The sequence below is a fragment of the Mesocricetus auratus genome, unplaced genomic scaffold (genome assembly GCF_017639785.1).
Source record: "Mesocricetus auratus isolate SY011 unplaced genomic scaffold, BCM_Maur_2.0 Super-Scaffold_100006, whole genome shotgun sequence".
Classification (NCBI taxonomy): domain Eukaryota; kingdom Metazoa; phylum Chordata; class Mammalia; order Rodentia; family Cricetidae; genus Mesocricetus; species Mesocricetus auratus.
This window is the reverse complement of record NW_024429190.1, coordinates 23,784,317-24,072,674: the sequence shown is the minus strand read 5'-3', so window position 1 is coordinate 24,072,674 and position 288,358 is coordinate 23,784,317. Positions and strand designations below refer to the sequence as shown.

The 288,358-nt window shown below is 43.2% G+C and overlaps 4 protein-coding genes, 2 long non-coding RNA genes and 1 pseudogene across 13 annotated transcripts; 4 read left to right on the top strand and 3 right to left on the bottom strand.

The window, feature by feature from the left end:
* The first annotated feature begins 41,664 nt into the window (after nucleotides 1-41,664).
* Tapt1 (transmembrane anterior posterior transformation 1) lies at nucleotides 41,665-85,592 on the top strand. Its single transcript, XM_040747050.1, has 12 exons — nucleotides 41,665-41,896; nucleotides 49,695-49,825; nucleotides 64,210-64,328; nucleotides 74,259-74,421; nucleotides 74,888-75,023; nucleotides 76,028-76,125; nucleotides 76,293-76,362; nucleotides 80,644-80,724; nucleotides 81,277-81,386; nucleotides 82,530-82,589; nucleotides 82,915-82,983; nucleotides 84,988-85,592. Exons 1-12 carry the CDS (start codon nucleotides 41,707-41,709, stop codon nucleotides 85,066-85,068), a joined length of 1,308 nt encoding a protein of 435 aa, XP_040602984.1. The 5' UTR covers nucleotides 41,665-41,706; the 3' UTR covers nucleotides 85,069-85,592.
* A 66,711-nt stretch (nucleotides 85,593-152,303) lies between these two features.
* LOC121140814 lies at nucleotides 152,304-154,183 on the bottom strand. Its single transcript, XR_005877740.1, has 2 exons — nucleotides 153,598-154,183; nucleotides 152,304-153,274 (listed from the first exon to the last, which is right to left on the bottom strand). It is a non-coding gene; the product is annotated as an uncharacterized LOC121140814 (long non-coding RNA).
* Prom1 (prominin 1) lies at nucleotides 152,512-256,385 on the top strand. 8 transcript variants are annotated; one of them, XM_040747044.1, is made up of 28 exons: nucleotides 152,512-152,626; nucleotides 159,484-159,849; nucleotides 190,243-190,298; nucleotides 195,417-195,443; nucleotides 198,776-198,981; nucleotides 205,641-205,761; nucleotides 207,812-207,875; nucleotides 209,050-209,139; nucleotides 218,056-218,273; nucleotides 220,784-220,858; nucleotides 221,714-221,777; nucleotides 224,792-224,951; nucleotides 227,945-228,097; nucleotides 232,956-233,079; nucleotides 234,649-234,752; nucleotides 235,808-235,892; nucleotides 237,525-237,671; nucleotides 238,213-238,284; nucleotides 239,391-239,483; nucleotides 241,313-241,366; nucleotides 244,277-244,357; nucleotides 244,471-244,539; nucleotides 245,770-245,862; nucleotides 248,047-248,162; nucleotides 248,685-248,708; nucleotides 249,121-249,189; nucleotides 254,961-255,000; nucleotides 255,553-256,385. In XM_040747044.1, exons 2-27 carry the CDS (start codon nucleotides 159,627-159,629, stop codon nucleotides 254,974-254,976), a joined length of 2,604 nt encoding a protein of 867 aa, XP_040602978.1. In that variant the 5' UTR covers nucleotides 152,512-152,626; nucleotides 159,484-159,626; the 3' UTR covers nucleotides 254,977-255,000; nucleotides 255,553-256,385. The 8 variants fall into 8 exon arrangements, 7 of the variants coding, with proteins under 7 accessions (XP_040602978.1, XP_040602979.1, XP_021082084.1 ...); XM_040747045.1 differs by lacking the exon at nucleotides 152,512-152,626 and adding an exon at nucleotides 152,767-152,914; XR_005877738.1 differs by lacking the exon at nucleotides 152,512-152,626 and adding an exon at nucleotides 153,212-153,344 and having other exon boundaries at nucleotides 249,121-249,224.
* Nucleotides 178,629-179,199, bottom strand: LOC101828262 (annotated as a pseudogene).
* Nucleotides 201,880-202,366, bottom strand: LOC101828002 (40S ribosomal protein S25-like). The gene has a single exon (XM_040747049.1). It carries the CDS (start codon nucleotides 202,310-202,312, stop codon nucleotides 201,935-201,937), a length of 378 nt encoding a protein of 125 aa, XP_040602983.1. The 5' UTR covers nucleotides 202,313-202,366; the 3' UTR covers nucleotides 201,880-201,934.
* Nucleotides 209,146-211,238, top strand: LOC121140813. The gene is made up of 2 exons (XR_005877739.1): nucleotides 209,146-209,567; nucleotides 210,962-211,238. It is a non-coding gene; the product is annotated as an uncharacterized LOC121140813 (long non-coding RNA).
* Nucleotides 256,386-274,430: 18,045 nt separating the features above from the next.
* On the top strand, nucleotides 274,431-277,374 carry Fgfbp1 (fibroblast growth factor binding protein 1). Its single transcript, XM_005068805.4, has 2 exons — nucleotides 274,431-274,519; nucleotides 276,272-277,374. Exon 2 carries the CDS (start codon nucleotides 276,292-276,294, stop codon nucleotides 277,036-277,038), a length of 747 nt encoding a protein of 248 aa, XP_005068862.1. The 5' UTR covers nucleotides 274,431-274,519; nucleotides 276,272-276,291; the 3' UTR covers nucleotides 277,039-277,374.
* Nucleotides 277,375-288,358: the final 10,984 nt, after the last annotated feature.

The window sequence follows — 288,358 nt, the reverse complement described above, 5'->3', positions numbered from 1 at the left end:
ATTTTATGTTAGGGATTTGTTGGACTTAAGATTTTCTTTGGTCGATGAGTTTATTCCCTTAGTGTATCTTCAACACCTGAGATTTTCTCTTCCATCTCTTGTATTCTGTTGGTTATTCTTGCATCTGTAGTACCTGACCGTTTGCCCAGATATTCTATTTCCAGCATTCCTTCAGACTGCAGTTTTTATTGTCTCTATTTCAGCTTTCAACACTTGCACTGTTTGAATTGTTTCTTGCAATTTTTGCTTTGTCTTTTCCTCTCTTTCTTCCATTTCTTGCATTTTTGGTTTATTTTTTCTTCCATTTCTTTAAGGGATTTTCTCATATACTCTTTGAGGGTCTCTATCATTTTCATGAAGTTGTTTTTAAGGTCTTTCTCATCTGCTTCATCTACATTGGGCTGTTCAGGTCTTGTGGGTGTAGAGTCTCTAGACTCTGGCAGTGTCATATTGGTTTTTCTGTCACTGGGTGTGTTTTTATATTGTCTCCTCCCCATCATTTCTTCCAGTGGCTGCCCAGCTGTACAATTTTCTTGGCATTTAGTATTTATTACTAATAACTATTACTATGTATTTATCATTTATTTTAAAGACATATTTTAAAGCTACAAACAACCAAGACAGTGTGATGACAGTGTGGTATGTGTGCAAAGACAAATACCTCAAGGCAGGAGAATAAGGAGTTTAGACACAGATAAAAACATGCATGGTTCATTGATTTTCCTGGAAAATGCCAAGATTTTGGGGATGGCTATTTTAATGAATGGATTGGGCAGCAAAAGTATCAACCTTGAAATACTTGACCTACATTTTCAATTCATGTCATACAATAAAAACAGCTCATATTTTATGAGACCTAAAAACAATTGTAGCTATAAAACATCTGTGAGCTGTTGTTATATTTTCCATTTAAAATATAACAGCATATATTATATAACAAATATACTGTTTTTTGTAAGAAAGCATAAAAAGGGTTCTGATAATGCAAATAGATCCATACCTATCCCCATGCACAAAACTCAAGTCCAAGTGGATCAAAGACCTCGACATAAATCCAGGTACACTGAACTTGATGGAAGAGAAAGTAGGAAGTAACCTCAAACACATTAGCACAGTAGACTACTTCCTAAAAATAACACCAGTATTACAGACTCTGAGAGGAATAATCAATAAACGGGACCTCCTGAAACTGAGAAACATCTGTAAGGCAAAGGATATGGTCAATAAGACAAAATGGCAGCCTACAAAATGGGAAAAGGTCTCCACCAATCTGATAGAGGGCTGATCGCCAAAATATACAAAGAACTCAAGAAGCTAGTGACCAAACTACCAAATAATCCAATTTAAAAATGGTGTACAGATCTAAAAAGAGAATTCTCAACAGATTTACACCTATCAGAATGTTTAAGACCAAAACCCTGATGACATCTTAAGCTGGCAGGAGTGCAAACTTGTATAGCCACTTACTTTTCCTCAGACCCAGTTCAGCCTTCTGTGGTTGGGCTAAGACCTGCAATAAGTGCTGGGTAGGTGTGTCAATTGTGTTTAATCCCATTGTTAGTGTAGCAGAGACAGGGGATCCCTTAGGCAAGATGGATGGCTAACTAACCAAATGAGTGATTTCTGGTTTCAAGTGAGAGTCTTAATCTCAATATATAAGATGGAGAACAATAAAAGTGGGCACCCATAATCAACCTTGGCTTATACATGTATGTGCACATACTGCACACACACATGAGCCTGTCAACATGTGAACATACATACATACAAGCCAGTATACCATACACATGCACATACACACCAAAAACAGACAAGCTACAGACTTAAAGAAAATATTCTCAACACATGTATCTGAGATAGTACTTTTCTTCACAATACAAATGAAACTCTAGGGTGGGAGGGTGGGGGAGAAGGGGAGTGTGGGAGGAGGAGAGGGAGAGGGAACTGGGATTGATATGTAAAACAAGCTATTTAAAATTAAAATAAAAATGATAAAAAAAACAAATGAAACTCTATAACTCAACAACAAGATGGTAAACACACATTTAAAGTATGCCCAAAGATTGAAATACTTCACAGTGAAGATATATGGGTAGACAACTAACTCACAAAAATTCAATTAAAGCCAAAACAAAACTCTACTTCTCATAGAATGACTAAATTCAAATAGAATTGCATTATCGAGTATTGGTAAAACCATGAATCTACTTTGCTGTGAAAAACAGCTTGGAGTTTCTCATAAACGTATACTCAATCTCACTCTTCAGCAAAGAAGTATAGATACAATAAAAATAAATTAAAATATGTTTATCTGCCTGAATCTTCATAGCAATTTTATGCATAATAATCAACTGTTGTAAACAACCCACTGGGTTTGGTTGTGGCATACAGTTTTCTTGCAATGTATATACAATGTAAATATCCAGTGTAAATAAGTGTGAAATGTCCTTAGTGTTTTCTGTGTCTTTTCCTGTCTTGTTAGCAATGACTGGTACAAGGAGTACCATTGGGGAACAAATTACTGACCTATGCAGCACAATGGTTGGATCTATATTGAGGAAAAGAAGCCAAGAACAAAATAGCATGTACCACAGGAAAGCACTCAAATAAATAGTATGTGACTCCACAGTAGAACACTCAGTATTAGTCTATACCAAAAGAACATAAAGGGGAATTGGAGATATTAATTGCAGAGGATCTAGAGAGAATGTTTTACGGGATAAAATAAAAACTGTCATAATTGTGCTGGTAATTACATAGGCAGTGTCTCATACACAACTCACAAAAATGTACAATAGTAAAAATGGACAAGTCAGTAGTCTCACCAGAGGGACTGGAAGGATACAAAAGGAAAATGTCATCATCTCACTGGTGTGGCTGCTGTCTACAACCAGCTTTTGATATGAGATACCACAGTGATTCTGGTTGTCCTGGCCTCTAGTGCTTCAAGCATAGAATGGTTAATGCAGACAGCAGAGAAGTCTTTCTTGTAACCAACAAATACTTTACGTTTTGTTTTAATTGTTTTTAATCAATAAGTAGTCTGCACTTTGTGCACTTATTTTCTCTCTGTTATCATGGCTACTTTAGTAGTACAAATGTACCAGTGTGGGATTTTGCACACGTGCGCACGCACGCACACACACACACACACACACACACACACAGAGAGAGAGAGAGAGAGAGAGAGAGAGAGAGAGAGAGAGTTGTTTCTTTTTATAAATTTTATTTTGCCTGAGTTACAAAAATCATAGCAATAATCGGACTTACCAGTCATGAGCCTAGAATAGCTGACATGGGGACTCTACTAATTTCTCAAATGCATTAAAGTGCAACATCATGATAGACACCATGACTTCTACAGAGATGAAAAGATAGAAAAGACAGGAGTAAGTATACAAGCAGGGGTCTAGTCATGGCAAAATCCAGAAACGTGCTCAACACAACAGGAATAAAGAAAGGACTCAAATGCAGCAGTTTGGAGGGAGATGCTACAGACATGGAGACTGTGTACCTCTCATACTGGTAGGTAAGCTGGACTAGGCAAAGCTGGAGCTGCAGGGAACCAAGAGAAATTAGTGGCAACCACTGTGGAGAACTGGGAATAGAGACAGAAAAGCCAGGCTGAGCCTTCTCTGGACCAACTGTGGTCAGAAGGCAAGAGTCTACAGTGGTGCCAGTCAGTCTGGAATTCAGCATGTCTCATATGAAAATCCTGGTTCTGCCTTCTTCCTTGAACGTTCTGGAGAGGTGGGGTGGCGGGGTTGGGAGGAAGAAACAGAGGGAGATAGAAACAGAGAGGGAGATTTTATAGACCTCTGTGTATGAGAGGTGATACTTTCCTGTTCCTCCCACCCTTCCTCATTTGATATCTTAACCTAGAACCACCCCTCAGTTGTTTGGTTATCTTGGTGGCTTTGACTCATATAGAAATAGCAGCATCAACAACCACTAACATACCATTTCACATGATGTGATGGTTACTAAGGTGTCCATCTGGCCACTATGGCCAGATGTTTAATCAAACATTATCCCAGATGTTTGTGTGAAGGCATTTTCTGGATGAGATTAATATTTCTATTAGTGTAGTTTGGGTATAAGAGATGTTGTCTATAATATGAATGAGCCTCACCCGTCATCTAGAGGCTAAATAAAACAAAGTCTGATCTTCAACAAACAGGACAGAATTCTGCCAACAGATGACCTTTGGACTCAACTGAAACTCCTCCCCGGGCTTTCAATCTGGTAGACTATACAATATTTGGCCTACAGTAATCCTTCACAACCATTCCACAAGGGAAACTAGACAGGTAGATGATGAATTAATTATATGGGCAGGCAGGCATGTGGTAGAGCATACCCATAAAATCATAGGCATTAACATCTATGGATCTATGACCCTGCTTTTTCTGTTTTTCTGGAGGACTCTGACTAATACACTGCTGTTGTTTGAATGTGCACTCCCAGAATCTGAGTGTTGAAACTTAATCCCTAATGTGATGAGGTGGGAGGTGGTACCTAATGAGAAGTACCCAGGCGAGAGGCCATGAGGTCTCTATTCTCTTGAACAGATACATGACTTTAAAAAGGGTCTCACAAGAGTGAGTTTGCCATGGTGCAGTGCAGAAGTCCTTGCTAGAATGTAGCTCTTTGAGAGTGGGCTAGTCAGTCTCCAGAAATGTGAACCAATACATTTCTGTTCTTTATAAATTACCTGACTGAAGGTATTCTGTTACAGTAATACAAAACATACTAGGATGCAGACCTATTGAAAAGGTTTTCATTTTAACTACCCAGAAAATGGATCATAGAAGCCACTTACTTCTATTAAGCAATTCCTGCTGACTTCTCAGTCCTCTTTCTCCTGGGAAGGGCATAAATTTGTGCAATCCCTCCCCCAATTCTCTTCACTGGCTATAGTCTCCAAGTTCCTTGCCCTGAACAGGCCACCAGACTTTCTGTGATATATCAACAAAGGACCAAAAAGTTACAGAGTAGTAAGTTAAGTCTCAACTTATTATCAGCTGTTTTAAGGCTAACTAATAATCAGGAACTAACTTCTTCCTGTTCTTATTTTCTTCTCTGTTGTTACAATAAAACCTTCTGACCCAAGACAGCTTGGGGAAGAAAGGGTTTATTTCAGCTTTCAGGTTACAGCTCATTACTGAGGAAGTCAGAGCAGGACTCAAGTAGTAACTGGAGCCAGGAACTGAAGCAGAGCATCATGAAATACTACTTAACAGATTTCTCCCAGGCACTCTGTTAGCTTTTTTACACAGCAGGCATACCCTGCCTAAAATTGGTGCTGCTCACAGTGGGTTGGGCCCTCCTACAACAATCATTAATCAAGAAAATGTCCTCCAGGCCAATCTAACAGAGGCAATTCTTCATCTTTCGGTTTCCTCTTCTCAGGTATGTCAAGATGACAGCAAAGTTAGTCACAAATAATGACCAGGAACTAGTTCACTCTGGAACTTATCCACTGATCTTTCAGTAAGTTACTCCAACAGCGCAGGGTTTCTAACACACAAACCTTACTACAAAGTGGATCTGGGAATGTTGTGCAGTCTACTGGAATCAAGATGACTAATCGTGTATTGGCAAGAGCAATAATAGCTACACTGATGCAATTGACAATTCACCCACAAACTTCCAAAAACAGCCTGTGCCTTTTATAGATTCATGATGTCACACTGGCCACCTTCTCTTCGTGCTGAGTTGCCAGGGTCTTTTCTATGACCCAGTTGCTTGGCAGGTTGATATTTTCTGGCAAACTTTTCCTTATTCTTCAGTTGGATGGGAGGAATTGGCAAGAGGATATGTCAGCTGCTTTCTCTCCTTGTAGTTCTGGTTATATAGGATCTTGTTTTGTGGGGTGGTGTCTCCAGTTACTTAGAACCAATACAGTCAGCCTCTTTTAGCATGATAGTTGTTGGGAAGTGACTGCTACAGCTATGCAAATCCTCCCATTTATACTTGTCTGCCTCTGCTCTTTTCCCTCTTTGGGATTTGCCTTAGTTTGATTCTCTTTCTGTGATAAAGGCCGTGACCAAAAGCAGCTTGAGGGGAAAAAGGTTTATCACAACTTACAGCTTGTAGTCCATCATGAAAGGAAGTCAGGGCAGAAATCTGAAGACAGGAACTGAAGCAGAGACCAAGGAGGGATGCTGCTTATTGGCTTGCTCCCCATGACTTGTTCAGCTTGATTTATTATACAACTCAGAACCATTTGCCCTTGGTGGGACCATTTATCTACATCAATCATTAATCAAAAATATGCTTTCACAGACTTACTAACTGGCATCATGGTGGAACCATTTTCTCAATTAAGGGTCCCTCTTCCTAAACCCCTAGTTTATGTTAAGTTGGCAAAAAGAAAAAAAAAAGGAAAGAGAGGACTTAAGAAAATAAGAAAGAAAAACACACTAACCAGCACAGGATCTCACCAAGACCTACAAACAATTTCTAACTAAAGAAATGTATGACAGTCAGATCTAGTTACTGCCAACATCCATCCATACTATTTGGCCAACACTGAGCTTCACTAATAGCTCAAGATTAACACCATAAATACTGATCTGGGAAGTCTGAGAAATCCTTACTTAGAATACAGATTCTTTTAATAAATATCTTGTTGGGAAAAATACTAGTAAAACAAGAGTTGGAGGTTTTTTTTTTATAGCAGGATACACTTTGTACCTATCAACAATTACTTGTTTAAGCTCTCCAATGTTCTAAGATCCTTCTCTCTCTCTCTCTTCTCTCTCTCTCTCTCTCTCTCTCTCTCTCTCTCTCTCTCTCTCTCTCTCTCTCTCTCTCTCTCTCTCTCTCTCTCTCCCAGGCTATTTGCACTTCTTTAACACACAAGCTGGGTAATTTATCAACATATTTATTTATCAAGCCTCTGGAAGTCAGGAAGGTTAAGGTCAGGGTGACAGTGAAATGCTGCTGTGGGAGTCTGCCTTCTGCATCCTCCAGGAGAAACAGATGCTGTGTCTTCATATGATGGGAGGAACAGAATGACAAAAAACGTGCCTCCTTTAGTTAGCTCAGAGCTCTTGTATTACAAAAATGGGGCTGACCACCTCTCACAGAAACACCACACCTTTTAATGTCATTGAGTGGTGATCATGTTTCAACAATAATTTGGAAGGAGAGATGAATATTCATAACTCTTACATATGTAAACACATACATTATTTATTCCTTATGACAATATTGTGACTTAGATGATATGTAACCAGTTTTACCAACAATTACATAGTTGATGGCTAGTATTAGTCTGTATTCTTAGATGATAAAGACTAGTTCTAGAAGATGAGGTACTTTGAGTATTTTGATGAATGAATGAATTATTCTCAGTCCTGAAGGTGATCATTCACCCTTGACTCCATAGTTGAGCTCCTTATGTGTAATCACCAAGCCCTTTGGAGTCAGCCTTATGTATTCAATTAACATTTACTGAGTGCAAACTGTTTACAGTGTTTTTATCACTGGGCTGCTTACTTCCTACAAGTGCTTCCAACCAGATAAGCAATACAGCTTGAACTCTGTAAGCTCTAAGGCACCACACATATGTCACTTACCTCCCAGCACAGTGACACTAATTAATGTTGCTACTACACCCAATTCCAGTGGGATCCTCCAACTAATCTTCATGCTTCCAGATTCTCTCTAGATAATATATTCTGCACCCTGCTGTCCATTTAATCTTCTTAGCATGTTGCTACAATTATATTCCCTACCATTTCAAAAACATTGATTGCCTTCCAATTTCTGATCAAATAGTGCACATTCTCCTTGGCTTGCATCTAAGACCCACTTTACCCTGGCTACTCACTGCCTCCACTATTATCCATCAAAACCTTTAATTTTCCATCAAATAAGCAGCTCACTTGCCTTTCCTTGAGCATTCTTGACTTTCCTCTTCTGTGCTCCATGCATATTCTTTCTGTAATTGATATTTCTTTCATTGTTTTATGTGCATGCAAGTGGCATAAAGCTACCATCCCTGGATTTTTCCAATAGTTTCTTTGAGACTGGGTCTCATGTAACTGAGGCTGGCCTTGAACCCATGATCCTGTCTCTTTCTTCTGAGCATTGGGACTGTAGGTGTGAGCCACCATGCTTGCCTCTAGGACTTTCTACTTTCAGGTGATCTTTCTAAATTCTACTTTTAAGGCATTTCCTTCCTACTGAAGTAACACTCTTTTCTTCTCTTCTTTCTTTCCTTAGAATGGGAAGAAAGGAAAGAGGTGCCAGTGACCTGTTTGGTTGTGGCCATCCCCTCTCTCACCATTCTGAGTTGGAGGATGGGGCAAGTCTGGTATCTGCTTGTCCAAGCATCTCTGGTTGTTAATTCTCCATTCACAATAGGCCATGGGGATCTCTCTCTGAGATCTCTGGACAAAAGTATATATTCATGGCTCCTACCTCCAAGTGTGATGGGTAGTTTTTGTTTGCCATTGTGACAATATCAAGAGTCACTTAGGGGATACACTTTTAGCAGCATAAGTAGAAGAGTTTCTAGATTGGCTCAGCTGAAGTGAGAATTTACACCCTACATGTGGACAGCACCATCCCATAAACTGGGGTCCTAGACCGAATGAAAATGAGAAAACCAGCAGAGCCTCAGCTTCTCTGTGTCTGCCTCCTAGTGGTGGATGCAACAGGACCAATTGCTTCACATTCCTGCCACCGTGACTTCCCAGCAACACTCTCATCCAGGATTGGCTGGATGAGAGTACTCCAGTACCATGCCCTTTTTCTCTGTTTAGTTTTGTACTTCCCACTGTTGGCAGTTATTCCTGTTTTGTTTAGTAGCTTCATTCACCCTTGCCTCCTTTCTACAATTAGAATGTAAGGCATCTGAGGAGATGTCCTGGTTGCCTCCTTGTTCCTCACAGTTGGCCCAGAGTCTAGCATATTGCTTGGTGTATAGCAGATGCTTAGTAAATATCTGAAAATAGGTAAACAGCTATCCAAATAGGAGTTTGTTGTTTGAAAGTATACAGTGAGAACCAAATGGCAGGGGCCATGCACTGAATGTGCAGATATGCAGAAGTATGCTGTGGGGGTTACAGCACACAGCTATGAAGTTTAGGAAAGGCTGTTTAAACAGCACCAGGCATTTAGTATAGAGTGTCCTAGAGGTTCATGGAAATCTTCTGGTATTCACATACTTACATGACTATGGCTATGCTATAAACCAATTAATTGCATATAAAATGGATGAACTATGTCTTTTGTAGATAACATAATAAAAGAATGATAACAAGTAAAAGAAATAGCAGTCTGAAATAACTGTTTCAGGAGACAAAAAATGACTAAACAGTTCCATTTCAGTGATGACTAATTTTGCTTATCAACTTGACAAAACTTAGAGGAGGGAACCCCAATTGAGAAATTGCCTCGATCAGATTGGTCTATAGGCATGTCTGTGAAAACATTTTCTTGATTGCTAACTGAGACAGGAGGGGCCAGCCCACTGTGGTTGGTACCACCCTTAGGCAGGCAGGCCTATTCTATATAAATAAGGTAGATGAGTCTGATACTGGGAGCAGACCAGTAAGCAGCATTTCTTCAAGGATTCTCCTTCATGTACTGCTTGAATTCATGCCCTGATTTCCATCTGTGATGGATTTTGATCTGGAAATGTAAACAAAATAAACTCTTTCCCCCCATTATATGCTTTTAGTCAGAATGTTTTATGACAGCAACAGAAAAAAACAGACTAGAACAATCCCTCAACCATGCATATTCCCATCCTCAAACAGTATTCGTTTATTTAAAATATTAATTTACTTACTAAGTTTTGGTCTGGGTGTAGAGCTCAGGAGACAACTTTCCAACTGGGAGTTGTTTCTCTCCCACACCATGTGAGACCCAAGTTTTGAACCTGAGTTGTCAAGCTTAGTGGTAAACACCTTTTTTTTTCTTTCCTTGAACTATTTTGTTATCTCTCGAGCAGTATTTATTATTGTCTCATGTGTTAGGCACAGGTCAGTGGTCAGGGAAACAAAAAGGAAAACATAATCCCTAATCTCAAGCCTTCACTTCTAACATTATCCACTGAACAAGGACAGAGAAAGTGAGGCAGGGGTGAGGACCAGGGTAAGTTTCAGTCAATTCTGTAATAGCTCCAGAAAGGTGAAGTCTCAGTATTTAAACAGTAAAAGCAGTTTGTAGGAGAACACAAAAAACATCTCCGTGGGTGTCAAAGTGCCCTTCCTTTAAAGAGGAGAATTACCACAGAGAAATCAGAGCACAGCTCCCATCAATCAGTTGGTTTCCAGTATGAGTTTCTGATGTGGGAGATGTAAGATGCCAACACTAAGAACACAGGGAACGTCTTCCATTTAGAAATTGCAGCAGATCAGTTATTCAATACTCTGCCAAGTGAAAACTGGATTAAACTCTCTTGCCCTGCTCCTACCAGCAGTGACATCACCTCTCACAGCACCATCCCCATTTGTTGGAAACAAAAGCCCATGTATTATTGCATTATAGATCAAAAAGATTTACTATTTTCCAGGAACTATTCCAGATGTTGCCATTGTAGCTGGGGAAAAGACCACGATGAACAAAAATCTGATCCTTAGGGAGCTTATGAACAAAGAAGATGATTGATAAATGCCCAGGTTTCACATACTTGATAATGTAAAGCCTTTAGATATTTGTAATCAGTTTGATGTGTGTAATGATTTGAATAGGAATGGCCCCCATAGGCTCACAGATTTGAATGCTTGGTCATTAGGGAATGACCACTACATGACAGGGATCAGGAGGTGTACCCCTCTTGGCCTTGTTGGATGAAGTGTCTCCATGGGGATGGGATTGGGGGTTTCAAAAGTTCAATCCAGGCCCAGTGTCTGTCCTCCGCCTGCCACCTGCGGATCTAGATGTAGAACCCTCAGTGATTCTCTGGCTCTGAGCACAATCTGCATGCTACCATGCTTCCCACCACGATGACAATGAACTAAACCTCTAAACTTTAAGCCAGCCCCAAATAAACACTTTCTTTTATGAGTTGCCATGGTTACGGTATCTCTTCAAAGAAATAGAAACCCTAAGACAATGTGGAATATAATAAAAAGACAGATGAAGGGTGCATCTGATGATTGTGCTGTGGTCAGATGGATGAGTCTGAGGTAAAGAATGGCAGTCCAAGGAAAACAGACCCTTGCTGAGAACGTAACTATCTATGTTAAGCCTACTAAGCATTATATGATACTGTGAAGGAAAAACATGAATCTGGGAGTAAGAAGAAAAGCCAGGATTAGGGTTTAGGGACGTAAAATTGATATGGTCTCACCATCATTAAAACAAAAACCCTGAGGAGTCTGGCAAGATGACTCAGCAAGTAATCACTCTTCCTGAGCCTGAGTACTTGAGTATGATACCTAGGATCCATGTGATGAGAGGTGAGAACTAATTTGTCCTCTGACCACCAGATACGTGCGCACAAGTGCACGCGCGCTCACACACATACTCACACACACACCAAAAAAAAGTTTTTTTATGAAAATATAGTGTACCATCTGAAAATGTAGAACTTTCAAAGTTGAGGCAGGAAAATTGCTTGAACCCAGGAATTTGAGGTCTGTCTTGGCAGCATAGCAAAACCGAAAACTCTTAATAGAGAAGTCAAAATGAGTCAAAAAAGCCAGGAGGAAAAAAGCAGTTCAGTACCCATTCAGCACTTACTATGTGTAAACACAGTGCTCATCCTTGTGAGGCAAGCATAGGAGACAGTCTTCTTGGGACCTTCATTGAGTTTGAGGTTATACATGCACTCTCTTTGTAATGCTGCACTTGACAGCCTAAGTCCTTTACATGCTTGCACTATGCACACATATCTTTCTCAATGCATTTGCCAATCTCAAAATCCCCTCACTACGACATGCACACAGCCACATACTCCTATCTCTATGCAGTAGTATAGGCTTTCTCATTCCTGGTAACAATCACAGTTAGATGGTTTCTATTCAAGTATATTCCCAAAATTTCAAGTTATGAATAGATGAGCTGATCTGGCCTGAACTTGTTTGGGGATGCAAAATTTTAGGGGGACTCTCCCATTGACCATCTTATACCTATGAATAATTGCATATGCATGTGATTAAAAATAGTTATATTATGGGAAATTACGTATGCTATAGAAAAATGGGCATATAACCTAATCTATCAATCAAACCAGAGAACCACTCCTCCTTCACTTGAACCCCACAAAATGATGCCCCAAACAGAAACAATAATTGGGCCCTTGAATATTCAGACTTGTGTGGTCCATTATCAATCTTGACAGCACATTACTCGGTAATTTTTACTATCTATTTACTTCTTTTCCATATCTCTGTGGACCTGTTTCCAAGTCTTTGGATAAGAGGCCAAAACCTGGAAACAGCTGTCCACTGGTAGTGTTGGAAGTACAGAGATCAAAACCATAGCCTTTCTCTCCCACAGACTCACAATACAAATGGGAATACAAACCAGTTATCTACAAAATGAGGAGTTTTGTGACACAAGCTAGATCTCTGTTTCTAGGAAACAGCAGAGGGAGATCAGACCTGGCTTAAAGAGGACGTCCCAAGGAAAGCCACACTCAAGGCAAGCTTTGAAGCATGGAGGAAGAAGAGTGTCCTGTGAGGTAGGGGGAATTTAGGGCCCCAAAGAAAGACTCAGGGAGAGAGTGTAGTTTTTAATAGCATAGAGGAAAATGGTAATCAAGTAGTTTGGGACACTACATTTACTTTTATATTTGGAAAAGGAACTGAAAAGGCAGGAAAAGAACACATTTGGAAAGCTCTCCCTTAGGTAAGGTAAAGGAGACCGATGGAAAAGAAGTTTTAGCAAGTTCCATTTTAGCAATGTACACCGGCAGCTTTCTCGTAGTTTCGAGAAAGTGTCTATTTTGGTTCACGGTTCTTGGGCAGTCATCACAGCTGGGAAGACAGTAAGTCTGAGGAAGCAGAGCGGAAGGCAGGCGGTCAGTGTTTTATCCTTTCTTCTCTTTGTACACAGTCCACAGTGTAGGCTCCCGGTCTGTGGAAACAGTGTCACCCACTTTCAGAGTGGGTCTTTCCCTCTTCAGTATAGTCTCCTGAAAACATTCTTGTAGACATGCAGAGGCATGTTTCCAGTGTAGTTGGCAATGAAGTTTCACCCATTCCCTAAACGTGAAGCACACATAGGACATATCTAGAAATCAGGCAGCAGGGATTGGAAGATGTAAATAAAGGAAACCCTGGACCAGATTCATATATTTATTTATGTCTCTAAATATCTATGTATTTCAAAGTCTCCCTCATAATGATCACTGACGAGGCCTAGAAGTGAATCACATATCCAAGAACTAGAAAATGTAGAGCAAGGGGGAACAGGAGGAACAAGAGTCATTGACAACATCTACGCCGTCCAAAACTACCTGGAGAAGCCCGTATGGAATTCAGGACAAGAACAGTCATGGACATTCAAGAACTAGAGTGCCTTTTCACCCAGCCTCACAAAGAAGGCCCAAGAAGAAGACTGACTGGCATTGCCAGACACCAAGAGCCATTAAAGACAGTAAAATAAAAAGAAGTTATTAAATGTCATACCACACAGTGGTTCCCTGATGTTCTGGTTAGTTTTATGTCTGCTTGACACTAGCTAGAGTCATTTGGAAAGATAGAAACTCAACTGAGAAAATGTCCCCTTCAGATTGACCTGTGGGCAAGTCTGTCAAGCATTTTCTTAATTGATGATTGACATGGGAGGATTCAGCCTCCTGGAGGGCAATGCTACCCCTTGGATGGTGGTCCTGGGTCTTATAAGAAAACACACTGAGAAATCCAGGAAGAACAAGGCAGTAAGTGGCACTCCCTGTGGCTCTGCTTCAGTTTCTGCCTTGGCTTCGTTTGATGATGGACTATGAAGGTGGAAGTGAAATAAACGCCCCACATGGTGCCTTTTGGTCGTAGTGTTTATCATCTCAACAGAAGCCCTGAGATATCTGGTGACCTTTGGAAGAAAGATTCAGTAAGGGACAGGGCATATGTGGTGAGCATGGAAAGCAGACTACCAAGGAAGCGGACTGCATTTAACCAGCTGGTAAGCTATGAAGTAAGATATCAACATCTATAAGACATTATAGGACATGACACAGAAAGAAAGGATAGAATGTGTTGTCCTGTATTCCATACCATAAACAGGATCTTTTTAAGTATAGCATTGGTAAAATCCCCACCAGTCTGCTACTAACAGTCACCAATGGAGTGCTACCTAGTGAGAGGTGATGCTTGGGTGTACCATCCACTTTTACCATGTGCATAAAAACAACGCATTGTTGCAGTAGATGGTACTGATGCTTGTTGGCTTTTTTAAACGTTTTTTTTTTTTTGCTAATTTTGAGCATTGTAGTTTAAAAACAAAATAAAACAAAAAGAGATGTCCTCTAGACTTTTAATCTACAGATATATCATTTGGCTAAGGCTGTCTATATTACTTATTTTTTATGTCCCCGCCCCCAGTACTTTGGCAGTCAGAATTAACTCAATGGAAATTTTGGCAAACTCTCAGTCAGACATTTGTTCTTTTTAATGTCATAGCCATCCACAGATAATTGTTTTCCTATACCAATTGGTATCTAGCTTTTAATGTAATTGGATCTTTGCATAGCCAAAGGCCACTTAATGCAAATTAAAACAATGACTCCACTGGATAAATTCAGAATGATAACCACAGTCATTCTGAGAACCAGTGAAGCTAATCGAGGCTCCATCTTCATAATTTTCTTTTTAGAGAACAACAGCTGAAACAAGTGGCACCAAGAAGGGAATAATAATAGGCCACTTAATCTATCTCTTGCCACTTACAATAGTAATAACACAAATAGCAAACAAATTAGCCACTGCTCCCCAGGAGCTGATCAATTACCAAGTTATGACAAGTTCATTTCCTATTCATTGATATCCGGTCCTCTTCTCTTTTTTTTCTCTGAACCATGACAATATCTTCTTCACCTCTGTACTGGCTGGTTTTGTGTATCAACTTGATGTAAGCTAGAGTCATTGGAAAAGAAGGAGCCTCAGTTGAGGAAATATCTCCATGAGATCCAGGTATTTTCTCAATTAGTCATCAATATGGGAGGGTCTAGCCCATTTGGGGTGATGCCATCCCTGGGCTGGTGGTCCTGGGTTCTATAAGAAAGCAGGCTGAAGCCAGGGGGTGGTGGCGCACGCCTTTAATCCCAGCACTCGGGAGGCAGAGGCAGGCGGATCTCTGTGAGTTCGAGGCTGGGCTGGACCGATAGCCTCCAAAACAATACAGAGAAACCCTGTTTCGAAAAACCAAAAAAAAAAAAAAAAAGAAAGAAAGCAGGCTGAGCAAGTCAAGTGAAGCAAACCTATAATCAATACACCTCCATGGCCTCTGCATCAGCTCCTGCCTCCAGATTCCTGCCCTGCTTGAGTTTCTGTCCTGACTTCCTCTGGTGATGAGCAACAAAGTAGAAGTTTGAGCTGAGTAAACCCTCTGTACCTAATTTGCTTTCTGGTCATGCTATTTCATTGCAGCAACAGAAACCCTAACTTACACAACCTCTCTTTTCTTCCTAAATATATCCTTCAGTCTTAACCATCTTGTTCCTTTGTGGACATTGTATGATCTCATGGACATACTCACAGAATCTGCAGTAGTGGAGGGTGTTTGTATGAATGGGTTGGGGAGACACATATGGAGGCCAGAAGTCAACCTCTTGTGCTGAATCACAGATGCCTTTCACAAGTACTCTCACCGGAAGCTGGTGCTTGCCAAACCCCTCTAGCTGGATGGCCAGGCAGTCCAGTCCATCTATACCTGCCTCTCCAGGCTTGGGGGTACACATACTTGCCATCTCATTCAGCCTTTTCACATCAGTGCTCACAGGTCCTCATGCTTATATACCAAACACTTACTAAATGAACTGCTTCCTGACCCTGAACCACAGAATATTTTTACAAAAGTTAATTGTACCTTTTCTTATGTGAAGACATACCTCTTAGGTAATTCTGCTCTGAACTGAGTTTTTTATGTCCATTGCTTTTTAAAAAGGATTTCTTTTCATTGTTACTACATATGGGCACACGTGATTGAGAGGGGGCTTGCACAGGCCATGGTACATGTATGGAGGTCAGGAGACAACTTGTTGGAGTGTATTCTCTCTTCCATCACATGGGATCTAGGGATTGAACTGATGTCATCAGGCTTGGTGACAGGAGCCTTTATGTACTGAGCCATCCAGCCCACCAGTCCTCTGTGTTCACACTTCAAAAATGTCTACCCAGCAGGCATACTATTACACCTACATAATTGGATTTATATAAAATTCCAACTCGGCATGAGCACACATACATCTCAAGCTTCGCATCTCCACTTAGAAAATGACTTTCCTGAAACCCTCTTTAATAATGACATTGCTGTTTCATAGAAGTTCTTACAGGTCTTTCTGTGGGTCAGTAGTGCTAAGATCAGGACTTTCTCTGACTTTAACCAGAACCTAAATGAATGAGATCATTCAACTAACTGTTTGTTTGTTTCCTGCAGTAGATTTCCAAAAGAAGGAAGGAAAACTCTTGGTGGTGTATTTGTCATATGGTGGTATATTTGTTAGAGACTATTTGCAGGGGCTACTGAGACAGTTTCCAGAGACCTCTGCCTCTCACACCAAGAAATTTCTATAGGTCCTATCAATCGTCTGTAAGACAAGACTGTCAAACTCAGTCAAGCCCTTTCTTCATGTGTAAAGTACTTCTGGAAGACTTTCTACAGGCATCCAGGATATAGAATCTCATAGATAGGAATCTCCCCTGAATAATCTTCAGGAGGAGAATGCTGGGGCTCTGATTGCAGGACAATGAATATCCTCAATTAGCGAGGTGGACCTTTCCAGAGGCCTTTAATATGGGGAGGTGTTAAATCATGTATGCTGTCAAGTCCTCCAGCTTCATGAGATTGCTGTTCTGCCTAAGTCCAAATTTAAGGAGACAAGGAACTTACATGGTACATTAGGAGGTTCTGGAGTCTCTGAGAGCATCAGGGAGTTAGTTGTACCTGAAAGCTGTCTAGCTGAGCACAGTGAAGTCCACTGTGAGTGGTTCTGACCATTTGTTTTCATACCGTTATAGAGAGATTAAGAAAGCTTTGGTGGCTGGAGAGATGGCTTAGTGATTAAGTGCATAGTTTCCTTGCAGAGGACACCAGTTTGGTTCCCAGAACCCATGCAGGGTGGCTCACAACTGCCTGTAACTCAGGATTCAGGGCATATGACTCAGATGCCTTCTTCTGTCCTCCACTGGCATTAACTCACACATACAAATCCACACTTAGACACGCACTTAAAAATGAACAAAACAACAAAAAGAAAGGTTTAGGTTTTTCTTCACCTTAGAGTTGGTTTTGTTTTTGTTTTTGTCTTTTTCTTTTTCAAATAAAAACCCGTAATCCAGCCAGGCGTTGGTGGCGCACGCCTTTAATCCCAGCACTCCAGAGGCAGAGGCAGGCGGATCTGTCAGTTCGAGGCCAGGCTGGACGGACAGCCTCCAAAACAGAGAAACCCTGTCTCCTAAAACCACACAAAAAAAAAAAACCCGTAATCCAGTGTGCAGCCCATTTTGCTTTAGCTGTCTGCAAACCTGGCCTTCAAGTGAGTGCCAGCAGCAGTTACTTCTTTTCAAGTACCACAAAGCCAGGAGGAAATTCAAAATGAGTAAATTAAGTAGAAACTGCAGTCAGACAGTGGTGACATGTGTCTTTAATCCCAGAACTCAGGGGGCAGAGACAGGTGGAGCTCTCTGAGTTTAAAGCCAGCCTGGTCTATCCAGGGAGTTCCAGGTCAGTCAGGGCTGTAATACAGAGAAACCCTGCCTTGAAAACCCTCAAATGAATATTTACATAACAAACAATTAGCAGCTTCTGAACCAAAATAAAGACATAAAATTACCAACGACTATCAAGTACAAGCTAGAAGATCCGAAACCGAGCGTTTACTGTTTCCCCTTAGTAGGTGCCTCTCTTCTTAGGTCACCATCAGTTAAATGCCTCAAGAAGAAGCAGTAGCAGTAGGACCAGCTGCAGCAGACACCAGCTGCAGGGCAGACAGTCTTCTTCTCTATCTGAGGTTTTGTAACCCAAGGAGGAAGCGTATTTATCTTAACGCTTCAGGGTCATTGATTGAGCCCGGTCTTAACAGCCTCCCAGAGAGGGAAGTAAGCAAAAAAAAAAAAAAAAAAAAAAAAAAAAAGTAAGTAGGAATCGCTGGTGTGTGACACTTGCACGAAAGTCTCTGAAAGCTTCACAACCCCCATCACATCCCTCTTGCTCACTTTCAGCCACTCTAGAAGCTAACTAAACATCTGGACTTTGCTCATCTTGTTAGAGATTGTGTTGAGAGTCCACTGCAAGGTTATGTGATGTCATTTGGGGAGAGGAGGAAGGGCTATGACCACGAAGAAGTCCTATAGGAGCCCACAATGCAAAAAAGGCATAGTGACTTTCCACCAGTGGAGTGTGGGTGATGGGGGTGTCACATAAACCACCTGTGACATGGTAGGTGGCTAAGTTGGGGGCACATATCAAGAAATAAGAGTAAAAGAAACAAAGGGCAGATTTGGTGATGAGGATGGGACACTTAGCAAAGTTTCCACTAAGCATAGCAGACCTGACTTGTGAGCTAGAGGAATAGAAATGGGTTGCCAAGCTGTTTCGGTTTGCTTTCTGCTACTGTGATAAAACACCACAACCAAAAAGCAGCTTGGGGATGAAAGGGTTTATTCCATCTTACAGTTCTAGTTAACAGTTCATCACTGAGGGAAGTCAGGATGGTAACTTAAGGGCAGAACCTAGAGGTAAGAACTGAGGAGAGCATGGAGATGTACTGCTTACCCGCTCACTTGACTGCCTTCCTTCTTCCTTCCTTCCTTCCTTCCTTCCTTCCTTCCTTCCTTCCTTCCTTCCTCCCTTCCTTCCTTCCTCTTCTCTGAGACAGAATTTATCTGTGTATCCCTTTAAGGGATTCTAGGCAGCCCAGGCCTGGCAAACATGGCTCTGACAGGCCTTGCCCTTCTCCCCAATTCCCTCTGCCTTGCTAAGAACTATTAGATTACATTCCTAAAGCTAGCCACCAAGGTCTGTTCTTTTATTTGGCCAATCGCTCTTCCTGAGGCTGACTACCAAGTTCCAGCTATCAGAGTATTAAAGTCCAGCAATCAAAAGCCCCCTTTGGCTCACCCAATTAACATGCCCAATTAGAATTAAACGCCTCATCCTAGCATAGGATTTCCCCTTTACCTTTGTTAACCACCATTTGCTTAAGGGCCACATCTATCCAGCAACAGTTCTTTGTCCCTCTCATCCTTTTCCTTTTCCCTTTTCCTTTGTCCTTTATTCCCTGTCTTTGTCTTTTATTCCCTGCCTTTTGGCCCTCTGGGGCAAATAAATCTCCTTTGTGCTTAGAATTTGGTCTTGAGGTGACTTGGTCTTGGCTGACTTTGAGGTTCCCTACTGCCCTGGGTGTCCTGGAACTCCCTCTATAGACTAGGATGGCCTTGAACTCAGAGATCTGTGTGGCTGGATATTTGTTTACACCATGTGCAGATGTGTATATGTTTTACCTCACTTGCCTAAGGCAGGAGAGAATAGGCAGGACTTCTAGGCAGATAAAGGAACTCAGCCTTAGAATCTGGTGAGGCAGGAGACACCATCAAGACATGGAGGAAGTTGGACATTCAGAATGTGGGAGAGGTAAAAAGTCTTGCGACAGAATGCAGATGAATAGAAATAGGCTAATATAAGTTTTAAAAGCTAGTTAGAAGCAAGCTTCCATGCCATTATCTGGGGGCTGGAGGCCCAAAAAGAGTCCGACAAGAAGGTCCAACTATAGATCTACGTGCCTCTGCTTAGCAAGTGTGCCACTACCACGTAACTATCAATCCTTTTTCTTATGCAACTCATGACTAGTTGGCCAGAGATGACACTGCCCTTAATGGGCTCACTCCCCCACATCAAACATTAAACAAGAAAATACCCCATAGATGTGCCTACAGGTCAATGCAATGGACGCATTTCATAAACAGAGGTTATTCTCTTCCCAGATAACACTGACTTGTGTTACATTGACAAACTGGCCAGTACACAAGGAGAAAAGATGAAAAGAGATATTAAAGGCAAAGGCTCCCAGAGGTCCACAGCTGCATTAGTACATACTAGACATGAGACCACCAAGAAAGCATAGATTGCCTTCAGGGAGAAGAGGCTAGGAAAATAGACAGGGACCAACTCCAGAAGGTACACAGGATCACGGGAATTGTTCAAGCAAGAAGTGCTTTGTTAACATATACTACAAAGACCAAGCTTCCATGTAAGAAGCAAAGTAGGGAAAGAAGGCAGCAAGACCAGTTAGGAGGTTTCCAGTGGTGTCTGCAGCTTACTGTGCCCTCCATGCACACTGGGCGCTGTTCCAAACTCTTTACAAATTTTATTTCACTTAATCCTCACTGTGATGTGTAAAAAGTTCTTGTGCACCTGCAATGACAGGAGAAACCCGAAGGACAGGAGACCTCGATGCAGGGAGGTCAAGTTTATGAGTACTGAGCAAAGGATTAAACCTAGGTATCTTGCTTCTCAGTCTACACATTTTTCTTCTCTTTTTTTCCAGAACCAGTCAAAGATGTGTTGTGGAGCCTAACAGGGCAGTAGTAACTGCTACAGAGAAAGGTAACAGAACTAACTGCACTTTTAAGGTGGTTGTAGTTAAGGCAAGAGATGAGATGACAGGTTCTAGTTTCCAAGGACCAGGGAAGAGAATTAGAACCTGTGACAGAGAGAGCAGCAACGTCGCATCATTTGAAGCATTCTAACTGTGCAAAGTGAGACATGTCCTTACTTCTAGAAATGCTTTCCCGGACTCCCAGCCTTGCCCTCCTTCCTCTCCATCACGAGCAGCACAGTGTCAGACCTTTGCTGGATCAATGTCTGTTCTAACCAAAGTTTCTGGTACAGATCTTCACGCAGTAAGTGGCACTTAGTTCTCTTGTACTGGGTGGCTCTCCTTTGAAACAAGAGGCTTTGTGCTGTTCCAAAGGAATTAGTGAAAATTAATGATGGAGGGGCTGGAGAGATGCTCAGCAGCTCACAGCCCTTGCTGCTCTCGTAGGGGACTAGAATTTGGTTCCTAGAATCCACACCAGACAGCTCAGAACCTATAACTCTAACTCCAAAATATCTGATACTCTTTGGCCTCTGAGGGCACACACACACACACACACACACACACACACACACACACACACACACAAATTTAAGAGCATGAGTAAAGAGGCTTCATTGAATCCATAAGGATCCTGTCTGTTTAATTAAGCAATGTCTCCCACATTCCCAGACAAATCTCCACAGTGTCAGCAGATCTGGCTTGTCTTCCATAAACTCAATAGCTGGGGCTGGATTAGAGCAGTTCTCTGAGTCCTCCCACAGAACACAAAAGCTGCAAGGAACTGAGAACAGCCACTTGCTACCCCCATAGCATCCAGGTCTTCTTTCAAAAGTGTTTACCCAAAGGATTTATCCCCTGCCACTGCCTTCACTCCTAGTTGTTCCTGTTATAAACAGAGGCACAATTTAAAACTGTTCAAGAGTTTATTTGAGCAAAAAAGTTCACAGATTTGGAAGTACAAAATCCAGAAGAGGCTTGGGGTTCCATCAGAGAAGCCTACGGGACAAGCTTCTACAGAGAGAGCATGGAATTAAATAATGAATCTGGTTGGTTGCAATCCCACAACTGCCCTATTTTGTCCATCCTGATTCAGAGTCCTGAGATTTTATGTAAGGTGGCTACGTCAGACTGGTTGGGCTTAAGTTTGGTTTTTCTCCACCATAGGCACTTATAAATAGGAAGCCCAAGCTATGTTGTGATCATGTTTTCAGTCTTAGCAAGCTTATGTTCAAGATAGAACTGGCTTCGTTAGCTAGGGAAATTTCCAGGTCTGAATTGAATTTTCATTTCAATTTACTTAAGCAAGTCTCCACTTTGCTATACCTCAGCCAGCTGAAAGAGGAACCAAACACTACAGTGTGACTCTGAATCACTGGAAGATCTCACTAGTCACTGGGATAAAGGGGGTCATGTAGACATAATCATCATAGATGATTACACTGGAGCAAAGGATGATGTCACTGTCATTGACAGTGATTGAGCTCAAGCTTTTGATCCTGGTGACCTTAATTTGGTCAATGAATGAATGTCACTGTTGGAAAGCTTTTGAAACCTCTGAGAAGATGTCGAAGATGTCGTAACTATGGGGAGAGTCATAGGCAAGGACTGAAAGACAAACACCCTGGAGAAGAAATTCCCAGGCCCAATATGTGAACAAGTCCCTAGAAGCAATGTCTCCCATTAGATGGAAACCTTAAACCAAAATTTTAAGTTGTTCACATTCTTGACAACCCCTATTTGTGAGCACACACCCAACTCTTCCCACATCCCATGAATACGCAGTATCTGAGTTTCACCTGTCTTGCAAAGGTGCATGTGTAAATCTGCAGATCATATTGAAAAAGTTTGAAGGGAAGCACTGGTGTCACTGAAGCTGTTCTCCTAAAGTCTCAGAGACACTTTAACTGTCTCTTTGAATCCAGGAGCAACTGTGGGGAAGAGGCAGCGTTCTGACAAGCAAAAGGAAAATGGAAACCTAGAGCTGCATGTAGCCAGAGGATTGGGGCTTATGGACAAATGATTCCACATCAGTGATTTTTTTTAACGTTAAAGTCCTTCTGGATCTGCACCTGAGTGTGAGAAGGGACCAATCCTAACTGTGGTACCTGTGTTGATCTGAGGGCAATCTTTGGACAAGGTTGAGCTGCTTTGAAAAGAACATCCCTTACCTTTTAAGTATAAAGCTAACTTTTGAGGTTCTTGATTGAGACAAATCTTGGATCCACTGACCTCCATTTCCCTGAGAGCAAACAGAACCCCTAATTCCTGAATTCAGGCAGGATTTGTTGAAGGATCTAGGAGAAGAGAACATTTATCTGGATATCGACACAAAACACAGCTCTAGCTCCAAAGGGAAGAACAGAGTGTTTCTTCTGAAACAAATAGGCTTGACCATGGCCCAGGAGCTAAGATAGAAGCCTTTCATAGCCACAGAACAAAAAATGGTCATTAATCAATAAATTTACAGAATACACATATGGGAACATGAGGAACTTGGATACAGCAAAACAATGGAATCTCTGCTCTAATGTCAAATGCTATATGAAGACAGTCTTAGCTTTGAGGTTGGTGGAAACTAATTGTCTACATTAACACATTGCAAAGCTTTTACCTGGTGTCAAAAGGATGGTAAGCCAAATACAAAGGTTGGTGATAAATGATTATTAAGAGAACTAAGGCTAGAGAACTGGTTCTGCAAGAAAGATGCTTGCTGTCAAAGCTGAGGACCTGAGGTCAATTCTTGGGACCCACAAAGGAGAAAGAGGGAATTAGCTCCTGGGATAATTATTGGCAGCATTTCAGTTCTCCATCACAGCACTGCTTCTAATAGTCAAGTAGCCTATCAGAATCATCAGCATAGGTGTGGCTTTTTCTAGTCATGTCAGTTCACATTGATAGTGGTTACAGGCAAAGGAGGGTTTTGTATGGTTGCACTGGGAACACCAAATTCCAGTACTTGCAATATATCGTCGAAGAACAACAAATTCACATGGAATCTTATGAGTTTGATGAATAAGAATACAGAGAGAGACGTCTGTGGTTTCTTTGAAGGTAGCAAGGAAGTAGAGTTGGGGGAATGTGATTAGTTAGGCCCTGGGGATGTGTCTATATCTGGGTGGGGACCCTCATATATTTTTACAGCTACACCCAACCAATAAGAGTCTGGTTCTCTACATCTGTATGGACACAAAGCCAGCATTCTTCTTGATTAGAGTTCTCTCTCTCTCTCTCTCTCTCTCTCTCTCTCTCTCTCTCTCTCTCTCTCTCTCTCTCTCTCTCTCTCTCTCTCACACACACACACACACACACTTTTAAAGCATTCATTAAGCACTATTTGTAACCACTGTTTTAAAAAAAGCCTAAAAAATGGAAAGCATGATGAAAACAACTCGTAAAAACAACTATCAGCAGATATTATTCACCAGCCAACTGTGAATTTAAGTCAGAGTCTGAACGTGGTGTGACCTCAGAGGAAGGGTCTGGATCTGAGAAATCTTGTAGTGCTGCTCATCCCTGAGCACTGTTCTAAGAACAGGTGTAAAATGGTAACAGAAGGTGAGGGTAGGAAAAAGAGAGGGCTCTGGAGAAAGGGAACCCACATGGCTCGAGAAAAGAGCAGCCAGGGGAGGGACAAGAGCACAGGAGGGCAGAAGAGACACAGGCAGGGCACCACTCCCCCAAACCTCATCACTGCCACCTACAGACCTCGCCACCCTCCCATACTGGTATTTGTATTAGTTAGATATGTATTTAGACAGCCTTTGCTGTTCAAGGGGGACTCTTTTCTGGATGGGCACGTTGCATTTGTGGCAGGACACTGTAGGGAGACACCCCACTGTTTCCCTTATTTGGCATTCTGGGTCCCCTGAATGAATCTGTGGGCACCAGGGAGGTTCGGTGCCTCGGGGAATAGATGCCTAGAGCAGAAAATAAAAGCCTGTCTGACTAACATTCCCAGTTCCTCCTCCTGCTGAAGAAGATCCTAGAGCAACCATGGATCCTGCGTAGGAGACTGCCACGTGTCAGTAACCCAGAAGCGGAGGGTCCCGCAACCAGTCCACCTGGGCCTGTACTCCAAGCAAGGCAACCTGGGGAGGACAGAGACAGAGAGACACGCTAGATGGAAGGAGCTGTGAGGAAAGCTGTGGGGGCACTGGGAAAAGAGACCACAGCCCCTGGGGAAAAAGACCACAGCCCCCTTGCCAGCCTGTAGCAGGGAGCAAGTTCCAGCAACGGAAGAATGCCCTGTCAGACAGGGAAAGAGGCACTGGGAAGCAATTGGGCTTCCTCGCCTCCTTTCCCTCTTCCAACAGTGTATGGCAGTGAAACTTCAGAGCCCATATGGAAGTGGCTTGAGTACAGATCATCTTAATGGTGCTCACTGCACACTTCAGGTTGGGGATTAAAACATCTCTGATTACTTTTCTACCTCACTGAACATACTTCAACCTAAGTATCAAGGCTTGATACAGGGAAGCAAAAACAGCTGTTTCCAGGTTGCGAGGGCTCTTCCATCTCTTGATGTCCAACTCCTGTCCCCTATATAGCATGTGAACAAGAACTCTGCCAACGAAGCTGTGTCTGCAGAGACTGGTTGACTGTTAGAACTGCAGTACTGAGGGAAGGCTGAAATGTTACAGATTCAAATGCTGATTATCCTATCGTGGGCTAGTTTTAAACTCCCGCAACTGCCCCATATAGCCACCCCTTGTCCACCTCTGTGTCAGAGCTAACATCCTGTGACTAATAAATAAAAAGCCTTTGGAATCTATTTCCTTAGGAGATACCTTGTGTCCACCAACCCAAAAGCTAAGAATGCCCTCAGATAGCCCTCTGTGATGCCTCCACCAATGTATTTCAAGTTCCTTTGTCTTATAACTTTCTTTGTTCTGTAAACTATAAAACTTCACAAAACTACATTGGAACATGGAGTTTGGGGTAATCTAAATCTGTATTCCCAGGCCACCACTGCTCTTAAGAAGAGAGCTGAAAGCTGTGGGGGGGGGTTGTTTGGTTGGTTGGAGTGTTTTGTTTTGTTTTGGTTTTTACATTGACAAGTGCCAACACTAGAACCCAGAAACGGTGGCAAGTGTGAACTGAGGTTCCCTCAGAGCCAGCACAAACAGAGGTTTGGGAACTTGTCAGGAAGAATGCAGATCGTGGCAGGTCAGCCACCTTTAAAATAAATCCTCATGCCAGGAACTCAAGTTGGCAGAAGTCAAGCCAGCATGCTAGACTCAAGATCAGCCAACAGAGTTGTCCTGCCCTTTGTCCTGAAGGCAAAATGACAAGAAAAAAACAGTGTCAGAACAGGATGGAAGGGGAATGCTAGCTGAAAATACAAAGAGATTCAAAGAGAATGTCCTTCCTTCAATGTCCTGGAGATTCTGCAGCTGATCTTGACTGCTATATAAGCCAACAAGTTTCCTTTAAGGTACATAGACTCCTGGAACCTGTCCAGCCTCAGGGACAAAGCTAACCTTTGAGGTTGTATAATCTGGCAGGGAGAGGTGTGGTAAGAAGAGCACATTTCATGTTTGGTTAGACTCATCAGTTTGTCGATACATTATATGGGGGGGGGAGAGAGAAAGGGAGGGAGGACTGAAGAAAGGGAGAGGGAGCAGAGAAGGAGGAAGGAGAAGTGGGATGGGGGGGGGGCAAGGATGAGTAGCGAAAGAAAATGACCAGCATTGATTAACCTAAACTAGCTAGCTCGTTACCCACCTTTTCACACAGCACAGCAAAAAGGACTGAATTATCTGTTAGACACCAAGCTTTCCGAGGGCTGGGCTTGTGTTTCTTCATGGTGTGAGCTCCCTGGCTCACCCTAGGGTCATGAATCAAGAAATGCCCAACAATCTGTGAAGAGGGTGAACGAGTCTTGCTTGATGGGCATAAATGATGTACTGACCATGGTCCAGTTTGTGTGAGACAACATATATTTTCCTGTAATTTACACAGCCATGAGACAATGCATAAGAGTGATGGTGGCAAGGTGTGTCAGAGCAGAGGAGTTGTTTTGTTTTACCTGACCATAGCTAGACAGCATATACAAAAAATCACATCTGATGTGAAGGCATTGTGGGACAGAAGTATTTCTGAAGGGCAGTAATAGGCAGTGTGACAGGTGACCAGACTGTGGGTTAGGAAAGGATTCCTTGCAGTGAGATGGATGTGTGTTAAATGCGTGCATATACTGTGTGCCCAGACTTCAATGTGGGTGCTGAGGATCTGAACCCCTGCTTGCATAACAAGCATTTTATGAACTGAGCCAACTCTCCAGCCCTGTGAATATTTTAAGGACTAAGCAAGTAGACTTTGGCTAATAATTGGCCCATAGAAATAATCAGGGAAAGTCAGAGAAGTATAATTAGATGAGTCTGATGGATGGTGTTGGATACAGGCTGCTGAAGGATCCCAGACATGGGGATGCAGGCAAGTAGACAAATGTAAGACCCGCCCTACGGAGGGGACTAGGTTCTTACTGTGTTCATCAGGGAATCCAACTTCCATCTAAGTTCACATTTTCTCCTTCAACCCATCAAGACCTCACCATGCTCAAGTCTCCTCCATATTTAAAGGAAAACAAATAGACCAGTCAAGAAATAAGCACACTTCCCTCTTTGCAGGCAAGTTAATTATCTCCACTTTGACCCCGCCCCCGCCTCCAACTTGTGTGCACGCTGCAGGACATATGTGTCTCCACTCATGAGATAGCTTTCAGTGAGGACAGGGGCATTCTCATTGCTGTTGCTAAGTCTGAACAGCACACTTCTGTGTGTATCCCCTTCCTAGCAGCCAACCTCAGTGACCACTTCCTCTTCCTTGGTGAGACTCCTCCCTCTCATGAGTGTCTCTGCAACCTTTCCTTTCTGTATTATATTCCTCATTCATCTATTTCCTATTATAGTAGTATTGATCCTACTGGGTTTGGAGGATGAACTTCTCTCATGATGTGTTCCCCCTTCTGAGGTATAATTCATTCTTTTGGTTTCAGACACAAATGAAAATGGCACTGGGCCCAGATCAATTTCACAGATCTTTTGTCAAGTCTCCATTCTTGTGTCCATGCAGCTGCTTCCGGGACATCTCCCCTGGGCTATCCCAGGTGCATATACCCCATTGATGCTCATGGGGAAGTTTTGATCTGAGGTACTAGCATGAAATTGATAAGGGTCAAACTGCACATAGCAAAACTACCTGTAGATAAAAAGGAGGCTTCAGAACCACCTATCACAGACCAGAAATGTGGCAGAGAGGCTAAAGGCACTTATTTGCACCTAAGTCTGACCACCTGACCTGAGCTCCATCCTTAGCTCCTACATGGTAAGAGGGGAGAACCCACTTCTACAAGTTATCCTCTAGCTTCCATGTTCATTCACAAATCAATTAATTTACTAATTAATTAGATGCAATTTAAAAAGAAAGAATAGCATGCTGTGGGTAAATTCCAACACTGAAATAATTATCTGAATAAAATATTAGGCTTTGTGTAAGTTAAGGTGAAATACATGTGAAAATAGTAAAAAATAAAACAGATCAAAAATATTACTTGCAAATTGATGAAAAATCAAAATAATATGATGAAAGTTTAGATGTCTAAAATTTGATGTTGTAAATTTAACACTATAGAAGCAGTTACCCAAGTTCAAATGAGATTTAGCATGGAAAAGGTTAAACTGAAACATCTGAAAGACAAGGAAGCTGATTTATCAAGACTTCTTTGTAAAATGCACATGAGAAAGATTTCCTGGTATGAACAATATTGGTACAATAAAAATCCAAGGGGAAAGAATTTAAATCTGCCGTATAGGAAATGGAGCAAAGGTTTTAATGGAGCAATGGAGGAGTTCTCCCAGAACAAATCTTTGCACCAAGTCCATCTGTGTTTGACATGTGCAATAAGAAAAGAATCAGGGTCACACTATATAGAGAGCTCAAAATAATGAAGTCAAAATGCCCTACTCTTCTCAAAGGGTACCCCAAATCATAATTTCCATACCAGACTCATTTTATATTCACCACATTCTGAATCTTCTTTTTCTGTTGCCACGATGAAAAACCACAGACTGGATAAATTACAAACAACAGAAATTGGTTTGGCTGTGATTTGAAAGGCTGGTGTATTAGGTATTTTCTCACTGTTATAAAGTATCTGACAAAAAGCAATTTAAAGAAAGGAGGGTGCTATCACTCATTTCTGTTGCTGTGATAAAATATCTTAATTAACAAAAAAACAACTTAGGGAAGACAGGGTTTACTTTAGCTCTCCATTGAAGCAGCTAGTCGCATCGTATCCCATTAACAGAAGAGTGGAATATATGCACGTATGCCTGCTTGTTTGCTAGTGCTCAGCTCAAACTCTGTACGCTTATCTAATTCAGAATCATCTTCCTAGGGAATGGTACCTCCCACAGTGGGATAGGCCTTCTCATACCAACTAAGACAATCCCACAAATATGCCCACAGGCCAACCCAACCTAAACAACACCTCACTGAGATTATCTTCCAAGGTGACTCTAGGTGGTGTTAACAAAGGTAACCATTACAGAGGGTTTATTGTGGCTCGCAGTTCCAAAGTACTGTCTATCATGGCAGAGAAGGCATGGTATCAGGAGTGTGAGACAGCTGTTCACACTGCATAAGCAGGGAAGCACAAAGCCGTGGTTGCCCATGCTCAGCTTGCTTTGCTATTTTCATTCACCCCAGGACTTCAATCCAGGGACTGCTGGTGCCTATGCTTGGGGAAGGGGTGGGGGTCTTCCCACCTCCATTAACACAGTGCATAGACTCCCTTATAGGCATGCCCAGAGCTTTTTCTCCTAAGTGAGTCCAGACCCTTTCAAGCTGTCTCTCAATATTAACCAACACAGTTGGGAAGACTTTCAACTGAATCATAACATGGTGGAAAGCAGCACATGGTGAGACAGTATATGTGCGCATCATGCTCATGAAAGGAAGACAGAGAAACAGAGAGGAGAGGAAGGTGGAATGTCCACAGCAAGGCCCACTCCCATGGTAAATGCATGAACCCAGACACGAGAGCACAGCCCAAATATCCTAATCACTACCTAAAGGCCCAGCTCTTAAAGCTTACTGTGACAATTGAATTCCAACATGATTTCTTGTAAGGGACATTTAAGACATAGCAACCAACTGCAGCTTATGAAATGTCCATCTTGCATTTCCTATGTCACAAAGTGGACCATCGGTCCAAGTCAGAATCCTATAATCTTCCTTAAAGTTTATCCTCCTTCCTTCTTCCCTCTCCATGACTATCCCAACACCCTTCTCTGGCTCCTTAAGTGTCTCAGTGTGTTGTGGCCTCCCCATTCCCACTGTTGCCTATGCTACCTCCACTTTGGTCTGACTGCAGTCTCCTAACTGGTCATACTGGTTCACTGAACTCTTTCAGAGTGCTCCACACCTTGCCAAGGAAAGGATCTTCCTCAACACAAATAAGGTCCTGTGCCCTTCACAGGTTCCCTGTGTCCTCAGCTGCCTCACCAGGCCCCTCCTGATGTCTACAGCTCCAACTGAGTCTCACCATCAGAGAGACATCACAGCTCTCCCTGGTTTTTCAACTCGCATTGCTCTGACTCTGACATAGTCTGCCCATTTTACTCTCTACTCCACTTCCTGATGCCCTTGCTCCAGTGCTAGAACCCTTGTCCTTACAAATCTGCTCAGTCATCCATAATTATTTCTGCAGTTTATTTTCTTGTCTGTCCTTCCTCATAAAGTCTTTAGGCCAAGGTCATGGCCTATTCACCTTCATGTTCTTAGTACCAACTGTAATAAATAATACTTATAATTACCAGTGAGTAATAGGGCTCTCTATACATGTTGTTGACTTGATGGATGGAAGTTATTTAATCTTGACCACAATCCTGCATAACAGGTATTATTACTCTCATTTAAGGAAGCTCAAAGAAGTTAATTGGTTCCAGTCCCCAGGGCAGGTAAGGAGGAAGATTCATCCTACATCAGTGCAATTATGATGTGTGTGTGTGTTTGTGTGTGTGTGTGTGTGTGTGTGTGTGTGTTCTTTGCATTGTTTTGCACCTTTCAGCTGAATGCCATTAAAAAAAAAAAACAATGCCTAAAACCAGATACGGAACAGGGCTCCTACAAAGATGGCATTGAGAACTGCACTGACTACTGTTCTCATCGCTGTGGCAAACATCTGACTGAACATCTTTATTGGCAGGGTTTACTTTGGCTCCCAGTTTGAGGGTAGTGAGTGCCTGGTGTGAGGAGTTTGAGGCAACTGCTCGAATTGCATCAGCAGTCAAGAAACAGAGATCACTGAAGGCTGGTGTCCAGCTTGCTTTCTCCTTTTTATTCATTCCAGGACCCCAGACCATGGCATGATGCTGTCCATACAGAGGGTGGGCCGTCTGCATAAATGGACCCAATCCAGAAGCTACCTTGTAGGCATACTCAAAGGTTTTTGTCCTAGGTGACTCTAGATCCTGTCAAGTTGACAATATTAGCCACCAGAAAGGTCAACAGAGGAGGAAGCACTTTTAAGAAAATGCTATGCAGTTCAGTCTGAAGTTGTACGGGGGTGGAAAGTAGTTATAAACAGGAGAGATGGCCAGAGAGGAAATGGTGGTGAAAGATGGCTATGAGGGCTTAAAGATTTAGGAAGGGATGGAAGGGCAAAGTTGGAGGACAATACTGGGAAGATATAATATATATACATATATATATGTATATATATATGTATACATCAGCCACTTTATCAAAATAAGAAATTAGTATTCTCAGTGTAGCACAGATGACAACACTGCATATGCCAATGTTTTGACATCTGAAAATCTTGAGATGATTAATGTACAAGAGTGTAACTGCCAGCCAGGGTGAGTTCTCAGGAGCTTTGTGCACAACACAGAGTGTCTTTTTTGGATGCTGCCAGAGTCCTCAGGCAGGCCATTATGAACGTATTTCTTCATGTCTTGTGCCGCATCAACGCATTCTACTGTGTTCCAAGTGCTAATTAAAATTGCACACCAATTGCCAAAGCAAAAGCAAAAGCACTCACATTATAACAAGTGTCTAAATTAAATGGATCAAAACAGAGAGTCTCATCCCAAGCTGACATATACTCCTCACCCTACCCACAGTAAGTGTCTGGGGAGAGGACTGACACAGACAAAAAACAAGATAGTGTTTTTCCCCTCTTGTCATTTATGATTATTCAAAATCTTCAAGAATTTACAAAAGGTGGCTTCCCAAGCCGTCATCCCATTCTTCCTTTTCAATGACTAAAATGGTTTGACTTGGAACTTTGTTGTGCATGTAATGATCACATTGACTGTTAGTAAAATGTATCTGGGTCCCTCAAAAAATTTCCTCCTTCATTAGTGATTATCTTACAGCCATACAAAGACAATCTTTAAAATGTTTACTCCACAAATGTCACCCCAACTTTCCATGAAGAAAAAAAAAAAAGAAGCCAGATGTTGGTAAATTTTCCTAACTAGGTACTGGACTTGATATGGAGAATAAGACTTAGGACACCACTGCGCTTAATAAACACAGGCTAATACTCAGCTTGCCCCGCCCAGCTGTTGTAAACACAAGTGCAAGCAAATCCCAATACAGAAGAGTTCCACAATATCCTGTGAATAGTCTTCAGCTTATGAAGGTGAGGGCGGTGCCGGCAGTCTTTTAAAATTTCCGAATTCCTCATCTTGTTTTCTGGCCACTCTTGCCTGTTCTTCTACCTAGCCAATACCTCGTAGCACATTCTTTAGGATTCTCTGGACACTGAAACCTCATCTTCAAGTTCAACTCAAAGACTATTATGTCTTCCTTTCTCACTCTACACATTTGCCTACATCTTCCGTAGGTCCTTAAGATGCCTTCCTTGGCCCCATTTTCTGCTTGCGCGCATGCCTCTACAAACATTTGCAGTATTTACTTATGGGTGGGCAGTGCCTCTCATTTATCTTGTCAGGCTAGGGCTTTGACAAGTACCAACCACATAAAAGAACATCAACAGGGTTCACTGGAAAAGAGCACTACAGTCTGTAAACAGAAGGTAGGCCATTCAAGATAAAACATTACAACTGAGAACAGTCTAATTCAAGAAAAAAATTAAATGTAAATGCAAAGTTAGCAGTTAGTGACAGCCTAAAATAATGTAAGAAGTACCTAAAATCACATAGTTCTAGAATAGAAGTAATTTTCTTGAGAATCTAGTTTGTCCTTTGCTACGTGAATTAGGAAAATAAGTCCAACAAGCACATGGCAGGGCTCATGACTAGAAGTGGCCAGCCTTCTACTCAGGTCTCCTAGTCCCAAGTTAGAAGTTTGCCTGCCATATTCCATAATCTTTCTGGAGAACATTTCTTGCCATTACTGAAAATCCCAGCCATGTTTTTCTAGTCTCAAACAACTATTTACCCACTTGAACACAGAAAAAAGAAGAAGTGTTTGTTTTGAGAAACCATCTGTTAGCTAAAAACACATGCTTGCATGGGTGAGTCCACCTGTGTTTACAGGAATCCCTGAAGGACTAACCGATTCTGCCCCAGTAAAACACTTGTGTCAGCAACTTTTCAACCAAAATACTCCTAATACCAAGGAAAGAATTTGTTTGCAAGGACGAAGCCAGTTATATGACCTAGAAGACACCACTGTTAATCACACCAGTGGCCTCTTTCCATGAGACATGATTAAATGTGAGAAATAAAGGCAGACTGAAGGAAAACAGTCAAGTTTCATTCAGCTCCAAAGTTAATGGAATCAATTTATTTTATTGCCTTTAATTCCTTATGAGACTGACTTTTATGGCTACAGTAAAATAAACCAGATACCATATTTGTATAGAGTATATAAAAATACAAGTTTCATAAAACAGTATTGTTCTGAAAAGAGCATCTAGCCAGCTGTCAGATCGTAAACACCAGCACCGTAATACACATCAAAATTGAATATTTAAAAATGGTATGCAGCACTATAAGCACATCCCTGTTTACACATTTAGTGGTACCATATATTTAACTAAATATATAGATGAAAGGTCAGAGTGAGCACTAAGAAGATGAATAATGATCAGTGTCTAGCTTAGCCTTAACTTTTGTAGCAATCAATTTATGTGTGAATTATATGTGCCACAATTTTAAGCTAGCATGCATCTGCCAAGAGGACATGTGCTCAAAGGAATGGGAATTAATGTTTGTATCACCTTAGTCAAAGCAAGATAAAGAATACAATTTGTCTTCAGACACTTTTTGGACAAAGCCACACTGCATGTTTCATTTTTAGTGCCATTTTAACAACTTAACCACTACGCTGTTCTCTTCTGTGAGACTACCTTCCTAGGTTATAGCATGAAAGTCAAGCAAACTGTTCATTATTTGGAAGTGGCACAGCATGAGAAATGTCAGCAGCAGCAGAGGCCTTTCAGGAATATAAACCCAACCCTGGAAAAGAAGTAGACTAGATATGTGTAAAAGGATGATTGGAGAGCAGATGGATCTCTACAACTAGGAAGGCACAAACTGAAAGGATTATTTTGAAAATCTGAAAGTTTATTATATATTTGTAGTGATTTGTGGTAATCAAGACAAAAGTGGTAGATTAATAGTTGGGTTACCGTAAGAACATGTGACATTGTAGAGCGAACCAGAGAGTACCCTTCAGTCTGGGGGGGTAGGTGGGAAAAGGCACACTGATAGAAGAGCAGAATGAGAGTTAGAGTTAGCCACAAGATCAGGGTCAGGGACCAAAGAACTTTACAAGGGAGAAAACATCACTCAGTTACTAATCCCAATACTCCACTTAGAAACACTAGACAACTAGAAAAAGGTGAAATATTTACCTGAGATAGTATATAAAGTCTGCTGATTACCAGTTACTGTTTGGTAAGTGGCCCAACACAGTAATAAATAACTCACCACTGAGGAATATGAAGCATCCCGAAAAGCTAACAACACAAGTTGGGAGATAAGTTTTTTAAAGATTTTTTTATAATTTAAATTAGAAACAAGGTTGCTTCACATGTCTATCTCAGCTCCCTCCCCTCCTCTCCCACCCTGTAAACCCTCCCAGCGCCCCACCCACTTAGTTCCCCAGTGAGGGTGAGGCCCTCCATGAGGGATCTCCAGATCTGTCATTTCATTCAGGGCGGGGCCTAGGCCCTCTCCCAAGGGTCTATGCTGAGAGAGCATCTCTCATTGTGGGATGGGCACCCAAAGTCCATTTGTACATGAGGGATAAATACTGATCTACCCAAGGCCCCATAGATTGCTGAGGCCTCCTCACTGACACCCACATTCAGGTGGTCTGGATCAGTCCCATGCTGGCCTCCTAGCCATCAGTCTGGAGTCCATGAGCTCCCCCTTGTTCAGGTTAGCTGTTTCTGTGGGTTAAACCAGCCCAGTCTTGACCCCTTCGCTCATCAGTCCTCCCTCTCTGGCACTGGGTTCCTTGGGTTCAGTTCAGTGTTTAGCTGTGGGTGTCTGCCTCTGCTTCCATCAGTCACTGGTTGAAGGTTCTAGGACAGCATATAAGGAAGTCGTCAAACTCATTATGGGGGGGGGCAGGGTATTTAAGGTAGTCTTTCCACTATTGCTTAGTTTGCCTGGGAGGTAAGTTAAGATCTGTCTCCTGAATCTTAAAAAGGAAAGCCTTTGCTTGCTAGAATTAAAAACAAATATAAAGGAAGATTTGAGTTTCTTCCATAAACAGATTGTTAATTAACTAAGCGATTAATTTTAAAACAAGCCTAAACATGACGTCTAGTTTTTAAATTGTCATGAGAAATTCATTTTCACTTCATAGATAGAAACTTGGAATTAGGAACTTGCTAAGTCATTACCTAGATCCCTTTCATCAGTATTAATATTTTCTAGAAATATAAATGCCTATATAGAACTGTACTGATTATAAATTAAAAATTCTGTTGTCTAACAGCATAGATTATGTTCACACTTTTGTCACATAATAGAATCAGTCTTCAGAACTCAGTATCTGTGGCCAAATAGCCCCTTTAGCAAAGGGATTAGATAAGAATATTTTGTATAATTTTCAGAGTTCGAATTATTGTGCTCTCCATCAAATATTCTCATGTTAAAAAAATACTTAGGGATAAAATTCTACTGGTTTCTGTTCAGTTGTAATGGGTACATTACAATTAAAGGTGTATTAGTCAGTGTGATTACTTCTTCTAGAAACAAAGTTAGTTTCTATGAAACAAACAACTCAGAGAACTTATAAACATTAGAATCAATTGTGAGAAGAGGGAAGATTGCAAAGGTAGAGATATAATAAACTCACATTAATTTATCTCAAAGACTCACTGGAGACCCAGCATTGTATTTTTATTTCTGGCCTTAGAGCAAAGTTGTTTAGATTTTTTTTAAATCAACTCATAAACTCATAGGCAGGGCAGAGTGGAGCACATCTATAACACCAGCACTTGGAAGGTTGAGGTTGGAAGGTCATTAATTTTAAGGCCAGCCTGGGCTACATGAAACTCTACCTCCACGACAATCAGGATCTGGGAGATGGTTCGGCAGTTAAGGGCTCTTGCTGCTCTGCCAAAGTATCTGGGTTCAGGTCCCAGCACCCACATGATGACTCACAGCCATCTCTAACCCCACTTCTAGGGGATCCAATGCCTTCTTCTGGCATTTGCAGGCTCTAGGCACAGGCGAGGTGTACATATATGCACAGAGGCATAACACCCACACACACAAAATAGTTTTTTTAGACTGAGTTTTATTTATGTGTAGTCAAATAATTCTTTGTGACATGCTTGGTTGGTTATACATCATTCTGTGTTAATCACCAATTCCATTCTGTGTTAAGCACATGAGCCCATCTCCTTTTGGTTCAGGTAAGTGTCTCAAATCTATCTGAAATCCAGCATGCTCCATTAACCTGTAACTTTTAAAATTTTATTTATTCTTTTAGATTTCATTTTGAATTCCAACCAGTTCTCCCTCCCAACAAAATAAATCTTATTTTTTTCCTCTGAAGTCAGCAAATAAATTAAATTCAGAGCTACAGTTTCAGAATTAAATATTGACTCTCGTGATTCCAGAACTAGAAGCCATGCATTGTCAAAGTGGATTCCTGGTAGAGAAAGACATCACTATACAAGCAAATTCTAATTTGTCTTTACATCAACATGACTGAAATGCATTACAGTAATCATTTCAAGTATCATTTTAGCCACTCTCAAATGCCACCTTAGAGCACTGTTCCTTGGAACACTCGCTGGAATCATCTTAGAAACTTGCTCCTGGTGTTCCTTGGTAAGGTTAGGGAACAAGCAAACTGCAGCCTGGGAGACTAGAAGAGTAGTCTGAAGCCACTAGTTAGTTACCCCAGATCAAGGAATAAGGAATAGTATACAGAACACGAAGAAGGCACATAAAGATAGAGGAATCTTTGATGTTTTATCAGTATAGTCACTGTACTTTAATTCCTTTTATTTAAACTCTAGATCAAATACAAAGTGATTCTAGTTATAGATTTCATACTTTCCTATAAATCTTGGTATCATCAACAGGCCAATCTACCTTGTTTTTTCCCAAGTTGCACAAGGGGATACCTAGACTTTGGCATACTTTTGATGTTTTAAGAGGCCATTGCTGTCTGGCCCAAGTATGATTTCATAGGAGTGAAAACAGAGCAGAGAGGGGCTATCCCTGTCCTTTTGATCCAACACTCCAGTTGGGAGTCAGAGAGCTCAGGCCTTTCCTGTAGTATGAGTTCTATTTGGTATTAATAATAAAAACCCAGAGACAGATACTGGGTTTAAAGCTGAAGATCAGAAAAACAAAGAAGTCAGCCACTAGAGAGTTCTCACCCCTACCAATGCTCAGACCCAAGGGGCGATCCACCAAACCTCAGGCTGCTCCCGACTGTATGGCTTCTTAGACTGCACTGTCTCCACCAAATCTCAGACTGCACTGAGCTCTGTCTCCTCTCACCTTACTGTCCTCTCTAGTGTTGGGATTAAAGGTGGGGGTTCCCAAGTGCTGAGATCACCTTTGTGTGAGCTGTTTCTCTTGTAGACCAGATCAATTTCGTGTAGCTCAGTACTGGGATTAACTAGTGTGGCTAGCTTTGCGCTCTGATCTTCAGGCAAGCTTTTATTTGTTGGATCATAAACAAAATATCACCACACTTTCCATTCTCAGGGTTGTTTCATCAAAGTTGTTTTCTACTCAGGAAAAGTGTGAGGAACTCATTTGAAACAATTTAAGGGCAAAAGCTATGCTTGGTGTGCTATCAAGACATTAAACCACTTTATCTTTGAAAACATCATAATGGAAGTATTCCAAGTTACCACAAAATAAAACAGTACTCTTTTGCCCTGTATATTAATTCCAGGGTCACACAACTAAATGTGTAGTCTTGATAGTGTCAGTCTGAAGGCTTGCAACCACAAGTCCCGTACCCACTGCTGTACCATTCCTTGAACTAATGCACTGGAAAAGTTGCTTACACTGAAGCATCATTCTAGGGAACCCTGGTGCTCTTGCAGAGCACCCAGGTTCGGTTCCTAGCACCCACAGGTTGGCTCACAACCATCTGTAATTCCGGGGGCCTTCATGAGCAGCAGGCAAGCATGTGGCGCACATACATACCTGCAGGCAAAAACATACATGCAAGCAAATCATAAGGATATGGTTTGTACACAAAGCAGTAAGGATTTACATATTGTGACTTTCTTTTACTCTTGAATCCATGGTTCTTAAGCAGTAGGGTCTATGTATGTTGTTAGGCATAAAACCATAACTACTCAGTCTTTACTGAAATATGGAATTAGGCAATTTGTTTTGAAAACTATATACTTCTTACCAAATTTCCATTTTTAAATTTTTATCTTTTTTTTTGTGTATGGGTGTTTTGCTTGAATGTATGACTGTGTACAATATGCATGCCTGCTACCTACTGAGACCTTCAGAGGTGTTGAATCCCTCGAAACTGTGGTTTGGGACAGTTTCGAGCTCCCATGTGGGCACTGGAAATCAAACCCAGATCTTCTGAAAAAGCAGCAAATGTTCTTAACTGTTGAACCAAAAAAAAAAAAAAAAAAAAAAAAGGGTAAGCTGGGGCTAAAGAAATGGCTCTTGGTGCTCTTACAGAGGACCCCCATTTGGTTCCCAGCACCCACATATCGGATCACAACCACCTGTAACTCCAGTTCCAGGTGATCAAATGTCCTGGCACCAGGCATGCACGTGGTAATAATACATACACTCAGGTAAAACACATGCAAGCAAAACACTCAAACACATAAAATATAATCGTCAAAAAAGTGGCTTTTGCCGTTTTTTAAAATGCAATAGCTACACAGTGGCTATAACAACCATAACACTCTTCCCAACTTCCATCCAATTTATTAATACTACTTTGCAAAATAGAGCATTCCTCTTTTTTTTAAAGTTTTTCTTTTCTTCCCCTTTTTCTGTTTTGAGACAGAGTCTCACTGCATAGCTCTGGCTGTCCTGAACTATACAGACTGAGATCTGCCCACCTCTGCCTCCAGATGCTGGGATTAAAAGGCCTGTACCACCACCCTGGCTGGGCAATCCCTTTCATTAACACCTAGTCAGCAACAGGCTTCTTGCTTGCAGAATTAATTTGCTATAGTTTATTATCATCCAAGGCTAATCCTATAACTCAGTGCAAAGTATTTGACTCCTTATTGGAGAAGGCTGCTATTTAAAAACTCTTGTTTTTAAATGATAGTGCTACTTACATAGTCCTCAGAGGTTTCCTGGTTCTGTACTATAGAAATTATTTGTAACCTAAGTTTGAGAGTTCTGAGTGCTTACTTATTATTTTGGGGTTTGGGAGAGAAGGTATCATGTCGTACAGGTTTAACTTCCAGTTGCTAATCTTCTTGACTTGACCTTGAGTGATAGGAGTATGAGTGTGTACCATCCCACCTGGCTGACAGGTGTATGATTAGAAGCACTATTTCCTGGATTCTGAATAAACTGTCACAGGTCAAATTATCTTTAAAATTAAAAAAAAAACTGGGTGTGGTGTATACCTTTAGTTCCAGCACAGAGACAGACAGTTACGTGTGAGTTCAAGGCCAGCCAGGTCTACATAATGAGTTGTAGTACAGTCAGGGCTGTGTAATGAGACCCTATTAAAAACAAACAAACAACTCCCCATAAATAAAATAAAATGAAAATTCCTTTGTATATGCAGCAGGCTACTTGATGATTTAGTTATGGGTGTCTATAAAAGGGAAGAATGCTGTTTGAATTTAAAGCATTTCTGTGTATACAATGACTTTGAAATTATGCAGTTTCACGTCAGATACAATGATGTAGACCTAGCAGAAAGACCCAATAAGAGCTCCAAAGACCCTTAATTTTCTCATGTGTCCATCATGACAGAACACCCCACTTCTCGGACAGTGCTTCACTCCTTTACAGGGTCCCCTCCCCCCCTTTGACTATTTAAAGTTAGGAACAATCTTCGGAACTTAGCGTCTTTCCTCAGGTCTGAGACACAAAATGAAAGAGACCCATTCCTACAAATGCTCCCTTAGCAAATAAAATTTGGATTTATTCCTTTCTAGCATCCAAGTGAATGGCAGGGGCAATAAGCAGATAGATGAGGAACAAAGACTCTGGCAAAAGCAAGCAATAAAACCAACTGCCTTCTTAACAATCAGCGGACAAAACAGAGGGTTATTTTGTACAGTATCAGAGGATAATACAATCTAGGTTGGAAGGAATCTTACAGGCTATAAAACTTTGTCTTTTGATTTTCATGATTCTGAAGATTTGTCAAGGGCATTGCCTTTAAAATTCAGTTTTGACCAAATAAAGCCAAAACTGACTCTAAAAAATAGTCTGCATTGCTCGGGTTTCCACAAGGTTAAAAATGGGCTAGTATTGGGATTTTTTGGACTTTGCAAGTTCCTCTTTAACCCTTCCTCTCCCCGCGTCCTGCCTGCCGGCTGCCTTGCTGAGCACAGTCCAGCAAACTGGAGTTTACAGTCAAGGTATCTGGCTATCTATTCCTCGGGATCTTCTTGTTGTATCATGACCTGTTCCATCGGTTCTCGGCTAACGTGTGGGGAAGATTAGTACGTGGAGAGATATCTGTATTTTGCTTATTAAGAAGTAAATTCCGAAGCGGGCAAGAAGGTAATCTGTGCCAGTTACCGGGGCACACAGCAATCACACGGGAAGCCCGGGTGAATGTCAGCAAGGCTGAGCCGGATTCAATTCTATCCAGCCCGCAGCGGGTGGTCTCATCAGAGAGGGGTTATGGTCACAGCCCCAAGGAAAGCAGTGACTAGGTGACAGAACCAGGCCACCTTGGCTGCCATCCGCCGTCACAAAACCCTATTCCCGAAAGGCAGCTCAGAATGTCCCCGGCGCGTTAGGCGCATCAAGCACACTGCCCGTCGGGCCGAGTCCCCCACCTGTTGGCACGCTCCCCCGGGCTAGGCTTTGGACACTGTCCACGGGCAAGGAATGTGACAGAAGATCATAAATATGCAGGAGAGATGCAGCCAAGACAGCAGAGCCACCGGGCCGCCGCCGGCGGGAGCCGCGGAGCTGGAGCCCGGCCTCGGTCGCCGCGCTGCCAAGGCCAGGCGGGTCGCGCCGGCGCACTCGGGCCACCGCAGTGGCACAAGGGGCCCGGGTCGCGCGGACAGTCACGCCGAGCCCCGCCGCCGCCCTCCGTCCCCCACCGCGGCACCCGGCAGCATGGAGCCCGGAGCGGCGGCTCGAGCCGCAGAGCCGGCCGCGCGCCACGGCGACTGCAGGAAGAAGATGGCGGCGGCCGTGGCGGCGGCCACCGCGGCCTCCCACGCGCCGCTGACGCCAATGGAGCGCGCCGGCCGGCGGGCTGCGGATGGCGGCTGCCCGGGCTCGGCCGAGGGGCGGGGCGAGGCGGCGAGGGGGCCGGCGGGAGGCGGAGGCCGGCCGGGCGGCTGGAGGGAGGTGGCGGGGACAGTGTGTGGCGCTCGGAACATGGCGGGCGTCTGCGACGCGACCGCCCCGGGAGAAGGCGGCGGTGGCGGCGCGGACGGCACCGAGCGGACGGGCCGCGGCGAGGCGGAGCAGCCGGGCGGTGGCGGCCACGGCCCCGCGCCTCAGCACACCGAGACGCTGGGCTTCTACGAGAGCGACCGGCGGCGGGAAAAGCGCCGCGGCCGCGCAGGTGAGGCGGGCGGGCGGGCGGACGGACGGACGGGCGGGCGGCGCTAGGCCGCGGCGGGCTGCCGGGGGGCCGACGCGGGCTGAGGTGGCGGGGACGCCGCCGTCTCCGGTCCGCGCGCAGAGCGTCCGCGACTCAGGTGGCTCCCAAGTCCCCGCGGCTGATGACAGCTCCCCCGGCGGCTTGTGCGCGCGGCCCGACGCTCCCCCGGCCATCCCCGAGCCAGGTGCGTCCCGGGCTCGGCTGTCCTGGTCACCGACTGCTCCCGGCCGGTCTCAACAGTGACAGGCGTCTCTCACTTACGAAAGAGGTCAAAAAATGGGAAGCGCGGAGCTTTCTAGATGATATCCATGCCAAGGTGACTTTTGCCCCTTGTGTTTTATGCGAAGTTGGACCTCGGAAACCTGTTAACTTGCCCTCCGAGTACATTTTTCATAGACTCAGCTGACAGTGTGGTCGTGACCGTGAAGTTGAGTGATTTTCTCAGAAATGTGAGGCACCCCTTAGAATGTTACATGTGGACTTTTACTAAAACTGAAACTTATGCCAGAAGAAACAGTTTTGCCACATTAGAAAATACATACCACTTTAGAGCCCCACCATCCATAAACACTTTAAAGCATACTGTTAAAATGTTAGAATTCCTGTGTATTCTCCGGTCTTAATATTAAAAGAATTTTTAATAGGTTTGGTGTTCATACTGAAGATTTATAGTAAGCCCGGAAGAGAAAGGAAGATTTTGACATGTCTGTTTCATTGGGTATACAAGTGATGACATTTTAATTCTGTCATAGTAAGTCCAAGATCTTGGACAGCAACTTGATAGCATTTCTTCCAGGGGATTTTGAACTAATACAGTGGAACAAGGGCTGTGTTAGCCTCTAGGTCGTGCAGCTTATGTACACATTCAAGTTATCATTCATTATGAGTGTTGAAATTATAGGAGTACCAAAAGACCGAAGGATAGATCCTGACAGAGTTGCTGCTTCTCAGAATTGGACGTAGAATTTTGCATCAGTCTCCATATCTTTGAAAACTTGAGTGCAGGCTGTGCCTTTTTGGGGGGGGGGGGTTCTTGATTAGCCACTAAAAATTTTTCCAGCATTCTTTATTTGGTTTGGTTGTCAGTTAAACACTCACCTGCAAGAGTATTTGCTTTCTGAATTGGCAGGACATAAGTAAGACAAAGTCTTCAATCTCCCAGCTGCTTGTTTAGTTCGACTACTTGACTACTGCAAGCAAATAGATGTGACCAGGTTTCAGTACAGTTTTCGGGAAAGCCGTTACTATTGAAACCTTATGTTGTTTGCATGAAGAAAAAAAAGAATGAAGCTGTGAAGAGCCTTGAACTTGTGAAGTAGACTTTTCTGGGATGGAGCTGGATACTTGGACTTATATAAACTTCACATCACAGTGCACACTTGCTCTTCACCAAGGTGGTACACTGAGCAGAGGATACTAACAGGTTAAAAGCTGGAGTTTTCAACCTCTGGTGACAGAAAGTCCTTACTAGGGAGACATGCAAGCCTTAGCTATTGGGATGGGATGGTCCTTCTTGTTTGTCGCCCCATCAGCCTTGTATAAGGGAAGAGATAGTGGTTGCTCCTGTTTTGGTAGGTGGCATTAAGGCTAGGCAAGCATCCCAGGACCATTCAGTTAGAGGTACCAGCCTCTAACTGAAAACAGTGGTTTTCCTGTGGGGCCCCATGTGAGCCACCCTCTTCTATCCCCTGGTGTCTGTGCTCTAAGATTCAAGCCACTCTCGCTGTTGCTGATGCCTGCCCACCTGTGACTGGGGCTTCATTTAGCAAAGGCATCGCCACTAGAGTAGAAATCTAGGCATTCTTTCTTTGTTTCACCTCCAGCGCTCCTTTCTTCCACTGCTCTGTTATCTGTCTTTTCCTCCTTTCCAAGATAGCATAAACTTGTTGGCTGGGCCAGAGGGCACCACCTAGTGTCCGATTGGAAATATCTCTCCCTGAATCATAGTCTCCTAAGACTGGGTGCTCACACTAAAGTATCACTTGCCCATTCTCTGTAAAGGCTGCTGTGGATTTGCCCTGTCCTCCCCTCAGCAAGCGGGGGCAGTCTTTGCTGTTCCTTTTGAAAGTAATAATCTTGGTGTCTTCCTAACCATCACTTAGTTCCAATGCCCCCTTTATTATTTCCCCAAGGATTCCAGGGCTTTTATTATAAGACATTTATTGGTCAGTCCTAACAGTCTAGGATTCTCTTTAAATGAATATCCACTTAAGATGCTTATCCATACTTTGAGTAAAATAAAATGAAGTATAGTGGTCCTATATCAGTTACATTTTCTTTCTGTTATATTAGTCTATGTGTGTGTGTGTGTACAACCCTAAATATGACATGCATTTATCTGTCAGTTATGTTTTCTTTGTTTCTTCAGACTCTTTGATTCTCAGTGGCGTCTTTACATATATTATCTGACAGATGCTAATTCTCACACTTTAACACAGTTAGAAATGGATACCCTACTCACCTATATGTGATCACTGACCTCGAACTCTGGGAATAGTGATCAAAGATCTGCAGTCTCACCTTGTTCTTTTTACATATTCTTAAATCATTGCCATTTCATGTTGCACTTTTGGACGTAGTATATATCATCCTGCTCCTGTATTGGTCCCTGTTTGACTCATCCGCTAAGTTCTAGATGAGAGAGATTCTATGCAGCTGTTCTTGCCTTTGGGAATTGATACCCAGCAAGTCAACTTTGAACTAAAAATTAGGTAATCTGTGTTCTTAGCTTGGTTCAGTTGTTGACTTGCTTTTGTTTAGACTGCTTGCTTAATCCACTTGGCTCTGCTTCCTCAAGCCACTACTAAATAATATCTAACTGAGCTGTTTTACTCTCCATGGAGATCTAACAGAGGTTTGGTGTAAGATAAACATGATACCTGCCCAGGGGCATGAAACAGTTCCCAGTAAGGTGAGTGTAGGAGGTGTGCAGATAAGCATTGCTTGTAAAATGAGAATCCTGATGTCAGGTGTGGTCAGCAGTGTTGTTTGTGACCCAACAGTGCTGTGACTGTTGTTCTCTTTGTAATGGTGACTTGACTTAGGGAACTCACCCTTGTCTGATTTGTTTCATCTCCTTGCCTTTGCACTTTGCGCTGTTTCTCCACAAGAAGAAAGAAAAGCCAACTGATTTTCAGTTCTCAAAAAGAGTGTCAGTGGGATTCAAACCATTCATATTCCCTGAATCCTATTGTTTGTGACTTGAAAATTTAAACACTGCAGGATTATTAATACACTTCACACATTTTTATCCTTAGCATTAAGATATTGCTTTCATTTCTGTATCTCTTCCATCTTTAGACATTATGACCGTTCTCTTTGTGTGAGACAATAAACATTTTTTAAAGGGTAGGAAACAGAAATAAGAACTTGAGTTCAAAACCAGCATGGGTTACATAGAGAGCCATGTAACAAAGCAAGCAAGCAAACAAACAAAAAAACAGCAAAAAGCCTCAAGAAAAATAGTGTGGAAAATGTTTCTTTTTCTTACATTTGACTTAGTAGGGCAAAACTCCTATTTTATTGTCTCTTAGAAAAGTTGATCCCTAGTTTCCCTGTGCATAAGTATGCCTGTGTGTAAGAAAGGTATGTTTACTATTTCAGGTATCTGTTGAAACTTTATAAACACTTCCTTATTTAAGGCTGGAGGCATGCATACTTAGTTTCTTAACAGTCAACCAGTATTCCTTTCCAATTTGCTTTTTTAATGTGCATTGCTATTTTAAGAAAGATATATTTAGACATATTGCTGAATATATAAATATATGTATGATTACTCATTACTTTTAATAAATACTTTTTGATCTAGTTTCTAAATTAAGCTGTCTCTGATGAACAAAACTAATAGTTCTTGTGTCGGGGAGTGAGAAAAAGAATTTATACATTTATTTCTCGATTTAAAATGCAGGATTACAGAGCAATTCTGTGATAGGAGGTGACTATTGAATAAAATACACTGGTGGAATTGATTTGGACTTATGATTGGTATTAGTTTACTTTTATTAATGTTCACAATCTTCTAACATAAACACACTTATAATTGAATAGTAAAATAGCTCTATTTTCAAAAGAGTATACCCTAAGTCCTAGTACAAGTAAGCTCAAATAGGTCTGTAGAACGCTAAAGAAAGTTTAGCAAAGCCGCAGTACAGGGCACTGGATATCTCAGTAGGAAGTACAGACTTCTTCAGGGAGTGAAGGGGGGACGATGCTCTACAAGCAGCAAGGCCGCCATGACACGTCAGGTTCATGGCAGTGGAGGCCCCTTCCTTCGACATAGATCAAAAGGAGATTCTGGCCAGGCTTTTTGTCTAAACTAGCAGTGAGTGGCTGCATGTAATAACAGTGAGAAGAGAGAGCATGCTGCGTTTGCAGGTCAGAGCTCTGGGCTTCGCTCTCACATTTGTCCTCTTAAGGGAATCGACAGATCTCTTGGTTTTCTCAGTTTCTTCATTTGTATTATGTTGTAACAGTTATGAGTGCTGTTATCTCCCTTTTTAGTTATAATTGTTATGAGAATTATATGAAGCCGTGAATACAAGACATTTGTAGAAGAATTCCACCCCTTAAAGAGGGTCTTATCTCCAGGAATTGATGATAAGCAGGCAAGATAAGGCCTTCAAGCTATTTTATACCATGAAACTTGGATTTTTAGTCAGCATTATTTTACTGTACCTTTAAAAACCACTCTCCAGCCTATTTGCATGGTGTTGGTGGTATGCAAAGACAACTGTTACACTTAGAACTTGCTCAGGATAAATATTAGCAAAATAAGCTACATGGTACTTGGTTTATGGTCTTCTAAGGGAGTCCACTGGCTTAGTGTAGCTCTACAAAAGTGAACTCGGGTTCTATGGAAGTACAGAGAATGTGGACTGATGGGGTACCAGATTTTTCAGGAGTACAGCTGTCTGTTTTAAAAAGCACTTGAGAGCTGGGCATGGTGTCTCATGTCTGTAATTCTGTTCATTTGGAAACAAAGGCAGGAGGATCACTGCAAGTTTGAGGCCAGCCTGATTTGTATGTGAGTCCTGGACCAGCCAGCCATAGCAAGTCCCTGCCTCAAGAACAGTACTAGAATGTGTAATCTAGTAGTGAAAGCACCCACTTGGCCAGAACTCTGAATCTGGTCTAGGGTTTGGTGCAACTTGGAGACACCCTTTGCTTCTCTGTGCCTTGGTTTTCTTGATCTGCAAGGCAGTCATAGCCATATAACTGGTTTTACAGTTTTTAGTGCTTGTAATTAAAGAATACTCTTTTATTGTTCAGTTATTAGCATTATAGAATCTAACTTGGGGCAGGAGAGATAGCTCAGCAGTTAAGAATCTACCTTGGTGCTTATCACTAAGTACTTGTATTTCTAGAGATAGATTCCTCACACAGTCGCCTAGTCCTCTTTTGTATTTATAATATAGTTGAGACATTTTTGTTTATGTCATAACCTGTTTTTGAAATGTAATTAAGTTAGGTTATATTGTTTGTTAAATGCACTTGTTGTGGTACTTTTCACCATAGAACCAGGCCTGCATAAATAGTATTAATAGATATTAGGTAACAACCACACCAGAAATGGTTAATATTACAGTTAGCATGTAGACATGACACTGCATTATGTCTTGTGGTTTTCATCTGCTTTCACTCAAGTGCTTCAGGCAAGACAGAAACAGGTGTTACAGAACTGGCAGTAGGCTCAGTTTCCGCTTTTGAAAATTGAGATCTGTGACTTGACTGTCATGAGCCTCAAAGGTGGGAGAGCTGGTGCTGGAGCCCCTTCTCCAGCTGACCCCACAAAACACTGAATATGGCAAAAATGACCCCTGCAGTCACCAAGAAAGACACCACTCTAGCGGAGAATTTACCCGATAAATAAGGTTTAGTTTACCCTTCTAAAATATAAAACTATTGCATAATGACCTATCTGTGTGTCTCTTTACCACAGATTTCAGACTCCTGCTATGCCCAGCTTCTTTCTCTTGCTGGGGACAGGAAACCTCCCATCCCCACAATGGTACCTTGGCACTGCTCTTGGGGTTTAGGCACAGGCCCCTCGGGCTGTTGTTTATAATCATGATCACTTAGGACCATACATGGGCCAAGGCAAGAGAGTCTTTGCTCCCTGCATCCTCTCTAGTCTTAACAGTGCCAGCCCTAGCACCCAGCAGCTCCTCTCTTCTAGGGACTTATATTCTCTTCACTTTGCTTCTGAGTTGATTATCTTTTAAAAGTGCACCATTGGTGTTTATTAGATTCCACTTATGTTAGACGGATTAATCTTTTATGTTCAGATAGGTCATCTTTAAGTATAGTCAGTATTAAATAAGATTGGATGGAAAGTGCCAAAGTTGGCACTGAACTCAGTATAAGCATAGCTTTCCTTAGTGTTAGCATTTCTCTCATGCAGCACATAGGGCTTTCTTTCTCTCTTCAGATTTTACATAGTTCTAGAATGTTTCTAGCCCAATGTTTTACTCTGTGGATGAGGTTATCTTGTGTCTTTTACTCGGAGCATTTGTTAATACAAGCAGAAGCATTTGTATCTTGACTTAGCTGTAATACCCTGAAAAGGGAAAGCAGGATGCCCAGGGTGCACAGTGACCCTGCCTGCCCTGTGCCAAGCACCTATGGGGAAATGATGGCACTTCTCCCCATGAAGTCTTACGCTCCCCATTTCAATCCCAGATACTTCTCAGTATATGACCAATTCTGCAAATACATTATTAGTCTGATGTTCAGAGGCGTTAAGCAGGATAAACCTGGCATGTGACGTGAAACTCCTGGAGCAGGGCTTTGTCCAGTGCTGACAGAAGTAAGCTCTGTAAGGCATACCGTTCAGACCCCAGCGAAGCCCGCTCCTGCCTTCCCAAGGGCTTTTTGAGGCTCCCTTTGACTGTTCCCACTTGCTAATGCTTCAGTACTACATTGGTTAGATCACAGAGTAAGCTCAGAGATGAGTTTGAGCACATTGCTATCCTAGAAGAAAGTCTGGCCTCCTGCAGAGAGAGATGGTGACAGTCACATACATGGTTTGGAGAAATTGCTGAGGTGCCATTGGAAGCATGGTACATGAGAAAGAGCTGGCTCAGGCATCTCACCTCAGCTGCTTACCTCAAATCCAGCAGAGACTTTGCCCTTGTCTTTCTCTAGTGGTATAAACTGGATGAATTTATGTTGGAGGGGCGGAGGAAACTTGGACAAGTGAACCAACCCTAGGAAAGGAAGGTTCTGCTTTGTGTAGCTAGTGACTTCAAGGCAGTGGGACGCTTTCACTTAACAGGAATAAGCTTTTGTGGGGAGAGGTGCTACTATTGACCCACTTCTGTCGGATCTCCAGGCTCCCCTGAGCAGGAGGTGGCTGACCTGTGTCTGCCTGACTGCTCTGACATCGTGCTAGACTGGAAGCAGTGCCTTCTGGGACTCCAGGCTGCTGAAGTACCTCTGATGGCAATTTCACAGCTACTCTTTCCTCTGTGTCACCACCGTCCAGGCCTATAGCACCATGAGACCCAGGACTGGTCAGAAAGATGTTGTTCTGACTTCTCTGGCTCTCAGTAACCATCCCTTCTGCTCCTGTGGTGTTTTTAGTTTATGCAACAGCAGCCATTCCCCCAACAACACCCTCCAGTCATTTGGGCATCCCTCTCTTGTAAGCATAGATCTTGGACTTGTATTTTCTATGTGTAGTACCTGTGGCCCCAGCTTACCTGTGAGTTCCTTAATAAACACTGTTCTTTTTGTTTTGTTGTTTTCTTTTTTTCCATAGAACTTTCATTATTGAGGTTCCTCAGTGCTGAACTAACAAGAGGGTACTTCCTCGAACATAACGAGGCCAAGTACACAGAGCGAAGAGAAAGAGTGTACACTTGTATGCGAATACCAAGAGAATTGGAAAAGGTACTTTTTTTTTTCATTTCCAAACATCAATTGAAAGTTTTAATTGTGAAAAACAAAATGTGAACAGCTTCCATTGAGTTTTTAAGATATTGGAAGTAATGTGGTAAGTAATTGAACATGTTTGGTGATATTGGATTGCTTGTGTGGGAAGTAGCTCATGACAGCTAGTTTTAGTGGGAGGTGAACGTTAATTTTGCTGCTTACTAAGCTTAACCATATTTTCGTCTTATCCCAACAGCCTTATCCCAGGATTTACTCTCCTTCTCTGAGCTCTTCTAGCTCCCTTCAGTTGTGTGAGTTCTGAGGTTTTAATTTCTTAGAATAGCCACATGTTTGAAGACATAAGTGACAAACCTTCAAAGGAAAAAGATGATTTGCTTTTACCCTTGTCACAGAAAGTGTTCTGTCTAAGGTAAACACAGAAAAAACAAGACCAAGTCTTTGGTAGCTCTTTGCAAGGTCAGTCAGAGGACAGGAAAGCCCTTTTCCTCTGGTGCTGCTGGGTTAGGAGTCCTGAGACATTCTAGATCTTATTACAGGGAAAGATGAGCTGATTCGTGGACTTTTATAGTAACAGAAGGCTTGTCAAGTCTAGCTCCTTCTTCAGAACTATGCTTCGTATTAGAATGGCTGTGGGAAACTCCCCAGCTTGCTCTCTCAGTGCACTGTGAAGCAAGAGGTGTGGCAGGCAGTGGGAAGCCACCACCCAGCCGCTGTGGCTGAGGAGTAGCAAATGTGGACAGCCAGTTTCGGCAGCTTTCCTTTGTTTAGGGTCTTGGTACAGTGCCACCTGCTAAAGATGAAGGGAGTCAGTACTGGGACCCAGAAGAAGGCCCGGGAGGAGGCGGGGGCCCTGTGCATGTGATCAGCACGTTATTGTTACTGTCTTTCTAAGGAGGAGGATGGAAGAGCCTGAGGAAGAGATGAGGGAGGGGAGTGGGAGGGCTCTACAGCATTCCTTCCTCCACATCGGAGTAGCTGCATTTTCTGTTTGGGGATTCAACTAAAATTATGTCTGGGGCTGGCAAGGTGAGACAGATGTTTGCTATGGGAAGAAAGTAGAAGATGAAACCAGTTTTATGTTGGAAAACAATGTTAGGTTGCCTTTGAAATCTCTCTGTTTCTCTTTTCCAGTGGTAAAGCATGGGTTGGAAGTGTTTGGACATGATACAGAGGCAGGGTGAAGACAGTCTGCTGACATCTAGTTTGTCTGGGATAAGACCAACATATACCCAGCTAGCCTTTGCCTTCCATGTGGGGAAATTCTCTCAGTGAGCAATCCCTGACCCAGTTTTTCTCTGGAGAAGACAAGGAGGGATTTGTCTGCAAACACATCCAAACTTCATGAATGCAACCAGGGTCTTCCTTTATAGTGAGGCTATACGTATCTGATCTCCTTGTTACAACATCCATTAATTCAGTTCTTCATCAGAGCAAGCACAGGGGCACATAATTTACTTCATAGCTACTTTGAAGTGGCAAGCAGATGTCATGTTTCCTGATGAGGAAATGCCCATAGGTCTTGATAAGACTTAATACAAGCAAGTGTTCTTAAACTAGGATCCATTGTGAGACCATTGTTGGGTTAAGTAATATATGTGATGTTTTACCATCAGGATTTGCCTTTTGCGGAAAGAATCTGTACCAGGAGCTGGTATTTTTTTATGAAACTGCATTTATTTCTATGAAGGTTTATAGTCTAACATCCCAAATTCAATTAACATTCATTTCTCAGTTGTTTTGCCCTCCATGAAAGGGACTGCCGACTGTAGGTCTTGTAGGATACACAAGGAATGCTTCAGAAGAGGGTCATATTTTCTGTTGATTACACTTCTCCTTGATGGCTAACATAGAATTAGGAGCTCCCTTAAAGCCTGGGAGACCCGTTGGCATTCAGGTTAATCTAAACAATTTTCTCCCTTTTAGTTAACATTGTCTATACCAACATATAATACCTATGGGCCACTTTCTTGATAAATGCTGTATTTTCACATAACGTTATCTACGAGAGGTACTTGACAATTAATGAGCTCTGCTTCTCTGAAGTCTGCAAGGCTTATAAACATCACTGTTCATCCTTTAAGGTCAAGGGATATCAGCTTAGTATCTTTTACCAAACCCGTGAACTAATGTGGAACAAGATAATCCTAGAAACTGTGTGATATGTCAGTGGATTAACAGCTTTACACTTGACATTGTGTAAAGATAAGTCCTCTATTTCAAACAGTGCTTCCAGCTTCTCATTAACACTCCTCTTCAAACTTCTTTCCCGGCATAAGACCCCGGCATTTTATATTTCCTTGGTCTAGGTGGGGATTTATTTTTTGTTTGTTTTCACACAAGCCTCCCAGTCCTGCCCAGCTTTGGTTCTCTTCTAAGTTCTGCTCCTGGATGCTTATGGTCCACTTTGGGAGTGTCATTCTGTGTCCCATGAAACTGAGGAGACTGGCATTCTCTTTGAGAAAAAGCAAGAGGCAGAATAGTGCAGTAGCTTTTAAGCCAGGCTGCCTGCGGCTGCTGGCTTCAAACCCCAAGCCCACAGACTTTAGCTCTCCTTCCTGTGCCTGGCGTTCCTGCTTTTGGATCAATTACATGTTTAACCCTGTAGAAGTGTTTTAAAATTTTTTTACCAGTCCTTTATTTACTTTAGCACCTTCTGGGGAATGTCCTGCTGTGGAACAAAATGAATTTCTTCATCCACAGGTTTTATTCCTAAGCTCTCAGGACACAGCAGGAGGTGCGTTGGAGAAACTTGGTTCTGAGACTCCCCTGGGTCCCTTCTTTATCCCCTCTTTGATTTCATTAAACATGACTTTGCCAACTGTGCAAGATGATTGTCTGTCAGCCTTTCTCAGATTGCTAACCACAGGTAGAAAGAGAACCTAGGAAAAGTTGCCAGGCTCTCTTGGGTAAACCTGATCTTCTTCATGAAGGATTTACCAGACAGGCACACTAGGTAACATGGCCTACAATTGGTTCATAGTTAACAGCTTTTGAAGGTTAGCTTCAGTGGGATGCAACTAGAGACTAGTTGAGGACACAGTCCCATGTCTTCAGCCGTATGGGGCAGTTTCTGTGCTGACTTCCAGACTGAGATCACTTCTCATCCGTATTTTGGTAGGAGCAGGTACTAGGGAATAATTTACTGTGTTTCACATATGCAATTACCTCTGTCTAAGCACTAATGTTGTTTCTTTGAACCTAAAATTGCAATAAATAATTTTACAAAAATTAAAATTCTACAAAAAAATAAGATAAAATTACAAAAAACCTGCCCATCATAGTGTTTTCTAAAATTCTCTGACCAATTTATGTTCTCTCTTAAGTAATTATAGTATATCCTAGGCATTTGTAGTAGCATAGAAGTAAATAAATATAAAACTCATATTTTATCATGGTGGGAAGTATTGAATACAGAAGTAATTATAAAAGAAGATATAGAATAGTAAGTGCCATTGAGCTATAAAAGTAAAATGCTGCTAAGAGTTTCAAGAAGGGAAAGTTTGCTTAGAAGGTGAACTGCAGAAGACTTGGGCAGGGCCTGTGAAGGAAACTCATATGGCATGGCTAGGAAAAGAAAGAGGTAGATTTTGAACAAGCAACATAGGGTGAGTGTTCATGCACCAGGTGGTGTGCTGTGAAGGTGCTGGAAAGAGTCAGAGATGGGCACATGGGTGTGAACAAGGAGCCACCAAGAACTGAAAGATGGGCTTTATCTAGACTCTGTCTTACAGTTAGGCTAAAGAGTTTAGAATGTAGACTTCAGGAGTAGACTACCCAAGACGTATTCCTTAAGAGTGTTCTAGCTGTGTGGAACAGAAAATTGGGCTAGTAGAAGTTTACTCGAACATATTTCTCTCCTTTCTTTTGAGCAAATGTAGCTGAAGGAGGTCTCAGTTGGTCTAGAAGGCTAGTGCCCTTCTCCAAGACCATGTTTTACCCAGTCTTCATTGCTTAGCTTTTGGTCTTCCTGCTTACTGATTTTAAATAGAAAGTTATCAAAAACAAATTATAAAATCTACACTTTAATAAGATTAAAAAAGAAAAAAAGAGGGGCTGGTAGTGTCACCTTTTGCCTGACCTTCCTAGAGAATTAAAGCTTTCCCAGAACTCTCAATACTTCCATTTGTGTCTTATTGGCTAATTAAGCACATGGCCACCCCTAACTGTACGGAGGACTAAGATGCTGAATGTTGGGTTTTAGCAACAGAGAAAAGGAATAAGAACAATTACTGAGTTAGCCTCAGAGCTCTGCTTCTGAAAAACTAGGACAGCAATAGTCGGTGTGGACTGGAAATACGCAAAGAAAACTCATGACCCTTCCTTATGTTTCATATCTTTCTATAAAGCATTATCTACAATTGATTTATTTACCTTATGTCATTTATTCCTCGTGTTGGACATATGCAAATATAGGTTACAATAACTATTATTGTGAAACTTTTTCAAAAATTTTTCATTTATGAACCTTGCCTGTTATGTAAAGTTAACCTAAATGAAAGTATTTTTTAACCTTGTAGTTTTATGCTTTGAGGAGTGTTTCATTGTTACCATACTTTGTACATTATAGTTTTTAAATATATCTTATGCAAACTAACCCCACTGTTTAATCTCCAATGCAGCTACTATTTTTAAGGAATCGTATCAATCACCTATTTATTCTTTCTTCTTTCTTTCTTTATTTGTTTGTTTATTCTGTCATACTAAGGATTAAATGCACGGAGGTATGATGAGGCAAGTGCCCTACCACTGAACCACCTCCAGTCCTGTTTTTGTCATCTGAAAACCAGTCTCACTAAGTTGCCTAGAGTGGCCTAGAACTTATTGTGAAGTCTAGACCAACCTCAAAATTGAGATTTTTCCTGTCTCTAGCAAATCTCACAAACTTTTATGAGCCTTAAATTTATCAGATTGTAGGATAAAAATAATGATATTAATGTGTGTTGGTCAGTTTTTTGACACTGACATAAACAACCAAGGAGAGATAAAATTTACTTGGTTCATATTATTTCAGAAGTGCATGTATAGACTTTGACTCTTGTTTTTGAGTCATTGGTGAGGCAGAGCCTAGTGATGGGAGTGTGTGTCAGAGGCAAACAGCAAACTGCAAGAGAAAACAGAAAGGTGACCAGGATAGACTACAGCCCCTGAGGATAAACCTTCCATAACCTACCTCCTCCCTGGACTCCATCCATGAAATTCTCAGGGTCTCCCAAAATAGCATCACCAGGGAACGAAGTGGTCCACACGTGAGCCTGTTCATATTCATTTAGAAGAGATATGGAGCTGTGTTATTACTAAGCATGAACTGTAACCAAAAGGAAGAGGGGTTCCCAGATCACTAGAAATATGTGGCCTAGCATCAGCTGCCTGCTCACATGAGTCTCCTTAGGACTTTACTTTCTTCAGCTAAGATGGGAAAGTTGAGAGTTTTCTCAAGAAGCCTAACAGCATATGAACCTGTTAGTTACTTTTCTACTGCTGTGAAGAGATACCATGATCAAGGCAGCTTATAAAAGAAAACATTTTATTGGGGGCTTGCTTACAGTTTCAGAGGATGAGTCCATGACCATCATGATGGGGAGCATGGCAGGCAGGCATGGCATTAGAACAGTAGCAGAGACCTTACACTTTTCCTGCAAGTTCAAAGCAGAGACAGAGACTGGGCCTGCTGTAGACTTTTGAAACTTCAAATCTCACCCCCCAGTGACACACCTCCAACAAGGCCACACCTCCTAATCCTTCCAGAAACAGTACTATCAAGTAGGGACAAAGCATTCAAATTCATGAGTTATAGGGGTCATTCTCATTCTAACTACCACAAACCCTTTAATGATTTGCTTCTGAGGCACAGAGAAAATAGATGGTAACAGAAAAATTCCAAGAAAGGGAAGATTTCAATATCTAATGGAGAACTTAATTCTTGCCCCTTTTTGAGAGTAAGCAAGGTTAACATTTAAACAGAATAATTCAGAAGTTCTATTCATAGTAATGAACTTAATTTGATGTATAAAGCTGGTTTTGTTTCACCACATATGTGAAGAAAATGTAGTAGTAGCTATCAGTTCACTTTATTTCAGTGAAGCAGCTCTCGATTTTCATGTGAAACTGATATACTGCTTACTCAGACCCGTGTTTGTGTCAGTGACTTCTTGGTTATCCTCTTGGTTTCCAATTCCATGAGAATGTATTTATCTAAATTCATCTTGGGATGCAGCCTTACTTTGTCTGGGACATACCTTGCCTGTCCCGGTTTACAGAGTTACTGGGAAGTGGAAGACCATTGCAGCATTTTGACAGGCCTTCTGCCCCTTCTCTCCAGGCAGGGGCAGGCCCAAGGCAATGGTGACAACACCAGCAACCCCCTCCAGAAATAAGGCTTGATATGATGGGACAGCAGCCAGTGAATTCTTGGCTACCTCACATTGTAAAGTTGCTGTTAGCTGCTGGGCACATAAGACTATCAAGCAAATTAAAAGATGGCTTTTGTAAACTTACAACTTAGGGACTGTTTGTCTTGTTGGCTTCGGACATCTTACATGACAACAGTTTGATCCCCTACCCAGGCTGTTTTGACTACTTAACGTCAGCCTAACGAGGCTGATCTCTTCCTGTAAAGTAGATCTGAGCCTAGAAGATGTATTGTCATCTTGAATTCATCTGCAGGAGCTGTGAAGGCCTCAAGTATTTCAGTAACTTTCATCCTGTTACAGCTTAAGGGCACTCTCACTGTCCGCATCTGGCTAGCCTCTCAGCAGGACACTCCCTGCCCTGTCTGTCCCATCAAGAGTAGCAAGTAGTAATTCTGCCTTGTGTATTGTAAAGAATCTTCTAGTTAGCATAAGTAGAGTGCACAGGACATACCATCAAATAAGAGAACCAGGAAATAGTAGGGTCATTCATTGTACATAATCTTTCTACAAATTAAATTCTTCAGTTTATTTACCTCTCATGAAATATGTCTACTGGTAAGTGTGCACCAGATGTAGATTATGATGATGGTGATCTATTGATTGAGATTCCTTTGCTTTCTGTGATTACAGATGTGTATATAAACTCACCCATCACAGAAGAACCTGACTCAGCAATCCTTTTGTTGGCCACCTGAGTATAGACTTCTTAGGGACATGATTTTTGAGTTCAGGTATATAAAAATTATTTACTCTGGAGATGTCCTTGAATGTGCAGCAATACTTTCAAAGTCAGATCTCTACATGTGGGTTTGTTGAGAACTGCTGAATAAGAAGTTGAGCTCCTTAGCTATTGACTGAAGATGGTATTATCCCTCTTATATAACGGCACCCATAGCCTATACCCTACATTGCACAAAGCACATTTTTCTATGTGGAATTCTGTTCCCCATGACTCTGCTTGGCAAGATCTAGTCTCTGTGTTGTCGCTTGTGGAAAGCTTTCTCAACTGTCTTGTGCATATGCCTCAATGCACCCCACCACTCCCAACATAAACACCACACAAACCTGATCCTTCTTTGCAGTTTCTAAAATAATGGTTACTTTAGTTCTTAATTTGTAGAATCATTATGCATAACGATTCTGGTTTTCTGGCCTCTCTTACTGTAACATTGCTGTATCCTGGGGAACACACTTAGCCAACTTGTTTAGGACTCCTCCTTGGCTTCCCACTCATCATCCTGCATTCACTACACTATTTCCTTCCAGCTCCAAGGTCTTTAGCACCCTGTGGAGCCCCTGTCCCAAGGACCTCTTTCTTTACCCCAAGTATAGGAGCAGATCTTTATAAAAAGTGGCATTTGGGGCTAGAGAGGGAGCTCTTCTAGGCTCCCTACCCACATTTATCCAGCTAGCACTCCAGGCTGTAACTCTTTGACATAGTAGATGTTTGCTGGCCTCGGTAGAGGAGACAGTGCTCAGAATTCAGATGAACTCTGAAGAAATACATTCTGCAATTCTGCAACCTTTTTTTTTGCCATAGTTTTATTTATTTTGCAAATTCAAAGACATTAAGGCAGGGGCCCTGGAGATTTTTTGTTTTCAACTTTAAAAAAACTAAAACCCCCATGGGTAGAAACTGTTTTTGTGTGTTTTGAGACAAATATTTTTCAGATGGCTAGGAGCACTTAGTAGGTTCCATGTAAATGCTTAAGAGCAACTGTAGAACTTTTCACTAGTAGCCCAACAAGGTTACAGAAACATTACCACTCTGTAATATCCTCAACACAGAATATCACAGGTTTAAAGCCTACAGAGAATCTTTTTCAGTATAGAAGACTAAGAATTGAGCAGTGAGGTTGAGCATAGAACATGGTGCAGTTTTCTGCATACTGACCAATGTCGTTGCCATGTCCCTACTGCTCAAATCCCTAGTGTCACTGCAGAGTTAGGTTCTGTAACCTGCCCGTGAAGGTGGCTGTAAGAAGGGGCTATATCTCTAGAGACCTCAATAGGCTTGAGGGACAGAATCTCCCAGAGTCAGACCTGCAAACATTCCTGTCCCTTGACTGTTTTCACTCAAGGAATTACAGGCTACCTCATTAATTAAGCCCACAATTGTTTTTGAAGTTACCCTTTTTATGCACATTTGGTTAATCTGTGCTCTAAGAATAAGATTGAAGAGGATATTTGAGAATGGAGTACCTGCCGTCTGTAACTTGTAGTTCACCTTTGTAAGAAGAATTTCCCACTGTGCTCAAGCTCTGCCCTCAGCAAAAGACCTCTGTCTCCACACCTGCAGCGTCTGCTCCAGAAGGAGCCAGACTTTAACTTGTCTACCTTCATAGGCTGAGTTTTACACTGTAAGCCATCATGGATTAGTGGTTCATGGACTCACTAACAACATGTTTCAGTTGGTGCTAAGGATTAGAGGTGTTGTGGTTTAAAGGGGGAATAGAAAACATCAGCTTGTGTTCCAAAAGCAGATACTTTTTTTGTAAGGTTTCTCTCCCATTTTTTGAGGATATATATGGATCTACACAGTTAAATACAATGTAAAGTGTATCCTTAGCTGTGGACTGTAGCCAAAATTTGAAGCCTTTTCTATGAGCATTAAATTCCTTTAAAGACTTTGACTTAAGTTTTAGTTTACACGTATGGATGCTTTGATTAGATGTATGCCTGTGTACTACTTACATGCCGGGAGCCCATGGAGACCAAAAGAGGGTGCCAGGTACCCTGGAACTGGAATTACTGATGGTTGTAAGCATTTATGTGGATGCTAAGAATGGAACCCTGCTCCCAGAAGAGTAGCTGGTGCTCTTCACAGCTAAGCCATCTTTCCAGCCCCACCTTTGTCCTTAAAGCAATAAGCATGTTTTGATTTTGCTTTTTTATTTGCTTGCTAGGGGTAGGGGTAGAGGTAGTTTTGTCTTTTGCTTTGTTTTGTTCTATTTTATTTTTAAGACATGATCTTGTATATAGCAAGCTGGCTTAGAATTCAATATGTAGCCCAGGCTGGTCTTGTACCTCCTTCTCCACTCTCCTGAGTGCTGGATGTAGGTGTGCACCACTGTACCTGTCCATGGACATGTATTTTATTCAGTTGTCAAAATCTCTGCCTAGGCAGCGTCTGCAGTATTTGATTAAGGAAAGATAAAAGGATAAACTAAGGAGTGACCTGACCCAAGGAAGGTGTTTACCTAAGACCTGTGTCACCTTTTGTCTCTTTCTTCCTGAGAAAACGTGAGCAACTGAATACAAAGAGGTAAAAGCCCAGAACTTCTTGTAGGTGGTTTCTTTTTGATGTATTGTCCTTACATATTGCTTTTGGAGTTTGTTTTTCTGCTGTAATTTTAGGGGTTTTTTTCCTATATGCAAGTGCAAACAGATGACATGTTTGTTGTAAAGGCCTTCCGTGTAAAGGTGAGAAATAGGTAAAGTAGGAGTTCTATTCTTTAAGATAGGCAAGGTGGAATAGGACAGCAGTAGCAGGGCTAAAGAAGGGAAAATGGGAAGAAAGTGACAAGGGTCAAGAATTTGATGTATACCCTGTGACCATCCACTAGTTAGACAGAGTGTGACTTAAAGGCATATTCAAACCACTGCTGGAGACTTGGCAGTGGTGGAGCATGCCTTTAATTCCAGCACTCGGGAGGCAGAGGCAGGTGGATTTCCCTGAGCTCTAGGCTAGTCTGGTCTATAAAGAAAATGCCAGGACAGCCAGGAATATACAGAGGAAACTGACTTGAAAAACAAACAAACAAAAATCACTGTTGGTTTTGTGGTGGTCACAGCATTGCATTTGTTTTGAAATTTGGAGGGCACAAGGTATCATTAATTTAAGTCATACCTGTTGTTCTTTTGTTTACGATTACTATAACTAGATGGAACACGAGAGATACAAGAGATACGTTAACCATAGAGTTTGTTACAGGGTGGGAGGGGGAGAGAGGAGAAGAGAAGAGGAGGGGAAGAGAAGAGAGCATTGGGTAAGTGAGTGTAAGTGGGTGGGGGACGGTCTCTTAAAGTGGTCCTTTAAATCTGCATGCAGGCTAGTACTCATGGAACCCTGGGCTGACCAGAGTACTGCCTGAGTGCATTCTGCCAAGTAACAGGGGCAGGTCAGTATGATGTCTGAACCTCTCATTCTCACCTTTACGTATGAAAAAGGTGAGGAGTTAGGCATGACAGGCTAGGGGATAAGGACTTCAAGTTTTCAAGACTACTTCCTGCAGACCTGTGGGGCGTTGAGCATCTTTGGGGGACCTCAGAAAACTGGGGTGTTGTCACGTCCTAGAGTAGCTGGTTGTTCCATCACAGTCCAGGCTATATGGAACTCTGACTCTGACGCCTCTTAGACCTAGCAAAATGTTAGCAGAGTAGAGGACAAGGTTAAGTTTAGAAAAAAAGGGTTTTTTCCTTAGATTCTGGTACTTAAGGGAAGGATGGTAAAATGATAGAGGTGTTCCTGAGGAGGTCCCAAGATGAGGAAAGAGACTCTGGGACCAGGGAAAGGTTTAATAATATCTGGAGTGAATCTGACCTGTTTGGGTAGGTCCAATTCAGCTCCCTGGAACTTACAAGAATCCTTTGAGTTTGTGAAAAATGTAAGTATTAGACACATTAGCAGCATATTTATGTTAGAAGCCACTTGGCTGAAACATTAGCATTTTTAAAATTGACATTTTTTACCATAATAAAAAGTACCTTAATCTTGACCTTGCAGTTATGATCATATATGGTATAGTTTGATGTTTTCTACTATGTCAGAGTTGGATTAGTAGCTTATCAGAACTTTATTGATTAATGTTAAGACTGTGAACAATAGCATAATTAAAGAGAGAAATCTAGAACATATTTCATTCTTTTTAATGTCTCAACTCACTTTGTCATCACTTAAGCCATTTTATGATCTTGAGACCTTCATAACTTTAATTCATGCACCTTACATTACCATCTTATATAGATAAACCTTAAAATACCTATTCCTGAAATCTGTTTTGTGACAGTTGTAGCTTTTCCTGTTGCTTTAAGCTGGCAAAGCTACCAGTTGGCTAAAGCATCAGAATTCTTGAGAAGGATAAAGTTTTACCTGAGTTAATGATTAGAGAATGAGAGAGACTTGCTAGCTGGCCTCATGGACAGCCACTAGGTCCTCCATAGTTGTTAAGGGCAAAAGGCTTTAAGGAGACCTGCCTTCTGCTGATAGCATCGGATCTGTGGATTGGGAACTTTAGGAAGACTTGGCTGCCTTTGGCCCAAACAATGTGGAGAAAGTCGATTCCACTGTCCTTGTTCATGGTCTGAAGAGTCTTTTGCAGCAGTTGAGATAAATTAACCAAAAGAAAACCTAATCTAACCCATAGGAGTAGTAAAAAAAGAGTGGATGTGCTCTGCTTGAGTTGCTTGAGGAAAAGAGAACAGAATCTTTGGTCTGACTAGACAGAGTTGCTAGTTCCTTGCTGGTACACATCCTTGGGCCAGCATTCAGACTTCCCATTCATGGCTTCCTGATGGGTCAAGCAGAGGTGATCATTTCTTCAAGAGCTGATAGGAGCATTAAGTGCTGAACACCTACACCTACCAATTGCCTGGAACACTGCAGATGTTGGCAGGAGACCACAGCATCCTGAGTCACCGTGTAACATGAAGTAAATGATGGACAGACTATATCCTGCACAGGGCTAGGCATACACTCTACTCATGTCTCTAGTTTTCACATTTGAAAGGGATTTAGAAGAATGCTCTTTAGGAGAAAATGTAATGCCAGAATGTTAAGGACTGTCCTGTTTCCACATTTCCAAACTGAGGGGCTTTTCTGCTGCTTTTCCTTTGCATTTGTATTCTCACGTGTGTGACTATTTATCCTCACTTAGCTGAAATAACTTTGAATTGCAGCCACTTGCTCTCCTCTGTCTCTGTGGTGAGATCCTTTGCCAGCTCCAGTGGTCCAGTTATAGGTCCTAAACAGTGAAAGAGGGATATCCCCCACCCACTAGGTTTAAGGCACAGACTTGAAATGTGAAAGGAAGGCTATTAGACTTTTGCTACTGCTTTGCACCATGGAGGGTACTAACACAAAGTCTGCTGAGCTGCAGGAGTTTTATTCTTCCCATCTTTATTGTCATGGACCGTGAAGGCTTTCTCCCTATCCCCTGTGCCAGGCCATACTTCTACCCAAGTCATGTTCTGTGTGTGGCACATGCTCATCTCCTCAGAAGTTACTTAAGCACTTTTCCTAAATCTCTCCAAGTTGTTTTGCCCATTGAACTCTTCCTGCTCCTACACACCAGGTCTGTCATGACAGCTATTAGCCCTATACCAACATGACTGCTACCCTCACTGATAGTTAATACTTCCCGAGGGCAGAAACCACATCCTGCTTCCTGATGTTTTTGTACCTGCTGGGCTGAGCATGTAATCTATGCACATTCACAGTTTCAGGGCTGTTGGCTGAAGGAATACCTTGCTCATCCTAGCAAACATTCCTCTTCTTGCTGTTTTGTGTTCTTCTATAGATATGACCAAGATTCTTCTTGGAATCTGCAGACAGGAAAGACTTCTAAAGGGCAAGAGAGTTATAAATAAGGACTACTACTCAGTCTTTAGTACTCTTTTGCATAACTCAAAAACATGATTGAAAACCAGCACTTTACATTAACAGTGGCATCTGGGTGACTTTCATGACAGAAAGACTTAAAACTGTACACTTCCACATGACTTAGATTAACATTGTACTTTCATTGTTGTTCATCAGTAGATTATTGAAGAAAGGTATATATTCAGATTAAGAAATCTGACATATTTATTTCTTAGATTTTTGTCAAATATAAAAAATTAGACTTTTGTTTAAATCCATCTATATTTGTTGGCTGCGATTAACACAACAAAGCATTCCACATTGGACAGTTCAAGCAACAGGGATGTAGAAGGGGGAAACCTGACATGTAGGAGTCAACAGAGTTGGTTTCTCCTGAAGCCTTTCTCCTGGCTTGTGGGAAGCTACCTTCTCCAATGGTCTTCACCTGGTCATTCCTCTGTGTTTCTGTGTCCCAATCCCCTCTTATAAATCTGTCCTGGAGAACCAGTCCAGCCACTAAAGGCTAAGGCTCACAACTGACATCTCCAGGGTAGCAGTCATGTTGGATCAGGACCTATCCTAATGACCTTTTCACTTAAATTACCTCTTTAAAGATCCCATGTCCTGGAAATTAGAGCTTTCTCATGAGTTTTGTGAGAAACTTCTGCTTATAACAGGGACAATTTAGATAATACATGAAGGCAGGACACTTTATTGCCTGAAGTTATGCAGAGCAGTGTGATGAGAGCTAGCCATCAAACCATGCTTGTATGTCAGGCATAGAGAAAGCCACCACTGTTTGAGTAGCAGAATTTGATAAACTAGGTCCAATTACTTCAAGCTAAGAAAAGGCCTCACTCCCTCTTAGGAAGTATCCTGCCAAATTTAATGACTGAAAATAGAAATTATAAATTCATAAGAAACAGGGGAGAGGTTACAAAATTAATTACTTCTGCAGTTAATCAGAATAAGGCCTTCCAAATATAGCAGCTGTCCATGCATGTAAGACTATGTTAAATTTGGTAAGTAGTTTACAAAAACTGTTCAAAGTAAAACTGCATTCTATCCAGTCTTCTGATGAACAGGACATGTAAGAGTAAGGTTAAAGGTAGGAAGCTTGGTGGAAAGACCTTACTTAATTTCCCTAATGTTTTGAGAAGTACCTGAAGTTCCATCAGATGAGTCCAAGCAACTCATCTTTTGAGTAGTCTTCTGTGAATGGTAAAGGAAAACTCTGGGAAGACTAATGAAAGCCTATTGTTGTGCTGGTTCTTAAACCAAGTATTCAGAAATTATTTTCCCATAAACTTAGAAATCCTGAATGTTTGAATTTTGGATCTACAACTATTTAAAAAATATTTCTTTCCCCCCTCTCTCCTTTGTCATTGTAGCTCATGTTTTTTGGAATTTTCCTGTGCCTCGATGCCTTTCTGTATGTGTTCACCCTGCTTCCTTTAAGAGTCTTCCTGGCACTGTTCAGGCTCTTCACTCTGCCTTGCTATGGCCTACGGTAAGTTTAGATCTTTGACTATTTTTAGTGTCTAAACAATTTTGTTACTTTTATAACTTGTAGGGTTCTTAGAATAAAGATGATTCATGTAGTTTCATTCACGGGTCTTTAAACACTGCTTATCTGGTCCGTTTATATTATATAATATTACACATTTGCATTGTTTTCCAGAGAGATTTTGAACTAAAATGTTGCTTTAGCCAGTGAACTGACACTGATGTGGAGGGCAGTGTGGGCGAGTAGTAGAGACACAGGACCGAAAGTAGAGACTGACTGACCATGCTCTGAACCTTCCTCCTTCCTGTGTGTGGATTTTGGGGCCTCCTGGGATGCATTTATGAAAGTTCCAGATTCTAGGCTAGGGAGGTGGATATCAGAATTCCCTAAGGAGCCCTTACTGCAGGCTTCCTCCTCTAGTACACTTGAGAATTGCTTTGTGGCCTATGAAACCATAGTCACACACTGCTGGCTGATGACAGTAGAGAACGCCATAAAGGCATCATTCTGATAGGAAAGGTAAGGCAGCCTCAACCAACTTGCATCGCTAGTAGGCTATGGTGAGTGCCTGCCTCCCCTAAGCTTGTTTCTCATCTGACAAAAGAAGATATTGAGAGCTCAGTACCTGTCCCCAGAAACCGGGAAATAAAAAAGCATGTCAACCAGCAGAGTGCCTTGACTACAGCATCCTATAATGCCAGCCCAATGCCTGCTTGCAGCACCCAGGAATAAATACCAGGTTCTTTCACTCCACCAAACAGACAGGTGGACTGTAAAGCCTATGCGAAGCTTATATACTTTTGATTTTCAGGTGAGTAGGAAGTTTGATTTTAGAGTTTTACCTTCTTAACAGTCACGTCAACGTAACTCCACTCTGTAATCACCCTTTACAAACTACTGTTTAGCTTTAGCATCGTTGTTTGAGTTACAACTTTAACAAGTGTCCTTTTGTAATTTTTTTTAAAAACTTTCTTTTTCAGTTTGAGATTTTAAAATGCTGAAATGGACAATAATTTGTGAAATTTCATTTAATCATAGTGAATGTTTAATGAAACATTACACTTCGAATTATAGTTTAGCCACCAAAACTGGGTTAAAAAATTACTAGTACATATTCAAAATTGTGAATTTTGTTTAAAAGACTAACGTCACAAAGAAGTTTCTTTTGAAGTAGAAAATGAGCCTATACTTAATAGTAAATACAGTCCTTTCAAATGAGCCTTAATCCATTTGATAAGTAAGAAATGCTTCCAATGTCAATAGAAATAATATGATGATCAGGTTGTGAAAGGAATAAAAATGGACTCTTAGCAAGATTGCAGAGAATAAAACAACTGTAGGAGTTCAGCCTACTTCAGTGTTATAGAAGTTAGTATTTTGTGTCTATAACCCTTCTCATCTTCCAGAATGATAGGAATTATGCCATGTGTTTTATTAGTCACACGTTAACTAGATGGGGAGATTGTTTTAGTAGTGTAAGCACCAGCTTAGGATCTGTCGAGTATTTCCTTTGCTCTGATAGAGTTCTCAAGGAGGCTTGCTCTCATTAGCAGCATCTACGGGCCTTTTCAGCACTGTTTACTGCCACAGCCTCACCTTCAGGTGCTGCTTTCTGTATTGAGAGCTTGGGGAGATCATGGCATTTTAGTTACCTTTTCACAAGCCAAAAAAAAAGTCAATAAAATGCTGCCAATTGCAAATCTTCACGTGTGATTGCACAAAGAGGGTGAATACTGTGAAATTAGATTATCCAATGCAACAATTTGACATAAAATACCTAAGGTACTTTGTGATCGAGGTTATTGCTTGTTAATTATTCCATGGTCAGCAGGGTTAAACAGGTTCATAGTCTACCTGTGGCCTGCTCTGATCAGCTGTAGACACCCTCAGGTGAAGAATTAAAAGTCTATAACCTAGACTGTTCCTTCTGGATTGGTTCCTCCGTTTGTTTGTGACATACACTGCCTGACAGTGGCATGTCAGTGTTTTCAAGAGTCTATTGTGAGTGAAATTCATCTTATTTGAAGACACTTCTCGTTCTTCAGGTACCTAGTACTGTTTTATGTTCAAAGTCATTTCTGTGTTTCTCTGGCAAATTGGGGGAGTAGGACATGTAAGTAGCATCCAGAATGGCCTTTCCATTCTGAATATTAAGAGGTATTGCAGAAAATAGGAATTCTTAAATCATTATTCCGGTTTGCTTCTCATAACTGATTGGTGCTTCCTATAGTCAACCTTTTTATAAATAGAGTAAACTTTTTAACACATAACAATGATTGCTCTAAAAAAATTAGTTTGAAGCATTTTTCAGTCTAAGTTAACTTCAGTCACATTTGAAAAGTGCTTTCTATTTCCATGGTTTTATACCTAAGAGGACTGTAGGGGGCAGCCTATTATAAGCAACTTCTAATATGTCTGCAGTGTAGGTTAACTGAAGAGCTACATTTCCTACTATCACTCATATGTATATGATAAATGAAACACAAGAATGAATTTAAAATTGTGTAGCAGAATTTCAACCATGGAAACCTCTATATGAGCAGGCAAGATAACAGAAAATATGAAGTATTGCTTTTAATATCTTAGTACCTTCAGTATTCTGTATCTTAAGTTAAACAGTGTGTGTTTAAAGTAATGTGGGCCACAGTTTATTTTCTCTGAACAGTGAAAATAATTTCTCTGTTGATTTTTTTAAAAGCATGGAATTGAAAATATACTGTGAAAAGTGACTCTGAACAAAACTACTGTTAATATTATACCTACAACCTTTCAATTATCTAGAATACGCAAATACATTTTATTTTTACAGAATTATTTAGGAATAATCAAATTCTTCTGTCTTGCAGTTTCCCTTCCAATGTTGTCTATCTCTGTTAAAGATTATTTATTTGTTTTGCCTATAGCTGTTTCATATTCCATCTTTTTCAGCAAACAAAAAGTGCTCTTTCCTTCAGTCTGACTTGAAACCTGCAAAGAAGTTGATTGAATGCTTCTCCCCAGCTGTTACCATTCTCATGTCTTCTGCTTTAGTATTTTGTGAAAAAAAAAAGTATCTTTCTAGTCTCTTTGTTTTTTTTTTTGTTTTTGTTTTTGTTTTTGAAAATAGAAGCAGGCTGTGTTTGTTAATTAAATCCCAACATGGAAGCAGTAACCATGAATAGCAGGGCAGAGAATCAGCAGTAGCAGGACGTGTTGTCTTTTGTCATCATTGCCTGTAGTGAGTTTCCACCTCCTCTGCCTGAAATTCTCTATGGTTAACATCTGGGAAAGGCTTTTTAAAGTGAATGATTCCCCTGACCCAGAGTTTCTGCTTTGAGGCTATTCCTAGATCTTTTGCTATCTTGATGTGTTTTTTGGCTTTGGTTTGAAGTTTGAGTTTTTGTTGCCACTTCTAACAATTGAGTGAACAGAGACATTGCCTTTTAACAAAGGGTGAGAACCAGTAAGCTTTTGTAGTCTTTTCAGTAACTCAGTCTTCATTTTGACTGCCTAGTCAGCAGATCATTTTGCCAACCCTCTCAACCAACTAAAACGGTGTTCTTTGGAGGATGTTGTGGGATATAAGTCCACAGTGGGGTGTAAAGGATGCTGCACTGCTGTAGAAAGTTTATAACACTTCTCAGTGGTCTTAGGAAGACTTGGTTGATTCTATTTCTGATGAATTAGTAGTTTTAACCCCTGCACCCCTGCTACCCAGTATATAATGAGAGAGACAGACACAGAGACATCTAGGGTCATGAGAAGTAGGTTCTTTTTCTTTCTTAGATAGGGTAAGATAGCTTCATTTAAGAGAAGATTAAGATGATGTTTTCAATGACTGAAGGCATACAAACAGTTGTGTTATGATACATTATATGAGATATCTGGGTTTATCAAATATCTAAGTTTAACATACTCCAAGTTTGTGAAATATGTTAAAAAAATAGCATTATATGGGTAATTTGAGTAGTATCAGTGTGAAGACTGTCTCTTCCTAAAACTTCCATTATTTTTATGCTTTAGATTTCTGTCATACTTAAGTTAAATGTTGAGTGAATTTGTAGAGGAAAATGGTGAAATGTAGAGCCCAGAACTGACAGCTATTAGTAAAGAAAGCTCTGATGAACATTGTACAGTTCGAAGTGAGTTAGGACTAGATTTAGGAATGCTAGAGTATTTTTCTTTAACAATTAGAGTAAATAAAATTGGGCAAACAAATTTTCCTATCCCTTGTCTTGGTTTTAGACATGACTCTTATCGAAGGCTTTATTTATTTCTTTTCTTGTTTTAGGAAAGGAGAGTATCTTTTCTTTTGAAAATTGACCCCATAGGAGAGTTCTTATCTCCCAAACTTTTTGAGTTTCTTCACCTGTTGACTTTCCTCCATGTGCTTTACCTCATTCAATATAGTTATGCTCAAATTAACATATGTGCAATATAAATAGTCTTTTCTCTTTTCATACAAAACCAAGCCTTTGAATCTGGCCTGAGTAACTTTAAATGCCACCACAAGAGTGTATCGAGAGTTCTTAGTGTCTTTGTTGGGGAAACAAGTACGTCCATTACTTCCTCTTCCCAGGGCTGACGGTGGCGCACCAGTGAAAAGCAGTATACTGGTACATAGAAAGCCTTCCTAGCATCAAGAGTTGTCATCCCATGTTCCTCAACATGGCGCTCTAAGAAGCGTAGCAACATTACAACCTTCTCTCTTTCTTTCTCTCTTGTAAATCAGACCGAAGGGAGGAGCACTTTCACTTCCTTTATAGGATGGAGTGTGGTGGCACAGGGACTCCTTGTGGTGAGTAAACCCTGATTTTCCTTCTATATTCCTGGCCAAATTGACCTCAATTCAAAAGCAAAAGCGCCCCCATAGGCCACATAACCATCCGAGGATGGAAGCACACTGAGGAAATGTGATTCCCTGACCTTCAGGAGCATCCTCACGTTTGTCCACATTTATCCCAGTGTTTGACCATACTGTCACCCATGACAGTCACCTGTGATGTATGAATCACTAGTGACTTTTGTGGGTCTCTGTGCAACAAACACCTCATTCTTTGCCCTAGGGCTCAGCCCAGCTGCTTGTTGTTTTTAGAACCATCTTGTATTTTATTTGTGTTATTCCAAATACAAGCAGCTCCAATAATCAGCCACTTCATTTTAATGTAATTAACTTAAGGTACAAGAAAAGATGTTAGCCATCCAGTCTAAAGTGCTAAGAGATCAGTTTTTTACTGTGTGTCAATCAAACTTGAAAACTATTCAGTTCCCAGTTCAGGAAAGCTTCTTGATCTTAGTACTGTAGTTTGCTTTAAGATTTTAAGGGACTTCGCCTCAAAATGTGAGCCACGTGAATTACATAGTTTTTAAAATTTCACTAGTACTTGTCCTTCTCTACCCTTCAGTCACACACATATGTTACAGTGAAATGAGTCATGCTGACACCTGGCCTGTGTCCGTGGCTTGAAATTAATTACCTGGGCATCAGGGCTCTGCTGGCTGAGTTGTGGTTGCCTCTTCCTTCTTGATCTTGCTAGTACCAGTTTCACTTACACAGTAGAGTACCAAGGGTGGGGATGCCTCCCGGGGAGCATCATTCTCTGCCACATAATTCTCCTTCAATGGATCTATGAGACTTTAAATAGCTCAGGGGTGTATAATGTGTAATAGTAAAGTGATTGTCATTTGTAATAACTGCAAAAGTATAGTGGAAGTATTTTCTTTTAACTTGAGTATCTTTTAAATTATGTTGAATATCTTATTTTTATTTTATGTTCTTATTTAATCTTGTCGTGCCATGGCATGCAATCAAACCATTATTCAAAGTTAAATTAGATTAGTGTGTTGTTTTTCTTTTTCTTTGTCCAGCATGCTCTTGAAATTTCCAGCATTTGCAAAAGGAACTGCCCATAACTGTTCTTTAACAGCCATAGTAACTAGAACAGGTGCCCATTCCAGGTTGATTGGCAGCATTATAGATAAGCTTCTTACGGAGTTTGTAATGCTTACTGATAGTCATCTAAAAATATCATGGCAGAGAGGAGCAAATGCTGTTATTGGTTCAAGTTGTTTTGATTAGATAAACTCATTTGTGAGGTTAGGTCTTGGATAAGCTGTGATGCATGCAGGTGTCTTGTAAGATGCCATTTGAGAAGTGGTTTTGTTGGTTTGTTTTCGGTACTTTCCTTTTTTACTAACATGCGGAACATGTTTACAGGGGCTGTAGAACAAGTGTTATGTTGTTTTTGAAACATGTCCTTAATTTTGAAAACCTGTAATCACTATAGTAGCAGAAGATTTCACCAAAGAAGTTAGGGACAGATAGCTGAGTAACCAGTGTGGTATATTTTGTTATGTATTTTAATTGTATATTTAGAAATTAATAAAATGTTTGTTTCTTAACACAATATCTTTCCAAATGATAAATGGTATAATGTTAAGTTTACCGGCAAGCAGAAAGCAATGAGTCTCTGATTCATATCAGTTTAGAGGTTCACTGAAAGTCAGTGGTTGTAAAGAGCTGTGCCTGCATTGATCCTCCCATTATGTTCCCTAACCATCAGGGTGGCAGCAACCACCCATAGCCAGAAATGCAGGACTATTTCAGCAGGTCTCCTCTTGATATTTGAACTAGAAATGTGTTTGCCCTTGACAGAATCACTGCTCCCAGTTCCCAGCTTTGTGTAGAGTAAGACATGAAATCCCCTGGATTATTGTTAGCCCTTGGCAGAGAGGTGTGCTCTAAGTTGGTTGTGTGGGAAGTGTAAGATAAACTTTGCCCTGCTGTCCATAAGAATGAGTCCATAATCTTTGTGGGACAGAGGGGATCAGCATTGGAGAAAGGAAAGTCCAGGTAAAAGTAAGTAATGATAGCATTTGTACACTGGATGTACTTCTGCCCAGAGCTCTAACTTGAACTGCACAGAATGATCAGAGTTCTCCATCTTTTGGTGGACATGTGATCTGACTAACATAGCCAGGCCTGTCTCCATGTAGGCTCATTGGAGTGTGTCTTCTCATCTACTTATAACCCATCCTGAGTGTGTCCTTTTCATGCCTGCAGTGTCCCATACTGTATTAAAACTTCCTGGTATGAAAAAAAAAAAAATTGGAATCCTGAAATTTGCAGGCAAATGGATGGCACTAGAAGAAACCATCCTGAGTGAGGTAACCCAGTCACAAAAAGAGAAACATGGCATGTACTCTCTCATATATGGATTTTAGACATAGATCTGGGGAATGCCAGCCTACAATCCAATGGCCAGAGAGTCTGGGAAACAGAACCTTCATTCAGTGGCTGATGGAAGCAGAGGCAGACTCCCATGGCTAAGCACTGAGCTGAACTTAAGAAAACCAGTGACAGAGAGGGATGACTGATGAGCAAAGGGGTTAAGACTAGGCTGGTTTAACCCCCAGAAACAGCTGACCTGACAAGGGTTAGCTCTTGAATCCCAGACTGATGCCTGGGAATCCAGCATAGGACTGATCAAGACCACCTGAATGTGGGTGTCAGTGAGGAGGCCTAGGTAATCTTTATTGAGCCTTGGGTAGTAGATCAGTATTTATTCCGGGTATACAAATAGACTTTGGGCTCCATCCAACAATGAGAGATGCACTGGGAGGGTCTAGGCCCTGCCCTGGATGAAATGACAGACTATGGGCACCCCCATGGCGGGCCTCACCCTCCCTGGGGAAATAAGGGGATATTGGGGGGGCTGGTCGGAGGAGGGGAGGAAAAGGGAGAGGGACCTGGAATTGACATGTGAAGCAACCTTGGTTCTAATTTAAACTTAAATTTAAAAATAAAAAAATAAAATATATTAAAAAAAAAACGAACTTCCTGGTATGCCGGGCGTTGGTAGCACATGCCTTTAATCCCAGCACTCGGGAGGCAGAGACAGGTGAATCTTTGTGAGTTCAAGGCCAGCCTGGTCTACAGAGTGAGTTCCAGGAGAGCCACCAAAACAATACAGAGAAACCCTGTCTCGAAAAACCAAAAAAAAAAAAAAAAAAAATTAAAAAAGCTTCCTGGTAACCCTTGGAAATACAGTCCTGTGACAGATGCTTTCAGAAGAGGCACTGCAGCCTAGTTATAGGAACATTTTAAAGACCTGCAAGTTCTTTTGGAGAAGCCCTGTTCATGCAGGCAGGCTGAAAGGTACTGAACAAAATCAATAGCCAAGAAACTCCCAAGAGGTAGGTTTGTGGCTCAGAGACCCATGGGCCTAGTAGCAAGTGGGTTCAACCCACACTGTTGCTTGGAGTTCAGCTCTTCCCTGTTGGTGAAGATGAAGAGGCCACAGCTCCTAAAGAGCGCTTGGTCTTTGCAGTTGAGTGTACTGCAGGTAAAAAGCTGCCAAAACAGAAGTTTGGCATTGATCCAGAGGAATAAGCCTGCAGTAGACTCAAAGGTACTTATTCTTGTCATGAAAATAGTAGGTCCAGCAAAAGGGAATCCTAAATTTCTTCTTTTCTGTTTGTTTTCTCCATCTTGTTTCTTTTCTTTTTTTTTTTTTTGTTTTTTTGTTTTGTTTTGTTTTGTTTTGTTTTTCGAGACAGGGTTTCTCTGTGGCTTTGGGGGCTGTCCTGGAACTCACTTTGTAGACCAGGCTGGCCTCGAACTCACAGAGATCCGCCTGCCTCTGCCTCCCGAGTGCTGGGATTAAAGGTGTGGGCCACCAACGCCCGACCTTGTTTCCTTTCTTAACTTAGGTTCAGTTTTTATGATCTGGTCTCTGGAGGAAGAATTGACTCATTTTTTTAATTTTGAAAAATTTAAATCATGTCTCAAAGAACTAACTTTTACAGTAAAAGATTGTCCTATGAACCAGTACCAAAAAAAGGAAAAAAAAAAAGATATGGGGAAAGGATTCATTGGAAATTTAAATAAATCTGAAATATATAAATGAGTCACTCAGAGCAAGACCTGGTAGCATAGCCCTATAATCCAAGCTGTTTAGGAGGCCAGGACAGGAAGATTGCAAGTTCAAGGCCTTCCAGGGCACCTTAATGTGACTTGTCTCAAAATATTTTTGAAGATTGTTGTAAATCAAGGTATAGCTCAATGTTAGAGCACTTGTCTAGCGGGAGCAAGGCCCTGGGTTTGATCTTCACCTAATACCAGCTCTACTCCTGAGATAAACTATAACACTGAAACTGTACTGAGTTCTGATCTTCACCAGTGCAACTGGCAAAAATTCAGAAGCTGTCATGTGTTGTTTTGAAACTCATGGACTACAGGTTTTGCAATATGTTGCTAGCAGAAGTGTAAATTGACATAACCCTACAGAGGCCACATTGGCTGTTTCTACCAAAGTATCAAGTGAATGTAACTGTATACCTAGAATTTTAGGATTTATAATACAGATACATTTTTACTTATGAGACATTTTGCTAGCTTCTAGTTGGAAAAGAGTAGAAATTTGTTAAGAATGGACTGGAAAAATTAATAGTTTTGTGTTCAGGGAGGAATCTACATTGCCATAAAGATGTGAGGTCCTTTGAAGCATTATGAAAAATCTGGAGCTAATCATGGCTGTAATCCCAGCACTGGCCTCAGACTCTTTGTGTAGCCAGCCATGGTTGGCTAATTACAGTGGACAAGGTACAGAGTAGTGTGCACAGAACACCACTGGGCCGTGTAGGCTGGTCCAGGGGCCGTGAGTATGATGAGGTTTGCCTCCCCTGGAAAACTGCTATGTTAAAGCTCGAGCAACAGAGGTGCCTGCCTACTCTCTTAAGTTCTGAGCCACTTCTAGTTTTATATCTTTATATTGTACACGCAGCAGAAAGTGTCCTGTTACAGTCGTCTGGGTGACCATTGTTGTTAAAAGTTTTACAACATCAGCCTGATTTTCACTGTGACCTTAGCATGCTGTTGTATGTCCAGTAAAGATGACTTGCTTTGAGAACACATAGAGTAAAATTTCCATTTCCATTACTTGTATGTTTCAGGGACAGGCGTTTGCTTCAGCCTGCACAGGTGTGTGATATTTTGAAGGGTGTCATTTTGATAATCTGCTATTTTATGATGCACTATGTTGACTACTCCATGATGTACCACCTGATAAGAGGGCAGTCCGTCATCAAGCTCTATATCATCTACAACATGCTAGAGGTAAGGCCACTTGCTCCCTCCATGCTCAGTCTGACTCTGCTGCCTTCAGACTGGCCAGTACTCAAGACTTCAGGTCTAACAGTATAGAAGACATGGGGAGAAGACTGTTTGCTGTAGCTTCTGGTAAAGGTGCTTCACTCAGTTGAAGGTCTTGGGACAGTGAGATTCGGATTTAGTGGGGCTTGGGAGCTAAGCTTTTATTGAGGTAACACCTGAGTCAAATTGCCTTAAGACTTTTAGCTTAAGTTTTGAATTTTTTTAGGTTTTTCTTTTGTTTTGTTTTTGGTTTTAATTTGACAAAGTCAATTCAGATTCCCCAATGTGTTTGAGGAAGTAATAAGCTTTCTCTTCTTCGTCATCCCTTCCATATCGTACGACTCAGGTTTCCAACATTTGATTTTCATCTGATCGCTGGTAAGATACTCAAATGAGAAGTTAAGAGACCTCTCCACTATTCCCTCTGCAGGTAGCCGATCGTCTGTTCTCCTCATTTGGACAGGATATCTTAGATGCTCTCTACTGGACAGCCACAGAGCCTAAAGAAAGAAAAAGAGCACACATCGGAGTCATACCTCACTTTTTCATGGCTGTTCTCTATGTCTGTATCCTTTTAGACTTAGTAGACATTCCAGCCACCAGTGTGATTCTACCCTATTTCATTTGTTTACCTATCCCTACATGAAATGGTGTATGTATGAAGATTAAAATGAAATCCCTGATTTCTTTTGAAAAATTGGTTGTAATATCCATTGTAAATTAGTGTAAGCCTTCTGAATGCACAACTCCTTTTTCTTGTGATTGGTTGATTATAGTGAAAAGTTGATATCTATCTATAGTTTATATTCATACTGTATAACTATGAAGCTTAAGTGTTGTCTTTAAGTTTGCAATTTGCATGATACAGTTTTGGAGATTGTGTTTGTGTATCTGTGTGTACATATGTGTCACTTCAAGTTTTTCTTTTAGATAGCAAGTACTTTTTAACGTGTGTGTGTACCTGTACATGTTTGCAATCACATAGATTTACATACACGTGCATATCTACAAAACCAGGATTCATTCACAGGATTCTGTCATATCTTTTCCCTACTGTCAGTGACACTTTGAAGAAATTAGTACTTAAGAACAAAATGGGATAACACTTGTTCTCATTTTAGGTGGAACAAAGGTAAATTATCCCATGTGCAATATGATATATTCTACATGATGTGAAGAACAGTCTGAGATATTTCTTAACATTTCAGTCTCCTGTATCACTCAAGTAACCAAAGAAAAGCAATAGCACACTAACTTTTGATTCACTTTTAAACTGTAAATCATCATAATACAGAATGTATGTCTCTTAGTCTCTTCTCTCATTGTTTACATAATTTCTTCCATTTATTTAACATCATTTTGAGGGCTTTAATTCTTAAGCACTGTTCCAGGTGCCAAGGGTTCAGTTCTAAGTAATGAATGTATAGATTTCCTCTCTGCTTCTGCTTTTCTATATCAAATAGCTAATGCAAAAATTGTGATGATAAAATATTTGTTGGTCAGATAATTTCTCCCATTTTTGATGTTGTGTTAATTGTGAAAACAAGGTTTTTTCTTGACTTACTCTTAGTTCTACATGCAATTCTCATAATGGTTCAAGCAACAACTCTCAATGTGGCTTTTAACTCTCATAACAAGTCACTGCTTACCATCATGATGTCCAACAATGTAAGTGCGAAATTGTACTTTCTGTTGTTAGTTTAGGAAGGGTATACACACTAATACTGTGTACAAAAAATTCTTTGTTTACTCTTATCCTGACAAGCTTTCTGTGGAGGGGGATGATTTTTATAACTGTTAAAGTGATGAAGATGGTATTTCTGTTTCCATTTCAGTTTGTTGAAATTAAAGGAAGTGTTTTCAAGAAGTTTGAAAAGAACAATCTCTTTCAGATGTCAAATAGTGGTAAGTAGTTAGATTCTGATAGTAGCTGTAATTAACATTCATTGAAAGTGACTCATTACCATAAATAAATGTTGAATAATATTTTAATAAAAAGTAGTTGTATTTTAAAACCTTTTAAAAATCTTATTTTCTAAAACAAATCAGTATTTAGTGAGGTATTTTTCACATAGTAGTGTTAACATCTGGATAAATATTAAATGAAAGAACTTTGACCCCTGTCCTCCGTCAAACAAGTTAATTCAAAACTGTTTATTTCCATTAGCATAAGTGCTACATCTTAAAATTTCTAAAAAAAAATATAAGAGACTATATCCACAAGTTTTGTATAGGGAAACATTTTTAGAGACCACAAAAATATTACTAACCATAAGAAGAACATATAAGTTGAATTTCAAAATTTAAAAAATATATGCTGATTAAAAGTGAAAAGGCAGGGACTGGAGAGATGGCTCAGAGCTTAAGAGCACTGGCTGCTCTTAGACCTGTGTCTGTAACTCCAGACCCAGGAAATCCAACACCCCTTCTGGTCTCCATGGGTACTGCAAGTACATGGAGCACAGACACACCTTCAGGCAAAATACACATACACACAAAATAAAAATGAAGGAAACTCATTTTTAAAAAATGAAAAGGCAGATCACATGTATGTTAAGAGAAAATGTTAAGATAAGTAGATAGATAGATAGATAGATATCTGAAAAAGGACTTTATCATCCTTGAATATGTATTACAAATTCTGCCAGTTAATTATGAAAGAGAGATCTGATTTGGAGTAGCAGAAGACTTGGATTTTGAAAATAAAAGCTTATGAATGGCCTGTAGGTTCACACAAAGGTTCCTGGCATTATTAAGGAAAATATCATTAGGGAAATACAAAGGAAAATCAAATGAGATATCAATACATGGCCACCAGCATGCTCTTGGAGGCTGATAGTGCCAAACTGGGGAAGACAGGGACTAACTGGTTCTCCGTGCTTTGATGGTGAGTGTGAACTTTGCAACTACTCTAAAAAGCTTTGGGACAGCTTCTTTCTCAGTGTTTACCCGTCCTGTAATTCAGCACTGGGAGTTACTGTGGCAGCTCTACTCAGAGTATCCCCAAAGTGGAAACAACCCAGGATTCACAGAAACATAAATGAATGGTCGTACATACAAGCCATGTAATGCTACTTAGCAAATAAAGGAAAATGGAGCCTGGACAAGTAGCCTGGTTGCTAAAGTTAGTTTTCTACTGAAGCCTGAATACCGGAGTCTTATTGTGAGAACACATGTAAAGCTGGGTGTGGTGTCACACACCTTTAATCTCAGCCTTGGGGAAGTAGACAGGTGGATCTCCGAGGCTGCTAGCAGTCAGCCTGATCTACTAATGACCCTTGGCACAGTGAAAGTCCCTATCAAAAGGGAGGTGTATGGATCCTGAGAAAACCACCTCTGGCCTCTACACACATCTATACAAACATCAACACATCCACACAGCACCAGACAAATTAAATAAAACTAAAGGGAAAAATGGGTTACTGATATATCCTGCTATGTACATCTCAAGCATTATGTTCAGCAACAAACACTGGCCTCAAAAGGTATGCTTTAATTTTGTTTTTCTGAGGTCTATGATCAGACAAAATTAACTTACGATGACAGAAATGAGAGTGGTTACTTGTTGGGGATGGAATATGACTGGAGGAAGGGTCAAAGGAACTTTCTTGTTGGTAGAACTCTTTTGTATCTAGTAAAAATGGCACCAGAGATTACCAGCCTATTTACTCAAGATCTGTATGGAAAATAATGACAAAAATAATGGTGTATGAGTAAATAAAGCAAACATCTTAGAATTGTAGACTTGAAAACTTCAAGGAATAAAAAGGACGAATGGGAGATTACTAAGGTCTAGACAGTTCTGTGGGGCTGCCCATGATGGATCTGACAGCTCTGAGCCACAGCATCATTTAGATGAAATTTTGCTTTACTATGAAAAACCTTTTTAAAGATTTGAGGTGTGTTTTAGTAATGCTCACAGTTTAAATAAATAAATCCTTGCCTTCAAGATGTATATAAAATATTAAAATATAAAAAAGTAGAAAGCACCAGAATAAAACTTCTTTTTAATATTCCATGGTTTCATTTTCATATTTAGGGTGATAGATTTTTTTAAATAAAAAATTTAATTTTTATCTTGTCAACTTTTCTTAATATTTAAAATTACCATTTTTCATAGTGTAAACTTGTATTTATCCATCAGAAATGGTTAGTTTTTACTCATTTCTCATATTTTGAATCACCTGTTTTCCGAACTGTTTTCTTCAAGAGCCCCTGAAGATAGTGTTTCCCTCCTCCATAAGTGCCCTTCAGCAGGCACAGCTGTGGGGGTTGTGTATTGCAGCTTCTACATGTGAGAGTCGGATACAAGCTTAAATACTGCTCTCACTCTAGTTCCATTATGCTCAGAAGCCTGCTTAGCTCGCTTCAAATGATATGCTGTTTCCTTCCAGATAACTGGGTTAAAATACAGCCATTCTCAATAGGATGATTAAAATGAGTACATATCTTCGTTAACTTTGTGAATAAAAAATAGAAAGAATTGCCAGGCGTTGGTGGCCCACGCCTTTAATCCCAGCACTCGGGAGGCAGAGGCAGGTGGATCTCTGTGAGTCCAAGGCCAGCCTGATCTACAGAGCCAGTTCCATGACAGCCTCCAAAACAATACAGAGAAATCCTATCTCAAAAAACAAAAACAAAAACAAAAAAAAAAAGAATTTAGCACATATACAGAGACCAATTTGTGAATAACTGTATAAATCCCAGTTACAGGTACATTAAGAAAAGCACCACCATGAGTTCAGATCCATCTCCAAGGAAACACAGACAGTCTTCCTCCCTTTGGGCTGACTTTGCTTAGAGCTGTGTGTGCTAGGACAGACTTTAAGATACATCCCTGTGAAATCATGTGAAAGAATATGCACGTGTGTGGTGGTCAGAATGTGCACTAAAACCCCACATAGGCTCTTGCAGTTTTGTTCCGCATTTCAAAGGGGGTGTGTGTGTACTCTACACCTCGAAACTCATTGCTCATATAACTTACAAATAGTACTGTGTAAGGAGTCATACTGTGGCTTAATGGATAGCACAGAATCTGAAGAGATGCAGCGTGCTGACAGGTGGTGCCACAGTCAGGTCGTATGGAAGCTTTGTGAGTGACAGTATCTAGCCACAGCTCCTACACTTACACACACGCACACACACACAACATGGTACTCACTGTCACATACACTTATTTCTTAACTACATGATAATGTGGGACTCCTAGGAGAAAGTATCAGCTGAAAAAAATTATATAAGCTGTCTTTGACAGGAATTCAATTCTTTATTTTCATTAAGTTCATTCCAGTTAATCAGCTAGTTATTAACTTAAGGCAAACACTACTGTGAAATTTAATTCCACGTAAACGCACACACAAAAGAAATTCTCAGCATTCCACCAAGCTATGCTATTACAATGCCAGTATTCTCCTCAGAAATTACATACACATTCGTTACCAGGTTAGATATTTCCTGGAAGCACACAAGTTTTATTTTGCCCAAAGTCTTGTATTTTGTTCTATGATTCTATTTTTCTTCTTCTATAAAATGAAAACACTTCTCATATATTTCCAAAGACTATTGGAGGCATTTAATGGCCAAGTTTGAACATTTTAATTTTTTTTTAATTTCCATACTAGAAATATGTGGGAAGATGAAGTAATGGCTGGCACACATGGGTGTGTGTGCACATGCACATTCACAGTCAGCTGCGAGTCCTCTAGGGCTGAAGGAGATATTCCAAACAGAAGTCACCTCTGCATTGACCCTGTGAGCGCTTTTCCTCACCTTCCCTGCAGAGCGTATGGTAACAACTGTATACATTGTACATGTGAGCACTTTTCTAGTCACCTTCCCTGCAGAGCATATGTAACAACTGTATACATTGAACATGTGAGCACTTTTCTCATCACCTTCTCTGCAGAGCGTATTGTAACAACTGTATACATTGCTCTTAAGTTGTATCAAATATGAGGGATATAGAGATGACTTAGCACATAGGACAGAAGGTGCTAGGTAATGTACAGATAGTGCAGTGTTTTATATAAGGGACCTAAGCACTGTGAACTTTGGCATCTAAAAGGGAACCCCATGGGTTCAAAAAAACACCTTTTTTTTTTACAGTTTTAATAGAATTATTTTATTTCCCTATTTATGCATTTTAGCACTTAATGTTCAATTCTCTCTCCTTTTTTTTTTTTTTAGATATTAAGGAGCGATTCACAAATTATGTGCTTTTGCTAATAGTGTGCTTAAGAAACATGGAACAGTTTTCTTGGAACCCGGGTGAGTGCCTCCTGAATCAAATGTGGTGTCCTGTAAGTTTACTCTTCAGTTCTTGTTTGGGGCCTTGGAAGGATGCTGTGAGTGTGTTTATGAGCTATGTAGTGCTGAACTGAGGTCTTACTAAAGTAAGCAGTTAAATTAAGCAGCTACAGTAAATTGTGTCTATGTGACTCTGAAATAAAATGAACTAGATCTATAAGTAACAGGAATCAAAGAGGAAAGGGCTTCAACATACCCACTCGGCATTCTTAGGACCCACTTACCGTAGCCATCTCTCCAATGTGGTTTCCACATAGGCAGGGGCTCTGCTGGACGCTGGCCTGCATGTGAAGTGGGGCTAGGACAGTGCAAACTACTGAATAAGATTATCCTTTAACTTGTAAAACATGGCTCTGGCAGTGAAGGTCATTATTAAGAGAATGCTAGTTCTGCGTATTAATTGAAAATACTGAAGTGTGCCCTGTTGTAGGTTCCAGGTTTCTGGGAGTTTCAGGGACAGGCTCATTGTCTATATGAAGAGGTCTAATTGTCTGCTTCTTCCCCACTTTGTAGATCACCTCTGGGTATTGTTTCCCGATGTCTGTATGGTGATTGCATCAGAAATTGCTGTGGATATTGTAAAACACGCCTTTATCACCAAGTTCAATGACATCACTGCAGATGTATGTATTTCTAGCAATTCCTACTTAATGTTTCCTTGACTCTTTGTCATCTTTAAAGTGTAACCTTAGGTTTATTGTATTTATGAAAAATGAGTTATTAAAATCATACTGGGCCTATTTTTAGAATAGCATCATCAAAACCTTGACAAATTTGCAAAATATTTCTTATTTAAAAATAGGTGGGGGTTTTTTCTGTGAATATAAACATGTACCTAAATCTTGGGGACAAGTTGTGCATTTTACTTGTGAACTCACTTAAGAAAGGTTTCGAGGGGTTTGCTTTGTGTTGTAACCATTTTCTCTAGTATCTTTAGAAATAGCTCTGCGGCTATAAATCACTACACAGATACGTGAAGGTGGAGAGTGTCATGTCACAGCCTCATCCTTAGTCCCAGACAGAGAATTGGCTCAGCAGCTTCCTTGATTTTCTTGAGTTATATTTCTGACAGCCATATTTGACAACTTATTTATTATTTAGCTCAAAATGAATGCAGGATCAGTTACAAAATTCTGTTTCTGGTTTTATAAATGCTTAAAAGTATGTTTCTATCCTTTTAGCAAAGCAGGAATCAGTTTGAATTCACCATTTTCTCTCTTGGCTTCCTCAATACAGGATGGTTCTCTTTTCATAGGGTCATTTTCTCAGTACCTGAAATTAAAATTAAAGGTTTTACTCAGGTAGTTCATGCCATTTTTAGAGGGAATACAGTTGTCACACTCCCTAGTGGCTGCTACAATGGCTCTGATGAGGTCCAGCCTATTTCTATCTCACTATCAGCATCCTTTTGGGGAAGGTATAATTGTTGTAATTAAACACACAGTTATAGTACTTAACTGTGCACTCAAAATTGCAGGGTTATTTTTTTGATATAGCACTTCTTAAAACAGCCACTTCTTCCTAAATTCTAAATTCTAGAATGACAGGCATTGGCTGTTAACCCCTCTCAGAAGCAAATGATTTCAAAGCCCATGAATGAGCGGCTTAGCGGAACTTAGACTGTTGTCCTCAAGCTCTGGGTGTCTGCTTGCTCATTAGCGTCTGTCCCTGAATAGTTAGGAAGCATTTTTATCTACAACGTCTAAATATTTCCACGGTGTGTATGTTCTAGACTATATCTTACTTTTTTTCTTATTTGCCTTCAGGTCTACAGTGAATATAGAGCCAGCCTTGCTTTTGACCTTGTTAGCAGCCGACAGAAAAATGTGAGCATTTCATTAAAGGTGTTGACTGAAATTAACTCCAGTGGTTAAATGTACTACAGCTAAAATTTCACACTTGAACTTGTCTTTTCTAGAGATTAAATATTTATACAACAGTAACATTAAATACGTATCTTTCTGAAACATTGTAGCAATGATGTAACTTCTTATTCAAAATGTGCAGTGACAGTTTAGGCTCCTGCACTCTTCTGCTTGGTTATGCGTTCTTCTGTTCATACTGCACCTGTTCAGAGTGTGTGCTGACAAGTGAATGGTGCTTTCTAGATGCTAACTAAACTGAGTGAGTCCTTTTCTCCTATCTCTGCAGGCATATACGGACTACAGTGACTCGGTAGCACGGAGAATGGGATTTATTCCTCTCCCGCTAGCTGTCTTAGTAAGTTCATGCTTTTCTGTTTTCATAATGAGATGGATATCATCATAAAACATCAGTATGTATTATCAGTAAGTCTGTTTTCATAATGAGATGCCGTCATTATGTATGTATTATCAGTAAGTTTGTTTCAACGGGTCTTTATATTTCAAAAAATGGTAAGTAAACCGAAAGAAAAATTTGTCTTAAATTTTAAATTCATTGTTCCTTTGGATTTTGAGCTATTCAGCAGAAGAGTGACATCACAGAACTGCTTATCCAAACAGCTTTCCTAACAAAGAGGCTATTCTTTTGCTTAATCATTGGGTAAAGAATTTTCTTCTCTAATGGATATACCCGGAGGCGGAACATGGAGGTGGCAGCATAACTCACCCTGTTTCTAGAGGACACTTTGATGTGATGTGATGTACTGGATGCCATCAATCCAGTGCTGGAAATTCATGCTAAGGAAATAAATGCAGAATGCACAGTGTGAGTGGTGAGCAGGTCTGAGCATCACAGTGTGGTTACACGTTCTGCACAACTGGGTCCCGCATCGAAACATGTAGATCTGTCTTCTTATCACAGGACCAAAAGCAGATGTGCGCTGCAAGTCAACTAGCAAATTCACAAGAAAACTGGAAGTTGGAAAAGCTATGTTTAGATTTTACCCAGTGTTTCTAGAGGATATCCTAAACATTGTTATGGTTTTAATTGCTTATAATATAGTAATTATAATATAGTAATACAAATTTCTTTTGCTTTGGAAAAGAAACTCCTAACATTTTAGAGAAGCTCAGATTTTGAAGATTATTTAATAAAAGTTAAAGAAATAGAAAAAATAGCATGTCAAATTTTTCTAGTTTTATTTCTTGGTATTAGAAACATGATATATTCAGTCATGAGAGTAAATCTAGATTGTGCAACTGTTTTTATAAAAGGATTAGTTAAATGGGAGTAGCCCTTTCTCTGCTAGAGGCTGTGGCACAGGTAAGGACTCCATGGTGGTTTTCCTCACAATAAAACTTGATTGAACATATGACAGTCCATTCCCTTATCTCATTTCTGTTGGTCTTTTTATTTGTAGCATTTTAACTGTATTTACGGCATCACAATAGAATCTTGACATTACTGGGTGAGGCCAGGTATCTCTGCTTCATTTCCATGTAACCACTCTCAGGACCTGCACCTGTAATGTGTAAATGCTTTCTCTCAGCTGCTCCCACCAGATTGATTCCACAGGCTTCTGGGGATAATACATCTATGTCTATATTTCTATTACATAAGAAACTAGGTGGTAGCTATAGCTAACCAAAGAGACAGAGCTTCATGGCTTTTAAGTAATTAATAGTGTGCTTAGTTTCTTAACAATGCAAGTCTTCCTTTGCTCTATGTTCCCTGCAAGTTATTGGGGTTCTTAAAGAATTTGAACAACAGACAGGAAAAAAACAGGAATGAGAAAAATGCCCACTTGGTATTATCTCTAGCAAGAACTAGAGGAGCTTCGTCAGGCAGACCTTGTACTTTGAGTTTCCTGCACCTCTGTTAGGTATTAAGTAGAAAGCACCGTCAGACCAGGCATTGGTGGTGCACACCATAATCCCAGCACTCGGGAGGCAGAGGCAGGTGGATCTTTGTGAGTTTGAGGCCAGCCTGGTCTACAGAGCAAGTTCCAGGACAGCCTCCAAAACAATAGGGAGAAACCCTGTCTCTAAAAACCAAAAAAAAAAAAAAAAAAAGCACCATCATCAGTGATGTAGCCTGCCGCCTGAGATTTCAGAGAGTCTGTGGCAGCTGTGCCACATGCTGGGTCTGCCTGTGCAAACCCAAGCCTCCACAGATGCCATAGGCGGCTAGGAGGCAGATTATCAATGAATTGGAAAGTCTAGACCCAACCTCTTGGATTTAGATGCAAGTATACCCTAAGATGTTAAAATAGAAAGAAAAAATATTTTTTAAGTATTAACTAATAACTCTATGGTTGTGTTTTGTCTGTGTGTTTTTGTGTTTTGGTTTGTTTTTGGATAGCTCATCAGAGTTGTAACAAGCTCAATTAAAGTGCAAGGAATCCTGTCCTATGCCTGTGTCATACTCTTCTATTTTGGGTAAGATTAACTGTTCTTGAATACGTTTTGATTTTACAGTAAAGTATGTATAACTGCAAGATGTAATAGAAGCTAAGTGTACCCAAAATTATTTTTCTTAATCTATGTACTTAAGTTTGAATCTTTAACCAAAAGTTTACAGTGAGGGCTTTTTGTTGAAGATTTATATTCCATTCATACTTTATTTTGGGGTAAAGTCTTTCACTGCATTAATTTTTCCATATTTAGAAATACCTTTGATTCTCCTGTGTGCCTGCCAAGGTTAATATTCAGCACACTGGGCTTGTGTGACATCAAGCTAATAATGCCAACGGAACCTTCTGTGGATTTGTTGATCCCAACTAGCTTACATTTCTGGTTGGGAAACACAAGCAGGAAGTAAACAGCTTAATTTATGATAATCATACATGGTAATAAGAAAATGGTGATGTTTAATGTTGTTTTGCTACTGTTTGATGTTTCTCAAGAAGTGAACTAACAAATAGCTCACCTGAGTTCTGATGACTTCACCCAAAGGGAAATCTCGGAAACCCATAGCTGAGCTGGCTTGTGTGGGGAGCATGGGCATGAGTGCTGGAGAATGCCGGTCTGTGGGAGAGTACAGGCCTGAGCGCCTCCAGAGGAGAAGGAGTGACATCAGTCCCGACTTCCCTCAGTCTGCTTTCCAAAGGCATGGGCGATGTCCCAGCTTCATGGCCGAGTGTTTTGTCTATCTTCCCGGTCCCGTGCAATGCCTGGCGTGTGACAGGTACCTGCATGCTGCTCAGAACATGACAGGTACCTGAGACTGTCCAAACAGCTCAGACATGGTCACTTCTGTGGGCTGCACTTGAGATCCCTCACTCACTGCAAGTCATGAGTGCTTCCCAGTGCCTGTCTGAGCCCTCCTGCAGAGCTGTGTCTGGGTGAGTGACTGATTGCAGTGACAACACCAGGATGTAACTCTGATTGAGTGCTGTGACTACAGGTGTGTACCTGTGGTTTATGCTGCTCTGGGCTTGAAACTCAGAGCTTTGTGCATGCTAAGGACATGCTCTGCTAACTGAACCCACAATTATTTTGTTGTTTTTGAGACAGGATCTCACTTAGCACAGGTTAGCCTGGAGCTCGCTATGTACCAAAGGCTGGTGTTCAACTCCTGATTCTCCTTCCTCTGCCTCCTGAGTTCTGGGATTACTGACAACATGCCACTATACCCAGCTCTCTTAAGTTGTTTGACATTAAGTTTTGTACATTAAATTATACAATATTAGAGATTTTATGTCATACTTTCTTTTTAAGATAAGAGTTAAAACTCCCATCCCAGAAAATTGATTTTTATTTTCATGTTCTGAACTCTGCCATCCTTTTGTGCATTTCCCCTGAGCTGTTTCTTCCTTTGACTGTAATCACACGGGCCTTTTCTCTCTCTCCTTTTCTCTTACTAATATGCCAAACATGTTCCAACTACACACTGAATGAAGGCAGAGTTAAAACTTTGATCTACGTGCTATTTTTGAGGATTATTTTTAAGGAGATTTCTTTGTACTTAGACTGCATAACAATAGACATTAAACTATTTCTTAAAAACAAAAAAAAAGTCATGATGCTCCTTCTGTAGTTCAGGGCCCCACAGCCCGCCTTTGGTGTTAGCATAGTTCGCTGTTTCCGCTTGCACCCATCTTTGTTTAAAGCTAATTGCTCTCATAGTCTGACCATAAATCAGGAAAGTGAAACTTGAATATAGCATACCTGAAACCCTGTCACACGCCAGGCATTGCACGGGACCAGGAAGATACGCAAAGCACTCAGCCATGAAGCTGGAACATCGCCCATGCCTTTGGAAAGCAGACTGAGGGAAGTCGGGACTGATGTCACTCCTTCTCCTCTGGAGGTGCTCAGGCCTGTACTCTCCCACAGACCGGCATTCTCCAGCACTCATGCCCATGCTCCCCACACAAGCCAGCTCAGCTACGGGTTTCCCAGATTTCCCTTTGGGCGAAGTCACCAGAACTCACTTTGGATGTATGCGTGTCAGCTGTGGAGGGACAATGTGACCACCATTGCCCTTCCCCATCCATTCAGCAGTCTTGGCTACCAGGTTGTGTGCTGTTCTAAGGATCAGCTAAAAAGAAGATAAGGTCTGTCCCTCGGTGTCACTGAAATTGTGGTGTGCAAACAAACTGACAGGAGATTCATTCTGAAGAGACTGCTGTAGTAAGCAGGGGGAAAAGAAATGTGGAGGGGGAAGAGATGGAGAGTAACGGGAGGACTGCTTACGTTGTGAGCACAGCAGAAAGCAAGTGTGTTGACCCAGGGAACACAGGGTGCAAACCTAGTGGATAAGAAAGTCCCCGACAGGGGGAGATAGCTCCAGGTTCTCACAAGAGGGAGTTCGTAAGAGCCGATCAACTGTGTGGAGGGTGGGTGGAGTGTAGCAGGAACAACGACTTAGGAAGCAGTGGCACCACCAGGAAAACATGGCCGGGGCCGAGATGGAAGGTTGGCACTTGTCAGCCGGATGCATGTTGCTTGTGCATGGAATAGAAAGGAACGGGAACGGCTGTGATAGAAGCTTGTGGCAGAAGCAACATTCAGGGGTGCAGAGATGAGGGCCTTCCCTATGAAAGGATGCCTAGAATCTAGAATTTGGGATTGGTTTGGTAAGTTTGGAATTCTCTTAGGCAGAACTGTGGAAGCAAGGAAGGAGTGAAGGTAAGATTTGGGGAACCCTGCAGCTGGCAGTGAATTTGCACTGTGGGGCCGTGGGACTGTCTGCGTGGGACTGTCTGCGCTATGTTCTGAGACTGAGTGAAAGACCTGAGGACCAGGCAGGAATTCTCATCTGTTTCATGCATTGACTCACATACAAGTTAATTCGCTGATGATTCTCGGTGGCTTGTAATTCCATGTTACTGACAGTGTTTCATCTCAGGCACAAAACCAGTAACCTCCTGTTCACTCATGCTGAAGCTGTCAGTCATAGCCCGCAGTATGTAAGAAGATGTGAATGGGATACTACAGTCTCAGAGTCATTTAAAATATTACATAGTTAGTGGCCAAAAATGCCCTTGTCTGTAATTATAGGTGTTAGCAATTTAATGAAGTAAAGGTTTAAGCTTTTCTTAATTACAACCTTATATGTCTGTCACAAGAAGTATTCCAGAGGCAAACTGAGTCAGAATCAGTTACTGTCGAGTGAGAGAATGTCATGCACCAGAATTTTCTGATCGCTGTAGAAGGTGCTGTTTGATGCAAGAGGTGCTTAATATTAATATAAAGAGCTATATGAATGTAATGTCATTGTTTTTACTATCATCTTCAGTATCAGCTACAGTCTGAGCTCTAACTCTGTTTGTAAATCAATGAGATGGTACTAGACTGAATAGACTCTGCTATGGAGTCATGTCCCAGAGCATGGTCTACTACCACCTGCTTGAAGTCCCCTGTGTTTGTCCCAGTTCTGCTGTTTGTATTTACTGCACATATCCAGGTTCTGATGTTGATAGAATGATGAGAAGAAGAGTTCTATGTCGACTTTTTGAGGCTCGCGATCCAGGTCCGCCTGGTCGCAGGCAGGCGCCAGATGCGCACGAGGCTGAGTCCAAAGAGGCAGGTAAGGTTCGCCATCGATGGAATCGCTGAGTTTAGCTTTCTTCTATCTAGGCGTCTGAGCATAAGATCGGGAGGTCTGAATGAGAGGCTGGCGTCGACCGATCACGCCCGAACCCGATCCCGATCTGGCCACCGCCGTCGTCTGGTCTGAGCGCCAGGCGTCGATCGCGTCGAGTCTGAGCGATGTCCGAGCTGGTCCTCGCGCCGCGAACCCGGTGCTGCCCCGGTCGTGCCTGCGCCAGCCAGGTGCACAGGCTGCGAGCTGAGGAGAGAAAGGCGAGTCCTCCGCCGAGTGACTCTGCGGTCCTTCGTCCGAGCGTCGCTCTGGCAGGCTGTCGGTAGTCGCCGTCTGGTTCCTTCCAGCAGTAACGTACGCAGCTGTTCGTTGTTGGCTTGGAACGCCGATCCTGCCGCAGTATCGAAACAGCTCAGCGTGGTGACCGAACGGCAAGTGACTTGCTGAACACTTACCGCAGGTCAGTGCCAATGCGGCGCCGGCAGGCGGAGGTAGTGCTGCGCCGGTACGGAGTCGTATCACGAAGTGGTGTCGCAAGCAGCAAATCATGAAGTCCACATGTGAATCATGGATGCTGAACATGACTGGAATATGGATTTGAACATCAAAGAAAACTGCAACATGGAATGTATATCTTACAAAGATAGTTTGACTCAGTGAAGGCTCTAAACCTATGAAACCCTTATGCTCAGAGCCCTGTCACTCTTGCAAGGCCCTTGGCTTAGACTTGAAAGGGAAAGGAGGCCAGTGTATTCAGACAGTGCCCAGCTATGCTGCAGCATATAAAGTTTGTTCAGACAGAGTAAAGGAGACACAGCTAGTCCAGGGTCTGATTCAAGGTCATGTGTCTATTCTCAGAAACTAAAGTGGAAGCTCGAGTTTTAGATGGTTCGTCACTCTAAGAACATGTGAGTGCTGTTAGTGCTGTGAAGATCGCAAGAGCATCAGCGTGCACTCTCTTACTTAAGAAATTAGTGATGTCCATCTTACGTTAAAGAGCTGCCAGTCTAATGGAAGCTGGCCATTAGATGAGGGCCATGTCATGTCTCATGAAGCACATGTAAGAGGAGTGTCTGTGAAGGATGCCCTAGAGGTCAAGAGACAGCAAGCTAGAGATGATAGAGGGGGGTTGAAGTCAGGCCCTGAAGAGGGGTGGAAGTCAACACTGAAGACAGTGTTAGCGCTTTACCTTCTCAGAGCTCTACTTAGCCCTTCAGAGTTCTGAGTGACGAGCAAGTTCTGTTTTCCACTCAAGCGATAGTCATGTTGGTTTGTGGTTGTGTAAGAGGGAAGCGTAAAGACAGATGCTTTCCAGAATCAGGTGGTAGTGTTACCTATGAGGGAGGGTAAAATTTTGAATGAACAGAATTTGAGTAGCCTCTGAATTTCATTATAAGTTACAGCTTACACAGTATGCTTTTAGTTTTCATTTGTTTTAACATATACTTTTCATCACCCTTGAAAACATGGTGTTTGATAAGCGTTTATTGTGACCAAAGGGCAGTCCTTTCCTAATTGAGTGGATTTGCTTTACCACAGGCCTTTCCACAGAAGAAAACCTGTCTACTTCCATCACCAGCCAGCCTGTTCATCAGAAAGAAAACGTCATACCCTTACTTGTGACGAGCAATTCTGATCAGTTTCTGACGACTCCGGATGGAGATGAGAAGGACATAACACAGGAAAACTCTGAATTAAAACACAGATCCTCAAAGAAAGACTTGCTAGAGATAGACAGGTTCACAATCTGTGGGAACCGGATTGACTGAATTTGTGGCTGATGAGGTGAAGATGCCGGGCCCCCAGACCACAAATGCTGGTCTGCCAGGACACACTTGCTAAAAAATGGCACTTAAATATTTATTTAAAAACTTAAATTATTAATGGCAAGCAAATCTTAGTATCTTTCTTCCAGTAACGTGGCCTGGCAGAAGGGCAGATCTCGGGACAGCGCTGGCCTCTGGCCTTGACTCTGGGATGCTGATGGGCAATGAACATTTCCTTCTGCTTGGCCAACAGCAGTGGCACTTCCGGCACCCAGCCAGAGCACTGCAAGAGCTCCTTTGCTTTGTCAGCCTGGGCTTCCAGAATGTTGGATTTTCCTCAAGGCCTCTTCAGTATAAGGACATACCTGGGAAACTGTGAAGCTTTTCCATAACTGATTACCTTTCCAGTCTCAGACAGTTTTCACAAACTCTTTCCAAACTTGACTCCATCTGCCAAAGCATTAACAAAATTATTAAATATAAGTCTAGATAAATGTTCTTACCACCAGAGTCATCCTTGGCAATACATCTGAACTAAGCAAAATAAAAGGCTACTTAAATACATGATGAATAACAGCATCTTATAGGAAACCAAAAGCTCTCAGCCCATTCGTTTACTTCATGAAGGTCATGTGTCATATAGAAATGCTTCCTACTGTCTGTTACTCTCAGACAGTGAGCTGTGTGGTACTTAATGGCAGTGACACAGTAAAAGGCAGTGTGTAGTGAAAGCACAGAGCAATGTCAACTTTAAGGTGTTAAAGCTACATCAGTTATTACAAGTTAAAAGATTTGGTGTTGAACTGGCTGAAAAGCTTGATAGAAAAAAATCTAAGCAGTTGCTATTGACAGGCTACTTTGTTGAGTTTTTTTTGTTCCGAGTAACAATTTTAAAGTATTCACAGCAGGCTGAGCAGCATCACCTTGTCATGCTTGTAGAAGTCATGTGTCCTTCCATGGCTCTGTGTTCTATGTGGGAAAGGGACAGTAGGTACCTTTGCTGGGAGAGTTCCTCACATTACTTAAAGGGGGTGTTGGATACAAGAGGGAGGGTACTATAGAGTGGACACTGGGAATAGCAGCCAAGAGGTGCTTTGGAGGTTTGTTTGTGATAAAGATGCTATTCATTACTAGTTGGCGGCATCCAAGGGCGAGTTTTCACCACCCTGTTTTTATCCTGAGAACCTTTTCTGCACTTCTCTTAAAAAGAAAATTGACTGTTTCTGATTTCTGAACTGTCCAAAAGATGGTACTCTTAATAGCATTTCCTTTGCTGTCTCCCTTGTGAAACTCGGCTCTCATGCAAACATTTTGGGCACAGATGGAGAGTTTTAGATGGTTTGCCTGTATCCTGAATAAATTTGAAACTAGTCTTGATGCTTTGGCTTAGGCATTTGAAATACAGGAGGGTTTCTAATGATTTGCACTAACAGAATCTAAAGATAGCTATTGGAGATGCTATACATGCCTTGTAAAACCAGAAAACAGTTTTTAAATTTAAAATTAACATTTTATTTCTCTTGTGTATGTTTGTTTCAGTGGGGCCCCACTTTTAAACCATATTTTTAATCAACAAGAAAGTGTCCATTGCAACTAGGAGCAGTGTGGAGAAAGCCTTGCCAAACGCAGCCCTGATCAGAACAAGAACATGGCCTAGATGTCTCTTTCAGTTCTGCTTGAATTTCCTGTTTCTGTGTTGTTTTCTAAAGAATGCATTTCCTCTACAGATGCTGTTGGGAGTGTGAATGATACTCACTTCTGTCATGATGGCATTCAGTACTAATTTTATAAGTGCATCTTGTGTGAAACTCAATAAATTCAATTTTGTAATCTTTTTTAAAAAGGTCACTGAATTTCTTTTAGTAACAGTTACTATTATAGTTGGTGGAATGGTTGTCTCACTGTGCAGAACTTATTTCTAGTTTACCAATACAGAGGCTACGTTAATTATGTTTAGTTATTCTTGTCCTAAACGATTAAAAACAAGTTGCATTTTTGTTTTTGAAAGAATAGCCTGTGTGTTGGTCATAGACCATTTAGTATCTTACTACGTGAAGATGTTTGCATTTAACAGGGATCCTGACATCACAGTGTGATATGTACTTGTCTTATATGGGAATCACATTAAAGATGGTGCTTTGGTTTTTAAATAGTCTAGGTAAGGTGTAACATGGCCGACACATTTTAGCTTTTCCTATAGATCAAAATACCTTGTTGTCTTGAAAGAGAAACAAGCTCAGGAGAGGCCTGTGTTCTCAGCCTTTGATGGGCAGCTCAAAGCTGGTATAAATTCAGCTTTAAAGTGGCTCTAACAAGGCATCCAACCTCTTCCCCACTCAAATGTCTTCTCAGTACCTCTGATCAGTTGTCATCTAGCTTTGTCTTACAGTATTAACAATGATGCTTCTACCAATACTTACTAAACTTCTGCCACAAGCCACCGTGCAAGGCTCTTTTAATTCTTTCCTTCATTTTGTCTGTACTGTATCCCTGCCAAGCCCCCATTTTGCAGATGTGGAAGCTGAGGCCCAGAAAACCCTTTTCTCAACTAAGCCATGGAGGTAGCGGCCAAGATTTCACAGGGTCTGTCTGCTTACAGAGTGGGCTACAGACCACCTTAGGGCAAACCTGTATAGTCTGTATGAGAATTGTCCCCAGCACACACACAAATCATTGTCCAACAAAACCATGCCCAGATAAGTGGTTTTCTCTTCCTTATACTCTGCTGTTGGTTTCCATTTTCCAGATTCTCACATGGTTCAAGTTCTCCATAGATGGGCTTCGAAGAGTGTTGTTTTTAGAATTGGATTAGGAATGGATTGTTGTAGTTACCCTGCTTATACAGTTGAAGTATCTTTAAAAAAAATTTAATTCAGAGCTTGCTTACAGTTTCATTTTTATAATAATTTTTAATTTAACTTTTTACACATGTTACTCCCAGTTCCTTCTCCCTCCCCTCCTCCCTCAGCCCTCCAATCTCCCCAACTCCCCAGGGAGGGTAAGGGCCTCCATGAGGGATTTTCAGAGTCTATCATATCATTCCGGGCAGGGCCTGAGTCCTCTCCCATGTGTCCAGGCTGAGAGAGCATCCCTCCATGTGGAATGGGCTCCCAGAGTCCATTTGTATGCCAGGAATACTGATCTCTCCAAGGTCCCATAGATTACTGAGGCCTCCTCTTTGACATCCACGTTCAGGGGTCTGGATCAGTCCCATGCTGGCCTCTCAGTCATCAGTCTGGGGTCCTTGCGGTCCCCCTTGTTTAGGTCAGCTGAAGTAAAAGACAGAACAGCATGGATTTATGTGATGTCTAGTATTTTTCAAGTGGTGTCTCCTTGACTTCTCATTTGACACTGCAGGCTGTATACAGTGCTGATGATGTCCATTAGGTGCTATGCCAGGCCTGGAGAGAAAGAGCCCATAAGAGTATTGCTTACTATCAAGGGCATCCAGTTCCAAGGGCAGACTATGCTCAGTGCTGCTGTCTCCATGCTGAGAGGCTTGCAGAGAGCAAGCACCTTTCTAGCTCAAGCAAATGTCAAACATCTTAAAGGTGTTATTAGTTTAGATCCTCAAGTAATACTGGTTTACTGTAGGGAAGACCTAAGACCATTAAAAAAAAAAAAAGTAAGGAGGGCTGGAGAGATGGCTCAGCGTTTAAGAGCACTGATTGTTCTTCCAGAGGTCCTAAGTTCAATTCCTGACAACCACATGGTGGCTCACAACCACCTTGAATGAGATCTGGTGCCCTCTGCTGGAATGCAGGCAGAAGACTATGTACACAACAAATAAATAAAATATTTAAATAAATATTTTTTTAAAAAAGTAGGGTGAATAGAGAGATAGCTCCATGCTTAAAAGTACCTATTAGTCTACCAGAGAACCCAAGGACCCAAGTTTGATTCAGAGCACCCATATCAGGTAGCTCACAACCACCTGTAACTCCAGGTCTGGAGGATCCAGTGCCCTCTTCTGACTTCCACACGCACCTGCACCCACCCACCCACCGCCCTCCCCCCACACACACAACTTAAGACTAAATAAATAAAAAGAAATGTAGAGACAATAAGAGGATACCTATAGCTTCACCAGCTAACTTGACATCTGTTCCTTTAAACTGTTACTGGTAATACATGAACAGTGTCTTAGGGTTTCTATTGCTGTGAAGACACCATGACCATAGAAACTCTTATAAAGGAAAAACATTTCATTGTGGTGGCTTGCTTACAGCTTAGAGGTTCAGTCCATTATCATCATGGTGGTGGGCATGGTAGCATGCAGGCAGAGGTAGCATCTTGTAGGCAACAGGAAGCTGACTGAGACACTGACTGGATGGTACCTTGAGCATAAAAACCTCAAAGCCCACCCCCACAGTGATACACTTCCTCCAACAAGGCAATACAGACTCCAACAAAGTCACACTTCCCAATAGTGCTACTCTCTATGATATTATGGGGGCCAATTACATTCAAACTACCGTAAACAGGTCGAGGTATCCACATGTAAATACATATCAACAGGAGTCTATCATATATGCTGGCTTACAGCATGTTCCCCTTATTTTACATGTCAATAATTTAAAATACCTTCAACAGCTGTGTGGAATTCCATGTACAGCCAGATCATAATTTGTTTGAAGAGTGTCTTTACTATGGACACTTGTCTGATTATTTCCTCGGGGTCCTTTCCTGGATCTGGAATTCCCTATACCTGGAAGTTCTGGCATATGCTGCCTAACTCTCGAGAACAACAGCAAGTCTCTGAGCCCACATTCTCGGCAGCCTTAGGAACAGGAGACCTGGTTTGAGTGGTATGCTTAAACATTTTAATGTTTTTAATATGTATACTAGACACCTTCTCATTCCTTTTACATCACCTAATGGTGTCATTATACCTTTTGAAAAAGATTTGTTTTTAGTGTTCTTATTTGTATGTATGAGTGTGGCGTGTATAAGCACGTATACACAGATGTCTGCTGAGGCAGAAAAGGGTGTCAGAACTGGACTTGAAGATATAAGCCTATTGTGGATGCTGGGAACCAAACTCCGGTCCTCTCAAAGAACAGCAAATGCTCTTAACTACAGAGCCATCTCTCCAGCCCCATCTTCATACTGTAAATTTTTCTTCTTGGTGTTAACATTTTTCTTGATCATTAAAAAAAATGATAAAGGTTCAATGCAACTTTTAAGGCATCAAAATGAATTCACAGAGGTAGACATTCCTTGTCCCACCCTATGTAGGCTAGGCCCTCAGTGGGATTCAGAAGTTAATGTGCACTCTTGAAATAAGCTATTTACAAAAAAATTTTTAAAGGAAAAAATAATATGTTAAATGCAAGGGCTTTGGGAGGAAGCTTAAGAGTGGGTGCATGAAGCATCTCTCAAGTGACATGTCTATGAGGATAGACTGCTCTGGAGAGAAAAGAGCATCACATGCAAAACTCTAAGATGGCTGGGTGGGGAGCCAATTCTGGGGAGGCAAAAATGAAAAGTACTGGAGGGCTCCATGGCTATATTAGACCTGGTTTCTCTGCTTCGACAGTGAGCATAGATGCTCTCATACTTACCTGGTCAGCTAGCTAACATGAGAATTCTCCCATCTTGTCATTCTATGTCCCTCCCCGACCCTTCCAGTTAACAACCTGCCTCAGAGTTTAGAGACACCCATTGAACTCTGTGTTTTTAGAGGAGCAAGCCAAGTGAAACCAAAAGCTCAAGCCATCTGTATTAGTCAGGGTTCAAAAAATTGCCATTACACCTTGCACGGCACCTATTTCAGAAGAGACAGAAACAATCGAAGGAAAAAGGTGAACTGACTTCCTGGCTGCTTTCCAACTCCTGGAGTCCTGCAAGCCACCACCCTTCGTCCCAAAGGTCACCGAGTATGGGGACCAGAGGGAGAGTTGTCCCTAGTTGGCTCTGTCTTGGAGGCTTTCTGGAACCCTGGAATCCTTTCCACAGAGCCACTCAGGCGATAAGAGCACAGTCTTGCTTTCTTTTCCCCCAAAATCGCAAATGCAGGCCCTCCCAACCCCCAGGCCGATGGCCTGGAGGCTGTGGAACAAGCAGGGCTTTGCAGTCAGATGCATGGCAGGCAGCCACACATCTACTCCAGTGAGGGACATCCATGGGCCAAGTGTCCCTCATGCCCAAGGTTCCCTCCCCTATAAGCACAGTGGGAGTAGAGTCCACCTCCAGCATGGGTACCCGCTTCGGTGACATAGCGAGACACAGGATGCTACTGAATAATACTTTGTGGTATAAGCAGCCTCTTGTTTTGTCAAGTCTTTTCCAAGTTTCTCTTCTACAGAGAGAAAGAAAACTCTCACATTACAGACCTGGCAAAGACCGATGCTGTTCTTAAATACTTCTGCCTCCAGCGCTAATAGAGACTTGGGTATGGCTGCGTATGGACTGGTACCTGTCACTTTTTAATAGATTTGGAAACCATATAAAATTTATCCTTCTCAGATCTCTGAAAGTATTCATGGTTGTCAGCTTGACAACATCAGGTAGCCAAATCCACAAGACTATAGTCAGCTTGGTAGCTCATTTTTATTATGTAAAAATCAGGCCCTAATACTGCCCCTCAATAAAGATCTAAAAATGTAAAAACATAAAAGTTTTAAAAATATAAAGTTCAGAGCTTACTTAACGTTCAATAAAGTTCTGATAAGCTGATTGAACAATGACTACCTACTGTTTAGTCACAAGCTCGAGGTTTTTAGGTTTATTTTGGTTGTCAAATAAATATAAACTAAAAGGGCTTTCCATCAGGCCAGACACCTCTGCCCAATTCATACAGAAGACACTTCTAGCCCAAATCTGTAGTTTCTGCTAGAACTCAAAAATAAAGATGCCCAAATATCTGCTTTTTCTACAATTCAGTACAGATTAATAATGCTAATATGTCTATAACCTTTATGTCCTTTTGTATAATAAAATTTACATAGGCTTCAAAGGATCAAAAGTCATAAAACTTGAATCTGCTTCTCATAGGTCAAAGGAACTCCAGATAAGTACACACTATGTTATCCCACCTGCTGTTCCTGAGGATGGGATTTTTCTCCCCTGGTATTGGGACTCCCACCCTTCCTGATCACTAAAACTATGGGCCTAAAACATTCCAATTAAATACAGAAGTTTTAACTTCTGTTCCTGTGTCTTAGACAGGTTTCTGCCTCTGGCAGACGCATTTGAGTATCAGTTGCTGACTACAGCCTGCTCCTAAAGACTGCAAGTCTAGACTTGCTGTGGATATAAACCAGTTCAGCCAATGTAGACACCCCCTGTCTCTTCAACAGAGTCTGCCAACCAGCTGCTCCTGATAGATACCCCATTGCCAGAATTCCCTTTTTGCTTTTGACTAGCATTTCAGCCTTCTTGGGTCCCTAACTGCATCCCAAAGTCAGCAGGAAGCAGCATGGAAAAGAATACATTGCCCCCTTTCCCTGGTTGATATGCTACGTCAAAAGGAAACTCCCTTACATAGGGGACAATATGATAACAGATACAAATGTCACTCCCTCAGAAAAATCTGTCAGCTAATGACAGGGCCTATTAACACCCCTTGGAGCCCCTAACAGGCAGGACTCAGGATTGAGTCCTGTCATGGGTACTTCGAGAAGGGGGGAATATAGTGGCCAGCCTCCCCATTTTAGCAGCCATGACAGGCTACCATGTGCTTGCATGACCTCATGGCTCCTGTCCTGGTCACCAGGAAATCAGATGCCCTCCTCGTGGCAAGAAATGGATCAGAAGTTAGCTGGCAGTGCTGTGCTTCAAGGCTCTGGGTGTGCTTCGCGGACAGTGCACAACAGTGACATGCAGAACATAGCAACCACCCTGGGAGGGCCTATGGGCTATAACAACAAGTTGACCAATCAACACAGGGCAGGTTGCCCAAACCTGGAAGTGCACCAATCCTTAAACTGTTTTTTTTTAATTATGTATTTAATTTTATTTTGTGTGCATTGCTGGTAAGATGTCAGATCCCCTGGAACTGAAATTACAGTCAGCTGTGAGCTGCCATGTGGGTGCTGGGAATTGAACTCAGGACCTCTGGAAGAACAGCCAGTGCTCTTAACCTCTGAGCCATCTCTCCAGTCCCCTGAGACTGTTTTATACCCCTAGACACTCCCCTTATGGTGCCCTTTAAGATCCCTGCCTCGAGGTTGCTTGGGGTCTTTCTCTAGCCATCTGCCATGGTGGTAGGATAAAGGGCCCGAGCTAATGGAGTTAGCTCATTAAACATCTACAATAAAAGAGGCTTTGCTTTTCCATAGGGGGGGGGGCGGGAAGGACAGGGCAGCTGCATGTCCAATGCCAGGCCAGTTGCACTCTGCAATGTCTGGAGATTGGAAAGCCAGTTAGGCCCCGCCCTCCACTGTAGGTCCTGGCTCCTCAGGAAAGCCCTTCTAGAATTGCACCTTGGAAGTAGAGGCAGGAGGCTCAAGGCTATGTTTGGTTACAGAGTAAACTCAAGGGCAGCTTGAGCTACATGAGATCCTTCCTCAAAAACAAAAACCAGGGACTATGGAGATCACTTAGTTGCTAAAGTGCTGTGACACAAGCATGAGGACTTGAGTTCGATCCCCAGCAGCCACATGAAAGCTGGGCACTTAGGAGGTAAAAACAGGAGGCTCCCAGGACTTGCTGGCCAGCCAGTCTAGATAAATCAGTGGGATCTGGGTTCTTAGTTCAAAAGTAAGGTGGGAGAGAGATTAAGAAAGACCCCCAACGTCGACCCCTGACCTCTGTGCTCTGTGCTCATGAGCATGCATATACACATGCACACACAGGAACATGTATGCCGACACACACCTTCAGAAAACAGGAGCAAACCTACAGAGGCCTGTTAGGGTGCATTAGCCTGAGACAGGGTGCTTTTAAATCCCTAGAGGTCTTCTCTCCTGGGATTCAGCCTTCTAACCACAGGTTATAAAGTTGCCCACTCCGGAGTGCTCCACCAGTCCTCACAGGCTGCTTTCTTCAGGCATATTCCACTGTAGCCCATTTTCTGCTTTCTTTTCCTTGGTAGCACAAGTGGTCCTGGTGTACGACTAACCTCAGTCATCAAAGCTGCTCCCAGAGGTTCTGTTGAAAGTCATCCCTGCCGGTTTCCCCATATTGCTCAGTTCAGCCGTGCAGTGGAGAAACTGGATCACTTTGATGATGCTTCCAAAATATGAGCCATGGTTCACTGGGCCTTTAGTGACTTGATCCCACCTCTCATTCCCCTCCATTGTTGCTGCCACTGGGCTTAAGACACAACAGTTAGGGGAAATGGCCCTCCCTCCTCCTCTAAAGAGGGACTTTCTTCGCTGTCTTTGCCTCCATCTTCCAGACTCCTTTGGGGCAATACTCCACCAGGGTTCTGTGTCCCATCCTCACAATGATTCTAATGGAAGTCATGGAGCCTGCTCCTGCCCTTACTCCTGTACAAACTATCAGCATTCCTTGTCATAAAGGTGGGAGTTCTGTGTCATGATGCCCTTGTGACTGTACTGCACCCACCTTGAGGCTTGTCTCACAGGTCATCATGGATGCTACAAATGTTCTATCAAGGAGTGAAGGAACCTTACCTAAAAGAAATCCCAATTTCATTCCATTCATTCATTCACATACCCAATGGGAAGCAGGAGAACCGCAAAGGTCCCCTTGTCTTGCACTATACTGTGTTTAGGAAACAGTTATCTGTGGGCCACAGACATGGGTCAATTGCTGAGAACACTTGCTGCTCTTGCATAGGACCTGACACCTCCATGGTGTCTCATAACCAACTGTAACTCTAGTTCTGGGGAATCTGTTGTTCTATGTCTGCTTATCGGCCTCACCTGAAGCTACTGATATTTTAACTACCATCTGCACCCCGTGGCCCACAGTCAGCACCCAGCTGCCCACACTGTGGCCTGGCAGGATTTCCATCCCGCCATTACCAGCTAGGCCACAGCCATGATCGCCAAATGTTTTTATCTAAGTTGTTCTGCTTACCAATAAAGATTCAGGAATCTGATGTTGGTGTGAAAACCTGCTAGATTAGAAAAGCTGAGAAGCAACCAACTGACCTTCCTTTTCAACCAGAGACACAAACAAGCTGGGCTCTCCACAGTGGCCCAAACCAAAAAGACCCTGAATCTCTATGTCCCTCCCTACTCTTTTCTGTGTCTCTCTTTCCAGATTTCTTGGTTCTCTTTACTCTATGGCTAATTCTTGTCAACTAGACACTGGTCCACCCCCATCCAAGGTTAATTTTATTAACACAATCTTGGAGTTTCACAGTGGACTCAAACATCCTGCAACCCTTTTCTGTCCTCTCTGGACACTGGGCATACTCATGGACTACATATAGACAAAACACTCATGTACATAAAATTAAAAACAATAAATCTTAGAAAAAAGAAACCACTCTAATTGAACTGTGAGTAGTGGCATGCACTATGTGAAAGAGGTAAACTAAACTCAAAGGCTTCACTTCTAATAATTTAGAAATAAAGGGACCAGACCCTCACTCAGCCCCCTGCTTTAGCAGTCATGACAGGCTACAGAAAGACAAGTAGGACTCTGATACAAGGAGACTCCAGATTTCCTGGAGCCAAGGCCAAAACTAAACACAAAGAAACTCCAGGGGAGACCAAAACCTCCCCTGTAGTCTCCAGGATATAGTTTTGAAAACTACTGGTATCTATGTACAACAGACCACCTGTAAGTGACAAGACAATGCCATAGAAACCACAGAATGTTCCCTCTCAGAACTGACCAATGAAAATAATTGGTACACAGGTATTTCATGCCAAAATATGACTTTGAGAAATTCTCCTGATTGTCCCCAAATGTCAACCAATCAGAAACCAACCCATACCTACTGATGTAATCCTGTAACTTTTGTCTTTAAAATCTAGCAGTAGACAGAGAATGTCACTCCCTCTGGAGGCTGATGCAACAGTTAGCCAGACATGGGTAGATGAACAATTAAAACCTTGCTTTTGCAGTTTAGTGGGTCTGTCTTCCTGGTTGTCTCTGGGGACTTTGCAACTTGGGCCCAACACTATTTACCCACTATCTGCAAGGTCAAAGATGGAGGATGGCTTGAGGCCACTGGTTTGAGACCAGCCTGAGAAACACAGTAAAACCTTGTCTCAAGGAAAAAAAATATCTGCAACTCATTTTGATATTTATGGAAATAGCACTGCAGCATGTTTACTTCTCTGTGTTAGTTCAAAAGTGGGTAGAAAACAGTGACCAGTAAACAATAGATAAGAGGAAAAGAAACTCTCTACTTTCTTCAAAGGTAGGGCCTCTGGAGAGCAATGATGACCACCCCTGGCATTTTTATATGACCTAACACTTTCTGGAGTTTTTATTGATTATGTTATTTAGTATATGTAATGGGTTTAATGATTCTCGCTTTTGAGGACAGACAATGCCTTGAAAGGTTTGATGGCACATCCTAGATCACATCTCACACTAGTGGCAAAAAGGCTCACCCAGATGCAGGTCTCTGACCTACAACCCTGGGTTAGTCTCATCTCACCACCCTAAGGAGAGTTCCCTGCTGTCACTGTAAATTAACTTCCTGAGACTTCCTAATTAAAATGGAAGTAATTAGTTCTGTCAATTTAACATAGATAAATGGTCCAATCGACTTTGCAGAGGCCCTGTAACTTCCTACTAATTAGTCTACAAGATAATCACTCATCCTCCTCCCAAAAAAGCTCCTGGCCCGCATTGGGAAACTGAGTCAGCATCTATTGCAGAAGTGGTTCCTAACTGGGAACTAGAATCTCAGACTTGCCTCTTACATGCAGACTCCCAAACCTTGGATTTCATTTTAGAGCACATTGCATCTCCTCTCTGTTCTTATAATCCAAGGACAACAAGCTATCATTTTAACTAGCTGCTTACAGTTGGCCAAGAGCACCATCACCATGATCTCATTGCACGGCCAGGATGGCCCCTGAGGTCCCAGCAGACAAAATTGTTTTGTGTTTGTAGTGCATTGCTCTTGTATCTACACTCTGTGTGTGAATTAGGGTTTCTATTGCTGTGGAGAGACACCATGACATGGCAACTCATATAAAGGAAAGCATTTAATTGGGGCTGGCTTACAGTTTCAGAGATTTAGCCCACTGTCATCATGTCAGGAAGCATGGTGGCATGCAGTCAGACATGGTGCTGGAAAAGGAGCTGAGAGTTCTACATCTTGATCTGTAGACAGCAGGAGACTGTGTGTCACACTATGTGTAGCTTAAAGTATGCCCCCTCCATGAGGTACTTCCTCCAACAAGACCACACATACTCCAACAAGTTCATATCTCCTAATAGTGCTACTCCCTATTGACCAAGCACTCAGATACATGAGTCTATGGGGACCATACTTATTTAAACCACCACATTCTACACCCTGACCCCCCACAAGCTTGTAGCCATAACATAATACAAAATGCATTTAGTCTAACTCAAAAATCCCATAGTCTATCATAATCTCAATAATATTTAAAAGTCTAAAGTTCAAGTCTCATCTGAGATTCATGAAGTTTCTTAACTCTAATTCCCTGTAAAAATCAAAATCGGGAAACAGATCACACACTTCCAACATATAATAATAATAGCACAGGATATACATTACTATTCCAAAATGGAGAGAAAGGAACATAAAGAGGAAATAATGGACCAAAGTGAGACTGAAAACCATCTGGGCAAACTCCAAACTCTGCATCTCCATGTCTGATACCAAAAAGTTCTTCAGATCTCCTACTCTTTCCAGTTTTGTTGACTACAACACCCTTCTTTCTTTCTCTTGGGCAGGTTCCACTTCCTGTTAGCAGCTTTCCTCAGCAGGTGTCTCACAGCTCTGGTATCTCTAACATCTTGGGGTCTCTAAGGAAATCCAGGCTTTTCCTTCACAGCTGCACACAGTGACCTCTCTAGGCCTCCACACAGGGACACCTCTGCCACACCTCAGCAGCTTTCCTTAGTTGAGGAGGTAGATCCCATAATCCCTTTCATCTATCCTTGACTCTCAAGCCATATAGCCAAAGGTGTCAAAGTTCTTCTGCTTGCTGGGGCTGGAACATGGCCCCCTTGGTTAATTACATCTTCCATGGTTTCCTTCACTGCCTAAGCTTGGATGTCCTGGAACTTGCTCTCTACATCAGGCTGGCCTTGAACTTAGAGATCGGCTTGCCTGTCTTCTGAGTGCTGGATTTAAAGGCATGTACCATCATGCTGTTCTTTAATTCCTTTTCACAAGTTTTCCAACCAGCACACCTTGTTATGGTACTATGGATGCACAAGATTATTCCTTCCACACATCCTTTCTCAGAGAGGTATTGTCAGAATCACTTCCTTTTTATAGATGAGCTAGAGTTCAAGAAAAGCTAAAAGTACTTAGAGACATGGTCAGTGGCACAGGAAGAATAAAGCTCAGATACTTTGGCTTTGGGACCCATAGCATCATTATCCTGTGAATTCTATCTACAGCCTATCTATGCTACTGACGACTAGGTTGGTCCGTTAGTCCTTAGTGCGACCATCAGACCCAAGGAAGGTGTAGAATCCTCCACTTCTATGGGGCTGTATAAATACTAGCTGGCTATTCAGGGATTAAAGTAATGAAGAAAAGAAACACATTTCTAAGGGTGGCCCATTATGCAGGGAGGGAGCTGTTAGCCCCATACTGTGCTAATCCTCAAATCAAGGACAGACTCATCTCAGGTTCCTAACTGAGGAGCCTGGGGTCCAGAAATAACAAGACAGTCCCTAAGATCTTGCAGAGTTCATAGAGATAGCTCTTGCACTCAGTTTTCCTGACACCAGTGGACTGTAGGGTGGCAATGTTGTTCCATTCAGGGTGAGAGGCAACAACCATAAGATGGAGCTGGTATCAACCTTTAAGGGATTAAGAAAGAGTCGGGTCATGTGAATGGAAGCATAAACCAAGCCCAGATAGAATCAAAGTCTCTTCAGGAAAATTCTAGTACCCCTGCACTTTCTCAAGGACCAAGACCCAAGCATCACTACAGATCCAACTTTCTTTAAAAGTGATGAGCCTTGGTTGTTCTAAAGAAGAACCAAGACCCATGTTGTCTGGCAGGTTTTCCTTCCAGGTAACAGCCTGTCCTCTCCAGCATTAAGTGAGACTCCTACAGCCTAAAACATGACACCTAACCACACAAGATGACACATAAAGGAATGACAATAAAAAAGGGCGGGAATTTTAGTTCAAGCCTATAGTAAAAGATTCAGTGCTGGGACTAAAGGCGTGAGCCACCACCGCCCGACTAGTATTTGTCTTTTTGAATCTGGCTTATTTCACTGTTTAGTTCTGTTCATTTTCCTGCAAATATCAAAATTTCATCCCCTATAGTTGCATAAAATTCCATTGTGTGTTTTTGTACCATGTGTTCTTTACCTAGTAATCTGTCAATGGAATTCTTGTCTGGCTCTGTATCTTGACTACTGTGAAAATTGTGACATTAGAATGAGTATATCTCTGTGATATGCTGGCTTGAAGTCCTTCAGGCATACACCCAGGATTGTATAGCTAGAACATACGGTAATTCATATTCTCTCATTAGCCTTTCTTTCCTTTCCTTCACTTTTCTTTCTTTCTTTCTTCCATCCCTCCTTTCTTTCTTTTTCTTTCTTTTTGAGGAATCTCCATCTTTATTTTTAATCTTCATATCTTCATTTTTGGGGTGGAATCTTCCATGACAGCTACACTAGGTTACACTCCCACCAAGAGTGTGTAAATTTTCCTCTTTCCTCACATCCTCATTAGCATTTGTTACCATTTTTTTTCTTTATGATGACCACACCTGACTGGGGTGAAGTGATATCTAAAGGTAATTTTAATTTTAACTTCCATAGTAGTTAAGAATGCTGAACACCTTTTCAAATATATGGCTCATTTACATTTTCTTCTTTGAGAACTGTCTACTCAATTCATTAACCCACGAATTGAATGAATTGTTTAGTTTGATTATTTAACTTTTGAACTTCTTTATACAATCTAGAGATTAACGTGTCAGATGACTAGCTGGCAAAGACCCTCCCATTGTGTAGGCTGCCTCTTCAGTCTGTTGACTGCTTGTTTTGCTGTGCTTATAGTCTTGTGAAATCCCATTGTCAATCTTTGGTTTTACTCTGAGGCTGATTAGAGTCCATTTTAGAAAGGACTTCTGTGTGCATCCTCAAGTGTTCTGCCCCCTAACAGACTGACAACTCCAGGTCTTACATTAAGGTCTTTAATTGGAGCAGGGAGGAGCAAAAGAGAGAGTATTGGAATATGCGTGTCACAGAAGCAGAAGGAGGGGACCACTGGGGCTAAAGAATCGAAAGGGAGAAAGCAAGATGAGGGAGATGGAAAGGGAAGATAGCAGAGGGGGCAGATAAGTAGAAAGTATTGTCACTTTTGTTAGTGACAATAAATTGGCATGACTTTCCTGAGGTGCTATTTGAAGAATTTTTTTAATTAAAGGATCTGTAAGCTAATTCAATACTAAACTAACAGTTCAAGTTTTAAAATCAGATTATCTTAAATTTGGTTAAATCTTCCATTTTTTACCAGTCACACAAATCATTTGCTATGTCCAAGTCTCAGTGACTTCATCTATAAAATGGAACAAACGACAACAACTGAAAACTAAGGTTCTTTGAGCACTGCCTTGCAAGGCACTCGCTTCAGTCACAGACCCTTATTAAGCACCTAATATAAGGCTGTCTCTCTATTGTGGTTAAGAAGCAATTCTAAGGACAAGGGCTATTTTACACACTGATCTTTATAATATGGGATCTTCAAACACATTATAGATCCTCCATACAATAGAGTTCCATGCTGCTCTTTCTAAACATAAGTAAATCTTTATTGGCATAGAAAAATGTTTAAATGTGTTGCTAAGGGAAGAAGGAACAGCTTTGAAAACTAAACAAAAAAGGCAATCTTACAAAAACACCAAGACTGTTAGTCACTGTTGGGAATACAAAGGTCCTTGTGCTCACAGACAGCACTAGAGAAACCGGGAATGTTAAACATTCAAAGGAAAAGATGTATAACCTGTTTTCTGCCCAGGCTAGAAATGGAGGTGGCCAATAGCCTAGGTGACCCCTCTGCTATCTGAAGGGCTAGGCCATACCTGACTCCCCCAAACTCCCAAAACCAGGACCAGAGACAGTTAATAGCCCAGATGACCTCTACACTACCTGTTTGACTAAGACCACACCAGATCCTCCCCTAGGCCCTTAAGATAACACATGCAGCCTATCTCAAAAACCCATCTTCACAGAAGAAGTAACATGTACATTGAGAAGAATTTTGATGTAATTATGTCTTATTATACACATAGAATTATGTTGCAGCAGAAAACTTTTTCCCCCAAATTGTACTGTACTTAAACATGCCTACAATAAACTGCCCAGTGTCAGACTCTAGATATCTGAACCAACACCTGCAATGGAGCCATGGTGAACTGGGCTTCCTTCATGCCTCATGCAGATCATGACTTGGCTGACCCTGGTGTTTGCAGAGACCCCCACAAGTCACGCTGTTGAATGATCTTGTATGTAGGCAGAATTGGGATGATAAGTGATTTTTCCCCCATCTATGGGATTTTTTTATAAACAGCTTTTTAAAAAGGCTATTTAGTTTTCGCTTCACATCAAAATTGAGCATGAAATACTAAGAGACCCCATTTGTCTTCTCTTTATATAAACAAAGCCTCCACTACCACTGCCATTCCCCACCCACCAAGCTGCTACACTTTTCATACCACAAGCCTGAGTTATCTCACCATCCTCACTTGCCCAAAGTCTACAGTATTCATCAGGATGCTGTACATACATGCGCGCGCACACACACACACACACACACACACATACACACACACACATATATATATATAATCAATGTATCCACTATTGCAGCATTATATAGAATGCCTTCACTAATCTAAAAATCTATTATGTTCTACTGTCCATCCTCCCCTCCTCCCTAATGCCTGGAAATACTTATTTTTACTGTATCTATGGTTTTGTCTTTTCTGGAATGTCAAGGGGGATTTTTCCAGAATGTCAACAGGAATTATGCACATCAAGACCTTTGCAGACTCTCTTCCTTCACTTAGAGCTATGTATATGAGGTCCATTCATGTCTTTTCATGACATGTTAGCATTTAAGTGAAATTCAATATGCTGTGGACACTACAATATATCCACAAATCTTCTAAAGGATGTCTAAGTTGTTTCAACGATTTGATCATTAAGAATAAAGCTTTGCTAACCTCTATTTGACCATTCTGTGAAGATATGTTTTATGACTTTTAATAATAGCTTCTCATACCATACAAAGCATCCATGTAGAGTGTGCACTCAAGATCTTCTAGGATATTCACAAAGGTACGCCATGATCACCAGAATCCATTTCACAATGTTTTTGTAATACCAAAAGAAACATGCTACTCGTTATCAGTGACTCACTAACCATAACGAGCCTAACCTTTGGCAATCACTAGCCTACTTACCAGTATAATTTGTTTCTTCCAAGTATTTCCTACGCATGGAATCATACAGCACATGGTCTTTTGTAACTGCTATGTTCTCTTAGCACAATATTCTCAAAGTCGACCCACACCATAACTTATATCAGCATTTCCTATCCCTTTTGGCTGAGTGATATACACATACTATCTTATGGCCATCTGTGCTGCTTCCATTTGGGGCTGCTAAGAATAACCCTGTGAACAACAGGCCCTGCATCTCATCTGGGGAACACAGTGGAGCTGACTCTGTTGACGGGAATGCAGGTAGCCAGTCCTGTGGACAAGAGAGCAGGAAAACAGCCCCTGCCCCCTCTCTCATATGCCATGTGGTGGAAAATTTGCCCTCCCCCCACTCCTTGGCGCCTAGGCAAAACAACAGAGCTGGCCCTGGTGGTGTGAGTGTGGGTGAGCTGGGCCTGAAAGCAAGAGGGGAGAAAAACGCTCCTTGTGGCCTACAGTGCTGGAGAGCTCACCCTGGTGGTGATGGTGAGGGAAAGCTGGTGGGCTGACCAACACAGCTACTACCCAGGCCCAGAGGCCATCATCCACCTCATCTATGAACAGCTGGGTTATGTGAAAGGCCTGGACCTGCAGATCCAAAGCTACAGGATCTCCATGACACAGGACAACAGGCCGTCCAAGAGGAGTCCCAGAGAGGGACCAGTATTGATACCGTGGCAAAAGCCAGTGGCCTTGAACCACACCAATGACTCATTGTAATAAACACTTGCAAGATGTGACTAAAGGTGTATTGTGTGACTCAATGGCCACACTATAGCTTCTACTCTGAGATTTTGTTTTGTTTTGGAAGGGAGGTTGCAAGTGCAGAGCACAGAAGTGAGGGGATGGAGAGATGAGTGGGATCAGGATGCATGATGTAAATTCCACAAAGAATCAATAAAATTTAAGAAAAAAATAATAACCCTTTGAAGGACAGCATCTTACATGGACATATTTCATTTCTCTTGGGCATATCCCTGGGAGTGGAATTTCTGCATTCTGTTAACCCTTGTTCTGCTAAACCCTTCTTTATAGCAGAAGTGCCCTGCTCTCCTGGAATGTGATGCCTACAATTGTCCACACCCTGCTTATGCCTGTTATTGCCCATTTTTTTATGATAGCCATCTGATAGGTGTGGTGATCTGTGTCCATTGTTTTATGGGAAATGATGTATCACTTTAGTAATTGTGGAACATATTTTATCAAAATAGACTGCAAGTAAGAAAACATCTTCACTGGTGGGATTTTCATGAGTAAAAGTGATGAAAAAAAACAGTTCTAGTTAGGGTAGTGAGCTAGGGTTCTACAGAAGGACATGGTAACCTTGTGATCTTTGGCTTCTACTGGTCATACTATTTCCTGACCCATCTGGATACCTGGGTGTGACAGTAGCAGTTCCATCCTGAGCAATTTTCTTTGTAGAGGCTATGAATTATGGCCACAAGCCCCCATCCCTGAGAGTTAGGTTCACCCTGTGTGAACCTGGCTGTCGACCTCTGCTAGCAGTAACCTCTTAACCCTTGGTATCATCTGCGAAACTGGGATGAAACTCAATCTTACAGCATCACCAAGGGTGGAACCCAGTATGGCCAGCCAGGTGACACAGAAGAAGGCATTCTCCCTGCTCTCTGGCCCAGTGTAATTTTTCCTGTCTCCTGATCAATACACACAGGGTGGGAACTCTCTGGCTGGATTTGAGTGTTGTCCATGGTTTGGGTTCTGCTGTGCTTTTTTCCTAACTGATAGGAAGCAGAAAGTGCCTTAGAGATGGGAGAGATTTCCAGAAGAAGCAGGAAATGGCCCTGGGGCCTTGTGACACCATCTCTGCCAAGACCTAAGCCTGTGGAAGGGAGGGGCTTCCGAGTATCCGCTTTCTTCCCAGGCTGTGCAGATCGCCTATTTAACTCAGCATTGTGAGTGTCACTGGAGTGTACGTGTGGTTAGAAGTCTGCTCCTGGACAAAACCAGAGTGATGTACCAAACTCTGGAAGTCTAAGAGACAGTCAAATTACAAGGACTTTGTATTTCAATACAAACATAGCAGTATGATCTTTGCCTCTGCAACCCACACGACTGACTTCAAAACACTTTGAGCATTGCAGTAGTCACTATTCATATGGAGATCAGAGCCATCCTTGTGCTACCTTCTCTCCTAGTGTCCCATTGTTCCTTTCTACTGTCCCCAAGGCTGCCTACTAGACCTTTTTGGACTTCCCCAATACTCTACAGTCCACGGAAATCATCCAAACCAGTCAGTCCTGTGCCTGCTTACTCTACCCTATCTGTCCCTTCCCATGGGAACCATATAGTAACAGTTGTAAACACATTCCTCTTACTCCCTCTGCCCCCTGATAATGCTAGTGCTTCCCCCAGAAGCATGATATTGTACACAAGATGGCATTCTTTTAGGGGTCTGTGGATACACAAAGTCCTTCCTTCTTGTCATTTGCCTCTGGCTCACTGTACCTGACAAAATACAAAATCCAGGTAGCTATTAATTATCCTTGGGGTCTGCCTAAGATTCTTCTCCCATCAACAGCTTCCAAATGGTTTTGGTAGGCACCCAGATCTCTTTATTAAGTCTCTTTTTGCCTTGATATTCAGAGAGGAGTGCTGTGGAATAATCCTTCTGTACACTGTGAAGATGTGTTGCTCTTATTGTTAATAAAAAGTTGGTTGCCCAATGGCTAGTCAGGATTTTCAGGGAAGAGAGGATGCTGCAGAGATGATGGGCAGAGGCAGAGGAGACACCATGAGATGCAGAGTGAGCAGGATGGGAAGTATGTACATGAGGTAAATGAGCTCAGGCAGGACAGCACGCAGATCAATAGAAATGGGCTAATTCAAGTCAGGAACTTGCTAACAAGTCTAAGACAAACACTTGTAACTTGTATATTGCCTCTATGTGGTTATTTGGGAAGTGGCTGACAGGACAGAAAAGTGCCTACAGAAGGGAGGGGAATCCACTTCTGCTCTCAACTCTGATGGCAGAGTAATTCATCTGGAGTGCCCACTGGTGAGGGACGAATTCTCACAGGGATCTGCTAGTCTCAAACTCCCCACCCTCCACCAGGAAGGAAGTCGTGCTCTGTGGACACCAGCATACGTAGTGTATGAGCCAATCCCAAAGGACTGCCTCCTTGGAAGCATTTCCCCAGCTGTGGAAGTGCTCTGGCCATTATGTACCTTTGCAGGCTGGCCTCCAGGGAAAACTGTTGCTCTGCCAAGGTTTGAAATTCCTTGAGGTCTGGATCAGTTCCCTCACTGACCTGGGCTTTAGATGAAGGACCTATCTGCCCCTGGAGAACAGGAGTCACCTTCTTAGTGAAGCCAAAAGAGCCTTCTTTCTGCTGAAGAAAGGATGATGGAAATGCAAGCAAACCTCTTGCCTCCAGTCTCTGCAAAGACCAGCTCTGGATACTTGGGGCTTTTGAGGAAACTGGGTGAGTGCCCATCCAATGCTTCTAGCTGAATGCTTCCTGTTGAATTCTTTTCTATTCTTGGGTCTTTGAGACAACGCCCTCACTCTAGGTGTGGGAAACAACTTGTTTGGGTCATTTTCAGGATGGTAAAAGGAACTCGGGGGCCTTTGCATTTTTAACCATTGCCTTCCCCTTCCAAGAGCTAGGATTATGGGTGTGTACCACCATGCCTGGTTTATGTGACAATGAGGGTCAAACCTAGACCGTATGCATGCTAAGCAAGCACTCTATCGATGGAACTACATCTTCAGCCCTCAAATCCATTTCAAAGAAGTTTCTCTTCCCTCATCCAGGCAGAGCAGCTGCAGGGATCGACCACTTGTATCCTTCAATCATTTCACCCCAGAGTCTTGCTGTCTTAGTTTCCTTTTCTATTGCTATGATCAAACATCCCAGATAAAAAGCAATTTAAGGGAGCTGGGCGGTGGTGGCACACACCTGTAATCCCAGCCCTTGGGAGGCAGAGGCAGGTGGATCTCTATGAGTTTGAAACCAGCCTGGCCTACATAGAGAGTTCCAGAATAGCCAAGGCTACACAGAGAAACCATGTCTTGGAAAACAACAACAAAGCAAAAACAAACAAACAAAATTAACTGAAGGGATCAAGTATTTTAGCTCAGAGTTCCAGGCTGCAGTCCATTACTGCAGAGCAGTAGCAGCATCAGGAACTCAGACAACTGGCCATGTTGCATCTGTAGCCAAGATGTGGAGAGGTCAGCTTCTGCTCTGCTCACTCTCTCCACACACACACTTCAGAATCCCTGCGCTAGGCCATGCTACCACCCACAGTCGGTGAGTCTTCTCAGACAGCTAACATAATCAAGATACTCTCTCAAAGATAGTCTCGAGAGCCCTTGTTCTGGTGATTCTAAATTGTGTCAAGCTGGCACTAAGAAATTAGCAAATCACGCATGCTGTGTCTGGCTCCTCTAGCCTTGGGAGATAAGCTGTGAAGATGAGATATTTCAGCTGATCCCTGTTGTAATTCTTGGCTCTTGGGGTCCTATTGTATGACAGATGCCTGAAGTTTGACTCTTAAGCTAGTGGCTAGGCCTGGCCAAGTCCCATAGAATGTGGGCTCACAGCAATGTAAGTCTAATTCTCTAAGCAGTTTTGGAAATTTGTGATCCCAAGTCAAAGTGTTGGCAGGAACATCCTCCTCTGAAGCTTTCAGAACCTTCACCTCATGCAGATATTGGAGATGAGAATTTCTTTGACTATGACTGCATGATTTCAGTCTGTCTCCATGTCCACACAGCTCCATCCCCCGTGGCTGTTTTCAAATTCCCCTCTTATGAGGGCACCTATGGGATAAGGCCCCATCCTGCTCAGTTAACTGTCAACTACAGCTTCCTCTCACAGTCAGGCTGCAGCCATGGGAACTGAGAAGTTAGGATTTGGCATAGCTTTTCACGGTCACAATTGAATACATACCAGATCTTTGTGCCTTCTTTCCCATTAGACTCTTTATCAGTTTTTGATTGCCCCTATTTCTACTCTTGCCCATATCAGTCACTGCTGGGCAATCATGGACTCACCTCTTCATTTTTGCCCTAGGAGCTGCTCACCCTGGGAGTCTTCTCACCTGCAGTAACCCTCTTTATAGGGGCTTTTAATCCAGGTAGCTCTCATCTGGTTCCTTTCTTGCTGTTTCCTTGGCTCTAAAGAAAACCCACACATCTTTGGTCCTGCCAACCTCTTGGAAGGCAGGTTGCCACCTTGCTGGCCCCACTTCTCACCGTGTATCTTGGATCATGCGGGAATAGGTACCTTTAGCAGCCTGCAGCCTAGCTCTCTTCCAGCAAGGTCACTATAGTCTGGTCTGGTTTCAGTTTTGCTACGGGCCTGCACCTGAGCAGTTCAGGAGACAGTTGGTGCCTAATCAGACATCAGCTTGCAGCCATGTACCCCTCAGCTTTCCCACACTTTCTTCTCTTGCTCCTCCCCATCATTTAGGACAGAGATCTTGCTCGCTTCTCTTTCCCTCAGATGAACAGACACTGTTAAGTTCTGAGAGACATTCTTCTCCATGAATCTTCCTAATGTCTCCTCTTCAGTGTGGTTTAAAGAGAACAGTGAGTCAAGATCATGGCTTGAACATTTCTGGAAGATGTATCTAACAACTTCCTTTGAAATGGGTGAGAAAATCATCACTGTCTTTAGTTTGGGAGTCTCAGTAAATCACAGCCCTATAGGCAGTTTTTTGTTGAGACTTCTGGGCAGCTCTATACTGCCAACCACTTCCAAATAACCACATAGAGACTTATTATTAGTTATAAATGCTCAACTGATAGCTTAGGCTTATTACTAACTAGCTTTTCCGTCTTAAATTAACCCACGTTTTATCCATGCTCTTTTTTCCCCTTGATTCTTTTTTATTTAGCATTTGTCATTTATCTTACATACTGACCACAGTTTCCCCTCCCTTCTCTCCTCCTATTTACTTCCCCTGACTGCTGTCTACCCCCCCCACACACACACACATCCACTTCTCCTGCCTCTCCATTCAGAAGTGAGCAGGTCTCCCATGGGCTTGAACAAAGCATGGCACATCAATTTGAGGTAGGCTATCTATGTGGATCGGTACCGGTACCTTATTTCAATGCAGCTCATCTCCTGCTTCATCTGCATCTTCTCTTGACTCCTGAGATTCCAGCCTTCTTCTTCCCAGTGTTCTCTATGCCCCCAAAATCCTGCCTAGACATCGGTAGTCAGCTCTTTATTAGCTAATGAGAGTAATACATATTTACAGTGTACAAAAAGATTGCTCTAAAACACAACCCCATGCCACATCCCCCTCCACAAGTTGGTTGCGACATAAATGCCAAACTCATAGCAAGCACCCAGTGGGTGAACCAGTGAGAGTCAGAGTTCTGTAGATGGCAGGCTGGCCACTGGTTCCTTTTCCAATCCCCACAGCACTTCCTGGGCAGTCATGGGCCTGCGGGGACTGCTCTCCTCCTCTAATGCATACCCCATAAAAGATATGTCACCAAGTTCTCATCTTTTAAGCATACCATGCTGCGGCCTCCAATGCCCTGAACTTGGATAAATAGGCATTTATGTGAGTGATGCCAGCAACTGTTCCCTGTTACACAACTGCAATTGTAAGAGAGCTTTTCTGATCACCTCATCCGAAGAGGAACCCAGACAGGCTCTCCTGCCCTCCATAACTCAGCAGTTTTCACTATCTAAAAGCAGGTCAAGTTTACAGTGTGTCAGTTAGTCTCCCTTCTAGTGGAGAAGAAACTTCATGAATACAGAGTCCTCTCTACCTTGTTTCCTGCTGTATCCAGGTTTTAAAACAGATATGGGCCCGTGGAACGTGGAATGGATTTGATGGTGTTCCCAACTTTGCTCCCATATGTCAATCAGAAACTGAATAAAATTTGGTGAAGGGTCACTGCAAACATAATTATGGATTTCTTGAAGCTCTGAAGATCAAATCCATGTCCTTGCACACGATAGACAAGGAAGGGACTCTACTGCTGAGCTACAACCCTAACCCAAGTTAAGGGGTCTGAATAAAGATCATTCCAGGTTAAGTCGGGGCCTGATTCCAATGACAAACACCCTGACAAGGGAAGAATGGGAGGAGATATTGAGAAGAAGCCATCTGAACATGAGGAAGACTTTGGAGTGATTCAGAGACAGCAGAAGTGGAAGAAGCAGGAGGACATTACCCTTAGTCCTTCAGAGAAAAAAAAGCCCTGTCAACATGCTGATTGCATATTCCATGTAGGGCCAGGTTCCAGAACGATGAAAGAACAAGTTTTTATTACCACCAAGTTTGTGGTAATGTGTTACAGTAGCTCCTAATACATGGAGACAGTAGGCTTTCAGTGAATGCTTCTTGAACAAATAAGATATTTCCACTTCCAGCCCTTTTCTGTGAGGTTCTGGAGAGTCAACTACATCAAGAGCTTACCTTGGAGGGAGTAATCTTGTCCCTAGGATCACTTCTTATCAAATATTTGAAGATCTAAATATTTGTTAAATGTTGTTGTAAGGCCTACTTCGAGTTCATTTTAGCAGACTGATGTGAGCTTTTTAAACGCCATTAAAGTGATATGACACCTCTAATTCTCTAGCTCAGAGAGATGTTTCAATGGCCCTCAGAAGCATTGCAAAGACCAGGAGGTTCTGTCTAAGCACTTCTACATGCCCCAGTCTGAGGCTTAGCTGGCAGCGGGCCCTGGGGAATCCCTTCAGAGCAGGGCCCCGGCTGCATGCCCAGTAGCAGCAGCTGCTGTGTGTCCATGGGTCTGCCCACCCCTGGAGCCTCATGGTTACCTTAGCAATCATTTCTCTCCTAGAGCTTGAGGCAGCAGATGGGACCAGCTGGCAGTGGGGCTATGGGTGAGTTGTCCGCTGGCGAGGATTGGAGTCTCATGTACCATCAAAGACTTTCACTTCCAGGGTAGAGTGGAGGACATCTACCTAGGAATATCACCTGTCTGTGTTAAAGGCTCATTTCCACTGCACAGAGTCAAGGGTACCCTCTGGTATTATCATATCTCCTAACAAAACTGACTTCTTTTTCCAACACACAGACAGCAGGTTATCTGTAAAAATCCACAGTAAGCCCTATTTATTTACAGAAACTGCCTTTGTCATCTCCCGGGAGTGCTGATGAAGAGCCAACTCATTGGTTCTAGCAAGCTTCTGTGGGTTTCCAAACATTCAGGTCTCCAAACATTTGAGATAAGGTTTGGCTGACCTCAGTCTCATGACCTTTCTACCCACTCATTCTTCCTGGTGAGCTTCTGGCTCAGTGGAGCAATGATGCCCATAGCAGCTGAGTGGAGCCAAAGAGGACACTGATAGATGCCAGGACAAGAGCAGCCTGGGTGCCCTTGAGGTGATGTTTCTAGATCTCTCTGGGTCTTAACTAAATCAGCAGGAAAACAGAGACCATAGTATCTGCTCTGTTAACCTCAGGAAGCTTCAAGAGAACCCAGGCAACCATGTACTTTAGAAGGACTTCTTTAAAGAGGGTTCAGGGGAGCTAAAGAGACAGCTCAGTGGTTAAGAGCAGGAATTGCTGTAGTAGAGAGTCCGAGGAGTTCAATCCCCAGCACTCATAGCCAGTGTCTTAGAATGCTTACCTCTGTCCTCCAAAAGCATTTGTACTCACATGCCTGTACCTATGCACATGTGTGTGTGTACACAAACTTAAAAGTTTAGAAAAAAAAAGTTTTGTTTTAAGTCTTAGGTCTCATGGAAGAATGTCTGGGAACACTGGAACCTTCATATGGATTAACATTGCCCAAAGAAATGCATGTCCCCTGCTTCAGTACATCTGGAAGGTGACCCTTAAACCCTTGGGATAGTCTGTTAGAGTCTCTCATTTTATCCAGGCTCCTAAACTTTGGGTGGTTATCTATTTTAATGCAGTAAGCTACAGTGGGAGCCTGGGGCCAGGCAGTCTCAGCCCAGTCCCAGGAGACACTACATGGTAACTGAAATTGGCATCTAGGCAGTCTGCTGTATTGATATGACTGACACACAGTAAAACCTCTGGCCATCATGGCCCTGGTGAGCAGCCTTGTTTGACAATATTCCATCGATGCTGCTACTCATTCTTGTTGGGAGAAGCAATGCCTACCCGCATGGTTCTCCTGGGAGAGGCCACCTAGAATCTTGAGTCAGGCCCTGTTAGATCCTCTGGTACTAGAGTTATAGATTCATGGAAGCCTCCACATAGGCTGAACCTGAATCCTTTGCAAGAGCAGCCAGTGCTCTTAACCACTAAGCCACCTGTCTAACCCCTTGTTGCTAATTCTTTTTTTTAACCTTTTTTTATTACTTTAATTTTAAATAGCTTGCTTCACATGTCAATCCCAGTTTCCTCTCCCTCCCTTCCTCCTGCACCCCCAAGCCCCCAGCCTCCCACCCTATCCCCACTTCCTTCCACATAGGGGTTATTCAGAGTCTGTCATTTCACTCAGGGCAGGGTCCAGGCACTCCTCTAAGAGTCCAGGCTGAGAGAGCATCCCTCTTTGTGTTATGGACACACGAAGTCTGTTTGTATACCAGGGATAAACACTGATCTAGTGCCCAGGGCCCCATAGGTTGCCCAGGCAACCTCACTGACTCTCACACTCAGAGGGTCTGGATCAGTCCCATGCTGGCCTCCCAGCTGTTGGTCTGGGGTCCAAGAACTCCCACTTGTTCAGATTAGCTGTCTCTGCTGCTTTCACCAGCCCATTCTTTGCCAATTTGCTCATCCCTCCTCTCTCTGTCACTGGGTTCTATGGGTTCATTTCAGTGTTTAAATGTGGGTGTTTGCCTCTGCTTACATCAGTCACTGGATGAAGGTTCTAGGATGGCATATAGGGTAGATGTCAAGTTCATTATCAGGAATGGGCATTTAAGGTAGTCTCTCCACTATTGCTTAGCTTGCCAGTTGGTGTCATCCTTTTAGATCACTAGAGGTCTCACTGGTGCCAGATCTCTCTTCTATGACTCCCTCTATTATGGTATTTCTCATCATGTTCTCCCCCTATTCTACCCCCCACTCAACCTTCCTGTTCCCCCATGACCTACTCTCTCTTCCCCTTCTCCCCCTCTCTTCTTCCCAGCTCCCACTCCCCCCCCCCTCTTACCGTGTTCCCAATCTGTTCAGGGGAACTTGCCTCATACCTCTTCTCTGAGGTATCATGCATATCTCTCTTAAGTTCTTTCCTGTTTCCCAGACTCTCTGTCAGTGGAAGTGCAGACTGGCACTATCCTGATCCATATATAAAATCCATATATGAGTGAGTACATATCATGTTTGTCTTTTTGTGACTGGGTTACCTCAGGATGGTTTCTTCTAGTGCAATCCATTTACCTGCAAATTTCAAGATTCCCTTGTTTTTTTCTGCTAAGTAGTACTCCATTGTGTAAATGTACCACATTTTCTCTATCCAATCTTCAGTTGAGGGGCATTTAGGTTGCTTCCAGGTTCTGGCTATTACCAATAATGCTGCTATGAACATATTGGAACAGATGTCCTTGTTGTATGAATTTGCATCTTTTGGATATATGCCTAAGAGTGGAATTGCTGGGTCTTGTGGTAGATTGATTCCCATTTTCCTGAGGAAACTCCATACTGATTTCCAAAGTGGCTGTATGAGTTGGCACTCCCACCAGCATGAAAGGAGTGTTCCCCTCTCTCCACATCCTCTCCAGCATAAATTGTCATTGGTGTTTTTGATTTTAGCCATTCTGACAGGAGTAAGATGTTATCTCAGAGTTGTTTGATTTGCATTTCCCTTATGGCTAAGGATGTTGAGTACTTTTTCAAGTGTCTCTCAGCAATTTTAGACTCCCCTATTGAGAATTCTCTATTTAGTTCTATACCCCAGTTTTTAATTGGATTCTTTGGTGTTTTGGAGACTTGCTTCTTGTGTTCTTTGTAAATTTTGGAGATCAGCCCTATGTCAGATGTGGGGTTAGTGAATATCTTTTCCCATTTTGTGGGCCGCCTTTTTGTCTTGACTGTGTGTGTCCTTTGCCTTACAGAAACTTCTTAGTTTCAGGAGGTCCCCTTTGTTAATTGTCGATCTCAGTGTCTGTGCTACTGGTGTTATGTTCAGGAGGTGGTCTTCTGTACCAATTCGTTGAAGAGTATCTCCCACTTTCTATTCTAAGAGTTTCAGTGTGGTTGGATTTATGTTGAGGTCTTTGATCCATTTGGACTTAAGTTTTGTGCAAAGCAATAGACATGGATCCATCTGCAGTTATGCCAGCACCATTTGTTGAGGATTCTTTCTTTTTTCCATTGTATAATTTTAGCTACTTTGTCAAAAATCAAGTGTTCATAGGTGTGTGGGTTAAAATCAGGGTTTTCAATTCGGTTCCATTGGTCTACCTGCCTATTTTTGTGCCAATACCAAGCTGTTTTCAGGACTATAGCTCTATAATAGAGCTTGAAGTCGGGTATGGTGAAGCCTCCTGAAGTTCCTTTATTGTATAGGGTTGTTCTGGCTATCCTGGGTCTTTTGTTTTTCCATATAAAGTTGATTATTGTTCTTTAAAGGTCTGTGAAGAATTGTGCCGGAATTTTGATAGGGATTGCACTGTAGACTGCTTTTGACAAGATTGCCATTTTTATTATGTTGATCCTATCAATCCAAGAGCATGGGAGATCTTTTCATTTTCTGGTATCCTCTTTGATTTCTTTCTTTAGAGTCTCAAAGTTCTTGATATGCAGGTCTTTTATGTCTTTGGTTAACATTATCCCCAGATATTTGATGCTGTTTATGGCTATTGTAAAGGGTGATGTTTCTCTGATTTCTTTCTCAGCCACTTCATCATCTGTATATAATAGGGCCACTGATTTTTTAGTTAACCTTGTATCCTGTCTCTTTGCTGTAGGTGTTTATCAGCTCTAGGAGTTCCCTTGCAAAGTTTTTCAGGTAACTTATGTAAACTATCATATCATCTGCAAATAGTGAAAGCTTGACTTATTCTTTTCCTGTTTGTATCCCCTTGATCTCCTTTTGTTGTTTTATTGCTCTAGCAAGAACTTCAAGGACAATATTGAAGAGATATGGAGAAAGTGGACAGCCTTGTCTTGTTCCTGATTTTAGAGGTACTGTGTTGAGTTTCTCTCCATTTAGTTTGATGTTAGCTTTTATTATGTTCAGGTACGAGACCGTTGACATTGAGGGATATTAATGACCATTGATTGATTATTCTTGTTTGTGCTTGATTTTTTGGTAGTGCAGTTATTGTGTGTAGATTCTCCTTCCTTTTTCTTTTGGTGTTTGGTAAAGGGGGATTATCTATTGCCTATATCTTTGTGAGTGCAGTTATCTTCGTTTGGTCTCGGTTTTCCTTCCAACACTTTCTGTAGATCTGGATTCATGGATACATATTATTTAAATCTGGCTTTGTCATGGAATATTTTGTTTTCTCCATCTATGGTAATTGAAAGCTTTGCTGGATATAGTAGTCTGGGGTGGCATCCTTGTTCCCTTAGCGTTTGTATGACATCTGTCCAGGATCTTCTGGCTTTCATAGTTTCCACTGAGAAGTCAGGTGTAATTCGGATAGCTCTGCCTTTATATGTTACTTGGCCTTTTTCTTTAGCTGCTCTTAATATTTTTGCTTTATTCTGTAAGTTTGATGTTTTGATTATTATGTGGCAAGTGACTTCTTTTTCTGGTTCAGCCTATTTGGTGTTCTGTAAGATTCTTGTATTTTCATAGACATATCCTTCTTTAGTTTAGGGAAGTTTTCCTCTATGATTTTGTTGAATATGTTTTCTGTACCTTTGAGCTGTATTTCTTTGCCTTCTTCTGTACCTATTATCCTCAGGTTTGGCTTCTTCACGGTGTCCCATATTTCCTGGATATTTGTGTTAGGAATTTGTTGGTTTTGAGATTTTCTTTGGTTGATGACTGTATATCCTCTAACTTCAACATCTGAGAATCTCTCTTCGATCTTTTGTATTCTGTGGGTATCTGCCTTTGCTTTCATGCTGCTGTTTTAAATATTATCCCAGTACAGACAGCCCTGCCTTTACTGACTCATGTCCTCAGGTTTGGACTATGGGTATAAAGTGATGGCCTAAGCTCTCAGTAGTTTAGCTTCATGGAATCATGCCCATGGATAGGAAGGGTTGTGTCACCTAACATGTTCTTTCTCTAGGGTTAAAAACCCTTTCCCAGAAACCTTTGGAAGGCCTTTCCTTTCATCTCAGGAACTGAGGCTCCACTGCAGGCCATGTGTGAAGTGTCACAGACGCCGAAGGTGGAGAAAACATGGGCTCTGGAGAAACACCACTTGTCTTGTTGCCTGTTGCCAATGAACAACCTGCTGCCTGGAGCGTACATCGGAGTGAGTCCCCAGGCCTGGTCATGGCTTTGTCGCCAAGGGACAAGGGCTGGCATGGTTAGAGGAACAACCAGATGGCTCCCCTCCACATACAGCAGACTGCAGCCTAGACATGGATGCTGTGTTGCTTTGTCACTCAGAACATTTGGTCACCATCAAGGCAAAGACCTGAAAAGTTTCATCCCTGCTCAGGAGTCTCTATGGGTCGCAGTTAACCTACACCGTGTGCAGCCAGTGTGAATCACAGTGGGTCCCTATAAAATGGGGCTCCTGGGAGCACATACCCGTAAACATGCAGAAGGAGGAGGGGCTAAGTTATGTTTGAAGAGCTCTGGGTAGTAAAGGCATTGAGGGAGAGCTCAGTGCTAACCTAGGTAACAGGGAGGACAGTAATGGTAAAGAAAGCCAGACAAGAACTAAGATGTTTTCCAGCATCTTTCTCCCCTACCTCTCAAGACCCATGATCCCTCAGTGGGACCGTGGTAACCCAGTGGGTTCTATGGAGGAGCAATGATAAGGCCTACAATCCACTAACAATGCCAGCCGGGCTCTTAGGAGCCTGTTAAGAATAAGTACTGACCTAGAGTTATAAGTTTTCCTGGAAACTCGGAAAGCAAAGTATCTCTATGAGTCCAGGCCAAGTCTCCCCAACCCCCCCCCCAAGACCAGAACGGAAGGGTCCTGCTTGCAGACTCAAATCCTGTGGGCCCAGTCACAGGGCAACCTGGCAGCTATGTGGGCCTCTGGTCCCAGGGCTCCTGGAAGTTGAGGAGCATCTGCCTCTTGGGAGATCTCTCTAGAAGAAAGACAGGACTGCAAAACCTCTGTGCCGTGGGGTTTGAACATTGGAGTCCCTCGGTCCCCTTACTCTTCCAAGTTGAATTATTTTTGATGTTGGCTTGGGTGAGTCACGATTTTAATTAGCATCCTGGGAAAAGGCTGCAGGCTTGCAGATCTCTGATGGGTCTGAGAGAATGCTCAGAAGACCTGTTGAATTGTTTTGGTAACAGCATTAACTAACCACTCACCAGTGAGCAGGTCCCATCTCTGATGCAGACTGAGAAGGTTTCTGCATTGCTTATCCTAATTCTAAAGCTGCTCTCTCTAATTTCAGAGTCCTTAGCCCTGCTCCAAGGACTTCAATGACAGGACTGCCGATAGCCCAAGGAATATCTTGGAGCATTACCCAGGTGCCCTGCATGGTTTCAAAACAGTACCTGAGTGTCTTGGGCAGAACCCAAGAGTCAAGGTGCCTGTTTCTACAGCAGAGCTTCTTCTCTTCTAGAACAACAGCAAGAGCTTCTCCAGTCACACCCAGGAGGAATCACCTCTGACAGTAGCCTGGGCTAACCAGGAGGCAGTGCCAGATGTCTGGAAACACAGAGGTGAGGGGCCCTGCCAATTAGTGCTAAATTTCAAATGAAGGACCTACTTCCGGGGGTGGAGGGAGGGGAGGCAAGAGACTCAGATAGAACACATACACACACACACACACACACACACACACACACACACACACAACCTCTTTTGACTACTATCTAGTTAATCAGAAAGCATGGGATCATGGGCATTCTTGACCTCTCACTGCCTCAGTTTCCCTCACTATAGAATGAGGTGATGGCAATGACCCAGACATAGAAGTTTTCAAAAAGGACTGTCCATTCCCTTCACCTTTTGGCACATACGTGACCTCCCTGACCCTTGATTTCCTCTGCAGATACAGTGTTCCTGACTTCATTGAGTTGGGAGTAAGAAACATAATCAAAGTGTTGTGCATTGTGTTGAGTCGACATACTCAGTAGCTGACACCCAAATAAGCAAAGGGTACTGTTGTCATCTCCATTTTTACAGATGAGAACACAAGATAGAAAGGTTGAAAAACCAGCCCAGGACATATAGCAGCATACAACCCCACTGTTTTCTCCTAGGGGCCATGGAAGGTTTGTCTCTGGAGTGCTAGTGTAGTCATACAGCAGGGTGACTCTGTAATAATTCTTACTTTTTCTCTATTTCTTGGTTTTGTTTTTAACCATGAAATATATGACAGACAAAACTATGTTAAGGAAGGTTAAAATACACACACACACACACACACACAACAACAACAACAACAACAACAACAGCCAAAAAATATAAACTAAAAAATTTAAAAACTGTAGGAAAATTGAAATTCAGTCTTCTCAACCTGACCCTCTGAGGGCAGTTAGAAGAGAGTGTTGTGTAACTGTCTGTCTGAATGACCAGGACAGGGAAATATTGAGACAAAGCAGATTGGCAGTTGCCAGAGGCTGGGAGGGTTTGGGGAGGGGCTCTGTGGAGCAATTGCTTTCTTATGAGTGGTGAAGAGATGTCAGAGCTAGATGGAGGTGGTGGTTAACCAGCATTTACAGAACGCTAATTGCCACTGAATAATTCACTTTTAAACAGAAATCTTTTTTGAAGTTTTCTTTCTTTTTAGTGTTGAAGACCAAACACAGGGCCTTGCAAACGGTACCAAGTCCTCTACCACTGAGCTACACATCCCCAGCCTTAAGTGGCTTTTCTTGTGGTAGGAATTTAATTCAGTTGAAACACACAGAAACAAGCACAGAGTGCAAGTCCACGGCTGATCCTTGCTCCATACCCTGGTCCCCTCAGAAGACCTCCCTGTCCTCTTTGAGGGAGCTTTGGGAAGATCTTGTTTCAAAGTTTCATCTGATCCTCAGACACAGCCACCATTCTGTATGTCACCTCAGCTCCCACAAGGAGGAGGAAGGATATGTCATCAGAGCTTCTGTCATGGCAAGCATGCTTATCCAGTCACCCTAGTGCCCCATTTTATTGGAAGCCCCAAACACAGAGCCCCTACTTGCAGCCTGGGAACAGTCTCCTAGAGTCGCCAGGTGGAGGAAATGGGTGATGCTTGTGATGGCATCTAATCCGATTGCTGCTTCTTCCTCACCTGTGTTGAAGGAAAACATCTCCCTTTTAAGCCTCTCTGTCCTTTGAGCCTGCTTCAGCCCTACACCCCACCATGAACCTGGAGAGCTTAGCTCATGGGAGCGATGACATCAAAGCGGGTGGAATGACTTGAGAGCTCCAGACAGTCTAATGACCTGGTATTTTTTCTGTGTTCTGTTGCCCTTTGGGAAAAGCCTGTTTCCCTGAGGCTGGACATATATAGTGTTTATGTCCAATACCTTGTGAGTGTGTATACATGCATGTACCATGGTACACACGTGGAAGTGAGCAGACAATCAGAGAGAGTCGGTTCTCTCCATCATGTGGATCCTGGGTGTTAGAGGGAAAGGCCAAACTCAGGCTGTGAGGCTTCGTTCGCAACAGGCACTTTTACCTACTACGCCTGCAACTGAACGTTGGGAAACCAGTTGGCTAACGTGATCTTGATAGGGTGCTAGGAGAGTTCGGACAGGATGAAAAGGCTGCCCACTCTCATTCTCCACATACTCAGGAACATTCCCAGATGGATGTGTGTGCATCTTGTTTGTATGTAGGTGCATGTGAAGGTCAGAGGTCAACCTTGGGTGGAGCCTCCTACCTTGCTTTTGATCTCTCACTGGCACCCAGGGCTCTCCAATTAGGTTAGGCTGGCAGGCTAAATGAGGATCTAGGATCTTCCTGAAGATATGCCTGTCTCCATGTTTTACATGGATTCGAGAGCTCAACATCAGGTCCTCGTGCTTCTGTGATAGGCAGTTACTCACCAGGTCAGCTCCCAAGCCATCCAGACAGATTATAAACAGAGACAACAAAGGACTTGCTTGACCCTCAGGTCTGCTGCCCCACTAACTAGACAGCCATGAGTAACATGAATGAGAATTCCTGCAAAGAAGCAGTGTCTGAAAGGGTTAAATTATCTTGGGACATTTTCCATCCTCTTAATACCTAAATATTGTTCTCCTCTGCCGCCTTTTATGACCATTAAGTAAATCCTTTGGAATGTCTGAACAGACTCCTAGTTTCCCGAGTCGAATGTCAAGAGTGCTGTCAGATAGCTTCGAAAGCCTATAGCAGTTTTCCCTGCTTAGCTGTAACTTGGCTACCAGCTATAACCAACAATGTATTTGAAGAGTGTGTCATCTTAAGAACTTTTTGCTCTATTACTATGAATTCATGAGATAGCGACTTCATTGGAACATGGTATTTGGGGATACCTAAGTATTTGTTCCCAGACCATAGTCACTCATATTTTTTTCCAAAATAAAACTTTTTAAAAAAACTATTCCTTTGGGCTGGGCGGTGGTGATGCCTTTAATCCCAGCACTCGGGAGGCAGAGGCAGGCAGATCTCTGTGAGTTTGAGGCTGGGCTGGACCGATAGCCTCCAAAACAATACAGAGAAACCAAAAAAAAAATATTCCTTTAGAGTAAGAGCTGTTTTTCTCCTCAACACCAACTTTCTTTGAACTTAGTTTCCTTGGCTGTGAAATGGGAAACATAAGGTTAATCTTTGCCTTGTAAGGTGTGGCTTGGCCAGATACAGGCTGGGAGGCAGGTGGGCCCTTCTGGCCCTACATTTTCCAGTCAGCCTTTGAACTTCAAACATTTCCTGCTCTCTAATGGACTCTCTGGGCTTGCAGAGGCCAAGCCACACACAGGGCTTTGTAACATAAATAAGGAAGTAGCTGCAGGCAATCAGATCCTTGGAACCCTTGAGAAGCAGGTGCTCTGTCCTGTGGGCACCATGGGAGACAACTGGCAGTGTTACCATAGGTGACACTGGGGTGATGAATTGCGGTAATTACAAAGCCTTCTCTGATTACATTACAGCTTGTTCCAGGTTGGGGCTAGTACAAGGCTCTGATGCCCCATACTGAGAGAAGGTCACACCCCAGAGCAACAAAAGCTTGGCTTGTCCCACATGGAATGGCCCTGTTGGGAGACATATTACCTTTCCAAGCCTCAATTTCTTCTCTCATAGGGTGTGGAGTTGTTAGACCAGATGGCCATCAACTTCCTGGCCTATGCAACAGAAACTTAGTGCCTCTTAATTTTGGAGGCAGAAAGTGCCAGAAGGTGTGGGTGGGTACATTCTATCTGAGGCCTGTGAGGTTAGGATGTGTTCTTGCCTCTTAGACCACCCATCTTATTTCTGTCTCTTGAGATCACCTTTTCTTCTGAACACACCTGTCCATGTGTCTGGATGTCCTTCCTTATATGGGGGCAGGACTATGGAGTTAGGAACTACCCACTTGTCTTAATTTTAGTTTGACAATTAACTCCCTAAAGACCTTGTCCATAAACTTGGTTACATTCTGAAGTCCTATAGCTGAGGAGTTCAACATATGAGTTCTGGGGTAGGGCACACAGTTCAGTCCCTTGTCATGGTGTCTGTGATAAATGACACTAATGCCGTAAAGTTCCCCTTGACATTACGTTATTTTCTTTCTGTCCTTACCCTCTTTTGTCCCACTGGAGTGTCATCTTCTTGAAGGACAAAACGGTGCCTCATTCACTGTTGACTCTTATGAGCCTAGCACACAGGAGGTAGTTGTCAAACAGCCATGAATAAACGGTTGAAGGCAAATATGTTTATTTCTTTTTTCTAGAGTTGTGGCGGGTCAGACAAAGTGGATATTGAAAAACCACTGTGTTCTACCTCACCTTTTAGAGACTAGCTCTCCATCTCTTTCTTTCTCTGTTTATCTGTCTGCCAGTTGGCCTGTCTGTCTCTCTCTCTGTGTGACTCTCTGTCTCTCTGTCTGATTTAGTATCTGTCTCTCTTACTTGGCCATCTCCCTGAGGGGATGCAACCCCTCCTCCCCCAGGTACAGTTATCCCTTGTCCCTGGATATCCATGGAGATTGATTCTAGGACCACCTTAGATGCCAAAGTTTATGAATGCTCAAGAATAAATAATTATTATTATAAATAAAATAAAATCTGCATAGTACTCTCCTAAGTTACCTTGTGTGATTTAAACATAGTATTAGCTCAACTGAACAAAACAGGCATTCTCTGAGAATTGAATGGGAAGATGGAAATGAATGTATATGTGTGTCATGTACAACACAGAGAGTGGATGATGAATGATCCTCCACACAATCTTTTCAGATATGTTACCACCTCTGGGTCAGAGAAGTTAGGTGAGCTTCTCAGGATCACACAGCATGGAAGAGGCAGAATCAAGGTTTGAAGACAGGCACATATTTCTTAAGAAATTGGCCTATATTCCTTTAAATTAAGTTTATTCTTATATGTTAATGGAATCTTACAAGAGAAAATAGCTACAAATAAATAGGCATAGCTTGGTAAGCCAGATTTCAATGTGCCCAAGGATAAATAGGTCACTGTGTCATAGCTCCCATTCTGCACAACACGGTGTGTCACTTCCCACAAGATTAGCATTACTCTTGTATGGTCCTCTTTTGGTGTGAAGAGTCTCTAAACTACATAGACATAGCCTTGACAGAATCAAATTATCACTCAATACTGATGCCTAAGGGACATTTTTCTCAAGTATAGAACTGGCAAGAGGCACTCAGGGCTTCAAGAGACAAGAAGGATATACATAATATATATATATATATATACATATATATATATATGACAACCTCTTACTATTTACTATTCTTGTTTAAGTTTATTCTAGTGATGGCAGATGTCCCTCAGTATATATGTTTCTCTTATTGGTTGATGAATAAAACACTGTTTAGCCAATAGAGGCAGGAAGATAGACAGGACAAGGAGACATGGAGAATTCTGGGAAAGGTAGGCACAGAGAGGCTCCACAAAGACATGCCATGTAGCAGAGGGAGAAGTAACATGTCCAGACCTTTCTCCTGTAAAATAGACATAGATTAATAGAAGTGGGTTAATAATTAAGTCATAGCTAGCCAGTAAGAAGTCATCTGTCACCAATTTTATAACCAATATAGCATCCATGTGTTTATTTGGGGCTGATAAGGGTGGTGGAACCTGGCAGGACAAGAAAAACACCAGTTACATTCTAGGAATAAAACTATTCTAGGAAATCTTGCAATATTACACTTAATTGCTATCCTATTGGGCTCACCAGCTGCTGAAGCAACAGTTTAAAATTAATATCTTTAGAACTGGGGCATTATTGAAGTTAAGAATAGAAAAACGGAGCGTATTTAAGAATAGAAAAAAATTGTGGGGAGTTTAAGGGTAAATTTAGCTCACTGAATTTGTCTTGTCCCTCCAAAGGAAAAAAAGGGCCTCACAATAGTTTTGAAGAAAAGATCAAATCTATGCAAAACAAACAAACAAGCAAAAATACACACCTTTCTGAAGGATTCATTCTGCCCTGTAGTGGAGCAGAACCCACGATAATGACTGTCCTTCCATTCACTCCACCACGGCCACACTTGTGCAAGTAAAATGAATGAGGCTTTTAAGTTCCCGCTGTAATCCTGAGGGAAAATGACTCTAAAACATCTCACCTATAACCTTGAGCTACTGCAGAATTTTAAAAAAGAAAACTTACAAACATAAAAATCAGAGCTGATGGTCTCATTGGTGGAAGAGAAGAAAAAAAAAACAGAGCTGAGAAGAGAGAATTCTATGTAATTCTTGCAATTTGTTTTTCTGAGAGAAAGGCTTTTTCATAGCAAATTAGGAAAACACAGAGAAAAAAAAAAGAAAAGGAATTTTGCCCTGTGGAGAATGGTGTTTGGTTAAATCTTCTTTCTAGTTTATCTGCTTTCCCTCTAATCTTAGTTTTCGTAATTTTTGCATTTGCAGTTGTTAGTCACTTTATTCTAAGCAGTAGCAGTGATCTTGCTAATGGAGATACAAGCTGCGCGAGATGCAGGACCTGAGCTCCTGCAGGTGCTCTAGAAGACGAGTTGTTCATCAACTCCGGGTCAGAAGCTTACACGGGTCCAGCTGAGAAACTTAAAGGAACCAAGGGTCCTCTCTGCACAGACACATATAGACTCGGGCTTCACACATTCAAGGCCATGGCCAGGCCTGTTAAGAAATGACCCAGTAGGGCTAGAAAGATGGCCCAGTGATGAAGGACACTTGTAGCTCTTCCAGAGCACTTGGGTTCAGTTCCCTCCTGGCAGTTCACAACTATCTGCAATTCCAGTTCCAGGAGATCTGACACACTCACACAAAATACCAATGCACATAAAACAAAAATAAATCCAGAAGGAGAAGTGTCATCTGTGCATCGGCTTATCCTGATTGCCAGGAGATGGTGGCACATGTCTTTGATCCCAGAGTTCAGGAGGCAGAGGCAGGCAGATCTTTGAATTCGAGGCTAGCACAGTCTATAGAATGAGTTCCAGGACAGCCAGGGGGACACAGAGAAAACCCTGTCTTGAAAACAAACAAAAAGGAAGGAAAGAAGGAAGAAAGGAAGGGAGGGAAGGAAGGAGGGAGGAAGGAAGGGAGCTGAACATGACCTTGAATTTCAGATCTTCCTGCCTCCATCTCCTGAGTGGTGGGACTGCAGATGTGTGTCACTACCCATGGTTTCTATATTACTGGGGATCAACCATGGAGCTTCCTGCAGGACAAGCAGTCTACCTATTGGAGATTTTAAAAGGCCTCTTGGCGGGTTGTAATCCCATCCTACAGAAGCTTGCACTTCCCCACTTATTAGTTAAGTCCCTGTGAGTTCAAAAGAGGGGATGAGGGACAGAATGAGTAGAAAGGACCTTAGGAGGCCAGACTGGGTCTCTCCACTATAAACGGAGCTGGGACCCTTCAATGAGAAGTGGGAAGTCGGCAGTTTCATTCAGCACCATCCTGGGGCCACAGGCTAAGGGACATTGAGCCTGTTGGTGTCAGCAGAGCAAAGCCCAGCTGGATTCAATGATCCCGGGAGCATTAGCCTATTCTCTCCCTGAAAAATGATTCTGACTCACAACTTGCTTGGCCCACGTCACATGCCCCTGGTGTGCTCGCCACATCTGGGGCTTCTGTTACACAGTTGAGAGAGTTCAGAGTAGCCAGGGCAGTGGCAAGTCCCAAGAGGTGCCAACTTCTAAACCACCTCCACCACAAGGTGTGGCAACATCTTCCCTTTGCTACGGAAACAGCCAACATTAGGAGTGTCGTTGGCTAAATTAGCAGGGGAAGTTCTGGGTGCAGACAAGCTAGCTGGATGCTCTTAGCGGTTGAGAGTGAGCATTAACAAACAGTTCCCTGGGAAGAACTTGTAACAGGGAGTTCACAAGGATCAAGGGGCAGAAATGAACCGGTTAGCACTCTGCCATACCCAGTACTATAGCGCAGCAATTCCATTCTTTCAGTTTTTCAATGTACATTTGAGGGATTATTGAGCCACAGGTACAACAAATACTGTCTGAGGTTTCATACCAGACACTGGGGCACCAGCAGAGAATGGGAGGTAGGTCCCCTGCTCTGAAGCTTGCTTCTAAGAGGGACTCATGAGAAAGAGGCAGAAGGCTGTGTGTGTGTGTCACAGTTGCCCAAAGGGACAGAGAGTGACGTCTAAGCAAAGGTCAGAGTGAGGCTGCTGTGTGGGCATGGGGACACTCTGTGCAGACACAAAGAGGGGAAGTACTGAGTGTAGGGACACTGGGGAGGGAGGGTGGCTGGTGTCTAGCTGGAAGGGAGAGGGTGTAGGAGGTGGGGACAGGAGACACACTATACACTTTGGACTTTATGCCCTGTAAGAGAGGAGATGGAAACCCTGAGGACCGTAGTGAAAAAGGTTGCAGGGTTAGGCTTCCCTTTTGAGAGCATCGTGACAGAAGTTTGGATTTAGTGTCAGACCACAAATGGGCAAAGAGAAAGCAGGGAATGTTTGAGAACCCAGATTTTCAGATGAGAACTCACAAGTGTATCTCAGACATCGCCACAGCAAATCTGTCCTTCAGTACGCTTCCCCTGTACAGTTAAGACAGAGCCTGGGTACCTGTGAGAGCCTACATACACCAATCCATGTACTCTCAGTGTTCGCATCACCTATTACACCAAGATTCTCCTGACTTCTCTGGAGGCCAACGTTTCTGATACCTCCATGGCCTTGCACCCTTGTCCTGATGCCCAAAACACTCTTCTCTACCCCATCACCTGACTGAATCCTCATCAGTCTCTTCATCCTTAGGGGAGCTGCCTGCATTGGGCCAGGTGAGCTCAGTGCCCCGGCAGCCCCTCACTTCCATTTTGATTTACTTCTTACATCTAAGAGTCCCTTCCATCTGTTGGCTTTCCCCTTTGTACCCCAATTGCTAAGAGCAGTTGGAGTCCCTTTGTTCCAGGAAGCACTTAGTCCAGGTGCGCAAGCTCATGAATCTACTGTCCCAAGGCTTTGAACCCTTGGTGTTAAACACTTGCCCAATGTCATAGGAAAAGTTAGGGATAAAATGTCAGATTCTAACTTTCTATTTGTCTCCCAATCCATCCTCCCTTCCCTTTTTTGAATATAGGGTCTTTTTCTATAGCACATGGGCTAGCCTGAAATTTACCATGTAGCCTCCAACCCATGGAAACTGCTAACCTTGAACTCATGGAAATCATCCTTCCACAACTTCCCATGCAATCCTACAGGTGTGAGCCACCCAACACAGTCTGATTCTGACTTCTTTATACCCCAACATGCCATAGTTTAGCCCTAGTTTTCCATAGTTGATAAATGAGATCCACAAGTTTTCTGAAACTCAAGTTTCCTCAAACATGAATTAAAAGTTCCAGAGGCACATGCTCTGTAAGTGCTCCTGAATATTCCCCATGGCCAAAGAAATTTCCAAAGAATACTTACTTTAGGCCTGGGAAGGTTGGTTCAGGTAGAGTGCTCATTAATATACACAAAGACCTGGATTGCATCCTCCATACTGCAGAAACTGGGCTTGGTGATGCCAACCTGTAATCCCAGAACTCAGGAGGTAGAGGCAGGAAGATTAGCACTTTGATATCACCCTTGACTACTTCCAATTCTAACACATAATTTGTCTGGTAGGATCAGGCTAGCTCCACTCTACATCTGCGACTGTCCTTAGTGGACATCCCATGGTTCTGGTGTCTTCAATATCCTCGGGTCTCTGCTGCAACTAAGGCCGCACCATTACCAATGGCCTGATCCTACCACACAGTGCCAAACCTCAGCTACTCTCCATGACTCCTTTAATCCTGTAACTCCCATGCAACCAAAAGGAAGCTTCTTCCTTCCCGGGTATCTTTAGTTTGTGTGACGTTGATTATAACCTAGTCACCAGAGGAGGTTTCATAGAAGGTTCCTGATTTCCCACTGAAAGTGCAAAATCCCGAACACTATGAATAGCATTGTCCTGACAAGCTTCGACTGAGTCTAAGTTAAGATTCTGAAAGAAGAAAAGAATAGGAAAATATTGAAAGGCACATTTTAGAGAAAGCCTAAGGCCCAGAGATGTTAAGCAATGTTGAGAACACAACGGCTTGTAGGCAGCAGAGGTGGAAGCTGACACTGTGTTCTGTGTTCCCGACGTGTATTTTCTCTTCCTAACTCTAAGGGTGGATTTAGGCTGTGGAAGTTCCACACAGGCATATGTGGGGCCCGTGTTCAGCAGCAAAAGATGCTTTATCCACCGCACATCAGTGGCTACCTACCCTAAGAGCAGCTACTGATAGCAGTGCTCTAACTGACCAATACTACTCCTCATCCCGTCATGGGAACAGGGCATTTTTCAGACCTGTGAATCTTCTACCTTGTTGGAGTAACTTAATGCAATGTATAAAATGGGCTACACTAGATAATTAAAAATATAATTATAAGTATAGAACACTGGCTCAACAAAGACAGACTCATCATCACTCTTCCATTTCCTTAGCTCACAGTTCCTCAGCTTTCTCGTCTGGAAGCAAAAGTGCTGCCCCCATCATGGTGTAGCCAATGAGGGTTAGGTGAGACACTAAACAGTACCTGGCACAGAGCCGGTCAGTGCTGACTTAGCAGGACAGACCCGTGCATGGAAGGAGGGGATGGCTTGCTCTGCTCTGATTGGAATTCTATCCTCTGTCCCTCCAGAAACTCCTGTTTCATAAACTGTGGAGCAGTTGTGACTGGACCTTATCCAAGTGAAGAGTCTGTGGTCTGGGTGACAAAATGATTCCACATGAACATGTGTAACATGTGAACACAAAGACAAAGACTTATCACAGAACCCTATAGCTTCCACTGATGTCAGAATTTCATTACTTATGAGGAAGTTTGGTCACTAGTAATAGAAAACTCTCCATGACAGTGGCTTAAATCTCTAGGAAGCTGGTCATTCATGTTCCCAGCTGATAAAAAAGAAAAAACAACAACAAACAAACAAACAAACAAAAACCCACCAGTACAGGGTTAGAGGGACTCTGTTGTGTTAGGCACTTTCAGTTTTCATAGGCTGTGTGTAAACCTTTTGTTTTCAACATCAACTGATGGGCCACGGTGGCTTTTAGAGCTGCAGTCCAGACTTGGATCAGCAGATAGGAAGAATTGAAAGGGGCAGGGAGGGCTTTATTCCTCTCAGGACATTTCCTCAGAGATTCCATCTGGCCCAAATTTAGTTACAGGCACTCTTAGCTACCAAGAGAGCTGGAAAAATGTCATCTTCGCTCTAGGAAGCCTGCTTTGTCCAAAGTCTCTATGGAAAAGGAAAGCAGGGAGAATGGACATTGGTAGACGCTGTGTAGTCTTAGCTGCCTCCTCATTACATTTCAGGGCTTGACTGCTAGCCAAGCCCAGGGCTTTATTGGTGCCAGTCATTTTTCAATGCTGAACTGAAGGGAAAGGACAGAACATTTTCTTAAGTCAAAATTGTGTTAAGACTTTACCGTCTTTGTCTGACACAGCTGCATCTGACTGCTTTGAAATGGGCCTTGAAATCTGAGGACAACCTCTCATTTACTCTCCAGGGCTCGGTGTGTGGCAGATGGCAAGTCACACTGTCAGTGAGCCCTTCGCTGTGGTTACAGAGAAAAAGCAATCTTCCCCAACTCACTACCCATGGTGCTCACCACTCTCGTGAGCATGCAAGTCATGGGCAGGGGGTGCTTTTCTCATTGGCAATCAAACAGTTCCGCAGCGTGCTCCGGCTGAGCTCTTCTAGTTTAGCTTTGTCATTTTCCATCTGACAATGGCATCGGATCTCACAGGCTGAGGACCCTGTTCCCCCAGATTCCACCTGAGCCCCAGCTTGCTTGGTCTGTGTTCTGATTATGGCCTATACATTAGAGATCTGTCACCTCTTTAGGTTCTACTAACTTGCTGAAGTGGCTGACAGAACTCAGGAAAATAAATTGACTACTTATTATAGTGGATATAATGAAGACCACAGGTAAGATGTCCAGAATGATGTCTGAGAAGATGCTTGGCATCCCAAGCCCCCGTTGCCTGCCACCTTCCTGGAGGTAGGCTACTCCATGCTGTGCCACCCCTGTCCTTCTGGGTTTCTATGGGGGCATTCATCACATAAGTATAACAGAAGCTTGGACAGCTACACAGAAGTGTGACTGGACCAAGCAGATAACAAATGCTAATTGTAGAGTAAGCGGGGACAAACTCTCCTTTACACTTCTCCCTCCAGGGTACAGGGGAGCAGTCCTTCAGAAATGGAAGCCTTTTGATCTACTATTTGGGCAATGGAACCCAGAGAAATCCTTTCACACCAGCTCTCAGAAAGAAGGATGGAAGGAGATTAGAATTTTCATGGGAAAGGGAAGCCAAGCCAAGAACTATGGGTAAAATGTGTACTGTGTGTGTGTGAATATGTATGTAAATACATACATACATACATTCATACATACATGCATGCATGTATGCCGCACGCACACAGAGGACTGGCTTTTTCTTATGCGTGTTCTTACTGTGTGCTTCATTTCAAAGCACAGAACTGGAATCCCAGGGAGAACAGCCAATTTGGTTAACATCATGGTGACACTCACCCATAAACTCACATCTTTCCTCTCCCTCCCTTCCGACTCTCACTTGGTCTTGGGGGTCTTTGCTCAAATTCTAGTTTCTCCTATTATGAAGCTCAATGAAAAACCCAAGATCTGAGGAACTAGAGGTGTCCATCTTCCAGTAATCTGCTTCTAGTAGTCTATGACCCATGCCGCCACTGTTGCCACCTAGATCAAGGAACAAGTGCGAGGGAACTGTGGGAAGAAGGGATTGGGAGAAGGTCTGAACAGTAAGGGTGTGCAAGCAGCTCACTGCCAGACGGGGTCCTCAGTCTCCCCAAGGCACCTGGCATCATCACCCTAGGAGGCATCATCACACTTTGGAGGGAGAGACAAGTGGAATACATGTTCTGAGTGCTACAGTCAAAGCTGGTGGACTCTAAAAATGAGGTACCCCAAGTTTGCTGTGTATCTCTAGGAGAAATTCTTCTCCCCTACTCTCTGTGCAGGGTGCTGCAGAGTTTGAGAGCCATTGGTGGAACATTCTCAGAATCTCTATAGCTATACTTCACCCTGCATTGAGCAATGTAAGGGGCAGCCCAGGAGTTACTCGGATCCCTGGCAAACAACTCATGAATCTTCATTCACAGATGGCAGATCAGGCATCCATATTGTTTGGTCCCCTGATGAAGGTGACTGATGTCTCTATGTCACAGAAGAGTACATTCAAAACAAGAATCAGACAGAGAAAGTGAGGGGCCAAGTTTGCTCTGTTTACATTTAGCCTGCTGTAAGAACTACCAAGGAGGAGAATAAAATTTCCTTAACCCTTATCAAGGGTGTATCACCAAACTTCTCTGTAGACCCAGGTCTTAAAGATGCCATTGCTTTGCAATAGTGTCCCTCTGGGACAGCAGTATCCATACTATAGCAGTGTCATTAGGAAAGAAGCTGCCTTCACAAGGCAGATGCACAATAAAGATTTATTGAAAACCAAATGTGTCAGGAGAGGGGCACAGTGTTTTTAGTGTGTATACTTATTTGATACTCACAATCTTATGTCAAATTAGAGGCTAGTTCTCACATACAGACTCAGGGACTGAAATGTAAAGAGGTTAAATAACTCCATTTTGCCTAGCCCTTTGACATTATGATGCAGTGTTATCTACAGAATTCATACTCAGTTGCACAACCGTGTTACAAAGCAACAAAACATGACCCCACCCCCAAAATCTCATGCTTCAAATAAGTTTATAGTTTTCTGTTGGGCCATGTTCACAGTTACCCTGAAGCACATGGAGCCTGGAGAACACACATTAAACATTCCTGGAAAAACTTCATTTCAATGCTGTGGTTAAGATCAAGGTATGACCGATGTCTTTATTCTGAGAAGTTCTTGAGGGCTCATGCTGAATCAAGGAAACTGGGGAGGAGGCAGAGACGGGAAAGCTGGAGAGTGGAGAGTCCAGGCAAGACAGAGAGAGGCTCAAGGACATGCAACTCTGAGAGCAGCAGCCATGCCCTATGGTGCAGCAGTCAGCCACACAGTTTGTGGAGACTCCCATGTTCTCTTTGCTGGTGACACTGAAATCTGTGCCATGAGATGACATGTACAAGCACACACAATATGCCACAGGTAGCAGCTTTGAAACTACCTCAGTGTAACTCTCAAGTTCTGCTATCCTTCCCACACCTACTTCCTGTCTTTACCTGCAGCCATTCCACAGAATACATACTTGTCATATGAAGAAGTCTTCAAGGATCTGCGTAACCATGCCGCCAGAGTGTTCAGTTTCTTACAGTGTCTCTGAACCATTGTCAACAAGACCATGGCTAACACAAAGCTTTGTGTCATACACAAAACTAGAGTGGCATGGAAGTTCCTGAAGAAAGAGGTAGCTGGGTAGTGTAGTACAAGCTTGCACATGAATGATATTCCAGTATGAACACACTATAACACCATGAGATTTCTTGTTTTTTTATTTAAGGCCCAGCACTAACTGACTACTGAAGATGCCAAACAGCCTGATGGTGTCTATTAAGTAATTTAATGGTCGTTTTCTAAATTGAAATTGTAATCTCCTCATGTATCACAGACTTGCTCCAGTGTTATGTTCACCTTGCAGGAATTAAATTATAGGCTGTAAGAAGAACCCAATTCCACCCTCAGATCAGGAAGCTACAGTCCAAAGTCATAGGCAGCTCTCTTAGCATCTGTGTCTGACCAGGAACAGAGTCAGAACCCAAAGCTCCAGTCCCTGCCTCATTCAGCATCCAGCATTAGTCCATAGCCCAGACAAAAGAAGACCCCACCTATGCCTCATAATTTACTCTCTTCTCTTACCTCTATGATTCCTAGCACTGTCTGCAAGCATTCTTCTCTTCGGTTGGGATGCTGTATGTCCTGAACACTGGGAGGGATGTCTGACACATGTATTCCATAAATGATTTTGTGGAAGGGAGGGAGGAAGGGATTGAGGGAGGGAGGGAGGAGGAGAAACACCCATTAGCACCTGCTGTGTACCATATTTGTCTCCATGATTGTAGTCATTGTGTTGACTCATCCCTTTATTTCTTCAGTCCAGCTGTGTGCTTCGTAAGGCTCAATTCCAGTGTGGAAACACGTACAGAAAAGAAAAGTGGTGTGACTGAGGTGATTCAGTCATGCAGAGAAGAGAATCTGGTATAGGTGTTTATGTCAACTATATTCTGTCTGTGTGGCCTCCTGCTTGCCAAAGGTAAGCATTCATTCATTCCGAATGAATTTACTGAGCTCCAGGTCTACGTCAGATCCAGTTCTAGGCGTGTGGGATATCCCACTGAACAAAACCAGATGAAGAACCTTGTTCTTGTGAGGCAAAAAAGATGATGATTTAATGTCAGCTGTGCAATGGAGGCAGGAACAACGGCTTTAAATTCTAAGTGAGGGAGCACCCAGACCCTCTGAGGCCATCCTTGACTGACCACCTTGCCTTGCCCTGTACCCTCAGGACCAGGATGCTCTGTGGAATGGGGTATCAGGCAGCCTTCTGCCATGAAGAGCTTCAGCTCTTTGCAAATTAGAAGGGCGAGCAACTGAAATCTGAGCAGTTGTCTGAAGAATAAATGGGCAATGAGGTTATATCCAGGATGATTTAATTAATTAATTAATTAATTACCAATAGGGCATCTAGCACTCAATGAACTCAAGCCCTTCCGTGAGGAGAAGCAAAAGTGCTGAACAAAGAGTACAGGAAAGGCCAAGGACCTACTTCCTCCAATTAGACTCCTCCTACTGAATTTTCTAGACCCTCCAAAGTAGTGTCACCAGCAGGAGATTAAGTGCCCAACACATGAGACTTTGGGGGCATGTTAGTTACCTTCCTCATTGCTGTAGAGAAATACCCGGTGAGAGAGAAGGAAGGTAGGAAGGATAGAGAGGTTTGCTTAGCACAGTTTGAGTCATGTCAGAGGAAGCAAGGCAGCAGGACAGTGAGACATCTGGAGAGTGAGTCCACCTGCAGCCGGGAAGGAGGGAATGACAAACGCTGGTGTTTAGTTAGCTTCCTCCTCTTTATTCAGCCCAGGATCTTTGTCCATGGAATGATGCATGAATTCTAGTTGGTATTAGTAATAAAAACCCAGAGACAGATATTGGGGTTAAAGCTAAAGATCAGAGAAGCAAAGTGGCCAGCCACTACAGAGTTCTCACCTCTACCAATGTTCAGACTGAAAGGGCAATTCTGTCCTTAGACTGCATCTCCAGACTACACTGCTGCTCAGACTGCACTGTCTCCACCAAACCTCAGACTCCTCTGAGCTCCTGTCTCCTCCCATCTTATAGTCCTCTCTAGTGCTGGGATTAAGAGTGTGGGATCACAACTGCTGGGATCACCTTTGGGTGTTCTCTTTTTCTTTTGTAGGCAGGATCAATTCCGTGTAGCACAAGGTGGCCTTGAACTAACAGATATCCATCTGCCTCTGTCTCTGAGTGCTGGGATTCAAGGTGTGTTCCACCTCTGCCTGACCTCTATGGTTAACTAACTAGTATGGCTAGTTTTGTAATCTGATCTTCAGGCAAGCTTTGTTTGTTAGATCATAAACAAAATATCACCACAATCCATAGCAAATACTCCAGTATCTGTGTACCCCAGCCTTCTTTTTTAAAAAGATTTTTTATTTAAATTAGAAACAAAATTGCTTCACATGTCAATCCCAGCTCCCTCTCCCTCTTCTCCTCCCATGCCCCCCACCAAGCCCCCCCCAGGCCCCCAACCAATTCCCAATCCATTCCCCAGGGTGGGTAAGGTCCTCCATGGGGGATCTCCAGAGTCTGTCATTTCCTTCAGGGCAGGACCTAGGCCCTCCCCCCAAGAGTCCAGCCTGATAAAGCATCCCTCATTGTGGGATGGACACCCAAAGTCCATTTGTATGCTAGGGATAAATACTGATCTACTACCCAAGGCCCCATAGATTACCTAGGCCTTCTCACTGACACCCACATTCAGGGGGTCTGGATCAGTCCCATGCTGGCCTCCCAGCCATCAGTCTGGGGTCCAAGAGCTCCCCCCTTGTTCAGGTCAGCAGTTTCTGTGGGTTAAACAAGCCCAGTATTGATACTTTTGTTCATCAGCCCTCCCTCTCTGTCACTGGGTTCCAGGAGTTCAGTTCAGTGCTTAGCTGTAGGGGTCTGCCTCTGCTTCCATCAGTCATTGATTGAAGGTTCCAGGATGGCATATAAGGAAGTAATCGAGCTCATTATCAGGGAGGGACATTTAAGGCAGTCTCTCCACTATTGCTTAGTTTGCCAGTTGGTGTCATCCTTGTAGATCTCCGGAAACTCACTAGTGCCACATCTCTCCTCAAACTTATAATGGCTACCTCTATTATGGTATCTCTCATCCTGCTCTTCCCTATTCTTCCCCCGACTCAACTTTCCTGCTCCCCCATGTCCTCCTCTCCCCTCCTCTTCTCCCTCTCTCTTTTTCCCAGCTCCCTCTCCCCTCCCCCCATGCTCCCAATCTGCTCAGGAGATCTTGCCTCATTCCCCTTCTCTGGGGTACCATGCATATCTCTCTTAGGTTCTTTCCCGTTTCCCAGACTCTCTGGCAGTGGAATTATAGGCTGACACTCCCCTTCTCCATGTCTAAAATCCATATATGAGTGATTACATACCATGTTTGTCTTTTTGTGACTGGGTTACCCCACTCAGGATGGTTTCTTCTAGTGCTGTCCATTTGCCTGCAAATTTCAAGATCCCATTGTTTTTCTCTGCTGAATAGTACTCCATTGTGTAAATGTACCACATTTCTCTATCCACTCTTCATTTGAGGGGCATCTAGGTTGCTTCCAGGTTCTGGCTATTACAAATAATGCTGCTATGAATACAGTGGAACAGACATCCTTGTTGTATGAATGTGCATCTTTTGGGTACATGCCTAAGAGTGGAATTGCTGGGTCTTGTGGTAGACTGATTCCCATTTTCCTGAGGAATCTCCACACTGATTTCCAAAGAGGCTGTACAAGTTGGCACTCCCACCAGCAGTGGAGAAGTGTTCCCCTTTCTCCACATCCTCTCCAGCATAAATTTTCATTGATGTTTTTGATTTCAGCCATTCTGACAGGAGTAAGATGGTATCTCAGAGTTGTTTTGATTTGCATTTCCCTGATCCCAGTCTTCTTTTTCACTTTCTATTTTGAGACACAGTTTTGCTAAGTTGTTCAAGTTGGCCTTTACCTCATTCTGTCCCCAGTCAGGCCTTGAACTTGTCTCTGCTTCAGTCTTGTTAGTGGCTAAGATTACAGGACCAAATCACCAAGTACAGTACCCAGAAACTTATCTACTGGAGGTTGAACCTTCTACTCTAGCCTTCTTCCTGTCACCTTTTCCTCACCCACAGTTGGTGACTCCAAAATGTCCCATCAGAAAATCAGGTCATTGCAATGGATCACATGTGCCATGGTGAATTATGGGTGTGCCTAAAATGGCCAAGGAAGACAGAGGTGTTTAAAGGTAAGATGAGGATTACTGAAACAATTATCCTTACCAGGATCAATAACCCAGAAGACAACACACTGAGGGTGACCAGGCAGTTGTTGGGTGGACCTCTTCAGAGAGGCATCCATACACAAGGCTATTGCGGCTCTTGTGCAAAGTCCTGGTTTTGACTTTGTTTTGAGAAAGTTCCTGCTATCAGGCAGTGGCTGGTATCTGAAGATCCTCACTTTGTGGCCTCTCATGGCTCTCTTTTGCCAGGGTTTGTTGTAAGGGACTCCACTTTCACTCAGACAGCCTTTGCATTGCAAACCACCTCTGAGTCTTCATCGCAAAGCAGAGTTGAGTATGGAGCACAAGGCTGAAGAACCTGGGAAGGGGACGAGTGTGTGCACATGGTTGAGGGCTTCTTAGGGCCACTGTTGCATGGGGCCATGTAAGGGGCGGCACACAATGTAAGGAGGTACCCAAGCAGTTCATTAATTAAGGCCAATGGTAATTAAGTCAGTACTTTTTTTTTCAAGACAGGGTTTCTCTGTATTGTTTTGGAGGCTGTCCTGGAACTCGCTCGGTAGACCAGGCTGGTCTCAAACTCACAGAGAACCGCCTGCCTCTGCCTCCCGAGTGCTGGGATTAAAGGCGTGTGCCACCAACGCCTGGCCTTAAGTAAGTACTTTTTTTAAAAAAGATTTATTTATTTATTACATATACACCAGATTGAATTGTAGATGGTTGTGAGCCACCATGTGGTTGCTGGGAATTGAACCCAAGACCTCTGGAAGAGCAGTCAGTGCTCTTAACCTCTGAGCCATCTCTCCAGCCCCCAAGTCAGTATTTTTCAGAAACTATTTATACATAAACTTTGTTTCAGACCTGGATAAAGCAGGCCCTGGCTCTGAACCTGCATGTCATTACCTTGCTGGCCCCAGACCCTGACATTGAGCACAGGGGGGGCGGGGAGCACCAGGCATTGTGTGCACTGAGCACTGCCACATTGAGTCTAGTAAGGAAGGGGAGTGTTAGAAAATGAAATGAAAGAGCTGCCAGAGCTGTGTTGTTGTCCATGAGAGCTCAATAAAAGCCATTTTTGACTTATCTTAGAATATGTCTGAACAGTACTGGGTAGCTCCAGGCCTAGACTGGAGACTGGGGTAGGATCAGAAACAATCATGGGTGTAGCCTGATTGGGACATGACCACTGGTATCTGGTACTACCCACACCCAGATTACCATGGCCATTCCTTTGGCCAGGTCAGGTCACACATGCAAGGTCAAAGTCCTGTGTGGAAGTGGCCATGGGCAGTGACTTGGCTCTGTGGCTATGCAGTATGGACTAGATACAGCCACTGCTTCACAAGGAGTTTCCTCCGGGTGGGGAAAGGGTCAAGTTGGGGGATACTAAAGGATAAAGAATATAGAAAGGGTTGAACTCTTTGGTTTGATGTCTGGTTGAGGTCATGAATGAAGGTAGACAACTCCAGTGAAAGAACAGTGGAAGGGCATTCTAGAACAAATTCTCTACAGAGATTTTTAGTTTTGCTTTTGGAATGTAGAAATTTGCAGAGGAAAAATGCAGTTCCTCCTTGGGATCCATTGAGGAAGGTAGCAGGAACCCTCTAAGACACCAAAATCTTCAGCTCCTTGAACCCTGTAGTAGCTGATCATAATATTCATACTCCCTCCTGGATCATACTCATCTCTAGCCAATTACAATACCAAATAGAATGTAAATGTTATGTAAATAGCCATCCTCTGTATTATTTAGGGAACAATGACAAGGAGGAGAGTTCAGAATAGACTTGGCCACCACAGGGAAGCACTTTAGTAGCAGTATGTTTTTTTCCATGAATATTTTCCATCTGTAATTACTTAAACACTTCAATTCAGAGCCCATGGGTATGAAAGACCAACTGTACTAAAATGCTTCCACCTTTAGGAATGTATTTGGTTCCATCTTCACGTGTGAAGGCTAAAAAACACATAGAGCTGTTTTCTCCGGGGAGGATAGCAGGTGGTTCTCTTCACGTGGTCAAGCATGGTGCTACAAGAGGAATGTCTCCTTGGTTTGAGGTCAGAGTATTGTTGACCTCATGGAGCTGTACCATCTTTCTGGTATCATTGTGTCCAGTTTCCTCCATCAGTCACAGGTTTGCAGGATAGGAGGAGAGAGCAACCAGTGCCTGAGGAAGAGTCATTATGTGTCACACAACCATAAGCACACCCAGGCTGCAGTGGTCAAGAGGAAAGGGTCTGCTCCTACTAGACCCCTCTGACATGATACTGCCATCACCTTGGGAAGCCCAATGGGGCACAGGAAGTCAGGTGTATCATAGAGTGAGCTCCAGGTCAGTTTATTTAAAAACATGTTCCTACCCTCCCCCTCACAGAGAGGTGGCTTATTTACTAAGCTCAGGGGGCACTTGACATTTTCCTTCACAAGAAATATTTCATGTGCTGGGCATGGTGGCACACACTTTTAATACCATTGTTTGAGAAGCAGAGGCAGACAGAGCTCTGTGAGTCTGAGGCCATCATAGCAAGCTGCCTGCCAGTCAGAACCATGAAGTGAGGTCTGGTCTCAAAGGAAGGGGAGAAGGAGGAGGGCAGGGGTGAAGAGAGTGTCAACACAAGCAATTGAAAGCAGCTTCAGGACAGTCCTTTCCCTGCTTGCTGCCTTTGCTCTTTAGCTCTAGAAGGTCCTTAGCTCTTGCCAGCTGCTGTCATATCCCCCAAGCAATTCACTGAAATTGCTTGGAAAGCAGGTACCACCATTCCTCCATGTCCAAGTCACCCACTTTCCATATTTTTCCTTTTGCCTATCTGTAGTGGGACATTTCAGAGCTATGCAAAGCACCACCAGTACCCATTAGCCTTGGTGACTTCACTGCCACAAGTCTGACAACTGTGCCTCATGGTGTGCAACAGCATTCCCACAGAGTGACCTCTCCTTAGCAGGGGACTTCTCTATGGCAGCCTGTATAGGTTTTCCTTTCTTTGTGGTTTCTCACCTCTTAAGCAAGTTTTAAGTCTATGTACATTAAGAGTAAACCAGTTCCTGAAATCTTTGGCAGAATGAGATACTCATCCATGTTCCTAATGCAGACTGATGACTCTGCTCTCATGTTTCTGTTAATCTTGAGAATCCTCTAACCTCAGTCAGTTTTCCAAGACCTTGGTTCTCCAGCCTTATTGCCATCACTGTGTTGCCTTCAGACAGACAGATCCAAAGACTGAAGGAAAAAAAGGTTTTCATTTGTTTTTATGTGGTGCTGGGAGACAAACCCAGGGCTTGCTCACACTAAGCAAGTGCTGTGTTACTCAGCTATGTCCTCAGTCCACATTTTCCTCTTAAGTTATTAGTTTGTTTTTATCTGTCATTTAAGAGAACTTAATTGAGCAACTACAGTGCATGAGTCGCCATGTCCAAGCAAAGAGTTTCTTTCTCATCAACATGAGCTGACGTCACCCCTGTGTCCCAAAGTGCCCAAGGAAAGGCCTGCCTGGCACAGTCTGAGTGCTTCTTAAAAGCTAAAGCTTTCTTCCCTTCAGGATTTCAGCTCCTCAGTCTCTGTTATTGTGCTAAGACCAACTTGGAAGTAAGAGGTGACATTTGGAAGTGAATTAGCTGTTAAATTGACATTGACTTGGGGCAAGTCTGCCAGTTCTCTGGCTATCACTGGGTCTCATGGGATATTCCAGGCCAGTTCAGCCTGCTCATGCTCATGGCCTCTGCCTTGTGGTCCCCTTCATCCTGATCAGCCGGTTCACACCTCACCTCCTGCTCATTAAGACCCGTCCCAGTCACCATATTCAAGACAGTGTTCTTTATCCTTCCAGCTCTATTTCACAACTTTACCAATTTCTATCAGTTTTAATACTTATTGCCTATTTTCTTGTCTGGAACAATGGCCCCAAGGAAACAGAAATCACTGTTTTGATTGTGAATTGGTCTCAAGGGCTTGCATCAGACTGATACAGCCATATTTATATCAATAGATATTGGCTGGGTGGATAAATTTGTTCTTATAATCACTAGGTGATGATTTCTGGAGCATTTTCCTCAAGAATTTTCTCCTTGAGAATTGGTTGCACGCTATGCTCAAAGACGTGATCCCTGGACTCAGCCAGACCCAGAATCTGACTTCAGCCACTTGCTAGCTAGGCATCCTCAGGCATGACAGCTTCACAGAGCATTAGTTGCCACAACTGTGAAATGATGTGGTTCTGGTTGAATCATGTCAATGTCATTAAGCCTGCGAAGGGGATCTTATTTAAAAGTAGGAGAGACCATATGGTGGGTGTAGTCTGTCCAAAAGGAGAAAATACAGATACAAAAGCAGGTGTACACAAGGGAAGGTGGTGTGAAGACACATGGGGCATTTTACCTGCGAATCAAAGATCATCTGGGACTTAGAGAAAAGATGCCTGGAACAGATTCTCTCTCACAGCTTCTAGAGGGAGCCCTGAGGAGTCCTTGGACCTCCAAGCTAGAAGCCAGCATATTTAAGTCACATCTTCTACAACTAGTGTTTAAGTGTTTAATTCTACAATCAAGGTGTGTGTCACCCTTTGTACAATACTGCTAAGACAATCTCAAGAAATAAATGTGGATGCCAGATCGAAAGCTTCCTGAAGGCCAGTGACTGTTGTATCTGCATCACTAAGCACCATCATGGAATCAAATGGCCACTGTACATACTTTTGGTTAGTTTTGTTAGCTAATACTTCCTAAAATTATCTCAAATGCTGTGTATGTACAGTACTTAAAATAGTGGTTGTCTCCGCTAACTGTTGGTTTTATTAAGTAGAGCCTGAGTCTGTAAGACTCAATTTCCTTCTCTGGGAAAATGAACAAAACACCCCTCCCCCAGCTGTTATGATTTAATTAAGAGAATGTAAGCAATTGGGTGCCTGGGAAATGCCAGTAGGTTAATGAGTGACAGCAACAGATGCCTCAGGCCGCCCTGCAGTATGCTCCATGATCTTTCAGAATGCTTTTGCTGCTGCCACAGTTACCTGTCTTCTTCAGAGCTTAGCACTTCACTGTTGTCCCTTGTTTTTCCTCTGGGATTTATTGAAGACCTATCATGTGTTAATTGGCATTCCATTTCATCCTCTGGGAACTTCAGTAAGAATTCTGTTCCTTTGTTCTAAGGGCCCCTTTGCTCAACCCTCTTAAAAAAGTAACAAGTAGATGGTATTGGGGAGGGCATGGTACATGTGTGGAGGTTGGAAGACAACCTCGGGTGTTGACTCTTTCCTTCCATCTTGTTTACAGGCAGGGGCTCTTGCTGTTCACCACCGTGTATACTAGGCCAGTTGGCCATCTAACCATTGTAACTGTTTCTAAGCATGACTCTACAAGTATCTTCCCCCAGCAAACTGGCTTTGATTCTCTCTGATCTTCATGGGTAAGACCAGTCTATTCAAATGCTGGATACTAGCCTTTAAGAACCAGTTTGCTGCTGAGGAACATGTTGGGGTCTGTGGTTCTGCTGCAACTGGGGTTGGCGTTTAATGTCTATATTGCTACTGAGGGCCATTTGAATGCCCATGGCCTGAAGCCATGTTGATTTCCGTGGGTTGTGTGTCTCTGGGGGCCATATTGTTGTGAGGGACCTGTGCTGCCACCTGGGGCCATGGTGATATCCAGGTCTGTGCTGCCTCAAAGTACCAAGTCTGGGTCTGAAGTCCTGCTGCAATTGGGGTCTGTGTTGCCACCAAGGGCCATGTGGATGTCCGTGTTCTGGGCTGCAGCCTGAAGTCACGTTTATGTTAGCAGTTCCTGCTGACTCAGGGGACCTTGAATGAGTCCATGGCCCTACTACAGCCAGGGACCATGTTCATGGTTTGTGCTGTAGTCAGAAACCATGTGGAAGTCCATGATCCATGGCCTGTAAAGAGCAAAGTCACTTTGGAAGTGATATGACTAAGGGCAGATGCACAGTTGAGAAAGAGCCACGTAGAAATATCTGTGATAACCCCTGCCCCCTTGTCACCCCCACTTCCCACCCCCTCAATAAAGTAAAAGCCTAAATAGGAAGCCACTGAAGAGAACTCTTAAAAACTGTGATAGGATGCTAAAGTGTAGCTCTCCCCAATAGATGGCTTCCGGCAGGGGTACAGGAGGGGAAGGACTCAGCTCTGCTTAAGGCGCAGGCCACTTAGATTTTGACCACACTTAGTGAGTATAGAGATAATACAAATTGGACTTGTTTTTCTCTTTTTGTTGGGGGAAGGTGTCACAAGGGTGAGAAAGAGCAGACATGGAAGGACTGGGAAATGAATGTGATCAGGGTATATGATGTGAAATTCCCAAAGAATCAATAAAAATATTACGATGACAAAAAAAAAAACCAGAACCAGTTTGCTTTAAGAACTTACCTTGCTTTCTGTTGATAAGCAGCATGACCAAAAGTGACTTGTGGAGGAAAGGGTTTATTTCATCTTACACTTCCAGGTTCATCACTGGGTGAAGTCAGGTCAAGGACTCAGGGGAGAAACCATAAGGCAAGAATTGAAGAAGCCATGGAGCAATGCTGCCCATTGACTTCCTCACCTTTGCTTGTTCAGTTTGCTTTCTTATCTACCTCAGGACCACCTGCCCAAGGATGACACTACCCACAGTGCACTAGGCTCTTTCACATCAGCTGTCAATCAGACAAATGCACCACAGGCTTGCCTGAAGGCCAATCTGATGGGTGCACTTTCTCTATTGAAGTTCCCTCTTCTTGGATGACTCCAACTTGTGCCAAATTGACAAAAACGCAGCCAACACATACCTCATGCTTGTGCTGTGTGGCTTAACACGATGAAGTCCTGGCTTCAATCTGCCCCTTCACAGAAAGAGCAAAACACAACTGAATACATCTGCCATGCTTGCTAAGGAAACACAAGAAATCCTCCTGTGTTCCCAGTAGTCAAAGGGAGTTCACTGGAATCTAGCTCTTCCTCTTTTTCCCTTTGTTTCCACCAGCTGCTTCAAACATTGAGTGAAAGACTGTCTTGATGGGGTTGTGGGAGAGACTTAGAAGGAAGCATGACCCGAACCTCTAATGTGTATATGCAGCAATTCTGCCCTAGCAAAGAAACAGCTGCTACAATCCTAGGTCCGTTTTAGAGTCTCCTTAAGATTGTTTAGTAGTAACCATGGGGGTTCAAGTTTCCTTCATATAGTCTAATTTTAAAATTCAGTTGTATAATATATAAAACTTTGCTATTTGTCTCCCCAGGGATAATAAGCCCCAGTAGGACTTCTAAGTTATAATTGTCAAGGAATAAAGAAACTCAACACTTGTGCAAATACACAGTGAGTGTGAAAGCATTTGCTGAGTTCATAGATTAATGAGGCGTCCACCAAGAGGCTGTAACTGGACTAGTTTAAAGAATGATTTGAAGGATGGCATGTATATGGGCAATTGGAAACCTGAACTGAATATTTTTTACAGATGAAAAGCTTGTCAACTTTCAGCTGTCAAGGCGGAGCGCAAATGAGAAACTCTTTAAAGGAAGAGGGAAACACATTGGTCAGCACAGGTAGGACTTAGCTGTGGGTTGTTGAGTTCCTGGCTGAACTCCAAGAGGATTAGGACAACTGCCTGCTTTAGAATTGAGAGTGACAGACTTGGCACCTACCTCATGTAGCCATTTCTCTCTTGGAGCCTCTTCTTCCTTGCAAAGTCAAGTATGGTGGTGGGATGCCCTCACACAGTGTGACTCATATTGTCTTCATTGGTTATTAAAGGTAAATTAATTGATTGCTAAAGATAAATGCCCCATTTGATGTAGGGCTTATTACTATCACCTGAGATGAGAACTGTTTCTAAGGACCAGGAATCTGAAACAGTTATTGACTGGAAGGTAGACTCCCAAGCACAAAACACAACAGCACTGGGCAACCACGCCCACTAAACCACTGCTTTCCAAAGCTCCCCACCTTTGAAGTCAGGACCCTGCTGTCTTTCCCTTGCTCTGTCCGGCTCTTCAGTCTGCTTTATTTTCACTGTGTGAAAGCTTTCTCTCTCTCCCCTTGAGTTAGGTGGTGGACCGGCCTGGTGGATCAGGCACAGGTCACACCTGAAGTAGAAGAGGAATGTTTTATTGCCTTTTGGTTATTAAACACTAGTGATGTTATTGTTGGCAGCCCAGCTCAGAAGGTAGAGAAAAGCAAGAGGAACAGGAAATCATGCAAGAAAATATTTACAGGAAAATGTTGGCTCTCTTGAAGCTACTCAGTGCTGCCACCGCTTTTCTTTTTGCCTTTTTCCTTCTCTTCCTGCTTCCTTCTTCCTCACTCCCTGGCTACCTGTTACACAAATTTTACTCTTAAGAGCAGCGTGGAGATGCAAACTTCTTTTATCTAAAGATAAGATACTACATTTTTGAGTCACATGAAACATCGTTATTTTAATTACTAAAAGCATTCATTTTGCTATAACCAATCCAAAGGTCACTAGAAGTTCCTTCCACTCTGTCACAGTCTATGCCCTCTAGCTTCGTTTCATCCAAGGACCATGCCTTCTATGGTCCCTTCCCAAACTCGACGACCAAGTGATCCTTTATCCCCAGGGCAGGCTCAGAATAGTCGCTCAGGCACTTACGAGTCAGCATCCCTCTTAAACCCCAAGTAAGTGAAAAAAATAAGCTCCAGGGTACAGACAGCAAACGGCCCCAGGCTGAGCTGCTACAGCCTCTGCTAGCCCCCTTTGCTCAGCTTTACCATGGAGACGACTAGCTGTCTTCGAAGACCCCTAAGGCAGCACTGCCTAGGGAATCTGAAAAGTGACTGTGTTCCTTTCAGAACACCCTCATTCATGGTAGAAATTGTCAGGGTAATTAGAATAATTAGTCCCAAGAATGTTTTGCTTTAGTGACTGCAAGAATACCTGAAACCACAAGTTTGTTTGTTTTTTGATTTTGTGTTGTGTTGTGTTTGTTTGTTTTGAGACAGGGTTTCTCTGTATCACCCTGGCTGTCCTGGAACTCACTCTGTAGACCATGCTGGCCTCTAACACAGAGATCTGCCTGCTTCTGCCTTCCAAGTGCTTGGGATTAAAGGCATGTGCCACCACCAGTGGGCTAAGCAGTATCATTTTAAGGAAAGGACTATTGAATATTGATTTTTGTGTATTCTGGCAATGGCTAAATTGTGCATTTTTTGTAGCCCATGCCAACCTCGAATATGCCAGTCTTTCCAGTGTTGGAATTATGGGCATGTGTCATTATGACTGCATGCCTCCTCCTCCTCTCTTTATGTGCTGCTAGAATGCGAGCCTCAGCCACGCTAAGTACATGCTCTTCTACTGAGCTATAATGCCCCCTACCCAATGCTTCATTCTAAAGCCATATAACCCTTGTAACATTTAAAAACTATTTTATTTTAAATTATGTGTAGCAGTATGTTTGTGTACCTGAGTGCAGTTGCCCGAGGAGACCAGAAGGTGACATTTCAAGAGACCTAGAGCTGGGTTTACAGGCAGTTGTGAACCATCTATATGGTTCTGGAAACTAAATTTGTATCCTGTGCAAGAGCAGCAGGAGGGTGTAACTACTGAGCTGTCTTTTTTGCTTAAGGCTATCAAGGTTACATCTTACTGGTTTGTGTGTTCAGGTTGAATATATACAGTGGTTCAGGTATAATAGGTTCAGGTAAGATATGAAAATTCAAGGAACTATTGAAGCATTAAGTGTCCTAGGTAATGTGAAGGCAGATGGTTGTGTGGCCATTTCCTCTGACTTGAAATAGCCCTTCCTGCAGGGAGGAGGGTAGGGCTCAGCAAAGCTCAGAAAGTTGTAAGACTCACAAGGCCCCAGGGCAGCATTACACAATTGCTCTAGTCTTCATTGGAGCTGCTTGCAAGTTATGCCCTGAGCTCCAGCAATATAGCTCTTTCATGGGGGCACCCACACTAGGCTGAGCTTTTCTGTTAATGTAACCACCTTTGAGTTATCCACACTCCTTTAAGGAACCCCCCAAAAAACTATTTAGTTCACCAAGCTAGATTTAGGAAGAAATGCTTCTTTGGTTTATTATCGACGAATGCCCTGTTTGGAGTGAACGGTCATTTGCTCACATCTCCTGAGAAAAAGCCACACATTAATAGTTAGCCATTTTCATTTCATGTGCATTTGTCAGAGACACTTTTCACCTGTTTTCTGGGTGTTGGAGGACAGACCTTGTGTTCAGATTTGGGGTTTCTTTAACTTTGTGACCTCAGGCGAGTTATTAAACCTACATCACTATCGTTAATCATTAATAGGATTTCAGAATGCTCTCGTTGTTAAGGTTCTATAAAAATTCATTCAGAATACATGGCCTAGAGCCCCATCATACCACTGCTCTTACTTTGTGGATGCTACTAGGAAGGAAAATGAGTAGGTCACCCTCCTGACTTTTTGCAGACACGGAGGCTGAGAGTCAGAGGGACAGAGGCCATCAGTGTCTATGCTGCTAAAATTTGCAGCTCAGGGCCAGCTAGCTGCTCTCAAGAGAGCTGTCTCCCGTAACACCAGCATTAGTGGAATGTCTGCCTCTGAGCAGAAAAGCTGGGGGGCCTGGGAACACCAGAGACTGAAAAGGAGGTAACTGAAAATGTTAAACGCCCCTGGGACCCTAACATTTCCGGCCACATCACTGTGGGATTTCTCAGGGATCTTTTTGCACTCCCATCTCTTGACTTGGAAATATGCACACTCACGGTCAGCTTCAGCTCTAGGAAGGGTTTCACCCCTCAGTTTGTGCAGATTTTGAGGTGAAAGAATGAATAAATGAGAAGGTTCATTTGTCCGGGTCAGAGAGATCGGCTGGTTGTTTTTGCAGAGGACCTGACTTCAATTCCCTGCACCCACAAGGTGGCTCACAGTAGCTTGTAACTCTAGCTTTGGGGATGTCAACACCTTCTTTTGCCTTCCACAGTCAGGTGGTACACATGCTTGTATGCATGCATACATATATTCAGGCAAAACATTCATACACATAAATAAAATACATCTTTTAGAGAAGTTGATTTGTACATATACCTTTCATCTTCCCAGCCATTCATTCTTCTATCTGTCTATCCACCTAACCACCCATGCACATCGAGTAAGCATGTTTTGCTGGTAGGAATATCCCAATGGTGTTATTCTTCCCCAAGTCTATTTCCCATCCACATTTGGTTGGATCTAGGAATGTGAGTCGATAAAAAGTAGTCTCCACCCCTGATGGAACAGAGATAACATCCCGGTCCCATAATTTGTCTTTGCTTTAGTTTTTGTTTTTAATAAAATGCACTGGGCTCCAGTAACCTTGTCTAAAAAGGCCAAGAAAAGAGCGTGGAAGCAAAAGACTTTAGGAATTAGTCTCCTTCCAAGGAGCGATTTAGGATTAGGTGACACAGAAGTCTGTTCTGGTGCTCAGTAGGGCTTTCAGCAGGAAATAACTGCTGTCCTGTGGGTGTCCCCAGGGCATTGTGGCCGAGCCGCTCAGAATATCCAATCAGAGAGCTCCCAGAGCCCTAGGCTTAGTGCTCTTTAAATTACTGAGCCTGGTAGAGACCCTGTCACCTGGCCTAGAGCTCAACCATGGGTAAGTATTGTTTCTGAAGGTGTCGATATTTTCTCTTAGTTCCATTCCTAGATGTCCGCAGGGGCACCCAGGAGGACGCAACAGGTTCTCAAGAGTCCTGGGGTCCCGTAGTCCTCCTGCCTCTTGAGTCCCTAGCCAACCGGGGCGGGGCAGCGGGACGGTCTCTCACCCAGCAACCCTGGTGGTGCCCCGAGACCGGACTTTAAATAATTCATGAACCAGGCAGTGGGAACTATCCGGGTGGCCTGGGCCTGGAGGGCACCGAGGGGTGGGAGATGGAGCAGAGTGGTGAGTAGTTCTGAGTGCGAACCCCGCTGAGCGCACCCTCTTCTAGAACACCCAGAGCAGGGATGGGGGGAGTGGAGGAGGTCGCCCAGCGCCTCCTACTGCCTCCACAGCAGGTGGCGGGAGCCTAGATTGCCTTCCGGGAACTGGAGGGGCTGCAAGGTGGTTTGAGTCCCGGTCACTGGGCGATTCTGGGGTCTAGGAGAGCCCGCTAGAGCGTGCAAACTTTTTCCCGCCGTGGTGGCCTGCTCCGTGCGGCATTGCTCTGCTGGGGTGCTCCTTCCATCCTGTGGAGGGGGTGGAGGTCCCTGGGTTCCGGCGAGGCTAGCAGGCGGCGGCGGGACTCCAGGCTATTGGCCGGCTCTAGGAAACGGCGGCGAGAGGAGAGAACTGAGTCTCAAGACTCCATCCTGGTCTTGGGAATTCTTCTGCGGTAAGGAGAGCCTCGGGAAAGGCCCGGGGACGCGGGACTCTGAGCTGCCGTCTGCTATCTATGTGCAACGCACAGAGCTGCTAGTCGGAGTCGGAGGGCCACGGGGGTTTAAGAGCAAACCGTCTCCCCGCGGCCGTTGCAGAGCGCACGCACCCGGGGCTGGAAGCCCTGGCTCCAACCAGCCCTCCGGGTCGCACAGCGCCGAGACTTTCGGCTTTCCTAGGGATGGAGACCAGGGGCGCTCCGGGCATACCTTGACGGAGTGCGGGGACCGGGGACAACAAAGAGGAGTGTGGATAAACCAGAGCTGTCGTGGCTGCTGGAAGATCCGGGCTCGGGCAGAGTTTCCGAGAGCGGGTCGGAGAGGGACTGTGAGGAGCTCGGCTCCCATCCTCAGCTCGTGCCCAATGGGGACTCGGAGGGGAAACGCCGCGATGGCGCTCGGGACTGCGGGTCTCAAGGATGACCCCCTCCCCCAGGCGACCTCGGATTCCTGGAGGCTCCTAGCTTCGCGCGCTGCCTCGCAGCCGGTTCCATTGTGTTCAGCAGCCCGGGAGAGGCCCCTGCGAAGGAGGCAATGAGGGAGGGAGGGCACCCGTCCGGGGGCAGCTTGGAGGGAAAGGCAGCGGAGGAAAGGTGCCCGCGATTCTTGCAGTTCCTGCTTGCTCCGGGAGCCAGCTCTGTTGCTCTCTTGTTTAGTTGTGGACTTCTCTCATGCCCGGACGGAGAAAGGTTTGCTCGGTGTCTTGTGGGTGGTTGCTGTCCTTTGTTAAGCGAGTGAGAGACTGAGGTCCTTGTAGGCCCCTCCGCCCCGGTTTGCTAGAGACCCAAACAGCTTGAACAAGGAGTTGAGTTGGGCCATAAGAAAAACTTTTGTTTAAAATTGGCCAATTGAATACCGGCAAATTCATACGGTTCAGCTTGGGTGACTACTTACTTTTCTCATTCATTTGTTAATTTACCTCTTTGATCACTACGGAGTTGACATCTGTCTGTGTGAGCCTAGGAGTCACGGTGGTTAGCCTGGAGCATTAGAAGTTTATGGACAGCACATGTTGTTCTTTACCTGTTAGGGTGTTAATTCACCAACCCTGTGCAAAAGCCCACTGGCTACACAGTACAGAATGTAAGCAACAGTCATTGTTGCAGTATTAGTGGGACCAGAGACCTGGCTCTGTTTGAAAACGGGATTTTTGCTATTTAACAGGGCCCTTTAATATTTTTCTTTTAAGAGTTCCATAAAATTTTTACGGACTTCCTTATGATTTATATGTTGAACTATTTCTCTGTGTTCTAGTTCAATGAAGTAAACAAACACACCAAAGGACAGGTTGAAAATAACAACACTAGGAACTAGAGAAATGGCTCAGTGCTTGGGAACATTGACTGCTTTTCTAGAAGACCCGGGTTCAATTCCCAGCACCTACAAGGCAGCTCGCAACTGTCTGTAGCTCCAGTTTCAGGGAATCCATGGCAACAGGTGTATGCATGTGGTACACCTATAAACTCGTGAAGGCAAAATATCTATATAAAATCTTAAAAAAGAAAATAATACTTTATATATTATTGAATTTGTTTATAATTTGAGGGAAATAGGTCTTGTCAATTGTCAAAAACCATTCCTTGTTTTTAAGAACCAGGAAGCTTTGTTACAAATAATACAAACTAATCTAGCATGCGTGCAGCAAACAGATGTTCTTGGGGGACAGTGACTTAGAGGACATGGCAGGAGGGATGAATAGTCGGTCTTAGCAACAAAGGACAGGTGACTGGCTCCCTGATTGGTGTATAATTGTGATGGGCACATTGGATCTTGGATATGGCTGTTATACTAACACCTGTGTTCTTAGAATGAATTAGGAACCACTCAGTTTCAGTATCTGTCCCAGGCTCAGGCCCAAGAGAAAACATCTGGCCAACCTAGATGGCTCACCCCAGGACCCATTTGGGCACCCCAGCTGGCCTCACAATGAAAGGTAGGGCTGCTCCCCAGAGGACTCATAAAGGTGGGCTCAGAAGTCAAGTAGCCCCTCATCCCCGGAAGACAAACATTTACAACCACCACAGGGATCCTTGGAAAAGAGAGTGAGCACTTCCCATCAAAAGAAGAAAAGAAAGTTAAGCTAGCAGGTCACCCCTATTTGCTTTCAAAAGCAGCGCTTGCAGAAATGCAACTCTCCAGACTTCAGACTCAGAATCATGTGAGGTATGTGCTGAAGCCTAACTTTAGCAGGCTCTTTTCCCTGTTTGAATATAGTGCATTTGGAGTGGAAACCAACAGTGTGCCCCATTAACCAGGAAAATGGTCAGGCCGGCTTTGCTAACTACGACCCATTTAAGGGAATGGATCTGAAGGAAGCACATTCCAAAGCTTACAATTGTGAGGGTCTCAAGAGATGTGGCCCCACCTGGAATGTGGATCAGTAGTCCTGCCTAGGGTGACAATGAAGAGATGGCCTGATTTGGAAGAAGCAGCCACAAACAACCCTAGACATAGGCTAGGATCTGTCCTCCCCAAGAGTGTAAGATTGCCAACAGATAGGTGCCTGGCCCAGCTTTAGAAGAGGTAAAGATGATGACTTTGTGACAACCTCGTCCCCATTTTATTTCAGCCATCCTTTACTGGGTATCTCCTGTGTACCAGGCACTGGGGATATCTGAAGGAGTCAGTATCCCACAGGCCACACTTCATCCAGGACAGATCAGGTCAAAGCCACAGAAACAAGGTGTTTGTACCTTGGTCTGTTGTCCTGAAGCTGTATCCGGAAAGCCTGCATTGTCTGGGAAAGTGGCAGGAACGGGGGAGGCAGGCAGGTATTCTAAGAACAGTGTTGGTTTCAGCCTTTTGCTACCTTCAGGGATGCTGGTTAAAACGCAAATTGGTTAGGACTGGCAAGATGGTTCAGTGCGGCAAAAACAAATCAAACAACTCTTAAAGCTATGAGTTCAACCTCAGAACCCATAGTAGTAGGAGAGAATCAACCCCAGAAACTCCTGAAGTAGGCCTCTGACTCAGGTGCCACTGTATACATCACCCTGCCCCACAATAAATAAGTTTAAAAAATTAAAGTGCAGATCAATAAACAACATACCAGTAGTTAGATTTGGCTATCGGTATTTTAAGTCAACACCCATTTTTAAGATAAATATTTGATATTTTTAAATTAAATATTAAAATATTTTTAAAATAAAAATATTTTACGTGTACGAATGTTTTTGCTTGGATGCTAGTATATCATATTGGTGCTGCATGCCTGTGGAGTCCAGAAAACATTGGATCACCTGGAACTGGAATATGGAATGGTTGAACATCACCAAGTGGGTGCTGGGAACTGAACCCAAGTCCTCTGCAAGACCAAGTCTATAAGTGATCTTAACTTCTCAGCCACCTCTCCAAGCCCCAAAGCCTACTTTACAGAGATACAGGCTATTTTCTGTTCTTTAGCTGCTCTCAGCAATGGCCCTTGGCATCTGAATGGGTCCTAAAACCTTGCTTTTTTTTTCTTTTCTTTTGCTCTTTTGGTGTTGTGAGACAGGGTTTCTCTATATAGCCCTGGATGTCCTGAAATTTGCTCTGTAGACCAAGCCGGCCTCAAACTCAGGGATTTGCCTCTACCTGGGGTTTTCATGCCCACTAACATTGAGGAGAAAATCTTTGTTCTTCTGCTTGACTTTCATCAATTGCCTGCTTCGTAGCTATTGCGACTTTGATGTTTTCTTAAATTTTAATATCGAAGAGGTATCTGCACTTTTTGCAGGGGGATGTAAGGAAATGTGTGGACCAAATCCTACTTAGCTGTTGAAGTGATGGGCCCCTCTGTCTCTGCCTTGCTGAGCAGAGGTATTCTCTTCTCTTTGGGATTTCCTCTGTTCATTTTCAGAGGGAGCTGAAGGTTGTTTATTCATTGCTCTAGGGGAGATTCTATCTGTGGCTGTGGCTTGGTCTCATTACCAGGAAGTGTGTGCGTCTTTCTCAGCACCTGAGCCTTTAATCCGTCCAGTCTGAGTCCCTTTAGCAAAGAACAAGCTGAGGCATGTGGTGTGTGTGTGTGTGTGTGTGTGTGTGTGTGTGTATGTGTGTGTGTGTGAGTGTGTGTGTGTGTGAGTGTGTGTGTGGGGGGGGTGTGTGAGTGTGTGTGTGTGTGAGTGTGTGTGTATGTGTGTGTGCGTGTGTGTGTGTGAGTGTGTGTGTGTGTGGGGGTGTGTGTGAGTGTGTGTGTGTGGGGGGTGTGTGTGGTGTGTGTGTGTGTGTGTGTGTGTGTGTGTGTGTGTGTGTGTTCAGAAGAAGCCCTTGGGAGCCATCACCAGGGTCACAGGGCTACCTGGAGACCAAAGCAGCTGGTAATTTGCTAGAAGAAGCCTTCAGAGGCATTCTGTTGTATGCAACTCTGTACAGAAGTAATCGGAGCAGGATGGGAGGTAGAAAGGAGGCGAAATCTGAAGGGACTATAGATAATATAGGATATATAGGAATTCGCATTCCTATAGATAAGAATTTGCGTCTTCATCGAGTCTGCACAAGATAGCCTACCGCTTATCTGGTTCTCATGTGCACTTGTTGTAAACTTTGGTAGTAAATCCTGTACTGCATTTTGTGCTGTTCCCTCCCCCGGCTGCTCTCAGCAGGATCTGACTTAGAATATAGGCAGTTGTCGGTTGTCCCCACATCCCCTTCCCAGTCTGAGTTTTAGGGCAACTTTATGCTTACCCTGAAGTGTCTATCTAGCACAAAAATGAAAATCTGTCTTCTTTTTACCTAAGAACATTCAGTTTTGTTTGTCTGTTTTGTTTTTGTTTTTGTTTTTTGAGACAGTATTTCTATATGTTGCTTTGGCTGTCCTGGAACTTGCTCTATAACCGGGCTGGCCTAGAACTCATAGTGATCTACCTGCCCTGGTCTTCCAAGTGCTTGAATTAAAGGTGTGCACCATCACTACCTGGCATACAAGAACTTTTTAGTACAAATCTGGAAATACAGGCATACAAGTTAAACATTTACTGATAATAGATGATAAATGATTTTATTTCAAAACAGTTTTAGAATTATATAATTTGTCACGTACTTTAAAGCAAATTTACACCCCAATAAGGTAAACACACTTGTTTGTTTAACACAGTACAACTCGAAGACACACTAATTTGAAACATGCCAAGAAATGATGGTAGGAAAATATTAAAGTTCCTTGTTTTCCATAATTAAATCATTATGTCTTTATGCAAGCAGAACTGGTGTGTTAGTAAAAACACTGCACTCTATCAGACGCAGCAGTCTGGAATCTGAACGAAGGCATTTCTGGCAGTGTTTGTTCGTGCTGCATGGCACGATGGCATGTACAGTGCAAAGCATGTGTGCTGTGTGTTCAGAACCAGGCTACAATGAAGCCTCATGCAACACTGGTGAGTTGTGCAGTCAACAGCCTTCTTCTAGGTTGCTGGCTGATTTATTTACCCTCGTGAGATAGTGTAAGAAGAAGTCAGGATTTTTGACTTTTGTTTCTTGTTTTTTGCTTGCTTGAGACATGGTTTCTCTGTGTAGTCCTGGCTGTTCTGGAACTCACTCTGTAGACCAAGCTGGCCTCGAACTCACAGAGATCCGCCTGCTTCTGCCTCCTGAGTGCTGGAATCAAAGGTGTGTACCAGTACCACCACAGCCCGGTGTGGGTTCTTTATTTCTTGAATTTACTGCTGAGTAGAGATAGCGTCTGTTAGAATAGAAAGAACCTGTGTTGCCCTCATCATTGCTATGTCCCTCTCACTTCCCAGACATAGTAGTGATGTTCATCATTAGGATTCCTGTTTCTCACCATTTCTTCAAATGTAGACAGGAGCCTCCTTTGACCCTGCCTCTCATCTCCTTGGTGCGCAGTCTCGGAGAGACTTGGTCCATTTCCAAGAACAAACAGCTTCCTAAACCATGCTTGGTGTTTCCCTACCCTGGAAAGGACTGTGTTCTGAATCATCCCGTTCCCCAGCTCTCACAGTCCCTACCTGCAGCTCTGCAGCAGCTGTGTGCTTGGTTTCCAAGCACCCCAATTAGGCCTAAATGTTTAACTCTAAGCCGCGCTGCATCCTCTGGGGTGGGCTCCTGGGGCAGGCAAGGCAGTCTCTAAGTAACTAATGTTCTTTCTTTCCCTACCAGGCAATACTTTGAGTGAATGACCTCCTTGGAGACCATTCCTCTGCTTCTCTTACAACCAGCCAGGAGGCAGAAGATTCCACAGGTCCAGGAAAGGCCCATCACCTCTGACCTTCCAGTAACTACCTCATGCTTGGTGGATCAGGATGACTATGGCTTTTGTATTCAGTGTCCTGTTGCTGGGGCTATGTGGACATATTGCTTCAGGAGGTCAGTCTACATCCACAAGCACTCCTGGGGCTTTGAATTATGAATTGCCTACCTCAGAGTATGAGACCCCAGACACATTCAACGCCGGAATTGTTGGCCCTCTCTACGGAATGGTACACATCTTCCTCAACGTGGTCCAGCCAAATGATTTCCCTCTAGGTAAGTGTTGACCATGGAGAAGATGGATTTGTCTCTCTTGGTTTCTGAATGGCTACACCACCTGTACAGAAGATATTCAGTATTGTGCAGTAAGTACAGTATATTGTTGAAAGCAGTGTATCCAGGGACAGAAAATATTTATGGAAAATTTAGAAAGATGTGTATCTGGTTAAGCTAGGTGAGAAACAAAATCAAATCTTTCTGCTTGGTTGATTTTTCAGTTTATGTTGCTTTGTTTTGCCTTGAGCAATGCATTGTTCCAAAGCATAAACACACACAAAGTGAAAATTAGGGTAAAAATGCAAGTTCTTTGTTGTGGAATGAGAGACTGATAATTACCTGGCAACTGTTGGTTGTGTCCCTTAAAAATTTAACTCTTTTCTTCCCACCACCAAACGCAGTCTTAGAGCAAGGACAGACCTGTCTAGACATGAATTCTGATTGAGGGTTTCAGTACTAAGAGTTTAGTGTGTGTGTGTGTGTGTGTGGCCTGGGGATGGAGGGTGTGGTGGGGGTAAGGGTTGGGGGGCTGGGGGTTGGGGGGCTGGGGGGTTGTTGGTCTCTTCAGGATGGTGGAGCTTTGTGGTCAGGACTGTTGCTCGCTGGACACAACACTAGATGTTTCTTTGACTTTCTTGGAGTTCCTTAAACTGGAAGCCCCCTGATGTGTGTGATCACAGGGACAGTCCTGTGAGACATTGGCCTGAATTTTTGGTGAACTTAATTTAAGTTACATTCTCCTAAGCTTGACAGAAATTTGAGTACTATCATTGGTTATAAAACTTGTGACTGTCCAAAAGATGAAAGTAGAAGACAATAAAATGACAGAGCATAGATGGTCTTGGCTAGTGTTCTAAGAGGTGTGAGAGAGAGAGAGAGAGAAAGAGAAGAGAGAGAGAGAGAGAAGGGAGCCTTATCACTTGTTCATATTGTGGGACTGTGTTGGTTAATTTGTTTTCATTTTTAATAGTTCATTTATTTTTATTTTATATGCATAGTCTGTACATATGTCTTGTGAGGGTGTCAGATCCCCCAGGAACTGGAGTTACAGACAGTTGTGAGACACCATGTAGGTGCTGGGATTTGAACCTGGGCTCTCTGGAAGAGCAGCCAGTGTGTACTTAACCACTGAGCCATCTCTCCAGCCTGGAGTGGTTAAGTTTTAAATGATAACTTGCCAGCATGGAGAAAGAGGGATCACTTAGACCAGATTGGCCTGCGGGTATGGGCATGCCTGTGGGGCTTGTCTTGACTTCCTTAATTACGGTGGGATGGAAGTCCCACACTGGATGTGGACAGCACTGCTTCATGAGCCTGGTCCTCACACGAGTGAAGAAAACTAGCCAAGGAAGAGGAGAGGTAAGCGGCAGGCGGCTTGGGCGTGCTGCTTCCCTCTGCTCTTGACTGTGGATGTGATGTGTCTGGCTGCTTGGGATCCTGCCTTGAATTCCCTGAAATGCCAGCCCATAACCTGGAAGTTTGAGCCAAATTAACCCTTTCTACTCCATGTTTTTTTTGTGGGGATATTTTATCACAGCATTAAAAACTGAATGAGAACATGGCTGTTTATAGTTTCATTAAATGCATATTTATTGACATTTTTATTGTGTTTGTGTTAGATTAGCTTGACACAGTCAAATTTCTGGTTAAATTTCAATTCTAAGAAATAAGTCAGTCTGGGCCTTTACTGCCACTGAAGATGATCTTGAAATAACACTACTGCTTCTGTCACTGATTAGAAGAACAAAGTTGGAAATCCATAAGATGAAATTAGAAAACAGGAGAGGTTAGTTGTTAGCGTTGATTTCATAATATATGTTTGGAATAGCTATCTTTATTTTTTAATAGATTTACTATGAATGTTACTACAGAAACAGGTAACTCCTACTATTTCTAGTCATTTTTTTACTTTTGTTTTACTCTGCAGCCCTGGCTGTCCTGGAACTCACTTTGTAGGCCAGGGTGGCCTTGAAGTCACAGATTCACCTGCCTTTCCCTCCCAAGTGCTGGGATTAAAGGTTTTCACCACTATAGCCTGGCTCCTAGTTATCTTAACATTTGTATTTGTGTGCGCATCTCTAGTGATTGTATATGCACTTTTGCATATGGATGAAGGTGCATGTATGTGTGGATGCTAGAGACTGACGACATTGGATATCTTTCACTGCTTTCCACCGGTTAGATACCTGCATGCTGCCACATGTGTCTTGTACACGGGTGCTGGCAATCCAGCCAGGTCCTCATGATTGTGTGGCAGATATTTTCCAACTGAGGCATTATCTCCACAGCCCCCAATCATCTTTTTTTAAAAAAATGTATGGACAAAGCTTAGAATTCAGTTGTTTTGTGTGAATTTACAGTGAGTTCAGAAGAGATGACGCTGGCCATATCTTATTCTATGGCACATCTTACAATTAGCCTATCCTATAATCTCTTTCCACACGCTGTTCCGTGTTACTCACTCTAAATTTCATAGGAAGTCTCTTCATGCTTAGTAAAACAATGCATATTCAAAGCCCTCATTTCAATGACCAGGCTAGCTGGGGGTATTTTTAAAGGTTTTGAATTCCATCAGCAACATTGTTAGCTTAGAGAAGAGCTGTCTGAAGAGTGTAAATGTGAACATTCTGAAGGTGTTAGCCTAGCTGGCAGCTTGGTCTCATCATAGTGAAGTGAGTCACGCAACATTGTTAGCTTAGAGAAGAGCTGTCTGAAGAGTGTAAATGTGAACATTCTGAAGGTGTTAGCCTAGCTGGTAGCTTGGTCTCATCATAGTGAAGTGAGTCACACCCGAGTTGTAGCAGCAGATCGAAGCAGAACAGTTTTCCCTTGGAAGGGGAGAATTATTAGCGTTTCCAGAACACAATGCTGAATCTGACACATGACACCTTAGGGTTTCTATTTTCTTCTCTCATCCCAGCTTCTTTTCCATTGTTCCACCCAATCACTAGATTTCATAATAGTCTCCAAGTGTCCCTAAGTGCTTTATATTGCCAAGGACATGAATGAAATAGTCATGGCTTCTATCTGGAGCCCATAAATTTCATAGGCACCAAATCATGAGGAATATTAATCTAAACAGAAAACTTTGAGACAAATATAATATGTTGATATATGGTATGTTGGCTAGTTTTGTGTCAATTTGACACACCTAGAGTTATCTGAAAGTAGGGAAGCTTAATTGAGAAAACTACAGCCTCCGTGGGATTCCAGCTAGTGATTGATGGGAGAGGGCTCAGCCTGTTGTGGGTGGTCCCACCCCTAGACTGTTGGTCCTGGGTTCTATAAGAAAGCCATGAGGAGCAACTTTTAAACAGCATCCCTCCATGGCCTCTGCATCAGTTCCTGCCTCCAGTTTGCTTCCCTGTTGGAATTCCTGTCCTGCCTTCCCTCAGCGATGGACTATATCATGCAGAAGTGTAAGCCAAATAAACCCTTTCCTCCTCAACTTGCTTCATTGTAGCTATAGAAACCCTAAGACAGAATGCATTATCCATGGGTCTGTGCTTCTGCCTGAAAGTAGAGGGTCTTTAAATAGTTTTGTGTCTACTGAGGAGTGGTAGGAGAAGGAATAACATTGGAGTCTGGGCGTGCTCTCTCTCTCTCTCTCTCTCTCTCTCTCTCTCTCTCTCTCTCTCTCTCTCTCTCTCTCTGCTTGCCATGTATCCTCTGTCCAACAAAAATAGTTTATTGAGTTATCACTTGAATTTCTTGAGAGAAGCCCATGTTACATTCTGAAGAGGGTTGAGATGGAACGGCCTTGCTTTGTTGGGACTTGAGACAGAGTTTTATTTCTCGGACAAAAGAGAATAGGCACGAATAGATTACACACACAGAAACAGTTGACCTGAACAAGGGAGAGCTCTTGGACCCCAGACTGATGGCTGTGTGGAAAGCATGGGACTGACCTAGACTCCCTGAAGGTGGGTGTCAGTGAGAAGGCCTAGGTAATCTATGGGGCCTTGGGTAGTATTTATCCCTGGCATACAAATGGACTCTGGCTGCCCATCCCACAATGAGGGATGCTCTCTCAGCCTGGACTCTTGCGGGAGGGCCTAGGCCCTGCCCTGGATGAAATGACAGTCACTGGAGATCCCCCATGGAGGGCCTCACCCTCCCTGGGGATCAGAGTGGAGATTGAGTGGGGACTGGGGGACCTGGTGGGGAGGGCAGAGGAGGAGGGGAGAGAGAGGGAGCTGGGATTGACACGTGAAACAAGCTTGTTTCTAACTAAAAAAAAAAGAATATGGGTAACTGAACCATGACACAATATATTCTAGGACCTGGTGTGGCTATCTCATGAACATCTTCCTGGCTTGGAGTTACCTAACTGAGATTGCGTGCTAACCTGAGGCTCAGTGAGAAGAAAGCTGTGTGTCACCTTGGGTGTCACTGTGCTGAAGGCTGGGAAGTCTGAAATCAGGTGCTATCAGATTGCGCCTCAGATAGGACCCACAGCCTGGGTTGTAAACAGTTGTTTTCTTGCTGGGTGTTTGTCTGTCCTTTCCTTGATATGTGCTTGGAGATAGAAACAGACATTCAAACACACAACCTCCCTCTCTTCCTCTCTTTACCAGGCACAAATGTCACTGTGAGGGTTCTGCCTATATGCTTCCTCTAAACATACTTATTCCCCAAAGTCCATACCTCCAAAGGCCAACAGACTGGAGCTCGACTTATGAATTTGGGAGGAGCACAGACAGCCTGTACCAGTGGATGTCTTAGTTGGTGTTCTATCGCTGTGAAGAGACAGTGTGACCAAGGCAGCTGTTATAAAATAAAGCATTTAAATGGAGCTTTCTTCCAATTTTAGAGGTTTAGTCCATTATGATCACGGCAGGAAGCATGGTGGCACAAAGGCAGACATGGTGCTGGAGAAGTAGCTGAGTGTTCGACATCCGATCCCCAGGCAGAAGAAAGAGAGCTGCTGGGCCTGCATTGGTCTTTTGAAGCCTCAAGCCCGCCCCCAGTAACATAGTTCTACCAACAAGGCCACACCAACCCCAGAGGACCACATCTTCTATTGCTTCTTAAGCAGTGCCACTCTGATGACTAAGTATTCAAATATATGAGCTTATGGGGGCCATTCTTATGTAAGCCACCACAGTGAGCAAGGGGGCATGTTCCTAGAAATAGTTTAGCCTGGGTCAATAAGAACCAAAGCTGGAAAGAAGGCAGAACAGGCAACATTCATTGGAGGCACATTTATTGAACATCCCAGCTTTCTGTGGTGTTTCTGTTGGCTGTTGTAAGCCAGAGTCTAAGTGGAATTGGGTTTGGGGAAGAGTCTCATCATAGATCACATGGAGGAGGATGCTCATCCAGTGGTTATGAGGGATAACTATAAACATATAATGAAGTGGGAAGTAAGGGGAAAATGCAGGCAATGTAAGCAGTATCCATTTCCTAAGGACTGTGCTTATATCTTAGTGTTTACAATGTCCTGCAGGGATGATCAAGGCCAAGTTGTTAAACTTTCAGATCTTTTGTTTCTTGCAGATGGACTCTGACTGTGATCATAACCCACTTTATAATTCTTATTTGTTGTATGCAAAGCCTATGTTTAAAACCGTGCCTGACTGGCACCAAGAAGAATCAATAATTGAGGTTGCTATTAACTTTATTATCTGAGAGGAAAAGTTTGCCAAATATGATGCTTCAGTTGATGCAGGGAAGGGACGTGGGAAAGAGATGACTCCCTGGGCATCGTTTAAATGCCCTTTCTGCTGCGCCCTTGGGAACATTCTACATAGAATTGTCCTGTTGGAAGCAGTTCTATGACTTCCCAGGGTGGCCAGGCCATGGCTGGCTGGCAGACCTCCCAGTAGCAGAACAGGCGCCAGGACCCAGGGCTTACTGCCATTCTGAGTGGTCTTCTCTCCTCACAAGGATGACCACATCTAACAGGCTCTTGGATTTTCTCTGCTTCTTTGTTCCTTACTGCTGTCCCCGATAATTAATCACAAGGCTTGCTTTGCTACCTGCTAACCCACTGAAATCTTGCACATTTTTTTGAGGTAGGTGATGATCATAGGTGGGATGTTGGTGATAATCATATGTTTCTTTGCAGGTTGGGGAACTGAGTCAGAAAGAGGCCGTGTTCAAGTTGCTAGGAAAAGGCAGACTGGGAGACCTTTGTTTCCTGAGACTCATTGTTTCTCCATTAGTCCTTGGCTTCCTGTGGGTCAACTGGTTTTCCGTTTATTTTAATATGGTGCTCTTAAAATAACCATGGGTTAGGTATTGCAACAAATACTACAAACAATGAGAAGAAGAACAACCACGATTTTTTTTAAAAAGAAAGAGTTAAAATAACCATGAGACAATATGAGAAGTGATAGCCTTTTCATATGTGGCAAGATGAGTTTGTTGCAAGACTTAGTCATTCTGAGGAAGCAAGCAAAGAAAAAAGACAGTCTGCTTTTAGTTTTATGAAATATTCTAAAATAATTGTTCACCCTGCTCTAGCATATTCTTGAATTAAATTTTAGAATGGTTGACCTATTTCCAAAAGTATTTCCAGACTAATCTGGTTTGCCCCTGGAATCTGGTGCACCTGGGTGTGGCGTTGGCTAGGGGGTAGAACTGGCCTATGAGGGTGAGTGAGGCAAAGTTCCCATGGAGTTTGGGATCCCCTCAGGATCTTGGAGTATAGACACTCTCTATCTTTTGGTTAAATAAACTTATTGGCTGAGGTGATCAAAAAAGTTGAACATCAGGACGGAGGATTGTGCCATGGCACTCAGGTGAGGCATGAGATGGCCTTGTTGTCAAGATGCTCTCTGCCTCCTCTCAGAACTCCTGGAGACCTTAGCTTCTCCTGCCTCCCTCCTCTCAGTCTCACCGTTTGGCCCTACTCTCAATTCCCACAGTCTTTCCTGTATAGAATATATTTGCCATGCTACAGGTTTCATATTAGCTTCCTGGAGAAAGCCAACAATTCTAAACCCCTAGGGAAGCCAAGGAACCATAGATCCTCTCATTAACTATGGTGAGGGCAGTGCTGAGTGGGCCCGGCTGCTTCGAGCCATCGCTGTGCAGATCATCTTCAATTCTAAACACCTAGGGAAGCCAAGCAACCATAGATCCTCTCAATAACTATGGTGAGGGCAGTGCTGAGTGGGCCCGGCTGCTTCGAGCCATTGTTGTCACTACAACATCAGAAGCAGAGAGAGGGGATTCCAGGAAATGACTTAACCGGTGGACAGTCCAACAGGTGTGCCTGTGCTAACATCTAGGTACCACTAGATTATAGCACCTATATGTTCCCTCCTAGCTCATACAAAGCAGTCATTGTCCTTTAGAGATCACGTGACTCATGTTGGCACTGGACCTTGCCAAAAATAAGGTCACCAAGGCAAGAACTGACGTGTTTTGTTCCTTCCTCCTTATGTCAGTTTCTGTGCTGGGCAGCCTGTACCTCTTTTCCTTTCATCCCAGAAACCTTACAGGATTACAAGTCCTCTTAGTGTCTCATTCTACATAAGTTGAGGCTGAGGCCACAGCACTGAGTGGATTGCCCAGGACCTGCAGCTAGCCAAGAAACTGGTTGCAGCTGTGAGATTCAAAAGGATCGAGAGAGTGCTTCAATGTCCCTGGTGCTGATGACCCAAAACCACACTGATCACCTTTTTTTTAAACATTTATTTATGTGTGTGTTTGTGCACAAGCCTACAGCTCACATATGGAAATCAGAGGACAGCTTGTAGGAGTCGTTCCTGTTTCCGCCACATAGGTTCCAGGGAATTCAACACAAATTGTCCGGTTTGGTGGCCAGCGCCTTTATCCACACAGACACCTTGCTAGCTTCCATGCTGACCCTTGACCAATGTTGCTGACTCTGTGGATAGAGATGTTTCATCCACACTGTACTTGCAAGGTCCCTAGTGCCGTGTGTGTGTGTGTGTGTGTGTGTGTGTGTGTGCTCGCACACCTGCATATGTGTGTGTGGGTGCTTGGGTGAGCAGTGAGTATGGCAAGCACCTCAGTCCTGTGTTGTGTCTCCAACTTCATAGCACAACCACACAGCCAAACTGCAAGAAGTGTCCTGCCAACTGTTGTCTTACCTCATCGTGCACAAAGTCTCTGGTTGAAATGTGAACCTGTCTTTCTGTAAGCTACTAGAAAGCAGCAGGAAAAGTCCAAAAGGCTCTAGAAGCAGAGCTTCCTGCTCTGTGGGGCCCTGCCCTGACTGGAATGCTTCGGGAGTTTTCCCCAGCCTCTGTAGGAAGTAGGAGATTAGTGTGAGCATAAACATGGGCTGACAGCTGCAGGATAAAGCCAGCCTGGCGGGGAAACTGGCCCTGAGTCCCTGGAGTAGCAGCTGTGGAGTGTGACCTGCTTAGGGCAGTGCCAGGTCGGAGCTCCCAAGCAGAATGAATGTTCACGTGCATGGGAGATCAGAACCTCACTCACTGTGTGGCCTGGGTCTAGATTTACAAAACTCTGTGCTCTGAGTGATGGTGAAGAGCCTGGGCCCTGGATCAGCCTCCGAACTTTACTAGCTCTGTGATGGTGAGCGAGTTACGTAATCCCTCAGTTCCTCTAGAAGATGACAGTTAATAACAGGATCTACTTTGGGGGACACTGTATTTAAGTATTAAGTAAGTGGTATTTGTAAAGCACTTAGAATAACACTTGATAGTAACACTCATTGGTATTTATTTGTTTATCCAATAACATTAGAATGTTTATAATCATGCATTGACTAATGTCAGGTTCCCCAGCTCACAGAGACAAGAGAAGCAGTTATATGACCTCTGCTTATTGGCTTTACAGCATGGTGGTAACACATTGTCACAGTCTGGGACACTTACATCAGCTCTAGAGTTTTCTATCACAGCCAGAAGTCAAGAGTCTAAAATCAAGGCCTAGGAACAACTTTGCTCCCTCCTAAGGCCCTAGGAGAGAATGCAGCTGACTTCCTCCAGTCTGCTGGTGCCAAGTGTCCCTTGGCCCGTGTGGGGTCACTGCTAACTGTCCTTCCTTCTCGTTTTAGGGTCCTGCTATCCCAGGATGCACTCATCTCTGGATACTTACTCATAAATTAAATGTATATAAAGACTTTCCACAAATAACATCTGCAGGTTCTAGGGTTGGGATTTGGATGTGTCATTTTAATGGTCCCCATTCAATCTGCCACATCTTTTCCATTCTTTCTCAGTTCTCTCAATAACCCTGTGCACCTCAGAGATGCTAAGCCTCAATTTCTTCTCTCAGTGAAATTTCTAATCTAGTGAACCAGCTTGTAACCTGGCTCATCTGATTCCAAGCACTCACATTCCAGTTCTGAAAAGCCTTCCTTCGGGGTGTGAGCCTGGTGTTATCTGACTGAGAGCATTGGCTGAGTTACCTACCTTGCAAATGCTCACAAACTGATTAGGGCCCCTCTCCCCCCAAGTCAGCCTGACACAGGCAGGCTAGATTCCGAGGTATGACTGGTGTGTTCAGGGCAGTTCTGACTGATAGTGGTGGAGAAATGAGAAGAGGTTCCTCCGAGGGACTGGTGTTTGAACTGAGAGTGTGTAGTTGAATCCCAGAAGCAGGGAGAGGTTGAGTGATGCAAGCTGAGATATGGACTCAGAAAAGGCCCCAGAGGGTAGGAAGATGAGCTGGGAGGGCAGGGTTTGTAGGTAGATGGATGTCAGACAGGCTGTGACGTGTCCACATAAGGTTTCAGAGATAGTAGGAAGTAAGGGATCACTAAGAAAACCTACGTTCTTGACCATAGATGGCTACGTGCAGGAGGTCACAGAGGTATGTGCAGTTCCACTCAGCCTCTTAAAAATTCCTGATATGTCTGGAGTAGTTAGCTCACTGTTACCCCAGCTTCAGTGTCATCTGGGAGCTTAGCTGAAACTCTTAATTATAGTAATTTCTTACTTTTTAAAAATCAGTTCAAAAATGTCAAAATAAAATATATGTACAGATCAACATGGGTAAGCTATCAAGTTGACTTGTCACACATGTCACACATCCACAGCAAGGAGAGAACCTGTCTCCCATAAGGCCACACCTAATACTTGCTTTCTGGTCACTGCCAAGAATAGCTAGCCACTCTGCCAACTTTCAGTGGCAAGGATTAGTTATTCCTGGTAGAGGCACCCCAGATGTACTTCGTTGGATCCAGCTTCTCATTTATGAGCCTATTTGTTGTGTATAATTGTAAATATTCTTTCTCATTATATACTATTTTACTATGTATACATATTGAAATTTGTTAATCCATCCCAACTGACTTGGTATTTGAGAGTTTCTGTGAGCATTTTTCTATATATCTTTCAGTGACTTCACACACGTTTCTGTTCATGTGAATTGTTGGAATATTTTTCCCTATGAATACTGCAAGTTTTCTCAAGTGAATATTCTGAGTCTTTTAAAAAATTACTAAGGACTCAGAAGTTGGCTCTGAATGTGGTATCCACTGTGCCAGCGTGAGGACTTGAGTTCAGAGCCTCAGAACTCATAAAAATCAAGACAAAAGTTTGTAACTGGAGATGTGGGAGAAACGGGCAGATTCCCTAATCTCACCTACCAAACCAATGAGACTCAGGCTCACTGAGACACCCCATCACAACAAATGAAAGGCAAAACAACCCATGAAAGAGACCAGATGTCAACCTCTGGCTTCCACATGCGCACACACACTAACACACTAACATATGTGCCTCAATAAACATGAAAAAGCAAACATTACCAGAGTATACAAGAGCAGGGGCAGAATCTAACGAGACTTACCTCTTTCCAACAACACTCTCCTTTCCCTAACCTGTGCCCCTTCCCTTTATTTTGAAGCAAATTCCAACCGTCTTATCATTTGATCCACAGCTGGTTGAATGCAGCCACACAGAATTCGTGGATAAGGTGGCTTGACTGTATTTATAACGGTCACATCAAGGTTCACATGTGAGGCAAAACAATGTATAGATGTTAACATACATTCAAAGCAAAAGTCAGATAAATTTGGTTATGTCTTTTTAAAATGCTCCTCCTGTGTTGGTCCTAATGGCTGGGATCTTATTCGTTCAACCTGTTCTCCAATAAGTTTCAGCTTTTGAGAAAGAATCCAATATTTGTGGCTTGAAAATTTTACATATCAGATGCATCTTTCCATGCTTGTTCTTTTTATAATGTTTCCTAAGTTTAAGAAAAGCTTCTTTTAATCAAGGAATTTAAAACACCCATTAAAACACACATCTTGGCTTGATGTGCGGCCAAGAGTTAAATTTTGTTTTTATTATGAGTTAATTGAAGTTCCAAAATTAGTGTTTCTGATATAAATCACACTCACAATGCATCCTTTATACTTTTAGGTTTCTTTGTTTTGATTGCTTTGAAGTATAGCAAAAGTGAAACACAGTTCAGAGTTCCAGATTTGTAGTTTCCTTTTTCCTCATATATCTAGATCGCTAGCCTTTATGAAGGCTTTATATTTGATTTATATGTGTGTGTGGTGATGGGGATTGAACCCAAGGCCTTTGTGATACATGTAAGGCCAGTGCCCTCCCGCTGAGCCACATCCTATCTTTGACTCATTTCTTTAAGCACTCAGTGTCTTTATATTCATGTGTCTTCACTTCAGTCACTTTAGTCACAACACATTAACAACATATATGCAGAAAACAGCTTGTCAGCAAACCTAGTGTCATAGGCTGGATTTTTACGTGACCACAAATTGTATATGGAAGTCCTAACTCCCAGTACATCATTTGCAAATTAGATTCATTGAAGATGTAATTTATGGTTAAGATGAGGTCATACTAGAGCAGACTGGTGGGAGGGTGTGTGTGTGTGTATGTGTGTGTGTATGCGGATGCTCATATTTGTGCGTGTGTATATGTAGAGGCCAGAGATCCATATCAGGTACCTTTGTCTAGTTTTCTCCACCTTATTTTCTGAGACAGTTCTTGTTGAACCTAGAGCTTGCTGTTTGGGCTAGACTGGCTGGTCAGTGAGCTCTCAGGACTCTCCTGTCTCTGCCTCACTGGTGCTAGTGTCACAGATGAGGGCTGTGCCTGGCTCTTATCTGGGTGCTGGGGAATCTAAGTCCAGGTCTTCATCCTTGCACAGAGCTGTCTCCCCAGCACACGGTGTCTGTCTTTTCAGAGGAGCAAATCAGGAGACAGGGAAAATGCTATATCTAGGTTACTCTGTGTTCCCTGCTAAATAGGAATAGGCCCATCATTTATATCTGGCCTCTACTAGTTCCTGGGTTGTAACCCTCCTGCTAGGCATGAAGATAGTAGACAAATTTGTGCCCCTGTCTTTGGCTATCAAATCATTGAAACAATGGACCTAAAGAAACAGGAATTCCCCCAGGGGTCTCAGGCTGGGAGAAGGAAGGGTCTTCAGAGGGGAACTTGTTTCCTAAGTAAAGATGCACATAGGCTGTCAAATACCTTGCAGTAGAGACTGGGGCAGATAGTGATGGGTCAATGGCAGCAAAACCACACCGTGACTGAGACTGATTAGCTATGTATATGTTCTGCCCTCTGTTTAAAACCAAACCTCATGTCAGGACCTAAGCTTTACTTGGGTCCCTGGACCTCTTTAGGTCCTTCTTTCTTCCCATTGTGGGCACCAGAATAAATCTCCTTCCTGTGCTGTTACTCATGTGTTTCATTGGCATACTGAGGATGGGTGGCCAAGTCTAGCTTATTAGGGTTGCCAGGGCCTTAGTTCTGACTCTAACAATTCCAGTAATACATAAGTTTTAAAGGAAAAATTAACACCTTATTCTCTGTCTTCTCAGACAGTGTCTCCCTTTGCAGCCCTGGCTGGTCTTAAATTCACTCTGTCTTGTTATGTTTCTATTGCTGTAATAAAACACCACAATCAAGGCAACTTATAGAAGAAAGTGTATAACTGGGTTTATAGTTTCAGAGGGTTAAAGTCCACAATGGTGGAGCAAATGCATGGCACCAGGAATAGTTAAGAGCCCACATCTTGATCACAAGCAGGAGGCAAAGAAAGAACACTGGGAATGGCATAAATCTTTTGAAATGGAAAAGTCCATCCCCAGTGACATACTTGCTCCAACAAGGTCACACCTCCTAATCCTTCTCAAACAGTTCCACCCTCTGGGTCCACGTATTCAAACATGAGCCTATGGGAATCATTCTCATCCAAATTACCACAACTATATAGTTCAGATTGGCCTTGAATTTTGATTCTCCTGTCTCTGCTTTCTAATTCCAATCCTGTGCCACCTCAACCAGTTGGATTGAGTTTAGTTTTGGTTAATCTTCCGAATTTTAAAGTTTAATTTCTTTTCAAAAATTTTGAATTGTGTCTATTTCAATTTCTTATTTCCTAATAAATGCAGTTAAGTCAATTTTTTTCCCTGAGAACATCTGGGTTTCATCTTACAGATATTGAAATGTGATATTCTTAATTTTCTCTAGTAGTTTATTTTTTCCATTTTGATCATCCTTTTTGTCTAGTGTTACTAATGCCACTTGAGTAACTTTTACCCCATTAAAAAGCTGTGGTGACAAGAAAGCTCTGTTTAGGAGGGGGTAGGTGAACCAGCCCTGAAGTTGTGAGCATGGGAGAGCTGTCCCCACTTCTCATCTGTCTTGTGGCAGCATGGGTGGGGGAGAGTTGACTCCCCCACTCCATCATTGTTTGGGATAGGTGGGAGACCTAGTTCTGTGGTCATAAGAGTGGGACAGCCAACCCTAGTAACAGGTATTAGTGAGCCAGCCCCAAAGTTGTAAACATGGGAGAGCTGTCCCCATTTCTCATCTGGCAGACCATTCCTGCAGCTGCACAGGCCCAGACTCAGGGTTATGACTTGGCCTGTCCCAATATTCACCCCATCTATGATCTGCTGGAGCACATGAAGGGATCTGACCCACCGACGCAAAGGTATAGTATCTCCACAACACAGGGTAACAGCAGAATATCCAGGAAGAGTCCTAGTGAGGACCCAGCATCGATAGTGTAATAGAAACAGAGGCCTTAAGCCAGACCAATGACTCTTTGCAAAGAACCCTTGCAGGTAAAGATTATGGACAAAGGGATCTATGGTGTGACTTATTGTATCACACTGCAGTTTCCATGGTGAAATTTTTAATTTTTCCCCTTTTTTCTTTTAAATTTTATTTTAGTTGTGGGGTGTGTGTGCAGGGCCAGAGGGTAAATGTAAAGGGATTGGGAAATGAGTGGGTGGAAAGACACATAGAATACATTTTTTAAAAAAGTTGTAAGGAGCCAGGCGTGGTTGCACACACCTTTAATTCCAGCACTCAGAGAGCAAAGGCAGGCAGATCTCTGAGTTCAAGGCACTCCTGGTCTACAAAGTCAGTTTTAGGACAGCCAAGGCTACACAGAGAAACCCTGTCTTGAAAAACAAAAACAGAGAAACAAACAAAAAGTTGTGCTAAAGACTAAGTATAGTCTTCATCATGTCCTGAAGTACACATGGGTTTTGTCCTGAGCCATGAACTTTATGCGGACGTCATTTGAATGCCCTCTGTGCACTGTCTCTCCTTGCTGTCCCTTGGAACTGTATGTGAAACTTGTCCTCTTAGGATATCATTGAGACCGTTGCTGGTTGTGCGTCAGAAGGAAACAAACCAAGGGAACAAAAGTGGCTTCTTTCCAGTCTTTAGTTTTTCTTAAACAATTGTCCTGGGTAGTTCCTCGTGTCTGCTGCTGGGAAACTGGAGAGCAGTGTTCCCTTTGACCACAGGGGTAGGGCTTTCTGCTGGGGCCTTCTTCATGTGTTTTGTCTCCAGGTGATCTATATGGATGGCTTCCCTGGGGTGGGCTGGGCTTGTCTGCATGGGACTCCCAGGTGTGCTTCGGTGCCTGACCTGGCTCTCCCACCCTTTCCTTTCTTCTTTCTTTCTTTCTTTTTTCTTTCTTTCTTTCTTTCCTTCCTCCTTCCTTCCTTCCTTTCTTTCTTTTCTTCCTCCCTCCCTCCCTCCCTCCCTCCCTCCCTTCTTTCTTTCTTTCTTTCTTTCTTTCTTTCTTTCTTTCTTTCTTTCTTTCTTTCTTAGTCAACTCTGGGACTCCAAAGATGGTCGTGTGATAGTCTGTTTATATTCCATATTTCCCTGGCAGGAATCCATAAGTTCCTGGATCATGGCTTTATGGTGTCTCAGTTGGATGTTGTTAGTGATTGAATATGGCAGGTATGTTAATTGAGCTAAAGGCTCTCTATGTACCATCTGGGTGAGGGGAGAGGAGGCCGTTGTGTATGCTTTAATATCCTCTTAGGCACTGACTGACCCAGAAGCTCAGCCTAATGAGATTTGGACATGAGCATCTGGAGGGTAATTGAGCAAGACATGTTGAGGGTAATTTTCCAGGCCTCCTGATATCGTCTTGCATTTCTTTAAAGAGGCCCCACTCCCCAAATACAGCCTGTGAATGAATAAAGCTGGACAGAAATGAGTGTGAGCTTCTGACATTTAAGCCAAATCAAGTTCCCTGATGTTGGAAATGACAGCTTCACAGTCCATAATATAGCCACAGGGAGGCCCAGTCCATAATATAGTAAGTAATGCCCAGTCCATAATATAGCCACAGGGAGGCCCAGTCTATAATATAGCAAGAAGGAGGCCCAGTCAGTCAATAACACAGCAACAGGAGGGCCCAATCTTGCTGCAGGCCAGTTTACCCACATGGAAACTGAAAACAAATGAGGAGTATGTGTCAGATCTGTCCCCTTCTGCCTGGCAGACCTGTCTTCTCCCAGCTGAGGCTGTCACTCACCTGGATCATGGCCCAGGTCAGCCATGTGAAGCAAAGACTGTGACAGTTATGCCAGCTCGCCTCCGCACTGTTTCTGAGACTCGCGCGCATTCCCCTGCCTCAGGTCCTGTGCACCTGTATTTCCCCTTGAACCGCTCTTTTGGATTTGCTTATTTCCCATTTCCCTGCAATCTTTGTTCAGATCACATCTCTTCACACCATCCCCTGCTCTCCTTCCTTCGTTTGTTCTCATCTCATAAGCCCTAATATTACAGTGGTATCCCTGTGGTTTCAGTTATCCATAACCTAAAATTGAAGATGTCAGATATAAACAATTTATAAACTTGCAGGTTGTGTGTTGTTGATGTGTGATGAAATCTTGTATCTTCCTGACCCATTCTGCCTGGGATATGAATCATCCCTTTATCCACAGTATCCATACTGTGTAAGATGACTGTTAGCCATCTCTGCTGTCCCATTTATTGGTGTGGTGTTGGACAATGCTTGTGTTCAAGTAACTCTTGTTTTCCTAAATAATGGATCTGAGACACAAGAGTAGGGATGCGGGTGGTTTTATTGCAGTAATGTGTTACAGTTCTATTGTAGATTAGTTATTGCTCATCTCTTGCTGTTACAATTAGATTGCATGTATAAAAACAGTATATCAAAACAAAACAAACCCAGTATATCTAGGATTTAGTACTATATGCAGTTTAAGGGATCTTAAAACATATTCCCCCCCAAATAAAAGGATAACATCTGTATAGTATTTGTTCATTTTATTTCTCAGAAGATCCTAAGTATCTTATGGGAAGGGCTCTACTGACTTTATTCATTTAACTTTACAGTTCTATATCCCCGGAGCCTGATATGGTCTCTAGAATCTATTGAGAGCTCAGTAAACATATTACTGGATACTCAGTAAACATATCTGCTCACTTCTGAGTCTGCCTCCAGTCATTCTGTCCTGGCTTGCTGGACTGCAGCCACTCTGGCCTTTTAGTTTCCAGAAGCTGTGGGAGCTCCTTCCTGACACTGGGGGCTGTTGCATGAACCCAGCCCTTCTGAATGATGTGTTCTCCTTAGTGGGCGGGTGCTTTCTTGCAGAGCTGAGGTAGGCAGGTTATACGGGTCCAGAGCAGTAGTTTGTTCTGGGAATGGTCAGCTGCTGGATGCAATTAAGGTAGAACAGAGTAGCGCCCTGAAACACTGAAGCCGGTTCTCCAGCAACATTAGCGTCCATTCTCCCGCTTGCATCCTCCCTCCTCGTTCTCCCTCTTCAACCGATCCCCTCTCCGCCTGCAGTGTTCACAGAGAACAAGGGTGGGGACACATGAAAACGTATCACCGCCATTTCATTTTATTTTTGCACCAGGGTTATGCGTGCATTGAGCTTTTCTTGGCACTTCAGATTTCTACCCCCAGTAAGGGTTAGTAGTCACAAGATGCCATTTTCAAAGCTTTGGAGAGACTTACAGTCCATCAGAAGGTCGGCAGTGCCTTATGCTGCCCGTGTAGTGTTGTAAGCTGAGCTGTAAGTGGCATGCACAAGTTCTAACACACATTTCTGAAAACTATGGAGGGAGCATTTCCTGGGTTTTTACTTTCCCTGGGTTTTTGCTTTCCCCGTTTGAGGACAACCTGTGGGGATTGATTCTTTCTTTGTACCATATGGGGCATGGTAATGAGTTTTGGTGGTAAGGGAAGTGTCTTTATTGTTGGGCCATCTAAGTTGGCCTTTCTAAAATTTTTATACATTTTTTACAACATGTGATGGCCCCTGTCTGTAATACAGCAGAGGCAGATGGATTTCTGTGAATTAGAGGCCCTCCTGGTCTATACAGTGAGCTCTGAGTCAGCTAGGGTTACACAGTAAGACCCTACCTTAAAAAATTACATATATGGGCCAGGTATGGTGGCGCATGCCTTTAATCCTGGCACTTGGGAGCAGAGGCAGGTGGATCTCTGAGATCAAGGCAAGTCTGGTCTACAGGACAAGTTTCAGGACGGCCAGGGCAACACAGAGAAACCTAGTCTCAATAAAAGTTATATATATTCTGTAGTTTTGTCTTCTATATTTTCCATATTCTCTCCTGTTCTCCAACAGTCATTGCTTTTTTAGGGTTCATCGCTCTCTGTTGCTTTAATCAGTCCTCACTGATACTGTGTGGATTTTTACTGTGACTTAGAGGCTGACATGGTCAAAAGCCTGGTACTGGGGTGGAAAATGATGGAGGCTTTTCCAGTCAGGGCTAATGATGGGTCTTTAGGTCACTGGCAGTCATGCACCCGAGGGGGGGGGTCACCCAAACCTGGAAGCCACCAATCCTGAAACTGTTTCATACCCCTAGACACTTCCCTTACCATGCCCTTTAAGATTGCTCCGGTCTTTCTTCAGCCATTTGCCATTGAACACAGTAGGTTCTTTCTACCCTCCTTGGAGCCTTTCAGAAGTTCAGAGCTAATTAGTTGATGATCCCCAGTGCTCAACAGAATGCTGCTGGTAATGAGGAAACCATGGCCCAGAGTCATTAAGCTCAAGGCCATCCCAAGGTTGCGCTGCCATTAAGGCGAGGGACCAGGGTTCTTTGCCTAGGATTTCCTGCCTCTCCTCATTGCCTGTGTTGGACTTGTTATTGAAGCAGTGCCAATAAGCTGCAGTCCATTAGTGCTGCAATGCCAGGCATTCACTTACCTTGGCCCCCCTGGTCACTGCCCCTCAGCTTCCTTTCATTTAGTTGACACACTGAAGGTGTTTCCTTCTCTCCCAGGGTACGGTGGCTCTCATAGCCTCTGCTCTAGTAGATCTTTCTCCTGCACCTGCTCATACTGAGCCATGCGTGCACGCTACATACCACTCCTGCTACTTCTGTTACTTACCTACCTTTCGAGTACCCGAGAGTCCATCAAACATGGATTGCTTCTCTTCAGCTCTGCGGCCTTAGCACCCAGTACAGGGTCTTGAACACGTTTGGGCCAATCAAATATTTTCCTTTTCTTGTTTTTGAATTTTAATCTTTAGCTTGATTTAAACGTTGCTTTTAGTGTGATATGCAGAAAGGGCTCTGGAGAGGGGTTCATATCAGCACACACCTGCAGCTCTTCGTCGGTTCTGGAGGCTCCAGGGAAGACATTGCTTCACCAAGCACATTCTTAGGCCCTTCTGTGTGAGGGTGGAGCACTCCACGCACACGACAGCCTTCAGACCCGGGGGCCAGCTTTTCAGCAGTCTCTGGAGAGATAGGCTTCTGCTTGTTCTTGGCAAGTTTTTCACCAGTAGAGGGGTCATCTCTGAGATCAGTTTGGGTCCCAACGAGCAAGAAAGGAGTCTCTTGACAGTAGTGAGACATCTCAGGCACCCAAACTCCTTCACATTTTCAAATGAGGATGGAGAGACCACTGAAAGCCATACTAGAAAAACGTGCTTGTGGGTAACTCAGCAGACTTAGTCTGTCATAATTCTCTTGCCCTGCAGCATCAAATGTCCAAGAGTATATGACTCTCCACCAATCATAACCGTGACAGCAAAGTTGTCGAAAGCACTTGGTATATATTCAGATGGAAATTTTTTGTGTGTGTGTAGGGTATCAGGAGACATGTTTTACCAGCAGCACCACCGCCGACAACAACACACTTAATTGACTGCATTGCAGAAATAGTTTTGTATCCACTTTTACTATTTTAAATTGGATGTTGACTTCAGCTTCTCTGCCAGGGCCCACTCAAACATTTTTGAGGATGAAGCTGGACCATGTCATTGTATGTGTGAGGGACTTTACAGATGGCAGTGACAGATTCACCTGCAAGGTTACAGAGAGGATTCTGAGAGACAGCCACTGTTACTTGGATCTTTCGGATAACAGTCATAAGGTAGCAGCAAGTCTCTTCTTGTTTGAGAGGTGGTGAAGTGGAACATGGGGAGTGTCTGTCGTTTGACAAATAGCTTGTTAGTGCTGGAGGCTCATGTCATGTCACACACATGATCTGCTTCCCCTGCAAGTCTGCCTGAAGCATGTAGTTTGGTAGGTTATTGGAGGTGTAGAGCAAGGCCTCTAAGACCTCCAGGGGAATTAGAGCTGAAGGAAGAGCATCGTCCCCTAGGACAGGGACTTAGGCACACCATGACAGGCACTTCTAATCCTCAGAAAACTTTAAGTGGACTGATGTATGGTTAAAATATCCCCCCCTCTTTCCTTCCCTCTGTTTCCCTCTCTTCTCCTTCCTCCCCTCTCTCCTTCCCTGCCTCCCTCCTTCCTCTTCCCTCTCAGTCTTCATATACATAGGAATTATTTTAAAGAGCATACGTTCCTCTTACTCAGCACAGCTGGGGTTATCCCTGGCACTTGGTTAGATTCTTTATGCTGACAGACTGTGACAATTGCTCCAGGTCACTTATCTTGCACAAGATACAGTAAAATCTGATTTTATATGTACAGGAACCAGAATTTTAACCATGTTTTTTTTGTCAGGAATTATATTATGATATTTTGTTTTCAGTCTGAAGCTGGGCTGGATATAGAAAAATATGCGAATACATTTTTTATTAAAAGCTTAAAGAAGATTTTCACATGACCTGGAAATATGTAGAGCCCCTCCACTCTTTTCTCAAAATAATACACTTTGTCTCCAGGAGGCCATTCTCACCGTCAGGCCTTTGTTGCATATAACAAAATGGATTTACATTGATTCACAGTCACACAGCCTTGTCGTTAAAGTCATGTGGGTCTCTGGTGCAGGTCAAACACCTAACTGGAACCACATGCCTTTCAGAGGTGCTCCAGACAAATTTTCCCCATGAAGAATAGAAACAATAGAAGAATAGAATAGTGAAATTACCCTCTCAAGGCATGTGTAGAGGAGGACACACATGCAGGAGTTCATGAGTGCATTGGCAGTGGTCCTTAACTTCCTCAACCTGGACTCATCATGGGTTGCCTTGCTAGAGTTCCAGACAGCACGACTTAGGAGGAGCTGGCTCCTCTGCAGCTTCTCCATACATTACAGAACTGCCAGTCCTCCGGCTATGTTAAGTATTCCCAGCTCCAGGAGTCATCAGAAACCTTCCAAAGGCCCTGTATAATATCACAGCTTCCTTTGAAGGGGGTGGAAATGGCTGAAGTGTAGCCTAGTAACAACCTGACTTGGGTCAGATAGCATGCCAAGTGGGCCCAGGTAAAGTAAATCACTATCGTGGATTAGTGCAAGCACCTGGTTGGGAGACACTAAAAGGGCCACATTGGTCCCAGATGATTTCACAAGCAAAATTTCCTTTACAGCCATTTTCCTTAATTATCCATTGTACTAACTAGCTTTATGTCAACTTGACACAGCTAGAGTGATCTGAGAGGAAGGAACCTCAACTGACAAAATGCCTCCATAGATGGCTGCAGACAAGCCAATAGGACATTTTTCTTAATTAGTGATTGATGGGGGAGGACCCAGCCCCTTGTGGGTGGTGCCACCCCTGGTCTGGTAGTCCTAAGTTCTATAAAAATGTTGGCTCTGGGACTGGAGAGATGACTCAGAGGTTAAAAGCCCTGACTTTTCTTCCAGAGGTCCTGAGTTCAATTCCCACCAACCACACGGTTGCTTACAGCCACCTATAATGAGATCTGGGGCTTTCTTCTGGCATGCAGGCAGGACACTGTATATATAATGAATAAATAAGCCTTTACAAAATGTCGGCTCCACAAACTATGGGAAGCAAGTCAATATACAGCCCTCCTCTGCAGTCTCTGCGTCCACTCCTGCCTCCAGGTTCCTGCCTGGTTTGAGCTCCTGCCTTGGCTTCCCTCTGTACTGTGATCAGGACCTGTAAGCCAAGTCAACCCTTTTCCTCTCAACTTCCTTTTGATCATGGAGTTTTATCAAAGCAAGAGTAACTCTAGAGAGCAAACGGGTATTTTGGTTAATCTAGTAAAAGCCAATGTGCATGGAGAGGCTCTCCAGTCAGTGAAAGGTGAAGAACTAAATATGGTCATGAGCTGATAAAAGGAGAAAAAAAAGTCAAAAGTTGATGTTGGGACACCCCTGTCCTCACCCCCACATTGTTCTGACTGCTTCAAACTTCTAAGTTGAAGTAGTATTCCTGCTCAGCTTCCTGAGGGCCAGGACCACAGGTATGCATGGTTGCACTCCACTGTATTTTAGAGAAATGGAAAGAGGCTATCCTTGAACTTAGAAGTGGGAATATGCACTTCCTAAGTCTGATAAAACTGACTTGGCTTCTAAATGTCTGAAGCACCAATCTCTTCATTAAAAAACAAACCAAAGCTTTAGTTAGGTTGATGTTGGGATTTGATAGTCTCACCCAGGCATTTTGTCACACAAAACTGCAAAGTCCAATAGGGCTGTGGCAGGGATTCAGACTTTTAGCTGTACCGGCCACAGGACTCAGGAGTCCAGCTGCAGACACATACATCATTGCAGTGATGGTAGGCATATGTAACCCATCAGGACCGCTGGGAGATGATATTGACATTGCCCCCCCAATTTCTCAAAATAACTCTTAACCTTTCAGCATCATATTTCTTTAAGTCTGTCATTTCCAATGGAAATCTTCTCAGTAGCCTTGGAAATCAGTGCCCGCCAAGCAGAGACCAACATCATCATCAAGTTCAGTTCTTTTTTTAATTGAGTGTCCCCTCCCACCCTTGCACTGCCTGATACCTGGCTGGCGCCCTTGCCTTGGCATGGAGAAATCACGTTGTCAAGAGATTAGCTGTTAAGAACACTGGCTGCCTTTCAGAGAACCCAGCACTTACATGGTGGCTTACAACTATTTCTAACTGCAGTTCCAGAGGGTACAATGCCCCCTTTTGGCCAACATGGGTACTTCTTGCACAGAGTGAGCACACATACATACCTATCTACATACACAATCATGCATACAAGACCATATGGATACAAGCCATTCTTCACAAAGTTTGGAGAATAAGGTAGAAGAGTATAGAGTTCACTAAAAGCCTGATCCTCTCAAGTCAGAGGTCAGTGATCTTGTCCCTCAACTCTCGAGTATGATTGGTCAATGATCCTGACGATATTAATGTTTAAAGCAAAAAATAGTTTTCTATTAATGATGGTTCACTTTCCTGCATTGAAGCGGGGCTGCTCCGAGCTGTTCTGCTTGGTCACACCTGCTGCCCTGATAACTGTGGTGGTTCCCCTGTAGGCTTTACAGCAGGCAGGGAAAAATGACCCGCAAAGAGACCAGAATGAAACTCAGCCCGATTTTATTGTGACTGGTGCTGGATCAGGACTTCTAGAGTCCAGTCCAGATCTTTTTACTTTAGCCATATTTACTCACAGCACAATTTTTGATAAAAGTATTCAGTTAACAATTAGCATAGCCCCAGTGAACAACAATTTAAGGCATGCTTACATTGAGATTCTTTACAAAGTACATCTGTCTTCTGTCACGAGAATGGGTACAGTTCACTCAGAGATAGTGCCCAAGATTTAGGGTTTAGGAAGGTTGACAGAGATAAATATACACCTATGGTGTCAGGATTGGCCTGGCCCAAAGGTAACACAGGAGTCACTTAGGCTGTTGTAAAGTACAAGTGACATCACTCACAAGTGTGGGTTTTATGGTCTAAAAGCAATCCTCAAGATTTAGGGGAAGCATCCTGGATAAGTAAAACCATAAATTCTTGGAGATGAGGCAGAGCCTGTCTCATCAGAGAGCAAAGGATCACCAGGTTGTAAAACTACATCATTCCAGGCATTCCAGGAAGTGCAACTGCAGAGCTCCTTCCACAGAAGAGGTAAGCTGTGTGTTTACTTTCCTGACTTCTCCAGTGCTTATCTGTGAGCACAGGTTTTTTGCCCTCACACATAACTATTCTCACGATGACCAGCAGCCAGTTCCAACAGAGAGACAGTTTTCTGAATGCAATTTAGTCAGGCCAAGGCAGCCAGTAGCTTTATCTCACACTAGCATGTGTGCATTTTCTAGACGGGGTTAACGCTGAAAATTAGTTGACTCTATGCTTAGGTGCTAGAGATCAAACTAGGTCTGGAGCATGCTAAGTATGTACTTAGTCACTGTGTTTTCTCCTCAACTTACAAATAGTTGATAATATAGATGGGAGTCATATAGCAAGTGGAAATCTTTTTTTTTTTTTAAGAAGAAACAGTTTATTCCTGGGTCTCCATGGGTTGCTTAAAGATACTTAGCAACCTTAAAGTTCTAAGAACCTGCCCTAGCCAGCAATCAGGGAATTAGACTTTGCAGCTAATTCAGTACAACTCATGTCTTTCATAAATTCATATTCTTGGTAATACAACCCAACATATTTTCAGTTGGTAGGCTTGTCCCTTCTTTTTTAGCAAGTGGAAATCTTACGAGCAAACAAAACAAAACAAAAACATAGACTTCTCAAGGAGTTCTCTTTCAAAACTGGACTTGACAGTTTGCATATCAAAATGCCTGGGTGAGATCAATCAAATCTCAACATCAACACTCGCCTGAATGTCCAGCCTGCCCTGCGGATTTCAGGCTTGCCAGCAGCCATGATACCTTAAAGTTAATCTCTATGTTCCTGTCTCCATCTGCAGACAAGCATCTCTGTCCCTTAGTTCCCTCAGTCATTTTGTATTTTTGGAGAATCCAGATGGAGACAAGCAGTTCTGCTGTGTTTGGAGATTAGGGTGGAAGAATGCTGTCTTAGTTAAGGTTTCTATTGCTGTGAAGGGACACCATGATTACATCGACTCTTGTTTTGTTTGGTTTTTCTTTTGAAACAGGATTTTTCTATACAGCCCTGGCTGTCCTAGAATTCTCATTATAGACCAGGCTATCCTCAAACTCAGAGGTCTACCTGTCTCTACTCCTGAGTGCTGGGATTAGAGGCATGAGCCATTGCTGCCCTGCAACCACAGCAACTGTTTTAAAGGAAAACTTTTAATTGGAGCTGGCTTACAGGTTTAGAGGTTTAGTCCATTATCATCATGCCAGGAATCATCCAGGCATGCAGGCAGACATGGGCTGGAGAAGAAGCTGAGAGTTCTACATCTTGATCTACAGGCAGCAGGAAGAGACTAAGCCACTAGGCCTGACTTGAGCTTTTGAGGCCTCAAAGCCCACCCCTCATAACATATTCCATCCGACAAAGTCACACTTACTCCAACAAGGACAAACCTTCTAATAGTGCCACTCATTATAGACCTGTGGGGGCCATTGTTTTATTCAAACCAGCACAAGTATAGAGTTCATTAAAAGCCCATCCTCTCAAGTCAGAGTCAAGTAAACTCATCCCTTGAATCTGATAGATGCTTCTGAAGCTCCCACACTGTTTGGACATGGCAGTCAGGTGAGTCTGTAAGGTCATGCCCAACTCCCTTGGGCCTGTCTGGCTTGGAGGTGGGGTGGGTGGTATAAGTATGCCTTTGTTTTTGTGCCTATGTTTTTAGGTGCTTAGGATCAAACTCAGGACCTTATGCATACTGTGTAAGCACTCTTCCTGTGAACCCTGCCAAAGATATTATATTGTGCATGTGTGCCCGTGTGTGGTGTGCCTGTGTCTGAGCACACATGGTGCTCAAGTGATATGGGGCATGTGCAGAGGTCACAGGACAGCCTCGGGTGCTGGTCTCTGCTGTCCACATGGGCACATACTGTGCTAGCTGCTTTACAAGCTTCAGGGTTTCTCCTGATCTCTCCTTCCCATCTCACTATAGTAGTGCTGGTATTACAGACACACTACTGTGGCGATCCAAAGTCCATTGCCCACTGAGACATCACCCTACTCCCATAGGTGCTATCTGATCATCCCCCCAGTGATTCTTTTGGAAAAGGATTCACTGCATGAAATGATGAGCAATGAATATGCATACATATATACATGCCTTAAGTTAAAATTCTAGTGTGTGGTTGGACAATGGCAGCACACACCTTTAGTCCCAGTACTCAGGAGGCCGAGATAGGTGTAACTCTATGAGTTCCAGGCCAGCCTGGTCTACAAAGCGAGTTCCAGGACAGCCAGGACTGTTACATAGAGAAACTGTCTTGAGAATCAAAACAAAGCAAACTAAAATTCTAGGGTGTGATTCACTTGTTTTGCAGTGAGCCTGTCAGTTACCAGGACTAGTCACATCTATACTGACTGAATGAAAAGTTAAAGATTTTTGAGCAATCAATTGACTTAAGCAACCTATTCAACTAATCAGAAAGTTCTGTATTTGTTTTGAGCAATGGGATATTTTCCTGTTGGGAGTTTTCATTTTAGAACTCTGAGTCAGGAAAAGCATCAACAAACATGAACAATGAACCTAGCAAGCTGTGATGGATAGTGAGAAGACAGAAGAGAACTGCATTGAATTACTTTTGCAGCAATCCAAGATCCTTTCCCCAGGGAGGCTCTGAAGGACTTGCTAGTAACCATGCATAAGCCACGCAGCGATTTATGTTTGCACCAGTTGGCTCTGTCTTGACTTCAGCCTGCATTCTCCTTTAGAAAGAGCCAGGTGGGTCTCATAACTCGTCTTATGGATCATTTCGTCCATGTAACTCTTGGAAATGAAGTCAGAATCCGGTTAGCCTCAATCACCATCTTCCCAGGGTAACACTGTTAAATATTGAGCAGCACACACATACTTGAATCGGTGGTTTATTCTGGTTATGAACATGCATTTTGTAGATCAGGAAAATCTATTTGGTGGTAGAAAAGCTTTAGAAGGTGTATGCATTTATGAGGCTGCCAGGGATGGGGTGCAGCTTCTTGGAGCTTTGAAGATACAGGAATGAGAAGCAGGTGTGAGGAATATTTTATAACTAATCTTTAAAGTAATGTTTATGGTTTTCAATGGATTTTTATGCATACTTTTTATGATTCATGAGTTTGGATCCTGAGTGAAGATGACTTTTGAAGCCTTAGTTTTGCGTTTGTGCTGCTCTGTTGGCGTCATTTAGGTCTGCATGCGGAACATCAGCATACACCATCTTCTGAGAGAAATAATGATTCTCCCAGGACTGCACATTAGACAGCCTTATGCATGATGGACAGGTGTTCTGCCCTGAGCTATATTCTCAGCCCCCCTCCCCTGTTTGTAGTTTTTACTTTGAGACAATGTCTCCAAAACTTTCCTAGTTTAGCTTTGAATTTTCTCATTGTCTAAGTAGGCTTTGAACTGGTGATCCTCCTGCCTCAACTTCTTGAGAATTTAGAATTATAGGCTTGTGCCTGGAAGCATGGCTGCATTAACTTTTGGACAGCCTAGATCTGTGTCTGTACTCAAGTACTTGACTTACCCATCTGGTCTCATCTCTCATCTCTCTGGAATTTGGCCTGGATGGGAGCAAAATGTTAAATTTTTTAAGTGCCCGTGTGAAGGTTTTCTGCCTGCAAAGAAATATCATGTTTTAGAAAATAGGGCACATTTACAATTCTACTGTTTTTAGATCTTTACATTGGACTTGAATATCACTGTATTCTCTTTATAAAATGGATACTTACAGTGAAGTACAAATAAGGTTTTCCCTTTGATCAGCGATGGTTTAGCACACAAGTTAACACTGCAGTTTCTTAGCTGAGAGCCTGGGGGGACCCTTGAACCATGAGTGTTAAGACAGCGGCACTGAAGGCAAATAGGGGCTCTGCCTCTTCACAGAGATGCGTGATACCATAAGAGCCCAAGAGTATTGACTTACAGATCCTGTCAGCAAAATCTAAGAGCACTTAAGCTCATCGTAAGCCTGATGCATCAACAGCACGCAATGGTGTCTTTGAAGTTCCCCATGCACTCTACAAGGGAGTAGTGCAGGAGAGTTTCCCTGGGCCCAGCTTGAGACAGAACCTGTATGTGTATAGAAAAAAAGGTCAGTTAGGGAAAAGAAAGAATCTTGAGGGTGAGAGCAGGCTGCCCCTGCTTGGTGATGCTTCTAGTGTGAATCATCACCTCCTTCTCCATATACAAGTTCTAGAAATATGCCCAAAGTCTAACTTCCGGGTGTCCTCAGGACACATTTGGCACATTTTTCCAGTGGTGCTTCTTAGTCTCTTGCCTTGCAGATTGTGATGGTGGCTTCTGACCTCCATCCCACCATAGAAACAGGGAGGCGATAGCGTGGCTTACTGACTACAGCTAGCTGGATTGAGGTTCAAAGCAATTGCTTTGACACAAGGCTGGGATGCAGACTGCTCAACTCAGAAGCCCCAACACTTTGAGGAGACAAATAACTATTTAACAGTTATTTTGGTTCACCAAGAGGCTCCTGTTTGTAATTATCCATACTCATCAAGTTTGGAACTAGATTGGAGAATTCTTAACTTTCATTTGCTAATTAATTTAAAAGGAAGGATAACGAATTCCTCCCAAACCACTCATGGTTCGTATACCTGTAAACCCAGCATGGGTGAGGGTGGGCTAGTGCAAGAGGATTCTCATGATTGTAAGGCAGGTCTGCTCTGTACAGTAACACTCTCTCAAAAACTCCAAAACAACCAACCAAACCAAAATGTCCAACTTTTCACATGTAACAATTAAAAAGTGAGGAGAATGACATTGGCTTCTACATTTTTTTCAAATCTCTTTAACCACTGGCTTAGTGGGAGTCAGCCACTTTCTTGCGTCTCTGTTATAGCTCAGTCTGTCGCAGTACATGGCTTTGGTTGAAGACAGTGTGGGTGTCTGGCTATGCAAAGATGTGTAACAAAAGAGTCTCTGTCTGTGATTCTGGGTATTTTCTTTGACATTACCCAAACTGGTAAGTGCTCATCTTTTATTTTTTGGTTTTTCGAGACAGGATTTCTCTGTGTAGCTTTGTAGACTAGACTGGCTCAAACTCACAGAGATCCGCCTGCTTCTGCTTCTTGAGTGCTGGGATTAAAGGTATGCATTAATTACCACCGCCTGGCATAAGTGCTCATCTTTTAAGGCTGTTTTCAGTATGGGATGTAAATTAACTTTTCCTGCTTTAATGTATTCAAATCCGTTGGTCCATCTTCCACTTTGCCACAAAAGGCTTTATAACCGCTTATATTTTCATCTGAAGTGTGATTTACTGAGTATTTCAGGTCTTCTGATATTGACATGTCTCATTTAAAAACTACTTATGTGCCCATGGATGCCTCCACTTACTGACATGGAGGCATTGGATCCCTTGGAGTTGTGAACCGGCATTGCGCATGCTATGAATTGAACCAAGTTCCTCTACAGGAGCAGCCAGTGCTCTTAACTGCTGAGTCATCTCTTTATCCCAACACACTTCATTTTTGTTATATCTACTAATAATAGTTGATGTGGGATGTCCTTCTGTGTGCTGCAAGTATGTGTTGCTTTTATTGATTGATGAATAAAGCTGTTTTGGCCAATATCTAGGCAGGAATTCCAAACAGAGTTATGGAGAAAAAGAAGACAGAGTCAGGAGATGATTTGTATCTGCCATAGACATGCGATGCCAGAATATTACTGGTAAGCCACAGCCATGTGGTAATACACAGACTAGTAAATATGGATTAATTTGAATTGTGAGAGCTAGCCAGTCTGAGCCATCAGCCAAGCAATTATATTTAATACTAGCCTCTGAGTGATTATTTCATAAATGACTGCAGGATGGGAAAGAAACAGGTCCAGTGGGACTGGGTGAGACAGAGGAAACCTTTCAACTATAGGGAGTTTTAAAAAACTCCAGTTTGGCTTCAAAGCTCAATTTTATCACTGTTAACCTGTTCTGTCATTAGTTTTTTTTTTTTTTGAAGCTGTAGGCTGTATCCATCAAAATATCTGTAAGATGCCCAAATCAGAGCAAATGGTTTGCCAGAACAGTCTTTCTTTCAACAACAAAAAATGGTATTGCATGAAAAGGTGGCTAATAGCTGACTGCTGGTAAAGCAGTTAGGGGCTGGTACAGGTCAGTGTGAGGCAACAGGCAGAGCCCCAAAGCTCAGTTGGGCATGAGGGATAGTGGGCATTGTGATGGGATGGGAAAAAGCCTGTCTAAAAGGGAGATCTTGCCCTGCCCTGACTTGCACTGGGATTCTTTGTCCCACATAGGATTCCCAGTCCCTCATTGTCTGAGCATCAATTGCCTCAAATCATGCCTTGGTGGATCATCTGAGAAAGCCCTGGTTCTTGTCCAGAACTTGTTGCTGGAAAATGCCCCCAAATGAGAATTTATGGAAAAGTGAAAAATTTTCCACAGTGTTCCCCAATTATCACACATTGCTTGGAGACAGGAGGAGGAATTTCTCATGTTAACAACTCTCAGATCAGGCTGGCTTTTAAGACTCATTTGTAAATATTGCAAATGCTGGAAATAACTTGTATTTGTGGTTACAAATAAAAACTAGCAACTTCAGGGCCAGTGGGATGGTTCTGTGGGTAGGGGCACTTGCCACCAAGCCCAATGACACAAGTGTGATCCCCAGAGCTCATGCTGGTGGAAAGAGGGAACTGACTCTTGCAAATGGTCCTGTGACCTCCACAGTGTGCTGTTGATGGGTAGAGCCCCAGGCCTTGTCCATACTGTGCACCTCTCCTACCCTCAAAAAATAAATGCAAAGGGAAATTAGCAACCTCAGTGTAATGTTAGGCTCATTAGTTTAATTATTTACCTAGCTTAGGAAATAGGACTATCATTATAAGGATGCTATGTCCATATAAAATAATTTATAAGGGCTTAATAGACTATACACTGTATCCTTTTACCAATAAAATAATTTTTGCTATTTTGTGTTTTTTTCTTTACAGAAATGGTCAGAAAAATCATACAGAAGAATTTTGACTTCTCAGTTGATTCAAAGGAGGTAACGTTTTATTGTTACTCATTATTAAAAGTAGTAAATATGAGGAAAATGATGCCTGTCCTGAATGTAGGCTTTAAAAAAAACATTATTGTATCTTTAATTTGCTAACTCTTCTGACTAAGGATTTTTATGGAATATTGCCTTATTTTATAGGTCCCATTTGAGTGGCAGCATAAATTTCAAAATTGGTGGTTGAGGAAAAACACACAACGTTTCATTCAAAAATTTCCTGAGGAGAAATACTAAGGGGTTTTTGGTTTTGTCTTGATGTTTAGCTAAAGGAGGGAATCTCCCTAAGCAGAAATGCTTGAGAACTCTTAGACGCTAAATGCAATGGCAGGAGGCTGTTCTTGAGGACAGGTTTTTCTTGATGTTTAGCTAAGGGAAGGAATCTCCCTAAGCAGGAATGCTTGAGAACTCTTAGACGCTAAATGCAATGGCAGGAGGTTGTTCTTGAGGACAGGAGGCTCCACAGCTGCTCTCTCCTGTGCTCACTGCTGGGTTTGCTGAGCAGCTGCAAGGTGCGCACAAGGCTTGAGTTAGAGGAATGGTGGAGATAAGGGAGGTTGTTCTTGAACAAGCCCCAGCAGGACCTTATGGTTTCAGGGCAAAGGGCAATAAGGAAATAAGCTGGTCTGAAGCAACATGCAAAGAAACAGAAAAAAAATCAAGAAATTCTGAGCAGAAGCCCTGACTACAAGTAGTAACTCTGGCAGAAGTGGAGCAGACAAGGGGGTGGGCTGGGTAGGTGGCGGCTTTGGAAGTGCTGGGGACCAGGTGATCACTGAAGTCAAGCATGGACGTGATGAGCAGTTAGTCCAGAGACAGAGAAAAGTGCCACAGCCCAGGTAATAGGAGGCGAGAGGTCAGGGCTTGCAGAGAGCACCAAGGGATCACACTGATCTCTGTCCAGCCTACGGGGCCCTGCTGATCCGCTCTCTTTACTTCTAAACAGAACTGATTTTGATTTTGGTTTACTGCAAGTGTAGAGCCCGGGAAACATGCAGACAGATCTTTGTGTGGTGGGTGTACGGTGATAAACACCAGGGAACTGTGTTTGCCGTGTTCTTAGCCCTCAGTGAGGTGAGTAGGGCATGCTGCTCTTTCCTGTTCTGCTCTGAGAATGGTGCCAGCAGAACATTGAGATGCCAGAACAAGTCTGAATATGAGTGTCCACTGTCCCGATCAGCTAATGAGTTCAGACCTTGTAGGTAGATGCAGCTGCACGAAGAAAGCACACTCCAGGGATCTTGGAGGGCATTTAGGTTGCAGGAATCATTGGATTTTACTGTCTGTAATAGGCTCTGGTCAGTATCCGTCATGAGTATCAGCTCATCTGAAACATGAAGAAGCATTGATGGCAGAGTAACCCTCGTGCCACTTGCTGCCATTTCCCTCCTAGTTTTTGCAAATGCATTGTCAGGTACTACTCTCTGTTTATCCTATGAATAAGGTAACTGAGACTTAGTGTGGCATTAGTAGCAATACCATGGGTGTTCCCTAGAGATTTTGATATTGTTCTTCAGGGTGGGCTGGTTACTGGTCTTTTAAAAGCTCCCTAGATGGTTATAATGGGCAACTAAGTAGAGAATAATAGGACACCAAGGTGTGGAACCAAGGTTTTAACTTCTGTATAGCATAGAAATGAATTTATCCTGTACAACTGTTCATTTGGAAAGAGACCACTAAAAATTCACCCACTCAAGTCTATGGGGGTGTTTGTTGTTGCCCTGTCAAATAGGCTGACTCTTGGGCTAGAGAAATTACAAAAGAATTAGCCTTTTGCTATAGCTTGCGTTCGACTTGCTAGTATTTTATAGAGTATTTTTGCAAAAATGTTCATGAGGGAAATTGGTCTGTAGTTCTCTTTCTTAGTTGTGTCTTTGTGTGGCTTGAGCCCCAAGGTAATTGTAGCCTCGTAAAAAGAGTTTGGCAGTGAACCTCTGCTTCTGTTGTGTGGAACACTTTGAGGAGTATTGGAATTAGCTCTTCTTTGAATTTCTGGTAGAATACTGCACTGAAGGCATCTGTGCCTGGGCTTTTTTTTTTTTTTTTTTTTTTTTTGGTTGGGAGACTTTTGATGACTGCCTCTATTTCATTAGGGATTATAGGTCTGCTTAGATTGCCTATCTGTTCTTCATTTAGTTTTGGCAAGTGATATCTATTCCGAAAATTGTCCATTTCCTTTAGATTTGCGAATTTTGTGGAATATAGGTTTTCAAAGTATGACCTGATGATTCTCTGGATTTCCTCAGTGTTCATTGTTATGTCCTCCTTTTCATTTCTGATTTTGTTAATTAGCAGGCTCTCTCTCTCTGCTTTTTGGTTAGTTTGGACAAAGGTTTGTCTATCTTGTTGATTTTCTCAAAGAACCAACTTTTTGTTTCATTGATTCTTTGCAATGTTTTCCTGGTTTCTACTTTATTGATTTCAACCCTCAATTTGATTATTTCCTGTGTCTACGCCTCGTGGGAGAGTTTGCTTGTTTTTATTCTAGAGCTTTCAGTTGTGCTATTTATTTTCTAGTGTGACTATTCTCCAGTTTCTTCATGTGGGCACTTAATGCTATGAACTTTTCTCTCAGCACTGCTTTCAGAGTGTCCCATAAGTTTGGGTATGTTGTGTCTTCATTCTCATTGGATTCCAGGAAGTCTTTAATTTCTTTTTTTATTTCTTTCATGACCCAGGGATGGTGCGATTGCAAATTGTTCTATTTCCATGAGTTTGTAGGGTTGTTGAATTCTAATTTTAAAGCATGGTGGTCTGATAAGATACAGGGGGTTATTCAATTTTTTTTGTATCTGTGGAGGTTTTCTGTGTTTCTGATTATGTGGTCGATTTTTAGAGAAGATTCCATGTGTTGCTGAGAAGAAGGTACATTCTTTTGTGTTTGGATGGAATGTTCTATAGATGTCTGTTTAACCCAATTGGGTCATAACTTCTGTTATCTCTTTTTTTTTTCTTTGTTAAGTTTCTGTCTGGAGGTCCTGTCTAGTGGTGAGAGTGAAGTGTTGAAGTCTTCTATCACTAGTGTGTGAGATTTTATGTGTGTGATTTGAGCTTTAGTAATGTTTCTTTTAAGAATGTGTGTGCCTTTGTATTTGGGGTCTAGATATTCAGAATTGAGACTTCATCTTGATGGACTTTTCCTTTGAACATGAAATGTCCTTCTTCATCTCTTTTGATTGATTTTAATTTGAAGCCTAATTTGCTAGATACTAAGATTGCTATACCAGCTTGTTTCTTGGGTCCGTTTGATTGGAAAATCTTTTTCCAACCCTTTACTCTGAGGTAATGTCTGTCTTTGACATTGAGATATGTTTTTTGTATGCAGCATAAGGATGGGTTCTGTCTTCGTACCCATTCTTTTAGTCTGTGTCTTTTCATAGGCAAGTTGAGACTGTTGATATTGAGGGATATTAATGACCATTGATTTTTGGTTCTTGTTTGTTTTGGATTTATTGGTGGTGGTGTTATTGAGTAGAATGACCTTCCTACATACAATGTGACCAGCCACAATAACCAAGTGAGGATAGATTTCTCCAAAGTGGTCATCTGTAGCCATCCCATGAGTGCTCCCTTAAAATAGATAACTGGTCTTCCCCAGTTATGTACTATAAGGGGAGAGGAGCTTGGAAATTAGTTACACTGGGAGGTTCTAATGGTTGGCAGGCATGGAACTCAAAGTTGTGAGTGGTATCAAGCATGTAGACTCACCCAGGAAGACAGAATGGGACTGTCAGGATGTTCAGGTGACCCTTAGGGACATGTGTATCTGAAATGTCCCCAACCCCAAATATTTTCAGCACTTCATTTAAAAATTATTATAATCATGCATATCATTCTTTCAAAGCCATGAAGCTCCACCCCAGGCAAGGAACAGTTTGCATACATTCAGATGTCCAAACCAGAAAACTTCAAAACAGTGAAATGAAGACTGACAGAGCCAGCTCAATTTATTTTAGTGTTCCCCACAAAAAAGGATAGGCTTATAAATTGAGAAAATTTAGCTTAAGGAAGAATTCACTGAGATATGCTCTATTTTCCTCTCATCATTGTGGGTTGGCTCATCTTCATCACCCATCACCATCACCGACTGACTGGTCCCCCATCTCTGGACCACACTGAAGAATCTCTGGTTTTGGGTTGTGGCTTTTATTTCATTAGTACATCAGTTGGTTTAGTTTTGGTTGTATGTGGGGCTTGCTCGCCAGGAGGTGGTATGACAGGAGGTGGCTATATGGCAGCTATTTCTTCTAGGTAGAGTATGTTATTTCAAATGGCAAGTTCAGAACTACGGGGTAGTTGGAAAGAAGATATACAATGTCCAGACTTCCTGGAGGAGGCAGCATCTATGTTTAAACTTGAATTTCATTTAGGGAGTGTTGGATGGCCTGAGTAGGGAGGCAATCTGGGCAGTCAGAGTGAGGAGGCAAGAGAGGAAATGATTTGACAGAGTGACAACAGACAACTTAGAATGGCCAAGAAGAATGAGGACTTGAAACTAAAGGACCATGATGGGAAGTTTGCATTAGAAATGGCAAACCTCTAATCACAGCACTCAGTAGGCAGAGGCAGGCTGATCTCTGTGAGTTTAAGACCAGTCTGGTCTGCAAAGCAAGTTCCAGGAAAACTAGGACTACACAGAGAAATCCTGTCTCCAAAAACAAAACAAAAGAGAGAGGAGAGAAGAAAGAAATAGCAGAACTTCATTGGATGTTATTAAACAAGGGAATAACACTTTCATATTTCATTCTAGAGGGGATATTTTGGTTTTTAGACTATAAGCAGCCTCATAATCTGCTTTATGAAGATCATGTAGCAAGCTTGTTAGCATCTATAACTGCCCTGTGATTCCCTTTTCCTTAATTGATGGCCATATTGACTTTGAACCTTTCAAAAACCCAAATATGAATTCTGTATCTTGACTCCAATCAAAACACTAATTCTCAAATATACACTCAAATCTATATTCCTTCTTCATGTTGAGCCTTCCATTTTGATTTTTTCCAATGTGGAATATGGTTATGGTTAATGACTTATGTGACTTTTCTGTTTTATTTTAATGCATGCTGCCTCTGCTACACACAAACTCCTCAACTGCTTTGATTTCCACAGCCAGAAAGCATAGTCTTGGCTTTGAAGGTAAACTGCATGCCTACTGTCTGTGCTATAGTGTTGTTTGTCTGAAGTGGATGAGTAGTGTTGTCTCTGTCAACACCTTCTGTCACCCCTGTGGTAGTGTTTATATTATTTGTTTTGTCTTTGTCTCAGCTGTCATATTTAATCTTTCCTTTGTCTGATGTCAAAATCTACATGTGCTCAAAGAGCTTGACCCATCAAAATTAATTTACAATTGCTAAATCCTGTGGCTTAGAAATCAAATCTGATAACATCCTAGTGCTGGAAATATAGATTAGTGATAAAGCACTCACCCCTCTGATGTGTAAGGCTCTAAGTTCATTTATTAGCACTGTCTGGTGTTTAGTCAGTAACATTGGGAAGGTTTGTATATAACATAAACTTTTTTCCTAAATTTAAAACTAATGCACTAGCTAGCTTGGAATACCCAATTCATTGTTGTCACCAGAGTTACTCTCTGTTAAATGCCATTCTTCCCCTCCCACTGTACCCCCGTACCCATTAACTATGCTCACTCAGTCATCCCTTTCCCCATACTCTCCCCCACACCAAATAAACTAGTGCACTATAAATATCTCAATATATCTTATTAGTTATGGGATTCAGAAAATATTTAAATTCCTTTAAGTATTAAATAATTTTGTTTGCTGAAAAATGGTAGCAAAATGTGTAAGTATGTGAGAATTTGTAGTGTTTAGGCTGATTTCTTAATTGGCTCATGATATTAGTCCTCAAGGAAATGCTAAATAGTCAGTAATGGGTGTTTGTAGACAGGCAAAAGGACACACATATTTGCATCCTCGGCAACTTCCCTTGCTTTTTTTTTTTCTTAGCATTTTAACTTTACTATTGAAGTGGACAGTATTCAAGTGTCAGGTGTACCCTGGTTCACACCTGAGTGCTCGCCTGGAGTTAATTGCTATCTATTGAGTATTGACTGTGAGCTGTTGTCTTCACTTTGAATCCATGATTGTTCACCCCTCTTGCCCTGGGAGGGGGCTCATTATGTTGATGGACACTTTCCTAGTATAAGGGGACCAGGAGCTCCCAGTAATCAACTTTCAGTTTTTGTGCTCTCTACCAAGCCATCACATTCGCTTCTGGCATTGTTGTCAGACCTCAATAAAGCTGCTGTCTGTACAGCATGCCATATAAGAGAAGAGACCGGTGGCATTGAGGCAAGGAAGGCAATGGTTGACAGTCAGCTAGTTGGGAGGATGTCAGGTTTGTCACCAAGTTCCTTTTTCTGGAAATTTAGGAGTGATCATGGGGCAGCCAATGAGAGTTCACTGACTGGTGGGCAGCTCCCCACAACAGGTGGCCAGAGGGTACGCGTGATCACAATCTTCTACCAGGAGACGCCTTTTGTTCTGTGCAGATTTCAAGAGCAAAGGTCATGTTTTCTCTGGCTGCTTTTTGTCACTGCTGTATTACACAGTGGACAGGCTGGAGGGAGTGGTGGCCCTAAGTTCTCTTTTTGATTGCCACACTCGCGGCAATGCAGGAAAACATACACCGTCTGATTGTGGGGAGATAAGGTGAGGTGGTTAAACAGGAAGTTGGATGTGAGATCAAGGCTCAGTGCAGGCCTGCAAGACAAGGCTCCTGGTTTGTTTCTCTCTTCATCTTAGCTCCTACATCAACCACTGCTGTCCTGCTTTTTCATCGAGTGTCAACCGTGGTTTATCGCCATTCTTTAGAAATCTGAGGGACTTTAGGACTGAGGGTGTAGCTCAGTTGGTAGAGTGCTTGCCTGGCGTTCATGAATCCATGGGTTCCATCCTCAGAAACTAGGCATGGGGACACATATCTGTTAATTGAAGTGCCCAGGAGGTGGAGGCCGGAGCAATATTCATTACTAGTGAGACCAGCCTGGGATCCGGGGAACTTTGTCTTAAAAACAAAACAGCGGGAGAGTGAGCAAACAAAGAAGAGAAATGTGAGTGACTTTGTGCCTGGACTGGAATGAGGGAGTATTTCATCCTCCAGGACAATGTACTTGTACACCCAAGAACAAACTAGCAAGGAGAATGAAAATATAATAAGGTCTAGTGATTCTATATGGAAGCTGTGCTGGATCCCGGGAACTCAGGACCAGTGTGGACATGAGCTTCCAAGCCTTGTACTCACCAGGCATGCCTCAAGGGAGGCACAGAGAGCTCTGCTTGCTGGTGCCTAGTGATTGCCTAGGCACTTCCTCTTTAATCATACCTATCTCTAGTTTTCACTATGACCTGATAAGAGCCATACTGTTACTCCCAGAGCCATATTGTCACTCAGAATGTCTAGGCTTTGTTAAAAAAAATTAGACTCTTTTATTTATTTATTTATTTTGGATTTATTCCCCCATTTTTATTAATTAATTGATTTTTTTGCAACCCAATCACAGTTTCCCCTCCCTATTCTTCTCCCAACCTCCCCTCTTCTTCCCACCATCCAATTCTCCTTTCTCTTCAGAAAAAGCCAGGTCTTCCAAATATGTTAGCCAGCAATGGCATATCAAGTTGCAGTAAGACTAGGCACCTCCCACCTTATTAGGGCTGAATGAGGCAATCCAGTAGGAGGAAGGGTCCCAAAAGCAGGTAACAGTCAGAGCAAGCATCCTGTTTCCACTGTTAGGAGTCCCATAAGAAGGCCAAGCTACACAACTGTAGCTTGTGTTCAGGACCTAGGTCAGTTCAATATAAGCTTGGTGGTTCAGTCTTTGTGAGCTCTGTGAGCCCTAAGAGCTCAGGTAAGTTGATTCTGTGGGTTTTCTTGTGGTGTCCTTGGCCCCTCTGGCTCCCATAATCCTCCCTCCCCCTTTTCCACAAGAATCTCCAACTTCTGTCTAAGGTTTGGTGGGCCCTGGCCCTCCAGGCAGTGTCATAGTATGGGTCTCAAGCTGGACCAGTCACTAGTTGGCTCCTCCCATAATTTCTGTGCCCCTTTGTCCCAGGATATCTCAGATTCTTTAGTGAATGTTGAGTTTGTCACTAGTTAATGCCATCCAACATGGCTCAAATCTTAAATCTCTACTTGCTCTCTTCCTGATGTAAAGTACCCTGCACATACATGTCTCTCTATGCAGAGCTATTTTTCAAGTCATCTAGAAAAGAAAATCCCTTTGAAGTTGTAAGTAAACTACTTCGCACTTGACCTTGTTCTTAGGTAACTTCCAGGCAATTGAAAGGAACATTAAACTCTCGGCCTGTAACTCAGCACTCCACTTTCTTCAGCCCAGAGAGCTTCTAAATGGAAAAACACGTAAATGCATGCGTACTGAGGTACTGACTCCTGTGGAATATTCTTTCTGGTTTGTGTGACATGTGCTGTGTCTTGCCTTTGCATTGCAGATTGCCTACTATGAAATCGGAGTTCTGATCTGCGCCGCCCTGGGGCTGCTGGTCATTATCCTCATGCCCCTGGTGGGCTGCTTCTTTTGTATGTGCCGTTGCTGTAACAAGTGTGGTGGAGAAATGCACCAGCGGCAGAAGCAGAACGAGTCGTGTAGGAGGAGATGCTTGGCCGTTTCGCTCTTGGTGATTTGTCTGCTCATGAGGCAAGTCGAGTCTTAGACCATAGCCATTAGGGCATTGCAAGGTGATGGGGAGTGTCTCTTTTTACCTTTAAGTCTGTGAGTTTGTTTTGCTTTTCCCCTCCTCCTCCTCCTCCTCCTCCTCCTCCTCCTTTCTTCTTTCTTGTCCAGATAGAATCTCACTGTATAATACTGGCTGTCCTGGTGCTCACTATGTAGACCAGTCTGGTCTTGAACTCACAGAGATCTAGCTGCCTCTGCCTCCCAAAGTGCTGGAATGAATATTAATTAATAGAGGTATTCACCAATACACCCAGCCTTTTTTTTTTCCTTTTTTCTGAGACAGGAGCCCATTACATAATTTAGGCTAACCTTGAACTTATAGATAATAAGGACTGCAAAAATTCCTGGCTGGCCTTGAACTTCTGATATGCCTATGTTGGCTTCTGAGTCCTGGGATTACAAGCATGTCCCCACCACAGGAGTTTAAAGTTAAACAAAGCAGAAAGGGACATCAGCAGCTACTCAGAAAGATGCCACTGTCACTAGAAATTACCATAGTCTGGAAAATACCCTACTTACTCCATGAGCTGGCCTTTTGGTAGTTTTCTCTCTTGAAGATATCCTGATAAATTGTGTGTGTGTGTGTGTGTGTGTGTGTGTGTGTGTGTGTGTGTGATGGGCACATTGGAATGTGTAGATTCAGGCATGCATATGCCATGACCTGTATGAGGTCACAGGATAGCCTGGGATGTAGGCCTTCTCCTTCCACTATGTTCGAGACAGGGCTCTTTGTTGTTTTTACACTACTGTCTCCACCTCCCATCCCCCTGTAGGTGCGCTGGGATGGCAGATGTTTGAGGTAAATGCCTAGCTTTTACATGGTGTCCTCGGATTGGAACTCAAGTTCTCATGCTTGTATGGCAGGCACTTTTACCCCCTAAGCCATCTCCCCATCCCCTGGTAAACTTAATGGCTAAAACATTTACCTCCCTCCCGATACCGATACCTCCGACAGCATGCGAGCAGGAAGCAGAGCCTCCATTTGCTAGTTGATGCAAAGGAATGTTGACAAGTCCCTGTAAATGTGTGAAGACTGTAGACCATGAAGAACTTCCTAGTCATTTCAAAACCTGCTTTTCTTGAGTTTGCTGGTCTGTTTCTTCCTGCTTATGAAGTTTATATCCACTCCCCTTTGTGATCCAGGATGTTCCATGTGGTCACTGCTGTTGACAGAAGTGTCCAGCTGATGGGCAAACCAGAAACATACATGCCTTTAGGATGAGGCTGTGCAGTTGGATCCACATCTATTCCCCACCTACACTCCACTGCTCTATACTCATCATCACTGTATACACTCCCTTACACTCCTCATGTCTACACCACACTCCCTTACTCTCTTCATGTCTACACCACACTCCCTTACTCTCCTCATGTCTACACCACACTCCCTTACTCTCCTCATGTCTACACCACCCTCTTACACTCTTCATGTCTACACCACAGTCCCTTACTCTCCTCATGTCTACACCACACTCCCTTACTCTCTTCATCTCTACACCACACTCCCTTACTCTCTTCATCTCTACACCACACTCCTATATACAGGTCATCTACACTGCCAGAACACCAAAAAGGCTACTTAAGAGAAAAGGAGACTGGGAAGATGGCTCAGTGCTTAAGAGTGCTTGCTATTCTCGCAGAGGACCCAAGTTCAGTACCAGCACCCACAGTGGGCTGCTGACAACCACCCATACCCCCAGCCTCAGGGATCCAACACCTTTTTGTGCCCTCTGTGAGCACTGTACTCAGTTGTATATACTCTTACACAGACACACAAGCATGCACGTAAGTAAAAGTAAACATGAATCTGGAAAGAAAAGGAAAAGCAAAACCTACTCATACTTTGAATTCTGGGAAGGTTTTGGATATCATTGTTAAATTAGCTTTGATAATGATTACCCTGGTTAACTAAATCAGGCTCGCCCTCAGGAAGATGGCTACCTTCAAAATTCATCTAAATATAGGATACGCTTACCACTCCCTGACTTGGACGCTAGAAGATTCTCAGAAGAAAACAAAAGAAAAAACCACAGATGGAACTGTAGCCTGCCTGAACATCTTGAGTCTTGTTGATGGGGATGAGAGATTGTGATTGCTTAAAATGTAAATAAGTAACATTTGAGAAGGTTATCCACTAAAAGCATCTATTTAGCTTTCACTGGCCAATTTCCATAGAAAGTGATAGGAAAAAAAGTCTTCAGATTCTAAAGATTTAGTCTGTAAAAGCCCCTAAGTCTTTACTCATAAGTATGTATGGGAGGAAATTATTTTCCATAATGTACAGACAGTTTGTAATGCTGTGAATAAAAATTCCTGTCTTCTCAAAATCTGAAAACATTTTATTACTCTGCACCAAATCACCCATTGGGTAGCCTAGCAATGCTTACAAGCACCAGGAAAGAGGACCCACTGATGGTTTATGGCCTGTTTGCCTTAGGTCGGTTTTTCTCAGTGTCTTCATATTCTAGTCATTGACTGTTGACTGTTAAAATGCAGAAAAAATTAATTTATATCACTCTAATGTTTGCTTAAAATACAATGACTATCAGAGAGTGTCCAAATCAGCACAAAAAGGGTTGTTCATTCTCTATTTTGTTTAAATGAGAGATTTAAATTAGAGATCATAGTTGGAAACTAGCATCAGTCAATATAGTAAAGTTTTTATCAGTTGCTAGTATTTACACATTGGGAGGTTTTATATAAAAACTCAGGTTTGCAATGTTTGTAGATGCTGGGAAGTTCCTGCAATACTTAGTGCTTTGCCAGCTAACTGGCATCTCCCAGGTCCCAAGCCACCCCATTTCCTCTGATGCTCTCTGTCTGACCATGAGAGCCTTAGACTTGTCACTTTAATTATTATTTTTTTGATTTAATAAAGCTTTATTTTTCCAAATGTACAGCCGATTGAACCTGCTTATGCATCTTCACCAGCAGCTGGGGCATCTCCACGCTTTGTGTTTCTGGTGTAAATCACTTGAGCTCTGTGCTTCGAAACCAGCTTGTTAAGTCCTTTACTAAGTAGCTCCTGAAGGGCTGCCCTGGCCAAGGAACCTGGAATCTTCAGTCTCTCAGAGACCACAGCTGGAGTAATAAGCTTATAATTGGGCACTTCCTTACAGAGCTTGTCATATGTAGCTTTGTCAAACAGGACTAGATTGTTGAGCTTGTCACGAACTTTGCCTTTGGACCACTTCTTCTTTTTGGCCTTGCCACCAGACTTGTTTACTGGGTCTTTGTCTTTCTTGGCCGACTTCCCGGCATCTTTCTTCTTCTTGTCATCCTTAGGCGGCATGATGAAGCTCGGAGAGAGGCGACGACCACTGCAGCCTCCACTAAGATGTTGGGAAAAAAGCGTCACTTTAATTATTATTATTATTGCTATTATTATTATTATCATTTTTGTTTGGGAGTTTTATTTTCATCACATTTGTGCCTAGTGCCTACAAAGGCCAGACCACCAGAAACTGGAGTTACAAAGCTACCATGCGGGTGTTGGGATGGCCCTCTGGAAAAGCAGCCATTGCTAACTGCTAAGCCATCTCTTCAGCCCCTGGACTTGTCATTTTTAACTTAAATAAACAAACAACTACACGGAATGTTTTCTGGGAAAGTCGTTAAGTTTGTTTGCAGAACTCTGTTTAGCAAAGATTTTGGTTAGAGTTACTGATAACATGATTTTGATTATCTCTAGTAGGACTTTCTAGACCTATGTTCTTGGCAGTCAAACATTGGACCAAAAGTTGGTTGTATGGCAGTTCATTGATCTGACTGATGATCTTGTGAGTGAAACCTTTATGTAATAAAATACAAAGACAGTTTCTGCTTCCACACTCTGCTTGCACAGATAGTGTGTGAGCAGATCAAGTTTAGAACATGCAAAAAGCCCAGTCTCCAACCACTTCCTTCAGACACCCCGGTCAGGGACAGACCCTATTAGGCAAAGCTGACAGGGAGGTAGGTACCGACTCATCTTAAGGACATTGAACTTAGGTAGAAAAAAAGACAAACTTCAGCAGGCACAGTGACACATGCCGTCAGAGGTCCCTGTGGGAATTTTCCATGGTGTATGGAGGAGAAAGGGCCAAGAGGAAGTAGTGGACATTTTCTGTGACCAAATGGGTCTGCAGCCCAGTAGAGCCAATGGCTGAGATGGTTTGGAGAGAAAGGGAGATTCCCCCAGGGTAGGTATCAGGTCTACTTAGGAGTGATCCTGACTTATGGCATAGATGTTTGAACCTGGCTTAGTGAAATAAAGACTTGTCACATTTTTTGTTTGTGCATGTATTTGTGTCTTGCTTCTGCACATAATTCTAAAATCATTGCGTCACTTGGCCTAACTTAGGATGAGGGTGTCATGCTAGTCAATAATGATTATCACTGAGGCACACTGTCTGCTTTGTATACAAATGTAAGTTTGGGACAGAAAGTAGTGGATCATTATGCTGTCCAAATGGTACAGAACATTCTGTCTTCATTTTCTGAGATTGCCCTAAGAAAGAACTCAAGCTTAAAATAAACAAGTCCCAGGGAATTTGTGGACGTTCCCTAGTCCCTATCCTTTGCAGCTTGCACAGAGCTTATACAGTCTGGGCTGAACTCCAACCGGTTTATATCATCGGGTCCAAACTGACCCTTGTGATGGCTGCTGAGGCTCAGAGAGAAGGGTCTTTGCAGAGCTAGTGTGTGTGGATCCAGTGCCAAGTCATGAGTTCCCCCTCACCTACTCATTCTACTGCAGCTCACCAGGCAGAGTAAAGGACTGCTCAGAGTCATCTACCACATAGGCATGTTAGGGCCACTTTGGGAGTCCTAAAGGACCAGTGCCTCACTGTCACAGGAAGACATGTTTTGAGAAAGAGATGCCACAAGCAAACGAATCACTCCTCCAGATGCATCAGTACTTTTTACTTGTTTAAAACAGTTTTTCATTATATGTCCATGTGTGTCTATGTGCAGGTATGTGTGATTGTGTATGTGTGTGCGCACGTGTGTGTGTGTGTGTGTGTGTGTGTGTGTGTGTGTGTGTGTAGGTATGTGCATGCTAGTGTGAGTTAATTTCAAAGCCATTGGATGTCCTGGCGCTGAAATTTCAGTTTGCTGTCAGCAGCCCAATGTGGATGCTAGGAACTGAACTTGGGTTCTTTGGAAGAGCAGTAAGTGTTCTTAAATGTTGACCCATCTCTCCAGCCCCATGCAGCAATAGTGGAATACCTGTCCTGAGTCTCGGGGGTTTGGGCAACATGGGATTTTTCAACGTAATCTGTGTGTGCATAAAACCAGAGAAATTGCTTGACAACCTGATAGGCAACTGCATTTTGTTTTTCCGAGGTTTGCCTGTTGCTTGCAAAATTGTTCTTAAAACCTATCACCATGTAGGCTTCATAGTTACAAAGTAACAATTTTGGTCCTTTGGATCTGTGTGGGAGACAGTTTTGTGTGCGTGTGTTTGTGTTGTTAACTCCTTGCTGCCCTCTAGTGGTCATATCTAAAAGTATTTTGTGTTTTATCTCCCCTGCAGGTTGTGGGGCGGGGGTTGCTTTGCTTTGTTTTAATTTTGAGAGAAGGTACCTGGACAGTTGAGGTTAGCCTGGAACTCTGAGGTCTCTCACCTTGCTCTTTCAAGTTTCAGAATTACAGTGGTACACCATCAAGTCTGGAATTTACTCCTAAATTTAAAACTTTTAATGTTCAGAGGCTCTGCTTCAACAAATGAACTAACTAGTATAATTTAAATAAAGGGATTGATGGTGGAAAAAAGATGCCTAAGAGCTTTTAATATGTTTAAATTCGGTCTTTTGAGATGAGTGAGAAAGAAGGTTTGAATTTCACACAATGCAGTTTTTCGGGAAAAATCCTGAAGGATTTTGGCGTTCCTTATGATGTGTATTTTACATAGAGGAAAGTATCCCTTTCATAAGTACATATTCAAGAATTCCCATGAAGAATATTCAACCATTAAAGAGCCCGTGGCCTTCCCCACAATAACCATGGTGGTTTTTAGCACCATCCTTTGGTTTGGTTTCGTGCTTTATATAAATGAACAGTGGGTGTGCCGCGCTTTCTGTGTCATGGTTTGTTTCGAGATTGGCACCTGGGCACGGTCTAGTATTGTGTGGGAAGGAAATGACGGTGGGCATATTTTATCACAGCAACAGGAAATGAACCTAGGCCTTCCTGAAATACCTTGTTTCTTTTCAATCTGGACAACACAGGAACTAACAACCAAATGAGAAATCATCAGAACGTCCCAACCCCTCCTGCCATCTACTAATTCCCTCTACTCTGGGGGTAGTTCGGGCGCACGGGGGTGTTTGTGTGGGCGCAAGAGGACATACACACAGAGTATATACGCATGTCCCTGACACTGCCTGAAACCTTTGCGACTTTCCTCCCGGCATTTGTTGTGGATATTGTTCATTTATGAGAGTCAGAATGCAGTACTTGATCCTACGTGGAGGCCTGTCTTCAGAGAGATCTTAGTCCTGCTTTGATGGTGTGCTGCTGGTGGCCTTAGTGGGTAGGCTGTAGTGGGAGGGGCCAGAGAGGTGACTGTTAAGCAGCCCCTGTTGTGCCAAGGCCAGCGAATCTTGGCCAACACTCTACTCTTCCTTTCCCTGCAGCCTGGGCGTCATGTATGGCTTTGTGGCCAATCACCAGGTAAGGACCTGGATCAAAAGGACCCAGAAACTGGCAGACAGCAATTACAGAGACTTGCAAGTGCTCCTGAACGAAACCCCAAAGGTAAACACCTGAGACCCGCATGTCCCTGTGTGTTTGTGTTTGGAAGCTCAGCCAAACCTTTTTTTTTTTTTTTAACTAACTGGTCATGTTTTACTATCGGGTATTGAAATAGCTCTCTCTGTGTCTTTTATTTAATTTTTTTATTTTGCATACCAACCTCAGTTCTTCCTCCCTCCCATCCTCCCCCTCCTGACTCGGCTTCCTCCCATTCTAACTTCACTCCAGAGAGGGTAAGGCCTCCCTTGAGGAGTCAACAAAGTCTGACATATCAAGTTGGTCAGTCAAACCTTTGAAGAAGCCAGTGAACCCAGACAGACAGGGGTTGCCCTTTAATGCTGCAGATGAAGAAACGTGGCCAGAGAACCATTCTCAAAAGTACTGAAACAGTTTCCATAGGGTGGGGTCAAGGGTTATATGTCTTTAATTATTTTATTTAGGTCTAACAAAATCACAGCACATATAAATATATCTAATAATATTAACAGTCTCACTGTGAGTGTTTGGGTTTTGTTATTGGTGGTAGTGGTGGTAAGTTCACCTGTTATCATTTCGTAGTTATTATCATGATGGAATTCTTTAGCTTTATACATACCTGTTTATTATTTGTGTAGATGTGTCAGTCTCCTTTGGAAGAACTCCCCCCCCTCTTTCTCTCTCTGTCACTCACACACACACACACACACTCACAAACACAGGTCATTTTGGAAGAAGGCAAACAGAATGATTAAAGGGCAATGACAGGAAGGAACTCTTTCTGTCTGTTTCCTAGGAGTGTGTTGATGTGTTGCCTGCTCAGAATGTGGTTTGAAAGGTATCTGAGCAGGAGCTGACTTAACTGTGTGATGCTCTTGGGTGCCAGCATTGAGGAGAGTCCACCAGCACCCTTGGGTCCTTGAACAAGAAGTGGCTTTCTAGGTTGATTCTTTCCTCAAAATACTGCACATGAAGTGTATCACATAGCTGCAAGCAAAACAAAAACAAAAACAAGCCAAAAACCAAACAGCAGCAACAAAAACCCTTATGGAGGCTTTTGGGAGGGTGGCGAGTAAAGAATTTAACTCTATGTGGCTTTACAGTCTAGTACAGGTGGGATTACTTTTTCCACACTTTGTAAACAAAAACTCAAAATGTTTTTCCTGTAACATCCTGAAGATTCCACAGGAAACCTCCCTCCCACTCCCCAAATACCAAAAGCAGTAACAGTGGCTCACAAAAATTAGGATTGCCTTCATCATCATATAAAGGTGGTAAATTCCTGTGTGAACATATATGAAGACCACTAACAGACAGAAATTATACAGATAATTGAATAGGCAACTGACAGATGGACTATAACTGCCCCAAAGAGAGCAAGATGTTTTACCTCTAGTAACTAAAGACATGAAAATTTAAACACTGATATGTGTTCACTGGGAAGGTTGGCAACACTAGAAGAATATTAACCTGGCCTTGCTGAGAGAGTTGGAAGCCGGTCTACTGCGCCACCATAAATAAGTAGATAAATGTTCCTTTAGAAAACCAGTGAGGAGTAATCAATACCATGAACTTGTGTGTTAAACTCTTTGTGCTAGGGGGTACATCCGTCCCCTTGACTCTGGGCTCTCTCTTGACCTGTTTATGACAGGGGGACACAGTGGACATGATCTAGGCTAGTTTTGAACTTCAGCTTCTAGGAGCTGTACATTAGATGTCTATCAGTCTCTGGCTGCTGGTGATCCTGAGGCTAGAGAGAGGGGAACCACCTTTGATCATCCATACAGTCCCCACCATGATCCACTTAGCCAGTCTGCTGAACCAGGACACATAAGAAATGACCACAGCTCGTAAATTTATAATAAACAAACACAGTAGGTAAGTTGGTACCAGGCTAGTAAAGTTTTGGAGTGTGGTGATCACAGTACTTGAAAAGATGAGTGTGTATGTCACCTCCTAGCTATTTCTTTTTCAAAGTGCTCTGAGGGGGTTAACTTCTTGTATCTTAAATCTCTGATGCCTTTGTATTATGACTTTGCACCTCAAAGGACAGGTGCCATGTAATTTTCTTTTCCAGCAAATTGACTATATATTGGTTCAGTACAACACCACCAAGGACAAGGCATTTTCAGACCTGGATGGTAAGTAGCATCGAAAGTTAGTTTGTGGTTTTTGTTTGTTATGGTTTGAAAGATGCCTTAGCTACCTCCTATAAAGATGCTTTAGCTACCTCCTATAAAGATGCCTTAGCTACCTCCTATATAGCATGGGCAAAATATGGAGCAGTTGAAGGTAGGAGGAAGGCAGGAAGAGCTCTAGAGCTACTGGGTGTTTGCCTCTTGTCATTGTATTATTAAACCCCAAATTTTAGGGGCTGGAGAGATGGCTTAGTGGTTAGTAGAACTTGGTGCCCTTGTAGAAGACCTACATTCCCCTCCCAGCACCCACCTGCAAACTTACAACCACCCATAACTCCAGTACTAAGACACCAAAAGCCTTCTGTTTACCTCCATCAACACCAGGTATACACATGGTGCACAGAAATACATGCAGGCAAAACATTTATACACCTTGACTGATAAATACATCTAAAATGAAAAAGTCACCCAACATTTAAGCTCATTTTCACAAGCAGAGGGGCTTGGCTATCTGTTTTAAATTTTTACTTTGCTTATTGCAAAACCTTTACTTTCGTGATGTCATTTTTCACACAGAAAAGCATATGTGACCCTGCTAAGTGCCCTGTTAAATGGACTTTAGAGATAGCCTGGCCCTGTTGCTTGATGGACCACATCTCATCAGAGTTCACATGAAGCTTGGTTAACTGTTCTCAACAAAAAGTGGCATTTGGAGGAACATGTGGTTGGCAGGATTGGGGCAGGGCAGAGAACTGCTGTCTGTTGTCCAAGGCCGAGGATGCTGCTTATCACAGTGCGCAGGACAGTCCACCACAGAAAAGCAATAGCTGGTCCCACAAGTCACTGGTACCACGGTGAAGAAAACCCTAGTGTGCGTGAGCTGGAGACAGTGGTTAGGTAACACAGCTCAAGATGATAAACGCTGTGTTCTTCCCACAAAATCTAAGCATCCATGAGAATAATTTCCCACTGGAATGTGAGTTTGAGGATTTTGATGCAGGCAATGGCATCTCCTCACATTGGGGTTCACAGTGAATGGTCTGGAGTGGAGGATGGGACATAAGGACAGGAAGAGGGAAGATGTCTTCCGGGCGTAGTCTCCTGGGGTGTGAGGAGAATGCCTGAGAGCTGAAGGTGAAGTTGGCTTGCCCTCATCAACCCCTTTCCTTTACTCCAGGCATTGATTCCTTGCTGGGAGGCAGAATAAAAGACCAATTAAAACCCAAAGCAATCCCTGTTCTCGATTCAATTAAGACCATGGCAACAGGTAAGCACAGTGGCAAAAGTGAGCAACAATAGCCCATCCTAGATTCCTGGCTTCCCAGGGCCACTCACATTGACTTGGATTTCCTCAAGAGTGCGTCGGGAAAAGAATTACAGTCTGGCCATGCAAACAGGTCTGGCAAAGACACAAGCTGTTCTGGTATGTATGATGTTTTTAAAAGCCTGTGATATTAAAAGCCTAGAATAATGGAAAAAAAACATCATTTGAGGTAATAATAACCCAAAGTTATGTTCACATGCTTACACATGGCCTATGGCTGGTTTTGTGCCCAGGTGGCAAAGTTTGGTGGGTTGTTGCGGAGACCAGGCCCACAAAGCTTTTATGACCTCATTTACTATCTGGAGTTTCAAAGAAAATATCTGTTGATGTGATGGGCATGATAGCACATCTACAATCCTGGCATTAGAAAGGTAAGAGAACCATGGCTTCAAGGCCAGCCTGAGCTATGTAGACAGTTATATAGGACCCTCGCTCAAAAAAAAATATCAAAATTAATCAATTAACTAATTAATTAATTAGAAGGGAGTGGCCTTTTGAAATCTTCAGATATCAATTCTGCCCATCACCAACCATTTCCTTTCCAGGCTAGGAAACTCAGTGATGTAAACCTCAAAGACAGGCCAGCCTCCTCCCTCCTTCCCTCCCTCCCCCCTCCCTCCCTCCCCACTTCCCTCACTCCCATTCTCCTTTGCTTACCTCTGCTTGTCTCATTCCAATGCTATTTCCTGTGGCGAACAAGGGTCTCTAGTTTCCCTTCCTTTTCTTTAGTAAATTATTGATTGTTCTTGTATATGTGAGCGTATGCGCATGAGTCAGGTGTGTGTGAACCACCGGGCATGGCTGCAGTCGGAAGACAGCTTGTGGGGGGCATCTGTGAGTGCAGGGGCACGTGAGCCGCCTGGCACACTCGTGGCAGTCAGAAGACAACTGTGGGGTGACTCTCTCCTTTCACCTTTAAGAGAGTCCCAGGGACGGAACTTAGTTTGTCAGGCTTGCGCGGCAAGCACCTTTACCTGGAGCTACTGTGCCTGCTGCTCTTCCTCCGCTAGGAAAGATAGCAGTTGGTTCCAACCCGTACCCGATCCTGAAGACCGTTTTTTTTTTTTCATTTTTTTTAATTAAAATTTTTTCTGTATGAGTGTTCTTTCCTGCAGGTATGTTTTCGCCCCATATGTGTGCTTAATGTATGGGGAGACCAGAAGAGGACATTAGATCTCCTGCATCTGGAGTTATAGAAAGCCTTCATATAGGTGCTGGGAACCAAACACAGGATTATTGCAACAGCAGGAAGTGCTCTTAGCCATTGAGCTGTTTCTCTAGCCCCTACCCCCCATTTAATCTTAATTAGCACTCTGCAGTTCCTCCTATGATCCTACTGTGGGTTAGGAATTCTTCATTATAATTTAAGGGACTGTTCAGTCTGTAGCCATCAAATGTGTGGGAAGTGATAGTGTTGTCGAACAAAAGCCTACATACCCAGACCAGTCTTAGTGGCTGGCATCAAGAACATGGGGGAGAGCTTGGAAGTAGGGTGTTGCTGTACCATTCACAGCAAGGCCAAATAGCGAGCCCATCGGGGAGACCTGATATGGACCAAGCTAGAATGACTGTAGCTGGATTCTAGGCATCCTGCACCCCAGACCCCTGGGTCAGTACACTGTCATCCAAGATCATCCCAGCCTTACAAAGACTGTACAAAGCAAAGGGAAGTCATGAGACACTGTGGCTGCTATGCACACAGTCTGCCTGCGCAATGGTCTCAACTGTTTTTAGTGTCTTAAGTAATGTTGTAATTTCTTTGCAGACTTATATTTATTTGTTGTGCTGCGTGAACACACTGGCACATGCCATGGCACTCATGTGAAAGCCAGAGGACAGCCTGCGGGAGTTGGTCCTCTGTTTTTTACCACATGGGTCCCAGAGATCAAATTCAGCTTGTCAGGCTTGGTCCGAGCCCTCACGCCCAGAACCATCTTGCCAGACGCCAATATTTAGTGAATGTGGTGCTTTCTAGATGAAAGGCAATGTGGGTTGTATTGTTCTCTGTGATTCACACAGTATTAAAGCTCTTTTTAAAGCCAGCTTGAACAAGTCGGTTTGTTAAGCTTCCACCGTGGCCAGAGATGTGCTTTAACATAAACCAGTTTTCTGTAACAGGGAAAACAAGCTTGTGTGTTTCATGTGTTATAAGATATCCTGTAGAGAAGACCACATGGACATAGGTTCATGCCAATAGAACGTCTTTATTAGCTGACTGCCATCTACACTGGATGTTCGGCACAGGAATGCAGTCCCAAGCTTTTCTCAGAGTGAGCATCCTAGGCGGACACCTCAGTTGGGAAGAACTGTCAGCCAGAAGCAGAACTACAGAGGCCAAAAAGCTAGGATGGTACATTCATTTGGGGGACTTTTCCAGAACTATGAACATTGATGAATCAGGTCTTTGTTTTATTTTGGCAGCCTACCTGCTGGGTCCCAAGGCCTGAATGGTATTTCCATCATGGTGTCAGTTATGCTAAGGTCTGAGGTTCTCTAATGCATGCACCTTGGAAATGTAACAGAAACATATGCAGAAACATAACAGTTGCATGAATACATTACATGTAGGCTTCAGGTCAGTCCACAAGAAGAGCTTTGAGCTGGTAAAAATGTTAACTGGATGAAATTAAGAATCTGAAAGGTCTTTTCCACTTTCTTCAGATGCGTGCAGCCTGGGATCGTCAAATGATTCTGAGTTACAACTCTATACATATCTTAGGGGCATGGCATGCTTTGACGGTTTTAGGAAGTATACATTTATAATACTGGGTTCTTCCTGGGCCCTAGCAGACTAGTACCTATAACCCAGAATATCTCTAGACAGTGACTAAATAAACATGTGATTCCTGGGCCATCAGTTTATTTTATGACTTGCCTTTCTTGTTTCTTTTGTTTTGTGAACCAAGATAGCTAAAATCAAAATACAGGACAGTGAGGTGAAACTCGGGGCCAGAAGCCAGCATGTGTGGCCTCTCATTATCCTCTTGTGTTCTGCTCTGTTTGCCCCGCCCCTAGGCTCTTTCTCCTTTTCTAGTTGTAAGCATTGTACAGAGCCTCTGTGTGCTACGGAGCACAGTAAAGAAACTGTCAATATGGCCACTCCGTTATTGGGGAAGGTTTTATTGTGGGTAAGAGATAGAAAATATCCAGAGGCAACCGGAACAATCCAGAGCAGAGAGAAAAGGAATTAGACTGAACATGGCCAATGGACTGGACAGCAGGCTGGAGATGTATGTGGGAAATCACATGGGTTTTAAGAAGGATGAGTAGCTGTGGAGAGGGAATCCCATGAATGGGGCAAGCCTGGAGTTTTAGGGAGAGTAGAGGAGAAAGTAGCAAGTGCCAAGATGGGGGATCCTGGAATCAACAAGTACTTAGGGACTGAGGGAGCCTGGAAGTTAGCATGGACCTTGATATGCTGATAAGCACTACAAGTATATGCCAATGGAAAGCCATGTATGCCTTCTGTCAGAGGTAAGGAAAATGACTACTGTTTGAGGATAAAAGCCAAGGAATGCTGGCTTTTACCTAGCTGCAAGAAATCCTTCTATAGTCCAACTTGAGGTCCCTTCTGGATATATGTACTTTTAAAGACCTGACTAGGGCAGCGTCTAGGTAGGTGGGAGTGGGGCGAAGGTGACCTCCAATATGCTCTTTGACAGTTTAAATATTATTGAGATATATTTAGAACAAGTCAAGAGCAAAGATTGAGGCAGATTTCAGAATTTTTCTGCTTGGGTAAGGGGATAGAATTATAGACCAGGGGTTGTACAGCCCAGCTCTGGATGACTCCTCTAGGTTCTGTGTCGATCTTTAAAGCTAAGTGGTAGCACTTAGTCAGGCTAGCTCACATTTCGTAAGAGCTGAGGTGTACTTACTGCCTGTGAGAACACAGCTAAGAACCACAGACTCTTGGTGTCCCAGGAGGCCCAGCTCCCTAATTCATAGTTGGTACAGATGTTGTGATAGATAAATGTAGAACTATGACCCTCAGGCTGCTGTCAGTGAGATCCTATGACAAAAGAGCATTATTTCCCCCTCCACTCTGTGTGTGTGTGTGTGTGTGTGTGTGTGTGTGTGTGTCTGAGTTTACATATAATTTTACCACTCACATTTACCTGCTTGCCAGAGAAGAGTGAAGCCACCAATTTTTAAAGGGAATTCACCCTATTTCTTATTCATTTGCACCCAGATGTTCTCACATCTTTTTTGTGACTTACAGACCAAAGGCCTGTCCAGGAAGACTTAATTGGCCAGAAGAACAAAGGCTGCTAGTTTAAATTTCTTGTCTTTTGTTTGTGTGGCTTTAAACCACTATAGAAAAGAGATTTTATTACCTCCTTAGCTCCAGCAGGGGCTCCAGCTGAACAAATCCTGATGGCAAATAACAAGACTGTGCTTGGTTATGGGGCTCACAAAAGAAAACCCAGACACATTGCCTCTGAGAAGTTTCAGTTTGATTGCTCTAATCTCCGTATCTCTTGTCTACTGTGAACTTGGTAGCCTCAGCTTTTTAACATGAGAAAGTGGCACAGAGTCTTTCAGTAAATTTATATCTAGAGTCACAGGAAGTAGGGAAGCTGAGATCTTGCTCTAAACTTGACTGTATTTAAAACTGTGCCCTAAGTTGCTGCTCTAACCTTAATTCTAACCCTTTGCCTTTGTTGCTTTTCATTTATTTATATAGAAATAGTAGATTAGTTACTCTTCTGTTGCTATGATAAGATGTCATGGCCAAAGGGAACTTAAGGAAGAGATCATCTGGGCTTGCAGTTTCCCACCAGAGACAATGGCAGGGAACATGTGATGGCATCAGATCTTTACACAGGAAACAGAGACCGAGGGACAAGACCATAAACACTCACTACCCACCCCAGTAATGTACTTCCTACAGAAGGGCTTTACATCCTATAAGTTCCAGAGCTTCCCCAAACAACACCATTCACTAACTAGCAACCATGTTTTCAAATGCCTGAAATTGTGGGAACATTGCTCATCTAAGCCACCACATTGCACTCCTTGACACCCACAAGCTTCTGGTCATATCATAATGCAAAATGCATTTAGTCCATCGTCAAAAGTCCCCATTGTAACTGTTACAGCTCATATAGAAAAGTATTCTGACGCTCAGGAGCCAAGAAATACCACAGGTCACAGTAAGCATAACAGCTTACAAGGATTCCCTAGTGTAACAGCTCTGCACCACTCTGTTCTGCTCCACCCAGGGTCCCTCTCTGAGCTCAAGGGACTGAAGTCTGACCAATTACTACCCTGAAAATCTTCTCCCTGGAAAGGCTCTGCCCTGAAGAAGCCCTGTATAAGCCCTGTGACTGTTTAGTTTGCTGCTGTCTTCTACCCTGGCTGAGGCAGCCACTCTCCTGGATTCTTCCCTTCCAGTAAATCTCTTGAATGAGGTTTAGGTGAGCTCAGATTGGCTAGATCTCATGCTCAGCAACTGGTTGCTTTTCTTCTCAGGGATTAGTTTGTTTTCTTGTTCAAGGATTGGTTGGTTTTCTGCTTAGTTGGTCAGAGTCAGATTTGGCTCTGGTTTCAGGAACAAAGCGCATTTCTTTCACTGTCACTTTTTAGCTTTTTGGCTCTAATTTCAGGGCCAGGGTATATTTCTCTCACTAGCTCTGGTCTGGGGGTCAGGGTGGGTTTCTTTCACTGGTTCTGTTTCAGGGTCAAAGTGGGTTTCTTCGGCTGGCCCTTTTACCCATAGTCTTGAACAGTCTACACATTGTTCAAAAGTCCAAAGTGTCTTCAGAGACTCAAAGCAATCTCTTAACTGTGACCCTATAAAATTAAGAAAAACAAACAAGCAAACAAACCTAACAACAACTACAAATTTCATATTTCCAGTATACAATGGCACAGAATATACATTCCCATTCCAAAATGGAGGAATGGGGACGTAGCTTGTGTAGCTATCCTAATATCTAACAAATTAGACTTCAAATTAAAGTTCATCAAAAGAGATGAAGAAGATCATTTCATGTTTGTCACAGGAAAATTCCATCAAAATGAAGTTTCAATTCTGAACATCTATGCCCCAAATACAAAGACATTCAGATTCATTCAAGAAACATTACTAAAACACAAATCACACATAAAAACCCCCCCCCCCACACACACTTATAGTACAAGACTTCAACACCCCACTGTCACCACTGGACAGGACGACTAGACAGAAACTTAACAAAGAAGTAAAGGAACTAACAGAAGTTATGACTCAATTGGGTTTAACAGACATCTATAGAACATTCCATCCAAACACAAAATAATATACCTTCTTCTCAGTGCCGCATGGGACCTTCTCTAAAATTGACCACATACCTGGCAACAAAGCAAACCTCAGCAGATACAAAAAATTGGAATAATCCCCTGCATCTTATAGGATCACCATGGTTTTAAGTTAAAATTCAATAACAACACAAACTACAGAAAGCCTACAAAATCATAGAAATTGAACAATACTCAATTACATCACTCCTGGGTCAAGGAAGAATTAATAAAAAGAAATTAAAAACCTAGGATTCAATGAAAATGAAAGCACAACATACCCAAACCTATGGGACACTCTGAAAACAGTGCTAAGAGGAAAGTTCATAACACTACGTACTCACATGAAGAAACTGGAGAATAGTCACACTAGAGACTTAACAGCACAACTGAAAGCTCTAGAACAAAAATAAGCAAACTCACCAAGAAGGAGTAGACAGCAGGAAATAATCAAATTGAGGGCTGAAATCAATAAAGTAGAAACTAAGAAAACAATACAAAGAATCAAACAAAGAGTTGGTTCTTCCAGAAAATCAACAAGATAGATAGCCTTTATCCAAACTAAACAAAAGGCATAGAGAATATGTAAATTAACAAAATCAGAAATGAAAAGGGGGACAGAATGGACAGTGAATAAATCCAGAGAATCATCAGGTCAAATTTTGAAAATCTGTACTCCACAAAATTGGAAAATTTAAAGGAAATGGTCAATTTTCTGGATAGGTATCACTTACCAAAATTAATTAAAAGTATTAAGGCTAAGATTCATTTAGATTCTGGCCTCAAGGTGGCAGCAGCCACTGGTACTCTCAATGCCACTCCAAGGAGCTTGAGAGACCTTCAGAGGCTTCTAGGGGAGATGATGAGGAAGAGTATGAGTCTATAGACGATGAAGTATCTCTGGAACAACTAATAAAAGGCAGGTCTTCGGGGAAGACGCTTTTTAAAGGTGGCACCATGAAATGGGAGATAAAGATTGCAGAGAGGAGAGGGGCAGAAGAAGGGAAACTGGAGATGCAGCAGCAGCGGGGGTGGGTATGGGAACACGGCTATGGTGGACAAAGGAGCAGGTAGCTGTGGACTAGGACAGGCAGGGTGCTGGGAAGCAGCCTAGGAGCTCACACAAGTGCTGCCCAGCTGCACAAACACCCTGGCTCTGTGCAACAAGATCTCCGAGATGAAGAACGAACCATTCATTGTCTGGATTAAGCCTCCCACAAAGACCTCCATGGTCCGTTCTGCCTCTGAAGGCCGTCTTGACACCCATGGTCAATGTTGCCGCCAGAGACCATGTGAATGTGTGTGTGATTTGTGCTGCCACTAGAATCTGTCTTGATGTTCGTGGTCCGTGCTAGAACCATGTGGAAGTCGGTGATCCCTGCTGCCACTGGCTGTTATGGTAAAGGAAGCTTTTTTTGCAGTGATATTGATAACTACAGACTCATAACTAAGAATAAGACACAATGCCGAGCAGTGGCTGTGCCTCAGGAGGCAGAGGCGAGCCTGGTCTACGAAGCCAAACAAAGAAACCCTGTCTTGAAAAACAACAACAACAAAAAGTATTATAAGAGGCATTGAAGGCTTCTGTGGTAACCCTCACGTGGGGGGGGGGAGAAGAAACAGTTAAGACAGAAAGTCATTGAAGAGACCTTAAAAATTATGATAAAGATGCTGAAGTGTAGCTCTTCAGAGTTGATGGCTTCTGGGGGCACGGATGGGAGTGGGGAAGGACTCAGAGATCCCTAAGGGACTGGCCACTAGGAATTTGACCATGCTCAGATAAGTATATGGGCAATACAACTTGGACTTGATATATTTTTTCTTTGGGGGTACTGGGCTCAAGGATAGGAGAGTGGGCCTGGGAGGAATGGGAAGTGAGTGTAATCAGGATGCATTGCATGAAATTCTCAAGAAATAATTAAAAATTTTGTTGGGAAAAAACTAAAGCTGGTGTAAAAGATAATGGGCTTTCTTATGCCTTTTTTCTCTTTTCTTCATTTGTATACATAATGTGTGTGTGTGTGTATTTATTTTGTGGGGGGGCAGATGCTATACTTCAGGGGACAGCTGGAGAGAGTTGGTTCTCTTCTTCTGTCAAGTAGACCTCAAGGACTGAACTGGGCTTGTCAGTCTTGGAAGCAGGCACCTTTACTCCATGAACCAGCTTGCCAACCTTCAGCATGGCTTTTTCCTCAGTTTGTGTCTTTATACTTTGTTCTCACGTGATGCCCTCCCCCAATACCTTCCCCTCACCACCTGTCCATTCCTGACTGGTACATGCTAACTGTCTTATTAGTTATAGCTCTTACAAGGATATGATTGATCCTTATGTGGATTAAACTGCTATGTTGACCAGATAGTGGTGCTCAAGGTGTCCCCATGAAATTCCTCGGTTTGTGCTCAACTGCTTAATAAAAAGAGAGAGCCATGGGGAGCCGAGCTGGGTGAAGGGGCTGGCGAGGAGCTCTTATTTCTTTTGTGTGTCCTGTCCCATTGCCTTTGCAGCTGTCTGAACTCATCTCCAGTTTTTCTGAGGCACTCGTGTGGCCCGCTCTGATTCTGGCTGTGTCCCTACAGCCATCAAGCAGACCAGGGATGCCCTGCAGAGCATGAGCAGCAGCCTGAAGAGCATAAATGATGGAAGCACACAGCTCAGTGCCAACCTCACCTCTGTGAGAAACAGCGTCGAGACTTCACTCAACAGCAGCGACTGTGCTGCAGACCCAGCCAGAAGGATCTGTGATAGCATCAGATCAGGCCTAAGCAATCTGGGGAGCAACCACGACTCAACTCAGGTGAGCGAGCGTGAGCTTGCCACAGTCAGGGGAGCTAGAGGAGGTCGAGTAGGGCTAAGACTGGGTGCACCTGTCAGGAGCACAGTAGCCTGGGCTGGAAAACAGTAACCCCCACCTCCCCAGTGCTCTGTGAGTCCTTTCAGGACATCTAATCTCTATGCTGGAATGGACGCAACTGAAGTTAAAGGGGGAGGGGACATTTGAGCAGTTCTGTACCAACTGATGATTTATCAAGGTAAATTTAGATAGAAAAAGAAGACCAGAATACTTGCTCTTCTTTAAATGGCTTTCAAAACTAGACACATGGTGATGTGGGGAAGTGGCTAAATGGCTCAGCAGGTAAGAACACTTGCGGCTCCTGGAGAGGACTTGAGGTCAGTTCCAAACACTCATGTCAGGTAGCTCACAGCTGCCTGTGACTCCAGATCCAGGGGCTCTATCGCCCTCTTCTGGCCTCCAGATGCACTGCACGCACATGCTTATGATATTAATTATACTTCATATATTAATTTTCACATTTACCATTCATATTCTGTATAAAGTATTATTTTAACATACTTTTCCACTTTCATATTTTGAGTCAGTTTTTCTGTTATAAAGCTTCATATGTACTATAATTGTCTGCATGTCTACTGAGTTACTTTTGGAGTCAAGTTAACTTTTAAAGGTCGGTTCTATGTCAGCTATTTGAAATGCGCCTTTAGAGAGGGTGATATTATATGCTTTGTTGTTGCAGTTTGTCTTTCACAACAGTCTCACGGTTGCCTGGAATTTGTTAAGCAACTTTACCTTCCTGCCTTCCCCTTCCTAGTTCTGGGAATAGTTAGATATAGGCATATAGGCATACACCACCACACCTGGCACTTTTTCCTTTTCTCTATGTGCTTTTTGCATATGTGGGAAGGTAGTTAATATATGTCACTGACACTTGGACACTGTCTCCAAAGTGTTCTAGTTTCCTTTGTACTGTTGTCATATAACACTTTGACCAAAAGCAACTTGGAGGAGAAACAGTATACTTCCAAGTCCCTGTTTACCCTTACAGGAAATCAAGCAGGAATTTGAAGCAGAAACCATGGGAAAATATTACTTGCTGGCTTTCTCAAAGCCTTGGATTTATCTAGTTTTCTTATACAGCCCAGGACCACCTTCTTAGGGAATGGTGACTCCCACAGTGGGCTGGGCCCTCCAACATCAGTTACTAATACTTGCTCCAGGTCAATATGATCTGGACAGTTCCTCAGCTCAGGTTTCCTTCTCAGATGACTTGGCTCCTGTTTTATCAAGTTGACAGTGAAACACAACTAGGACATCCCTCTCAATTTGATCTGTTTCTTCAAATGTTTATATAAAGTGTATAGAGTTATTTTCTCAAACACTGTCTGTGATAAGCTGCAGGCCTGTTCCTGTTATACCTAAATAGTTAAAAATGTTTCTAAACTTTGCATAATCATCATGTGCACATCCGAGTTAAGACACAAGACACCGTCTACTCTACACTTTCTCCTCAGATGTTGCCAAGTTTTTAATGAAAGTGCACGTACAAATGGGATCTTGCGTTGCCGGCAATGTTGGGTCTTTCTTCCCTCTTCAATCTGGGGGTTGACTCTCAGTCGTTTTCTGTTTCAACACTGGCATTTTTGAAAACTCCATTTGTTTTGTAGGGTGGCCTTCAGTTAGTTTTATGTGTAACCTCATGAGGAGGCTTGGGTTCTCCACATTCACCAAGGAATGTTGTGTCAGAAGCGATGTTGTATCCTGTTGAGAGCACCATGGTGTGGGTCCCAGGTGCCAAGAGCTATCATACTTGGAATTCATGTGTAATTCTGGACTTAGAAAATGGTTCCAGACTTCTAGCCAAGGAACCCACCAAATGCATTGTTTAATTTTAATAATATTTGTTTATTTTATAATCTTTTTATTTGTCTTTTTAGTGTAGTTTAAAGTTGAGGATCCAACCCAGAGCCAGGCACATGTGTTTCACCTCATTTAGACTATAGCCTAACCTCCAGTTTTTACTTTTGAAAGTGAGTTTGACAAGTTTGTTTATAACTTTGTTCAACAGTCTTCAGCACTAGCAGTCATGCGGTCACACATACTTTACCTGTACCTCATTAGCTGAGTACAGCGGACCCATAAACTTTAAAAATCAGTACTCATAGGCCAGGCTATGGTGGTGGGACATGCCTTTGTTCCAGCACTCAGGAGGCAGAGGCAGGAGGATCTCTGTGAGTTTGAGGCCAGCCTAATCTGTTCCAGGACAGCTGGGACTGTTACACAGAGAAACACTGTTTAAAAAAATAATAACAATAAAAATAAATCAGTGGTCGAAGATGCCACTCTGTACAGAGTGTGATTTCCCCAGACTGTATCCTATTTTCAAAAGAAAGTGAAGTCAGGTCTTTCAAGGTCAGCACCCTGGGATCTGGATATCAGATGGCTTCCTTTTTTTGTGACCGTTAACTTGGGGATAATTACCTTTTCTTATTCTTTGTTTCATAAATCTTCAGCTCCCATCTGTGGATGGAGAACTCAACACTATTAATGACATCTACAAAACTGATCTGGAGAGCCTCATCACAAAGGTATGCTCCTTGGAACAAGTAAGGTAGCTGACTTCATATCAAGGGCAGTCTTCATATCAAGAACATAGGAAACAGCGAAATTCCGTGACTGTCTTGACCTCTGCTTTCTTGGGTTTGGTTGTGGGTGCAGAATAGCACTCACCTTATTCCCAATACAGAGAGCTGTTCCACTGTGCCCAGGAGCTGCTGTACCAGTTTGGTTTTATTTCCTTCCTAGTTCATTGCTTTTCCCCACACTATGCCTTCAGCCTGGCACTCACTGCTTCCTCCCTCTCCTTTGTCAAGTGACTTAGTATTTTTATCCTTCATACACTGTTCTTTTACTTAAAAAAGCTAAACTAATTTTATTGTATACATTTACCCCTTGAATGTCTGTGCTCAACATCTCCGTTTTCCCAATGAGGTGTGGTTCTTATTTCCTTGGTGCAAACAGTAGCTTAACTTTCTTTGGGTTTTCTGCATGTTTCACATTACTTGTCCTTCACTATGGTCCAAAGGAGTTTCTTCCAGGGTGAAAGCCTTTAAGATGATCTCTGATTTATTGAGTTAAAAGAACATGGTGTCAACCTCAGCACACAGCTCAGTGACAAAGCACTTGCCTAGCACATGCAAGACCTGACTTCAGTCTCCAACACACACACACACACACACACACACACACACACACACACACACACACACCAAACAAAAAAAATAGCACTTTTTTTCTAAAGGGTTTTGCTTTTAGATCCTTGATGGTTATGTTAAGATAATTTCAATTTTAAGATAAATAGTACATTTTAATTTTACTTCTCTACTTGATATAAAATGGAGGATAAGCCAACTGACCTTCAATTCATTTTTAAATATTTTTAGGGGTATACGTCGATTGATGAAATACCTGCTAAGGTAGGAAGCCAAACCCTGGCTGTCATCGCAGGTGAGTCTTACTTGAAGGTCATTCTGTTTCTCTCTTTGTTGATGCTGTGACTGGTGAATACAAAGAAATAGCTTGTTCTAGTTAAAAAAAAGTAGTCTGCAAGGTTACCATTCTCTCTCTCTCTCTCTCTCTCTCTCTCTCTCTCTCTTTCTCTCTCTGATACACACACACACACACACACACACACACACACACACATGCAAAAGTTATGGTATCTAAAAAAAAAGTCTGTCACTAAACCCTATGGAATGAATATCAGACATTTTGATTATGTTATCTTTAGTCAGTGATGATGTAGATTAGGGAAAGAAAACCACCAAATCTCATATTTTATGTTTGTTGCTATCTAGCAAGGGTATCTGCTGGGCTCTTCTAGACATTACAGCAGCTGCAATTTGGAAGGTTATGTTCTAATTATCTTCCTGGGGAGGAAAGTCCCACACCCAGATTATTATAGTTCCTAAATGAACTTAAAATGATTCTTACTATTTTTAGGAATACTCTACAGGAGAATTTGTCTTTGGGGAAGTATTTTCTTTCTGTCTGTGGTCTTAAGGTGTTAGTTTTGGGCTCTATGGCTGCTAGAGTTTTAGGGACACAAGTCTATGCTGAGGGCATCTTAAGATTTGAGACTACTGTGCTGCTTTTGGGTGAGGATGTTTGGGAGTCAATGTGCAGATTTGCCCAATGTAAGCAGCTCTTTATGCCAAGAAGGAGGTGACCTTGGGTTTATTTGCCTGAAACTGAGTAAAAGTATAGCCTTCCTTTAAAGATGTTCTCAGGAAGAAAGAGAGGGCTGAGTGGTTAAGAGCTTTGACTCTTCTTCCAGAGGCCCTGGTTCAATTCTCATCACCACATGACAGCTCACAACCATCTGTAATTCCAATTCCAGGGCATCTGATTGTCTTTTCCATCTTCTTTGGGCATTGCATGCATGTGGTTCAGTCACAATGCACATAAAAAACAAATAAAACTTTATTATGAGATACTAAAGGCAAGCTCACTCTTTCCTTTGGTAACAACTGAAGGCTACTTACTGCATGCTGGATGTCTGATAGCTGCCTGCTTACTAATCTCCATGTTTGATTTCTTGTTTCCCCACTATGGACCTCTTCTGCCCATACGGGCAGTCCTCTGTTGTAAGTGTGCTACATGCATGAGTTAATCCCAACATTTCTGCTGTCATAGCTTAAACAGAAGTCAGCATTATCCCAGGGCCACAAAAGTGTCTGCTACCAGTCTGGATGCCAGTTAGTTTGTCTTTATGTCCTTAGCTCCCATACTTTGGGCCTTGAGTCTCAGCCTGCATTTTTTTAAGTGCCTACTTTGTGCCAGGTTCTTCCAAGTGTTGGGGATGTGAGAAGCATTTAGGTATGACCACTGACTGTCCTTCGGTCAGTCACCCACACAGGTCACAGTGTGGCAACTGAGTATATGCAAAGCAGTCACAATGGGGAGGCAGCAGCCTTAGGGAAAGGAGGCATCCTTCACATTGAAGCTTGAGGAACACATTTGATTGTCAGTTGCCAAAGCTGACAAGGCTGTGCCTCGTCATGTGGCGGGAAGGGCAAGACAAGCCCCCAAGGAGCTGGTCAAAGCAGACTGGCTCCTTGGATCACTTGCATCAAAGTGGCCGATGTTACCTTGAAGTTCCTCAGAAATGTTTGCATAGGAGTGATATGGGGAGGCATTGAGACCCCACATAGTTCTCCAAACACGGTGCGCTCAGATGCTCTCTGTTTCTAGACTTCAAATCCGTGTGAGAAACACTTGAAGAAAGATTCACACCATTTTCATGTGCAATCACATTTTGAAGCAAGCCTCCAGCCTCTACCGTTTGCCCAGAGTCCAGCAGAACTCTGAGATCCGCTTTGAGAGAGTCCTGTTTACCATTGCTTACCAGTTTCTCTGCCCATGGGAATCAGTGGACTTTTAACTATTGTGTTTGTTCTTAGCACATCTGGGACAGAACCTAACCTCTGGACCTGTGAGACAATGGTCAGGTGACACAGTGTGAACTGAGATCAGAGTCTGTTGGGACAGACTAACACATTCTAGAACATTGGTCTCTGGAAAGCCATTGTGGATCTGAGTGGGAAATGATCACAGGCATTGTGCTGTCCTTGGATGTAGGAAACACAGATAGGCTTCTGCAATAAGTCCCCAATTGGACGAGTCAAGTAATTGTTTAATGAACATCAACTGAGATCACTTTTCCAAGAAGTAATACATTTCTTTTATTTTTAGTCTATTTTCTTCCTTTCCTTCCCTTTGCCTCCCCTCTCCTCCCCTCCCTCCCTCCTCCCTTTCCTTTTCTTTCCTTCCTCTCCTTCCTTCTCCCCATCTCCCTCCAAAAAAATCCCTATTTGGACTAAGCTGGCCTCAAATTGGCTGCAATCTACTGGCTTCTGCCTTCCCCATGGTGGAATTACTGTGTACACATGTCTGTCTCTTTACGGCCATTTCTTAAGTAAGGGGATGTCTATTCTTACTATTCCCCCAAATCACATAACAGGACTTCCTTAAAACAAACATCGGCAAAAACCTAGTACTTTACTAAAGAGAACAATGGGTGAACAACTTAACTACATGGTCCTCTGGGTCACAGTAAAGTGGGAATAAAGCAGACATTGCATCAGCAAGGAAGCAGATTAATATTGACAGAAGTACTTGGCACATGGTAGACACATTGCATGTTAGTCATGTGACACCCAACATTTATTTATTTATTTATTTATTTATTTATTTATTTATTTATTTATTTGTGAGATGCTAGACGAGGGAGCCTTGCTTGACTTCAGTACCATCTCGCTGAGTCTGTGCTTACATTCACTACATTCACTATGTCGTTTGGCTGTTGCTTGTAGATGGTCTTAGCTCTATTGGTGCTTGTTATACTTTGTTAGAAGCCTACACAGAACATGGGGAACACCTAGTTGACTTTTTTTTGTCCCCAAACAAGGACTCTGTCTTGTCTGTTTGAAAGTGAGTAACTGGGGTCTCTTTGTTTTCAGATGTCAAAAAGGCCTTGGATTCCATCAGCTCCAACATTACAAGTGTGAGCCAAAGTATTCCTATTAAGGAGGTGCTGTTTGACGTCTCCAATTACATTAATGACAGCAACAGTTACTTGCAGCAGGAGCTGCCTAAACTGGAAGAATATGACTCATACTGGTGAGTGCCTCCTTGGAGCTGTCAAATGAAAGGCGTGAAGCTTGCTTTGTAAGGGTACAAAAACATGACATAATTTCCAGAATAACATGATAAAAAACAAACGGGATAAGGAGGCTGAGGCCTGTGTGAACAATCCCAGCTATGTTCATTTATGAAAGTCAAAGGAGATTGGAGAAACAGTGTTGCAGTAAATTGCTTGCAGTACAAGTGTGAGGACCTGAGTTCGGATCCCCCAGCACCCATGTTTAAAAAAATAGTCAGCAAAGAAGGGCAGTGGGCATCTGCAACCCCAATACTGAGGTGGTGAGGGGACTGGTGGAGCCCTAAGCTTGCTGGCCCCCAACCTAGCCAGTGGATGGGTTCTGGCTTCAGTGAGACACCCTGATTCAAAAACTAAGGTGGGGAGTGATGGAGGAAGATGGCTGACATCAGCCTCTGCCCTACAAAAGCATGTTCATACGTGTGCCATATACCCAGCACACACACTAAGACAGCACACAATAAAACTGGAGCAATACAGACATGGTTAGTGTGGCTTCCAAGAAATGCATATTCATAAAACACTCCTAATTTAAAAGCAAAACTTGGGGAACTGGAAATCCTTGTCAAATGTTCAGCAGTTTAGGATTTTGTTGTTAATTGATTCTCGAATCTTTGGTATTGTTAGTAAGCCAAGAGTATATTAGGATTTGGAAGCTCAAAAATAATCAAGAAGGGTATTTGGAAAGTGTGCTCATTGGTTCCTGAAGCATATACACAGAAGCTACTATTTTCTGAAGGAATCTGGTTTGTTTTTAGCTGTGCTATGAGGCTACTAGGTTGGCATCTGAGCTGGGGGAGGAGGCTGTTGGCAGGCAGCTGCTGTACCCAGGGCTTAAATAATGCAGGCCATGGTGTGTGGTCCTGGAGGGTGATGATGGACATTTCAGACAGAGCATGGAGAGGAGAACTTAGGCATCCATGAAGCATAAGGTGTATTTTCTTCTCTGAAGGGTGCAGCCCTAGGACTAGCCCCTGGAGAGGTTAGAGGCCCTCTCTCACCTGGCTTACTTTTTGCACAAGACAAATGATGAAATCGTACCCTTAGGAGTGAGCTCACTAGGCATTTTAGCCACAATCCTTCCAATAGTGCTCCACAGATCTGCTAAGTTATGTTCTGTGCATGACTGTTATTTAGACAAGGACTTCGGGGTTCAGGAGAGGGAAGTGACCCCTTGAAGGGCGTACCATCTGGCTGCACAATGGGTAATCATCCAGGGACTCCTGCCACATTTTCACTGTGGGACAAGGACACCCCAGCAGACACTGGCACAGACATAAGACAGAATGTCCCTTAGAGACTAAGTTTCCCAAATGAGACAGCATAGTACATTTGTCTGCCTCTCCTTCCAGCTACTCTTCCCTCCCTCCCTCCCTCCCTCCCTCCCTCCCTCCCTCCCTCCCTCCCTTCCTCCCTCCCTCCCTTCCTTCCTTCCTTCCTTCCTTTCTTTTTCCACCCCTGCCCAGAAACCATAAAGCTTTTGTTTAAAAAAAACATTTCAGCTAATCATTTGATTAATTAACTCTGAAAGTTCTCTGAACAGGCTCCGTAGTTTATTTAATCTGGCCTCTCTGATACCTGGATAAAACATCCCACTGAATGGTTGCTGGTAGCTATTAGTGTAATTACCAAAATTGTTTTTAATTGCCTGAGAAGCTTTAGTGGCCTCTTCTGTTAGGAGGCCCCAAGAGGAGCAGTTACTTCTGTTTTTTAATGTCTATAATGTTGGAAAGCATTCTTAGCCTTGAATACTCCTTGGCTGCAGAGAAAGTTGGTGTGCATGCCGGGAATGCCAGAAAGACATAATTGAAGCTCCATTATCCTAAAATATCTCCCAGGACCATTACAGAATTAAGCTTTGCATTCTGTAACATTTGATTTAGGATGCTCATAAAACTCTAAATGTCTCATATATCTATGTGCCACACAGAGTATTTCTGGTTTGGTAAGCAACATGATATCCCAGAATATTCTTGCAATCCCAAAAGAATTTTGAGAAAGGGAGAGGAGCTTGTTTTTTTTCCTCTGTTATCTACCCAGACCCTAGCCACAGCTTCAAAAACTAGGAAACTTGATAGGATTTGAACGTCTTGATCAGGCACCTGAGGAAGCTTGGGCTTGCTATGAGCCCATGTGACACTTGTGGGTGTCCACCACTCCATAGAGAAAAGGTGCTACCAAGCCTAGAGGAAAATAAAAATGTATTGCCTTGTTAGGTTAAGAAGCAGGGGTAGCTGCCCTTTGCTCATTGCTGGTAGGGGTGAATTAGCCAGGGCAATGCTGGAGAGCCTATCCTGGTGCTGAAGACAGGCGAGAGCTGGCAGGCTGACCAATCCTGTAGGTACCCAAGCCTAGAATCAGGGTTATGTGTTGGCCCACCCCAACATCCACCCCATCTGTAATCCGCTGGAGCATGGGGAGGGGTTGGGGGAGGGTGAGTCCTATGGACCCAGAGCTCCAGGATCACCACAACACAGAGCAGCAACACGATGTAGCAGAGATCAAGGGCCTCAAACCAGACCAATGGTTCTTTGCGATGAACATCTGCATGTAAAATATATGGACGGAGGGGTTTAGTGTGTAACTCACTGTGTCACACTGCAGTTTCCATGACAAGATTTTCCCCTTGTTCCTTTATTCTTTTTCTTTCTCCCCCCCCCCACCTTTTTTCTCTTAAATTTTATTTTTGTTTTATTTTGGGGTGGGGGAGAGAAATGGGTGGACTTGGGAAGCATGGTGTGATAAACACGAAGAATAAATTTAAAAATTTTTTAAAGAGGAAAGGGGGAAGGGGGCTTGCAGTCATGCAGTCTTACCCTCTGTTGCTAGATGAATAAGGCTACTCCAGCCTTAGCCAAGCTCAGTCAAAATAGCCATTGCCTGTTTGATAAATAATGACGGAAGGCTAGGCTCACAACCAGAAGTCGTACATAACACTGTACTTTTTCTCCAGGTGGCTGGGTGGCTTGATTGCCTGCTTCCTGCTGACCCTCATTGTGACCTTCTTTTTCCTGGGCTTGCTGTGTGGTGTATATGGCTATGACAAGCGTGCCACCCCAACCAGAAGAGGTTGTGTGTCCAACACGGGAGGCATATTCCTCATGGCGTGAGTGTTTGCTTCATTCTGTCACTTGAGGGTGGAAATGTAAGGAGGAGGTGGTGCTGGGTGTGGTATTATGAAGCCTGGAGCCTCTGAGTTCACATTGCTTACATATGGCGGGCTCTTTATTAAAGCAGGTGTCATGAAAATCATCTCAAAGTTGCTTAATTCCTTCATCATTCATTCACTCATTCACTCATTCGCTCACTCATGAGAAGCAGAGACACCATTTATCTACCGCCAGCAGTACCGCTAACTTGAAACACCAGGAACTTGATTTAAAGCAAGATTTGCCAACTCAGCACCGTCGATACTTAGACAAGTAGCCTGAATTAGGGACAAGAGTAGGCATTAGGTACCTGTCAGTGGGGAACCTAAGATGGTAGGTGTGAGTGGCAGTCCTGCTTTGAAGACATCCATATCAATGTTCACATATTTGGGGAATCTTTACTCTAGGTTATTGGGACGAAGCTTAGCGAGCAAGACCAGTGAGCACAATGATGGCACCAGAACCTTAAAACTGGGAAACAGGTGCAGTGGCAATGAATGTACCACCAAGAAGATTAGGTGGCCTTCAAGCTTTCTTATCGAAAATAGTGCTAGACTATACTATCCTAGGGCCTCGAGGGGAAGTAAGGGTTAGAAACTTCTCCTTTGGGAGATGGAGAACCAAATCATCAGCCATATGCTTTTACCCTGTGGGGAGGAAGACTGGAGAGCAGACGCCATGCATTTGTCTGCCTCTTTAAACATGGGGTCACTATCATACTCAGACTTCTTGTGATCAGTGTGTCTAAATACTTTTCCCATCCAGGCTCTAGTACCATGACCTTTATTAACATTAATGTAAATGTGTCTGAAAATAGCCTCAAATGAATGACCTAGGGACTTCCAGGATCTGAGAAAGTGCTCCACATGGAAGCCTATTTGCTCTCTCACACACAGAGATTTAAAATATTCTACTCCAGGACTTCAAAAGTGTCTTAAAGGTAGAGCCCATGCCTAGCATGTGCAAGACTCTGGAAACAACCCAAAGGGAAGGAGAGAGGGAGGGAGGAGGGGGAAGATGGAGGGAGGGGGAATCTCCAAATGAAAGTACCTCTCAACAGTGAAGAAAAAAAAGCAACAACAAATTACACCAGCAAGGAAAAAATGTATTTATTTTTCCTTTTTCAAATAAACACAGATACAAGTAGATTGGTTTGATATTAAGACTTTCATACCTCAGTAACTGGTTGTTTGGCAAACATTTTGGTGGCATATATATTCCATCAGTTTCACTGCTTCATGGGGAAGTAAACTACTTTGGAAAGTTACTCCCTTCATAAGATTGTTAAAAATGAAATTTTAGGGATACAAAAACAACAATCTGATGTCTAGCTTCAACAAGCAAGAAAGCAAGCAAAAAATCCGTCCACAGGCTGATGGAGGCTACAAGCTACTTCTGTTCAGAGTCTTTTCAGAGACAAAGGCTCATGGGAACATTTGGAATGGAGGTAGGAGAAATGCTAAACATGTTAGATGCCGTCGAGTCCATTCCAGGTGGGCCACAGATGAGGATGCCTATTTTACTTTACCATTGAACCTTTTCTCAGCACATGGCAGGCTTGACCGCTTGCTGACATTCTTTCTGTGCTTACAAACGCTTCTACTCCTCGAGACATCTGGTAGATCCTTGGACATTTGGAACGGGAAGGTTGGATCCCAGTGCAGTTCACCTCAGACCCATGAGAAGGCTTCTACTTTCAAACTGCAAAGCCTACATTCAGTTCTGTTGCAACCACATCCCCACATGCTTGTGAACATAGTGACATTGTCCACTCATGAGTGTGGTCTCTTTCAAGAACTGATGGCCCAAACAGTTCCTCATGAATGTTTAGTGGCCCTTTCAATGTCTTCTGAGGGTTCCCAGAGCATGGTAGGGATTGCATGGGACACAATGGTGGACATACAGCGTAGAATGTGAGACTTCCTCAGAGATTAGGACACCCATCAATGGCAACAAGCTTTTGTTTTTTTTGTTTATATGTATGTTTGAAGCCCATTATAAAACTTTCCCCTTCACCCCTTGACAGTAGTGTCCAGATCATTACTGTAGACTTCAGAAAAGTTAATTCCAAGAGAGCCATGGGTATCATGTAGTAGTATGTCTGCATGGCTGGGGCCATTTCCAAGGTTCAGTAGACTCTAGCAAAGGCCATAGAGACACTATTAGGTCTTTTGTTTAGTGACTCCCAACTTAGGCGGTGCTGCGGAAGAAGGAGAGCAAGCTCTAGAAGACCCGGCGTAAGCAGAGATGTGCTTCTGTAGTTTGTGTTAAGGTGGTAAGGCCTGAATGAGGTCGGCCAGAGTGTAAGCACTTGTGAAGTTGGCACTACATTGACTGCTGTGGGTTTCTAAAACGTTACCAAGATAAAATAGAGGTCACAAAATTAGACATGCATTAATATAACCATACAGCTCAGGGCTGGAAAATCTGTTTTCTAGATCTTTCTAACCATTGGAATCTTTGTTGCATATTCCTTTTCTTCATCTTAGTTTTCTTTGTTGTTACTAGGGTCAAACCTGGGTCTTTACACATGCTAGCCAAGTGCTCTACCGCTGAGTTACATCACCGGTCCTTGTGTGTAAGGACATTTTTGCTTTTGTTTTCCATTTTGGTCCTTGTTACTCTTCATTATCTTTTTCCTCCTGGTCCTCCTCTCCCCTGAGCCTTTGAAAACACATCAGTGCCTTCTTACCCTTCGCCTATGTCCATGCCACTGATCTGTGTGTGCGCACCTGTCCACACCACTGATCTATGTATATATACCTGTCCATACCACTGATCTATGTGAACACACCTGTCCACATCACTGATCTATGTGTACACACCTGTCCATGCCGCTGACTTATGTGCACACACCTGTCCTCATCACTGATATGTGTACTCATATTTGGAAAACAGAGACTGGCAACTACTCTGTCCTTTCCCCCTATTAAGCAGAAAGAATGACCACCAACAGTCCTTCCAGAACTCTTCTCCATGCACCAGCCCTCTTACTTTCATGATTGCTTCCTGTTTCTTCATCTCCCAGTAGCTTCCAGGCCCACTCCAATTTACTTTATTACCCATCATTCCACTTCTGCTCTTCAGGACAGTGGAGACAACAGTGTTTGCAGAATTGAGTACTCTCTTCTGCAAGTGTCTCCCCCTAGTGTAAAGCCCTTACTCCCAGTCGACAACCTCACACCTACATGGTTTCTATCTTGCTCTCTGCCTTGTCTTTCATCGCTGGCTTTCCTTCTCTCACCCATTCTTCAAAGGATGGAGTACTCCAGGCCAGCCCCAGGCTGTTTGTCTCTGCAATCCATCCCCAGGGTTAAAGGGCCATTTCTAAGACATTACTGATGTCTCCTCTAATCCCAGGCATGTGTTCCAAAGCCATTGAACTCCTCCTCTGCATCGTCATGCTGTAGCATATCACTGGTACCACGACCCAGGTCCATTTCATCTTCTGTCCTTGCACAGAGCATCAGTGTCTCTGCCACCTCCCTCCCTTGGGTCCCTTCCTCCATCTACCTCTCATACAACATTGCCTTCCATGTTATATTTCATTCATCTTACTTCTCTCCGTCAACAATAGGCCATTGTCATGGGTATCCGCAGTGGTGTCCCACCATATTGACACCTATCTAACTCATCTGTCACGTTCTGCCAAAAGTGTTTTCTGCAGAAAGAAATTGGTTGTTTTCCTCCTGTGCTTTAGCCCCTTATGACTCTTCTTCTTGGGATCTCCTAGCCCCCCTCCACTGTGCCTCTCCATGGCATTATTTGCAGCTCCTGTGGAGACAGAGCCACACTGGTCCCTTTCCGAACCTCGGTGGTACCGTGTGAGTTACTTTATTCACTGCTGGGACACAGTACCTGATAAGCTCTTGAAGGGAGGAAGGGTATATTTTGAGGGTACACCCATCATGATGAGGAAGTCATGGCAGCAGGAGCTGAAGGATTATGCTGCACCCGCAGGCAGCAAGTCAAGAATGCTAGTGCTTGGTTTGTTTTCTCTTTCTGATCAGTTGGGGAGCTCAGCCCATGGGATGCTGCTACCTTCACTTAGACTGTCCCATTCCAATTATCCTAATCCAGATAACCCCTCGAAAGCATGCCTAAGAATATCCCCACAGGCACAGATGTTTGAATACCTGGTCCCCCGTTGGTAGAGCTGTTTGGAAGGTTTAGGAGGTGTATCCTTGCTGGAGGAGCTATGTCCCTGGGGGTGGGCTTTGAGGTTTCAGAAGCTCCATGCCATTCCCAGTGCACTCTCTCTCCCTCTTGCTTATGGTTCAGAGTGAAAGGCCTCAGCCTTTGCTACAGTCATTAGGCTACTGCTTGCTGCCACGCTTCTCCATCATGGCAAATCGTATGCCTCTGGAACTGTAAACCAAATAAAACATTCTATAAGTTGCCTTGACCATGGTGTTTTATCACAGCAATAGAAAGCAGATTAAGACACTACCTCACTGGTGTGCCTGGAGGCTTACATCCCAAGTGATTCTAGAGCCTGTCAGGTTGGCAGTGTGGATCTCCACAAGCACACCTCCTACTTAATGTCTCTCTACCATCTACATCCTTGTAGGAAGAATTGATTTTCAACTGGTCCCGGAGTCAAAGCTCTGAACTATGCAAGACCATGGGTAGACCCAACACTATTATTGTAAGGGTTCTATAAGCATTTGCCATTGGTGGTAATCACTGCCTCCCTTCACTGTGGAAGGTCAATGCATTTTTACCCACAAAGCCCTGAAGCTTGCAGCTCTACATACGATGAGTAGGTGAAATTAATGAGAACTAATAACTCATGCTGTTTGTGTTTTTTTCCAGTGGGGTTGGATTCAGCTTCCTTTTCTGCTGGATATTGATGATCCTTGTGGTTGTTACTTTTGTCATTGGTGCAAATGTGGAAAAGTTGCTCTGTGAGCCTTATGCAAACAAGAAATTATTGCAGGTAAATACTTTTTTTTTCTTATGAGGGAGGCTTGGGCAGACCCTTGGGCCTCACTGTATCTGGTGGGTTGCATCAAGTGAAAAACCATAGGAACTTTGCTCTCATTCAACAAGCTGAAATTCTACTTATAGTAGCTAGTATACTCTCTCTCTCTCTCTCTCTCTCTCTCTCTCTCTCTCACACACACACACACACACACACACACACACACACACACACACACGCGCGCGGGTAGGTAGTAGGCTTAACCTGGTCAATATTGAGGAGACAAAGTTAAGAATTGGATTTCAGATTTGCTTTCCCCAAAAACTAACTCACTCCAGGACTCAGACAGCACTTTCACTTTCTTCATTAATATAGAGGTTTGATTCACATACCTGGCTTTTAGGTGACTTCCTAGTATTTTTCTATAGATTTTGATGTGTGTGTGTCTGTGTGTGTACAATATTGTGTATGTATGTACGGAGGCCAGAGGTCAATGTCAGATGTCTTTCTATTCCACTTTTTGAGACAGGGTCGCTCACCAAATCTGGAGCTCATTAGTTAGCTATACCGGCTAGCCAGTGAGCCTCTAGGATCTGCCCTTCTCTGCTCTCTGGTCCTGAGGTAATACACCTACATTCATCCTTTACATGGGTGCCGGGTTCTGAACTCGGGTCCTCATGCTTGCACAGCAAACCCTTTATCCTCATAGCCATCTTTCCAGCCCCAGAGTCTGACGTTTGGAATGCATTTCTACTTCCCTCTTTTATTGTGTGTATGCTTTCCACCTGGCACCTGTACTAAAAACAAGTGAATGACTGCACAGGTAACCAATTGTAGCTTCAGCTGTTATTAGTCAAGTGATACTAAATTGAGAGCATCAATGGATCACATCGTCTCTATTTCTTTTCCTAAGAAAACAGTGGAAGAACATTACCTTCAACTTACGTGAATAAGAAAATAATTAAGCATAGGTGAACTTTATGTTTGGTGTTGGGTCCCATCCCTTAAATGCCTCTTTATATGTGTGTGAATATTTTAAAATCAGAAAAAATTCTAAATCTGTAATACTTTTGTCCCTGAACATTTTAGAAGGGAGATGTCCAGCCACACACTAATATACTTCTCTTTAATTTGTGTGGGACAGTTGAAAAGTGAGGGTTTATTTTCTTTGTTTTGTTCTTAAAACAGGGTCTCACAAGGTAGCCCTGGCTGTCATGGAGCTCACAGAGATCTTCCTGCATTTACCTCCAGAATAAGGGGTTAAGGCCTTGTGGCATCACGCCTGACTGGAAAATGAGTTTTAGTTCACTTTGTCCTAAGAGACTGAGTCTATTGCTTTATGACTTTCTCTTAATATGTTTAATGAGTTCAAGTTGCTCTAAAAACACAGTTTCAGTTGTTCTGGTTGATGCTATTCAGTGCTTAATCCATTTACTAGGATTGTGCTATTTTCTGACTTGGGGTTTAAAATGAATAAGAAATATCACAACAGAAAATATCTCAAAAATGTCTAACTGAATAATACTTTTTATTGTATGAGTTAGTATGCAACTGTCTTTAAAACAACTTTTGTGTTTGTTCCAGGTTTTGGACACTCCCTACTTGCTAAAAGAAGACTGGCAATTCTTTCTCTCTGGCTTGATACTCAAGAACTCAAACATTAACCTGACATTTGAACAAGTTTACAGGTATTAATTCTTGCAGCAGACATGTTCCTCCTCAAAATCGTGTTGTTGTTAAGAATGGGGATTTCCTTTCAGTGTTTTTTTAAAACTTAATGGTAAGACTTGCAATTAATTTCAGAGCCAAACTGTTTTCTAGTCTCAGCAAATTTCATGGAAAAAGGCACCTTTTCCAAATGTCATGTTTTCAAGCCTTTATGACCCAGTCTTGGTGATTTCTCAATCCTCTATCTAGGTATTCCCTAAGATTCTCTGACCAAAGTAACAATAAGATGCATTAGCAAAATCCTTTAAGTACTCAGAGAGGAGCACATACCACAGACACCATAATAGTGAGACAGCCTGTTTATTGTGAAGTCAGATTACTTGGGATTCAATAGTGAGACAGCTTTAGGGCTAGCCTGCACATTGTGCAGTCAGATCACCTGGGATCCAGTCTTGTTCCTGTGGCCCCAGACAATTTAATTTCCCTCCCTTTATTATGGTACATGACAATAGGCGTCTTGCCTGGAAGTTATTAGAGCCGGTGAGATTCATGTGTTTGGAGTAGTGCTTGACACACTATAAGAACATGATAAAATGATATTCTATGATTGTTCATTGACATGCATTTTCAACCCCTGACATGTAAGAACAATGGTAAAACATCCTGACTTCCACTGCTAACATCCCTAGGATACTAAATGATACACAGATTTCTCTAACCCTTTTACAACCTTAAATCTTCAAGTCCCTTCTCGAGTGTAATAAACCTCAGATTCTGGGTCACCTGACAAGACACAGAAAGGACCTGACCTCAGTCCCTCTGTTGTTTAACACCATTCACAGAAAAATTATTTTCTTTGCCTTTAGTTAATCTTTTAGAGTAAGTCTCTAAATAGTGTGTGATAGTCCCTTCCCTCTAACCCTGAGGTAACTGACACTGTAATCACTTCCCATCATGTACCTTTGTCAGGTAGAGAAACAGTCCTACTAGCCGGATGGGTGACTAACCTTTCTCCTCATCCTAAGTGAAAGTCCATGTGCTGATAGGGTCATGTTTTCTCTGCTTCTTCTCATAGGGATTGCAAAGGAGGTCGGGGTGTATATGCTACCTTTCATCTTGATAATGTTTTCAACATCACCGAGAATTTCAACATTGAGAAGGTGAGTTGTTAGAACCAATCATAAACTTGACCTTGTTTATTATTAGACACAAGTACATTTCTTCCTCCTGGTTAAGACTGATATGAAGTCCACAAAAAGATAAAATGCACCATTTTAATGTGATAACGAGTAGATCTCTATGGGTACAAAATTCTTAAAATAAAAGTGTTTCACATTGGAAAGTTATCTAGCCACCATGTCCCCCTTAGTTCCTGTAATGGCCTTCCTTAACACCAAATGAGCAAGATGTGGGTTAAGACCTTCTCCCCTCGTCCTTCTTAGGACCTACTCATTCTGCAAGCTGTTTGCAATGTTCGCTTTTATTTATTAATCTCAAAAGACCTTCTCACCCCCAACCAATTGTCTTTCCTTTTTCCACACATTGAATTTTTCCAATAGACTATGCAAGACCTCCAAAGAGGTCTCCCATAAGAAACTTTTCAGGAAAACCATTAATTTCATCTAGTGACCATGCTCTACAAGCAAAAGCCTACTCACTTCCCACGGATGTTGGTCCTTCAAGACCAATTTCTCTGTTCTGTCAGGTCCCAGGCTTGGTCCCTGTCCTCATTCCTTACAACTTAAGCACTGTCACCCCAGAACTCCTGAATGGGTTATATGAGCCCTACCTGCCTGTGGCAAGAAGCAGAAAGGATAGAATCAAAAGTAGAATGACCATCTTAGCTGTGGTCCAACCCATACCCTTTCATGTCTTGAGATGACAAGGAAAAGCCATCCGAGAACACACAGAACTGAAGAAATCGTTTCTGTGCCAGGTCTCGAGAGCAATTAGCTTATGTGCCCTCAACCTCCTTGCTGGGAAGCCTTCTTTGGTCTTCTTAGCTTCCAAAATGAGTAGAGAGATTTCAAACAAGACAAAGGGAGAAGGTCCTGGCCCTTTGCTCACTTTGCCATCATGGAAGGTCGTTGAGGAACCAAGGGAAACATGATCATGATGACTCTATAGCTTTCCAATGTAAAGACCTTTTGTTTGAAAAGTTTATATGAATTTTGTGTCTAGCATGTCTCCTAAATATTCCCATAAACCAAACAGCATCTTGTGACCAAGTCCTAAGCAGATTTATTGTACTCATTTGTCTATCATATTATGGGCTAGTTTCCATGCACCATGTTATGTAACAGTTTGGAATGGTAGCCAGGCACTGTATGCTATGGAAACTAATGATTGGCTGTTAGGACAACCCAATATCAGCAACCACATTCCCAGGATCATTGTCTACCAGAAGCTATCTCACATGCCTTCCCACTACCCAGGTGCTTGCTACACCTGGAATAGCCTACTCTGTCCTTAGGCCCATTTGTCAAGAGTGGACTCTTAGACATCATTTCTTTTCTACATTCCACTTCCACTGAATCCTCTGTCTGGTCTTCTGATGGAGTTCATGTATCCCTTTCTTGTAACGCAACCTCTTCACTCCAAGGTCTTCAGAGTTGGAGACGCAATCTTACTTCACTTTAAATTCTACCTCCAGAGAGAATACTTTTGAGGCAAAGAGGAAAGTAATTCAAATCGAAATATATGCATCTCTTTCCAGTGTAGTCTCATTCCTCTTGATGACATTGAGTGTGTGGTCTTCTTGGAAGATAAAAGGATGCTTTTGTTTCACACAGCATACTGGGAAAATAAAGAAGGAGTTGGAAAACCTGAATGTGAATATTGATAACATTGAATTGTTGGACAAAACAGGAAAGAAAAACCTGGAGGACTTTGCACATTCTGGGATAGATGCAATCAATTATTCCATGTACTTGAAGGAGGTATGAGCAAGATGTATGGTCTTTGGGGAGAAATTAGAGTATTGTACTTTTGTTTTTGTTTATCACAATAGTGGATTCCCATAGCATAAAGGTCAGTGTTTTAAAGGTCAGCAGTTTAGTGTCATTTGTATATTTATAGTTACCACCTGCAGTTCAGCACATTTTCATCACCCACGGAAACACTTTACCCATAAGCAGTTGTTACCCAGTCCCAAATTCCTGGAAGCCACCCATCTACGCTCTATTCTGTATAATCCATATAAGTAGTGACATACACTTTGTGACTTCCACTTCTAGATTCTTTCACTGAGCATTTTTTAAAATCTATGAATGTTATGGTGTGTATTTGTAGCATATTTTATGGGTGAGTAAAATAATATGTATAAATAGAAACGCAAATGGTATAACCTGTGTAGGAGTTTCTAGCCTTATTTTGTTGCTTGATGGCTGTGGTCCCATGTTCAACATGCTACTTTTCAATGGTGTTCTTGTTTCAAAAGCCCATGTCTGTAACATGTTTATTTCTTTTCCTCCCTGGTAGGCTGAGAAATCTCCTACCAAAATGGATCTGCTGGCATTTGCCTCTTCTCTGGAAGAAAAGGCAAACCAGTTGGTGAGTTCAATAGTCTTGTTCAATGCTATAATAGTTGAAAAGGCAAATATAGGTATCATTTTTTAGGAAGTCAGAAAGAGGTCCCTGTCACCATGGCTTAACCTTGTCTCATAGCACGTCACTAATGCATTAGAGGCCCCATTGGCAGCTGTCCCTTTGTGGTTCAGAAGGCCAAACAGCTTTACCTCTGCATGGCTTTCACAGATCATCACCTCCACCTAAAATACACACACACATGCACACCATGTACACATGCATGCATACATGCACACATACATATGCACAGATATACACATTCATACACACAGAGATGCACGCATGGGCACACACACACAGACATACACACATACACAAATGCATACACAGCATGCAGACAAACACACTTGCAGACGTACACATACATTTGTGCACACATATTTTTCTTGCAGTCTGAAGGAGTATTAACCGAGTTGTGCCTTTCATTATCACCAGTAGGCATATGAGATGGAGCAGAGGCACCATCATAGCCCATAGACTTGCCTGCTATGGGTCCTTCTGCACAACCAGACTGATCCCCTCTAAGAAATAGCAAACTATGGTGACGAGGAAGCTGGGCTCCAGAGGAGGTTTAAGTCCTAACTCAGTCTCTTCCTACTGCTAGTAGCTTAGGCAGAGTATTTCACTCCTCTCTGTGCCTTAGTTTCCCCATCTGTAAAAAATGGAGGCAGTAATTATATTTGCCTTACAGAATTGTTATAGTTCATATACTGACCATCATTTAAGTGTGAATTAACTTGAACAGTCTTCAGTAGAGCCTTGATTTTTTTCAACTGTAAAACAGAGAATTTGACTGACTATCATTTAAAGGCAAGGAAAAAGAAACCACAGCATCTGGTGTTTACAGGAAGTGCTTTTGAGTGTGAGATGTTGATGAGTTCATGGCTCTGTAGTTTGAAGCAGTTTGTCTAGATGCTGTGTCCAAACCAGCCTGATGCTTACCCGTGTCATAATTGTCTAAGAGGGGGTGCTGTGGTCACGTAGCATCTTCTGGTGTCCTTTATGGTTAAAGAGTATGTTTTGTGGTCCAGAAGGATGGTGTTGATCCTTTTGTCTTCTTTTCCTTGTAGCCTGATGGAAAGTTGAAACAGGCCTTGAACACAGATGTACAGAATATTAGAACCATTCACCATCAACAAGTCATTCCTTTGCAGCAATCACTGGTAATAGTCAACAACCTGTGGCATTTCGTGGTGGCCTGAGTGAAATCTAGCTACCTAGTTATCTAGTTAACTTACAGATAGCCTGAAGACACATACTTGTGTGTTGGAGCGCCCAACCACTCAGCCTCAGATATGTAGCTGGGCTTTACAAACCTCAACCTTAAATCATGCCTTCCTCCACTGTGCGTCCCTCTGTTCCTTCCCTGAGAGTGTGAGCAGGGAGGCGCGCCCCACACCTGTCTCCAGCACCTTGCTACAGCTTGCATTCCCACTAGTGGATCTCCCAGGCAGTGTGAGTGTGCTCTGGACTCATGGTGACATATTCTCTCATTCTTTTTCTCCACACTCTGCTTAGAAATATGTGAAGGTGAGGGTGAGTACTTCTGTTTCCTTTAGCTCTGTTGGCTCTCTCCATGGCTGTTGCTCTCGTTCTCTTCTATTCTACCCCCAACTTTCTGTTCCTTGCTTCTAATGTAACAGAGGTAGTTTGTAGTTTGAAATCATACAGATCTGGTTTCAAATCCCTCTTTGTCCCTCTAAAACATAGTGACTTCCCACTGTCCTCATCAAACAATAAAGTTTCAAATAATAAAAGCAGAGAGAATGATGGGACTTTAGGGATGGCTATCGCTTGATCCACAGAAATGGATGACTTCTGAATTTGGGGACTCGGAAACCAGGGGAAACAATGTTATGCTTGTTCCTGGGCCTGTTTGTGGCTCTAAAAGGGAGAACTGTGTGGAAAGTGTGTCTCTGTGTCAGGGGTTCAGGTTTGCAGATGTACAAAAGTCCATCCTCTCCGACATAGAAACTTCGGGATCTAGTTTTTACTCTGGTAGTCTCTCTGTCTTCTTTTTACTTTCTGGTTTGCTAGAGTTCCACAGGGTTCTCCCATTGTATTCCGATTTGCTGTGCACTGAATTCTTACAATTCCTTGTCTTTATGCACAACCTAGAACAAGCTTGTTAACATAATAAGCACACTTATTGCTGTCATTTACATTTTCCATCTATATTTTTCTTCAAGTAGACATAACACCCTGGTCTCTTCTGAGCTAGAACAGCCTGTGCCCAGATCTATCATATAAACCAGGGGCTGGCAAATCAGGCCTTATCAACCTTATCAACCACAGCCTGACCCAGTCCAGTCTGTTGCCAGTTTTAAAAAAAATACACTTGATACAGCCTTTGTAACTGTGGCAAATATAGCCACTCTTGGCCATAAGAATAGAATAGAATATGATGCAGGAGGTGGTGGCACACACCTTTAATCCCAGCACTCTGGGGCAGAGGCAGAGGCAGAGGCAGGTGAATCTCTGTGAGTTCAGGCCAACCTAGTATACAGAGAGAGTTCTCGGACAGCCAAGGCTATACAGAAAAACCCTGTATTAAAAAACAAAACAAAAGAAGAAGAGGAGGAGGAGGAGGATAATATGATTCCTAAAACCTGAGCTATTATGGCGTTTTACAGACAGAGTTTGTCACCTTAACCTAAACCATTCAAGTAAACCACACTTGATAGGCAGGCTCTGTCTTAATAACACTTTTCACACTGACTAAACCCATTTTGAGGGTGTTCGTCCTTGTATGATATGGGTGTGATATGCTGCCCTTAGAGCTTTTGAACATGATCTTGCTTTTCTTCTACTGGTTTTATTATCCACTAGTGGTGTGTAAGATCCATGTTGTTGCTCATGTCTGTTGTACTTTCTAGAATGCAGGCAACTCACTGGTCAGATTTGATGTTTGTGTTGGGAGAGGGCCTGAGATATGGCCTGTGTTCTTGATGCTTTGGATATGAATTTTGAAGTTTTTTCTTTTCTCCACCAGAATACTTTAAAACAAAGTGTCTGGACACTTGAGCGCACGAGTGAGAAGTTGCCGGTAAGGGTTTTGATTTTCTTTCACGAGATTTTGTTATTAAACATCACACCTAGAATTCCAGAGGTATTGGTTTTCATAAGTAGTTTAAGTTAAAAGGAGGTGTTCAGAGTATTTTTGAGTACCACAGATGGTTTTCCTATGGCTTCCCTTTTCCCAAGAGCTTCTCTCGATGCAAGTTTCAAGTCTGGGTCTTGCTATGTAGGAGGTGAGCTTCAGCATGGATACTTTTGTAAAACTGGTGCTACCTATCACTGGTAGTCTCAGCACTTAACCACACATGCTTACCATCACTGCTAGGCAGGCCACAGGCTTTTCTACTCCCCCACCCTCTAAAAGACTCAGCCTGGAAGAGGAGACCCTTGTCAAAGCTGGCAGGGAGAATGGCAGTGGACAGGCATGGTATTGGAGCAGTGAATGAAAGCTTACATCTGATCCACAAGCATGCAGAAGGAGAGAGGGAGAGAGGGGGGGCGGAAGGCAAGGGGAGGGAGGACAGAGAGAGAGAGCAATAACTGGGCAATGGCATGGGCTTTTTTTTTTTTTGGTTTTTTGAGACAGGGTTTCTCTGTATTGTTTTGGAGGCTGTCCTGGAACTCGCTCTGTAGACCAGGCTGGCCTCGAACTCACAGATCCGCCTGCCTCTGCCTCCCAAGTGCTGGGATTAAAGGAGTGTGCCACCAACACCCAGCTTGGCATGGGATTTTTAACCCTCCCACCACCAGTGACACATTTCCTCCAACAAATCCCTACCTCCTAATCCTTCGCAAACTGTTCCATCAGCTAGAGACCACGTGTTCAAAAATATGAACCTACGGAGGCCATTCTCACTCAATCCACTGTAGGGTGACACCCCAGCAGATATTCTGTTTGTGACTTTGAGGGGGATCATTTCAGCTGTCAAACAATAACAGAATGACACATGCTTAGGACATGAGCAAGAAAACCAGTTGCCTTAAAGCCAGTGCTCAGAACACAGCCGCTTGTCTTACATACTATCAGCTGAAACAAGCCACTTGACCACAACAATTGTCATCATCATGAGCTAGAGAAGTACAGTTCTGCCTCAGTGTGTGGGGGGGGGATGGCTTCCAAGACACCCCATGAATACTCAAGTCCCTTACATCAGTTGCACAGTATGTGTGCCTAACACAGATATACCTTCTGGTGTACCGCCTAACACAGATATACCTTCTGGTGTACCGCCTAACACAGATATACCTTCTGGTCTACCAAAACCGTCTCTAGATTACTTACAACACTTGATGCAATAGAAACATGATGCAACTAGCTGCTGCCTTGCATTATTTAGGGGGCAACGATCAGAAAAATCTTTACACATTCAGTAAACCTCTCCCTTCTCTGCCACAAAAGGTAATTGAGGCAGGTGATGGTGGTACATGCCTTTAATCACACCACTCCAGAAGCAGAGGTAGGCAGATCTCAGAGTTCGAGGCCAGCCTAGTTTACAAAGCAAGTTCCAGGATGGTCAAGGCTACACAGAGAAACCCTGTCTCAAAAAAACCAAAACAACAAAACCGGCTAATTGAATCCCAGATTCAAAACTCCTAGATTAGATGGCTGATCATATACCATCCTACAAAACATGGCAAGTTATGCCAGGGAAGGCACCAGTCACCTTGAAAGGTTCATCACTCCTCCACAAGATGACGTGCCCTGGAACAGCAACTGAGTAACGGGGCTGTGCTGTGTTCATCTTGTACACAGAACTGCAGCAGATTCATCAGAAAGAAGTGTCATTGCTGAACTGGAAGAACCGCTCATAAGAGCTTTGGGGTGTGAACCCCACAGTTAAAAAGGGGGGAGGTGTTTCTACTTTCTTCAGTGAGCCAAGTATTGTGACACAGTCCCAGTAAAGAGCAGTAGGTTTGCTCTGCTCCGGGCAATGCCTGTGTCCCTGATCCCAAACCTATGTCATACATGTGTGCCCCATGCTAAGGGGATCTGGAGACGCACTGGTGAGCTCATGGTCTTTTCTGGCTCCCTCTGCACATCCAGGATGAAACCTGCAGTTGCATGTTAGCCCCTGGGATATGAGACAGACAGAACTCTGTTCTGATGCACCTGCCCGGCCGTGTTCCCCCAGACCTCATTGCAGAAAGAACCTTTTCCCCGTTTGTAGCAAGCTGTTACTTGGGTTTTCAGTGATTGGGGCTTAGTGCAACAAATTTCAGCTTTAGAGACTTTTAGAGGGAAAAAACTAACTAGCTGGGCCTCCTCGAAGAAAGTCAGTTGTCTCCTCTGAAGGGAGCTTGGCAGCCATGTGAATTTGCAAGCAGCCAATGATTCCCATCAAGACCCCGTTGGGGATATAGAAGCAAAGGGTGTCCCCACTGAGCTCATCTCCTCCTCCCGTCCTCAGAGGGCTGAGCCAGGTCTTGATGTTATAGGCTATAGGACAAATCACTAGAGACCTGACTGTCCATTAACAAGAGTTCTGTGTCTGTGGATGGGTTCAAACAGTTATATACTGAGTAGAAGGCATTGGGATTTAGCTTGGTGGTAGAATCTTGTCCTGAAAACACAGGCCATGGGCTCTATCCCCACTGCCAATAAAGAAAAGAAAGGAAGAAAATATTTGGGGAGGGGTAGTTTTTAATGTCTATAACAAACATGCACATACCCTCGGTTTTGTTATTACTAGCACACACAGTGTTGTATGTCAGTTAGTGACATAGAAGGCATGTTGTACTAGATACCGATGTACCCAAGCAGATTGCTAGGGTTATTTGACAGTATCACTCCATTTTACAGAGGGGCATCCAGGGCCTGAAGATTTTGAGCAAAGGGAATGAGGATCCTGGAATCAGTCCCACCTCCCCAGGACTCTAACTGATTTGCAAATTGTCTAATTAAGTCCCTGGTTCCTCTTCCAATTATTGTATTTTCCAGGAGAAAGTGAACAAGATCATTGTGTCTTTGGAGTCTGCTCAGAATTTCCTCATCAATAATGTTTCTTCCATCGTTATTGAAGTAAGTTTTCTCTTCTTAAGCAAGGGTGTAGATAAAGTGGTGTGTGAGCATTCCAGGAAGTAGCTATACTCTACTTGTTTTAATAATGGTCTCAATCTTTGATTTCTTTCTAGGAAACGATGAAGTATGGAGGAACAATAATAGGCTACTTTGAGCGTTACCTGAAGTGGGTCTCGTACGCCGTAAGTAGCTTTGTCTTTTATTAACATAAAGGGTACCGCCTTTCCCGAGAGTCATCTTCTAGTATAAAATCTGAAGAATATTAGAATCCAGTGATTTTAGTTGGAAATAATGAAAGCGTCTGTCTGAACCTGATGTTCCAACTCCTCCACATCTTGTATGAGGAACTGAGGAAGTGAACAGCAAAATAGCTGGGCTTTGATTCAAAGGTACAGTGAGAATACAAAACATGCTGCAAGGAAGCAGCAGGCTGTCTGAGGTAAGGTGCTCAAGTTGAGCTGGTTACTGGTTAAGGCTTCCTTGTATGGAGTCCGGAGCGCAGAGTTAGTTGCTGGGGGCAGGGAGGGGGTGGTTGTTGTTTTAACTGAAAGCTTAAGGTCTTCATTCATTTCACAAGTCCTTGCCCATGGTGTGTCTGACTCTAATCATATACATGCCCAAGTATGCAGAGGTGTAAGAAGTAGGGGTTTTCCCTAGATGTTCACTCAGAACACAGTTTGCTGTATTGTGCACACGCCCCAAGTCTGATCACATTTCTCCACCACTCCTTCAAATCCCGGGGTATGTTCCAGAACATTTTTGAATGAACACAGAGTTTACAGAAAGGCTGTTATGGTCCAACACATTGGTGTTTGGGGTAGGGTGTGTGTGCAGCTCAGTTTGGTGCAGTGGGGGGGGGTCTCAGGTGGCTAAGTTCATGGTTAGGAAAAGACAAAGTGTATAACTCAAGTCAAGTGGAGTCCTGTAATGCCAAGATTTCTTTATACTTGCCTGCTTCAAGAGGATTTGGATAAGGGGAACCAGGACCTATGTGGGGCAGCCTTCCCATGAGGGAGAACACCCCTCCATGGTTCCCTCACCTCTTGGCTCACCTTTGCTATATGGCTTCTTCATTTGGTGCCTACTCCTTTGCCAGACAACAGAACAGTGCAGCACTAGGCTGGGCACGTCTCCATTCCCAGAGCAGTTCTGCAGGATGGGTCTTCATATTCCAGACAGCAAAGAACGGGAACTGTAGCTCAAGGGGACTAAGTGTCCCCTATAAACGTATGGAGTTGCACTAGCTGTAGAACTCCTCAGTGCTCTTAAGCTCTCAGTTCCCTGGCTTCCAGGACACTCCTGTGATACACACCTCTAGATGCTCTTGTCAGTCCAGCTAGGGGTCACATCTTACGGCATAAAGTTTTGGGAGGCTGGCTCAGTGAATATTTGCCTGGTTGTCCATCCCACAGATCACAGAGAAGATGACATCCTGCAAGCCCTTGGCCACTGCAATGGACTCTGCCGTTAATGGTGTTCTGTGTGGCTATGGTGCTGACCCTCTGGTAAGAACTTCATCCTTCAAAAAGAGAATTAAATAAGTATGTTCTCTCTCCCGCCCCCATATTGTGTTATTAGGAGTGGTCTACATTTTCAACCTTGTTCTGAGAGTTTCACAGCTTTATGACAACACTATTCCTTTTCTGAAGATTAGAGGCCAGAGAGGTGCCACTGTTAACTTCCTTTGTGCCTTACCCATCGCTCTGATCACCTTCCTTAGCTTTCATTTATTTATGGTTCGGTTTGCTTTTTTGAGACAGGGTTTCTCTGTGTGACTTTGGAGCCTGTACTGGAACTCACTTTGTAGACCAGGCTGGCCTCAAACTCACAGAAGTTCATCTGTCTCTGCCTCTGCCTCCTGAATGCTGGGATCAGAGGGCATGTGCCACCTGGCTACCTTCTTTTTCATAACGAGTTTCTTTTGATCTAATGGTTTTCATTAGGGTTATTTACAGGGATATGGGTTAAAGGAGTGAGGGTAGCGTTACCAGTGGTATACCACCAAAGAATCTTTTTACCTGCATATACATTCCCAGGGAGGCGTGGGCTTTGTAATCCCTACCCTCTCTATGGCAAGATGGTGATGGGCCCAACCTTGTGCAGGTCCTGTGCAAGGAACCACAACTGCTTTTTGTTCAAGACTGCCACAGCCATGTCATGCATGGAAAGCAGTATTCCATAGCACCCGACACCATGAACTCTTCCAATCTTTATACACCTTCCGATGTTTCGTGAGCGTTGGTAGGGGTGATATAGATGAAGCATTTAGGGTCATTCAAAAGTCATATTGTGATTTCGAGCAATTATAACCATCTTTAGTTGCCGTTGTTCACTGCAAAAAGAGGCTCTCTCACCAAAACTGACAGTGGCACCAACCAGTGAGCATAAATGTAATTATTTGGAAGGTAATTTTATGAGCATATCATGTCATTTTAGCACAGCTACAGCAGTAGCTTCCTCATAAGGTCCTACAAACTCCCAGGCACAGGTTTTGACAAAGGTTCCAGTACTAGATATGAATTATCTTTTGTGGAGCAGGCTTCAAATGCAGCTAGAAATAATAGGTTGGTTACCCCGTCACAGACTTGTCACTGTACTGCACCTATGGGTACATCTCCCCTGTCAGCAGATAGCGCTGCACACAGGAGCCACAGCCTCTTTTGGCACTGTGAAGGTTAAATTCTAGTCCAGTTCCAGCCTGATTTCTCTATGTCCTCTAACCAGAGTATGTGGTGTCTGCAGTGATAATGATTGAGTCTGGTTTGTACCCAACAGCAATGGCAATTACCGGTACTGTGTTGGAGGTCTCAGGATACTCTCTGACCAGCCCACATTACTAACTTAGGGGTTTTTAGAGTAGCTTCATTTACCCATGCACGGCACTTCCATTCAAACTCTTTCCATTTTTTTAAATGTAAGTTTGAATGACAGAATATTAGGTTTTCTTGTGGCTCTTTCATATATCTTTAGTTTTAGCGGGGCCTTCTCTAGTTCCCACTCCCCCACCCCCCACTGCCATTTTCAAGAAGGCATCGTCCAGGATTAGGTGTGAGATCTGATTTATAAATATTGGCAATAATTTTTATGTCAACATTTCTTTTTGAGAAAGCATGCTTAAATTTAGTCTGTGGTCTGTCTGCTGCAGGGGTTAAAGACGGTACATTTTGGGGAACGCTAGTATATGCCGAAGGTCACTTATGTCGTCTTGGCTATACTGTTATGGGATGAAGATTCCAATATCTTAACTATTCAGATGTGAAAAAAAAAAACAGAAAAGTCAGCTAGCCATATTTACATTGAACTATATGGAAGGCACTTGAACTTGAGCCTGGTGGCTGGCAGCTGTCTTAGTTAGACAGCCAGTCTTACAAAGATATACAAGGTAGTGTGTGATTAGATGCTTTTTGACTGTATTAGACTGAACCTTAGTTTCACCACCAGATGTTTCTGTTCCTCTTTTTACAAAATAAACACCATCCTAGGATCTGCTTATCCTTCAGAGAGATTAACTCTGTCACAATAGCGTGCTGCCCTCTCTGTGGTGGCTGGTGCCTGCTAGGTTCACAATCGATTTTGAGAACAAAATAAAAACTTTAGATATTGCAAAAAGACTTCTCCCCTAGCAAATCTTTCCTATTATCTATCCCCAGGCATTTAAGTCTCCTGATTGTTGTTGTTTTAATCCCCAGAATTTGTTCTGGTTCGGCATAGGAAAAGCCACGGTACTCTTGCTTCCTGCTATAATCATCGCTGTCAAGCTGGCCAAGTACTATCGCAGGATGGATTCAGAGGACGTATATGATGAGTGAGTGTGGGGTTTCTGGGGGGCCAGGCATTTCTATGCAGCACTGTCCTTGGAGAGCCACCAAAGACCAGTTCTCGTGGGAACAAACTTGACTGCTGCCTAAATGCTAGATTGTCCCTTTTCCGTTGGTTTTGTTGTTTGTGGTGGTGGTGGTGGTGGCCTTGTTCTGGTTTGCTTATAACCAGTCTTATGATTCTGTCATTTTTCTTCTTCTTTAATCTCAGCTTTCTTAACCGGTGTTCTTCTGTTTCAGCTCGCCTGTCTCGGGAACATGGCATTACACTTTATGATAACTGTTGTTACTACTTTTCCCCGGCTCTGTTGCCTGCCATTGCTCTGTGTCTGCTGAACACGCATGCTTCCTTTCTTTACTTCTCATCTTCTCTCATCATCTCTGGAATCTGAACTGTCAGCACACATCTCAGGGAAAACACTGTGGGGCGGGGAGGGGGGTAGAGCATGTCCTTAATAGTGATAAAACAAGTAAATAATCCTGTCTCCCCCTTTTTTTATATTTTATAGTGTTGAAACTGTACCCATGAAAAAGTAAGCCTTTGTTTAAAAAAAACTTTCTTCACAGATGGGATGGGGGAGGTTTCTACATCGCAGACCTTTAGTTAAATTAATTATATGACATAAGAACAATAGATAAGTCCGGGTAAAGGTGAATCATGACACCTTTTAGAAAAAGGGCTGGTGCATAGAAGGTGCTTACAGATTGCTTGTTGAGTGGATGAATATTTTATATATTAGAAGCATTGCTCTATAAAGCCACAGTTTCCATCTGTGGTTTTGAAAGAAGGAAGACCTAAGTGTAACACATCCTCAAACCTTCTTTGCAGACTTGACAATCTGTGACACACATTTTGTAGCCTTTACGTCATCTTTGTGGTCTATAATGTAAATACTTCATCCTAGAGGTAACTTGGTGTTTCTGGTGTATTTATTTTTGTTACAGTTTGGAAAACGGTAGTAATGGTTATCATAAAGATCATTTATATGGTGTTCACAATCCTGTTATGACAAGGTAAAAGAAAGCCTGAAGTGCATGCCTAGCCTGTGGTGAGCCTTCTTGTCTCTGCTAGACCTGACCTGAGTCTTCTGCATGCTCTCGATGCCCTTCATTTCTCTCTGCATGCCCTGTCACTGTCACTGGCTAGCCGTAGTCGTGTTCTGCACGGCGTTCCCCGATGCCGATTTTCTACATCCCTCAGCAACGGGGTAGCCTCTAAGTTGAGTGACATCTTAAAATGCTGAGTGACTCTAGCTCCTGATAGGTTACATGCATGCACTTACTTTCCCAGCCCTCCTCTGTCCCAAATCATGAAATAGTGATTTTAAGACCTTCTCTACCTCTCTTCCTCCCTCCATTCTTTCCTTACTTTTTCTCCAAAATCCTTGCACTTTTGTGTTCCCTGGAGTTTCCTGTGGGTCTGGATTCCCCCAGATAACTCTGAGTATTACCTGCCAAGTGAATTGTGCTGCACCCCTCTAAAATCTCAGGCAGACATGTCCACTAGGGGCAGTCTTTCTATGGTCCTCCCATGTTTACATAGTTGACTCCAAGCCACTGGTCAGCCAGTGTTACCTTCACCCCAGTTGCAAAGGAGTGAGTCAAACATTGATGCACAGGGAATCAACCCCCCTGTCATAGAAGCCTCATGCTCCATGTGGGACGTTTCCCCTTAAAAGAACGGATACCACATTGAGGAAGTCGCCAGTGTGAACTCCTTACCAGATGCAGCCACAGAGGACTTACTTTCCCTTCTAGTCAGGGGCATCCTTATCTTCAGCAATGTTGCCTAGAAATAGCAGATGTCCAGTCAATGCTGGTATCAAGAGGAACAGAACAAGAAAACTAGAAAATTTTATCCTTTTAGAAGGATAAAAAGGTTGGGTTTTTTTCTCCAACTTACAACTTGGAACATTCTAAAAGCTTAAAATAAGAACCTCTTGTTTCAATTTGTCATATGTGGGGAGAGGTATCATTTTAATGTCTGGCTTCTCTAGCAAAACACTATAAGCAGTGTGGCTTATAAAGAACAGAAATTTCTTTCTCATGGTTCTATTGGTGAGGGAATGGGCAATCAAGGTACCCCCCAGATTCAATTTCTGGTAAGGGCAGATTTCTCATAGATGACATCTCCTCTCTTCACTGTGTCTTCACATTGTGGTGGTCTGTGAATTTCATGCCTTAATGAGTTCCCCGAAGTGGTCCCTCCACCCCAGCTTCACGATACCCTCATCCAGGTGATCAGAATCTCTATTTATGACTTTGGAGCTGTTCAGATGTTCAAGCCATAGCTGAAGTGGTGATGATAGAAAGGAGGGTCAGTAAGAATCAGAAGTGGGGGATGGGCATCTATTTTTCTGATAAGAGGGTCAGTAAGAATCAGAAGTGGGGGATGGGCATCTATTTTTCTGATAATGTGCTGAACTTGGATGCTAGAATGCTGTGTTGTGAGGTTGCTTCAAGACAACTCTCAGTTTACCAAGTCTCAATTTGCCAAGTTTGGTCCAGAGCCCAGAGACAGTGCTATGGCTGACCTGCACTGTGTACCGACCTCCTTCTTCCCAGCATGGAGAACTTGGGGGGAGTCTCACATTTCTTACCTGAGATTTCCCAGGCCAGAGGTGAGCTTTACAACCGATGACACCCGCCATCAGTTCTCTGAGGACTTGCTGAGTGTGTAGAATTGACTTCTGGTACTGGCCTGGTCATGACATCACCACATGCCTCCTCTCAAGCAGGACAATCCATTGAGGCTGCTAGGAAGGTGCTGGAGAGAGGCATGTTTGGGTGGGAGAGTGTGGCAGGCCGAGTCTAAAAACAGAGATGCTGAGATGGAATTTGGGGTGAAAATGTTTACAAGGATCCATAACTGTGAAAGGAAGGAGCAGAAGTCTAGAAGGACCTGGTGAAGCCTCAACTCAGCAGCGGGGAGCTCTGAAGCAAGTGTGGCTTGTTAGAAGTCACCCTCATGGGCCAGATGTAGCCGTCGTACCTCACCTCCCTCAGCTGTGGAATTTGATCCATCTAGGAAGGCAGAGGCCTTACGTGGAGTAGTGTGGCAAAAACCTGTGCCATGGGGGCTCTAATGGAAGGGCCATCAGCTGACTGCCCTGCAGCTGGCGACAAGCCCATCTTAGAAGAGAGTGCAAACGTGCAGTGCAAGGAGCATGGGCGTAAATGCTCTGGTAGGCATACAGTGTTTCCAGTAGGAAGAGCAGGCTCAGCTTGCCAGATTGTCTCTGTGAACCAGGAGCCTCTTGGTACTCCTATGCCGCTGTGGACACTTTGCCATTTAGAAGTGATGTCAAAGTCAGCAGCACCAGCGTGTCCAGCTTTTGATACTGACATGATCCTCAGTCACAAAGTTCACAGCCAAGAATCACACAAATCTGCCGAGCAGTGGTAGCATATGCCTTTAATCCCAGCCCTCGGGAGGCAGAGCCAGGCGGATCTCTGAGTCCAGGGCAGCCTAGTCTACAGAGTGAGTTCCAGGACAGCCAGGGTTACACAGACAAACCGTCTCAAAAATCACACAAGTTACAAAGGTTACAAAATGAAAACAAAACAAATCTCATCACACTTTTAGTAGCTTTACAGTTTTGTATCGGGTTGCCTTCTTAGCTAACCTGGGGCACTGAGGGTCAAAGTTTGGACACACCTGCCATGCCTGGCCTGAGCCTTTGTAACAGAGGGCCAGATGTCCTCTTTAAACATAATGATGGCCGGGCAGTGGTGGCGCACGCCTTTAATCCCAGCACTCGGGAGGCAGAGGCAGGCGGATCACTGTGAGTTCGAGGTTGGGCTGTGCCAACAGCCTCCAAAACAATACAGAGAAACCCTGTCTCGTAAAACCAAAAAAAAAAAAATACTGATGAAATAACTGAGCCCCACGCAGTCCCACAGGCACACTGCCTCCAAGGTAAGCACTTGGTTCTCTGGGCCAGTGGGTCTCCAGACTTCACAGTTCACGGCTGCAGCTTGGATCTGACTTACTGCAAAGGAGAAGGAAGTGACTGCAATAGAGTACAGGAAAAACAGATGCCATCCAATGAACAGTTCATCTGGGGCCGTGAATGCTGAAATTCAAAACAGATGGAACACCCCAGCAGTGTTAAATACCTGATGTTTTGGAGTGATTTTGTGATGATTCTGCTTTTGGTATATCTTTGAAGGTTTGTCTTTGAGAAGGACACAGTATTCCACGCTCCTGTGAGAGGTGAAGCTAGGACTGTGTTAGTGCCTGAAGTCGTTCCTCCATTCTCTACAGGCAGTCTAGATTCCTTTGAACTTTCTGCATTCCGTGGGATGGTTGACAAGACAGGTTGAAGGTGTTGTTTGCTTTGTCCTAATTTTTTAAATAATGTTAAGTCCCAAAGACTTCGGGGTCCTTGCTGTGTCACAGAAGCCGCTTTCTCAGTGATGCTTAGACCAAGACCTAACCTCTTTCTTGAGTGGCATTGTCCTGTGGGGACCTGGTGGGGCTCCTGAGTAACCTGTTCTTCTGGGCAAGGAGGAGGACACAGATTAGAAGACCTGTTTATTTTTTGAAGATGAAAGGATGAGACTTCAGAAACCCTATGGACACAGTCATTTTAGCCTCAACGAGACCCCAAGTCTCTGTTAGACTCTGGGGTCTAGATTGGAGTGAGTCTTCGCTGTTTCACTGTGTCATCATGGAATGCTAATGACATCCTTAAGACCCAGTTTCCACCCCTGTAAAAGGTGCCAGTGAGAACTCTACTTGCCTGGAAACTTCGAGGTCAAAGTTCACTCTTAAAATAGTGCAATCCCCTACTTAAGAGTTTGTAGTTCATGATAGCGTGGATGCTCTTTTTACATGGACGATTCTGATGACGTCTAAAGGTGAGTCACACATAATAAACAAAGGGGCCTCACTAACCTACGAGCTGAGCCAGAGCCACTCAGCCTGCCCTCACCACACCCACAGAGCCATGGATTACAGGGAAGACCCCTAGAGGACCTATACACATAAGCCTGGATGCTTGCTCCCTTCCCATGGACTTGGCAATGTGATTCCCAAGCATTGACATGCTGCCTGCCACCAGGACAAAGACACATGTGACTGAAAAATGGCCAGTGCTTCATGAAGGTTCTTACAGTCAAGGCATTCACTGACACTTAACCAAGTGAGGGTCAGTTTGACAAAGCTACTACCTCATGGGAAGATGGGCAGGGAAAAGTCTTCATAAACAAAAAGCATATTGTTAGTGGCATACTCAATTTCATAAACAAATCTGATATAGTCCCCCTTAATCTTTGCTATTCAACACACATACACAGACACTCACAATCTCTAGTTAGTCTATCTTATGGCCTGTGGTGGGTCACATGCTTTTGCCTATAGAAAAAAGCAATGGGCTTTCCTGTTAGCACTGAAGCCTGAGATGTTCTTCACAGGGCTAATTCTGCCTCCTACACAGTCGGCACCGAAAAGAGGCATTTTCCTCTGGGGAAGTACATTTTCTGTAACAAGCTTTCTGGCACAAGTAACTTACAGAAGGAAGGGTTTGTCTCACAGCTGCGAGGTACAGTCAGTCATGGTGGTAAGGACAGAGGCTGCTGGTCACATTGGATCCATGGGGAGGAAGAAGACAGAGTGAATGCTAGTGTTTGGCTTGCTTTCTCCTTTTTATTTAGTTCAGGACCCCTGGCCTGTAGAAAGGTGCCACCCACATTTAGGGTGGGTCTTACCACCTCAACTAACCTAATCTAGAAAATCCATCACAGGCCTGTCCAGAGGTGGGTTTCCATGGTGATTCTAAGTCCCATCAGGTTGCCATCACAGGAAGCTGGCATAATTTGTAGCCTTTCTGTACAGGTTCCAGTTTTGTAGCCCGGACTGGCAATGCTCCTGCAGCAGTTTCCCAGGAGCTAGATTGTTGGCATTAGCCACTACATCCTGCTGGATGTTTTCCCATCTAATGCTGACAAACCACAATGGGGACAATATACTGTGCTGTTTCTATGAAATATGCCTTCAAACATAGGCCCTGTTATTGAGCTGTAAAAGGTATTCTTGGTGCAGTGTGCTTGCAGATGCTTTGGAAGAAGTGGGAAGAGCCCACCTGCTGCATTTCTCCTACCCAAAGGAAAAGCACACTTTATCACAGGGAAGTGTGGCTACAGTGTCCCCGCTTGCACTTCCTCCATCTGTGCTGGTCTTACAGAAGGTGCCTGGAGGCTCTTCCGCTGTGTGATGAACTGAGTGTGCCCAACTTGGAACTCACACCCTCCAGATGGCATTCTCCTACCTCCCCTGGCACAAATTCTTCATAGGGGTCAAGGTCCCGGTCTTGAAGAAGTGTGAGGGGATGGTGGGGTTAGTACTGGTTGGTAATCAGAAAGCTACTTACCGGGCACATACACAACTGGGCTCATACATACTGAGTCCAGCAAGACTCTTGCAGAACTTACCCTGGTTTCTGATCCTAGAGTCAAGCTTCAGGAAGCCATCTGTGGCCAAGAGTCATCTGCTGTCATCGGGTGTTTGCTGTCCCTAGTAACTCTTACCACACACATGTTTCTAGTGACCATCACCTTTTAACCATAGAATGTGTCTTAGTTTGTCTCTCCTCACCCTCGTCATCCTTTCAAATGCAGTACAGACAGATCTTAGAATGCCCCGCTTTATCTGCCAGTCTTTTCCTTGGTAAACTTTCTGGCCTTTAGCCTGTATTCCTCTCCTGCTTCTGAGCAGAGGTGATGGGACCACCTGCAGCCTGGTCCAGAGTGTTACAGCTTCTTTGTTTGGTTTTTGTTTTTAGCCCATCTCGTTACTGACAACTGAAGTTGAAATTGCTTGAGGTAAGTGTAACACTTTCATAAAAATGAATTTATAGCACTGTTGTTTTTAGTTTTTAGAAACACAGGTGATTCTAACCTATTATGTGGAAAATCTAGATAAGTATATAGATTGTATAACATGTTTTTAATTACATAGAATCCAGTTATACTATGTGACTAGATAATGTGTGCGTGTAGATATACACACATACACTGTGATTATGTCTGGATTCATAAAGTATAAAATTAGGTACTTTTAATGTAGTAAAAATAATAAGCTGCTAGATATTCATATGTACATAGAGGACTATGGAATTGAGAAATTTTTATATGTGCAAACCCATTATCTTACAAAGAACACTTCTGTGAACATATATTTTCTTAGTCTATGTCAGAAAGTAAGCTCTAAACTAATGCTGAGATGATGCTCACAAGACCAGCAGCATGCCTCTTGAATGCGTTTGTTTTCTGTGGTTCTTGGGCTCCTGACAGAGCCATTTCAGGATTCTGAATTCTTGCTTTCTTTTCTAACTCAAAGCCAGTTACTAAAATTATGTTTGATTTCCATTGCAGCATCAAGACAGTCAAAGTGGAAAGGATCCCAGACTTTGGATAGTTTTTGAGTCTTCTAGAACTTTCAAGTCGAGAAGGAATAAAACATGGAGACTCAGGCAGGCACTGACGTCATGGCACCAGTGGTCTTAGGGTAGCACTTTGACAGCAATGAACAGCCATGGTTATAACCCATGTGCCCATTGCTATTCAAGAATGACTCTCCTGCTTGGTTTTTAACTTTTTTTACACTGAATTTCTATTTAGACACTAAAACATATGAGGGGCTTGTTTTCCCGGATACATTTACCTTGGAGCCAGCTATTAGGATGTCATAGCTGGGTACCTAACTTACTTCCATATGTGAAGTGTGCTAAACACAAAGAAAGATGTATTTTGTATACAGTAAATTGTATATAGATCCTTCCACCACAGTCGGAGATATTTTTTTAAACAAATGAGTACTCTAGATTTTTCTCCTAAATAAGGTTACTGTTGGGTTGGGGTTGACTTCCTGGTGCACTGAAAGTGCGTGAATCCTGCAGCCGGCATGTCCTTCCTCGTGAATTTCTCCTGCTTGCTGCCGCTCTGCCTGATGGACAGAGAGATACCTGCTATACACCACCGGCAAGTTCAGAACAGAGAGACCTTGGTTGGGAGAAGGAAACATTGCTCAGCTGGAAGCAGAATCGTTTCCACAGACACCAGTCCTAGCTCACACTTTAGTGGCACTTTCTGATTTGTGAGGGTAGGCATAAACTTCCGTGTCATCCGACTATCACTGGGATCCTAAACCGAGGTGCAAGAGCTCCTGTCCGGATTCGGAAATTTGTAATAAAGCACGGGTGAATGAGTCTGGGAGTGTGGTTCTTAAAAAATACGTGGAAGAGTAAAGTCAATTTGCATTTGTTGTGGGTTATTCTTGTTGGCCGTGACCTTGCCAAAGGTGATCAGTGAGGAAAAGTTGGTCAGGCCAAAGTGAGTGTGTCCTGCAGTTAGAGGTATAGCCTTATACCAGGCTTTTCCATATGAGATCATAGCCCTGATTCCTTTCAGTATAAAGAGGCTTGGGAAATGTGGCCCAAGTGCTGCATCCTTGTTGCCCAAATCTACACTATGCCTGTGATGGAGCTGTGTTCTTATGTGTTTTATCTCCCTACTCTCCAGGATGAAAGCACCCACCATACCGAGGTGATAGAGTGCCAGCAGGCAACCTGTCTCCTCAGCTAGTTGACTTTTGGGATGTCAGATTTTCAGACCTAATGCAGGCACTCTTTTATCAGAAGTAGTCATGCATACCTGCAATCCCAGCACACAGGAAGGAAAGTACAGCAAGTTCAAGGCCAGTCTGGGCTAGTTAATCTGATGCTGTTGTCTTTGGTTTTTTTTTTTAATGTATTTCTTAGGAAGCAACCAAGTCTCTATACACACCTGAATACCCCCTTATACACAACCCTCAGAGGGGCTCATAGGCAGACAACTGTGACAGGCACAATAGGATTCTTTACACTCAGTCAAACATTTCAATGTCTTTTATTTAAAGTCACTTTTCTGGTGAATAATTAAAATCCAGTGCCTTTCATTTGAATTTAAAATAAATCTCAGTCTGAAATAGATTTTAGGCCACATGGGAAACAATATTCATCACACCTAGCTGGGTGTCACTCAGTTGGTACGGAGCTCTGCTGTGTAGATGACAGGTTGTCCCTTTCAAGCACACCAGGTGCTGCTCAGTGCCGTGGATGTGGCTGTCAGTGCTGCCTGCACACAGCAAGCCCAGTTATTTTTCCTCTCGTTTGTTGCTATACGTGGGAGATTTTGTTTGTTTGGTTTTGGTTTTCTGTTTATCTGCTAGTTGCGTTTGTTTGGCCATCTTAATGACTTGGACTCACAGGACTTAAGCATCCTTTAGATTAACTAAACCCATGGGCCTCCAAGAAAGGTGCCGCAACAAGAAATAGTGGGAGTTCTAGGGCAAAAGACCCGTCCAGAAATCTCTACTGCATAACCCTATTGCTGATAAAGAAGGCTGTGCCTATACAAGAAAGAATTAATTATAGAAAAAGTATTTTTCATATAGATGGTAACTACCAAAGCCCAAACCTGTACACACACACACACACACACACACACACACACACACACACACACACAACTCAAACACAAAAGAAAAGTACAGAGAAAATCACCCACAGTCCCAGCATACAGAGATAACAATGTCAACTCTCATCGGTGAATCATTGTTTATGGAAGCAGATGCAGTATGCAGACGCATACAGCTGACTGACAAGCTGAGAGCTCTACATCTTCATCCTCAGGCAACAAGAAATAAACTCTGCCAAACTGGGAGTACCTTGAGCAAAGGAGACATCAAAGCCCACCCTCTCAGTATCACACTTCCTCCAACAAGATCACACCTACTCCTAATAGTTCCACTCCCTTTGGGGGCCATTTTCTTCCAGACAATCACAGATAGTTTGGCAGGAGCACAAATCAAGGCACAATACCATTCTTTACTGTCTCCCAAACAATCTTCTGCATTGTGACACTTTCTATCCAGTGTTCTCACCCCAAGGTGCATCTTTTCTCTTGTTCCTAATTAGTCCAAACAAGTTCAAGGTTTTCTGTATTAGAGGTAGCTCTGTTGGGTGAATGACATCCTTATCTCTCCCAGGAATCAACATCTGGTCCCCATCCCAGGGGCTCTCTATGCATCCCAGATGGTTGGGTTCTCTATGAAGTCGCCACTGGGCTTTTCTACAGGACAGCAGTTTCTCTGGAGAGTCTGTCTCCTGGGTTTTGTGGCGCCTGTGAGCCTCAAGTTAATGTCTGTCGCATGTCCTCACCCATCCTCCCATGGTAAATAGGAATACTTCAGTATTTTGGGGACAGTACATATTTAGCAAGTTCAGGTAAGGAATCTTTGACTCGGGGAGATGGAGAGCAGGCATGGGCCATAACCATGCTGTGTAATCAACCTAGCCTAGCCACCGTTGACTGCTATTGACAACAGATGTGTTTTGGTGATGATGCACTGTCTTCAAGTTCATGTGAGGCAGAAGGATGCCTTTAATGTGCTAAGCCCCCAGAACTTGGGGTTTAGTCATTCATCACATTAACTGACATGACAACATTATGCTCTACCACTTCACAAGTGGAAGGACTTGTCATGTAACAGAAGCCTGTCTGGGCATGTTCAAGTACTCAGTAAATATTTGTCAGTATGATAGGATTAAGGCATTTAAGTATCTCCTTCTCACATTTAGCAGCTCAGTTTCTATTTGAAGTTATGTTTAGGCACTGGTACAATTGACACTCTTAACATTAAATTGTTGTTCTGTTTAAACCCGTGGTTCTCAACCTTCCTGATGCTGTGACTCTTTAATACAGTTCTGCGTGTTGTGGTGACTCCCAACTATAAAATTATTTGTTACCTGATCTATGGGATATCTGATATGCAAGCCCAGTAAAAGGGTTGTTCTAGAACTCCAAAGGGTTTGCTACCCACAGGTTGAGAACCGCTGGCTTAAAGGACGGTTTGAGAAAGCATCTACTGTGGTTTGAGTGTGGCAGCTTAGAATGGAAGAGCCAAGCAGAGCCCAAACATGCAAGGCTTTGCAGTGTGCTCATAGCAAATATATTCAGATCTATGTTCCCATTGACAATTACAGTTGATTGATACAAAGCATCCCTTGAAAGATATTTCCCACCTGTACAGCTTACATCTGATATCATCCTGGGGCATACAAAAGGTCAGGCCACTAACAGCACTAACTCCACTAACAGGATTTGGTTTAGAGGTTTCTCTGAAGCTATTATGTATTTATTGGCACCTTATAAATTACAGTTTAAAAAGATAAAGAACTAGTGAGTGATGGTAACCAGTTCATGTAAAAGTATAGTCACCACCACCCCCAGCCTTTGACACCCTGACCCCACAGGTCCTGAGAAATGTCTCTTTCCTTCCTCTCCATCCTCTGTCCTCTCCCCTTCCAGAGGCCATGCTGGGTGCTCTAAGGTGGTATCTCTGCAGGGTTTTCCCTGTGCAGCTTTCAGTTGCTGTTTATTTAGTTGGGCAGTGCTGAGCCACTTAATCTTTTACTACAGAGCAAGGGCTAAACTTGTGCATTGGACGGGAGAGTTATGAGCAGATTTCATGTCTGTAACAGATGTATGGCTTCAGGGATGTCACTTAAATCAGTTTTTTTTCTTCATTTTCAATCTGAGTAGAAATAACAGGGCTGGAGAATGGTTCAATAGTTAAGAATATTTGTGGATGGTTCAACATACGAAAGTCCATCAATGTAATCCACCATATAAACAAGCTTATAAACAAAAAAATCACATCATCATCTCTCTAGATGCTGAAAACCCTTTGAGAAAATCCAACACCCATTCATGATAAAGGTCTTGGAGAGATCTGGGATAACAGGAAGATACCTAAACATAATAAAAGCTATATACAGCAAACAAACAGCCAACATTAAAGTGAATGGAGAGAAATTCAAGGAAATTCCTCTAAAATCAGGAACAAGACAAGGCTGTCCCTTCTCCCCATACATCTTCAATATCGTACTCAAATTTCTAGCTAGAACAATAAGACAACAAAAGGAGATCAAGGGGATACAAATCGGAAAGGAAGAGGTCAAACTTTCACTACTTGCAGATGATATGATAGTTCACATAAGTGACCCAAAGAACTCTACCAGGGAACTCTTACAGCTGATTAACACCTTCAGCAAAGTGGCAGGATACAAGATCAACTCAAGAAAATCAGTAGCCCTACTATATACAGACGATAAAAGGGCTGAGAAAGAAATCAGAGAAACACATCACCCTTTACAATTGCCACACAACATAAAATACCTTGGGGTAATGCTAACCAAACAAGTAAAAGACCTGTATCACAAGAACTTTGAGTCTTTAAAGAAAGAAATTAAAGAAGACACCAGAAAATGGAAAGATCTCCCATGCTCTTGGATAGGTAGGATCAATGTAGTAAAAATGGCTATCCTGCCAAAAGCAATCTACAGACTCAATGCAATCCCTATCAAAATTCCAGCACAATTCTTCACAGACATTGAAAGAAAAAAATCTCAACCTTATATGGAAAAGCAAAAAACCCAGGATAGCCAAGACAACCCTGCTCAACAAAGCAACCTCTGGAGGCATCACCATTCCTGACTTCAAGCTCTATTATAGAGCTATAATCCTGAAAACAGCTTGGTATTGGCACAAACATGGACAGGTAGACCAATGGAATCGAACTGAACACTCTGAGATTAATCCACAAACCTATGAACAGCTCATTTTTGACAAAGAAGCTAAAATTATACAATGGAAAAAAGATAGCATCTTCAACAAACGGTGATGGCATAACTGGATATTGGCATGTAGAAGACTGCAGATAGATCTACGTCTATCACCATGCACAAAACTTAAGTCCAAATGGATCAAAGACCTCAACATAAACCCAGCCACACTGAACCTGTTAGAAGAGAAAGTGAGAGGTACCCTTGAACGAATTGGTACAGGAGACCACTTCCTGAACATAACACTAGTAACACAAACACTGAGATTGACAACTATAAATGGGACCTCCTGAAACTGAGTAGCTTCTGTATGGCAAAGGACATAGTCAGCAAGACAAAAGGCAACCCACAGATTGGGAAAAGATATTCACTAACCCCACATCTGACAGAGGGCTGATCTCCAAAATTTACAAGAACTCAAGAAGCTACTCTCCAAAACACCAAAGGACCCTATTAAAAAGTGGGCTGCAGAACTAAATAGAGAATCTCAATAGAGGAAGTTAAATTGGCTGAGAGACACTTAAGAAAGTGCTCAACATCCTTATCCATTAGGAAAATGCAAATCAAAACAACCCTGAGATATCATCTTACTCCTGTCAGAATGGCTAAAATCAAAAACACCAATGACAGCTTATGCTGAAGAGGATGTGGAGAAAGGGGAACACTCATCCATTGCTGGTGGGAGTGCAAACTTGTACAGCCACTTTGGAAATCAGATTCCTCAGGAAAATGGGATTCAGTCTACCACAAGACCCAGCAATTCCACTCTTAAGCATATACCCAAAAGATACCCATTCATCCAACAAGGATGTCTGTTCCACTATGCTCATAGCAGCATTATTTGTAATAGCTAGATCCTGGAAGCAACCTAGATACCCCACAACTGAAGAGTAGATAGAGAAAATGTGGTACATTTACACAATGGAGTACTATTCAGTGGAAAAGAACAATGGATTCTTGAAATTTACGGCAAATGGATGGTACTAGAAGAAACCATCCTGAGTGACGTAAACCAGCCACAAAAAGACAAACATGGTATGTACTCACTCATATATGGATTTTAGACATGGATCAGGGAAGTGTTAGCTTATAATCCCAGGGCCAATGAGTCTGGGAAACAGGGAGGTTCCCAAGAGATATGCATTAAACCCCAGAGAAGTGGAATGAGGCAAGATCTCCTGAGAAGATTGGGAATATGAGGGGAGAGGAGAGGGATCCAGGGAAAAGAGAGGGGGACAAGAGAAGGGGAGGAGAAGACATGGGGGAGCAGGAAGGTTGAGTCAGGGTAAGAATAGAGGAGAGCAGGATGAGAGATACCATAATAGTTGGAGTCATTTTAGCTTTGAGGACTGAGCTGACACTTGTGAGATTTCCAGAGATCTACAAGGATAACACCAACTGGAAAACTAAGTAATAGTGGAGAGACTACATGTTTATCGCCATGCACAAAACTTAAGTCCAAATGGATCAAAGACCTCAACATAAATCCAGCCACACTGAACCTCTTAGAAGAGAAAGTGGGTGGTACCCTTGAACGAATTGGTACAGGAGACAGCTTCCTGAACATAACACCAGTAGCACAGACAGTGAGATCAACAATTAATAAATGGGACCTACTGAAACTGAGAAGCTTCTGTAAAGCAAAGGACACAGTCAGCAAGACAAAAAGGCAGCCCACAGAATGGGAAAAAATACTCACTAATCCCACATCTGACAGAGGGTTGATCTCCAAAATTTACAAAGAACTCAAGAAGCAAGTCTCCAAAACACCAAAGGACCCTATTAAAAAGTGGGCTGCAGAACTAAATAGAGAGTTTTCAATAGAGGAGTCTAAAATGGCTGAGAGGCACTTGAGAAAGTGCTCAACATCCTTAGCCATCCGGGAAATGCAAACCAAAACAACTCTCAGATACCATCTCACCCCTGTCAGAATGGCTAAAATCAAAAACACCAATGACAATTTATGCTGGAGAGGATGTGGTGAAAGGGGGACACTCCTCCATTGGTGGTGGGAGTGCCAACTGGTTCAGCCACTTTGGAAATCAGTATGGAGATTCCTCAGAAAAATGGGAATAAACCTACCACAAGACCCAGCAACTCCACTCTTAGGCATATATCCAAAAGATGCCCATTCATACAACAAAGATGTCTGTTCCACTATGTTCATAGCAGCTTTATTTGTAATTGCCAGAACTTGGAAGCAACCTAGATGTCCCTCACCTGAAGAGTGGATAGAGAAAATGTGGTACATCTACACAATGGAGTACTATTCAGCAGAAAAAAATAATGGAATCATGAGATTCGCAGGCAAATGGACGACACTAGAAGAACCCATCCTGAGTGAGGTAACCCAGTCACAAAAAGAGAAACATGGCATGTACTCTCTCATATATGGATTATAGACATAGATCTGGGGAGTGCCAGCCTTCAATCCTATGGCCAGAGAGTGTGGGAAACAGAAACTTTATTTAATGGCTGATCGAAGAAGAGGCAGATTCCCTTGGTTAAGTACTGAGCTGAACTCAAGAAAGCCAGTAACAGAGAGGGAGGACTGATGATCAAAGGGATTAAGACTGGGCTGGTTTAACCCCCAGAAACAGCTGACCAGACAAAGGTTAACTCTTGAATCCCAGGCATCAGCCTGGGAAGCCAGCATGGGACTGATCAAGACCCCCTGAATCTGGGTTTCAGTGAGGAGGCCTAGGGAATCTATTGAGCCTTGGGCACCAGATCAGTACCCATCCTGAGTATACACACGGACTTTGGACTCCCATAGAACAATGTGAGGTGCACTCTCACCCTGAACTCTTAGGGAAGGGTCTAGGCCCTGCCCTATATGAAATGACAGACTATGCACACCCCCATGGAGGGCCTCACCCTCCCTGGGGAAATGAGGGGATAACGGGGGGGGGGGGAGGGCTCGGGAGGAAGGGAGGGAATGGGAGAGGGACCTGGAACTGACTTGTGAAGCAACCTTGTTTCTTATCCAAATTTAAACTGGAAAAAAAAAAGATTAGACAATAAAAAAATAGCCCCTACCTGATGATAAGGTTGATGACTACCATATATGACATCCTAGAGCCTTCATCCAGTAACTGATGGAAGCAGAGACAGACACTCACAGCTAATCCCAAGATACAGGGATTGAGTTGAAAAGCAACCAGGAGTAGGAAAGTCCTTGAGCAACAGTTCAATATACAGATCTTCCTGTGAGGACAAATTGGGAGAGCCAGTGCAGGCTTGGGAGGGATGCGCAGTCACCAGTGTATCATGGGTCAGAGAATGAGCCTGGAGCTCACATGGTGAAACAGAAGCCATGCCGGTTTCACCGTTGAATTCTTTTAAACACCCATCTCTGCACTGGCTGCCAAACAATGGGGAGTCAATGACCCTCCCATTTCTCTGAGTGATTAGCTAGTCTCTGCACAGCTTCAGGGTGTTCACACCACCCCCTGAGATGCTTTGGTCACAAGTAGACAGTACCATCTGTCCGGCATCTTTTCTAGTCAAATCACAACGCTCATTCCAACACTTGCAGGCGCCACCAGCTGAGAATGCTAAGGGTGTGAGACTCCAGTCTTATCCATTAGTTCACTGTTGGTAATCTTATGTCCTGGACAGTGCAGCATCAGCTAACTGTAAGTGAAACCACATGGTCTAAAGCATGAGATAGCTTGATCTGTGTGCTATCACGACTGTGGTCAGCCACTCACAGAAAGCAACTCTCTGATCCTGTGCCACATACCAATATTCCAGTGGGGGCCACCAGATGGCAGCAGAGCACCAAATGTTCTATTTGAAAGGCATAAGGAGCAAGTGCTGGAGTTAAAGGGTTTTTTTTGTTTGTTTGTTTGTTTGTTTTTATTTTTCACTCTTAGACTGACAGACACCACTAGTCCTGGAAGAGTATTTCAGTCTTCAGGGCAAGCACTAGAAGCTCATTTTTGGACTCATGTGTTAGTGACCAAATTGCTATACTTTGTCTCATAATGGTGTATAGACCCAGTTAGTATTGTCCCACTCAAGGGACGTATACTCTTCCCACAGGTGTCCTTAAAGGGTGCCAAAAATGTCTCTCTAGGCTTCAGGAGCAGCTGTCTTGCTAATTTTGATTGTCAGCTTCACACAATGTACATTCACCTGGGAAGGGTCTCAGTGAGGAGTTGTTTAGATCAGGTTGGTCTGTGGGCATGCCCATGAGGGATTTTGTTTGGTTCTTGTTTGTTTGTTTGCTTGTTTACTGAGACAGTGTTTCTCTGTGTAGTTTTGGAGTGTGTCCTGGAACTCGCTCTGTAGACCAGGCTGGCCTCGAACTCATAGAGATTCACCTGCCTCTGCCTCCTGAGTGCTGAGATAAAAGGTGTGTTCCACCACCGCCCACTGGGATTTTCTTAATTAAGTTATGACTGATGTGAGAATAGCCACCCTGAATGTAAGGGCCTCATTTAATGGGCTGGGTCCTGGACTGTGTAAAACAGGAAGAATGGAGCGGGGCACTGGCATGCATTCTCTGCCCTCTGTTGCTGATTATGGATGTGACCTGAGCTGCTTCTGCCACTGTGAGTTCCCCACTGTGATGGACTATAACTGGAATTGTGGGAAAAATGATCTTCTCACCTAAGTTGCATTTTCTCTGGGTATTTTATCATAGTGACAGAAATGAAACCAGAACAGTAGAAATGGGGATAATTGGACCCTGGAGAGACAGACCAGCAGGCAGCCCGAAGTCATCAAAGGCAAGGCGGAAGGAGAGACCTCAAGGGACAGCAGAGGCAACATGGCCATCAGAAGCAGTTGACTCTCGTGACCCATGTGCTGATGAGTTCATGGTGATTCTAGGAGTGAAAAAGATGGGAGGCCCGCAAAACCCTTTATCTATATAGTCAACAAATGCAGTTATATAGAGACCACATGTGGAAAGAAGACATAACCATTCCTTTCAGGGACCACTAGGCACAGGCTCTGAGCTGATAGTGATCCAGGAGACTCCAAATGACACTATGCCCCTGCCCTCCTCCGAGTCAAAGCAGATACTAGCAGAGGTCAAATGACCCATGGAGTTTCAGTTCACAGCCACTCACAGTAAGCTCCGTGGGTTCCTGAATCCACCCAGTAACGCTTTCACAAGTTCCAGGTGCAGCCTAAAAATGCACACACTCAGCCGCTGCCTGACCCCTCACGCTGATTAAATGCTTGAGTGTTGTGATGACCCCTTAGCATTCGCCTGGTCTGATGGGGGTGTTGGTATAATAAAAGCATCTGGGAGAAGCCCAGGTGGTCTCTTGCATGCCTTCTCACACAGCCCCTCGTCCATCTTGGCTGGCAGGCCAGGGAACCCCAAGGCTCCACCTGCCCCTGCCTCCCCAGTGTCATGTGACAAGCATTGTCTTGGGATTAAAATCAGGTCCGCATGCTTGCACGGCAAGCACTTTACCAAGTGAGCCATCTCCAGCTTTATTATGTTCTCATTTTTTGTATCCTATGTTGGTACATTTGGGGAATGTACAGAATCTGTCTATAGGGTCAGCTAATTCCTGAAGATTAAACTCACTTGGGATCAGTGTTTTCCTGTGCAAACCAGCCACCCTTTCTATCTAACTCTCACAACACAAGCCAATTTCCCCTTCTTAGGTCATCCCAGGAACAGCTAGATCCCAAGCCCAAGTCCGCTTCAGTCCATTCTACAGCAGCTATATTCCCCCAGTGTTGATTTCCCCCTGGAAACAACTAAACCTGTGGCCTAACGTTCCTCCTCAGTCCCACTCCTACCTCTTGTCATCACCAAGGCTTTGTATACATGACTGTGGCCATGGGTGGTATGGCACGCCACCTCTCATTGTAAAGTATTTTCATGGCATTAGTCTCTGGGACCTCTCAGTCAGTCTCATAAAGTACTCAGGCCCATTATGAGACGAGACTGTTTGCCCCCAGGGTGGCTCAGTCTTCCATGAAGGGTCAGTGTCTGTCTGATCTTGCTTCATTCACTGACTTTACCCATCAGCAAACTCTCCCTAGAGAGTGTTTGCAACAAGGACAGGACTGCTTTATCTCCCTCGACAGGCCAGAAGAGGACTGCAGACTCTTACCTCACATGAGTAATACTTTGGGGAGTCATCAGACACTGTCTGGCTGAGAAACTGTCTTGTTACATGTAAGGTGAGGAGGCTTCTAGGTCTAATTGGCAAGCAAATCTTCCTGGAGAGAGGGGAAACAGAGAGTGGTTCCTCTGGGTGTGAGTCATGACCTGGCCTGGCCATGTCATACAGCGCCATCAGGAGGCACCATAGAAGGCCCTGGAGCTGGGCATCCTGTCTTGAGTGGGATTCAGTATTTGAATAAATCAATCTCCCCTTACTCTGGCTGGCAAACAGTCTGTGGTAAATGGGGGTCTCCCTTCTGCAAGCAGTCCGTTGGGGGCTAGTGCTGACCTACTTAAGCCTCTGGCACTGCTACTCTCCAGACATTCCCCCATTTAATCACTAGCAGTTGGGAGCCTGCTCTAGGATCCGCCCCATGGAAAACGATGACTCCTAACCTTACATATGGCTTGAAGGGCACCTGTCTTTGTTATTGCCTGCCTTGCTGCTCTCATTAGTCCCTTGCCCCGGAGGCCTCACATCCTTGGATAAGAGTGGCCCAGAGCCTCACAACAAAAGCAAAGGGAGAAAGGTTTCATTCCTGCTCTCTCTGATGCACCTGGAGAGTGTTTCTAGTTTGGAATAGTTTGTCAATCTCCTGACCAATGTGTTGGGGTCTCCTGAGCCCAGCATTTATCAGCACGCTGAGATGCTCATCTTACAGCTACACTGTTCATATATCACAATGCTGCAAACTTTGCCTCTTGATGCAGACCCTAATCACTGGGGCAGCCAGGAGCTTAGCAGGTAAATGCTCAAAAGAAAAAGTGGTACAGAAAGGAGACAAAAGAAGGAAGAAGGAAGATGGAAGGAAGGAGGGGGGAGGGAAGAGGAAGTAAGTGAAAGGGGGAGGAAGGAAGGAAAGAAGGAAGAGAGGGAGGAAGGGAAAGAGAGAGGGAAGGAGGAAGGAAATGGTCCCCACCTAAAATACTTTTTAACTAAAAAGAAAATAATAGAGACAAGGACTGAGGATGTTTCTGAGGGATGCCCAGGGAGGCTGCAGTGTGCAGGTAGTGCTGCTTCCCCCCTGCTTCCTCATTTTCTCCTCAAGGCTCCTGACTTCTTCCAGCTCATCCAGCACTTGAAGATTTGGCCAATGCATTCACCTCAGCGCCTTTCTCAGCAGCATCTTGTGCACAGTTGGCCTCTCTCCAGTGGAGCACTCTTGTGCCCAAATTCTGAACCCCAAAATCACCAAGAGGCCCATTTCCGTGCAAAAGCAAAGAGTCTTTTATTGTAGATGTTTAACAAACTAACTCCATTAGCTCGGGCCCTTCACCTGGCCACCATGACGAATGGCTGGAGAAAGACCCCAAGCAACCTCGAGGCAGGGACCTTAAAGGGCGGTGTAAAGTGCGTGTCTAGGGGTATGAAACAGTCTCAGGATTGGTGCACTTCCAGGTTTGGGTGACCCGCCCTGTGTTGATTGGTCAACTGGTTGTTATTGCCCATAGGCCCTCCCAGGGCGGGTGCTATGCTCTGCACGTCACTGTTGTGCACTATTCGTAAAGCACACCCAGAGCCGTAAAGTATATCCCTGCCAGCTAACTTCTGATTGGCTCCTTGCCACGAGGAGGGCATCTGACCTCAGTGACCAGGACAGAAGCAGCAAGGTCATGGAAGCACATGTTAGCCTGTAATGGCTGCTAAAATGGGGGACTGGTCACTACTGTACAGTGTAACCGTCCAGGCCACCACAGGGTCCTCTCCAGCTTACCCATTGCATATTACCTTTAACTATATTAACTGCCTCTACCTTTCCCTAGGCATGCCTCTTCATAGTATCTTCCTCTATGGAGACTTATGGGCTTATTCATTATGGACATATCAACAGAATAGTTTATTGAGGTTTGGAGGTTCTCATGGCTATAGATAATTTAAATGTTTATTTCAAAGGACAAGTCGGGGGTACCTCTTGAGCTTTTGAGAGCCCTTCAGTCTAAGCATACATGCCTTATCAATCTCTCATGCCTCCTAATGGCTACAAAGTGATCAATGATTCTGATATGAGAAATTATTCCATGACAATAGAAACACTTCATCAAGATATGAGGACAGTACTGAGTTCTGAATACGCTCCCTATTATACCCAAGAAAGAAGCGATTCACAGAGTGAAGAGACAACCTACAGAATGGGCAGAAATCTTTCCTCACTGTCTATCTGGCAGAGATTCTCAGAATATATAAAGAGCTAACAAAATTCAACATCATAAACCAAGTAATCCAAGCAATAAATGGGTAAATGACCCAAATGGACTTCAATAGAGAAAGTATAATTGACAATAAATACATGGGAAAAATGCTAAGCATGTTTTGCCATTAGAGAAATGAAACTTAGCACTCCTCAGAGCTGTGCTGGGATTCTGTCTTCCCATCATCCCACTGGTTGTCAGCCAGAAACCAAACACCAGCTCTGATGGGGTCAGGAAGGAAAACAAACCTGGTATACTGTTAGTGAGATAGGTGATTGGTGCATCCACTATGCAAATCACTTTGAAGGTTCCTCTAAAAACTAAAGTTAGGCCTGTTACATGATCCAGCTGCCACTCGGGGTATACACCAAAGAAAGCAATTAGTATATGATTCCATATATCCATATGCAATGTGGCATCATTCATAGCATCCAAGTTATGGAATCAGCACGGATACCTAGCAACAGATAAGTCAGCATGGAGTCTTATTCAGATACAAAGAATGGAACCCTGTCATTTGCAGAAAAGTAAGTGTACCTGCAGATAACCTTGTTAAATGAAACAGGCCAAACTCAGAGAGAAAAGTATTATGTGTTTCCTTCCACATGAATGGAATCTGCTCAAGGAAAAAGTCAAAAACAGAAAGAGGACTACTAAGGCAGAAGGGCAGTACCAGCAGAGGTGGGGACAGAAGATAACAGAGGGTGAATATTATTAAAGAACATTATGTAAGTACATGAAAATGTCACAATAAATTCTATTATTTTATATAATTAAATAGACAATTAAAAACTTAAAAGCTTTACCATCAAAAAACAAAATACCTCATGCTGGTTACCATTAAAACTATCCTAAAAGTAGAGATGATTCTAGAACCAGCACATGACACAACCCATTCAGTTGTCCATGCACAGCACAGCTGCTAGGGTCTTCAAGGTAGGATGGAATGGAAACTGAGCCTTCCAGTACATTCCACCTGCAGGAGCATGCTTCTGTGACTCTGTCTCCTGCTAAATTCTGGGATGTTGGAGGGGGTCACCTTTCCCCTAGACCCTGCAGTTATCTGAGGAGTCTTTTAGACTGGCTGGAAAACACTGACAGGTACCACAGACTATGCAAATGGTTCTTCTTGCCATTATGTGTCATGGAGCTCTGCAGAAGGTGGCTGCTTTTGGCCCTTAGCTTGGGTGTCTCTTATGAAGGGCAGAACCCAGGAAACAATTCACTTAGCTAAACTTTAATCACTCATCTTGATATGGGTTGCCAGACTAGCATGTGGCTCTATCTTGATGTTTATTATAAACCATTGGATTATCACCTAACATTTGTTATCTTTAGGTTGAAAAACTTGAAGAATTTCCCGCCTCCCAGATACTCAACAGATAAATCAAATCACATATGTATCAGGAGACAACACTGATCTGATTCCATCCCAGGGCACTACTAATTCATTTTGGAGTTATAAGTGTTACTAACAATATCCAAGGTACACTTGTCACTCTCAGAACACAAAAGGTATATCTGCCAGGAGAAGATTCATTCAATAGGATGTTCATGCCCCAGAAAACTAGGTTAGTTGGAGGATGTAATGGTTTCCTCATACAACTCCTTTTTAAACTCTAACCTTTCAAATAACTCCCTAAGGAGTTTCTGTTTTCCACTAGGACTTAACCTTTCTTTATAAATTTTCAATCTTTCCATCATCCAACGATAACACAGTAACCAGAAGTATGAGCTTTCCTAGTACTGATGAATTATAAACGCCCACAGGCAAGTATCTGCTCATGTGATCCACTTGAACCTCAACTTTCACCAAAACAACAACCAAAACCCTTAGTGCATCTACAAACTGTTCTGATTGACTGTTGATCAGATTATTTCTCATTTGGATGCCTTTATTGGTTTATAATCCAGAAGTCCAGGTCCTCCAAAGATATCACAGCTTTGTCAAAACATTTAACAGAGGCACAATTAAGAGAGTGATAGGAGAAAATAGAGGCACAATTAAGAGAGTGATAAGAGAAAATCTTTGCCAGTTATTCATCTCACAAGGGATTCAAATCCAGAAAATGTAAATATAAAGAATTCAAAAATAAATAGTCAAATCAGTAAATGTACAAGCAAATTGAACAGAATCTTTACAAATACTAAGATAGCCATCAACTCTAGTAGAGTTTGATTGGAAAGGGCATCTAAGAGGACATTGTGCTGTCTTAGAAGCTCATCACTGGATATGACATACCCTCAGACTCCATGACTCCCAGGCTTTCCAGTGTGATATGAAAGCTATCAACATCTAAGAGCTAGTCATAGGCCAAACCTGCTAGACCTTGAGGATGGGAGTCAAATCAAATTCATGTTGGCATTCTCTTGAATGCCTAATACTCTACCTGGCCTAAAATAGTTACTACGTGACAAAAATCACTAACTTTCACACCCAGGCCCAGTCTCTGTGGACTTCTGAGAAATTCTTTTCTATCTTTGACTAAGAGAGATATCCACACTTGTAGAACCCCAGGCTTCCTTCCAACCTAGCAATTAACCTCTGTACTGTCATCTGATAAAAGCCTACCCCCTTATTGTCCACCACTTCCTTGAGAGCTATGACTACAGCAGCATTGACTACATTCCTGATAGCTAATGGCAGGAATTTCCTGAGTGGTCTTCAGACAAATGAAGAAAGGGAACAATTGGAGAGTGGTGGAATGAATGAAGTCTTACAAGTTCTTATTCCACATTCCTCTCTGAAGTGGCACCCTACATGGTAGTGTCTTAATTCTGTGAGCCCTTGTGCCCACATTGGCCTTTTCAGAGTTGTTTCTGGGGTTCTCACCCAAACATCTTCAGTGTTTACGTGAAGACCATGGTCACATGCCAACTTGTACAATGACAGTCTCATCACAGAAACAGGGCCACTTATCTTCTCCCTTCCTACTTTTCCAGAACAGCAACTGGAAATTTGGGTGACACGTGCATGAGAGGGTAAATTCAAACAAGAGATTCTCTAGAACCATCTTCCACTCTAAGATAATAAGATGGCATGTGGGCATTTTGTACACGTGTGTTTCCGTGTATTCTGTGCCACCAGGTCATGTGTGTGTACATGTGTATGTGATTAGATGCAGAGATAGGCTATAAAAAATTATTAAAACATGTAGACTCCACTAAGGAATATTTGTTGTTAAAAATAATTTTAAAAATTATGAGATGCGTAAGAAAAGCTTTGATTTGAGGGGAAAATTGACCACAAAAGAGTAAGACTAACAAATAACCCACTTCTGCCACTACCGTAACTCCTGCCTTCATCACTACCACTTCTGCCACCTCAACCATCACTACCTCCGCTGCCACCACCTCCACCACCACCCACTCCACCACCAAAACCACCTTCATCACCACAACCACCTCCATCACCACCTCCACTTTCACAAAAACTTTTTAGAAGAGCAGTGTTTGTCATAACTGTTGCATGAGAAAAAGTAAAGCCTTATTTGAAGTCATCGGTATTGAAAGCATTATAACCTACAAAAACCTAAAATAAAACTAAGATGTTTTTTAGATTGATTCAGAAGCTGAAACAAGTGAACGTATCTAAGAAAAGGAGCTAATGCCAAATGTTTTTGAAAAGTCCATGCTCCAGAAGATTAAGGCAGTATGCATTCCTGCTCACAGCTGTAGCATCAACACTGTCTCTTGATGCTCTGAAAAAGAGGGACTTTAGCAGCAGATGTCTTTTGCTTTGCTAAACAGGGATTCAGAGATGTTAGAATTAAAATTTGGAGTGCACATTCTCCTCATAGTTCCAACATGAGTACCTGATCACTGGATTTCACTGATGTTTAGCCAGCCCCTTGTTTCCTCTGACATCAAATAAAGTTTCCATGTAGTTATCTGACCCAGATGGATATTGCTTCAAGTCAGCAAATCAGCATTTTTTTTCTTCTGCTGTTCATGTGGTCCCTTCTGAAGAAGGGGATTGATTTTTGGTGAGCCTGACTTGATAGTATGGTCCTTACCTAGAGCTCACCTTGGAGCCCAAACGCACCCATTCACACAATCTCTGGTAAGAATAAGACCAGCTTTGAACTTGATATCCTCTCCCAGTGACTAGCCTTGATGAAAAAGGCATTCGATCACCAGCCTTCACTGGTGAACAACTACCAATTTATCAGTAACATCCATTGTGTTCCTTGCTCAGCTCTACCAAAAGCCAAGCTGCATTTGTTGTTTAAACTCTTTGATAATGAGTTTAGTCAATAATTATTAGAATTCCAGTCTAATTAGAAACACCACATTTAAAAAGAAGGGACACTCTCAGAACACCTACTGTGCAATAACACAAATGCCTGTTTTTAAAGAAAACAGCTTAGGATCTCATTAGGAGCGCAAACCTAAACAGCTGGCTCCAGGAAAGTCTCTGTGGGCTGCCTGCAGTGAGATGCTGTTGTTATGCCCATACTGTCAGCAATGTGGACAAGTGGGGGCCGGAGAAGCGGACGAGAGAGTGCAGAGTGTCCCACAGTTCAGTGCTTGCTGTGGCCACGATCCCTATCTAAATGTATCTGGAATGAAACTCTACCTGTGACAGAATGACCTGTGTGAGCTCCCTCTTATGACCTGAGGGCAAATATTTTCAAATGAAATTATATTATGGAGAATTATCTCTTCACTGGCCCCTGGGGCCCACAGATCCATCTGCCTACTCTGTAAATCCACCTGGATCCGAGCAAACAGGAACTCAGAAACAGGTTCCAGCAACTGCCGTCACTCGTTCTCCAAATATTCTCTGAGACAGCCATGTGGGAAGAGATCAGATTACAGATGTTGGGAGTCCTGGGTTTCAGTTTGAGATCTATTCTTGTCAGCTCTGTGAACCCAGACCCGTTTACTATTGTCAAGTGCCAGTTTCTCCATCTGTAAGATGGGAAGAGTCACTAGAGATGGAGAATATGGCAGGGCACTAGAGGCAATGGGCTCAGGGTTTGGCATGGTCCTTTCTCTGGGTTCATAGATGTCATCACTGCTGGGATCCTTGCCTCAGTTTTGCAAGGCTGCTCTGCACTTTGATCATGGCCTCTAGGTGAGAAAGGAAAGACTTCCAAGGCAGATGGTTCATGGCGAATGCAAACCCCTGCTCCTTGGCTTCCACCCAGCACTTTCCCTCCAGCAACTAGCTCACTCTCAGGGGCGTGGCTGGGAGGAGTAGGAAGAAAGAGCTCCACAAGTATGTGTGTTGTAAAAACTCAGCCAGATTGGGCTCCTGTATAAATAGCCCAGCCTGCACCTGGCTGTGAGCACTGGAAAGCTGCACTCCCTGGCACACCTGGACCTGCACACTCCCAGAAAGGTAAGTCTGGATCTCTTAGATATTTCACATATATATTGTTACTGTTGTTATTGTGTGTATGATTCCAGGGGTGGGGGCTTATATGCTGATGGCAGAGGATTAGCTTGTAGGAGCTGCTTCTTGCCTTCTGCCTTCTCGTGGGTTCCAGGCATCGAACTCAGGTTCCTTTGAAGCCAGGTCATCAGGCTTGCCTGGCAAGTGCCTCTTTCTTCGGAGCCATCCTGTCAGCTCCCTTCTTAAAAGTTGCTGTACCCATCCTACTTCTCAGCTGCTGACCCTCTCTGGATCTGGACCACATTATGGAACCATGAAAACTCTATCACAAAGCATGAGCAACAGGCCTGTCCCTAGTTTTTCTAGCCTCCTGTCTAACCCCTCATTCCTTTAGCCCAAACTCTCTGAGGACCTTTTTCCTTTTCCAGCTCTATAGGTGGGCAGAGTCATAGGCAGAAATGAGTTGGTGGCCATTTCCTGGACTTTTCCTACTTTTCAGAAAAATTCAATATTTTTAAAAGCATATATGATATGGACTGCCTAGTCATCACATTTGGTTCCATACCAAGCTTTGCACAGTTCATTGTTTTATTGTTTCTTATTAATATATTCTGAAGAGCAGAGGAAAGGTGAAAAAGCAAGAAGGGAGGAATCAGTGCTGATAAGGAGAAATGCTCTGGCTTCCCACTCCACTATCTCTGCTCAGCAAGGACCCTGGGTAACTTGCTTATCAGTCTGAGTCTTAACTGTCCAGGTGGTTACCTGGGGTGTTACATTAACAGCTCTGTGCAAGGTTCTTTTGTGGATTAAGGGGGGGGATGAGAATCAAATGTTGGGGCCCTGCTTAACACCTAGTAGATGGCTTCACTTCTGCCTTTACCTGTGGTTTTCTTTCCTACCTCATTAAAAAAAAAAAAGCAAAAACCATGTTTCTCAATGCACCATTGAAAAATCATTTTATTTTTGTTTGAAAAAAAATCAGTAAGTAGATATTTCCTGGCACTGTGCCACTGAACTCAGGCATGCTCCATACCTTCAGTCTCCCAGTCTATGCAGTCTGAAACTCATCCCTCTCCACCCCGTTTCCCTTGGCCCCATCTAGTCCAATGGCCTCCCCCGCCTACTTACCTTTCTGAGCTCTTCCTCATGAATTTTCCCCTCTGGTCCCACAGCTCCACCCAGCCCCGTGTGTCAAACCCTGTGCGTGTCCAACTCTGAGTCAGCATACCTTTTCATGACCCTTCTATGACTCCTACTACATTCTTTCACAATAGCTGATCATTGGTGCCCATGTAGATTATGGGATAGAAACCCAGATCCCCCTGGAGCTAGAAAAGGGGTTGGTAATTAATTTTGTTCAACATCCAGAGAGATGTGTGACTTTTCCAAGGTTAAACTGAGGGCTGAGAAGGGAGAAAGTCCCTAGTTGGTGCTATTAAAATTCCTCCGGTTGTATCTTGTAAACTGTTTAAGATACTTGTGACTTTCTCACTCACTGTGATAATGTTCAGAGTTTTGCTATGTTGTAGGTACTTAATGCTTGTTGCATGGGTAGAAAGGGCTGAAAACGAGAAAATACAGGAGTAACTGAGTGAATGGAGGAGGGTCATGGGTGAGTTGAAATTTTATTTGAAGTGGAAAAGAGAGCAGTCAGGCTGCTTGGCAGACCTTCAAGTGGGCAAACCTGTGTTGAGGGAGGCAGCCTGTGGTCCTGCACTATTGGTTGCTGCCACTCACTCACCCACCTTTGTCAAACAGGTGTCCACCCAGCTGAAGCCATGAGAATCCACAGCCTCTTCCTGCTCTCCTTCCTTCTCCTGGCTGCTCAGGTGCTCTCAGAAAAGGTCAGAAAGAGAGCCAAGAATGCACCACAGAGTATAACAGAGGAGGGTACATCTGCCCCCTTGGGCAAGGCCCAGAATAAGGAGAGAAGCAAGACATCCAAATCCATGACCCATGGCAAGTTTGTCACCAAAGACCAAGCCACCTGCAGATGGGCTGTGACTGAGGAGGAGCTGGGCATCAGCCTGAAGGTCCAGTGTACTCAAGCAGATCATGAGTTTTCTTGTGTTTTTGCTGGTGATCCAACTGGCTGCCTTAAGCATGACAAAGACCAGATCTACTGGAAACAAATTTCCCGCATGCTGCGCAAACAGAAAAATATCTGCGGGAACTCCAAGAGTGTCCTGAAGACCAGAGTATGCAGAAAGAAGTTTCCAGAGTCTAACCTCAGACTGGTAAGTCCCAATGCACACGGAAACATGAAGCCCAGGAAGGAGACAGCAGAGGTTTCCCCAAGAGAGCACAATAAGGTCCAAGAAGCTTCCTCCATGGAATCAAACAAGGTCAAAGAGGACATCGCCCCCAGTCTTGCTGTGACCAAGACTGTGGCCATCAAAGATCCAGAGTGTCTGGAGGATCCAGATGTGCTCACCCAGAGGAAGGTTGCCCTGGAGTTCTGTGGGGAATCTTGGAGCTCCTTGTGCACGTTCTTCCTCAACATGTTACAGGCCACATCATGCTAATGAAGTCAGAGTGAACAGCCTGAGACATGAGGTGTCAGAGCCTTGGTTTCTGCTGCAAAGCTCCCCAGGTTCCCCACAAGATACAAACTTTTGTGCTACCGGACCACAGTGAAGTATTTAAACAGTTTTTGTAAGTTTTGTTTTTATGTTTTAGAATTTGCCTTATTTTTCACATCCTTAGATGTACTTTTCAAAGACTCTTTACCTCAGTGTATTCTTCCATGGACCACAAATCTAGGTGCATATGAGGAGTGGGTAAATCCAAGTGCTAATTTCCATGTAAGGAATTTTGGGCTGTATTTATGAGGATAATAAAGTTCTAGGCATTCTCAGAAATACCACCAACTACTGTTTCCTTTCTAGACCTCTTGTTCTGAAAGAGCTTGTGGCTCATTGTCAACACGTCTCCAGATGTGAGTAGATGAAATATGCAAGGTTGACTTTAGGGTCCATCTGTCCAAAGTTCTCCCCTCAAACAATCCACCCCATATTTTCTCTGTACTCACTGCCCTGTGTTGTTGATGCTTTTTGAAATATAACCACCAGGATCTGTGTTCAGGTGGGATCCCCTCTGCAGGGTTTCATGTAGTGACTTGTGAAGGTATCACAGATGATGAGAGAGGAGACAGTGATTCCTTGGAACCAGGAATATTTTAAATTTATTATTATTATTATTATTATTATCATTGTGTTGTTAGGGTACATGCATGCTGTGGTGTGCATGTGGATGTCAGAATACACCTTTTTAGGTTTGCTTTCATCTTTACACAGGTCTCAGAGGTGAAACATGGACTATCAGACCCTGTGAACTAAGCTTTTTCACTCACTGGGCCATCTCACTAGTCACAGGACCCAGGAATTATAGCCACTGAGAACATAAGCTTGAGGCTCAAGTCAGAACTCCCCATGCCCATTCACCATACGTACAGTCCATTGGGGACAGAGGTCTATTCAGCAGTACCCTGTGATAACAACTGTAATAGAAGGAAGCGCTGCTTGGAAAACCAGAGATGCAATAGTGGGAGATGTGGATTGAGCTTCACAGGGAAGCAACTGTAGAGCTGGGCTCTGGGGAGAGTGTATTTAATAATGAAATGGAGGGACTGGAGTGGTGGCTTAGCACTTAAGACTACTGGAAGTTCTTCCAGAGGGCCTGGGTTTCATCTCTAGCACCCATATGGTGGCTCACAACCATCTGTAACTCCATTCCCAGGAGATCCAACATCCTTTTGATACACAGACATATATGGAGGCAAAACACTCATACATACAACATAATAAAATAATATTAATACTTATAAAAGAAGAATGAAATGAAGTACATTAAGACACATTCAACGTGACAGCACATGTTACAGCAAAGATATGTGGAAGTTCCAGAAGGTGGGAGTGGTCAGGTGCCTCGGATGACATACACAGTCAAGACTGCTCTTAGCTGCGTACATGTTAGTAGAAAAAAAGGTAAAGTTATTTTTTAGTCCAGAGTGGAGGAGAAAGGACTTCCCAATGCCTTGTTACTTTCCATCCAGTAGGGAACGTAAAGAGTCAAAGTTGGGAAAAAGCCTCACCCTTAGCATTTCTGATGGTAGCAGAGAGGAATGGCAGGCCTAATGCCAACATAGTCTTTTGCTATTTCACCCTCCCAGGACATGTGTCGAAGGATGTAGGAGGCCTCACAGTGACATTAGGAGGACATCAGCAACTTTGTAAGGCTGACAAGAGTTATATGGTCTTACAGTTTTTGTGATAACATGGCTAGTACCTGTGCAAGCTCATGCCAGACAAAATCCTAGCATAGAGAGGGAGGTGGGAAGGGAGTCCCAGTCCTAGCTGAGGAGCTATTATCAATTGATTGCTGCAGGGAAGGGGAGTTTTCTCGAAGGGTGTGGCTGTTGGTGGGTCAACCACGTTCCACTTAAAGGTCATGCATCCAACAGCATAGGAGCAGCACAAATTGAGCTTGATGGGCATAAAGAGGAAAGAGGACACAGAGTTGGATGGTTGGGGAAGTGGGGTAGATCGTGGAGTAGTCAGGGGAGGGAGGCAAATATGATCAAAGTAGATTATACAGAGTTCTCAAAGAATTCAATAAAAAAACAAAGTTAAGAATGAAAAAAAAAGTCACTCACTTGCTATGGGCCCTGGTTCTGTGCCAAGACTCTCCCATAATTATGTCCAGTCACTCACTGTCTCATTCATTCAAATGTAGTTTATGGAGCTTGGACTCCTCCTAGGTGTGTTCCAGGCACTGGAATGTACCGTGGATGGCTGTACTGCTGATATAGCTCTTACTGATGGGAGAGTGGTGATAAATATACCTCTGCAAGAGCCAGAGAAGGAAGAGGAAGCTAAGAGGGGTTCTGGTAGAAGTGAAACATGGCAACAACTTTTACATGGCGGGTCAGGGACCTCTCTCTGGAGGTGAAATTTGAACATAGATCTAAACAGAGGGATGTAGTCAGGTGATGACCAGTGTTAAGAATGTTCCAGAAAGAACTGTCAGAGCATACAGTCTGATATCACAGGTGATTTCCTTGTTCCCTGCTAAGTTTGCACTGTTCTCCAGGCCCTCCTCCAGACTCAAGAAATAGCAGCCAAGAGAACAGAAAATGTATCTTTATTTTTTGATGTATTCCACAACAGGGATCATGCTCGACACAATAATGGATTGTCAAACACTGGACTGTCATCACAAGATGGGGCCCTGGGACAGTCTTGAGAACCTAACTGTTAAGTCTCAAACCCTGGACAAATGACTGAGGTACCTAGTTAACATATCAAAGTGGACCTGGCTACCAGATTCTCCCAGAATCCCTCAGTCCCTACCTGCTGCAGGGTCCTCCTGGCTTGCATGCCCGCCGTGAACCCTCATCTCTCCAGCCAAGGGGCTAGGCTACTGTTCCCTGTATAATTCAACCCTTTTGGTTTTCACCCTTTTTGTACCTTTGCCAGCTTGACTGTTACACCTGGTCCCCTCTGTCCCCTCTCCGTGCTCCATCCTTAAATGGCTCAGGGTCATGATCACTCTGGACTCTCTCAGATGTCTGCCTCTGGCTATGCTCTCTTTATCTACAATACACTTTTCCAGCATACTTAGGAACAGTCATGTCCTTTCCTTTTAGTTCTTTTACTCATTCACTAACCACCAACTTCAAGAATTGAACCAACCTCCCAGACTCTCCCTGATTTAGCTTAAATGTGGACATGCACTTTTAAAGTTTGGCCCTGAGCATGGGGCCCTGTTGATAGGTGGGGCTTTAGTAGCTGCTGCTGAGTGGGAGTGAGTTAGGTTATCAAGGATGTCTTCTTCGGTGAGACATTGGAAGGCCAGTCTTTTCTTTATCTTTTCTTTGTGTCTGGCATCTAATTCCATCATGATGTGGTGTGTCACCACAGACCCTAAGGGATAGGGTCAAGTGGTCATAGACCAGAACCTACTAAACCAGGAGTCAAAGCAAACTTTCTCCATCCCTGTATTGTAGAGTGCTTGTTTAGTATGCATGTGGCTCTGGGTTCAAGCCCCAGGGCCAAAGTAAGATAAATAAATAAATTACCCATCACTCCCTCCCCTTATACAGTAAGTGACTACCAGAAGTAGCCATTTAGAGTCTGTAGTGTAAAACCAGATTGTAGAAGGAGAAGAAAGTTTTGTAATGAGAGTTCTTTGATGATGGGAGTTGACTTTCTTCTCTTTAATCTTAGTTTGACTTTAGTTTTGTTGTTGTTGTTGGTTGTTGGTTGGTTTGTTTGCTATTAACTGTCATTTGAGATATAGCCTCAATATGCAGCCCAGGATGTCCATAAACTTAGTCTGTGTCTCTGGTTGACTTCAAACTCATATCCCTACTGTCTCAACCTCCCCAGTATTGGGAATTTGGGCATGTATCAATGTGTTTGCCTTGGTGTTGCAGTTTTATAGAATAGTAAGTGGCCAGGTGTCACCATTAATGATCACCTACAAGGTAACAATGACATTGCCCTCATTCTTTTATTTAATCTCTCAACAACCTTGCCTGACAGGACTCCTCAGCCTCATGTCCTAAATGAAGGGACAGAGACTCAGAAAAGCTGAGAAGCTTCTGAGAACCAAGAAACAGCAAAAAGCAGAGCCCTTGATGAGAACACCTACTGTAGGGACACACGAGTTCTTCTAAACTGGGGACCTTGAGAATTTTCTTCACTGTCAAGGCTGATGGTTATGGTATTCAGACATGAGCCAACCTGGATGTGAACAGGATCAGTCCCCTTCTCATGTGAATCCCCTTCCAACTTTGATGAAGAGAAAATTCTAGAAGCTAGCATTTGCATTTGTGTTCAACTTTTCATCCTAATCACACCCTGAGGGAAGGTTTTAAATTTTTAAGAAAAAAATAAGCAAAAGATAATCTGGGCTTTATGTTAGATTCTACCTAAATTGCCACTGTATAGTTCTCTGAGAACTTTCTCAATATAAAATAGAGAGGTCTCCTCTCTCTCTCTCTCTCTCTCTCTCTCTCTCTCTCTCTCTCTCTCTCTCTCTCTCTTTCTCTCTCTCTCTCTCTATCTCTATCTCTCTCTATATATATATGTATATATATGTGTGTGTGTGTGTCTGTGTGTCTGTGTGTCTGTGTTTGTCTCTGTCTGTGTGTGAGAGAAAATGTGAGAGAGAGAGTGTGTGTGAGAGACAGACTCACACAGAGACAGACACAGGGAGAAATGGAGTGGGATTTAAGATATGATTTCCCTTGATTTCAGCAAATGCAAAGCTTGCTTTCAGGTATGAAAGGGAAGCTGACTAGAGGCATGTCTGCATCCCTTATAGCCACTAGGAGTACTAGTATCATTCTGCCCCATAATTTAGCAGGAGGGCCCCTTCCCTCCAGCATCCCAGCTCTGTGTGGTAAAGCAACACTAGTGCAGACTTGAAGGGCTGGAATTAGGCACAACTCACTTGTTCACCTCCCTATCCACCTTCTTTCATAACCTCCTCCCTAAATTGCTTTTGGCAGAATAAGCAAGAGATATAAACTGTTGGGGGTTAAAATTCCCACACAAGTACAAACCCAACCACCCTCTGGTGCCTTGGTTTTCATAATGTCTCTATGCACACTTTGAATGTCTTTCTCAACAACAATGTCGTACAACAAACATATACAAGAAAATAGTTAATGTGGTCCATTCAAATCAGGACTCAGGAAGTGTGGGAAATTCTCTAACATGGCTGATTTGGGACCTGGAGGGTTGGATCTGGACTATCCAGGGCAAGTTTTCATAATGTTCTCGGAAAGTGTTTGATAATGTAGAGCTCAGGCCCGTTTGGCCCACCAGCATAGTGCTGGCACTCAGTGCAAGGCTCGCCAAAGATGTACATGTCTTCTATAAACACTGCTTGAGTAAATGAGAGAAGAAATCCTAGCAAGAACGAAGATAGACTTCAGAGTGACAGAAAACTGGGTTTGAGTTTCTGGTTTTGTGAGTTCATGTTATTTCATCTCATGTTCTCATCCATAAAATGGGAGTAGGAGAAATGTATCTGATAGGAATGATAAGTGATTAATATCAAAAACACTGATAGCATACACAGAGAATATGATAAGAAAGAACTTGTTATGGGTGAGTAGATAGTTGAGAGAAGAGGCAATAAGAAGACTGCTCTCTGGGAAAGCAAAACTCAGGATTCTTTTGCCTGTGAATTGAGGCTGGCTGTCCCGAGTCACCTTCTGAGTATTCTCTGCCTCCTGGTCCCCAGCAGCCCCTCCACACCTGCCAGGGACAGAATTATCGTCCCTGAACTCTAGGAGCAAGATGGTGATGAATTTGGTTTATGAAGTCAATTATTGAGACATCCTTCTGTGCTTTCCCCGTCCATAGTCTACCAGTTCCTCCTCCACCGCCTCCTCTTCCTCCTAACCCTGACTCCACAGTCTGAGCTAAGGGTTCCATCTACCAGGATCCCTACCTCATCTCTTCCGGAATCCATTGCTTTATCTGCACATTGGTGACATTGTCTGCACATGGTGACATTAACACTTCCAACTCCAGCCAGATCCCACAGCTAAATATCATGTCTCTCCTCTATTCAGCTCCAATTGCTCAGCCCAAACCCTTCAGGGTCATGTTAGATTCTTCTCAAACTTCATATCCAATTCACTTTCAAGTCCTGTCCTCTCTACCTTCAAAACGTGCTTCACGATCTGAGCCATGACCCTTTAGCACCACAGTCTTTCCAAGCCCGGCCTCTTTCACCTGGGTAATTGTGTGGGTGTCCTGATGGGTTTCCGCGTTTCTGGTTTTATCTCTTGCAGTTCACTTTAGCACACTGGCAAATAAATAAATACAATGTCCCTCCTACCTTTCCTACCTTTATATATATTTCTATGTTTTGTTATCTCATCCAGAAAAAAAAGGTTCTTGGTATTGATGTGTCACAAAGCTATGCACCCTGGCTTCCCTCACTGATTGCCAGCGTTACCCCCTATGTATGACTCCGTGGTTGCTCTGCTCTGTGCTGCTCCCGAAGCTCGCCCAGCTCATCCATTCACAGCTTTTGAACACTGTACCAGGAAAGATCTCTCACCATTTTTAGATCTCTGCTCTAAAGCCACCTTAGTTCCCAACCCTATTCTGCTTTTCTCATCCCAGGCTTGAAGTAAAGTAGTCGTTTGGCAGGACTGTGAAGGGGCTCTAGTTGGCAGAAGCAGGAGGGAAGGATGAAGGGCTGCATGGCAGGGAGACACCTGCCCTTAAAGGGAACTGGACTGGGAGGTCTGTTTTCTCAGAAGGCAGAAAACAGAAGATTCCGGTCCCCATTCAAGGACTGTGCCAGATATTCCTAGCAGGTTCAGAGCTCCATCAAGTACTTGTCATTGTGTCCAGGTAGGTCACAAAGGCTGGACAAGGCAGAGCAGCCATGGAATAGGAGTGGCAGGCAGGGATATGGCCTCTAGCAACTGAGGTGTGGGTTCAGATGCTGGCTCAGCTACTTCCTGGCCTCATGAACCCTGAACATATTTTCTTGCACCTCCGAGGCTTGGCTTGATTCCCTCGGCAAGCATGTCTGGGTGTTTGAGCATACGTAGGCTACTGGTGAACATACGCACAAGAACAACCGTCATTACTCAACACACTAAGAAACACATGTTGACAAATGATTTACTCGTGCCAGTAAATATTGATGCTTGTGAATAAACCAAGTCACATAGGAGAAGTAGGAGGAGAAAAAGAAGGAGCTTATAAATCACATCTGATGGAATCTCCTCCCCTGGGACCATAAAAGAGAAAGCACCCCAAGATTAAGATGTGTCAGTTGTGTTAACCCATCACCCGGTCACTTGTCATGAGCCTCATTCAGGGACATTGCCCCACAAAGGACCTCTGGCCCAGTCTTCAGGTTCCAGCTGGAGGGCAATTTCTCTTGCCATGACACTTAGCCCACTGCAAATTGACACCGTCAATAGCCAGCTACTGAGATGTACATTGACCACGTAGGACCTTGAACATATTTGGACCTATGCTGGTGAAGAGTCTTTTGGGTATCTGTATCTGCTCTCTGCAGCTAATTAATCCTTTCTTAGCCATTATGCAATGTACAGAATGTGTATAAGTTTGTATAAAGTATATGTGGTCTGAGAGTTAAGATTAGTAGTAGTTCTATTGAAATGAAAGAACCTGCGACTACCAATGTCTCTCAAACAAAATAAAAAAGTACTTGACAAATGACAGCCAATGAAACCTGATACACCTCGTCAGTTTATAGTTAATAAGCGTTGACATCATGGAAAACACAGGGGCATCCATCCATGTCTCTGACACAGCATATTCATGACAGCCACCTCCATCCTCATAATATGAAAATGATAGGAAACTTCCCATTGTCATAGTTATTAAACATCAGAGAGGAAGGGAAATCCAGGCATTATTGTCTCAAAAACTTTGCTGTTGACCACATGGCACCATCAAGGAGCTGAGGTCTGGGAGGCCAGCTCGTGTGAAAGCATGCACAGTCCCTGGATTTGACTTCAAGTTCCACTGGAGAAGAGGGAGGAGAGAATGAATGTGGAAAAAAGAGAAAGGAGAGGAGGAAGAAAGGATGGTGAAGAAGGAGTAGGAGAACTTCAATGTAACTTTGTAATTGGGACGCAAAGTTAAGATGACAGGGTACGATCAGAAAGGAACATCAGGTATCCGAGGGAAGGTAAGCAGCAATCAAAGTCAGCGGAGGTTCTTTACAGAGGGAATTACTGGACCAAGACTCTTAGAGTGAGGCTGTTTGGGGAAAACAAAGAATTAGGGAGTGGCCCAGGCAGTTTGAGAACTATGATCAAAGGAGCCAGAGTATAGTCTCCAATAGTGATATTATGGCCCACACCCTAGAGCCTCTTCCATATAACAGGGTGGTACCATCAGGCACAGTGAATCCTCAGTGGACTGGGGACAGAAGCATCCCATTTGTGTTGCCTTTTGGTGGAGCAACTGATAGGAATCAGGATGCCCCTGCTGGGAGCCACAGGTAAGCAGGAAATGAGACAGGGCCATCTAGCTTCCCAGTCTCCTCTTGAGACTTAGCACTCACCTGGCTCCTAGCAGCTGTTCAATAAATCTCAGAGATTGCTGCAGGGTTCCTCAACCTTGGTACTGTTTACAATGGGAGCTGATAACACCTTGTGTTGAGCAATTGTGCAGTTGGGAATAGTATCCCCACGACCTACTCACCAGGGACCCAGGGGCATCATCTCCTCAATTGGGACAGTCAAAATTACCTCCAGAAGTTGCTAAACATCCCTAAAGGTAGGTTCATCCCCAGCTGAGAACAATTGGACCATGGGTTAATGATGCTACTCCTTAATCTCTTAGGCTACTTCTATGTTCTTCTGGGAGGGAAGAAAGAAGATACGATTCTGCAAATTAGTTGATTGACTATGGGATACAATGAAAGTGTGTTGGATCTGGATGGTGGTGGCTCACACCTTTAATCTCAGCACCCAGGAGGCATAGGCAGGAAGATCTCTGAGTAGGCTGGTCTACAGAGTGAATTCCAGGACAACCAGGGCTACACAGAGAAACTCTATCTTGAAACAAATAAACAAAAGTGTGCTGGGGAGCTGGAGCTGGAAAGTAGTTTGTTGCCCATTTGAGATGTTCTGCCCTAATTCATCCTCTACAGGCAATAATAGTTACAAGTTTAGTAAAGCAAAGCATTGGAGAGTATACTGACTCATAGGTCTAATTTAAGGTTGAGGGTTCATACAGCAATCCCATTATCAAGGTAACCCATCGACCATTGATAAATTAATAGTGTAAGGAAAGTAATTTAGACATGAGAGTAAAGCCCTAATCCTAACTTGTCTGATTGCTCACTTTCTGATAATAGGACTCCATTATGACATGAGCTTGGGAGAAGATAAATCATTTTTAAACTATGGTATGCAGACTGATGATGTCAATCAAAATCAGGCACTGCCTCTCAAGTCAACTGTCAAGTTCTCTGTGACACCATAGTAGCTCTTCTGCTATAATCTACCACCAGAACTGGTTACAAAATCAAGCACAATATTCTCTTTCTTCATTGAAATCAGACAAGTCAGAAGATGCTCTACCCAGAGTGCCCAGGGCACATAGGTATCTCTTAAGCCAGAAGATGTCACCTCCTTCTGCACTTACTTCTACCAATGCAAAAGCTCTGGAATGGTCCTTCCTAGAACTGGGCATAATGACTGCTCTTAGCCAAGAACCATCTGCTGGAGTGCAGGGGTAACTTGCCAGAGCTAGCACAGGCACCAGTAATACGAGAAAAGCTGAAGGCTGAAGTCCTTTGAATCACAGAAGCTAGTTAGTGCCGAGAATGAGGAGGGGTACTCATTTTTCTAGATCAGTAGGCAATGCGATGATTGGGGGGGACAAAACAGCTAGACCCTGTGTTTATTAGGTAGTTCTTCATGCAAACGGCAGTGGCTCCCAATATTGGCACCAGTCAGAATCATCTGAGGATCCTTTGAAAATCCCAATACTCAGACTACAGCCAGAACTATCACACGGAGACAGTTCCAGGACAGTTCAATGAGGCATTCGAGGTGATTGACATGGGTGTCAAAGTGGAGTTACACTCTTCTGGGCACTGATCCAAGTGTTTCCATGGCATTGCTTCATCTTATATCCATGAATAATTTACTGTCAAGACTGTCCTAAGATTAAAAAACGGCAGGGCTACAGGGAGTCTAGCAGCTTGCGAGGGACACTGTGTTCCTGAGAAGCAGACACTGCAGTCTCCCTAGATAGCATGCTCTCAGAGCCTGAGCTTCTAGGCACTCAGGCAGGCCTAGAATTTTCCAAATGGATTAGGCTGGCTGGCCAGTGAGTCCTAGGGATTTTTCTCTCTGTTTCTGCCTTCCCGGCACTTGAATTATAAGTGTGAACTACCTTGGCCAGCTTACAAAGCAGGCACTTTACTAACTGAGCTGTCTCCCAGACCCTTCTTAAAATATTTCTGAAAGAATGGCTTAGATCAAAAACACTGATGACAGCTTATGTTGGAGAGGATGTAGAGAAAGGGGAACACTTCTCCGATGCTTGTGGGAGTGTAAACTTGTACATCCACCTTAGAAATCAGTATGGCAGTTTCTCAGAAAACTGGGAATCAATCTACCTCAAGACCCAGCAATACCACTCTTTGGGATACACCCAAAGTGTGCACAATCATACCACAAAGACATTTGCAGCTATGTCCATAGCAACGTTATTTGTAATAGCTAGGATCCGGAAACAACCTGGATGCCCCTCAACTGGAGTGGATAAAGAAAATGTGGCACATTACTCAGTGGTAAAAAAAAAACAATGACAGCTTGAAATTTGCATGTAAATGAATGGAACTAGAAAAAAGAACATCCTGAGTGAAATAACCCAGACCCAGAAAGACAAACAAGGTATGTACTCACTCATAAGTGGATATTAGTCTTAAACCAAAAGATAACCAGACTACAATCCAAAACCCCAGAGAAGCTAGGTTAAAAAGGAGGGCCCTAAGGGAAACATACATGGAGGGCCCCAGGAAAGGGAAATAGTTAAGATATCCTGGGTGAACTGGGAAGGGAAACAGAAGGGAGGGGATGGAGGATGGGAACATGAGGGCTCAAGATGGCAGAGTTGTAGGAGGAATGGAGAGTGGTAGCAATGAAAGTCATATCTTGATAGAGGAGCCTTTAGTGGGTTAGAAAGAAACCAGGTGCTAGGGAAATTCCCAGGAATCCACAAGGATGACCCTAGCTAAGACTCCAAGCAATAGAGGAGAGGGTGCCTTACCGGCCTTCCCCTATGATCAGATTAGTGACTACCCTAATTGTCA

What these genes read in the sequence shown, in the direction of transcription:
- Tapt1 (XM_040747050.1), top strand. Translation starts at nt 41,707, where the DNA reads ATGGCGGGCGTCTGCGACGCGACCGCCCCGGGAGAAGGCGGCGGTGGC. An exon ending in TACCAAGAGAATTGGAAAAG is followed by an intron (nt 49,826 to 64,209) that starts GTACTTTTTTTT and finishes TTGTCATTGTAG; the next exon opens with CTCATGTTTTTTGGAATTTT. An exon ending in TCATCTACAACATGCTAGAG is followed by an intron (nt 74,422 to 74,887) that starts GTAAGGCCACTT and finishes TTCCCTCTGCAG; the next exon opens with GTAGCCGATCGTCTGTTCTC.
- Prom1 (XM_040747044.1), top strand. Translation starts at nt 159,627, where the DNA reads ATGACTATGGCTTTTGTATTCAGTGTCCTGTTGCTGGGGCTATGTGGA. An exon ending in GCAACCACGACTCAACTCAG is followed by an intron (nt 218,274 to 220,783) that starts GTGAGCGAGCGT and finishes ATAAATCTTCAG; the next exon opens with CTCCCATCTGTGGATGGAGA. An exon ending in GGAGGCATATTCCTCATGGC is followed by an intron (nt 228,098 to 232,955) that starts GTGAGTGTTTGC and finishes GTTTTTTTCCAG; the next exon opens with TGGGGTTGGATTCAGCTTCC.
- LOC101828002 (XM_040747049.1), bottom strand. Translation starts at nt 202,312, where the DNA reads ATGCCGCCTAAGGATGACAAGAAGAAGAAAGATGCCGGGAAGTCGGCC.
- Fgfbp1 (XM_005068805.4), top strand. Translation starts at nt 276,292, where the DNA reads ATGAGAATCCACAGCCTCTTCCTGCTCTCCTTCCTTCTCCTGGCTGCT.